The sequence below is a fragment of the Hirundo rustica genome, chromosome 5 (genome assembly GCF_015227805.2).
Source record: "Hirundo rustica isolate bHirRus1 chromosome 5, bHirRus1.pri.v3, whole genome shotgun sequence".
NCBI lineage: Eukaryota > Metazoa > Chordata > Aves > Passeriformes > Hirundinidae > Hirundo > Hirundo rustica.
Genome location: NC_053454.1, coordinates 5,168,026 through 5,454,315, shown reverse-complemented (window position 1 = coordinate 5,454,315; position 286,290 = coordinate 5,168,026). Strand labels below are relative to the sequence as shown.

Genomic DNA, 286,290 nt, shown 5'->3' with positions numbered 1-286,290 from the left:
GCCTTGGGGTTAGTCCTGGGGGCACAGTGGCAGCCAGCACCCCTCCTCCTCGTGCCTGCAGGGCAGCTGCACTGGCAGGACAGCAGCTTCCCCAGGTGCCCAACGCTGGCTTGGTCTCATCCTGCCCACGCAGCACAGGCTGAAGCCAGCACCAGCTGCAGCTCCCACATCCCACCAGGCTGCAGGATCAGCCCAGGGACCCATCCAAACCACAGCTCCCAAGGCAGCTTGGACCAGGGGTGATGGGGCCAAGCATGTGGTGGGCACATCTCCTGCGGCTGGTTCTTCCTAAACGTGGTGTAGCCACCACATGTTCATGCAACACCAGGGTGCAGCCACCGGTCATGCCATGCCTCATCCCACCAGGAGCACCAATGAGGAGCAGAGTGCAGGGTGCAGAGTGAAAACCAGGGTTTGTAAAACATGGAAATCCAGGTGGGTGTTATGGGCCCTGCACTTACGTGCCTCTGATATCACAGACTGAAAACAACTGCTTCTTTTGGCTCATTTAAGCTTGATTTTGTTGATGACACATGTTCCCATTCTGCTCCTGCTTGATGACGGCATTGAAACCAGATGGAAATGCCTTGAGGAACTTAGATATGATGTCATGGAATTACAACATCATCATTAAATCAACCGATCAGACAACAGCTAAAGAATGACATATCCAGGAAACTGAACTTGTGTTTTGAGCGCCATTAAGATGTTTAAGGGACACAGTCAGATGACATTAGGCCCATAGCCTGTTTTGAGACATCACAGAATCACTGGGTTGGAAGAGACCTTCAAGATCATCGAGTCCAACCCATGCCCTAACGCCTCAACTAGATCATGGCACTAAGTGCCACATCCAGTCTTTTTTTAAACACAACCAGGGATGGTGATTCCACCACCTCCCTGGGCAGATCATTCCAGTACTTTATTGTTTCCAGTGGAATCATAATTTTTCTTCTTGTTGAAATCAAATGAATTGTTTGTATGGATTTAAAGGTATCCCTCGAGCACTCACAGAAGGTGAAACCCCACTGCTGGGCTGGTTCTCCCAGTTCAGCAATGTGCTTAAAGTCTCTGCACTGCTGAAGAAACTTGCCATGGTGTCTCATCCCTGTCTCATGTTATATCACCCACAGCCTTCTAACATCACACAGGGAGGGAGATTTGCTTTTAATTGATTGTTAACCTACCCGTGTCCCTCTGTGTGCCTTTTATTTACATTAGCACTCTGAAAGAGCAAAGTATTCCCCTTCACATTTCACTCTGCTGGAGAAACGGGTTTGCTGTCATCACTCCTCATAAGCACAGCCTGAGACCCGCTTTCCCAAACTCTCCCTTCCACCATTTGTCTTTACTACCTCATAGCTGTCAGCTTTTCTTCTAGCTGCTACTATGAAATGAGCACAGGCTCGTTTTGGCCAAAAACCACTCAGGAATCAAGAACAGAGGAGGAGGGAGGCAATCACTAATCTTCGAAGAGAAAACTGGGGAAAGCTGGGAAAGTATCCTCAGCTGAGGGTTGCAGCCCTCAGCCTCCAGATCGATAATCAGCATTAATCTTACCCAATAATACTTTCAAGGGAACTGTAAGCAATTATCCCAGCATCACCAGGGTTCTCCTAATCCTTCTGCCACAAAGAAACCTCTTCTCTTCCGAAATAATTTGATATGTGGAGAAACCCTAAAGTGGCATTCAGTTCTCTTATTGCGACAGCTGTATTAAACAAAGATTGACAGTGCTCTGTGACTGCCTCATCCAACAGAATTCTCCTTATGCAATTTATTTCATCCATGCTGCCTCAGTTTCCCCACCGGTAAAATGGCCTGAGTGAGAGCTTCTGGTTTGACTGTGTGTGTCGAGATGTGCCCAAGGAGAAAATGGAGTTTTCTAAGAGCTCGTTGATTTTCTTTCCCCCGTTGAATGGGTACTCAAACACATAGAGAGTCGGGTGAGAAACATTCCCAAGAACATGGGAGAAGTAAATAACCCAAATTACTACAGAGAGAGTCCTTGTTTGACCGCCCCATGAAAAACCAGCCTGTCATGTTCAGGCTCTCTCTGTTAAATGCTTTAATAGACAATTGGATAAGTACATTTACTTTCCCCAAATAAAGAAACATTTTGCAGAAAAAGCCACTATATTTTAATCACACTGCAACTTCCAGTTGGGCCAGAAAGTCTAAACATCTCTTTCCAGGCCTTTGGTTTCCCAGAAGGTGGGGACTTTTCACTGGCAAGTGAAAATTCAGATAATTGCATCAAATACTGCAGGGATCTCAGAGAGAAAGAAGAGGTCCATCAGGACAGGAAAGAGCAGGCAAAGAGAAGGCACCTCTCTTTACTCTGTTCCAGCCTCTTGGCATCCTGCTGGGTAATTTACCCCCATTTTGGGGATGCAGAGAGAGCCCGAGGAAAACTTGAAGACGGAAGGTGGCTGAACTCTCACTTTTTTAGCGAAGTCCTAGGTAAGAACAGCCCTCCCGAGGGGCGCTGGCTCACTCCACAATTAAACATAACCAATACAACGCCCACTCTGTGCTGTAGGCGGGAACCAGCAGGCACTGGTGTCGGTCCCGATTGTCACCTGGGTGCTGCTGGCTGCTGTCACCCAGCTCCGCTCCCTTTTCGGGGCAGCCCGGAGCTGGGTCCGCACGCCAGGGCTGCCAGCTCGGAGCCAGGCTGTCCCCTCACTCCCCTCCCACCTCCCCCTTGCCGGCCGCCCAGGACTTTGTGTCCTAAAAGCTCATTCTTTCCATAGCGTAAAAAATAAACCAGCATGTGCTCCTCCGCAACGCCGCCCGGCTCCACAAGGGCCCCGGGTGGGTTGTTGTTGTCCTTCGGCTCTGCCTCTCCTTAAAAAACACAATTAGAGCGGGTCTAATCCTGCGAAGTGCTGAGTAACAGCTCGTTCCCAATAAATTAAGCAGGCACTCAGCGCCGCAGCCCGATATTTGTATCCGTGTCCTCCCGGATTATCAGTCTGCGCTCCTCGCTCTCTGCCCGGCCCCTCGGGGAGCAATTATCTGTGAATGAGAACAGAATAACTCTTTTAGCAGAAGGTTTCCACACTCGCGCGCAAGGAGCGCTCTGAATGGATTTATCATGCTCGCTAAAAAAGGGAGGCGGCAAAAAATCCACTGCCACATCCCCCTTGTCTATTTTTTTTTTTTATTTTTTTTTTTTTTTTTTTTTTTTTTTTTTTTTTCCCCTCCTATATTTTAAGGAGAAATCCCCTGAAGCGGCAGCCGTTCCCCGGTGGCTCCACACACCAGGGGGAAAAAAAAAAAAAAATTTAAAAAAAAATGGATATAGTAAAACTTTTTAAGGGAGGCATGAATCGGTTCTTCAGAAAAACAAGGCAGCGGTGCCAACTGGAAATGTTTGCTTTGGGGGTGAGTTAGATGGCTGGCGTCAGCCAGGGCTAAAGACATGCCAGCGGAATGCAATATTGGGGAAGCAGCAGGTCACTCAATCACTGGCAATTTGCCCAGGAGCAACTGGATGCCTTCAGATTTTTTTTTTTTTTTTTTTTTTTTCCCCCTTGTGTGTGCATGTTGCTTTTTTTTTTTTTTTTTTTTTTTTTTTTTTTTTTTTTTTTTTTTTTTTTTTTTTTTTTTTTTCCCCTCGGCAAACAGAGCCCCAGCAGTTTCGAGGCTGGGGAGCTGGAGAATGGTATTTCTGAAAGGCACGTTCCTGCAGGAATACCCCCGTGGGTCTGCTCGGCTGCACAGCGGTGACATCTGGCAGAAGGGGTTGCGGTGGGATGGATGAGGCTGAATCCTGCCTGCTGCTGCCTCCACGCACAAGGCAGCAGATGCAGCACGCTGCCAGGGCAGTGGGCAGCCCCAAGGAGGGGATGGGGCAGGAAGATGGGGCAGCAGCACCTCCAAAAACACCCTCCAGCAAACTAGAATATTTTTTCCCTCCAGTAACAAGTATCAAACTCTATAGAAGATTTCTTTGTTTATCTTTTCGGGAAGCAGTAGGATTTATTATTATTATTATTATTTTTTAAGGTCAATATGCTTTATGGGAGTGAAGAAATTAGGTAAAAGACAAAAAGAAAAAACCACCCCTAATGAACAATGTCCATTAACTCCCCACAGCACAGGAGGAGGTAAAGACCCAGCAGGCATTTTCGTCTGCACATCTGTAGTTTTTCATTGCTATATCATTTGTGCAGAGTGCCAGGCTGCACACAGACCCCAAATAAGCCAGGGAAGGAAAGTGTCCCAGCAGGAGAGGCTCTAAACGAGGTGGTGGCCTGACTTGCAGCAAGCAGCAGCATTAGGGATCTGCCTTTTTTGCTAACAGGGGAAATCAGTGTTCAGGCAGCAGATGAATGCAGCGCAGTCACCAGCACATGATGGGCTGATGTCGACCGTGGCAGCTCTCCAGAGGTTAAAATGAGCAGTAAAATTGCCCTCGTTGTTGCCTTCTCCATCCATATGAATAAAACCCAATGTGTGAGAAGGAAGGCACTTCTTGTGAAAGCAAACCCAAAACCCAGGTTTCACCTGAGCCTCCAAACTTGCAGGGCTCAGTCCCACTCTGAAGCATTTTCACAGTTAAACACCACCACCACACCCACCCAGTTTCCACCACAATTTCACCACTCCACAGGAAGAAGCCACTCAGGAGACTGACGCTGCAGAAGGAGGAGAGGTGAACTGCGGCAGTGACAAATCTTATCAATCCATGAAAAAAAATGGAGAGAAAGTGTGGATGTTCGGAGGCAAACCACAGCAATAGCCAACAGGAAGGGATCCCTGAGAGCTCTCTTAAGCAGTCTGTACCTGTGCTCTTCTGTCCATGTCTCCTGACCTGGCAGCTGCCCCTGCACTGTCATGCCATGGTGCCCCACTGACACAGCCACCAGCCCACCCGAGTCCAAAGGCCATCAGGCTTTGAACTGCAACGTCAGCTCAGGACATAATGCCCACTTGAAACACAGCTTCTTTCCTCCTGCTTTTGGTTTGCAGAGTCATTGGTCCCCCAAAGATGGTTTTAGCTTGATCACTCTTGTCTCTCCATCAACACCTTACTTTTTACATTTTCATCCTGGTTTTGACTCTTGATTCAGCTGTGAGGGAGAACAAACTAAAACATCTTCAGCATTCAAGGTCTCCATCACTCTCCTTTTCTGCATCCATTTTCATCTTACTAGATTCATACTTTGAACAAGAACTTGTCAATAGATCACTGGACCAAGGTTTTATTTCAAATGGGTTGCACTCCCAAGTCAGTCACAAGTTTCTTATATGATCTTGAGAAGAATATCCCCATGTCCTGCTACTGCAAAATGGATATTGAAACTTTTTCATTTCCTTACTGTGCTTTTTTTTAGTCACAAGAAAGAGACTGTCTCAGGCAAAGTTTATGCACAGCAAAACAGTGACAATTATTTGATTTACCTCAAAGTAACTTTAACCATTATTTAACAAAATACCAAAGTTCCTGACAATGTACTGGGGAAAAAACATTTCACCAACTCCTTTTTCACATGATTAATCCTTGTAAAAAGTATCACGCCGCTGTGTCCAGCCCATGCAACTGCTCTAGGTGCTGTCTAATAAACCTCAACACTTTATTGCCTGCAAGTGCTTCATTCTTCCCAGGAACACCCTTGGTGTGGTCCAAGGGAGCACTGATGGGTAGTGAGGACGGAAAGTGAGGACACACTCAACACCCCAAAGGATAAATGTCACAGTGAGTTCTACCACCCAACCCTGTGTTGCACGGCTGAAGATCAAACCAGGGGGGCCAACAGAGACAGGCAGGACTGAGCCATTTGCTTCTGCCTCAGTGCTGCTGTGTAACTTGGGGAAATTGGTTTTGTTTCCCACACCTCAGTTTCCCCATCTGGAACACGGAAATTATTTTCTTGGCTTCTTTTTAAAGGCCTTTCAGATGCACAGCCCTTTTAAAGAGGTAAGTTGTATTATAAGCAACGGACTCTCATGTCTGCCAAGAACCAGAAGTGATATGAGGGAGATGAAATTCAGGCCACCTCATCAGCAAAGCATGTTGACCTGGCCTTCAAGACAAGGTTAGGGCTCTTGGAGAGGGCCCATTCCTTTTTGGGACGGAAAGGAGCGGACATACACCCAGCACATGCTTTCCTATTATTAGTCATTTGTATCCATGTATTGCTGCAAATGTGTACAGCCCTCAACAACCCACCAAAGCAAGGCCGCAGCCTAAAGTCATGAAACCCGGCAGCTCAGCCTTGCAGTGGGGGATAAGGAGAAGTTGCCGGGTAATTTCCCCATGATGGCTCGGGCAGGACGGATGCAACCAGCCCTCACCAAACCTGCAAGCCCCAGCACCTCCATGCGCTTCTCAGTAGGACTGGAGAGGGACAGGAGCAGGCAGAAGGACCTGCCTGGGGACCATCTGGAGAGCTCGGCATCTCTAGAGGACCAGGTGGGTGACTCACATTTGGCCGGGGGAAGCAGGCGAGGTGCAGGCACAGGCGAGCTCCGTGAGGACCTCACAAACAGGGCTGGAAGCACGACCGAGAGCTGCTTTGCACGGCAGGGCCAAATCCGTCCCTGGCACCGCTCCCCTCCCGCCGCCCCGGTGTTTGTGTAAGGATCCAGCCCTGGCCGCGCTGGAGGCACCGGCTGCTCGGGGCTGGCATGCCAGCCTGGAGGCCCAGACACGAGGACGGTGCCAGATGCCGGGCATATTTTGTCAGCTGCGCGGGCTGCGGGCTGTCCCAGGGGCTGAGCGCACCTGCGCGACCCCGAGCCCCGGCTACCGACAGCCGGACACAGCGCTCTGATGCCGGGCCGCTGTCGGCCCCGTCCCCGGGCACAGGGATAAATCAGCCTCCCCCGATAACCCCGGGTCTGCTGCAGGTGCTAAGGCACCTAATGCTTGTTTCTCGCCGGGATTTGAGGCGTGCGGCCGGCCCGGCTTCACCGCGTCCGCGATCATGGGATGCCCGGTGCTCCTGGTGCTCCCGGCACAGCCCCTGGAGATGATGCGGCTCTAAAGGTCTCCTGATGCAATTGATGAATGTTTGGGGTCCTCCAAGCAAAGATAAGGCCAGAACAAATTTCTGGGAGAAGAGTTAATGCAGGACGATTAACACGAGGTGTGAAGTGTGTTTAGTACCCAAAGGCAAGACCTGCACCAGGCACTGACTCTTTGGGGGTTAAAAACTTCTCAGACATGGGGCATAGCATCTGAAGAGGTCAGAGAAGGAGGCATTGAAAGCTGCATTGTATTTTATCACCCGCTCCACAACAACCTGAGCACCAGCCCCGAGCAATCCTGGCGCACTCAGAGGAAAAAGTCCTGCCATGTCCAGCCCCTTTGCAGGAAACAAGCAGTGGGTGATGGCCTTCACATCCTCTCTCTTCTTTCACTGCCCACCCAAAATAAGAGCAACTTGATTAATTACCAGAGCTAATTAGCATCAGGATGCAACATCCAACATGGGCTGCAGACTCTTAGGAAATATCTTCTGGTGCCTTGAGACACAGAAAAACCGATTTCCCAAGCATCATGTGCACAGCACAGCCAGCTCTGTGACTTTTCCTCTTTTTTCTCACCAGTTCTTGGTTCTCACACGAAGATGATTTTTAATGCCAAAGCATTGTGCTTCATCCCTCTTTATTTCAGGCCGCAGGCTCACCACGTTTTGGACTGGTTGCAACCCATCTGGTTCCACTAATTCTTCTAATATAATATTTATAACTAACTATGGGCTGATCATATGACGGGTGTAATCCATAAGTCATGTGCCAGTTGTGGTTATTCTGCACCTCAAGCCATTTTTCTGTATCTTGGTGCCCGTAGCCTGCTGGGGTATTTCTATGTTTTGTGACTGTTGTACCTTTCCACCTTTGGAACATGGCATTAAAGAAGTCTCAGTAATTAAGAGAAAAAGAATCGCTTTGTTTCCACCCAAAAATGGGAAATGAGATGAGAGAATCAACTGCTTTCCATCATCTTTGGATTTTCTGAAGGAACTTGTGAAAGTTGTTGAATCTAAACAATCATCTTCTCAACAAGTTCTTCCTTCCCACTACCAGAGGAATCGTCCAACAGAAACCAAAACCAGGTCTGACAGCTTTAGTTCACTCATAGCCAGCCGTGGCAGCCCAACTTCGGTGGACACAGGAGACTTCCTGGCAGATCATCATGTGCAGGGAGGAAAGTTTCTCCGTATTAAAGAGGGAGTTTCGGCTGCATGTGGGTACTTCCTTCTTGTTCTTTCTGTCCTTCTTACCCTAGGTTGCCAGGGCGGGCAGGTGGAAGGAATCTCTGGAAAGATGCTCAGACACATCAAGAGATCTTCTTGACCCTTCCCAAATAGCACTTTATAAAATACCTTGAAGAAATTTTGGGTGAGACTATATTTGAAGGGGGGGAAAAAAATCTAAATAAACAAACAAAACCCACATTTTCCTTAGTTTTGAAAAGAGTGAATATCATTAGTGTTAAGCCACTGGCACCAGGTTAGGATCTGGCCCCGTGTGGCTGCAGAGGCAGAAGGAGAGTGAATTCTCCCTTTCCACGGGTGCTTACAGTTGGCCACAGCCTGCAAAAGCAAATGATTTAATGATTCATGCTGGCGAGCAGGGGAGGATGACTTCAGGTTTGAGCTTCCCACATCACTTCTAGCAGCTTCCTCCACAGATCCAACACATCAGTGGCCAAGAGGATTGCACAAGGCAGAGCCAAGAGGTGCTGCCTTAGCCTCTGGGGCAGGAGCACAAAGCAGGGTCCCTCCATGGCACAGGGGAATTCAACAGGGAAACAGAGGCTGTGCATCAGGCCCAGGAGAAATTAAACCTCTCCTTTTCATGCAGAGCCTTTCAGCAGCAACAGCCTCTACCCCACGGGTCAGTTTATTCAGAGCGGCTCCGCAGTAATGGGATTAAGAAGCTCTTCGCTGCTTGGATCGCCTCGCAGTGGGAAGATCCAAAATCAACTGATGGAAAACAGGATAATTCCTCCTGCAGAGGGAGCAGGATTGTTTGTGGAACCAAATGATCAAACAATGACTCTGAGTACTTCAATGTGCCATGCCTGGAGACACGTACCCAGTGCTGCGGGCGCAGTGTCAGCGCTCGGTCGGGACCCCATGGGGGGCAGCTGCGTGGGGCTGTCAGTGTTCGAAGGTAGCAGAGGTGACAGGGAAATGGAGCAGTTGTTCTCTCAGGTAGATCTCAACTATGAACCTCAGGGTCGGAGGCTCAGCTCCCACAAGGAGCTCTTGAAGGAGCTTAAAAACCTGTATTTCTGACTGAGCAGTCAATAACGCATGCACCATCATATGAGGATGTGCAAAACACATCCTCTCTCCATTGCAGAACTGGGTTTCCCCAGTAACTTGCACAAACCTTTATCTCCAAAGAGAAAGATACTCTCAAATTCTTGCAGTATCTACCTTGCCAAACTAATTTTCTGGTTCATCCAGCCCTCCTGGGATTTGGCACCGAAGAGGGTGAATTGGCTGAGCAGCAGCAGCAGCAGCAGGCACCTAGAGCTTGTGACAGGAGAGAAAGTCAGATTTTGGAAACCCATCAAGTCTCCACCATCAAGACTGGGAGTCACTCAACCAACCTCTCCAAGAGCCTTCATGAGTGAAAATATTTCACACTGAAGGCAGTCATACATTTGACATGTGCACATTATTTCAACTCTAAGTTGTAGAAGCTTGTCAGAAATTTTTATAACAGGTTTTGTACATGTTTTGTTTTTCTTCAGTCTCTCATGACAGGGAGTAAAGTCTTGTGACAGCCAAGACCCTACTAAGTGTTTCCAGTGTTCACACAGATCTTGACATCTCAAAATTGCATTATTTAGGGTCTTCTTCATCTAGAAGAGTGAATGGACTACAGCTGCTCTGAAAACTGAGTTTTCTTCTTTTGTAAAAAATCTGACTTACATAAAATAAATAAAAACAGCTAAAAATAAACTTTCTGCTTTTAGATATAAAACTTCAGTAAACATCTGAAATTTCATGCCAAAACCAGACACTTCTCAAGGAAAAAAAATGCAAAATTGCTTAATCCACAAAGGCATTTTCTGACAGGAAGCCTTTGAGAGGTAAATATTTTGGAGCAGCCCTGGAAATGCTCTTTTGCTTAGCTCAGTGCAGTGCACATTACCTATTTTAAATATCACTTGCAACACTGACATCTGGACCTTTAAACAGAGAAATCTTTATTATCCTCCCTTCCAGGTAAGCTCCATAATAGCTCCTCATAATGATTCAATGCTTTTCTCCCATCCCATTTCCACCTTGACTGTGACCAGGTTTGATACTTATCATGATATATCCACGGATTTGAAAGCAAATTACTATTTCAGGAATCTACCAAGGGCTATTAATGTCATTAGGAGCAATCAGTAGCAGGAAAATGGTTTTAACTTAGGGTGAATGTGAAAATTAAAGAGCTCAATGTCTTGACTGTGCATCATGTTTGGCTCTGCTCGAAGGTGGGAGGAAAGCACAGGAACAAAAATGTCCACATGAAAACTGGAGTCAGGTCCACAGCACATATTTCACTAGGCTCCTGTTTCAGGGCAGCTAAGGTTGGCTTTCTGATCAGCTCAGCCCCGGTATCACAAAGAGAAACATTATCGGCTCTTTCTGGTGTGCTAATATCCAATTTATTTTTCAGCAGTGCAATTTCCTGCCTGCTCTTTGAACAGCTATCAAAGGACAAGACACCAGATCGTGGCAGACATTCTTCTAGTGCTGACATCTGCTAAACTAGTCAGTCTGTTCCTATACAGCCCACTCAGTGCATCCTAAAATATTTTATAAGCCACCAGTGGAACAGAGAATGGCAATGTGGGTCCCTGACCTTTATTTGAGCCACCTTGATGTTCAGTACAGATGGGGAAATCACACTTCAGCAGCCAGAATTTCTGGGTCCACTCAGTTTAGGATATCTGTGTTACCTCCAAACCCAATAAGATCCACTTAATGCCATCTGGCACTTCATATCCTTTACTGCTTTTCATCTCAGAGCACTGGCAAATCTGCATATGAGGCTTAATTCAAAAGCCTCTGAAAACCAATGGAGAGATAGTTTTGGATCATGCCTAAAAGTGCAAGACTTTATTTAGAAAACTTCTTTCTACAGCTTTGCTGGAAGGTGTTCATCCTTTGAACAAGCACTCAACCAGCAGCAAACACATTCCAACAAAACATCTGGACACCAAGGAAAAGGTTGCTCTCGTTACATTTAGAGAAGCCCAGAAATATCACTGATAAGCTATTGCTTTAACTCATATGTGTCAGCACTGTGGTTATTTTTGCTTTGGGTGACACCACTGATACCATGAATAAATATCAGCATGTTTCACAAACATAGGCAAGTACAGCGAGGGACTTCTCACAGCCCATTTTCAGAGTTATTCATGGAACCTGAAGTCTCTGTGTCACTGTCTCTCATGTCCTCTCTGGCTGAATCCCAAAATATTTCCCGTACCAGTGCTGACTTCTGCCTTAGTTTTGAGGTCTGCAGCCAGGGGGAAAAAAAAAAAAAAAAAAAAAAAGTTCCTGAGCACCTGGGTGTTTTCTTGAAAGACTGATTGCAGGTTTGCCTCAACCAGTCACTGTTCAAGGAATCCTTTTCATTGCTTTCTGCTCCTTACCGTCCTTCTGGATTGTGATTGTACCTCCTGAGCATGACCTCTCCTGTCTCTGATTCTCATCTCCCTGACTTCATTCCCTTTCCATCTGTCCTTGTCCTGTGTCCTCCCCTGCGTTGTTGCTCTTCCAAATCTTCAACTTGATCCTGGGCTAAGCTTTTCTTTTCCTCTTTAAAGAGTTCCTAGATGTATTTTGGCCAAATTTCTGTCATCTTGCTTATCCAAACCACTGTACTCTTCAAACTCATATCCATTGACCACATTTGTTCTCATTCACTTCTTTTGAGACCTGCCCAATCCTGGCCACCTTGCTGAGACCCTCAGTCTAATTTCTCTTTCCCTGTATTCTTTTGGAACAGTTCAGCAGGGCCCTGATCAGGATTGAAGTGAGAAGTTCACAGGCCAAACTGTCAGAAAGTTGATAATGCCCACAGAGCATGCATTTATGTGCTGTGAAACATGTTAGGAGGCCAAAGTGGAGAAACTGTACTGCAGAACTGCCTTGAATTTTGGCAGGGGTTGTATTTTATATCATATTAAATGCAGGAAGACATTTACTGACTAGTATTAGCCCAAGTCCTGCATTAAACTGATGTATTGGTTACCAGTCACATCTTTCATATTTTAAGTAATTGAGCTTTTTCTCTACTTTCAGGATGCTGACAGGCAGTAACACAAAACTGAAGAGTTGTACTGAAAGGAAGCTGAAAGGGGAATTTAGGAGTCAGATGGTTTCAGGACTCACAGCCTTTATTTAAACAATACTTTCAGAAAGGGAACATGGAAGAAACATGCACACAGGTAAAGCCAACGTTAGAAGTCAATATAAATGTATTAAAAAACATTCTGAAGAGCAATTTTTTAAAGCTCTGAAAGGTAATAACAAAAGCTGCCTCAAAGCAAGTAGTTTTCCAGACAGCTGTTCAGACTGATAGATGATCAATTTGTGATAGATGAGCACTCAAGACACATTATCTCATGATAGCAAAGTCAAATAAATACTGAGGGTGCATCCCACACTGCAGCTTTTCCTTCTCTAGAGCACAGCTGAAGAGATACCTCAAACTGAAGCATCAATAGAAAAGATTTTCAAACAAACTGATAAAATGAATAAAACCAATCTGCAAGACCAGACAGCATTCATCCAAGAGCTCTATGGAAATCCAAAGAGGAAATTGCTGAATGGTTATCCATGGTGCAGAGCCAGCCTGCTGTTTAAATCAGCCTATGCCAAAAGAATAGAAGCAATAAATGTGATCAAAATGAAAAAGCAGTTTGCAGAGAAGGGATGAATAGAGACAAGTGTGATTCTGTGTAAGGAAAACCGATAAACATTCTAAAAAGGAACATTAGAGGCATCAGAGAGCTGGGTGTAATGGGGAAGAGTCAAGTGTTGTATCTGTAGGAGGCATTAAAAAACCAGCTGAGTTTTTGGGGGCTGTCACTGAGGGAATGGAGATGTGAGTGATGCCATTCACTTGGCTTTACAAATGTAAGAACCTATGAAAAATTTCAAGGTAAGAGCTATACCCTGGATGCTTTTCTAAAAATGAGAGCTTAGTGCTCCATGGGAATTAAAAAGGCAAAAAGTAGATTAAAAACTAGTAGGAAAATATTTCAGAGCAATAACACAAATTTTTGCACATTGCTCCAACGCACTAATCTCTCACAGGATAGAGCTACAAAAGGCACAACTACAAAAGGCAGGAAAGGGCAACAAGACACCAGAGACAGGGAACAGTTTCCAGAAAAAAGAGCCAGAATAGGCTAAAACCCTTCATCTTGGGAGATAAAACAGCAGAGGGGATCTGAGAGAGGTCTGTGAAGTCACGACTTGCATGGAGAAGGTGAACAGGAAATAATTGTGCACCATTTCTCAAAACTTCAAGGGCCAGACAGACACTAACTAATGAAATTATGAGATACAAAGTTAAGAACAGAAGAAAAAGGACATTTCTCTCACAAATGAGTTATGGGGCTGTCATGAGCACTAAAATTTACAAATTAGTACAAATGGGCTTGAAACAGAAATGGTGGCTAGCTCCAGCAGGGCTGTTATAAACCATAATCCAAACTCAACCTCAGGAGATCCCTTAGCTGCCAGAAGCTGGAATGATGTACCACAGGAAGCACCACTCTGCATTCAGTGTGCTTCTTACTCTTTTTTGGTTTTTTTTCTTTCCAGTTTCTTATAATCTTTCTATTTTATGATTTCAAGATAAGTCATAGCAGCATGAACCCCATGTCCTTACTCACTAACATGCCTCTACAGAAATGTATCCCAACATGAAGTTCAAACTGAACCAGGGACAAGGTGCTACATGAGATTTTGTGGAAAAACAAACAATTGGTACACTCTAATAATAAATTCATGATGAGTGATGAATAGAGTAAAATAATAAACTTCAGCAGATGGTAAGACTACCATGAAGAGGAGCGTCTCTAAGCATCCTCTACCTTCCTAAAACCTCAATTTCTCCACCACGGTGGGAACAGCCCACTGGAGATGTGGGCACATTAGCTCATGTAAACGAAGCTGTCAGTGATGGTACTCTTCCCTTTTCACCATTAAAAGCTCTTTTACACCTGGAGAATCTAACCAGAGACTTTGGAATAAATATGCCTCTAATTGCACACTCTTTACATAACCACTAAGAGTCACTGAGAATTCGTGGGACCTTGCAGACCACAGTCAACAGCCACCACTGAAAAATCTGGCAAACAAATGTTTGCATTGCCCTCATCCACAAAAGTAAACTTCTACCCAAAATTTATAGGTTTTAACTAAAAGAGAGTCTGTCCTGTTCCTACGTCCTATTTAAGGTCAACTGTCCATTTTCTAAAACAAAATAATATTAAGTGAAAGACTTTAATATGTTCAGACCTCATCCTTTTCACTTTTTTCTTGGTTCTTTTTTTCCAGGGGACCTGAAACTTCAAAAGAGAAAAGCCTAAAGAATGTTTTGTGCACTTGGGGTAACTAAGTTTGAGCTGATGTTGATACTGGGCATATTGTTGGTTGTAGGGGACAGGGAGCACAGTGAGGGGGTGGGCTGGGGCAAAGAAGGACACGTTACTGCTGCTCACCAGGATCCAGGAGACCAAGGAGCAGACCACTAGGAGATTTTGGCAGAGCTGGGACTATACCTCAAGTCCATCTCCACACACAACCCCTCTCCTAACCACAGGAACAACCTCTCAGCCTCAGACAGGTCCTAAGCAAACAAATGGGAGGATTTTTACTGGTTTTAATGATGTATGAGGTCAGATCGAGCTGAAGCCAGACCAGCTGCCAGTGCAACTGTGCATAAATCAGTGCATTGGCTCACAGATGGAGAAAGAGTTGAGGTTTCTGCAGGTCCTTACCCAGCTATTCAACCTCCCATACATCTCACACCCAAGCAATTTTGGGGCCAACACTGCTCTTGCTGCAGTCCATGGGTGAGTTGTCCGTGGCTTCGATGGTCCCAGGGTCCCTGTCTAAGGTGCCACAGCGTGGCTGAGCCTCTGACAGGTCACTGGAGACACTTCTACTGCCCTGCCTCAGCTGGAGGGAGACACTGAGACACTGGTTTGGTGAAGGTAGCACTTCCACTAGGGCTAGGCTGAGAACTTCAGTTTCTTTTAAACAACATTGCTTGTTTATAAAATTGAGCCTCTCCAGCTGCAGCAGAGTGCATCCAAACTGATTCGCCAAGGAGACAGTGTCTCCCACCAAGAAGTGTGGTGATGTATCAGAAAGTCAGATACCTGTTGGGGATTCAGTGATAGTAGGGCTAGAGGGATCCCATACGATTATTTAATCCAGCTTTCCACACAAATTCATACAGGAACTCCTGCAACATGTCCCTGGGTTAAAATGCAACACCTATTTTTGAAACGTGTGCAGTTTTACTTATACAATTCAAACAGTATAGACTCTACTATCCTTTTATGTATTGCATTGCAAAGAACATTATGTTTGGCATAACTGCATCACTCTTCTCACAAGTCTCATTTCTTCTGCTTCTGGGTATCACTGCACTTCTTTCTGATAGACAGGAAAGCCACGGGACAGCAGCAATGTCCTCCTCATGGAGGTGTGAACAGGCAACAAAAGCATCTCACCCTCTGCCCTTTGCTCAGATACACTGATAAAACATATTTTTCAGACCGGAGAGGAGAGGAGAGGAGAGGAGAGGAGAGGAGAGGAGAGGAGAGGAGAGGAGAGGAGAGGAGAGGAGAGGAGAGGAGAGGAGAGGAGAGGAGAGGAGAGGAGAGGAGAGGAGAGGAGACTTAAATCTCATATTTCATGCTAAGAGAATAAAATTAAGCTGCAGACTGTCATAAGAACTTTTTTCCTCTAAATACATATTGACTGTGTCAAGTTAAAAAAAAAAAAGCATTTAGAAAGAAATACAATTTTAAGTCAATGACAGATACGACTCTAATTTGCATTGTGTGTGAATGATTCTCATTTCCTATCTGATTTCACTATCCTTCCTGAGCTTCATATTATCCAAAAGGACTCCCCTAATCTGCCCATGCACATTTGCCAAGTCTCCAAATAGCTTTAAAAAACCCCACTGATGAGAGACCACCAACTTTACGGGTTCTTACAACTCCCACTGTACATTTTATGGGTATTTAGAAATGCTACAGGGTTTTCCTAATGCTGGAGAAATTTCACTTCTCTTCACTAATAACAGACATGTGTTTCAGCAGCCTTTCCTCCTTTCCTCACTTTTCCTCTCCTCGCCTGCCTATATTCTCAAATTGCTGTTTTTTAAAATGTATTTTTCATAGAACTATAAAACCAGAGACTTTTTTTTTTTTTTTTTTTAATCCTCAGTTTAAGGACTGGACAAAACTTAAAACTTTCAGCCTGCCAAGCTTATGCTTTCTTCCTTTTTTTTTTTTTTTGGTTGTTATTTAAATACTTCACAATAAAAGAATGTGCTCCCAATGGAATTTTTACTGCAAAAAGAAAAGTTCTCCCTTTCTTCTTTCTTGTATCTTGTACATTTTGAAGCACATACTGAAACTCTGAAACCTCCTGAGGAAGACGGCTGCTCACATGCTGTCAGACTATTAATGATAATGTCAGGCTACATGACATATATTTAAACATTAAAAGAAGAGGGATTAAGGCTGCATCTCAGTCTCACTTTGATGATTCAACTTTACATTGATATCCTCAACATGCCACTTGCAATCAGAGTTCTGGTTTTGCTCTTCAACAGCATTTTAAAATAATTCCTCTTGCCTAAGGAGGACGTTGGAAACTGTACATGAGAGTAGATGTTCCTTTTTAACAAGTGCAGAGCTCTGGTTTTTCACAGGGTTTGGAGTGTGTTCTGGTTTTCAGAAGTACAAAGCTGTCACCAGCTGAATCATCTTTCAGAAATGCTCAGGAAGTTTTCCTGGGGAAAACTGCCCTGTCCCTTGGGCTCTGCTTTGGAGACATCTCCCCGACGCCCACCTGCAGCGTGTCTTTTCCACATCACCTATCCTGGGCTCTGAAGACAAGCCTATCAAGCATCCCAACTGCACCTACAACTAATTCTTGCCACTTAGCAGATTATTTCCATTTCATTTTCCTTCCTCCTTACTTAACTTTTTTTTAAAATATGCATTGTCTGAAGACACATTCTGGGGTTTCACAGTCATTTCTTACAACCACATTAGTTTTTAGCAGGGCAGAGAGCCCACCCAACAGGGTGTGTCACCCACTGGCAGAAGGCAGAGACTGATTTAGGGTATGGGGCTGTAGTGCCAGAGAGAGCTTGACCCTGTATGGGTGGAGTTAATCCATGACTTTGAGTAGCTCAGCGACAGAGGATGCTGGGAGGAGAGGTTAATACTTCTCCAGTGATTTTTACCCAGGACTCTTATGTCCATCACAGGGGACTGGCAAAGGGTTTGTTTCCTTGTTTCCAATGCCTGACAGCCCTTTTGGTCACAACGTTTTTCTTAATATCCAACATAAATCTCTCTTGGTGTGATCTGAGGCCATTTCCTCTTGTCCTTTATTCACCCTTGAAGGCAGAGGTAGCAGAGTTGCCTTGCCAAGTGGTGCTGGTGCTCATGCTGAAGTTATTTTCTTAGTCGGTCTCCAAGCAGAGGAGCAACCCCTTTCTCACCTCACCAGTGTGCAGCCATGGCCACCACATGAAAAACTGCCAGGCATATCAAACAGGGCTGGGCTGGAGGTCCAGCACAGAGAACCTCCGAGCTGGCAAAGGGAGGAAATGGGAGGACAGCAAGAAGGAGAAAGGGCAATGGCATAGGACAGTGGCACCATCAGCTTGGCTCTGCCGTAGATGAAACCTTCTCTGGAGTGTGCCTGCCATGCAAGTACCTGCCTTAGCCATATCTGTGAAAAATGGACCCACAGGACACAGCAGGGCTGCTAAAATGATACAGCTCCGAGAGCAGACAAGGCTGACATAACATGGTTTGCAGAAAGGAGAGGTCAAAAGTTTCACTGCAAGTCACAGCCACGGTCCTGTCATTCTGCATCACTCCTCCACAGCCAGGTGATTCCCTCCATCTGTTGTTCGCCTCATGCCATCATTTTGGCACGCAGGCACTGCACAGCAGAATGAGCTGCTGCATCCATATGGCACAGAGCACTCAGCACCACCTGCAGGGTTTTTTGCATTTGCTCCCAAATGCCATGTTTCTCTGGTGGCATTGCATGAGGACACACTGCTCCCAGCCCAAATTCCAGCGCCAGCAGAGCCACAGTGCTTTGTTTTCCAGAGGCCAGGTGGTGAACTCAGGCACCACTGCCCACCTCCATTGCACGTGGAAGGCACATCAGTGGCTCTGGGGTACCACGGCATGTGCTGAAGGGATGGGTTTGCTCTTCAGGAAACTCATCCTTGCCTAAGTGAAAGAGTTAACCTTCATCTAAACAACTTGAGCTGGTAGGAGAAGTTGCGTGAACTGTTTCACTGCAGTTTAAATCTCTCTCCCTTCAGTCTGGTCCCAAGCAAGTTTCAGTTTCAATCTCTGATAAGGCAAACAGGAGCAAGCCGACTGGAATGCTAACAGAGAGTCCCCAGCCAGTTTGCCCTGCTTTAACGGTGGAAGCAAAGGAAGGTGAGCACAGCGGGAGCAGGTCTGTGAGTTCACAGCCTGTGCTCTGAGGCTGGCAGCTGTCCCTGCTGTCCCCCTGTGTCCAGGGATGGGCTGCGTGCACCCCTCCGTGCGTCACGCCGGGGGACGGGGCCCATCGTGACTCAGCCCTGAGCTGGGCACCCCGGGCATCCTGTGATACCCATGACCACAGGGATACTAAAAGGAGAGAAGGGGAAGGTCTGACAGGCGGTTATGTGACTAGGGACACTCAGGTTTAGGTTTCTTCTTGGAAGCACTCCGTCACGCAGCGACCGCCAAGGGAGCAGCTACATAACCAGCACTGAGAAGATAAACATCCCTTAGGGGCAAAATGAGGGGGGAAAATGGTGTAAGTGGCTGCAAATGCCTTTGGTTTTAATGGCCTTCATCTGCTTACTGCCCAAATGGGTTTGGCTCATGGAGACAAGCTGGGAGAGCAAGGGGATTTTAGGGAGGTAAAATTTAATGGCTGAGACTGTAATTTTGGGCCAAGGTCCTCTCCTTGTGAGAAGAGCCACCAAATGTTTCACAGAGGCTCCCAGTGAAGGATAGACCCTGCTGGAGGGGCTGGTGCTACTGCCACTCACTGAGATGCTTGGGAGAAACACGGTCAACTGAAAATCCCTTTGCTGGCTCTCAACTTTGAGAGTTAGAGGAACTAAGATGAAAGATGGAGAAAATAGTCATTAAGTCATGCCCTAGCATTAGCAGCAATAATTCACAGGCTCTAGCTGAGGATATCAGGGCGGTTTGCCAGCACCACCACGAGGCAGGGGAATGCTGCTACCCACACTGGGAAGTCAGGTACTTTTGAGTTCTACTCACTCACCTAAAGTCCTCCTGCAAAGGAAAATCAAGCTGCAGTGACACTTGGGGCACGGGGTGTAATGGAGGAGGTGGCACCGCTGTCACAGATTTGGTGCTGAACCAGGACTCAGCACATCTCCTCCAGCAGTTTCTCCACAACCTCTGCTTTCTCCACATGAAGAATCCCTTGTTTCAATGTCTGCTCTGGGGCATCCTGGCCACAGTAGCAAGAGGAAATTAGTCATCAGGCAGAGTTTGTCTTGCATCACGGACCTACACGAGGTCAATAGAAACTCCTGTTCCTCACCCCACATAGTGCTGATGGCTGCTAGGCTGACATACCATGGGAGGAAGAGGAGGAAGAGGAGGAGGAGGAGGGTAAAGAACCAACATTCCTTCCACTGCTATGAATTCAAGCATCTCACAGCTTGCATCCCATTGATTCTCAGTACAACTTAAATGTCTAGGGGGTTGAGAAGACCTGAAAAGCCAGGTGCCTAAATAACAGAGATACTTTTAAAAATGAAAAAGGATCTCCTGAAGTCCCTTCCACACCAAAACTTTCCTACAATCCTGATAAATGCAGTTTATTCCCAGCTGTGTCACAGCTCTGACTGTGAACTGCACCTCTCCACACCCCCCTCACAGCGTCTGCCCACTCTGCAGAGACCCCCGGCCCTGATTCCCCCGAGGCTCAGATGAGGGGAGTTGAGAGGTTTTGGGGTGCCAGCAGAAGGCAGCCCAAAGCTGGTAGCAGTCACCCACGCGTGCGGGCTCCCTTGTTAGCCCTGTGAAGAACAGGGCAGGCTGTTGCTGCGGATTAATTCTTCCTGCTGGGATCGAGTCGGTGGCGGAGCAGCAACCGAATGATTCCGCGAGCGACGGGAGGGATGTGTGAGAAGCGCCGGAGCTGCCCCGGTTTCCCATCCCTCCGGGGTGCCGGCTGTGCTCCCGGACACATTTAGGGAGGCAGCGTGAAGTCAGGCACCCCGTGCCTCGCAGATGAGGGTCGTGATGCGGAAAACCGGTGATAAGGGAGGAGAAGCGGGATGAAGCGGGTTGGAAACCAAAGCAAACCAAAGATTTCCCTGGGGAAGCAAGGCAGGGGGCTGGGAGGGGAGCGCACACGGTGGGTCGCGGCGAGTCTCCGGGGGGCAGGATTTCTCTTCCATCGCATGGAAGAGCGAGATTAAAGAAGAAAGTGGGAGTGGGGTGGGAGGGGAGGGAAGGGGGGGGTGGGGGGGGATGAACAAAGGAGATTGGCAGCACAGCTGTTTTGGGAAGAAAAAAAAAAAAAAAAAAAAAAGGGCCAGCCTTCCTGTTTCTTTAAAGCCGCTCATCTGCGCGGCGGCCGGCTGCCGGCGGCGGGAGGAGGCTGCGGGGAGCTGCGCGGAGCCGCTGCCGGGCGCACGGCTCGGAGGACGGACGGACGGAGCCGGGGCTCCGCTGCCCGCCGCGGCCGGGCGGGCGCAGATGGGCGGCAGCGGGGCGGCGGCAGCAGCGGCAGCAGCGGCGGCATCGGCGGCGGCGCGGCGGCGGAGCGGCCGCGGCTGAGCTTCGCCGCGCAGCGCCCCGCGCCATGCGGAGCGCGCCGCTGGCCGAGGGCGAGCCCTGGCCGCGCCTCTGCCCCGCCGAGCTCGGGGGGCTGCGGCGGCTGCGGCGCAAGCACGGCGGCTGCAAAAGTTTCCGCGTGGAGCTCAAAGTGCTGAGCGGGCGGCGGACCGCGCTCCGCGGCCCCCCCGCGCCGCCCCCCGCCGCCGCCGCCCCGCCGCCCGCCTGGGAGCCGCGCAGCGCCGCGCTCGGCCCCGCCGCCGCCGGCGCCTTCCCCGCCGCCCCGCCGCCGCCGCCCGCCGCTTCCCCGCGCCCGCGGCCCGGAGAGGCGTCCGGCGTCTCGCCGGAGATCAAAGCGCTGCAGCAGACGCGGCGGCTGCTGGCCAACGCCCGGGAGAGGACCCGCGTCCACACCATCAGCGCCGCCTTCGAGGCGCTGCGCAAGCAGGTACCTGCCGCCGCCCGGGCACCGCCGGCCGCTCCGCCCGCGGGCGGGGGGCACCGAGCGGCGCCGCGCCGGCCCGTGCCGCGCTCTGCTCCGCGGGGCCGCGCAGGGACGGGGGAGCGCCCGCGCCGCCCCGAGCCCGGGGCCGGGGGAGGTGAAGGGCAGGAGCTAAGTGGCCGCCTGACAGGAGGGGAAGTCGGTTCAAAATGCCTGGAAGTACCAACCCTAGAGCTGCGCTAACGCTCTAGATAAATAAATAAATAAGGGCTTTTAATTTGCTTGCAGTTAGAAAGTTTTGGAGTTTTTTGGGTTTGTGTTTTTTCTTTTTTTTCCCACCGGAGAGAGGGTTGTGTAGAGGGCGAAAAGTAAACCCGAGGAATTCCTCCGGGTGAGAACAGTGTAGAGAGGCGCTTGGTCAAGCTGGGATCTGGGGTGATGCTCCTGTACGTGTACTTGCCAGCTGTCCCTATCCCAAAGGGATCACCGGGAATTTGGGCAGCGCTGTACTCCTCTTGACTTTAGTGCAGGGTGCCTGATCTGTCAGGGTCCTTGGGGTTCTTACAGCAGCCTCTGAAACTTTCTCTATGCCCTGTGTACAAAGGATAGCCAAGCAGAGCTGTGGTCCTCTTCCTGTTAGATTCCCATGATTTTTACTGTAAGAGTGTGTTTGAAGCATCTGGTGCTGAGCTTTCTTGCTGAATGGACTTGAAAGTCCTCATAGTCACCTATAAAGGATAATAGAGGTGTTCACACTGTCAGGGTGGCACTTTTGAAAGGTGAATGAAAGGGTTTGATCAAAATCCTTGCATCACCTCCCCAGGACGAGGAGAGATACAGAGAAGCCACAAGGCTCTTGTGTCTCTGCACAAGGATAAATCAGTGCCCTGGCCCCTGCACGCAGTCCTCTCTGCATTTGGCACCATGTACAGTGCAGTGATAGACAAAGATGTGCTGTCACACTGTGCAAGCCCAGCTGTGCTGGCTTTTCTGCCTTTCTCTTAAATGCTGATGGGATTATTCCAGGTGTGCAAGAAGGAGGAGATGCACAGGGCTCAGAGGGTTCTGATCTGCAGATGAGTCTGACTGTGAGAGGTGCCAAGCATCACCTCTTCCAGGATGGTCCCTCCAGCCTGGTGGGAGCAGCATGCTCTGCTGCAGAGCTCACACATGCAGGCTTTTCCCTACCATCTTTTGGACAGTACTAATCCGAGCCATTCCACAAGTGTGCTCACTTTCGAACTCAATCCTCTCTCCCGCTTTGAGGAAGTGTGCTTGTTCTGTCTTCATCATGCTGCCTGCAGCCCTTCTCAATGACTGCTGTGTCCTGCGTAGCTGCACCCCAAGAGTTAATCCTTTCCCATCATCTGCTTCTGCAGACAGATTTCAGAGGCTGAGACCAGGGCTGTATGTCAGGAGAGAATCGCTGGTGAGCAACTAAACGGGAACATTTTTGATGACTGTGCAGTGGTGGGATCTGCCTGCTCCTGTTATAATCCCAGTAACCCAGTGTGTGCTGGGTGCTGTCCCCCTGTGCTGAGAGGCCGCCCCTTGTAGAGATGTAAACTCCAGACTTGATATATTTTGTTTCTGTGAGCTGCTTCCATATTTCAGTTGTTTGGCGACTGTGTGTAACACGCCTGGAAGTGTCAGTCTAATTCTCCATGGACAGACATCTACACCACCAAAACCGCAAGGGGAAGTAGCACTGATTTCCCAAATCACTGGCAATCTTGTTCTAGGCTGAGCCTCAAGCAGAAGTCAGGCAGGCAACAAATTAAAGCTGCACTCTTTTGGGAAATGGGCAACTCTTGAAAAGCCTCAGATTCCTGGCCTTGGCCCTGTCTCTATAAATCACTTCAGCCGTGGACTCAGCTGGGAGCCCAAAGAGCCTGGAGAACAAGTCGCTGTCCTCTCTTCCCATGAAAGCCGGTCTCCAGGGTCAGCACAGGAACATACCGGCAGAGCTGTGTTCACTCGGCAGAGAGAAAGGAATCATTCTCCGGGAAATGTTTGCCGCGAGGTTTTCCTAGCAGTTTGCTGAGGGGTGGGCTGGCTGTCCCGACCATCATTGGATGACATTTGTATTCATTTCTTGTTGGGCTGCCAGCGGCGTGCCTGGTGCCGTACGTGACATCAGGTGACAGCCAGCTTCATTGCACGCAGGCACGGCGCCGCCGTGTCACTCACGTCACTCGCAGCGCCAACACGGGAGGGGGTTCTGGGGTGCACCTCACATCAGGAGACAGCGGGTTGCTTTCTGTCACACCTTGGCCGGCGGGTGGGAAGCAGGGCTATGGAGATGCCCTGGTGGAGGTGCATGCAGTAGGGAGGCTTTGCTTGCCTCAGGTCAGCACCATCTTCCCACGCGCCAGGGCGTACAAAGGGCCTTCAGCCCCTTACGAGAGGCAACCCCTGTGTGCTGTCTGCTGCAGGCTTCCCTTTTCTTCTTGTTCCTGGGTTAGTCCTCCGTCCCCTCCTTGTCATCACATATCAGGCTCTTAAGCAGCTGGGAGGCTTTTCCTGAGGCGCTGAAACTGATACGTCCCCGCAGACAGGCGGGCGAGGAGCAAGGGATTGTGCCGCGCCTGCAGGAGCAGGGGATTGTGCCGACCCTGGCCCCACGCTGCTTTGGGTGAGGGTCAGGTGCTGGATGTGGAGCCTTGCTCAGCCGCTGGTACCCAACACCCACGCAGGTGTCATCCCTGTCCCTTCCCTGCTGGGATGTGTGAGGCTGGGGAGCCTCACTGTCCCACGTGAGATAAAACCCCGTTGCTTGCAGGATCAGACCCACCACGGCCACTCTGTAGGGAGCCCATCCATGCTTGCTGAGGAGGAGGAGGAGGAAAGGGAAGTCATGCCTCTCTGCAGGGCGCTCTCCGTGTCTCAGCAGCCCACCCGAGGGCGAGCGACTGGCACGCAGCACACCGGACAGATGGGCTGACGGCGGCGTCCCCGCGCTCCACAGCTGTGTACATATGGCACACATGTTTTGGCTTGTGTCGACTGACTCTCCAGATGGCAGGAAGGGGTGCGGGTTCTTTTTTTTTTTTTTTCTCCCAGTTCTTGGTGGAGGAAGAGACAAACGCAGTTGTTTCACACAAGGGGAGGCTAACCCTGCCATGTCCCTGAGGACTGAGCTGTCCCCAGCTTGCCTCGGTGCCAGGGCCCCCTCAGAAGTGGGAGGTAGACAGGCAGCTGCCAGCTCTGGGAAGCTGCCTGCTGTTGGGAGAGTTGGGTCATTGCCATTGTGTTCACCCCTTGGTGTCACAGCCACCAGCAATGAGGATTTCTCTCCCTCTCTCTACTGAGCCTTTGCCTTTGCCATACGGCCATAGCACTGAAGTGGGACTGAAGAGCAGATGCTCCTGAGAAACAGCTACTTCCCCCTGGTCTTGGTGCTTGTGCTCTTCAGCTAATTAAGACTGGGAGGGATTTCTCCCCCTTAGTCTCCCAAGAATCATTTGTCCAAGTGATCCTTCCACTGACAGCAGACTCCTGAGGCAAACAGTGTAGTTCTCCTTGGAAAACACTGACCTGCTCTGAAACACTTTGAGGTGGTGAGATACTTCTGCTGTACTTGGCTGTCCCTCTGCTGCTGCCTTTCTTGTGTCCCTCCTGAGGGCTGCTCGTGTCCCTGTGACTGGGCAGCTCCATTCTGGAGCACTGGTCTCCTGCCCTCAAATGCCCTGGCAGGTGATGGTCAGTGAGTTCTTGCACTGCCCCAGCTGCTGCAGGACCCTCTGCACGTGATGTGGTTGTCACTTCCATCCTTTTCATCTTCCTCTCCCTGCCATGGTGGGTGGTCAGGGAACCCAAACATCTCTGACAGCACTGAGTTCTCAAGGACCTGACGTCATTTTCTCCTCCATGTGAAGACTCCTGCCAGTCCTTGTGCTGGTGGATGGTCAAATTCATGAATCAGTGCAACCATCTGGAGGAGACAAGATGTGACAACAACATTGCCTGTCTTCAAAGCAGCTCTTCTCCATGTGACACAGGTCTGGGTCTTTTTTTTTTTTTTTTTTTGGGTCTGCAAATTCCTATTGGCAGCAAGATGTTCATACTCCAGCAAAACCCTGTGAAACTGAACCATCACAACATTTATTTACAGTATGGCCTTAGCCACCAGGTTTTCTGCTGGAGGCCTTTGCCAGCAGGTGATATTGCTCTTCACCTTGAGGCTGTGTGGACAGCCAAGCAAACCAGCTCCCCCCAGGATGCTGCACTCCCAGGAGCTGGGATCGAGCTCCTCAGTGGTGCTGACAGACCCTAAGGTGGCAGCAGACTCTCCCTCGATGGATGGAGACAACCACCGCAGCCTTCCTGGTGTGGAGCCTGCCTGTGCTTGCACATCTGGTTTCTCTCTGGGGCACTGCTGTCCAGCTCCTCCTGAGGAAAGTGATGCATTGAGCCACAGTGAGCTGGAGTCTGTGCCGGGAGCAAATGTGTCCACAGACATTTATCTTCCCCTGAAGTGTATTGGCGTTTTTCTAAATCTTTTCACCGCTGCGTTGCCAGGACGTTCTCTGCCTCAGCAGCTGACAGCCTTGCTCTCTGCACTCATGTGGGTTCTGGAGATACTTTAGGGTTTTATAGGGCTTTTTAGCTTCTGGAATGGAGGATTTCCTCCCCACACGCGCTAGCATCCTTTCACTTTTTGCTGCCAGCGTGCACGTGGCTGCTGTGGCTTGTTAAATCAGTGCAGAAAAGACCCTGCTCGCTCCCGTCGGGAGCATGGTGGGATATCAGGAGCAGAAGCCTCAGGGCTGCAGGAGGAGGTTTTGTGGCTGTGGGGACAAACTGTCTGCAGGGGTTTGAAGGGACAAACCAGGCAGTAAATGGAGGCAGGAGCTGTGGCTTGAGCAGCGCTCTCGCCACAAGCCGGCGGAGGCTGCGGCTGTTGCGCGGATGCGTCACTCCGTGCTCGCCCTCTTTGTGTCATCCCAAGGGTGGCTGTGGTTTGTCACCTCCGCAGGCGGGACCCTGCATGTGACCGGTGCCGCTGACGTGTCCTTTCTGTGTGGTGGGGAGGCTGAGAGCTATCCTTGGTCACCTGCTGACATCCCCCAGCCCTACTCCCAGTGATTCATCCCTCTGGGATCCCACCAGCAGGAAACCCTGAGATGCCTTAAAACCCAGCTCCTGAAGGCAAACCACCCGTTGAGCTCCCTGGGGGTGAAGGCTGGGAGGGAAGGTTTGGCTGTTGGAGAGATGCAGCTGGACTTGAGGAGAGCAGGAGCATCCTCCAGACACGGTGTGCAGTGCCACCGCTGGTGCTGTCACTGGACAGCCCAGTGTCAACCAGAGCATCTCCATGGCTGCTGCCAGTCCCAAGTGACGCTGATGGATATTAAGAGCCCAGAGTGGGACAGCCCTGTGGTTTAACAGCTAAAGAAGATGACAAAATACTGGCCTGAAGCAACACAGGAGGAAAGAAAATAAGGGAGAAACCAGACAAAAGGACAAAAATCCTGAAAACGATGACTGTGTGTCACTTTGCTCCCTTGGCTGCTGTCTTGCTGATTTTATCCTTTGCTACAAATCCTGCTCCTGTCAGGAGGTATTTGCTCTGCCTGCTGCAGCCACCCTGAGTTAACCTCTGTGTTTTCTTATGGCTCCCACTGAAATTGGAGAAAAGAGTCTGCTTTTCTCCATCAAGCTTTGAATCCAGCCTCTGCTCCCCGCCTTAATCCACTGTCAAATTCCTTTCTGGGCTGCAGCGGGGAGGTGGGACACTTTTCAGTACCTTGCAGCAGAGCTCCCCAGGCTCTTTGTTCCCAGCCTCCATCTCCTTTGGTCTATGCCACGTGTATTCCCCAGGTGATATATCCCATCCTGGTCCTGGTTTGCACTGTCCCTTGTGCCAGGCAGGGATGCAAGCAGAGCCACGTGTGTGCTGTGGGAGGTTGTGCTCCTTTGCAGCTGCCACGGGCTCATCTCAGCTCCTGGGGTTCAGCAGTGATAGCAAGGGAGGGGAAAACCCCATGGTGTCCAGCAGGGGCTGGTGACTGAAGAGTCACCAAGGCCAAGCTGGGGTAATGCCATTATCTCCAGTGGAGCTTGCTCTCCTATTTACCAGGGGTTTTGGGTCCATTGGACCTCAGAGATGCAGATGGCCACTGCTGAACTACCACCCAAGAAAGTGTTTCCCCACCATAGTCCTGGAAGGTAGCCCCTTTCAGAGGAGATTTTATGTGCCCAGTAGCCCTGGGATTTCTCCTCTGATAATCCCAGTAATTGTCTAGTCATTATTTTGGGAAGTGGTTCAAAGAGCCAGCAAGAAGGTAAGAGCTTTGCTGCAGCCCAGCAATGTGATATTTTTGAGGCACAATACTGAGGAGATGTGTTGTATGCCCTGAGGATGTGCAGGAGGCTTTGGGGGTGCAAAACATCTGCGGGAAGTGCAGGAGGACTGTCCAAAATGGAGCGTGGCCAGGCCTGGGGCAGCAGTAACCAGGCTGCCATTTGGAAGAGACTCCCGGGGTGAACTCACCCAGCACCACACCTAGGTTTTGTTTGGAGGAAGCCGATTCATTCACTCCAAGGAGTGAACTCATGTTTTTGTAATGTGAGCGATGGGGGAGCCAGGAGAAGGGAGGGAAGCAGGAGCTGGGTTGTTTGACAGTGTGGACCCACCCAAGAGGCGAAGGCAGCTCGGTCAGGACTGGGGCTCCTGCCTGAGCGGTGCTGCTGTTGTTCTTGTTGGCATTTTTCTGCTGGGTTTGGGCCTGGGCTGGGCACTTTGCTCTCAGTGGTGAGGCAGGGGTGAGGCTTTCTTTCAGACTGCTGGGATTGCATTGCTAGCACAGGGCTGCTCCTTTTCTGCCACTGCATTCTGGTGGCAGAGGAACAAAAGCCTCTCAGACTCATGGCATGGAGTAGCTGCATCGTTGGCTGGAGTAGAGCTCTGTGGAACATCTGACACTGTGACACCACAGATGGTCAGGGGAGGTGATTCTTCCCCTCTGCTCAGCTCTGGTGAAGCCCCACCTGCAGTGCTGCATCCAACTCTGGGATCCTGAGCACAGGAGAGATGTGGATCTGTCGGAGCAAGCACAGAGGAGGCCACCAAGTTGATCGAGCAAATGGCTGAGAAAGTTGGGATTGTTCAGCCTGGAGGAGAAAAGGTTCTGGGAGATTTTTTCAGCCCCCTGACCCCTTCCCCTTAAAGGAGGACTATAAGGAAAATATACACGCTGATGTCATAGGACAAGGCGTAATGGCTTTAAACGGGAAGAGGGTCAATTTAAGCTAGATATAAGGAAGAAAGTTTTTTCAATGAGGCTTGTAAAACACTGGCACGTGTTGCCCAGAGAGGTGATACAGATCCCATCCCTAGAAACATTCAAGGTCAGGCTAGACTGGTCTCTGAGCAACCTGATCTAGTTAAAGATGTCCCTGCACACTGCAGGGGGTTGGACAGATGACATTTAAAGGTCCTTTTCAAACTAAAACTATTCTGTGATTCTATGGGGCCCTTTTCCAGAAGCGGTCCCCTGAGAGCCATACCATACATGGACACAGCAAGATCTGTCCTTTCTGGGTGCTCTCCCACAGCTCCAGGTCAATGTAGAGATCACCAGTGGCCCAGAGGACCTGATTGCTGCAGTGCTGCAGGCAGCAGCAGGAGGGATATTTGGGAATCAAGTCTGAAGGGATCTGGCAGGACTGTGAAAGGATATCCCAGGAATAATTGCAGGCTTTTCCATCATACAGCTGTATAGGTCATCGTTGTCCCCCCTTCAATATTAGAAGGACTCAGGGCCTGCAGCTGTGGAGAGCAAGGTAGGGGAGCCAGGTCACCTTGCTGGTGAACCTGAACACCCCAGCCAAGTGACCTCAAATGAGTCCTGCTAGAAGCAAAAGGACCCGTATGTGTTCACTTTACCCTCAGAACTGGGGGGAAAGAGAAAAAGGCTGGCTCCAAACCCTTCCCAAAAGCACTCTACAATGTAACACATCTTGAAAACAGGCAATGATCTTCTGGGCAAGGCCTTCAGCTTGGTCTTACTCATACAATCACGGAATGGTTTGGGTTGGAAAGGACCTTAAAGATCATCTAGTTCTAACCCCACTGCCGTGGGCATGGGCACCTTCCCCTAGCCCGGGTTACTCAAAGTCACATCCAGCTTGGCCCTGGGATGAGGCATCCACACGTCCACAGTAGCTCTTCGGACGCCAGCCTGGAGATAATTTGAGATCATGAAAGAGGGGCTTCTCCTGGTCTCGGGGCGACGCTGTCAATCCTGCTGCCCCACCCTGCCACTGTTCCCCCAAGGTGTCTTAGCCCCAGGAAGTGTCTGACTCACCCTGGGTTAGAAAGGGATGTACAAAAGCCAGAAGTATTAAGTACTGGACATTTATATGAACCTCTGGAAATATTTTTGGCAGGAAGAGCAGCACAAACAATGAGACAGCGCCGCTGGGCTGCGTGCTGGGATGCAGGGGAGAGGCAGCCAAATGTGTTCCTGGGGGAGGGGGATGAGGAGAGGGGCCCTGATGTGTTTTAACTCTCAGCATGAAAATAAACCAGATGAATTAGCAGACAGGTAGATTCAGCAGCTTAGTATGGCATGTTGAGGAGCTAGCTGTCAGGAGGGCTTGGCTTATGCTGTATCACAAACAGTGCCTTAGAGCTGTCCCATCTTCCCTGCTGTGCCCAGGGGGCCCAATTCTGCCCTGTGTGACCTTCATGTGGAGGGGATCTGTGCATGTCTGTGCTGCTGAATCACATTTTGAGTGCAGTAACAGAGACATCTGGACCCCCAGCACTCAACACCCTTCTTTATCCCAGCATTTTCATGCAGTGTAAAAGCAGACTTGGTGTTACAGATGTTATCTGTACAGATCCAGAAGGTGTTTGTGGAAATAGTATCTTATTGATAAGGACAGAGCTACCCAGACAGAAGCTCAATGATTTGAACTGGCTTAATGCTCCTGAAGTGCATGGGGCGCTCCTGGTTGTTCCCTGTGGACCCGTCACGGTGAGCATACCCTGTACCCTCGTATGGCAGGGTGATTGTTGTACCCCTTCACCCATCTCTAGCTGTTCCCCAGCCTCATGCTGCAGCCTCCTGTCCTGTGCCATGTCAGAACCAGGTCCCAGCCCGCGCTTGGTGGGTGACAGTGATGCTCTGGGGAGCTGCAGTGGATCCCTGCCCTCCTCGAGAGGGCTGGCTGCGGGTCAGGAGCACGGCAGGCTTCCCACGGACTTCAAAGGGAGCATCTCTGGTTTTCCAAGGGCGCTGCCTCTGAATCTTAGACGTCAAGGACAGAAAAGACCTGTTAGGTCACATCCCGTTCTATTTTCCTGCCAAAGAAGAGCTCTTCTGCACAGGAATATGTCCCAGGAGCGTTCGTCTTGCCTTGCTTCAACTCCTGCCAGCCTGGGGATCGCTGATAAGACCCATGAGACTCTGCAGAGCCCTTTGCAGACACAACTAACAAACATCCTCTGACTGGAGCTCTGGTTCCTGTGGTCCCAGCTCACTCTGTGCTGATTTCCCAAAGCCAAGGATGGTGCCGGTGTCCTTGCCTCTCTAGCAGACAGCTGCATTCCTCAGGACTGGTGTGAAATTTCAGTTGCAGTTCCTTCCTAATTCCTTTTAATCATTGCAAATATTGCAGGCAGGATGGTGAGCTGTGCTGCTGCTCGGCAGAGACTGGTGAGGTCAGATAAGGGAAATATTTTCATTAACTGTACAGGAACTCGAGCCTGGTTCCCCCTGGCTCTGGACAGACCTGCTCAGCTCACAGCTGCCCCATTAAAACACTGAAGTCTGTTCAGTTCAGGCATGAGGAGCAGAAGGGGAGGGTTTGGTCCTTGCCAGGAGCATGACAGATACCTGCTCCTGCCAGAGATCTGTGTGGAGACTCTGTGGGAGCTGGGAGGGTTACACCTGCAGGGCTACACCAGCCTCAGGCTTTTTTTCCCACCTGTAAAACACTGTCTTTGTTTTAAGCTGGATTTTGAAGATTTCTTTGGCATCCAGGTGTGTCACTGACACCCTTTACTGCAGATTTGTACAAATCTGACCCCTCTTTCCTGTAAAAGAAGAAATAATACCAAAGTTACACACAGACACACTTGGGGACGTTTTGACTCTGGATCTGAGCTAAGTGGCTCATTCCTCTCTTAATTTCCCATGTTTAATTCAAAAGGAAACATTAAAATGGCAGGAGCTGAGCCAAGGCAGGGAGGGTTCCTATGAAATAGTTTTTCTAACACTGTTACCATGGCAAAAAAACCTCTTATCTCTTAATGCTGGTGCCCCGCACCCATCACAGGAGTTTCTGAACACCTCAAGGGGAACCTCTTCCCATGGGCATTCAGGGCAGCTCCAGTTTGGACTCTGCTGCAGTAGTGTGGGAAAAGTGCTGTGTAATCCCAGTTGAGGGTTTTGTCGGCTGTGTTAGCGCCGAGATCTTCCTTGCCTTTTGTAGCAAACATGTCCTACAATACAGTTTGGGTTTTGTTTTGTTTCTTTTTCTTTCCTTAAAAAAAAAAAAAAAAAATCCCAAAACACAAAAGAAAGAGCAAAACAGATGAGGAAAAGAGACATTAGCCTGCCTTCTGGTGTTGTAACTGGACAGCGTCTGTGCATCAGCCTCAAGGATTTCATGGTCTATTTTCCTTCCACTTGATTTAACTTCCTTCTTGCTCTAATTCTGAAATTACTCCCACATTTCACCGAATCCTTCCATTTTAGTTTCCATCTTGCTTTGTTCTTTCCTGATGCCGTTTGATCTGGGGTCTCTGCTGTTTTTGTTGCGTCGGCGTCGAAAGAGACTTGGGTGTTTCTGCTGCCTGAAGCTCTTGCTTTCAAAATAACTCAGCTCATTGCATCTGGGGACCAGGTACTGAGGGCAAGGGCATTGCTGGGTGCATAATGCTGGCAAAAAAAGTGAAGGCAGGGATTTAGAGAGAGGTTTTGTCAGACAAAAAGGGGCTCTTAAACAGATTTTCTGCGTTGTCCCTGCTCATTGCAGGGGGGAATTTAGACTAGGTGACCTTTGAAGATCCTTCCCAACCCAAGCTATTCTGTGATTCCTTGTATTTTCAGGGGTATCGGTAGTAGATGATGTGTATATAAAAAAGGCAAATTGAAGTTCTTATGGCTGGTTTCTGGAGAGGCACCTCAGCCATATCACACCTCCAATCCGGTGTTCAGTTTTGGGTCCCTCTCTACAAGAAGGACATTGAGGGGCTGCAGCATGTCCAGAGAAGGGCAGCGGAGCTGGGGAAGTGCCTGGAACACAGGTCTGATGAGGAGCAGCTGGGGGGGGCTCAGCCTGAGAAAAGGAGGCTCGGAGGGACCTTGTAGCTCTGCACAGCTCCGTGACAGGAGGGTGCAGCCAGGGGGGATTTGGTCTCTTCTCGCAGGTGATAAATGATAGGACAAGAGAAAATGGCCTCTGGTTGTGCCAGGGGAGGCTTAGATTGGATATTAGAAAAATATCTTCACAAAGGGTCGAGAAACATTGGAACAGGTTACCCAGGGAGATGGTGGAGTCACCATCTCTGGAAGTGTTCAGAAAATGTGTAGGTGTGGTGCTCGGGGACAGTTTAGTCTTGGCCTTGGCAGTGCTGGGTCAATGGTTGGAGTCCATGTCCTTAGAGGTGTTTTCCAGCCTAAAGGATTCTTTGTATTGTACCAGACATGGCCCATAGGGTCAACAGTACTAAAATCCTTGTGCTCATGGGTAAGGGTGATCCAAGCAGTTTGCATTTCCATAAGCACTACAGCAGAGGTCCTCTGTAGGAGAGAAGAAACCAAACACCTTGGATGGGAGCATGGATTAGTGATCAGTGTACAGGCAGGGAATGGTGGGCAGGGAAAAAGGGCCAGTTCCTGCAGGGAACAACCTCCTAAGTGGACAAACCAGGATCTGACTCTGAGCTTAGCTCTGCTTTAAACAGAGAATGTCAGGTCCTACCACCTGAAATTGTGACTGTGCCAGCTGTGCTGAAGTTCTTGACTCTGAGTGATTAGGTAAACATATGGCAGATGAAATAAGAACCACACAGATAAAGTGAAGTGATGCATATGGAAAAAAAACATGGCAGAGTCCGCATATGAAGTGATTGACCCTGAGCTGACCATTATTTCAGAGAAGGAAGACCTTGGGGTTTCTCTTGGGGTTCAAGGAAAGTCTCAAGTCAGTGTCTGGCAGCAGTCACAAATCAAATCAGGAGTTAGGAAGAAAGGAATATTGAACAAAACAGAGAACACAAACATCTGTTAAATGTATGCACCCACAACATGAAGACTCTGTTGTTCTGATCATCTCAGCTCCAAAGGGACTAGGAAGGGTTCAGGAAAGAGCAGCAAGGGTCATCAAAGATATGGGATGGTTTCCATAGAACTGTCTGCTAAGGAGGATTTATCTTTTTCTTTTGGAAAGAAGCTGAAGAGATGATGGTGAACTAGAAACATATGTCACACAGGAGGTGAATAAATATCTGTTGTCCTTGCTTCTATTACAGAACTGTAGTACCTCAAGGGAAGACAATAGGAGTCATGTTCAAAACAAGCAAAAAAAGAAAAAAAAATATATAGGCTGGAGAGAATGCTTTGCAAAAAGATTTTGTGGCTGCTCAAAATCAACAGGGGTTCAGCTTACCAGACCAAATTCATGGACAGAAAAGATCTATCATGGGTTGCTAAATGTGGGGATAGCACATCTAGCTGAAGTGATGGAGGTGATGGTAGTTGGAGCCTGGCAGAACACTTGGGGAAATGTAACATATGCCTGAGCTAGTGTGCTCCTCCTTTGGCATCTGTGTGTGGCTGCTGCGGGGTTTGTGGAGAGGCTGAACCCATTTTACCTTCGGTGAAGTCAGGGAGAGCCTTCCAGAGCTGATCCCATCTTTGTGTCCCTCTGGAGGAGAGAGAAGCTGAGGCCTGAGCATGGCAAGAGGAAATAAAAATCTCCAGCCCTAAGCTGAGTGTGACACCCTAGAGGGGTGTGGAGGATGGAGACTGCTACAGAGGCAGGTGGTTGAGAAACATGGAGGCGTTCCAGTGATGGATTACTCTGAAAACCTTGGCAGGTGGTCAGACAACCTGAGGGGCTCGGATGGATTTCAGATGAATGCACAGCTTCAGTTTCCCATAGGCAATAGACTCCTGTGCATTAAAGGCTGGGTGACCTTTTGCAAACTAGAAAATGGGGTGCCCAAGCCTATCAAACTCAGGAGACCTCTCTTTAGGCTGGACATATTAAAGTTGTATGCCTGAAATGGAGTGTAGATGTAGTGTTTTGCTGGATCATGATTGTAAAGCAGCCCACCCTTCTGCAGCAGGAGCCATGTACTGCTCAGTCATTGAGACACATTCAGTTTAGTTTGAATTGTTCAAAAGTTTCACATTACAGTAGAAATCTTTAGGGGGGAAGAACTAAATTGCATGAGATACACCCAGCTCCCTGAAAAAGGCTCTGTTTTGGTCTCTTTTGTGGGGTGAGGTACCATGATGGAGTGTTTAAGCAGGTAGAAATTACTGCCTCCTCAAGGTCTTGCTACTCAACAATATGATATTTTTGCATGGGCTGAAAGTCACAACTGATGTTGTTTGAGCTCAAAAACACCAGGTTGGGATATAGTTGCTAATACCTTCTTATTGCCTTATTCTGCAAGACCTGGGATGCCATGGGAGCTATTTGTGGGGAGTAAGTTACTCAAGACAAGTTACTGGGAGGCATGGGGATGCAGGTTTCTAAGAAACAGGGCCTCCAAGACATGAACTGAGCAGCAGGGAGATGTCCTGGGCTGTATCCTGCCATCACATTTTAAGCAGAACTGCCCTGCTGAAATCAAGAGGCTCTGTGCTGCTTTCATCCCCATGGAGATCAGCAGGGGAGTTCTTCTTAAAAACCTGTTGGGACCATATGGTATTCTATCACTAGGGTTTCTATTTATGTTAAAACTGCTAAGAAAATATCTCACAGTTGTTTTGTCATGCTTCAAGCAAGATATTTTGTTTATATGGCCTAATTTTTAATTATTTCTTTTTCCCTGTTACCCTTTCTAGGTTCCCTGCTATTCTTATGGTCAAAAGTTGTCCAAACTGGCCATCTTGAGAATAGCCTGTAACTATATCCTTTCCCTGGCCAGACTAGCAGACCTGGATTACAGCGCTGACCACAGTAACATGAGCTTCTCTGAATGCGTGGAGCAGTGCACTAGGACCTTACAAGCAGAAGGAAGATCTAAAAAAAGGAAGGTATGTTACAGCCTCTCCCCCAACTCACCCCCTAAATAATGGTGAAAGTTACAAAAGAGAGGGGGGGAAAAAAAGCGAGAGGAAGAAAAAAAAAATCCAAAGTGCTTTCCTTCCTTTCTGAACCTTGTGAAATTTGCCTGGTTTTTTTTATCCCTTGCCTTTCTCTCGCTCTCTTCTTCTCCTCCATCCATCTGATCTTGTAATAACCACATTCCTCCCTAATCAAAAGCTTTTCTCTCCTCCCCATCCTCCGCGCCAGGCTCTTCCCCTCGTTAGTCTCCCATCGTGTGTTTCAACACGAGCGTGATCCTATTAAGAGTCATCTTGGGACTGTTACTCGTTAAACCAAACCAACCTTGAGTCGCCTTTCCTTCGGTGCCTGTAAGACACTGTCGCCCGCTTGTGTTTTCTGTTTTGTTTAATCTAACACTTATCTCCGAGAAAAATCACCCGGCAACAAAAAAAAGGTAGCGAATGGAGACGTTGTATGTATAAACACATTAGTAAGATGTATGACCTGAAGGACATGTGGGTATCTTGAGGAAACAACGTTAAATCTAATTATGCCTTGCATTCCTTTAGGTTACTTAACACTGAACCAATTAGGTGAAATCATCGTCAAGCGGCGGGAGGAGGAAGCAGAGCGTTCTGCCAGTTTTCCTCTCAGAGAGTGACATGGGTGAATTAAAGGAGTGATTGATGTCTTTGTTCAGGCTTTTATGACAAAAAGAGTTTTGTAAACTTGAATTGAACTTCCCCCTGCTCCCTGAGCTTGCTTGTCAGGCGGGATAATAAATCAGCAGGATTTTAATGGATGAATGGGCAGCTAAGCTGGGGAGCAGGCTCCTTCCCCGGTGTTGTTAAGATCCGCCTCTGATTCGGGCAGGTTTCCTCACTTTTCCTCCTCTTTAGCCCAACAAATCATCCTGCAGCAATTCAGTTTATAAATAAACACAATAGCACACTCCCTGTTGCTTCCTCTGGCTGTCACGGGCTGTATTTATGCCCGGGGAGCAGCAGTGCCAGGCGGAGACGCGGCATCGCTTGCCCACTGCTGACAGCACTGCCTGGGACTGGGAGGTGTGGGGGAGCTCCTGGGCACAGCCCAAAACTGGGGGTTCACCCTGGGGTCTGTGGTGCCACAGGCAGTAGTGTCCCAGGGCACTGAAGTGGTGCTACCAACCCTGGGGCAAGGTGAGAGTTGGTTCTTGGGTCTCCTCTCCAAGTTAAAATGGGGGAGAAGAAAAGCATCATTTTGGGGGCTTCAGCAGGTTGTTGGTTGGGGCTTGGGACCCCTCTCCAGGTCAGGAAGGGGTTGAGCATCCTTTGTGAATCTTTAGCAGATTGCTAGTTAGGTCTTGGGTCCCCTCCCCAAGTCAAAATGGAGGGAAGGAAGAGAATGAGCATCCTTCATGGGCCTTCAGCACATTTCTGGGCTGCTCTTCAGACTTTGGGTGCCCAGTGGGCTGAGACCCATTGTCTTGGATATGTAAAGCAATGCAGGCTTAAAGACAGAAAACAAGGAGCCAGATTTTAAATGGCTCCAAATCCCAGGGTGTTCACATCTGAGGCTTAGGGCTGGGCCCATCCTTAATTAAAAAAACAAATTAAGAATTAAAAGCCTTCCATTTACGGTGTTTTCTCTCTAAAGAGCGGATGTGTGGGGAAAAGCCCCGAGCCCATCGAGAGTGCCTGAACAATGGAGCTCTACCAGGGCACCTCCCATCTCCCAGGCACCACCAACCCACAGAAACAGCATCACCAGCAGAAAATCTGCCTTTTCTCCATGTTCCTGAAGGAACAACAACACCCTAATCCACCCTAACCCTTCTCCAAAAGCCCTCTCAGAAAAGAAAGCCAGGCTTGGTACCCGAGGCTGCATCTTAATCCCTGCTCTGCCTTGCTTTTCTTGCTGGAAATTATAGTTCTGCTGCAAGTTTAGGGCAGCCCCAGAGCACACAGATTCCCTTATGGATGACAAGTACAGTTTTATTTCCAGCAGTATTTGCTCAGGTGATGGCAAGAGCACGTCCAGCTGCTGACGAAGCCAAAACCAGCAGGTACCATTAAGTAACTCCGGTAATTCCCAGTAGATGGGAGTGGGGACGCAAAGCCTGGCTTGGGAGGACTCATCTTGCTTGTCTCCCTTTCTCCTTGAGCCAAGCAAATCCTGAGCACAAGGGAGGAAAAGGCTGTTGTCAGAGGGAATTTACACATCCGGGATGGCTGTGCAGAGGCGATCCAGGCTCTGGATGTCAGGTGGTGTGAAGGGATGTCTCTCCTGGGGGGTCTCACACGGGCCGCTGGATGGGGATACAATGGCTTGGCCCAAAATCGCCGCGCCCTCATTAATGTTGAAGTCGGCACGTTTTTGTGAGCTCAGTGTGTTTTTAATCAGGTCTCTGAAACCACTACTCACTGAGCAGTTCCTCTGAATTATCGACTTTGGGGTGGTTGTCATTTTGTTATTGTTTTTGGGGATTTTTTTTTGAGTTTCCTTTTATATTCTCTCTTAAAAAAAATCGCAGCCATCCTGAGCACAGACCTCTGCTCCTTGAGCTCCACGCTAGGTCCACAACACCCTTATCTCCTGTCATCTCCATTTTATTGTGTGTCTGCCTCTCTCACTCGCTCAGCTCTCTGGTTGCGATGTGCTGTGGCACCGTGAGCTTTTCACACAAAAAAGTAGCTGGTTGGAGTTTGTTTTGGCAGGCAGGGACTCCAGATGTTGCATTTGCTGGATTGTGCTTTGCCTTTTGCTTTGTTTTTGGGGGCGAATTATCCTGTGTCCCTAGCGTTACGTTGTTGTTCAGATTTTGCTGTTGAAATAGGAAATTTACTGAGTGGTTTTAAACACAACCCCCCCCTTTTCTATTCCCATTTTGTTAATAAGAAAAGTTGGCTTTAGTCTTTCAAAGTCAACTCAGGAAAAAAAAAAAATTCCCCTTCTCTGTCCTAACTACAGTTATAAGGTGATTTTAGTTCTTGCAATTGAGATTTGACCAAGGGTGTTTGGTGATGGGAGATCTCATTTATAAGCAACAAAGGAGGCTTCAGATGCCTTTTCTTTAAAAAGAAGGAAAAAAAATCTGGCTGTGGGGGGGTGGTGGCAGTGAATTCTGATGATAGTTTTCATTCTTTCAAGCTGCCTCTTGCTTGGTTATACAAATGATCTGGACTAAGCCTTGTCCGTAACCATGCACCCAAGAGTTGCACCACGTGGGAGATCTGGGTTGCGACACCCTCAGCAGAGCCCCAAGTCCTGCTGGGGCCACACTGATGTCCTGGAAAAAGGCGGGGAACAGCCTTCAGCTCCGGCCTGGAGCATTCTCAGCAGCACGGAGAAGGCAACAGCAAAAAAAAAAAAAAAAAAAAAAAAAAAAAAAAAAAAGGGAAATCCAAGTTTTCCTTACCCCAAGATACCCTGTTTCTTCATGGCCCATGATCCTCAGTGGCCAGGGGGCATCTGAAAGCCTCACAGGGATTCTGTAGTGTTTTGGGGTCCAGCTTCCTGATCCCACAGTCTCTTTTTTTCCAGCTTTCCCCCCCCCCAGGGTTGATGCTGGTGCCCTGCAGCAAAGCAGCTCAGGGTCAGGATAAGGTTGTAGGGTGCGTGGCTGGGGGCTCTCCCTGGAGACTGACATTTGTCGGGGTGCAGAGCTGTGTATCACAGCCCCCCCATCCCCACAGGATCTGCCCCCAAAGCCGTGGGGCAGAACTGAACTTCCCGAGCAATCAGCACGACCGCAGCCGCTCAGTCTACGCAGAGCAGGATCCGACCGCGGGCAAACACCCCGCAGAGCAACGCCCAGCACCCCAAACCCCAAACCCCCAGGGCAGGGTTCCTTTCCCTTCCCCTCGTCGCTTTTGACGAGCCCCCGTGCTCGGCAGCAGCATCGCCGCGGCCACGGGAGCTCAGCCGGAGCAGGGAGGGATGGGTGAGGGATTTTTTTTTTCTCTCTCTCTCTCTCTCTGCTTCATCCTCCCCCCGTCCCGGCTCTTCTGGCAGTCGCAGACTCCAGATGTTCGGAGCGCGAGCTGGGAAGTCCTGCTGGCGCCACTTGGGGCAGAGGGCAGGGGAAAGGCACGCGAGCTGGAACCCGGAGTACTCAGTCACTGCAGGACTTGGCGCATTCCCCAGCTCGCTGCTGGCACATTCCCCAGCTCTCTCCTGGCCATCTGTTCCAAAAAAACACTTTCAGAACCTCATCATCACTCAGGATACAACACTGCGAGCAGCTGTTAGCGAGGGCAGAAGGAAAAAGAAAAAAAAAAAAAAAAAGAAAAAGAAACACACACACATTAGGGGGGGGAAAAAAAAAAAAACCAAAACCATGCGAAAGGTCTCTTTGTGAGAGAGGAAACTGGGTTATGAATAACAGGCGAGCAGTTGGAGCTCAATAAAAGTTTTCGGCTGGAATTTAGTTTCTTGTTTTTGTGCCTGTGTGTGTGGATGAGCACAGACGCGAGGAATTAAAAATTAAAAATACGCTGGATATATATCTTTTCCCAGATAATTAAATGATGTAGAAGCATATATGGAATGAAAAGCTTCTCTGTTTGTTGCAGCCTGCTGCACTAAAAAGGCTGACATTATGAATGTAATTATTGCATTATATAAAACAGCTATTGTGGTGTTGCGCCATGTCTTGATGCCCCCTCGTTGCTACTTTGCTAAAAGCAGAGCTCCTGCTGTAGGTGACACTTATTCCCACTCAAAAAAAATGGAAGGAGGGCATTCTGCAGGCATATTTACTTGCAGGAGTGAACAAGTTAAGGATTTATATTATAAAAGAGAAATGGTAGTGGCAGACTTGATTTGTACAGCGCTGAAACCATTTGCTTGGAGCATATTTTTTTGATAACACTGTATCATGACTCGTGATTTATTTAGACAAAGCCCCGAGATAAAGCCACAGCTCCCACCCCCTGGTTTGTGCAGATGATCCTGGCTGCAGGGTCTTGCTGTTATTGATCATCTGATATTGATTATCAGAACCATTCAGAGCCAGCACAGTAAAACCTTGATGATCTGCGTGGCATTTCTTCCTCGTGGCTTCCCATCCTGTGTGGGACGGAGAGGGGGTCTCATAATGAGATTCAACCTCCATTTCCCTGCAGTTTGACTTAGCAGAGGTTCCTCTTTAAAAATAGCTTCACTTCCCTGCTAGGACTTGCCGGGAGGAGCGGGCAGCCAGCCAGTCTGATCCCCACGGCCGCCAGCTCCGCGGGCTCCAGGGAGGAGCTGGACCACAGGAGAGCAGCGACCTGCTCTGAGCCGCCTGTCCATCTGTCCATCTGCCACGGGACAGCATCCCTGGGGGAACAGAGGGGACCTGGGTCTGCCCAGCCATGAGTTACCCTGGCTGCATGCTGGCTGAAAGGTTACCCCCCCAGGGACCCACCTGAAAACAAGGCAGTGAGAGGGTAGAGAGATTCATTTGCTTATCACTTGTGTCTTGTAAGTCACTGCAGCCCAAAACGAGGATTGCAGGTGTGGGACACTGGTGCTAAGGCTCATGACAAGCTCATGAGCAAGATCACCCAACTCTGGGCAGGGAGGAAGCAGCAGCTACCCCAAGGGCATCCCCAAGGGTACTGCACACACTGCATTGGCCCACTGGGGCACTGAGCATCAGTATCCCAAAGAGCAGCGCCCAAAGCTTTTCCTTACAAAAGGACGTGATGTGGGACTCCCCTGTTGCATCACAGCAGCCCCAAAGCCCCTTTGCTTTAAGGGGTGTTGGAGCAGTGACATCACAACACAAAAAGACGGACCAGGGATTTGCTTCCACGGTGGGAGCAGAATCCCAGTGTGGGGTCCATCCCCTTTGTAGCAAGGGTTTTGCCAAAAATAGGGTAAGAGCCACCCCACAGATATTGGGTAACTGCAGCAAAAGGAAAATGTGAGTAGAAGAGACAGGAGAAGCCCTGGAACAAAGGCTGACTCAATTCCAGAAGTGCTCTGATTTATAGAGATTGAAATGCTCTGGGATGCTGCAAACTCACCAAGGTCATTGGGCCAGTTGTCAAATTCAAGAGCCATGGGAGTTCTGATGTTATTAGTTTAAAGCAGACCCAGGCTCATAAATCTGTCTTCGGAGCTCCTGGCTGGAGTGAAAAAGGGTGGAGGGGGAATAAGAGACCCTGTTCCCACGAAGCATAACCCATGGCCAAGCGTTGGGCAGTGCCTGGGGACCAACCAAGGGGTGCCAGTGGGGTGTGCTGAGCATCTCCATCGTGTTGCAGATCTCTCCATTCCCCTTTCCATTTCCTTTGTCTGGAAGGTACAGCACAAATGCCCTTACCTGCTCTTGCCTGGTTCGTGCATATTCCCTCTTGTCCCCCCATGGCTGATCTTCCCCAGTTGCAGAGACTTCAGAGCAGAGACCTGACCCTGAGACTCCTCTTCCTAAAGCCATCCTCCTTCCTCAAACCCACAAATGCTTTTGATCTCTCTGCTGTCTCTTAATATTAATGAGAGTGGTCATTGCTTCCCTTCTTTTACATTTTCTTTCCATAGGTAAATGTGGGATAAATTAAACAACTGACTTTTCTATTACAGGTTATTAATACATATTACATATTGTTGAAGGTTCCCAGCAGAAATGCTGGCAATACACAAGGCTGTTTGTCTTTCTCCCACCTAAACCTCATTTATTCAAAATCCCAAATGAGGCCTTGAATTAGGGCAGTAGTTTCTACATCTTTTCTGAGCAGCACTAGGTAGGATTATCCAGAGACAACTCCAGGATTCTGGGGTCCAGCAGATGCCAGCATTTATTGCAGGGAGGATGATCTGGGTGCTTCTAGTGAAATATTCTTATCAAGAGAAACCTTGATGGTACTGGGGAAGCCGTGAGCTTCCCCAGGTGTGCACTTGACAGGAGAGGGTGAAAAGGTGGATTTTAGGTTCCCCTGTCCCTTAACCTGTCATGGACGATCAGCTGTAATCATTGATCTCACAGCAGCTGCCCTAATGATAGTCATAAATCAAATAAATACCAGTAGGTTACTGGTATTTTATACCCTGATGTTATAATATCCAGTGATGGAAAAGGAGAGGCAGTACAGAAACAAAACCGACTGGGGAAGAAAGTTTTTCAGGCCAGGCTTTAAGGAGTTTGACCTTGCTAAGACTGACAGAAAGACGGCTGACCTGTCCAGGGAACTGGTGACTGTGTCCAAAGGACTTTAAGAAGCCCTGCTGCACCCTGAAAGGTTCTTAAATCCACTGGCAAAAAGCAAGAAACACTGGTAGCACTAGCTAAATGTGATCTCATTTCCAACTTTCTAAATCCTAAGTTATTTAAAGGAGGATTTGGAGCCCATGTGATGAAGGCAGTTTGGACAATGGAGATGTGATCTCATTAAATCCTCAGGCCCTGAGGATTTTGCTCTGTTTTGAACTATGCTAATGATTGTTTGTGGGATATTTGTGGGGCTTATTTTAATGCTGAAGGAGGGGTTAGATGAGATTTTCCTTGTCTAAAGCTGCCATGGTTTGGAGTTGACCATTTTCCTATGGACTTGGCCATAATATTCTGTAGCCCAGTGTAATTTCCCAAGTAATTTGCCACAGCTGTGGCAGGGGATGCACAGGCACATGGGACGAGTTGCAGTCCCACAGACTGAGCAGCCATGCCTGCAGAAAACTCAATATAACAACTAAAATATGGAAGGAAAGCCCATCTCCTGCATAAACCCATTTAGTTGCAACTCCTTTGCTTTTTGAGATCAGCTCCTGAACTGAAAATAGCAGATATTTGCCGTCACTTCTAATTATTATTATTTTGCGGCATGAGTTGGACCCAACACCAAATTACTGCGTTGTTTTTCTTCCCCAAGCCTTCCTCTTCCTGCCTGCCACTCCCTCTCCTCTGTGCAGGCTCTGGCCTCCATTGTGGCACCTACAGATGGTTCTACTGTGAGCCCAACTCTTAAAAATTGCAGATCCATGGCCAGCAGTCTCCAAGGATGCTCCCGCGTGCGTCAGCGACAGTCCATGCAAGGAGCCGCCGGGACGCCATGTGTTCACTGTTCTCATGGTGCATCTTTCTCTTTCCAGGAGTAATAACCAGGAAGGGAGGATTCAGAAGAGCTTCCAGCCAGAGTTACATCTGGTCTTGGCAAAGGTTGCACGATCCAGATGAAGACTGAAAGCAGCTTTTTTGCAGAAACCCCTATTGGAGATGACGATTGGCCAAGGAACTTTCTTAATCTCTGGAACAGAAAGGAAAAAAGGAAAAGGAAAAGAACAAAAGGACAGGGATGCTTCTTATTGTTGTTAAGCCAGCCACCTTTTAGTACGTGCAATTTATTTAGCACTTTTCCCTTTGCTTAACTGGGAAATGTTACCCTCTCAGCTCATGTGTACAGTAATTTTTTGTTGTTGTTGTTGTTGTTGCTGTTGTGCCAAAGATTTGATGGAGCTTCTACACTGTGTCTTATTTTTGCCTTAATGTTAAATCTTTGAGCCAAAGAAAAGTCAGAGGTGCCATTCAGATCGTGGCAAGCAGGCCAGCCAGCTGTTGGTGACAAAGCCCAATTTCTGTACCCTTCCGTGAGTTACCTTTTATTTTTTCAGCCTGCACTTCCCTGCCTGCAGCCCTGGAGCCAGCATTTGGTGTGGGCAAGAGCTGGGACAACACCAAACTATGCTTTGGCGTTCAGGTTTATTTCTTCCTTTGAGCTACTCTGTAGTTCTGCCTTTTGGGTAATTTCCTGATGTTCCTGCCTGTGCGACACATCCACAGGGTAGAAATACTGACATGAAGTGAGGGCTGAAACAGGAGCTATGAATTTATTTTTTTAATAAAGAAATAAAATTAAACAAGCAAAAACAAAGTGCCATGTAAAGCAAAGAGAGAGGAAAAAAAAAAAAAAAATTGTAAGAAAGTTCAGCCAGGCAGAAAAGTGCAGCAAAATAATTCAGCTGGTGTTTCAGGTTTGTGAAGTCATTTTTTCCATGGGGTTTTTCAAGTGGTCAGAAACCCGTGTAATGCAAAAGCATTTGAATCCTATACTGTACCTTTCACTTCAAATTGAAGTAAAAAAAAAAGAAAAGAGATGGAGAAACATTTGCTTGGAGTAAGCAGACTTTATAGCTAATGCAGTTCGTATGCAGGACATCTGCTAATGATGGAGGGACAGAGCTCTGTGTTCAAGTAAAAAAAATAAGAGTTTCCAAACCAAGAAGATTACCATGTTTTGTTAATCTCAAGGGGAAACATTATTTGTGGGGCCAGATTCACATCCTGGCTACTTCAGTGTGAATCGGGTCCCCGTGTGTCTGACTTACTCCAGTGTGGGTCTGGCCAGGCATCGCCAGGCACTGGGCCGACCGAGGGGATGGGGCACCAAGGGTCACTGGGCAAGGGAGGGAATAGTCTCTGTTTTACTGACATGAATATACAAAACTTGAACTCCTCAGTGCCTGCCTGTTTCTTTCCCGAGCTGAGCAATTGGCTGGTGAGCCCCGAGCTGGGGAGCTGCTGTGCAAAACCTGAGCTCGCCGGCGCAGGGTCTGAGTCTGGGGTGCCAGGCTGCTCAGTGCCAGGTCCCCTGGCTCCCAGTGAGCTCGAGATGTCTTCTACCATGTTTATTGGGCACATGGGACAGCTGTGTCCAAACCCCCTCCTAGGAGCTCATTATATTGCTCCCCCATCCACTCTCACCGCTGGTCATTATTAGCAGCCCAATAAAATACATTTTTTAGGTTGTCATTTGTATTTCTTTATTAAAGCACACTTTTTAACAATGTCTTTTATTATATACATTAAAGCCAGCTTTTTAGCTTGTAGTGGGGAGAGGGGCTGAGCTCACTGACCGCGGGAAATGCTCCAGGGCTGTTTGCACTCATGTCAAAAGATTTGGTTTAAAGTGCATTTGCTTCCAAGAACCAGCAAGCAACTGGACCTCGTGTGTGTGGCCTAGCCAGAGAAAACAGTGAGAAAAAGGGAAATGGAAGGCAGGAGAAAAGGAGAAACAAAGCAACCTCACAAGATGACCTAAAGGGAGAACAGCAGGTTTTGCGATGGCCATGCTGCAATTCTCCCATCTGGGTTTTGAGCAAGAGCAACAGGACAATCCCAAGTTATCCTGGTACACACAGGAAACCCTGTGGGCAGAGTGAAGCATTCAGCGAGCATTTTTAATTTGAGAAATGCTATCGTATTTTAGTTATGAGTTCTGCAATATCTCCATTTGAGTTAATAATTATCAGTAAAGCAAGGTCTGCAGGGAGAGTCAGCGATACAATACTGCTGATAGGCTTTATTTACCTTTTTTTTTCCCTTTCAATGCCTGTTATAGATAAGGAATTTGCTGCAAATACATAAGTCACAGGCTGGACAGCATCATCAGGTTGTAATTGGGGCTTGAGGTCACACAGTATTCTTCGTCCCCCCGATTAGGGAAATATTAACCCTTGGGGTTGTGTTGCTCATTTACAAATTCCCAAAATCACTTTCCTTAAGTATTCCCTGCTATTCCCACCCTCCAGTATAAGATGGCAGAGCGATAGTCCCTAAAACCTAAAAAATAAACCGGGTTGCCTGATTTAAGTGAGTGGGACTCTGAGGAGGCTGTGTGGGTGCTTTTGAATCACAGGGAGGTCAGGCGAGGCGAGAGGAGCAGCAATGCCACCCCTGCCACTGCCCCTGCATCTCAGGCCAGCTCCACCAACCAGCCCTGACAATAACAAGAAGGATAAATGTTTACTAAAGGGTGGCAAACATGTGAGTTTGAACACTGTCATGGAGGCTTTCATGGCCAGGCACGCAGTGGTGTCAGCTGAGGTACAGAGCTGACCTTGCCTCACTCCCCTCCCTGAGAGATCTCTCTCTGTGAAGATAAAAAGGGAATGATGTTTGTTATCATGCTGGAAAAGCAAAACAGCCCTGGTGCTGTCACCTCCCTGGGGTCAGCAGAGCCAAAGCCTTTGCTCCCAGTTGGCGCCGACTCCCAGCTCCACGTATTGGAATGGGAGGGCACGGGAGCCTTGGAAACACAGCCCCCACAAAGGATGACAGCTCTGCTCAGCTGGCCATGACCCACCGTGGGACCGAGGGGAGATGATGTCCACTATGTAAAGAGGAGATATTTGGCTTTTTCACGGATGCTGAATGCCATATTAGACCCAGATGTCATATTAAATCAGAAAACACACACCAAAACAGTAACATTGCCTGGCTGTAAAGCACTGAACCCGTTGCTCATACTGCATCCACTGCAAAGGTGCCAGTTGTGGTGGGTGAAGGGCATCAGCTCGTCCCCTTAATTCTGATCTAGCAATTGCTGAAGGAATTTAGTGGCCAAAGGATACCAAACCAAAAGATACCAAAGGATCATCTTATAAATGTGACAACACTGCCGGACTTGTTCCAAGCACTGCACAATCGAAAGCAGTTCAATTTGCAGCAGCAGTCACCATTTACCTGCTTGTTAAATAATGTCCTCGCAGCTGCCAAGTCCTTCTTTCACGAGGAGCTCTGTCCTGTAGACACCTCTAAATCCAAACTTTTTCAAGCCAGGTTTTGTATCAACACTTACATAACGCTTGAAGTCGCCGGGGGTTGAAAGGCAGTCTATGAAGGCTGTCTATGAAGCCTCAAGATGTGTGGAATAATCTGCCTCATAAAGCCAGATTCCTTTCTTTTGAGGGTTTACTGTTGCTCATGGTTGGTGGGGTCAGTAGAGATGCAGGGGACCTTTTCTTACCGTTTCTGTCTTTGAACACTGAGCTCAAAGGGGCTTTCAGTGCTGGTATGTAACCATTAGGGCCTGAAGGAACAGCATGAAGTTGTGTCAGGAGATGTTTCAGTTGGATATTAAGAAGGTGCTGGGCACTGGAACAGGCTCCCCAGCAAAGTGGCCACAGCACCAAGCCCAACAGAGTTCAAGGTGTGTTGGGATAATGCTCTAAGGCACACCATGTGATTTTTGGACTTTTCCTGTGTAGGGCCAGGCACCGGGCTTTGATGATCCCTGTGGGTCCTCCCCAGTTCAGGATATTCTATGATTATACAATTTCTAGACCAACACAACCACATTTGCACAACAACCCTTACCAGGCTCAGCTGAGCATCTCCTCCCTCTGCCCCACATCAATAGAAATACTCCCACTCAGGCTAACCCATCAGTCTATGCATAGCTGGGTAAAATCCCTTTGGCAGGCTGGTTCTGGCTGCCATGGTTCCCATTCATCATCTCTGCTCTAACTGGGGTATTTCCATACCAAAGCAGGGCGGCAAAACAGAAAATTTCTGCCCAAACCAAGTTGGCCAAGTGCAAACTAGGTCCTGTTAATAACTCCCAACCATGTGCCCCTGAGGATATGCCTCAGGGTAGACCCCCGCCTGTTTTTTTCTCCTCCTTTTTTCACTTTGAAGTGCTCTGGAGACCTGAACAAAATGGGAGTGGCTGACCCTTGTCCTTCTGCTGTGGAAAATGGGGGCTCAGCATTGTAAATCCAGGTTAGTGTTGGCAAAGGTGCTGGTGGGCTGCTGCAGACAGACCCCAGAAAGCAGGTTAACCTGTCAGCAAAGGAAACAAATTTCAGCCTAAACTACACAGCAGATATAAATATGTAGATGTTGAAACAAAAGTCACTGCCTTTTTTGATATAGTAGTACAGGAAAAAGAAATCTCCATTGTTTCTACCCTCCACCAAGCTGCCCTCGTGCCAAGGGCTGAGACGGTGCATCTTGGAGTGTCGGGACAGCAGTGCTTAATCAACCCATTAACCGATGTGCATCAACCCAAATCACTCATAAAGCCTCACAAACCCAGATGTATGAAGCCAAATCCCTCACAGAGCTGCATGCAAAGGTCAAGACTGGCCCTGAACCCCTTCTCTGTCCTTAATCCACACCCAGGGCTGTCTGACAGATGCCAGCACTAACACCTTCTCCCTACAAGCTGCATACCTTTGGCAGGGATCACCGGTCACCTTTTAGGGAGGTCTACCATGACTCAAAGCACTTTTATTACAAATCCTGGGCTGAACCCAGCTTTTCCAAGCTGGAGGGTGAGACACACCATGTGCACAGCTCACCTGGTGACCTGCTGCCTCAGCTCTCTTTGCTGTTGCATTTATAGGATTCTTTTCCTCCCTCCACAGCCCTGGAGTCTGGAAAACCATCTTCCCTTCCCATAAATTACTAGGAGATCCATTATCTATTCAAGACAATGTGGATCCCTCTTCCTGGTTGTTGAAGGATCAAATTCTCACAGAAAAGCTATAAAGAGAGAGTTTCCACCTTGGTTTTTGGATGTGGTATCCCATGGACTCAACTATATTTCAGTGGAAGTCTCCTTACTCCTGCTCCTGCCCTGCTTCATGTCACAGTGGCACCAATTACACTGCAGCTGTAAGATGGGTATTGTCGTTATTAGTAATTGTATTCACTTGCTCCATATAAAAATATCAGCACTGTAACATGAATGATTTGTGGAATGACATACTTGCTGCTATTAGGACCTAATATGTTATGCCTGTAATTACATACTATGCCCCATATAATAAGCTTGGAATTGCTGTGTAAATTTTGGGTAATTGCGGAAAACTGTGATACAAACAGGTCCCCCTAGACCAAGTTCAGCATTCACTACCAGGAAATAACCATTATTAAAAGCTCTGTAATAGACAAACCAGTAGACTAAGAGCTAAAAGCCTTTTTAATATGTAGCAGCAAGGAAGGTGAACAAGTAACCAGTGCAGGAGAGCAAGAGAAGTACCAGTCCAGGTAGTGTCATCCCTGGGGACTATTTCTTCTAACTCTGGTTTCAGGAATACTCCAGCAAAAACCCAAGGAACCTGAGGTGGGTGCAATGTAAGCTGCAAGTAGCATAAATCCATTCAGATGCAACTGTTTCAAAGGATTTAGAAGCCATGCTCCTCATTAAAAAGAAAGTTTAAATGCTCACATCTAGATTAGAAGTCTGCCAGAGGTCATTATAGTTTAATGCATAGTCAGGCTTTTCTGAATCGGCTGGAAACATTGACATTGACTAAATTTATCCTCTCCTTCACAGGCCCAAGAGCTTTTCCAGGTTTCAGTGCATTTTTTTGGTGAAGCTGATCCTTCCCGTCCTCACTGCAGTATCTGCACATCTTCCATCTAAAATCAGTAGCCACAGCATGGCCCCCATGGGCTTCTTGCAGTTGTGAGCATTTCTCCTGAGGATGGGATGTGATGGGAAGGAATGAGATCAGCCACTTTTATGGCCGAGTGAATAGTTACGGGCTCTAAGGGCTCTCTCATGGTCATGAACCTCAGAACAACTTCTGATTGTTCAAATTTCACTGCAGCCTTCCAGCTTCGTCATCTGCACTGCCAACTTCTATTAAGGTTCCATTAAAAGGCAATGAAATGCAGGGCCTTTTACAATACCCTTGACAGAACAATTTCCCTTTCTGGATACAGGAAAAATTTTCAGCCAAAAATACAACCTTTTGGTTAAAAAAAAAAAAAGAGAGAGAAAGAGAGACAATTTCAAGCAGATCAAAATATTTCATAAAATGCTGTCAAATTGTCTCAACCAGAAAAAACAATCCAGAAAAAGCTAATTTTCAAATCAAAACATTGATTTTTCTCTCTGCCTATCATAATTACATTTGTTTCCACTTGCTTATGAAAAGGCCAAGGTATCAGACAATATTTCATTTTACGCAGAGCTAAGTATTTTATTCAGATCAAAGTGTCTTCCACAACACTTTGTCATTGATAGGTATTCAGTAATTTAATTCTACTGTAATTAGTTGTACCTTTTCCTTCAAGGATCACTTTAAGAGTAACCACACTTAGCAGCAGAGAAGGACAAATGTTGCCCTCATATATAACCAGGTGAAATCAAGCAAATCCTTATTGAATCAAAACACGTTATAAAAGTCAAGGGATGGGAGTGTATAAAATTTAACCCAAAATTATACATAGAATAAGCTAGCCTAATACACTGCTTTAAAAGTTTTAACCCAAAACACACCAGTAACTTATAAAATCTGTGTCCTTTTGTATCAATATTGAAACAAGTGTGATTTGGGGGCATCAACGTGCTCGATCTTTCTGAAGCCCAAGGGATTTCTCATAGCATTAAGCACAAGAAACCAATCTGGTGTCCCAGTGACAGTGTCAGGGATGGGTTTTGTGCTAGGAAAGATCATTTACTTCAAACACTGGAAGGTATTAAAATTGAGGTCCTGTCCCCGTGAGCATGGTCCCTCTAATAAAATTGTAGAATCATAGGATCATTAAGGTTGGAAAAGGCCTGCAAGATCATCGAGTCCAGCCTTTGATTGAACACCAACATGAGCCAAATCACAAAGTGCCTGCTTGTTTCCTGAACACTTCCAGGGATGGAGACTCCACCACTTTCCTGGGGACCCTGTTCCAATGCTTAACCACTCTTTCAGTGAAAACTTTTTCCTAATATCCTGGCCCCCATCCCAAATATCTAAGAGAGTGTAAACCATGGGCTTAAGTTTAGGGGTCTTTGCAACGAAGCAGAAGGTCCCATTGCTCTACCCCTTTCCACGATACACATTGTAATAGTATATAACTCATGAATTACACCATAAATCACTCCGGGGCTTGCTGTACAGAGGAAAGCAAGGGAGTTGTTTTGGAAGAAGACTGAGAGGGCTGAAAGTGAGACAAGTTGGCAAGACCCATGGACAGCCTTGAGCCAGCAGAAGAGAGAAAGTAATTGTGGGGTGAGCAGGGCCCCAAGCAGCCAAGGCTGAGAGGGGTAAGAGCTGTCCCACCTCATTGGTGGCGCACAATGGAACAACCCCGAGGCTGACATGAAATGCTGAGTGGGTGCTCCTTGCGAGAACGGTGCCTCTTTGGTGAGCTGACAGGAGCAGATCCGGCACAAAAACGCTGCAAAATGCTCACAAGTCCTTCACGAGACATATGTCTGTAAAAGATAAAGGAACACTGGAAATCAAGTCTTCACTGTGGAATCTCCTGGACTTCTCCACGGTGGAGATTATAGCCTCAGGGTGGCTTACAGACATACACTACCTCTGCACTCCAGTACTGACCTGAGTTTCACAGACTGCACGTTTGCAGGTCTGCAGTTCAAAATTAATTGCTGTGACCTCACATAAAATAGTAATAATCAACTATCAATAATACTTTGGGAACTGGGGGAAAAATAAAGGCAAAATGTTCATTCTTAGTAAAACCTGGTGCTGACGGTCAGGAAATTGGACCTTCTGCAAGCATTAGTCACGGGAGCCAAAACATTGTTGCTGAGTGTTTCTGGGGAGCATATGCTTCATATACTTGAAAGATATTCTTCTATATCAAGTCTTTGTAATTACAGAGACATGGCAAATAAAGGCAGAAATCATAAAGATTTCCTTTTCCTCTGGAAGATAATCAGTCCAGGGTGTATTTATGTATAAGCAGAGAGCTGTCTCCATCCCAGCCTCTCTGCTCCCTGCATCTCCAGGATGCAGCCTGATGAGCAGTTAGCTGGTGTTTCCCTGATGAATCAAACCATTCGCTGCAGAAACACAAGATGCAGGGCCAATATTTTCAAAAGCTGCCTTTAAAACTCTGGCAGCAATTTAGTGTGGTCATGTTTCCGAGTGTGAAGTTCTTCATGTATGAATGCTTGCACTCAGGATTTATTTGCTTGGACTGCACTCACATCCATGCAGGGAGTATGACTGTGAACCCAAAGTTTTCCATGTGCTATCTGCTACATGGGGGAAAATGGATTTAAAGGATTAGAAGCCAGGTAAGAACTAGAAATCTGGTAAGGATTTGTAGTTCCAGGGTGGTGGTTAGGGCTATAGGGCAGTCAGTGAATTAGAGGAAAGGAAAAAAATTACATTTACAAACCAAATAGTTTTGCTACATTCACTACTGCCTTTCTTTCCTTGCACTTCACTAAGTGGAGGAGCAGTGTCTTTCAGTGCACACCTGGGAGCACAGCAGCACAGAGCACGGTGCAGAGATCCCAGAGGTGACCTCAGACCTGGAAATGGTCTGGCCACATCAGCATCATCCAAAATCAAAACTAATTAGTCCTTCTGGGAGCACATCAGCTCCAGTTATGCGACGCTAGCGTGACATGAGACTGCAGTCAGGACCTGAATGGGGACCTGCTGTTTGGGGGTACTAAACCTTTCTGACTTTGCTTGGGGACTCCTTGCATGCCCCTAGCTCACACCTCATCTGTTATCCACTGTGCTTAGAAGGGAAAGGCCACAGCTCAAACTGAGCAAGGTGTTTGCAATGTGTATTTTTGAATGTTTAGTGATGTGCAGTGTCTCGTCCACAGGGCAGGACCACACCACACTGTGCAAATCAGAAAGATGCCACTTGCCCCAGCCCACAGGCAAATCCACCCCATCTCTGTACCACCCTCATTTTAAGCCTTTTCTGCTTTTAAAGAAAAGCTAGATTTAAGACAGAAATAAACCCACCAAGAGTCCTGCCATTTTCACGGAGAACAGTGTGCTTGCTCAGGAAGCGTGAAATTAAAAGCTCTGGAGCGTGCATTTGCCCAGCTCCACATCACATGTACCTCATCAGCTCTGCAGCAGGGCAGGAGCTCAGTCACCAATTCGCTCCATGGTCTCATCCTGCAAACATGCACCCCTGCAAGAGAGGCTTACTCATGGAAACACTATGCCTGCATTCCCGATAGCCTGGGAGGAACCTGCTCCCTGGGCTGGCCTGGGGACACGGCTGGCACCTGGCACTGTGTGAGAGTCAGCCTGGCACCATCAGGAGGGCTCCAGCAGCACAGCAAGCCACCAAGCCCGGCCAAGAAATCCCACATGCTCCGAAGGACACCCTCTGGCCGTGATCAGGACTCACTCGGATGTTTTCTGACAACACACGACACCAAAATCTCTTCTCGAAATAAAGTGCCTCCAAACAGCTTCCAACAGGCTTCAGAGACATGCCCAAGAGTTTTACTAATAACAGCTTTCCTGCCTTTCCATCCCTGGGTTACCAGAGTTTGCTCTGTGATTTGCTTTCCTTCTCCTTAGGAAAATTTGGGTGTTGGAACAGCCCCCTTCAACAGCCTTCGTGTCCTCAGGGCTGGGCATGAGACACAGAAAACGGACTCCTGAGAGCTGAATCCCAAACTACAACAGCACTTCACATGTTTTCAAGGCTGAGTGATGGCCAGTGTCCTGCTCCTCAACAGCTCAGGAGACCCTCCAGTCCACAAAAGTTTTTTTCTGGGGCAAGACAGGACCATACCAGGTCTGGAAGCTCTGTCATGCGAGGGATCTCAGCTCAACCCGTGGAGGCTGTAACTGTGTGCTGTGACACATGACCCTGTGTCCCTGCCTGTGCACCCTCCCATCCACTGCTGGGAGGCTCTGCCCATGTGGAAGAGGAGAAAACCAAGGGACCTGACCTTCTTTGAGGGACGGGGTAGCAAAACATCGCTTGCTTGCAAACCTAAGAGGGTTCAAAAGATTTATGGCCCCTGGGAAGAACCCCCCTTAGGTCTGAGGGGTTCAGGTACTTCCTAGGACCTCATACCTCCCCCATGGACCACGGTGTCTTCACTGGGGTTCAGGGAGCCCCTGCTGTGCCCCCCTCCCCACGGCTCCAGCTCTGTTGGTGGCGGTGCACCAACGCACGTAACACATTCCAGACTCCTCCGGTTTGACAGATGCGTATTTTGACAGCTCAGAGAAAACATTTTGCAAGACGCAGAGTCAAAGGCTCTTTCAAGCCGAGATGTTGTGGAAAGCCGCGTGAGCTCTCCGAGGCGCTATCTCTCTTTCTCTGCCAGCCGTGCTAATGAAAGCTCCCTGCGCAGGCCAGAAGATGCAGCAGGGAATAATAGAGTCCTTTAAATAGCATCCTAGCTGGCTTGGGGAGGCCACGAACGTTTTAACTCACTTATAATTTTCCTGTGGTTCAACCCTCTGTCCCGCAGCAGCCTGCTCTGGGCACCGCGGCCAAGCAAAGACACGGGGAGCCTTGAAAATGGCATTAACCAACAACCCGTGACCGTTCCGGGAGCGCTCGTGCTCGTGTCCTTTCCCAGGCAATACCCACCCTAGATGTGCCGCTCAGACCTTCATTACCTGGAGGTATTTGGCACGGGAAGGCACAGCAGTGAGATCAGCAGAGGAGACCTTGTTCCGCCCATGGCTGAACTCAAAGAGCTGATTGCTTCAATGACACAAGGCGCTGGCCAGAAAATGCTCCCCCGACATCTTCCACGTGACATTTTTCCAGAGGCGAAGCCAGCTAAAGAGGTGCCTGAATGTTTTCCTCCTTAGGACCTGTCCAACCATCTGTAAAGCAGGTCAGGGAAAGAAAACACTTGGCACCAAAGTGGGGGGAAACAAAATAAGTGAGATTTGAAGAAATTGCACAGACCCCATTTGCACGAGCCACGAGCACCTGTTTTGGCATGGCTGCAGGGCAGAAAACTGCCAAGCAACAGCAGGAAAATGTGTGGGGCTAAACGTTGGGATTCCCTTCAAGCAGCTTTGCTCAAGGACAATCTTGAATAGGGGACTGAGTTCTGAATGAGGAGGAGAAGAAGAAAAAGGATAAAGGCAACATTGAGAGATTTAGAACTTCCATATAGAAAGAATTATTTAAATTAATTCCTAGTCTCATGCCCCACAGGAAATTTTGAAGAAAATCTTGAGATTCAGTGGCAACAGTAGCCTAAATAAAAAATAAAGAGAGGAAAATTTCTTTGGGGGAAAAAAAAAAATATGAAGAGGATCATTTTCTCTGCTGAAAGCTGAAATTCTTCCACAAAAGAGTCATTTTACCACTCCCTAGAAAACCAGAAAAAATACCAGCATTTTCCATTTTAATGGTTGCCTCATTGTCTTCTGCAAAGCCTCTCAGCCCTGCCCTGGCATCCTGGTGCCCATCAGCTCTTCAGGACAGAAGCTTTCTCTTCGGTGCAGTTCACAGCACACAGTGCCAGTGTTTTAATCAGGTTTTATCACTGATGGCAATACTCTGACATAGCCACAGCTTCAAAGGTTTGTGACGCTGGAAGTGTGTGCTACCAGAGCATGCCCAAGGTTCTGGGCTTTCTCTCTGGTTTAATTTCTTCTTGCCTTTCTCTGCCCCAAAATATGTCAACTTCTCATCCCAAAGGTTTGGTGTTATGGAAATAATTTGTGTCACTGTAATATTTTTTTGTGAGGTAAAAGGTGTCAGCCTTAACACAAGTATCCCATATTTTACATGGGTGTTTTAGGGACTGTCCCTAAGTTTGATCAGGTGTTTTACTTTGTTGTGCAGGTCTACAAAGGATATTTTAAATCACCCATCTTGTCACTGGGGTTTTTTGCAAGTCTGAATTATTTGTGTTGCATAGATCTATCAGCAACATGCTCGAGTTTATTATATTAGAAAAAAGGGTTTACGGAAGTGTCAGCAGAGCCAGATCTTCTTTTATCTGGGAACATCTGGTTTATCTATGAGCTTTTACCCTGAGAAAAGCAGTTCTTTGTATTTAAGAAAAAAAAAATTTGGCTTCTTCCTCACTTATTTTGTGTTTGGGAACAGATAATTTGCATTAAGCTAACCACGGTCAGGGTTCCTCAAACTTAAAGCGCAACCCTGTTTGCTACAAATTCATCTCCATGCAGCCCTTCCAGCACAAGAAAAAGGCATCAAAGCAGTTTTTCGTGGGAGCTGGACTACTTTCACACCTCCAGCTGCAGCTGTCAGAAGAAACCATCCTGAAATATCATGGCTGCTCTGGTAACAATGAGTACAGGTGGCTTTCCACCCCCTTTCCAAACTACAATTGCAACAGCTCCAGCTTTCCAGGTTGTAAAACAGCCCTTTGGCAAGTTTGTAATGAGGGACCACCATGCTCTGTCACCAGCCCAGCACAGTGGGGCCAGGGCACGCTGACAGCACTCTCCTATTGGGAGTGGGCCCATGCCCAAATCTATCAGCACCAGGCATGGACCTGCTGCTGTAGGACTTGCCCTTGATTGCAAAGGTTTGCTCACAAGAGGACAGATTTGGTGCCTGGTTTGATCTCTCCCAGCTCCTGTTTAAAACATTCAGTGTTCACAGTACTCAAACACGGAGTTACTCTGCACACAAATTTCAATGAGACCATGTCATAAAATCCTCACACGGTTTGGGTTAGAAGGGGACCTAGAAGACCATCTCTATCCAAACTCCTGGCCACAGACAGGACACCTTCCACTAGTCCAGGCTGTTCAGAGCCCCATCCAACCTGGCCTTAAGAACTTCCAGTGATGGGGCAGCCACAGCTTCTCTGGGCACCCTGTGCCAGTGCATTACCACTGAGAGAATAAACAATTTCTTCCTCATATCTAATCTAAACCTGCCCTCTGTCAGTTTGAAGCCATTCTCCCCGTCCTGTCACTCAATGTCCTCGTAAAAAGTACCCCTGCAGGTCTCTTGAAGCCTTTTTAGGTACTGGAAGGTGCAGCCTTCTCTTCTCCAGGCTGTACAGCCCCAGCTCTCTCAATCTGTCTCCACAGCAGAAATGCTTAAGCCCTTTGATCACCTTTGTGACCTCCTCTGGACTCACCCTAGCAGGTTGGGGGCCCAGAGCTGGACACTGCACTGCAAGTGGGGCTTCATGAGAGCAGAGGGGCAGAATCACCTCCCCTGACCTTCTGCTCACCCTTCTTGTGATGCAGCCCAGGAGACAGCTGGCTTTTTGGGCTTCATGAGCACATTGACAATCTTCTTCAGGAGCTATGTTGAGCTTCTCAACCACCAGTACCCCCAAGTCCTTCTCCCCAGGGTTGGTCTCAACCCGTTCTCCACTCAGCCTGTGTTTGTGCTTGTGTTTGTCCCGGGGCTGGCTCATATTGAGGTGCCATCCAGGGACCTCACTGACATTTGTGAACCCCCAGCCAGGAAGAAACAGCCTGAGAACACATCCATGGCTCAGCTGCAGGAGTCTGCAGCCCAGAGAATTAAGCATTCAACAACCACTAAACTCAAAAATAGACAGTAGGCGCCAAAATCCTCAGCTGTGGCTCCTTGGACTACACTGGATTTACGCTGATTTAAGCCAGCTGAGGATCCGCCCCACCGGGCCAAGTCCTGCTGTCCTACCTCAAGCTGATGGCTAGTTGACGTGACTGATGACTGAGATTTCCATTTAGCCTAACTCGAAGCATGAGCAGGGCCTGTGTAGTGCTACCATTGTTGACTCCAGCCTTTTGTCTGGGGCTGTAACCGATAGGCCTAATAACCGAAATCATGCTGCATGCATTCATTCACCCTCTTCGCAAACAGCATGTTATTGAGCTCCGTGGTGAAAAGGCATGCACAAACACAATGGGGCTGGGATTAAGCCCAGCTGCATTACCAAAGTAAATACTTTTGCTGCTGACAGTTTGTCTGTGGGGATTTGGAGAAAAGTTTTGTGCATCTACTTAGGCAACATATGGTTTTATTTTTCCTGTTAACAAAAACAGTAGTGGTCAAAAGTCAACACCCTCTGATGACTGTTCGGTGGCCAGTGTGGAATGGGCTTGGTGGTCTAAGTCCAGTTCCTTACATATCCACAAAAAATATCATCCCCTTCCTGCATTCCTCTCTCACTTGGCACTGCGGTTTGCAGTGTCCGCAAGGAAGCCGGGGGGGTTTTGAGGTTAATCTCATCTGTCCTCCTTTCTGATTGAAAGCAATGGGTGACGTGGTTTGGGTTAAGATACTCTGCTAGCTTCTTTCATTCCCCTTGTGATGAAAACTCCTTCACAATCTGTTTCCTTGAAGCCTGAGGAGAGTCAGAATTAATCCGCATTAGCTGGCGGCCGGGGCATGTCAGCCAGTCAGACTTCTAAAGCAAACACACAGCGATGAGGAGGAGCAGCATGCCAAGAGCACAAATGGTCTGAATTTAGCCCTTCATCTCCAAGCTGAATGCACACTGCTCTCCAAAGATCTCCGCGACACTCAATCAACAGCTGGTCACCTTCATATCTGAAACCAAGAAGAAAACCCACAAGGGCAGGGCTTTATATCTGGCGATGACTTCAGCAGGCTGGTAAAGGGCAAAAAGTTGGCTGAGCTGCCACAAGCGCCCATCTCACACAGGTCCAGTGAAGGAGCTGGCAGACACTGGCACTCAGCATTTTTGGGAAGAAAAAAAACACCCCCATCATCAAACCCTCTGTAGGGATTCCCCTAAAAGATTTTAAAGCTTTTAAGGTGAAAACAGGTCTTGTCTACACTGAGGTAATGAGAATTACAGCAACTAGAGCACAACTGCTAACACTTAGCATCTGCAGGTCAGAGGCAGCTCAGAGCTGGAAGGAGTGTTAACTAGATCCACCACATGAAGTAATTGTTTTTAAGGGAGTGTATCCAAGCTGGAACACAGCGATGCAGAACATGCACCCTCAGACAGGTGTAATCCCAGGCACAGTGGGTGGTAAGCAAGGCTGAAAAATCACAGTGAGGAAGCCAAGATGTGTTGCCTAATCCAGGCTTCCCCACCAAGATGAAGGTAGATTTTTGGGGGCCAGATCCTGCATAATGCCCAGCTAGTCCTGTAATATGTTTGCAATCCTCAGATGCTCCTGACGTCTCTGGAAGGCCTGAAGTGTTTTGCAGAGGATGCTCAAACCTGCCCATGAACAGCCAGAAATGGGAAGACAGCCAGGGCTGGAGGAATTAAGCCAGGCAGAGAAAGCGCTGCAGCTCAGGTTGACAGGTAAATGGAGCTCAGAAGTGAAACATCACAGTCCCATAGTCACACACATCCATCTACGGAGGAAAAAGAGAAAAGGCAGAAATTGTTTCTGTTCCTACGAAAGACAATCGGTGAAAACAAAAGCTTATCTTAAACATTTTTTTTTTTGCAGAAGTTCAGGGCTATTCATTCAAGAAGCAAAAACTGAAAAATGTTTGGTTTCTGGCAATCAAAAACTGGAAACATTTTGGCCCGAAACCAAAACAATTTGGGGTTTCTGGTTTTTGGTTTTCGTTTGGTTTTTTGCCAAACTCCTTAGCTTACTTTTGCCAAAAAACTGCACATTTTTCAAGCTTTTTCTTCCTCAATGAAAACCTTAAAATTGTTGTTGAAATTGGACATTTCCCACAGATTTTTGTTTTGATTTTTTTTAAGGCATTTTCAGCAAAAAGAATGTTTTGGATGAACTATTTCACCCAAGAGCTCTGTAAGCAGATCCTTTGGAGGGACTATCATGCCCTCACTTTTATCTCCTCTCCCCTGCTCTCTTTTCTCACCCAGGGGACTCTGGGTGGTGATCCTGCTCTGGTTTTGAGCGCCACATGGCCAAGCTTTAGAGTTGTGGAGCTGCCTTGGGGGACAGACAACTCTGAGCTGGGAATGGCTTGAACTTTTTCTGTGAGATACCACCTCTCAGGAAATAAGAAAAGTAGCAAAGGAAAATAAATATCTGGAGTCTGGATTCAGCAGTGTTTGTACTGGGAACACATTTGGGCATGTGGTTCTGGGAGAAGAAGGTGCTGGTACTGTCCTCCAAAGTGCCTAAATGTCAATTGCCCATAGGTTTGTTAAAGCTGCTGGCCCTGGGTCTACCACAAAGAACTGGTACAATCTGTATTAATGTTCAAAGTTTGGCACAAAAAAATGTGGATGTGAAAGATGGACAAGAAAAATTAGATATTATGAACTCCTGACATAAATACAGTGCTAGGGACTAAACAGAAAATGAAAAACACTAATATATGTCTGCTCTGAACACTGAACTTGGAGTTGGAACCGAAGAGCAAACCCAGCTCAGAATGGAGAAGGTGTTGGCGCCCCGTCTCCAGGGATAACTTTGATTTGACCCAACACTGAAAAGCAGAAACTGCCCAGAAGAGCAGGAAACCTGGGCTGGAGTCGGAGTGCCAGAGTTTAATACTGCACCTTTACAAAGCAAACTACAATAAAAACTTGGACCGGGTTTTGAATTTCAGTCATCCAACCAAAGAGACCTTGGAGTCTTTGCAATTAAGTAAAGACATCTTATGGCTGCTTTCCCCCTTGAAGTACCCTATTTTTCTTGCTTTCAAGACCTGTTTGGATGTTTTCTGTGGTTGTTATTTGATGCCCTGCCAGAGCAGGCAGAAGAAGACCAGGCAAAGGAAGGCCAGCACAGGGAAGGCAACCACACATCAGTGGCAAGTGGAAGAGTGTGCCAGGAAGGGAGAGCTGAAGAGTCTCAAATTGAAGCAAAAATGGGATTGCCACACAGCAAAAATGCCAACTTGGAGGGCTTTGAGCAGGATGTTTGGAGAGATCAGCCAAGACAAGAACTGCTGCCAGAAGGAGATGGATTTGGGGTGGGTTGGAGAAGGGAAGGAATAAAGAACGTGTGGGTGAGGAGGAGAGAGGTCAGCAGCTGATTGTGAGGATGAAGGTATTGTCAGGATTTGGGGATGGGTCAGGGATAAGGAGGAGGGTCTGGAAGGCTGGTAAATTCTCATAGTCCAGGCAAGAAAGGAGTAAATGAGGGATTATGAGGGGGCTGGGTGGTCAGTGAGGAAGAGGAGCAGATGAAGGGTTTTCTTTTCTTTTTCCACGTTTAGATAATAATGGCCCTTTACACTCTTTTAACTCTGATTTTCAGCAAAGTTTATTTAAGCTTTGACACAGTGCAATGCTGTCAGCTGAGCCGTGGTTAACAATGCTGTCTCCTAAGCCCAAGGCAAGCAGGGCAAGGGGAATAAATTAGTTTAAATCTCTGCAAAGTTTTCCCAGTTGCAACAGGGTGAAAGCACAGGCACAGTAAATTACTGCGATTCTGCTCCCTGTTAATTCGGCGTCTGAATTCTCCAAACACAGAAGAGACACTCTGTCACTGATACAAACCTGGAAACAAGCTAAAATAACTGCACGGGCTGGTTTCAGGCGCACTTACACGGAGCAGTTCGCTCGGGTGGCGAGCTGGGGCTGCTTGTGGTGGAAGCTTCACAAAGGGAGAGGTGGGTGAAACGCCAGACAGCCCCGGGACAGAAGGAAATGTTTATATTGATTTACCCTGACATTTTGAACCGAAACGTCCTTGTAATAAGCCACGCCCCAGGAGCGGGTGTCACTTGGATTGTCCGGGCACCAGATAGCAAGAAAGCCAAGAAGGGGAAACTGAGGCAGGGCAAAGACTTGACACCCAGCCACCATCAGCTTCTCTTGTAGGCCCTTTATCAGGGCTGTTTTCACCCGTTGTGTACTCACACAGTTAAGAGCATCTAGGAAGCTGTGATTGCTCTGCTTTCCAAAGCCTTTACTCAGGAAAAGACTAATTAAGTGGCTGTGTTATTACAGCAGGTCCTGGAGTCTCCGAACACAAGCAGCGGCGATTAGGCAGGCGTCAGCTACTGGGCGGGATTTCCCACTGCCCAGCTGTGCAATTCTCACGGCAGCTCAGCCAAAATCCTCTGACAAAGACAACCAGCTGCAGGCTAAGGGGCTGGCAGATAGCACATGTCCAGTGGAGGGGGAAAGAACAACCTCTCCTCTGTGTTCTTCTGAGAGAGAGGCCAATGAAGACAAGCACACACATTCCTGCAGAGGGGCAGACAGCAATAATGAGTTTCGGGGTGCTCCTGGAGTAAGAATCGGGGGTGCAGCACAGCTCGCTGCACTTTTTTGGGGGGGCTGAATATCCACTGCCTTCCTCACTTAGGGGCATGGAGGTGGCAGGTGAGAGGTGCTTAGGAGGGGGGATCTGTTACACTGCTTTGAAATATGGACCCCATGCTGCAGATTCATCCCTGCAGAGAGGGGCTGAGGACTGTCTTTAATAAATAAATTAAAGACAATAAAGCACTGAAGTGCACTTTGAGCAATGGAGAATCTTTGGGGTAGTTTCTAGAACAGATTTAATTTCTATTGTCTGTGACCTTGCTGAACCTCCTGCCTCAGTGACCCATCTGTAGGGTGAAGGTGTCTGTGTTAGGTACTCCAAAGGCTGTCACAGGCCCATCTCATGATGGCTTCAAAGAAACTGAGCAGAACCCAGAGCACCACTCAGGAGCTTTCTTCTGTCTGCTGGTGCCACCCTATGCACCTTCAAGAGATGTCTTCCTTGGCTGTGGCCACAAGGCTTTGTCAAAAGCCAACACTTCCAGAGTATCAGCACAAAGACATTCATTTCCGTTTATGTGTGGTAGCCTCCTTCCCAATTTCGTATCATCATTGAAAGTTTTCTTTCCACTCACATCTGAATTTATTTGGAGCAATCCTGTCCCTTCCTACAAAGAGCCTGACAGGACTTTTTCAGTAGGTCCCTCGTGAACACTCTTTGCTTGGTGGAGCCTGCAAGCAGGGACAGATCTCGCCTGATCTGCTGCAGGAAGAACCCATCTCATCATAAAGGTCCCAGCCCCATTCTCCCACTACATCCTCAGTGCCTGTGCAAATCTGCCAACCATTACCAAATCCCTTCTCAGAGGGCTCTTCAACCCACAAATCCATTTGCACTTAAATTGCCTGACACACAGCCTGGATGAGTAACAAAGAGTGTGACCTTCCAGCCATCGAGCATTGCTAATATCTCAACTATTTCAAGTGCTTAATAACCAAATTTAATGCAGTGAGAACAATCTGATTGAATGCACAATATCTGTAGCAGCTAATTAACCACAGTAGCCCAGAGAGGTCTTGGAATTCATACAACCTTTCAATATAATTACAAATTTTTAACAGCAAAATGAATCTAAATCCAGTCTGACACAGCAATCCATCTTCATCTCCAGATAAAAGGTAGCACATGCGGTATTAACATTTAAACAAGAGCCATGGGCAGTGGAGAGAGACAAGGAGCATTAGCAGATGTGCTGAATTAATTACTAACAGCACCGCGGGGTGGGGGGGGAATGAGTACTTTGCATTTTACAGGGCAGACTTACAACACAGCCACTCATTCTGCTGGCTTTGCCTGCAAAAATTAGATTTCATGCCAAATGCAAGGCTGTTTGGGTCTACCTGTATCTCCTCCACAGCTCCAGGTGCGTGGTTCCTGACTCATCCTCCTCTTCCTTGTGCTGCAGAGGTCACAGCAGCAAGCACAGATCATCACATCCCTGATTTTATTAGACCTCTTCCCCAGAAAGGTGGATCTGAACACAACCCCCATTCCTCTGTGCCTGGTAAGCAAAAAAAAAAGTCCAAATTGCTTCCTTGCTCCTGTCTTGCAGGGAACACTCAAGGGAGCCATTTACTCTCCTGTGAGCCCTGAAGATTTCCTCCTATCCCCTCTTCCTGTTTCTACGTTTCTGTGGCTTGCAGGGATGTGAGGACTTGTGTACAGATCTTGCAGGGTCAAAGTTTGAACTCACTTGTCCAATTCATGATGGCAATTAAACTGGATTTTAGTCCCCTAATGGAGCATGCCAGGTAGTCTGGGGAAGTTGGGGTGTGTGTTGGATGTAAAATATTTCAGATGCGATACAGGACAGGAGAGGGGTTGGTCCATTCCACAAGCAGAGACTCTTGGAGACCAAAACTGTTGCTGGCATTAATGGATGCAGCAAGCATGGACTAACTTCCTTGCAAAGCCCTGACATTCAGCAGTATCTGACCTGAAAACTCAGCAACCACGAGACACCTTCCCAGCACCCCTCAGGCAAAAATAACAAGAGGGGAAGAATACAACATTTGCAGTTTTAGTTTGCTTTCTTGGTTAGAGACTTCTGCATTCAGGGAGCCTCTCCTAAAAGCCAGGAAGGCAGGAACCAGATTTTAAGTGAAAGGTGAGATGTCTTTTAACAAGCAGCACCTGCTCTCAGCTGCTTGGAGGAGGCATTTCTTAGCCTTTCTGGAGCCTGTACTACTGTAAAGCCACCACAGTCAATTTTTGTGGAAGTGCTCCCAGTTTACACTGGTGTAAATAACACCAAAATTATACTCACAACAAAGCTGACAAAAAACCTGATGAGAATAAAACACAGACATCCTACAATCATGGTGGTGAGCAGCATTGGTGAATATTAGTAGTTCTGAATAAATAGTAGGACATGAAGGAGCTATTTGTTCATACTGTTGGGAACCTTTTAGATTCCTGCTTAGCTTGTATCTGTCAGAGACTTTTTTCCCCCAAGAGCTCATGAAGCATTAACATAAAATGTAGAGTTTTAATTGATGAGTTCAAAACCAGGATGAGGCTGCCAAATGTGATAGCATCAGCTGGTGGAGTCATTTGTCATTGTTACAGGCAAATAAACCAGTGAGTTAATCAAAGGGGATGAAAAATGAGGTGGTTTCAATTTTTGGAGTCCTGAATCCAAGTCCTTCTCCTTTCTTCTCATCAGTCTAGACCAAAATGCCAACAACACCAGCTGCCCAGTAGGCACTCATTCAAAAATCCAGTGTAGACAGCACATAGGCACATTCTCAGTTGTTAAAATCAAGGACAAACAGAAGGAGATATTACTAAGCAGGAGACAAAGAAGTGGGGGAAGAGTTCTCTGGAGAGTGCAGCCGAAGGGGATGAGCAGAAAGACAGCCACTGCTGCTCAGTCCAAGGTCCCTCAGTATCAAACTGACATGAGGGCTCTCTGGAGGGACAGATTGGTGAAACATGTTCTTTCAACGACCCCTTGGACTACTGCATAAAAACAAGCAGAGATCAAAATCCGAGAGTTTGTGAATCCTGTTTGTCAGCAGTGTGTTTTCTGGAAGCTCAGTTCTGGGCTTTTGCGAATCCTATCAGGATCCCAACCATCAGGTGTTGTTCCACCCCACAATCACTGCCCTTTGCTTGCAGACAGGAAGACTTGCTTTCAAATCTTTGCTCTTAATATGCCAGTGCCGATGTTCAGCAGAGCCAAAGTCGTTGAGAAGATAATGTATTTGGTCCAAAGGCATCCTGTTTATCTCTTTCTTAGATCCCTTCGATGGAAAGAGGAATTATTTCCCAGATGAAGACCCAGCATATTTCATGTGGTACCTCAAACTGCTACAGCAGGCTCCCTAATGCACAAGGGATTCAAAGGGTCCCTTATCTTGTACAAACACTGGCTTCTCTGAACCACTGTGAAGAAATTATGCAGCCAGCATGTCCCAGCCCATGGAGGTGTACAGGTACTCCAAAATTAGTCTCCACAGTGATCAGAGAATCATAGAATATCCTGAACTTGAAGAAACCCATAAAGACCAATGAAGCCCAGCTCCTGGCCCTGCCCAGGACAGCCCCAAGAATCCCAGAAGGTGCCTGAGAGCATTGTCCAAACACTCCCTGAGCTCTGCCAGGCTGGTGCTGTGACCACTGCCCTGAGGAGCCTGTTCAGTGCCCGGACACCCTCTGGGGGAAGAACCTTTTCCTAAGCCTGTTACAACTGCAAAGCAAATGTATGAGCTGAAACCTTTGCATGGTGTTATATGGTTGACCCCAGAACAAAACCAAGGTCTTCCAAGCCCATGGCAAACATCAGCAAGAACATTTCTCCTCATTCTGAATATTTTGAAGTCATCTTCTCATAATTTATCCCCCACTAAGTCCATCCCCTACTACGTCTCCTAGCAAACTTCACTACAAATCCAGTCCCAGTAGTCCTGAACTTACATGTTTATAGGGAAATGAAAGACAAAGAGTAAAACAGCATCTCCTGCACAGCTTGGTCCTTATCTTGCACCCAACTGCCCTTACTCCAGCCACAAAAGCCCAAAAATCTATAATAGCTCTTATTCCTCACACATTTCCCCGTTTCTTAATTTTCCCTCTCTTTAACACGAAAATCACACTTTACTTTCACTGTCCCTTGACATGAAGTTTGTTTACGCAGGATCAGAACAGATAAGGGGGAGGATCAGATACTTCTCCACAGCCAGCTCTGACTCCTTTAAACTCCATATTCCCAGTATCCTCACACTCAGAGATGAGCAGCTCTGGGCTGGGGATTCAGATGGAGCCAGGTGAACTGTTCAGATTTGCACTTTGAGATGCTGGAAGAAGAAAAAAATCTATTTTTTTCTATATATGGGGAATATCTTCCTCAATACATGTGGAATAGATGGAGAGAACACTGTTATTCTCATTGCTCAGAGCTTCCAGAGTTTTAGGACTTTAAAGCTTTCCGCAGAAATCTAAGTGAAGACTCACCCCAGAACCCAACAGCATCTGTGAAAAAAACACAAAATGGTAATTCAAACAAAAACAAAGTCATCTCTTCCAGGACTTGATCTTATGTTCTCTGAATTTGACCTCCTCTCCACTAATGTGTATGAAAATACACTCAACAATGAAACATTTCTTCATAGGCAATTATCTTAATTTTTATTACACAGGAATTCCTTTTCCTGTCAGACGGGGTTTGGGTGAGCTGAGTGCTGCACATGGCATCTCTAGTTCCTCCCAACAGATATCACAGTCGATGATCTCACAGAATGTGCATTTCCCCTGTACAAAATTTCAAAATGGGACCACCTCCCTACAGATTTCCTATAGCTTAGAAGGAGGTTTATCTGATTCGTCCTTCCATCTCAGTGAGAGCAGTGGCTGGACTTGCTGCAAGCTTTTAGGAAGCAAAGGTTGAGCCAGAAGAGAGAAATGCTGTTGTAATAAACAAGTGGAAAGCAAATACTTGCTTTCCATAAGAAAAGAAGAAATAAACTGCAAGAAAGAAGCAGCATGAAGGAAACTTGGTATCACAGCTGGTAGAGCAGCAAGGTTTTGTAGTTAGTAGGTATGACCAAGATGTTTTCTGTTTGCCTAAAATGCAGCGACCAGCAGTGGCTTAGTGCATACAATAGGAATTGGCTTCAGAGATCAAATCATCTCACAAGGCTCAAGGTCACCTCCTTTACCACTGAATATCTTGAGCTGGTGTCTATTAAGGGTTGTCTTTTTATCCCCAGTTCTGGCATTGCAGAGCACTGGTCACGTTCTCAGACCCCAAATACCCTGTGCCAATGGCTCAGCACATGAGCAAATCCCTATTCTGAAAGCAGAAACCAAACCAAAACAATGTGTCATCTTGCCAAATCTCACAGCTCCACCCTCTATCTCATGACCTTTGGAACCTCAGATCCTAGCAGTGAGTCTTTCCCCTCCACCTGGACAGAATTCCTCAGTGCAGAGCCCCCTGTCCCATATGCCCATGCAAAAAGGGAAATAGCACACGTTCTCTTACCAAAGAGCTCTCAGCCCCACTGAAGAGAGCCATTGTGGAGTGGCTGCATTATAAGAGTTGTTAAGACCTCTTCCAGACCATAAAATATGCAGCAAACAGAGTGCCAAATACCAGTCCTCTCCATGGCCCAAGACAAAGAGCTGCCCTGCAAAGCATTAATCCCTGCAGCTGCCTTGAACTATTCATGTCTCTTGGCTTTACGTAAGGAGCCATTCCATTCTAGCTACCAGTCTCTCCAAAACAGAGATTTGCAGAGCCTTTAACACAATTAAAGGTCATTCTGTGGACAGAAACCCCCAAGATTTGAATGGGAGGCTGTGACTTAGCAGACAAGGCCAGACTGTTTATCTTCAGTGGGGAGTAAGTTTACCCAAAAATGCAGTTATGATTGTTTCTCCCTTGCACACGTCAACAGCCCTTTCTTTCATCCATCAGCTCATGGGTAGTACATTCACTTGGGCTATGAGGGACCTTGCTTCCATTTCCTCCTCTTCCTGGGGCAATCTGAACATCTCCCATCTTCCTGCCTCAGACCACGAGACCACAGGACAGAGCTTCACAATTAAGCATTTCCAAAGCCCCATGGGTTGAATTACTGAGGCCAGCACTGCAGGGGCAGATTGCTGTCCCCTGAACCGGCCACACCTCACCTCCTGCTGCTGGGGGTGACAGGGCAGAGCTTCAGCTGCCCCCAGGGGAGGGTGAGCTGTAGGAGGCACAAAAGCAGCCGCAGAAATATGGGAAGCAGCATGGTTTGCTCCCAGTCTAGATGCAGGCTGCAATGTGCCACCTGAGTCACCCTGTTAAAGGCCTCTGGTGGGATTTTTCATTTTCTCTTACTGACACTGTTAAACTTTTCATGCGTCAGCATGAATATGCCATGGACAGGCGTCCCTTTCCATGGCATCCTTGTTGGTGGCAGGGAAGTTGGAACTACATGACCTTCCTTCCAACCCAAACTGTTCTATGATTCTATGAATATTGGGAAATTTAATCTACAGGCTGGTGAAAAAGCCATGGGCTCTCCTCCTGCAGCAGAAAAGATTTTAGGGTATCATCGTACAAAGCTCTAAGATGTAGATTTGAAGAACATCCTCTGCCTGAAGATAAAAAAAAAAAAATTCTTTAAACCAAAGGACCATTTTGGCTTGACACAACAATGATTTCTTTTATTTCTTGGGTTGTTGAAATAAAGCTACAAATTTTAGGCTTGGCTAGAGCAAGACCTACATTTTTTACAAATGTTGGGTTCTATAGCTGAGGCAAACAAACAAACAAATATCTGTTTCTCACAGCTCAGCTTCTCATCACAATAAAATATCTTTCTCCAGACCACTAGTTTTCAGTGGGTATGAGATACTGCCTTTGATATTTGCTTATTTGAAGGCCAGGGACCTCTGCTTAAAAACAACAAGAACAAATTCACCCTAGTGACAAGAAGCTCATGTTTCTGGTGCAAAAAGCAAAAGCAAGAGGTGCATAACAGCACCTTCAGGTGGCAGCTTGTGACAAGATTTGTAATAGTGAAAGTCATTGCACCAGCATCCAGCCATCTCACTTATTTTAAGCCAAAAGGAGGTAAAATGAGAGGCTGTGATGCTGTACTTCAGCTGGGGTAGGTTACATGGAGGGGCCTAGTAGGCAAAAGACTCTGGAAGAGAAATCCCCAGCTTCCATCCAGCATGGTCCCTCTAATTTGCCCAAACCATTCCCCAGGATGCCCAGCTCAAACCTTTGGATAGGCATTGAAGACTCCTAGGACAAAAAAAAAAAACCAAAACCAAAACAAAACAAATAACAACAACAAAAAACCCAAACAAAACAAAAAACCAAAAGCCACTAAGAACTGGCGAGATTAAGCTAATTTGTCCTTCCCTGTGAGTCATCGAAGTATTTTTAAATGAACTTTGAATAACAGAGCCCTCTTCTCTCGTTCGGCCCGTGTGGCAGATGAGAGCTTCTGTCCCCAGGCAGTGTCATATGGGCATCATTCTGAACAGGAAGCAAAAATAAAGTTGCTCCATTAGCAAAGGGACTTGTTTACCCCACCACTTCGGTCTGGGCTGTCTCAAAGCCTCTAATGGCTCTGGTGCCCTTGCTTGCAAATGCTCTGATGAAATACTTCCAAATCCTGGCTCCCAAGCCCATCCCACAGCAGTTTTATGTGGCAGAAAATCCTCACTTTAGAGGTTCCCAGAAGTTTAATGCACAGTGACAGAAATAACCTGTCTGCTTGGTGACCCAAAATGGCTCAGACAATTACATATCCATCGGGATTCTCAGAGCTGTGGGGTGCATGGAAGCCAGTCTACACTGAGCCATCAGCTGTGAAAGCATTTTCACTCCCAAATATGTGATGAATATGGGGCAAAACAAAAACAATCAGGTCAGTGTTTTTCCAATTATTATGACATTTTCAATTCAGTTTTTGGGTATGTTACAGACAGCAGCTGGACACAACGCTAAAATTTCAGGCATGTTGGTGTGGGCTCATCTTTCCTGAGTGCCAGCTCCAGCGGGGTTAGAGATGATGTCATTTCAAGGACCCCAAAACAGGAGTTACTAACTGGAAAATGCTTTACACTGTCATGTGCCAGCACACCCAAGTGTCACAGTATATTATGTAACTTGGTCGCAGAGAGGAACCACTTCTAGGGTTACACATTAGCAACTGGAGAAAAGCATCTTTTGGAGTCCTTCCCCAGCATGGCCAAAGAACTATTGGAAAGAGGATGTAAAGAAGCAAAACAACTCCCCCAGACAGATGTGTTTTAAAATGTACTGCCACAATGAATTTTGAACTGAACAGAATTAAAAAAAAAAAAAAAAATAGAGTAATGGAACTTATTTTCCTAATGAAACCTCTTTACCAGAACACCTTTTCCCTACAACTTTTCCCCCTTTTCCCAGGACAGGAAAGATGTGGCCAGCAGTACACTTTGCACTGTCCAGCACTGGAGGGGCCTGTGGCCTTTTTCTGGAGCCCAAGTCACTACTCTCCCCACCAGCAGTTTGCACAAATCCATTAAAAACCCAAATTATTTATGAGACCGCCTTGTCTTTGCCAAATTTGGTTGACAAAGTGATTCAGGTGAAAGTAATGATTGGATGGCACAGTGTTTTCTGAGGAAAGAGAAAGGACCAAAGATGGATTGAAACAAACCCAAAATACTTGGAAAGACCTTCAACTGCCTTGATCTGGCTAGAGGCAATGTAACTTGTGCAACAGGCTGCTTATGAGAGCAGACAGTACTGAAATCCATGGGCAGGAACACATTTCAGCAATGTTTCACTGACGTGCAGCCCTCCAGCCTGTTCTGTCCAAACTTACAGGGATGCAGGAATGAACTGTGCTCGGCTACAAGCCCAAACCCAAATTCTGTTAGCAAAGGCATTGGAAATCAGCAGCAGATTTTGAAATTCTGGGTAGCAGAATTGGTTTTTCTGTTTTGGGGTTTGCTGCTGAACACCTGTAAAAAAAAAAAAAAAAACCCACTGTGCTACAGTGGGAAAAGCAGTACTGGAGCTACCCCTGGAATTACAAATGCTGATTCCTGCTGGAAGAGAGCAAGGGTGTAATCCCCATGGATTTTCCACCTGATCCAACCAATTCCAAAAGTAAAGTTTAACCACCAAATCTCAGGTTGGAAACATTTCAGCCGATCAGACCTCTTGGGCTCATGGGCTTTCCTTGGCTTTACCTCCTCACTGCCCTCCTTGTTCTTGCCACTGCTCCCTGTATTCCTCTTCTCCAGCCCAGTCTCTTTCTCAGCTCTCATGTTTGCATCAAAACAAGGACTGCATCCAAAGAAGTGTGACCAGCAGGTCGAGGGAGGGGACTCTGCCCCTCTGCCCTGCCTTTGTGAGACCACACTGGAGTGCTGTGTTCAGCTCTGGGATCCCCAACATAAGAAGGATGTGGACCTGTTGGAGCAAGTCCAGGGAAAGTCACGGAGATGCCCAGAGGGCTGGAGCATCTACTCTATGGAGACAGATGAGCTTGTTCAGCCTGGAGAAACCTCTGGGGAGACTTTCTGCAACCTGACAGTACCTAAAGGGGCTACAGGAGGGCAGGAGGGGGACTTCTGACAAGGGCATGTAGTAACAGAACAAGAGAGAATGGCTTCAAACTGAAAGGGAGCAGGTTAAGATTAGATATTAGGAAAAAAATCTTTACTGTGAGGGTGGTGAGATTCTGTCACAGGTTGCCCACAGATGTTTTGGATTCTCCATCCCTGGAAGTGTTCAAGCCCAGGTTGGCTGGGGTTTGGAGCAACCTGATCTAGTGGATGGTATCCCTGCCCATGGCAGGGGGTTGGAACTACATCATCTTTAAGGCCCCTTCCAAACCAAACTGTTTTATGATTCCGTGATGTTTATCTCTCAGCCGGGTCCTTTTCACAGCCTTTCTTGACCTGGAAGGGTAACTAAAGGTTTTACATCCATTCTCTGGGCTCATTCCTGCATGGGAGACTGCAACAGTTCCCCCAAAATGGGCTGCTCTCCTCTCCAAAATCAGAACTCAGCCTCCTTTTCAGTAGAGGACAACATTCCTTCTCACGGCATTCAGCCCAGCCTCACGCTGCGGGGTTGATGTGAGCATCGCTGGCAAACTCCCGACCCAGTGTCACTCTGTTATTAAAACGTGCCTCAAGCCCAGCCAGCAAAGTCCTGGGTTGTTCTGGGTCCCACAGTCGCTGCTGCTGCTGCTGCTCCTGAGCATTCTGCAAATATCTGATGATACGGCCCCTCTCCTGCAGGCACGGCGATATAATTAGTAAAAAACGTGATGGAAGCAAAGATAAAGAGAAAACATGGGTAGATCTGGCACAGAGCCTGCTGCTCTCTTCCTTTGTTTATAATATGTGCAAGGGAGAAAAAGCAGAGGAGAAGGGAGGGTTTTGTGTGTTTGTGGTGCACGCAGGTCTCGCAGCATTATTAAAGGCTAATTTGATGATCTGTAGCTTTACATTCTGTTCTTCCCGAGTTCCGTGAAAAAGTACATGGGATAGGCAAAAAGCGCAGTGCAAGGGGACTCTAAATCTCTCTCCAAAGACAATTAACTGCTGTGATCATTCAGTAATAATGAGTTCGTGTTTGCACACTAGCCCGACCGCAGAATATGCTGAACACGTTATCGTCAGCTCCGAGCTCCCTGAAACCCGATCGCGCTTCAAAACTCGCCGCGTTCCTCGCTGTGAGGAGCGCCGCTTGCTTTCTTATCCTCTGCCTCCAAATTTCAGTATTATTTTAAAACTGTAATTGAATTTCAATCCTCTGTGTGTGTGTGTGTGAAGAAAGGAAACACTTCTCCCAAGATTTACTGCATGTCTGTTACTGTGTGGGCTGTTTTGACTCTGCAGCGTAGCACAGACCATGCAAACCGCGCACTATTGGAATCGGTTCAAACTTTTACAGTCCTTCAAATTGGGGCTGGAGCCGGAGAGGAAATACTAAAATCCTGTATATACAACTTCTGTCTGTGAGGGGGAGAGAAATTCCATGAAAATTAAGAACTCAATGATGTATAAATTTATATTCTGTTTAAAGGGTGGGTTGAGTTTTTTTCTTTTTTTCTTTTCTCTTTTGAGTTTTTGGTGGGTTTTTTTCTGTTGAAAAAACAATTGAACTCTTATATAAGGAAATCCAGGATCTTTAAATAACACTCGGCCCTGCAAGCTGGTGGCAGAATAGGGGCTCAATCTTTTTAAGCCAAGCCATCTAATTAGCATGTGAGCCAAGTTTTATGAAGGTGAGTCAATTCAGATGTGTTGCTCCTAAGAAAGCCGAGCCAATTTCTCTTAATGGCATGTGCTGTGAGTAATTAAACCGGATTCTGCAATCAGCATATTGTCCTTCCTGGCTGCAAACAGCTGCCAGCAGCCTACAGTCAACAGGCCCATCCACAGCAGCTCCTGCCTGGCAGGGACTGGGAAGGCCCATGGCCAGGATGGGAGGAGGAGAGAGTTCAGGATGCTTTTATCACCCTCTGATGGCCTTGCCCTAAAGAGCATTTCAGTACAAAACCCAGCTCAAATATAATAACCTCATCTTGGGCTTCCCCATCCCACCAGCGCGGTGCCCAGTGCCTGGTATCCAAATGGCTCCACTCCAGCAGTACAGTCCTAGCACAGCGCTGGTTTTGGAAACAAGGACACCGTGACCTGCCCTTGTTGGCTTTCCAAAGGGACCTCACAGCCTCCCCAGCTACTGCACGTGGCTCTCATCCACAAGGAAGCTGCTCTAGCCGGGACTATTCCCATATTGTTTCCATTATCTTTTTATGACTGTCATGTGGACAGGGGAAAAGGGAGGCGGGAGGAGACAAATAGGAGGGAAAGAGAAGCAGGATGTCAAGCTCTGCCTTTGAGGAGGGAGCTGACAAAAATGCAACGGTCAACTGCCTCTAGCACATATTTGCAGACACTGAGAATCTGAGTGAGCACAGGCAGCCCCGCAATGGGAAGGACCCAGTGCTTCCCTCAAATGCCATTTTACAGCTTCCCCTTGTGAGCAGGAGGGTTGTAACCTCCGTCTCCCTTCATTTTTTCACCTTTTGTTGTTTTGTCCCAGGCAATTTGCTGTTGATCACACAGGTCAGGAGAAAGTAAGCACAACAGATTGATGAATTGCTTTCTGCCTGGAAAGCCTGATGTGGCTCCAGCAGGACACAGCGCTCAGCTCCTCCTGATGCCACATCCTTCTGCCCCAGCGGTGACAAACACCCGTGGGCCACAGCACCACGACGGGCACCTCACAGCAGTCCCCAGCACCATGGGTGTTTGCAGCTCACATCCTCATGCATGCCCTTGCATGTCCCCAGACCCTCACAGGCCAAACCGTCTTGTCCTCCATCCCTGTGACAAGCATCTGACCCCTCTGAGTGCTGTCTGGAAAACGGGATTATTTTATTTCATTTTGAGCAGCTCCCACTGGTGCTGATGGGTTAAAGTGCTGCAGCTTGTCCTCATGTTGATGCCACCAGACTGGAGAAGAAGAGCTCATCTATCCTACCCCTTGTGGGTGTCCACACCACCAGGCTTCAGCTCCACTGCACTGATCTCCAACAATCCCTGCTCTCCATCCACATGTTAAAATGTTTCTGAAGTTCATCCTTCTGCCAAAGAAGACTAAAATACATCTCACAAAACTGGTCAGTGAACATAAGTCTGCTAACCTGGTCAGGGCAAGAAAGGCAGAACTGAAGAGTTCTGATCTGGTTAAGAATTGTGTGGTGATACCAGACTGTCTATCAAAGGAAGAGACAAGAGACAGATGAAAAAGGGAAAGTACACAATATCATCTCCTCCAAGTATTATGCCTAGCAAAAACTCTGCACTGGTGAAAACTTTTTCTATAGGTGGTCTTTACTGTGATATTTCTTAGAGCTGTGTGTGAGAACCTCACCTGGACACTCCAATATAAAATAAAGCATGTAGAGTTACTGCCTTTGTTTCAGGGCACAGACAAATCTCAAAGCAGCACATCACATGCAAAGTGGTTGCATCCAACGCTCCTACAACATGGAGCAAGCATTGGATGCACATAACTAGGGTGGATTTTCTTGTCCATGTATGGTCACATTTCCATTGATGTTTTAACCTTCCCTCAAAATAAATAATTTTTGTAAGGGAAATTTTTTTGACCACAGGAAAACCATCAGACCTAAAACGCACATTGCAGTGCTTTATGGGAGCTTCAGTTTTCTCCTGGGGTTTCCATTTTCTGCAGGGGCAAGAGATGCAGTCAGACTGCTCTGAAAGAACAGTTTGAGACCAAAAAGGAGACAGCAGGATGGGCAACCAGGTGGCTGAAACAAACTGGATCAGGAAAAGCAAATTACTGCTGCCACCCTCAGCTGCAGATTCAGTTCCGTTTTGACAGACCCAAGAAGACTTCTGTTCTCATCAAAAGTGTCTGCAAAAGAAAAACCACTTTCAGGCAAGGACTCATTGTTTCCTTCCTTTCTGCTGAGTGATGACAGATCTCACAGAAGCCCTGAGCATAGGTGAAGTAGGAGAACCACATAAATAAAATGCAGCTCTGCTTCCTTCCCATGGAATGCCATCAGCCCTTGTAAATTCTGCAATGTGAGCAGCTGGTCCAGAGGCAGAGGGGAACAATAAGCAACGCAGGAAGCGATTGCTGGCATTGCTGGAGAAGGTCATGGGAAGCTCAAAAGCAGGGTCCCTGTGGTGCTGTGGGCTGTGTGCTGAGTGTATGCAGTCCCCAGAGGGGATACAGGCCAAAGGTGTGATGAGAAAGCAAAGAGAGGTGCAATAGCTATCACAGGGTCACCTAATGCATCAGTGGTAAAGCCATGCTCTCCATCTCTTCACACCCTGCCTGGAGAGCTGTTTGTAGACACCAGAATAAGTAGAAGATGGGCAGAAACCTCTCGTTCCCACAGTTTGTGCCTCTTTTTCCACCCAGATGTCCCGCCCAAGATGGGATGGAGTGGGACAGGCTTCAGTATATTCTTTTAAAAGCCACCTGGAGATAGAGAGTGCACCACCTCTCCAGCTGAGTGACGTGGGAGGAAGAGGCATCTCTGAATAGAAATACCAGTTTACTCTCATGCTTGCACCACTCCTTAAACTTCTTGGACAAAAAGTAAAACTGTTGGCTTTGGGGACTCTCACCAATGGGTCGTGCATGGTTCTTGAAGCACCAGCACAGTTTCTTCCTCAGTTGTTAGCAGCAGCTTTTGGGCACAGCAGTGTGACTCCAGCCCTGCTGCCTAGGACCTGCCAGCAGGGACATCAGCTGCCCAGGTTGCCCTGCAGATCTTTGTTGGGTCTGCTCCTGCCACACTCAGCTCACGGTGCCCTGACACCCTGGGGCTGCCGTGGGCGCCAGCCACTGCCAGGCCAGCTGAGATGTGTCTGCACATCTCTGCTCCCTAGGTAGACATCTGCCAAAAAAGCTCATTTAGGCCACAGAACGAAAGCTGAGAGGAGACACGGTTGCTGTCTATAAATACATTGGGGCAAGCATCAGAGAGGCAGCTGAGCTATTGAAGTTAAAAGACAATGTTGGCACAGGAACAAACGGGTATGAAGAGGCCAGGAATAAATTAAGCAAAAAATTAGAGAGAGAAAACAACCCTCTGAGAAGCTCTTGCCTGGAACTGGCTTCCAATAGGGACTACATGACAAAAAGTGGTTTTCAGTCAGATGGATCTGACTAAATTAATGAAGAAGTGGGGTGGGTGCGGGGGTGGCTGTACATCGCTGCTGTTTGAAACACCAAAGGTCACAGCATGCATCCAAGTGATCCCTCCTACTCCTGCATCCCACATTCTTATATGGATGGACGCACACAGGTAAATACAGAGATATAGACATACATATTAGGCTTGACCTAAGATGTCCCAATGTCATCACGGAACCACTGAATGGTTTGGGTTGGAAGGAGACCTTGAAAATCATCTCGTTCCAAGCCCCCTGTCATAGGCAGGGACACCACACCTTCCACTAGACCAGGTTGCTCAGAGCCCCATCCAGCCTGGCCATGAACACTTCAGGGATGTTGCAGCCTGTTCCAGCATCTTCTGACCCTCACAACAAAGAATTTCTTCCTAATATCTAATATAAGCCAACTCTCTTTCAGTTTGAAGACATTACCCCTTGTTCTGTAACTTTATGCCCTTGTCAGAAGTCTTGTCCCATCTTTCCTGTAAGTTCCCTTCAGGTACAGAATGGATTTAGGTCACACTGAAGCTTCTCTTTTCCAGGCTGAACAATCCCAATTCTCCCAGCTTTTTCTCATGGGAGAGGTGCTCCATCCTTCTGATCCCCTTGGTGCCACCTCTGGACTCACTCTGGCAGCTCCAGGTCCTTCCTGTGCTGGGTCCCAGAGCTGGAGGCAGCTCTGCAGGTGGGGTCTCACCTGAGCAGGGCAGAGGGGCAGGATCCCCTCCCTCACCCTGCCCACCCTGCTTTGGATGTGAGTGGTTTCTGAGCTGCCTGTGCACATGACCAGCTCATGTCCAGTTTTCCATCCACCAGCCCTTGGCAGGGCTGGTTTTGACCTGTTCATCCCCCAGCCTGGACTGATACCAGGAATTGTCCTGACTCAGGTGAAACACCAGCACTTGGCCTTGTTGGATTGCATGAGATTCCCATGGGCTGTGTGCTGAGTGCATGCAGTCCCCCGGGCCTGGGGAGGTCCCTCTGGATGGCATCCCATCCTTTAGGTGTGTCAACAGCACCACACTGAGGTCCCATCAAAGTGTCCGTGTTTGGAAATGTAGGTAAGGGTAAAAAGCCCACCATAAATTTTCCCATGAGTTTGGCCATTTTTAAAACCAGTTTTGTGCTCATGCCCACCATGACTCTGTTGCAAAGAGATTTCAGAGGTATATTTTTGCTTAATTGTGTATGATGCATAAATATATGTGAAATATGTGTTCTCTGATATCCCTGAGATACCTAAACCATACTCAGGTTAACTCTGGTGCTGTAACTCAAATTCATTCTGTAAACACTTCCAGGCTACGTTATCTTTCACATCTACTCCAGCTGTATTATCGCAGTCATCCCAAATGAGGGCAAATAAACCCTTCCCACCACACCCCCTATCATATTTTTCCATATTTTAGGTTCAATCTTGGGGATGCTGTTACCAAGCATAGCACTCATTACATGTATTTTTTCAATAAAAGCCATGGCTGTTCTCGCAGGCACAGAATCATTTTACATAAAGCCCCACCAGCTCTTCTTCCATTCCATGATGCACAAGTCTTTTTAGGATTCTTTGACCCTTGGAGACTGGAAATGTGAGGAATTATATCAGATTAAGAGAGGGTGAATGTGGAATCATCAGAGAGAAACTGTTTTATGTAATTCTCCTGGTTCCAAAAGAGCCACAAAAAGCTCCACCACATCTACAAGTGCATCTAGAGGAAAAGAACTGAATTTTATTCACATTGGCAACAGAGAGAAATGCACTCTTGCAGCTGTGCACTAATCCACCATGCAATAGCCCATATCTGACTAGCTTAATATTTATTCCAAAAACACTTTCACCTCAGATGTACTCAGTTTGCAGACTTCAGGAGCATGCTCCCACTCCTCCCAAGAAAGATGAAGGCATGGAATATTTGAAAGTCCTCTCCATTCTGGGTTGCCCAAAAACATTCCCCTCCTCATTGTGTGCCCTGGAGAAACACTGTGTGAGGCCAGGAGCTAACCCCACACTTATGAATTGAGACAATTTTCCCATTCCAGCACATAGCTCTTGCACATTTTGTTTCAAAATGAAATGGTGTTAAGGAGACCTTTGGGAAAGGAAATAAAAATTGCTCTTTTTTTTTTTTTTTTTTTTTTTTTTTTTTTTTTTTTTTTTTTTTCCTTTTTTGGTTTTCTTTTTGTTTGTTTTTTTCCCCCTATCCATCACTTCTTCTCAAGACCTCAAGTCCCAGGACATCCTGTCTGACACAGACCAGAGCTGGCCCCTTCAGGCTCTAAAGAAAGGCACAGCTTTGGGATTTCCAGGCAGAAGGTTCACTGGAAGGACCAGAGGAGGGGTTTTGTCCTTCCTAAGGAGGATGAGAAATTTTAAGAGAAACCTGGATGCTGGTTGCAAAGGAACTAAACTCTCTGAGGAGCAGGACAAACCCATGAATATTTTTCTTCTTGTGTCAGTGTTGATGGTGTTTTAACAAAGTATAATTTAATTTGAGAGTGTGCACAGCAGCTCACAATAGTGACAAGAATAAATGAGCCTTGGCATTTCATTCCAAGAGCAGTAGATGGGGAATCCATAGATGGGATATTGTGAAAACTGAGTTCCCTACAGGCCCCTCCTCTCCCTGTATTCATCTGAAACACTCATTTTTCAGCTCCCTGTTCTAACACAGGAACTGCCTCCCCTGACTCGCCAGGGAGCCACAACAACATGAGATCCTCAAATATTCCTGCATGTGAGCATCTCCTAAGCACTCAAAGATCATCCCTTTCTCCATACCCTCCCACAGAGGATAACAAGCCCCAAATCTACCTAAGGAACTCTCTCAAGAAGGAGGAAAGGAGGCGATCCCTCCACACCTTTTCATATTCCATAGGTAAAGGATCATGGGAGAAGAACATGCTGCAGCTAAATGTGCTTCTATTTCTGGAGATATTTCTCCACTTTATGATCATGTGTCACTTTGCTGTCCAGGCACCTCAGTAGTTAGAGCTGCCTTGTCTTCAAGCACAACTCTTTGAAGCCATCTGATGACCCCAAAGCCCCTCAATTTCAAAGTCAGTTTCTCTGCTCTGCTTGTTTTTCAGATGCGGTGAGAAAGAGGGATCCACCTCAGAGCCCAGTGACAGCAAATTGGCCCCTCTCGTCCCCACTCACGGCAGGCAGGAACAATCTGGAAATCATTGTCACCTTGTAAAAGTGGCCACTTATTTTGAGGACCCAGTAAGTCAGAGCCTGCTTCATACGTGGAGCTTGGCACAGCTTTCCTCCCAACTTTCCTATATGAAATTTTAGGCTTAACACCTTTTTTTCTGCGAAATTTGCTTTTGAGTGTTGAACTATTTTCCTGCTAAAGTTTGCCTCATGCTGAAATCTGAAAAGCAGAACTTTTTTGCTAAAAATGAATCACTGAGGTCAGAAAGTTTCTACAGACCTCATAAACTCCATGGTCCTAAGTGATTTAAGGCTACAGCCCTAGGACTGCTTTTGGGACAGTCTCTGACTGAACCAGAAATTTGGTTGGTCACTGCTCAGTTCCCTTTGGAGACTGTCACTTTAGGAGGTATTTCACAATTTGAGGTCCATTTCAAGATGGTTCTGACAGAAGCATCTACTGTGTTGTGAGGATTTTAGAGACAAAGGTGACTGCAGCAGTGGAGCTTTGCCTGCTGTGCACACGATGAAGCTGTGCAAGAGGGGACAGCGATCCCCTCCTTTGCCTCTCTCCTCCATCTCTGGCCCTCAGCATCTTGACTGACCTCCCAAGCCATGCTCATATTGCTCCTCAACAGAGCACTGCAAGCTCATTGTCACAAATCTTCCACCATTTGCCTCTAAATCCCCCTCCCCTCCCAGCTGGAAGGTGACATCCTCACCTCGCACATGGGGATGCACCCGCCCCAGCGCAGCCACCTGGGGGCCAGCAGCCACTCAGGATGCCAGGGCTGTGGTTTCCAGCGCAGCAAAAATAACATCAGGGCTATCAACCTATTTCAGGACCGTTCCCTCACGCAGGGCTGCCCGGCCAAACTATTCCAGGCTGCTACTGTACAGGCTGATGGACGCTGCCTGCGTGTGCCCTGCATACTGTACATTCCCTTGTAAGGGCTTGCCCCATTCCCTGCTCTGCTCCGAGGTGTCATCTGGCCTTTTGCCCCACACCTGCTGGCAGAAAGGTCCCCACAACGCCCACTCTTGAAATCCCTCTCCCAAGGCTTTCCTGGGAGCTCCCTGGCAGGATACAATGGCTTTGAGCAAAAGGAGGTGCTCCCAGGGCACCAGAGCTGAGATGCTGTGTTGTGGTCCTGGGGTGCTGGAACACGGTTCTCTGCTCATGCAGAAGCCATGCTTCTCTGTAGGATACTCTTTTAAACCCACTCTTCTTTACTAGGTCCTCTGCAGTGAGCCAGGGCCTGGGAACAGGGTGTGAGAGGAGGGAGGGTGATGTGAGAGCCAGGTTCAGCACGGGTCCCCAGCTCAGCTATCCATCAGAGATCCTAGAGCTGGAGCTTTGCTCAGGGTTTATCATCACTGAGACCAGCAACCCGTAACAGCCACCCCAAACCTTCACAAGGCTCCCAGGGGCACTTTGATCTTCGCTGAGGAACAGGATGGCAGCAAGCTGGGCTGGTGTTAACACCTTGGGAGAGGGGATTCTGGGCCTCACCAAGGTCTGCAAGGATGAGCATTATTAATGAGGGAGTCTTGAGAGAAATGGGCAAAAATAATGGATAGTGGGCTTTAAAAGTGTCAAGAGGGCTGAGGACTGGGGACTGGAGTCATCTGTATTTTTAGTAAGATGTCTCACTGTTCTGTGTTTGCTTTACAGCCTGTGGAGACAATTCAAACCTTAGGTCTAGAGCAACTAATCTCTATTGACTTCAGAGGGAACTGAGATGCTGCTTCAAAGTTAAGGACCTGAGCTAGTGGGTGAAGCTAAGCTGAAACCTTCAGTTTAGCACCAGAGAGCTCCTACATGAACATCCCTGTAACAGAGATATCTGAGGATGCTGACCTGTGGAAAAACCCTCGAGACCAGGGAGGAGCTGCAATCTCCACAGCAAACCAGTTGCAGGTCCTCTCTGTTGAATGGAGGGGGGTTGTTATATCCAAAATTACTGCCATGGCAGTGTCATAGTATCATAGAATCATAGAATCATAGAATCATAGAATCATAGGATCATAGAATCATAGAATCATAGAATCATAGGATCATAGAATATGCTGAGTTGGAAGGAACCCACAAAGATCATTGAGTCCAATGCCTGGCCCTGCACAGGAGACAAGAGTCACACGATGTACTTGAGAACACCGTGCAAACACTTCTTGACCTCTGTCAGGTGGGTGCTGTGACCATTTTCCTGTTGGAGACTCTTCCAGTGCCCAGTCACCCTCTGGGGTGGTGCCCACCCACCCTTTTTTCTAATCTCCAACCTAAACCTCCCCTGACACAGCTTCAGGCCATTCCTTGGGTCCTGTCACTGTCACCAGAGAGAAGGGATCAGTGTCTGTCCCTCCTCTTCTCCTCATGAGGAATTTGTAACTGCACTGAGGTCTCCCCTCAGTCTCCTCCAGACTGAACAGGCCAAGTGCCCTCAGTCTCTCCTCAGCCTCCTCTCAAAGCCCTTCACCATCTCTCCCAGCTGAGCTTTCCAAGGGAACATCTCTCACAGTCTGCATCCTCCAGAGATACTGGGCACCTGATAGACACATAACAGGAACACTTTTCAGTGCTTAATTCAAAATTCACATCCCTCAAATCCTCCCAGCTGCTGTTTACTCCTAGAAATACCTGAGATTTGTACAGACCACAGCTCCCACCAGCAGGGGCCTTTCTGCCTGTTAGTGGGCAGTGTCTTTCCCTGTATCACTGGAGTTTTCTACTTCCTTTTTACTCCTGCTTTAATGGAATAAAATATTTAAATATCCAGTTTAAAAATGAACATGGTTCTCACCATGTGAGGCTCACCAAGAGCAGCATGAGCAGAAAGAAAAGCACACTAGAAATACCTGGTTTGCCACAGTACTTGCAAGAGAGTCAAGACACATTTTGACATTGCTCATTTTGACTTTGCTCATTTTGACATTGCTCATTTTGACTTTGCTCATTTTGACTTTGCTCATTTCTCACACTGCACTCAAAGAAAGTCATGGTGCTGGAAAGTGTTTGGGTTTTGTTCTGGAAAGGGATCCCTCATCCATGGCTCAGCAGCCGTGAGAACACTTGTCCCAGGAGGCACCAAACACCTGCCCAGAGCAACAGGAGCAGATGGGGCAATGTGCAGAGGCGACCTTGCAGCAGGAGATGCTGCTCCAGCCAGTCACCACAGTCACCTCACACTCATTTCTGAGGAGCTGACTGTGTGACTAACCAACACTGAAACATGAGATTTTGTATTTTAAGGAGCACTATTTGCTGCAGAACCTCCTTCATGTTTTCAATGGAATCATTCTGCTTGAGGCAGAAGAGACCTTAATGATCACCAGGTCCAACACCCCTGCCATGGACAGGGATGACACCCACCAGACCAGGTTGCTCCAAGTCCCATCCAACCCATCCTTGAACACTTCCAGGAATGGGGCATCCACAACTTCTTTGGGCAACCAGTCCCCATGCCTCACCAACCCCACACATGGGGTTAAACCAATAAGGAGAATTCAGCTTTCAAAACCAACAGAAGCTCTGCAGATTTTAAGCAGTAATGTGTCTCTGCTGTCTCTGCAATGTTCCAGACAGGCACAACCTTCAGTCAAAAGCACTGCTCAGCACTGGGCACCTTCAAAAGCTCACACAGCAATCCCACTGCCCTACTGCCTCATACTGGGAGGAACCACTTTGTAAAATCTGGAAGCTGTTCCCTTGACCCATCAGATAAGGCTGCTGCAGGATCCAATTTCTCAGCAACGCTCCTGGCCAGCAAAAAAAGCAATTCCTGCAGTAGCCCAGCCTGATAAAACTGCTGCTAGATTCCTCCCTTTTTGGCTGAAGATTTAATTTGAGATCTAATATCCCACTGTGCACTCCCCCAGACTTCCAAAATGCTCTTCTCTAAACAACCTTCCCGTCTCGTGCTGCCAGGCTTTGCACATCTGGACTCCAGACCTCATTGTCACTGACCCAGGACTCACCATAGCTCTCCTCCTCCGGCTCAAAATTAAACACATACAGTACCCCTGATCTGAGCACAGCCCTTCTGCCAGGTGGTATCAGCATCCCACAGGGCCAGGTCCAAGAACTCACGTTTGCTTTTATAACAAAACAGCCCTGGCTGAAGGTACCCTTACCAAATTCCTGGGAACCCCACAAAACCTCAGCTGTGTCCTCAGTAATTCCTACAGCCTCTCCACCCACATCAGTCTGAGGATGAAATCAGAGGAAATCTGTTATTTGGCTCCTTGTTTCTGCTGAAGATGGAAAAGCCTGCAAATAGCCCATGGAAACAGTCTGAAATTGCACCCCCTCAGAAGCACCAGCAGTCACCAGGTGAGTCCCCACCAGTGGGAAGCCTCTGCAGGTGAACACACTGGTGAGTGAATTTCTGTTCAATGAACCATTTTGGAGCACAGGGCAATTAGGATCAGGTCACAGGGGCCAGGCTGTCCCCAGTCCTGCAGGAAGTGCCAGAACCACCCTCTCCTTCCCTCTGCTTTACGTATTTCAGAGGAAGGTACCCAGCTCCATACCTGCTGTGTGCAGGGTGTCTTCTGACTGTATATCACCCTGCCCAGAGGCATCACACTGACATCTCGGAGCTGTAAGTCCTTAGGATGACACAGGACCACAGGAAGAAAAGAAAGGTCCATGTCATACAGCTGCTTTGCTCTAAAATAACAACCTACCCTTGCTCCATACTGTATCCTGCAACCAGCTGTGAATTTGAGTGAAGCTTCTGGTGACCTTCAGGGTGTCACTAGAAAGGTTCCATGCAATAAACTTCTGGCACTAAAACACTTTCTTTTGTCTCACCAAGAGGAATCACTTAGCTTGTGGAGCTTGGCTCCCTCCAGACATCCAGCTCGTTCCAGCAGAGAAACTCTCCAGGTGCATTTTGCCCTGCTCCTGTTTGAGGAGAACATCATCTTCTCCATCTTCTGCTCTGAATCACCAGGTGTAAATCAGCAGTAATGATTCCCACCTGGAAGAGTCTGGGGGAAACAGACTGGACAGATGTTCTGCTTTCAGAAGACAGCAAGTGATATATCTGTAAGAGCAACAGGCACGGTCAGAGAAGTGAGGCTGCTATTAGCAACCCTTGGAGGGAAGGGTCAGGACCAGCTACTGTCAATTTGATGCTCTCAAGCAGTAGGAAGAAGCACAGGGAGATCTGAACCCCTCCTTCAAAAGTTCCTTCCTCTGGTATCACCTAACCTGACCCTTGCCGTATTAAAAATGTAATTTTTGCTCAATTCTTGAATTCCAAGGTCCCATCCATCTCTGAACACTGTGATGGGTGCCAGGACCATGTCCTGCACATGTGTCTCTCCTCTTTAGCAAACACCCAGAGTATCTCAGTGCATCTGGTGTTGACAAGATGGGCTCTGACTTTGGAGAGCTCTTGGGTGCCAGAATGACAGCGCTGAAGAATGAGATCTTCTGCTGCTGGAACGGGCATGTGTTCAACAATGACTCAGGACAGGAAAATGCCACTTACTGAAACTCCAATACTTGTTTCTCAACCAGCCAAAGCTCTTGGAGGTCTCCCATCTAAATGCTAACCAGGCCTGGAGCTGCATGTCTTTTGAGACCTCACAAGAGCAGCTGCAGTATAAGGAGGACACTGCAGTATTCAGGGCAAACCAGGAGACAGGCAAATTGTAGAAAGATCCTCCTGGAATTTTTTTAATAGGTTAATATTGAATGCTGTATTTCAGCTGTCCTGCTTCAAATTTCACTGATCAGTGAGCTGCTGGGCAAAACACACAGGTTTTGTTGGTGCATATTGGTGCCTGAGTGCAATGCTTTGAGGCACAGAGTCTGTGAGCAGGGAATCTAAAGGGAGGAGGAGGGGGCTAGTCAAAGAAAAAAATATATGATGTTATTACGTTTATGCATATGGTAGGGTGGCAGTTTTCTCCTGCCATCATCTTCCAAGGTCTCGGTCTGCAATCTGCTCTCAGTGTTCTTGTTCGAGCAAAAATCCACGGCCAGAACATGGGATCGCATCTGCGTTCTCCCGCAGCCCACACCGAAACACGGATTCGAAATAAACTATGCCAAAAAGAGAATTCCTCCCTAAGAATTGTGCGAGGATTAGCGTATTGCAGGGATCTCTTTAAACCCTTCCTCCCCCGACAGCCCACCCTAGCGAAGACCCACACGGAGCTCAGGTTTGACGGGCCGGAGCCGCGGGCGCTGCCGGCCCCGGGGAAAACGGGAGACGGAGCCCTGGCCCCGCCAGCCCGGCCTCCTCCAGCCAAGCACGGGGCTTCTGCTCCGGCGTCACTGGCCCGGGACAGGAGCAGAACAGCGCTCGGAGTAGGCTGTGCTTCCACCCGTGCTTGCCCGCATCGGTCCGTCCGTCCGTCCGTCCGTCCGTCCGTCGGTGTGTCGCTGCCCTCTGCCGGGGAGCGCGGCGGCCGCTGCGCGCTCACCGAGCCCAGACTGAGCGGCGTCGGGTCCGGCTGCGGCCGCGGCTGCCGAGGGGAGGATGCGAACCTGCCGCTGCTCTCGGGCGGGCTTTGGCTCCCTCCTGCCGCGCGCAGAGGCGATGAAACCCGAACCGGAGCGGAGAGAGACGCCGCGATGCCGAGGCACCCGCACACAAAAGCTTGCTCAGATGAGGCAGATACCTGTGGCACCCATAAATTAAAACCATGCTGAGCAGTGCAAAACTAGTAATAACTTCCCTTGAACCACAATATAAGTTTATTTAAACAGCGCAGCAAGCAAGAGCATGTGGGTGCTTTCTAGCGCTGATGACACAGCCAGGCAATTTCTCATTTATCTGTACTGTGATTACAAAAAAAGGCAGACAGAGATGATGTAGGTGTGCTTAGGAGGCATCCTGGTAACAAATGTTGCCAGAGGGAAGCCAAGATAAACACAAGGGACTACAAAAAGGCAGAGCATCCCCTCAAAATACGTGGAAGTTGGCTGATAAAACAATAACAAATAAGTAAACCGTATTAGGAGCAGAGGAGCACACCACCATCATCACCCTTCCCCTTTATGGGACTGGGCAGTAGCAAATCAGACATAAACTGGAAAATAGAGGACAAAAGAAAACAGATTGGTTCTGACTTGATCCCTCAAGCCTGGCCACTTTGACCTCGGTGGCTGGGAGCCACCAAGCCTGCGTCCACCAGTGCTCACTGCGCAGCACTCACCAGCTGTGTGTTTTTACACTGATGTGTTGGGGATTGCTGGAGAATGACCATTGGATGGATGGATGGATGGATGGATGGATGGATGTGACAGTTTTGGCTTCTTTTATTTTCTGCTAAGATTAGGATAAATAATACTTGGGAAACGCCAAGCTTGAATTTGGACTTGGAATGTTTATTATCTCTTATTTATTTACAGTATTTACAGGCTCATGAGACGTGATCTTAACCAGCATGCTAGGGAAATGAGGTAAAATGGAGCCCTTCTAACTCTTTCCAAGGTTATTTAGGCAGTCATTCCCCAATATCAAGGTGACACCTATATTATTTATACTTCCAACCCAATAATGACCACCCAAGGCCCACAGTGCAGACCTTTCTCACCCAGTTACAGAAAATCACCCAAACCCATGAAGAAGAAGGAAGAAGGTAAAGAAGAAAGGCTCAGACAACACCCCAAATCCTTCATCTTGACTCATAGGTATTACTGCACACTAAAATCTTAAATCTAAGTTTCTAGAATTCCAACAGATGAATGGATGGATGGATGGATGGATGGATGGATGGATGGATGGATGGACTGATTCATGCGCAACACAAAGCTCTGCTAGGAAAGGACTATAACCTCTTGAACATGAGGGCCTCCTCCTAAACTCTAAGCACAAAAGAGCAGCTAAGGCCTGAAAGCACTGTTCAGTTCTGCTTCAAAACCTGCCAGAAAAATCCCTTATGAGTCCGGACTAGCGCTGTGATCCATACAAATATCCGACCTCCCTTTGAATTTTGCTAAGTGCCTGGATTCAGCAATACTCCTCAGCAACACGTTCCAGAAAATGATTGCACTTTCCATGAGAAAACTCTGTGCAGATGCTCCTTGAATGAGGTGTGTGACATAAAAAACACATCAATACAATCACATAAAACAGTGGGAGATCCTGACTTTGGAGAGCAGAGCAACAGCTCATCTCAGAAAGGAAATCCTTGATGCTGGGGCCAGGTCCTCAGCCTGGATTTTTCCTAAGCTCTGCACTTCTCTAACCACACAGCCTGGGAAGCACTGTAATTGATAAAAAAGTGAAACCCACTTCTTTTCAGCTCCTCACCCCTCCTTTTCATCTGGAAGGAGGCTATTTCAAAGCTGAGCTCCAGGATGTAAAGGCCACAAATTTGGGTAGTGATCAATGGAAAGTCTATCTGAGGATGTGATGGAAAAGAAGTGCATTCACATAGGGAAATCTGGCATCAGTAGAAGCAGCAAATGAGACAGAGAAAAAGATTTCCTCTCTCTTGGGGGAAAAAGAACCAGAGCTATCCCAGCAACTTTTATGGACTACAGTCCTGTAGCCAAACCTGGAATCTCCTGGCTGCTGCAAAGGACTTTCTGATATTCCCCCAATACACCTATTGAAATAGTGTTTCATACACTCCACTTGTCTCTTTTGACTTGTGTCCACCTAGCTTTGTCTGTTGGAAGAGAAACAGAGCCAATGGCAAGCGAGGCTGTGCAAGGAGAGTGTGACTGTCCACAGGATTTCCCTTCAGGAAGGGCTTTGGAGGAGAAGCAGCACAAGCTGGATAACCACAGCAGTGAGGGCATTAGTGAGCATACATCCACTTCTGCTGATCCTTCCACTCCTTCCAGCTCAACCCAGAGATGAGGCTGGGCTGTGTTTCCTAACCCTAACGTGATTCCTTGCTCGTCGCTACCAAGGAAGCCATCAAATCCATCAGCTCCGTCTGGTGAGGATGAAACCCTTGCCTGTAAAGATTCCCTGCTGAAATTCCAAGCATCCTCTTTTCCAACAAATTGAAAAACCCCACGGATCATGCTTCTATAATCCTAAATTCACTCCTAAAACTGCACCTGTAAAAGCCAAAGTTAGAAGGTCTGTGAGCAGCAGGATTGAGCAAGCCTGGATTCCCACCAAGTATCGCAGCCAGAGCTGGCAGGATGAAACTGGGTGGGAAATTACTTACCTTTATTTCTTCCCTGCCCAGGCAGAGATTTTTACATTGTTTATGAACTTGTAATACCTTTAACAACTCTCCCCATATGTGAAGTTTATTTTAAAATGGCCATGAGCTAGTTGCGGGCCCAGCAGGCAGAGGTCACAGTGTTATAATCTTTATTTCTTCAGTAAACCTAATGAAAAAAAGGAAGGAACACTTGTCATTCAGCTTACCAATGACTTGTTCAAGGACAAAGTGAAAGCCAGATGTAGGCTACAGCAAAAGCAACATGCTGAGTGGCAGCCACATCCCCTCTGCCCTGCCCTGCCCTGCCTGCGGTGGGCATCCCTGCCTGCAGGCACATCAGCAAAAAGCAAACTGCTCTCATATTAGAATTGGAACCCAGCCCAAGAGTCCCAGCTCAGCCTGGGCTCACAGACATCAGAAAACAAAAAGCAAACAAACAGAACAACAACAAAAAACCCCAACAATAAAATCCCTAAAACCCAAACAAACAAACAGAACCAAAACCAAACCCAGAAACAACCCAAATTCGACCTGCTAAAAGGCCCATCTGTTTAAAACTTCCCCTAGTGTTCTCCAAAGGTTGGAAGTATTCCACGGTTCTCCAACAGGAATGCAGTGCTGGACCTGCAGGTGCTCCTGGAGCAATGTCTGTACACAGCAGCTGGATAAAGGGCCTCAACACTCAGCTGCCTCCATGTTTCTGGATAAGAATCCACATTCTTGTCCTCCCTCTTTCCAGGGAGCTGGTGACACAAGGGGTGACTGCAGGCTTGCAGTTTCAGCTCCCGGGGTATTGTGCATGTTACATCTCCCTGTGACGTTCCTATTCCCATCTTCCACACTGCCCTTCTTTGAGATGATGATTTGAACACCATTCACTTCTTGCCTAGCAGCTAGCACAGGTGGGGAAAAAAGGCAGAACCAGAATCAAATCCCTCCAGGTGCTTGATGGTTGCCAGTGGCTGGGTCGAACATCAGGATCTCTTCACAGATACATCAGGAAGTTGTACAACCAGGTGTGATCATTTTATGGCAACTCTGTCCTTTGTGGACTGCAGAGGGAATTGACAGCAAAGCTCTGATCTGGAAATGTTGTTTGGACAGAGAGCAGCGGTGCTCTCCTTGTCTGGCCTGCACATGCTTAGGATTTGGCTTAGGGTTAAAGAGGATGAGACCTCCAAGCAACATCGACTGCAGTGGGGCCCCAAAAGATGTCATTGCACGGCCTTAACCCTGCAGCCATCAGCAGCGGCCAGCAAAGCAGTCCAGAATGGGGGAGGAGACCTCACTGTCACATGGGCTGGATCAGGGACAGGCTACATCCCCTAATAAGAGTCAGAACAGGCTCACAAGACTAGCTAAGGGGCCAAGAACAAGTCATGCTTGCAAGTATATCCCAAAACAAGAGCAGGAGTGGTATGCATACAATCCCTTCAGAGTCAAGGATTGGGCTGAGGGTCAGAGATAAGCAGAGCTTGGGAAAAAATCCTTGAGATTTCCAGGCCAGTGTCCTAACCAGTTGTGTTTTACTCCTCTTTCTCCCTTCACTGATACAGTGGTCAGAAAACTTGGAGAAGAGACCAAGCAGAGGCTCTTCAAACGCAAGGAAGAGATTCCCCAGGGACATCAGACACGGCAGAAGCAGCTGCAGTGGCTATTGCCGGGTGGGCTCACACCCCGCTGGGGCCATCAATCGGTGCAGCTCCCAGCTGTGCAAGTTTGTGCCTGCCAAGCACCCACCCCTCCCCTCCCTTGGGTGGCCTCAGGTGTGTGTTGTCCACAGACCGAAGCGCATCTCCCCCCCGTGCCACCCCGCCCCACCCGTGCTGCGGGTTTCGCTGCAGCTCCTCCCGCTGCCACCGCTGCTGCAGGTGCAAGGAGCAGCTGAAGCAAAATGCCAGCTGAGCGTGCAATGAGCCACGGAGCAAATCCTCCCTGGACGGGTTGCAGGCAGGATTTCACAGGGAAGTGTTTTACAGTGTCAGGGTCGATTACATCCTTTGGCTCCAACCGGCTTCTCCAGATTTCACACACATTATTTTCACAGGAGGAGAGAGAAATTAAATGGAAGTGCAGAGAACCGGTTTCCTGCATTTTTTTTGAGCCTTCTCTTTATTTCTGCACAATGGGGAACCTCTTTTGTCCCCAGACCTCCTCTCTCCTAAGCTGACATTCCCAATCACCACTCAGTAAGGTAGGTAAGTTTTAGCCCCAGTGCTCAAACTGGAGACACAACTCCAACTAAATAACAACCTCTGCAAGCTGATAAGGTGCTTTTTCCAAGACTGTATCTTTTAAATCAGTCTGGGAGATGCTCTAATTTCAGCCATGGTGGGGTTCAGCTTGCAGCTCCTTCTGAATCAAGGACTTGCATTCCCTCCCCAGCTTTAGCTACAGGGAAGAGTCTGTCCTTACGCCTATGGCTTTTTCACACTATGCCCTATAAGGAAAGAGCCAAAATGCCTCAGGAGCAAGTAACCACAGCCCCAATATCAGTGTCTAATATCATCCATCGAATCAAAAGGGCAAAAAGAGAGGCTGGAAAGAACACTCCCTTCCTCCCCCAGGGCAGCTAAATCCATCCCCTGCCCACAGTGGGATCAGCTGCAGCTGAAACAGTCCTGGCTGGAGCTTAACCAATCCAGCCTTCAAACTTTCCGGCGCTGGAAAGCCTCCCAGCACAATTCACACTAATGCTTCTCTAATCTCGTGTTAGAAAAAAACCTGCTCATTGAACCTAAACCTCCCAGGATGCTTTTCTTCTCCGTTACTTCTTGTCTTTTCCCCAGCTATGCAGAGGGAAGAAGGTAATCACTGCTCTGAAGGTAATCACTGCCTCTGCTATTGACCCTTTGCATGGTCTTCTCTGGACTGGCTGGTCTCTGCGTGTCCAAGTGTCCTCGCCAGCCACGTTTTCAGAGATCTCGGGATTTTTGCTGCCCTCCAAATTTCTCTGGTGACATGAGAGAGTTGACTCAGGCTGGACAGACCTCCGTGCATCACCCCAGCTCCCGGGGAAACGGAACGACCAACAACCCGTGGAGCGATGCTCCCTCTGCAGCTGGAGGCTGCTCCTATCCACAGAGCTGTACAAACGAAGGAATAAGATTCCTTATCTTGAGCTCCACTTGCGCGCTAAGCAAGGAAAGGGACTCATTCCCACGCCCTTCCCTTCAGGCTTACATCCCAGCAGCAGCCCACGTGTGTTGCGGTTTTGTTGAGGATTTTTCCTGTTTTGATGCCTCGGTGCAGCCGCGGCCGGGGAGGTTCGGGCGGAGCCCGTGCGCATCCCGGTGCGGCACTAGATGGGGCTGCGCTCCCGCTCCTGGTGCCCCTGCAGATGGAAAATGCTTCCCAGAGCTTCACCTGGGAGCTGAGCGCAAGCTGCATCTGCTAACCGAGGGGAGCCCCTCCTTGGAGCTGCTTTCATGGGCGTTTCACCTCATCTGCTTTTATACCACCGCGTAAAATTCAGCAGCTCTTGTCTGCGAGCTCCCAGGTCGGCTGTCAGGCACGGGGAGAGCTTTTTGGTAGCCAGGTATTTAAAATCATTGAAATTTCTAACGCAGCCTGAGCTGTTAGAAGCAGTGGGTTCCAGCCCAAGCCATCCCTCAAGCCGCAGAGCTACAAACTCACATTCTGTTCCCTTCATCTGTGTAGGCATGAACACAGCAAAACCTGTATCTAGTGATAGTCCTAAATTCCCCATCTTCTGAGACAAAGTCTCCCTTGATGCTCTGAGAGATGGACCAAGGTACCTGAGAACTGCTGAGGGCCTTGGGTGTCCAGCTGCACCTGTGTCCCCTGCCTGGCACAAATCAGTCGAAATGAGGTTTTCAAGAAGAGCTGAGAGCACAGGTTAGGTGCTAGATGGGTCAGAGAGTAGGCTTAGAAATGAAATCTGATAAAACCAGGCAGCAGAAGTGGTGACAGGGTTCAGACTCTCATGACCATGCAGAAAAAAACTCTTTGGGGTTTTGAGCTAAGCCATGATCTGACCCAGTTATCTGCTTCTATAATTAGGAAAGGACTTGCTTAAAAACAGCCCCAGACCTCTCTACCCAGCCATAAAACTTGGTAAATATAAAAGCATAAAAATGCTCATGGTTATCTTGTTACTCAGTGATAGCACAAACCAACTCTTCTTTCTTTGAGAAGATTTTGCATTAAAAAGGCACAATATGAACAACTGTGGTAACCTGTATCCTTCTTTCTTGGACAGAGCAGTACAGTGGGGTCATAAAACTGCACAGGACCCATATCCTGATCTTTTCCTACAGGTACAGTAACACCAAGCCCTGAAAAGCCACACCAGCTGCTTTTCATGAGCTTCTGCTCTCCTCAGTGGGAAGGAAAAGCTGGCCGGAAATTTCTGTTGAGCTATTTTGTGGTCATTTATCTTGCAGCAGCATGAGAGGCCCAAGCACACGGTGACACAGAGGGTTGATTCTGGCAGCTGCAGAAGTGCTGCAAACATTCCTAAAGCTGCACTCAGGTGGTCAGATGAGATGTGTGTGTAGTCCTGCCTCTCCACACCTGCTTATCCCAAACCTCTTCCCCACCAAATCCCTTCCCCCACGTCCTTTTCTCAGGTTTCTCTGCTGCAGCCACTTAACCCAGCAGCCAATGCCTTCACATCACTTGAATACAAAACTTCTTTGCAGCTTCTCTGTCTGCTCCACCAGGTCCTTATATCTCATCCTTAATAGCCTAAGCTTCTGCAAAATAGCTTTGTTTGGGGTTTTATAAGCTGAGATCAGGTAGAAAAAGGCTGAGAAAAGGGGGAAATTTGCAAATAGCAGTGTTTCTGCTTCCCTCCAGACTGGCTTATAAGCTGAAGGCCCAAGCTAGGGCTCAAGACTTCCTTGAGCTACAGAATAATTATTTTAGCTACACAGCAGGAACACAAAGATCACTGGGAAGGAAGTGTCTGATGCTCAGCACCGCCACAGCTGCTTGGATTCCCGATTTTCCTTTTTCAGAGAGCTTGTGGAAAATGGGTTTTTCTGCAACTTGCCCACCACATTCTACTTGAGCCTTGGCAGCCTCTTGTAACAGCAGCTCCAGTGCCCGAGTACTGCCACAGCAAGGAAATGCCTCCTCGCAAAGGCCAGGGCTCCTCGCTGCCCACGAGGAGGGAGCAAGGATGGCTGCCCGGAACAAGAAGGCTTTGTTCTGCTCTATGGCACATGCAGGAACTTGGGAAGAAGTTGGTTTTGGCCTGAACACAGGAGAGGGAGGCTGTGAAAACAAATGACGAGACAGATGACCCCAAAGGGAGGTAAACTACGTACGTTCAGCCCTGCTCAACTCTCCGAGCGTGAGCAGCTTTAATTCCAGTTCATGGGACAGAAAACACAAGTGTTGACAGGCATCAGGATTTCAGTCAAGATTCAGTCACAGGCAGGTTTGGGGTTTTTTGCTAAACCACAAAGAGGTGATGCACAAGTGCTTGGAAAAGGACAAAAGGGTAACTCTGCTGGAGCAAGCACTCCCCCACTTGAAAACCCAGTGCTGGCAATTCCTGGCTTTTCACATCCACATAAACCACGGGAGCAGTCATAGCACAGTTGATTTAACACCTGCCTACTACCTCGACCATCAGAGCAGCCACTGATGCTGCCATGTCTTTGAGAAAGTGAACCACAAGTGACAGTTTAGACTGCAGCTTGTGAGGAACACATCCTAGGGCCACCCTGCAAAAGATCCCTCGTCATCCTTCAAGGAAGGCATCTTCTTATCCTCTTCTAAATTAGTTTTGTTGCTTTAAGCACACAGGTGGAATCAGCTGTACAGAGAGGAGCAAGGAATACAGGTAGAGCTGGAACAGAAGGATTCCCTCATGGCAAGGTGCAGGTCCAACACCAGCACAGAGCTATGAGCCACTGCAACTCCTTCCCAGGGAATGGTGGGGAGGATTACACATCTGCTGAACAAGCTGAGTTAGAAGGGACTCACAAGGATCATCCAGTCCCTCTCCTGGCCCTGCACAGCACCATCCCCCAGAGTCACAGCCTGTGCCCGAGAGCATTGTCCAAACACTCCCTGAGCTCTGCCAGGCTGGTGCTGTGACCACTGCCCTGGGGAGCCTGTTCAGTGCCCAGACACCCTCTGGGGGAAGAACCTTTTCCTAAGCTGGTAAAATCAAGCATTTGTACACAACCTTGCTGCTGGCAGGCTGGAGGAAGGAAGGCACAGCATCACATCTGAGCTGGTCTTAACAGAGGTGCTGCTCTTCCTTCATCCTCCCTTGGTATTGGCGAGAGGATCAGACTCACTCTACAACAGCTGCCTGCTGCAGTGCCCTCCCATTCCCTGCAGGAATTTCAACTGCAGCACAAGAGCTGGAGCTATCAACACGCATCCATGCACTGGAGAGGTTGAACTCTCCTCAGTTCTTTATCAGCATCTCAACAGTCCCTAGGAGTTTAGTACCCAGTTTTGGTGCCAACCCATTACAGGGCTGCAGTCACCGTTTTTGGCACTTCCCCACACCACAGTCAGGCAGCTCTTCACGTCTCCTTGTGCAACTTCCTGCATGCACAGGAACCATGAAAAAATTCAGCACCAGAATAGATAAGGCAGATCCCTGGCCACGAAAGCTCTTACAAAGAGAGTTACAAGGAAGAATTCAAAGCAGAACACAATGGCTTTATCACAGCTCCCAAACTCTTCAGTGACTTTTTAACCAAACACTATTAAGGCCTATTTACAAAGGACGATGCAGATTCTTTGCAAAGCATAAACCTGTGAAACGGTAACAGAACAGAGTTTTGTTCTTATCTCACTTCCAGCAAGGCTGAGGCACAGATCAGAAGCTGCAGTGTTTACACCACTGTAGGGGATACACACCCCTGATTTTAAGGCAAATGCTATAACCCAGTCCAAAATATTCTCATCTGCATTAACTTCAAAATCTTTGCTCAGTGTTGAGAGGGTTTCTCTCTTCCAAGCACCAGACAGATAATTCCACTGACAGGCATTAAAAAGGCATAAATGAACCGAGAAAAAGTTACCAGCTACCATCTCCCCTGTTTGGGGGTATGTGGATTGCACCAAGACTTTTAACTTGATTAGCAGGACATGTAAAATCCATAATAAAGGGAGGGAGAACAAAGGGCAAACAGAGACATATATAAATAGAAAGTGGTTTCATCAGTTTATTGCTTTTTGCTGCCATTTCACAGAGTGTCAAGTCTGCACAGACTACCATGGAGAACAAGGTTTTACCACAAGCCATAAAACAGGCAGGAAATAGAATCCTACATCCACACAATTTGCAATTCTGACAGTAAATACAGCATCTCCAAAAGGCTATGGGCATTTACATTACTCAACTGATTGTTTTTAAGTTGCTGAACAAAACAAAGTGGTGAGGGTCAAGGTGCTCAGAAACACAGACTTGTGGTGTATTCAAGATATCCTCCAAACACACACATTCTGAAATCTTCCAAAATTTCATTAATACTAAATGAAATTAAGGTATTCTGCTTCCAGTTTTAAATACCAGGAGAAAATAGTTACCACATTTTAATATATTAACTAAAGGCCTATTTGTATAAAATTCTTCACATATGAAATATTTTTAAATTAAATAACATACTTACAAAAAAAAAAAAAAAAAAAAAGGAAAAAACCCACAAAAAACAAACAACCAAACAAAAAAACCTAGAAATTTATTGCTAGTATAAAAATTAATGCTTTTCATGGAGGAGGAAGCTAAATTAATATTATTGCTATGAACACAGACAGTGCCAGACACAAGAATTCCTGATTTTCAAATTTGTTCAGCCGCCACAACTGACTTTAAAGGATGTGTAGACATGTGGGACTTAGGAAAGATGAGGTCCAAAACTTTTTTCAGTTATGCTTTATGATCTGATGTCCTTTTACTGCCTCCTAGTATAACAGTAAGCATCAGTCTGCTGCTCCTGCATTGTAACATTATCATTCATTGCATTTTATCTCCATGGAATAAAATCCCAAAACACAACCACCCTAATCTTGTATTTTCACACAATTATTTGTAAAATTTGGAACTACAACTTCATTTGAATCTTTGGCCATAACACAGTGGGAACCTTCACCATGTGAAGAGTCCATGACTATGAACCATGTTTCTGGAGCAACCTTTGATTGATTTGTTGACAAGCTTTCACATACTGTAGATTGAGTAACAACACGCCTTAGTGTAAACAGTCACACCTGATACTCTATCAATAACAAAAATATTAACATAAAAACTTGCTTACAGATTTGCACAGCCCAGTGCCTTTGCAGCGCACTGATTTCCACCCCCAAGAACATACATCTATAGCTCTCTTTTCTCTTTTTGTTTCTTAAGTTTGCTGGTTTCAGCAGTTATCTACATTGGTATTAGATTATGCTACTTTCTTAAAGTGATTTTCTTCTTAACTTATACACTCACCCAATTACTGATTTGGAGGAAAACCAAAAACTCTACCTCTCCAATTAAATAGTCAATACTGGACTTCACAAGGGTTATCAGCATTGCAAACTATTAAGGTGACAATATCTATAATTAATTACCTAAGAATCATAAAACTGTAGCCTAGTCAGAGATTTTAGGATTGCTAAACAATTGATACAAACTAGTGTTTTATAGAACCAGCAATTCCCAAGTCACTCAAAAAATAAATTTTAAAGAAGGGGCAGATTTTGTATTAATGCTACTTCTTTAATTGGGGTAGCTGAATCCTGCTGCAAATCTTCTAGTTAGAAACATTTAGGAGGGTCTTCAGTAATGGAAATAACAAATGACCTGGTTTGGGTTAAAGCTTCCTCCTGTCTAAATCCTCTCCTAGAGTGCCCTGGGCCCCAAAAGCGCTTCACAAAGCAGGATTCTAACCTAAAACATTAACACATCAATGGTTTTAATATCAATCATGAACATCAAAGTATTGACTACTCAGTTATTGCCACAACAATTCCTATTCCTTGAACTCCACTCCTACATTTGTCCTTCACCCCCCAAAAAATGTATTAGCAAAAGAATATAAATATTTGAGGAGTAAATGCAATGCTCAAGTTCAAGACATGAAAAGACTTGAGAAGCATACGCCTTTCTTTTCATGGCATGCATGAAAAGGAGTCAAGACACCCAAGAACTGGATCAACAAAGACAGCAGATCAGGGGAAAATAACTCTTGTACACTGTTGGGGAATTCAGGCCAGCCATGTGCATTCCATATGCATCTGAAAACAAAAACCTGCTTTTATTCAGACAACTTGAAACATTAAATACTTTAAATGGATGTCTTTCAACTCTGAGTAATATGTACATAGCTATTCACAGAAATGTGCAAAGCAAAATCTGACAGGGAAATTAATTTAAAAGTCCGACAAGCTTGAACACGACATTAAAAAAGGCAGCAGGGACTCCACGTCCATTTCACATACACTTTAAAGAACTAAAGAGAGGGAAAGGGTTGATCCAGCTAAACCTCTGGAAATGTAACAAATCCCATCCATGCTGCAAGTCAGTCACTAGCTGTCTTTGCTGCAGAACTCACAGTGAATCCCTCCAGTGAGGTCTTTGATAACTTTTTCTTTGATCAGTTTTTGCAGGAATTTTGTTTCACCCGTCACATTGTGCATCGTTTGTTCTTTCATGGCAGCCATGCAGAGGTTGTTGTAATAGTGCAAAGGTGCGCTGGGCTGATCCAGGTCATATCCAAATCCTGCTAAGCTCACTTCATCACATAAATGCGTGGCCAGAACAACTGCTGTGACCCCAATCGTAGGTACGTTCTAAAAAGGGAGAAAAGTGAAACTTGCTCATTTCAAACATATTGTCCTTTACCAGGTTTATAAACACTTTATACAATTTAATGACTGTGTCTATTCCCTCTCCTCATTTAAAACTGAAATCAATTGAAACTACAACTAAAAATCAATTCAACGATCAAGTAAAACTAAAAACTCCAGGGCAAAATACTGACACAATTTAAGTATTTGGCTTTTGGCTGTCAACACTTTTTTTTTTATTGTGAAGGCAAGATGCCCTAACACTGTGTAGTTAAACTGCAAGTGAACCTTCACTTCAAACTGTCAAACAACTCCTGACACAGAGTTAAACTTGACATTTCTTGATGTACACTTATTTAAGTCTTGAGCAACAACAGCCTTTCTAACAGTATTCTTCACAATATGACTTTTTTTTCACTGAAAAACCCATGAAGAAGGCAAATTTACTATAGTACCATTAAGAGACTCTGCTTGGTATATTATGCAATTTTGATAAATGTGAGAAGATCCTTCAGGTATTTGTGCAATAATCTCAAGCGCTTTCACATGTAAAAAGATGGTGGTTAGTCAGTATTTTTTGTAGTTTGAGACAACTCGTGACATCCAATTTCTCAAAAACACAATTAAAGTAACAAAAATGCAGTGAATGATTAAAACAGGCAATTCATTACCCTGTACCACTGCTGGAGCAAAGGACGTGGAGGGAGGAAATGCTCAGCAGCTGCTACTGAGCATTCTCTGGCATACACAGCCACTCCAGCAGCTGGAAGGCTGCTTTACACTGGCCTGGTTTCCAGGCTCTCTCTGCTTTCCCTGCAGCTGGACACACATCTGGCTACAGTTGATGGCTGGTTTAGCTTAACAGAGCCATTCTTAACAGGCTCTCTTAATACTTGAATGAGTTTATGTCTCACTGCAGCTGAATGCCATTTCATGTCAGCATACACAGGCAAAATAGCTCATCTGAACAGGTGGGCTGAAATCTGACTTTGATTTTTTAAAAGAAAATACAAGACTCTTTTGAGAGCACAGTCATTTCCTTATTACCTGAGACCAGCTTTGAAACTGCACAGAGGAAGTAAAAAGCCCAAAACATTTTTCAGTTTCTTATTTTATTTACCTTATATCTTACTGTCTTTTTTTGGAGAAAGGAAACTTCTTACCTTATCCCAACCCCAGAATTTTGATCGAGGCTCAGGGAACTGTAAAATGTCAAAAGCTGTCTCTTTGATAATGACTGGATTCAGAATCCGAAACTGCTTTGACGTGAAAGGAATTGTCTCAGCAACCTCCCTCCAAAAGAAAAATCGAGCCCACAGAGGCTAAGAGAAAAAAAAAAAAAAAATAGTTCAGAGTGAAACTCTGAAACAAACACGGTATACATGTTACAGAATTCACCAGTGACCCTGAAAAATTTAGGAAACAGTTTATAGCTAAGGTGACTTGGAAATATCAGTGTACAGATCAAATGACTGACCCAAAGAGGAAAAGCCTTCAAAGTACCTGGAATTGCAGAGAGGGCAGCAGATGGAAAGTTGTTTATTCTAAATATTTGACAGCACTTTGTCTCCATCAGTCAACACATTTCTCAGCACCCATGAGTTCTTTGGGCTACCCCAGCACAGCTGAGCAGGAAACAGTATTTAAAGAAATGGGGAAGGGAACCACTGTTTCCCACAAACATTAACCAAGTATTCTGAAGCAAGCACTGGATCTAAAACAATTGTGCTCAAGCTCTGAAATGAAGAGCTGTTGTTTGACAGCATCCACCTAGTGATAAATACAAGCCTTCAGAAGAGGATTTACACAGGACTCACAAACCCACATTCTGATCTCATGCCACTGCAGTCAGTTAGATGCCTGCTAATGGAAGAAAAAAATACTTCTCACACTAATTCTACAAGCCTTTCCATGAAATGGGCAACATTAAGCAGATGATAAAACTGATACAGCTGCAACATAGACCTGTATTTTTTAAACAGGCTTGAAGGAACAGCAGCTTGAACTGATCAAATACAGGCTGCAGCACTCCAGTTTTCCCAACCGTGCTCTGGATCAGTTCACTTCAGTACCAGTGCCTGCACAGAAAGCTGAGCCAACTGCCAGCTGAGTATTTGAAAGAAGTAGGGTTGCAGTTCACAGAATCACAGAGTCACTGAAGTTAGACAGGGCCTCTGGAGATCACATGGTCCAACTCCCCTGGCTCAAGCAGACACCTCAAGCCAGATGCTCAGGACCATGTCTGGATGATTTTAAGAAAGATGTCCATAGATATTCAACTTGACAAGCTCCCTCTTGTCCTATCACTGGGCACCACCAAAAAGACCCTGACTCCATCCTCTCTGCACCCTCCCCTCAGATATTTATGTACATTAATAAGATCCCCCACAAACCTTCTCTTCTCTAGTCTAAAGACTCCCAGCTCTATCAGCCTTTTCTCCTGGTAGAGATGTTCCAGTCCCTCAAGCATTTTTTCCTGGTTCATCTGTGTAGCAGCAGACAGTGACGGTCCAGATTAAACAGACCTTCTTATATCGTAAAAATCACAGAATTAAGAAGGGAATTTGGAGTACCTAAACTAGCATAGATCAAATTGTTAAAACTTGACAGGCCTTCTTCTAAATCTCTCTCCGTAATTTTTACTTGCTGAAATTATCTGCCTGCAGACTGAAAGAGCTGGAAGCCACCAATTCACATTAATTTGGAAACATCGAACCCTTCCGTCAGTTCCTTAGGAATCTCAGCACTTCTTTAAATGTTTAGTGAAAAATAAGCAACCTCATAATTTAGGAGCATCAAAAAAATATTCAATTACATGTTAACTCCATGAATGCCCATTGTAGCAGTACAGACTTTAGCTGCAAAAATAATGGACCGGCATTCAGAAATCTCTATTTTGGGTTCTGCAGTCATTTAAACCGAATGTGAAATGAATTCCACTTCAGTAAACACTCAGTATATCACTTAGCCTGGTGCAAACCACTAATATCTCCACAAAAAGGAAATGTTACTGTCAGCACAGGTCTTCAACACAGATGCTGGTCCAACTGTAACTAGGAGACAGAGCTAAAAAAACCCCGCAAGGTTATATAAAAGACCCTCAGCATGACAAACCAAGAAGTTACAGATCAATCAGCTTCTTCAAGCATTAGAAAAGAAAACAAAAAAAAACCACAGGTACATGAGACTGTCACATTACATACCAAGGTCTCATTTTTGACCATGGCTTGAAGCCAGTTGAAATCGACTCTTTTAAACAGAACAGCCACAAACAAGCTTGCAGGAGGATACTCGTGCTCAGAAAGGGGCGCTCCCTCGGGGTAAGTCATCCGTATTGTTGTTTTGTTACCAACATCATCCGTGTAGCCTTGAACTGGTGCATCATTTAACCTGGGGGAAAAGAAACCCACAAGGGAGAAGTATTCAATAAACAGGTTACAATCTCATTAAAATATCAGACACTAAGCAAAAACTTGTTATTTGGCCCACAGATTCTTAACAGAACAGACTACGGTGTTTTCTTACACCCCTCATGTTCTTGCCTCATGCACTCCTCCAGCTCTTATCTTTGGGAGGAAGCCAATTCTATTTCTAGATTAAGTGGCACAAATGCAGAACTTTGGAAAGAAAACCTTTAAGAGTAAAGTGACTAAAGACAGCATTGCAGAATTTCCTATCTATTGCTTTGTGTCAGCCCAGAGAAGCTTAAAAGTGGAAGAAGAAAACACACAAGGAAGTTGCCTGTGTTATCCTTTTCATATATATATTTATATATACACACACTCATGAGTATTCCACACAAAAATCTTCAAATTATCCCTCCAATGCAATGTAATGGATTCTGTGGGTTTACATCATTCCAGCTCACCAAAAACTTCAGATGCTGGCACACTGCTGCCAAGAATGGCATCATCTCCCCCCATGAATTATGCAGAAGAGCTCAAGTCCTCCAAACTTTTCTACATCAATAGAAAAGTCACCTTCATCCTGCCAGCCCTGATTTCAGAGGACAGCTAATGCAAGTTCTCTGCCCCTCCACACACTAACAGATTTGTTTACCTTTGAATAAGGGCCATTGACTCAATGAAATAATCCCTTAATAAGGGGAGCAAGCCTTAGTTTACAAAACAAGTTGGGAAAACACTTGTATTAATTTTATTTGTGACTTTACTTGATTCAAAACAAGAAGGAGCTTTAAACTGTACTGTTCAGAAGGCTTAAATAGAGAGTATGTAATTCAGATGTAAGAAATCATGGCAATCACAGAAAGCAATGACTTAGTAAAGGTAAGGGAAGAGTGCTTTTAAAAAGTGTGTAAGCAAACTGTGTACTGAAACACCAATTAATTTTTATTGTGTTTGAAACAGCTGTTACAAAAAAAATCTTTCAAACAGACATCCAAACTAGCCATGGGGAAGAAAGCAGAGGTGAGTCCTTAAGTACTGAAGTTTAAGATTTGAAAGCTTTGAAATGTGAAGATAAACCCAGTACTGTCTACTTGTCTATGATGTCATTAGCTTCCATCTCGTTTCTGCCCATGTGCATTTTGTACCTGAAGTCCACAAATAATTATACTGAATTCCTTTCTTGTAAACACGACAATTCATTTTGCTCCTAAGACTTCAACTTCCACCAAGTCACAAGTAAATTTTTCAAAACCACTTTCAGAAAGTCTTATAACTTGCATCAATGTTGGAGATATTTTCCCCTTAAAAAACAATGCTGGACTGTAAAGAAATGATGAAGCAGATGGAGTCCTTAAATGGAAAACACATACCTTATAACAATATCAAACTGATTCAGTAAGTGACCCAGCTCTAATCCATGAAGAATTCCACCACTGCCAACAACAACACAACGCTTACAGTGCTTTGACTTCAAATCTTCTGGTAAATCATGCTCAGGTAAGAGTTCAAGAAGATCTTTAAGTTTATCAAAGAACTTGTGAAATCCAAATGGAGGTTCATATTTAAATAAAGCTTCATCTTCATTCATATTTTTTCTTACAAAGGGAGGTATGTCCATGCTGTACTTCTCTGCAAACAGCTTCCCCATCTCTTTCTTCACGTAAGAAGGTCGGCACTGCTCCTGCAGCGTGGCTCTGGCAAATTGCTGTGCCCTCTGAAACAAAACACATGGGATTTCAGCCAGAAACGCACAAAGCCCTCGGAGTGTGGCCCACCAGCTGTTTAGCAAACACAGGGGTTATAAAGAAAGTTTCAGTGTGGAAGTACAGCAATTTTAAAGCATTTACTCAAATGTAGATGTCAGCCAGTGCACGGTGAAAACCTGCAGAGGAATTTCCTCTCCTCTCAATCCCTTAAACCTAGATATGAGGTTTTCTAAAGAATATATTAGGCTAGTAGAAGGGCTAAGTGAAAATGAGCCCTTTGTACTACCATTTGCAACACCAAATTAAAAAAAAAAAAAAATCTAGACATACTTCTACCTCTCCAATTTAGCAGCAAGAGGAATTCCACTCTGCTCAACTGCATGACCTGAGCTCTGTCTCATGGGAGGATTCCACCAGAGAACACATCCACTGGGTAAAAGTCCTGTGCAACAGCAGCTGGACCTGCTTACTCATCAGAATGAAGCAACACTTCTTCCATAAATATTGCTAAAGTGCTAATGACTAAAACATGACTTCACAAGGAATGCCAGGTGGGGGTGTTTTGGGCCTTCCCTCAAAGACTGGTGACCAAAATAAGAGACCACAGTTCCATATTGCATAAAAAGACTGAAGTGACAGACAAAACTAGACATCGATCCATCTCATAATAAAAACAAAACACTCTTAGTGTACATTTTTGGAAATCTGTAGTGGCAAGCTGCTATCTGATGTAAAAAGAGAAATAGCAAAGGTATTACTTTTATCAGTTAAGATAAAATCCTGTTTGCATCATATCTTTCCCAATCAACTCTGTTGGTCTTTCCTCCACTGTAATTAAAAAAACCCACGAGCAAACACAGGGGTCAGAGAGACAAGATTCAAATCTACTGCTAATAGCAGTGTGTATCTAAGGGAACAGGGAGGGAAGTTCTGCTGCTGTTTTTTGGGGTTTTTTTAACCAAGATTGACCTACAGAACTTCCTCTACCACCATTATGAAGGTTTCTGCATAAACACCACACTGGGCAAAGAATGACTGAGCAACCTCAGGATGTACTTTCTGAGACAGCACTAAACACAGTCCACGAAGTCCTCAGGTTAACTTGGTTTGTGTTTAATCTTCAGAATCAAGAATATTATTGAAAAAAGGGGAGGCAAAGAGGCTCAGAAGGGGAAAGATATGCACTGAAGATGATGGCAAGAGGGAGAGGATGTACATGCAGTAATGCTAAGATGAGACTATCCTAAGCCAGGGTTTCTACTGGAAGTTGCCTTTTAGGATTGAGACATTCAAAGACAGAAATATAACAGCCCTAAGCCAGGCAAGTTTTGTTATAAAGTGCAAATAGGATAAGCAGCAAAGGTTTTAGTGGTGTCTGTCCCATGTCTTTAAAAGCTGCATGTAAAACTGTAGCTAAAATAACTAGCTGCTACCCTGAATGAATAAACTAAATAAAAGCTGTACCCTCCTGGACATTTGCCCTGTGATTCCAAAAACATCTGAGCAACTAAAAGGCAGTGAAGACTGGGAAACTGGCTTAGGTGAAATTAAAAAAAAACAAAACAACAAAAAGCCATTTGGCTTAATATGTTAGGTTCGGGTTGTTTTGGGTTTTTTTAATATGTTACTTTTCATTTGCTTCAATCTTCTAATCACCAGTGTCATCTGCAATGACACAATGGGTTGATGACACATCCATTTCAAATGTTAAAGCCACAGTTACCTAATTTTACCCCTAAAAACTCAGTTTCTCTATGTGTTTCTGCTGTCACTTTACAAGAACAAAAAACAGTATGTCTATGGCATGAAATGAAACAAAATATACTTCTGCTCAACAGAATTTCAGCATTCTAGCTCTTTGTTGTAAAGCCCAATAACTCTTGTATTGCCAATTAATAACTTTTTTCAAGCCGAATGGAAAAAAAAAAAGACAAAAATTACCAACCCTTATACGATCGAGGTCCACATATGGCATTTGTGTTCTGTCACATTCCTCAGGGCCAAAATGTAACTTGAGGATATAAAGGAGGCACCCTCCAACCACAAACAGAGCAAGAATTCTAAAAACAAACAGGACAGTGAGGGGTAGGAGAGAGAAACAAACAAAAAAAATTTCTGATGTTCAATCAACAATTGAATCAGTATTTTTAAGCAATGTTAAGACAGTTGAACTTCATGTGAATATCTGCATTTGAATCAAACAAAAAAAACCAACCCCTATTGCTTTGTTCAAGTCTTGTATAACTATTCAAAGTTATCTGCAGGAAAGTGTGAACACATATAGATGCCTAGATAAGGAAAATGCCTGCATCATATACTTTAAATGCATCTCTGATGAGTCAAATAATTCTCCTCACATAATGAAACCAAGAGTGACTTTTTTTCTTCTTTAAAGGTCATACTTTGGAAATACTTTGGAAATATTTCCATGCAAGCTGAAAAAAAAAAAAAAAAGGCTGGAATTTCAAATTGCATGATTTTGGGCCAATGGCCAGCACTGAAACAAAACTTTCAACTCATTCCCAGGCCAGAAGGCAGAACTTAGATGCTCAGGCTGAAAAGCCTTAGTTACTTACACCCCAAAACACGCAGCAGAAAAATTCCAACCAAGTTAAAAACTGAAGAATTTAGACTATTCATATTTTTGGTCTACAGATTTCTCATTCTTAAGGAATACCACGGTTGATATCCAAAAGATCACTTAGCTCATTTCACATTTAAACCCATCTGTAGAACACTTACATCATTATTTGGTTAAATTTGTGGTTGTTGCTCAATTATGCAGTTTGACCTTTCTTATTGATTTTCATTTCCTCTTGTTTCCTAAGGACTGGGCATTTGTTTCAATGTCTTTAAAAAATGTACAAGTTATCAAGTGCCCAATGCTTCTTGAAACTCTTTCAGGTGAAGTTAATACAGATTTCCAATTTTTTTTTTTTAAGTTTGTACTATATGAACTAATAGAGGCACTCAGTGTGCAGTACAGGCTGCAAACAAGTGACCACTGGAAAAGCAGCACTGCTCTCACATCTCACTTCACTAAATTACATTTTCCACTGATACATGATCTAAGAGCTTCAGTAGCATATTAGGCTGTAACCTCTGGAGATCAGCCAACAGGCAGAAAGCAGGGGATTCACAGCTGACAAATGAGGCTGGTTTTCCTCCAGAAGTTTATCAAGTATCCTCACATTCAGCTGAGGTTCCACCATTCAGGTTATATCCACCTTTGTATGTAACAATTTGTCTTTGGGTTTTTTAGCTTTAAGACCTAAAAACTCATGTGGCATCACAGGAGTGAACATTTTAAGTATAAAACATGGTCCTGGATCTACATGTGCACACACTCTTCAATTGTAATGTGATGTCAAGTTACAAACAATGGAGTAAGGTTTTTGATATAGCATTCCAGAAGTCTTCATAACAAAATAACTATATGAAAACACCTCCCCAGGATACCCACTCAACATCCACTGGCCTTCCATTCCCTCAGTTATTGGGCTGTACAGAAGTCTCAGCATTGTTATTTATCTGCAGACAAAAAAAAAAGACTGGAAATACTTGTGAGTGAAGTACTAGAATCTCACTTTGGCTAGGGAAAACAGGTACGACAAGAAGTTAGCCTGGCCTCCACAAAGTGTTTTCGGTGTCCCACAGAAAGCTGCGTGCTTAACCCTCCATTCACAGCCTGTGGCAATGCCATGCCTTGATTTCTGCATCCAGTTTGTAACTGCCCAGGCTGGGAGTAGAACAACTGTCCTGTGTGTAGCTGTGACAATGACACTTACTTGCGAGTACCTTTTAAAAACCAGCTTGGTCTTCTCATCTTCATGTGCAGCCACCTTACACCATTGCACAGGAGGTAAATGATCACTTTTCAGCTTCACAGAGTTACTGTCACTCAGCATTGCTGTAAAAAAAAGAAAGAAAGAAAAAGTGATCATAACTTTTGCTGAATTGAAGAAACTTCACAGGACACCCATGGAGTCACAACTGTGTCCCAGAGAAGACTGTGATTCTTAGTAATGGTGCCAGGAATACTGAATTGCTCCTGAGCTCCTTGTGATCAAGAACTCACTCAATTCAGCTGCATCACCAAAACATGATTCTAAAAACATTGCCAGGTGGTTGCATTCTTCATAAGCCTGAAGTCTAATAATTGCCGATTACATCAGTTACTGCCAAACACCTTTATTCGATCTGATCAAACAATCTAAACAATACGCTCAGGATATTCAGGATCCCTGAATCAAAATCAAATCCCTGTGCTATGCTTCCCACTAGGCTTTCAAGGATGCTCTCAGCATGCAGAACCTGTACAAGCCATCCCCACAACAGCAGCCCACATTTCAAACCATCTCCCCAGTTTCCCCAAGGCCAAGCAAACATATCTCATCATCTGGTCTGAAATCTACCACCAACCTCTTCAGCAGCCCCAGCAACAAGGCCAGCAACTTCAACAGCAGGCACCAGAGAAGGTGTGGAGCGAATTTCTTCCTGGCACACTGCAGGACCAGGAGGCTGCCAGCACCAGGGAAGCACAGCAGCAGCTCCCAGCACGGAAGCACCCAGCAGGGCAGCACAGTGCTCCCACACAGATGGGCAGGGCACTGACCATTCGCTGAAAAGAAGCAATCTTGCTCCTCCCACAGTTTCTATCAGCACATTCCAACAATGGCTTTGGGAAGAAAAATGCAGGCTGGCATATCATCTTCTTCCACACTGCTGCCAGTAACCAAAGATGGGAGAATGGAATCCTCACGAAGAGCCCACCCATACGAGCCTGCTGGTTTTCCCAGGGAGAGGGAACACAAGGAAGCGTTTTTCCTGTTCTACCCACCTGAAGCAGCACCCTCTTTGATCAGCCAACCATGGAAAGGTGCAGCCTGCTCCTCAATAGTGGAGGATTTCAGCCCTGCTCTTTCCTTTGATCTCAGTGCTTGACCCTCTCTGCTCTCCACTGCAAAGGCGTTCACCTCTTCTGTTCTCCTGCCAAGAGTTCTGCCACAAGAATTTCTAAAGAAGAGCAAGACTACGAGAAGGCTTTTCTCTGGGGATGATCTTCCTCATTCTCTTTTCCACATCTTTTTCTTGTTTATGGTGATATGACCCATTTGAACCAGCCTCTATTGCCACTTGAAAACACTGTTTGACTGGACAAACAACTGATGTTCTTAAACAGCAGAATGAAGGAGCTGAGGACGCAGAAGTACCCCCTCCAGATATCAAATCCAGACCACTGAAATTTCAAGGGTATCTAATTCAGAAGATGACTCAAAGTCAGTCTCTTTGCACTAATAAATTTGATAATCACAATAGGAGATCAAATGTCAAAAAACACTGAGGATAGGACAAGGAGAGATAAAGATCAACAGCAGCATCTGAGGCCATCTGAAGAGCAGGCAACATTCAAGTCATGCTCTCAGGGTCACATGCAAATAATCACAACCCACAAAACAGAGCAAGGCAGGAAAACCCTGATGGTTTTTGCCAGCAGGAAACTTGACCACTTACCTCAAACAGAAGTAACTTGGTTATTATGGCATCACTAAGAACCTCAAATTCCCTACCTGACTGCATTTACTAATTGCATAGACTCTGAGCTGTCTCATCCATTTGCAGGCCTTTGTTACAGCCCCTCTGAGATCTAAAAGCACTGTAAAATCTGAAATCAGTGCCATCGTGGTTGTCTCGAAACACGGTAAACTGTTCCCTGCTTCACTTATCCAGGACATGAAAAAACAAACAACAAAACAGAGAATTTAATCACCTCAACAAATCCTTTCCAAGTCCAAGTCTTAGTATGCACAATTTTTTTGTTGTTGCTGCGATATAAACAAGTAAGTGTCCGTTTTCATTTCCTTTGCAACAGTTTACTTCAATTTGACTTTGGTCAGTTATGATCATGACAGATGATTCTCAAGTCAATATATATACAGACTAACACATAAGTCAAAATGCATCTGTCTAGCACAGCATTTTTTTTTTTTAATCACCAGGGTTGGATCCTTCACTCTTATTCAAACCAATAAGCCCTTCCACTGGCTGGGATGGTGTAAGAGTGCTCAAAAGAGCAAGACAGTAGTAACAAACACCTTAGAGTGCACCTTTCCCACAGTCTTCCTGAATTAAAAATATTAAATAAATGAATCTGAGTTCGCACAGAGCATCAGAGCAGTCAAGATGCCAGGGGGACCAAAGAGACGCTGCACACACACACCATTACATTCCCTCAGGAAGGGGCCCTGCTACAGTTGTTTCGAGAGCCATAAATGCAAATGTCTCCGTTTGTGTACAAAACACAGCTCAGTAGTATTGCGGTATTACAACCACATTTTGCATTGATGTCTCTATAGCTACTCATTGTGGTGTAATTAGCGAGGACTCTGGGGATTGAAATTTGTTTCATCTACTGAACTTAAGTGATCTGTGCAAAGCTGCTACTAAGGCTAAGTTGTCCATTAATACAATATACTCCAAAGCTTTTTGTGGTGTTATTCTTTTCACCATGATTTACTTTTGTCTCATTGTTATTCTTAAGTAGACATTTCCACACTTGGAGTATTTCAGAAGCAATTCATTTATGACTTCAGGAAGTCTTTTCATGTGGGAATGCTAAAAGCTAAAAAGCAGCATGTAGCGAGTTGTACATAACCACTGCCACGCCCTGGAAAATGCATTTGGTTACGTTCAGCACCTGGATTTACCCAAAGACAAAGCCCAGGTCTCTCAGCAGGCACGGGGACAGGAGCAGACAGCCTGCACATGAGTGCAGGATGATGCACACACCTGCATCCTCACCACGCTCCCATCGAGCCCCCAAAACCACAAACCCACAGAGGCGATGCTTCCACTTAAACTTTCCCCTCTCCCAGTACCACCAGAAGCAGTGGAAACACCCAGCTTTGCAAGGCAGTCAAGAGCAAGGTCTTGCTGCACAAAGCAGCCTTTGAAGTTCATGTAACAAGATCAAGAAGCTTGCAGGGCAAAGCTCCCAGAAAAAGAAACCCAAAAGTCACACTTACATAAAGGAATCATGAATAGCGGGGCTCCAGCAGGAATTGAAGCAGAAACTAGAACTAATGCAAGAACACCCCAAAATTCACCTGCTCACTTCATGCCTCTTCCCCTGAATCAGATATATATAAATTATTTGAACATACTTCCAAAATCAGTAAAGGATAAGGCAAAAGTTACTTGGTTTTGAGCAACACTTACTTCAAGAGAAAGGCTAAGTTGAAAAGCAGAGATGTTTTCACACAAGAAACTTGAGCAAGGCACTCTATTGAGATGTGGTCATTACTCAGTAACAAATTCTGTATGAACTTCCTGTTCTGTGGCTTTTAAACAAAAAAGAAAAAATTCCCACAGATATACTGCAAAACTTCATGCAAGAAGTTAGAAGAGAATAATCAAGAAAACTTAAACCAACTATACATTGGTCTTGCACACATTTGGAGAAAACAGATGGCAAAAAACTGACAACTGCAACATTAATGTCTGTGACAACTTGCAAGAGTTGGGGCCATGAAAAAATTACACATTTAAATCTATCCTCATTATTGACCAAATAGACAATTATTCATTAATTTTCATTACGGTTTTTGAAATGAATACAATATTTTAAGAGAATGTTATTGATTTATGTGAAAACATGAGAAACAGTTCGGTGACATTTACAGTTAGGACTGATTTTGTTTGCTTCTGCAGGACTGAAATCCACAGCAATTAAAACGTAAGGCCTGGGACATTAAAAAAAAAAAAAAGGGAATGCAAGGAATGACTAATTAGGTGGTATCTTTTCTGGGTTATGCTTCAAAGCCAGTCACTAAGCAGAGCCTCTCAACTGGTTCAACCTCTCAACTGTTCAACCTAAGAACATGAAAAAAATTAAATTCTTCATCTTCTGTTCTACTTTAAGATCATCATTATATGCAGAACATTATATGGTTCAAAAATCAGTATAAAATTCTCCCAGTTCCTTCCTACATCCATCCCAAAACCTGTTCAATTCTCTTTAATGGGCAAACCAGTCTTGATCCAGGGAATTTTTAAGTAACAGCATTTTTATCAATTAATACAACTGCTAATCATTAATTCTAATGTTGGAAAGAACAAAATAACTGATGAGTAAACACTCTCTCTTACCAGCTTACCTACTGTGGCACAGGAGGCCCACAAATCCCCCAAGGTGTCCCAACTCAGGGATTCCCTCCCAAGCCTCCATATCAAAGAATGATACCTTCAGATCCTTCCCATGCTTTCAAACATCATCATCTCTTCACTGGAAACAATAAACCAGAAAAAAAGAACATTTTGCAAATAACCTCTATCTGTTTATATAAAACACAATAGACAAATCTTCTTAAACCAACAGTGGATCAAGCCTCATCCCAGTAACAATTAGGGGGGGAATGGTAATGCAAAGAAAAAACTGCTGAAGCTAAGGAGAGTTAGTTGTGCACCCCACTATACACAAAGGACTCCACAGCTACAAGTGTTGTACAGTCAAACTGCTGCCTTACAACTGCAACACAAGGTATTTTTATCCATTCAAAACACTGAGTATTTCTTAACAGAAAACCAATTTGGAAATATATTATATTTTGACATGAAGAATTTGTTGTTAGAAAACAACCAATCTGGAAAATATATTAAATCCTCTAGCAAAAGACACTCCAGAAGTTGCAGTGCAGTAAAGGACTGCCTGGCTTTCATGGAATCATAGGATTATTCAGTTCCAACCCCCTTCCATGGGCAGGGGCACCTTCTACTACACCAGGGTGCTCCAAGCCCTGTCCAACCTGTCCTTGAGAACTTCCAGGGATGGGGCAGCCACAGCTTCTCTGGGCAACCTGTGCCAGGGCCTCAGCACCCTAGGTGTTAATATTTCCTGCTAATATCCAACCTAAGCCCTCTGTCAGTTTGAAGTCGTTCCCACTTGCCCTGTCACTCTGTGCCCTCGTCAAAAGGCCAGGTCATGTCCAGCCTCTTATCCACCATCCAAGTCCTTCTCCTCAGGGCTAATCTCAATCCATTCTCTGCTCAGCCTGGATTTGTGCTTGGGATTGTCCTGACACAGGTGCAGGACCTTAATGGACTTCATGAGGTTAACCTTCCAATGACTTTTGCAGAAGTGAATCCGAACTTTTCAGCTGAATTTTAAACACAGGTTTAACAGATCAAGGAAGCTAACAACCTGCCCAGATGTTGAAATTGGATTTAAAATCAACACAAGGAAAGTAAAATGCCTTTCATCTGAATGGCCCCATTTGTCCATATTGACAAAATACTCAAGAAAAGTGGGGAAAGAAGAACAACAGACAAGTTATCCCAAAGGAACTGTGTCTCACTGGAAAATCTCCTTCTATGACACAATGAACACTGAAATACCTTCTTAAAGGATTTTTTTCAATGGTACCTGACAAAAATCCTTTAAAACCACAAGCATAAGGAAAAATTCCACTGATATTAATGATCAGAGGGAAGCACCATCCTACTACTTCCTATCACAAGACAGTGAGACAGCATCTGGGGAGCTGTTGCAGATTAGGGACTAACATCTCACCAGAGGAAAAATGTGAAGCTAAATTTAAAAATTAGAGACTTCTGCCAATTATTTCTTCATCTACCACAGCAGATGAAATCCCACAGTAAAGCTGGCACTTTAACATATTTAACACTTGAAAAACTTTCTTGGAATATCATCTGCTTAGTGCCTATTACTATTAAATGAAAAAAGCACTTGACATCTGTTTTATTGAACAGTCAGTTGTTGTGGTTAATTGAAGAATACATCTGTGATGGCAGAGAAAAGTTTAGCCTATAATAGGGTTATAAGCACCTTCAACAGGATATTGATTACATTAGTGCATAATGCATCTTACAAAATGAACTTTGGCCAGAAAGGCTTTTTCATCAGACAGTAAAAATTTAAAACAATGCTGTCTGTACGACCTGCAATTCATTCAGTCAAGATCCATCTCCTCAGAAAATGAGAACTTATCACTGAAGCCTATTTATGTGCACACAACTGGTAAAAAGTAAAACAAGGAGCAAATGAGAACCTCAGAGCAGCTGACAGAAACTCTCAAAGGCACCAAGAGGACGACATGTGAGAATTATTCTTCCTGGAGTCAAGGATACCACCAAGCAACATTAGTGTCCTAGAGGCATCATGATTTTTCTATCCTTGCCTTGTGACACTCTACTTGTGTTTTCTTCTAATTGTTTAATGGGACACTCCTACATCCTCTTTGCAACATCAACCGCCAACTCATAAAACCATTAACAACCTTACATAATTGTGTCTACTTGAGCACTCTTTTCCTTTAGGAAGGACACACATAGGCTACAATTTGCTGTTAACCTTGGGTCCTCCAGACAGAAAAATCAAAAGAAATGGTTTCAGTTCAAATACAGTCCAATTATAACTAGAGATTAACTTAACTAGAGATTCTCTGGGTGTAACACCATCACTTCCTCTCAGCAATCATTCACAGGAAGCTGTTTGGACATTAACAGTGCCTGCTAAAATAAAATTACTGGGAAAGAACTCAAGTTTACTAAGGTCCTAAATGACAGTTCCATGTTCAAAACAGGGGTATTCTCTAAATTTCATATCTGCCTCAGCACCCTCTTCTCTAGTCAAACTTTGCAGGCTTTTCTGTGAAAAAGAAAAGTTTTCTTTTTCTTTCAGGTGCTCCCAAGGGAGTAACAGCAAAAAAACATAAATAAAACATCAACAAGATGTGCTTCAACACTTAAGTGTGCTGCTGATGCTTTGTGACAGAGAAAAGCAGCATCTGAATATGGAATTTTTCTGATTCACAAATGAGCCACAGAAAGTCAGTGTCCCAGCCAAGCAGGAAGAAACAAGTGACTTACTGCTGTTGTGACCTGTGTGCTATTAAAAAGATAAGTTTATTTCTTACAAGGGAAGCTTTAGACCCTCTTGTCCCTTTTCGTTTCAGAGCAAATCCCAGTTTTCACTTCCATACTGCTTGTGTATGAAACAGTGGCTTGCCTGCTCTGGATGTTCAGAACCTGATGTCAGCTACTCCTCAGCATCTGCTGAAACCCACAAACACGCACAGTGAATGAGCTGCAGCATAACAGCAGGCAGCTGCTACTCAAAACCCCGCTTTTGCACATTTCCCCTTTCTCATCCTCCTCCCCAGGCCCACAGATCCACACTTGAGGAAGCACTAAACCACCCAGCACTCAGAGGAAGCGCAACACCAGCCAGGAAGGGAGGAAGAAAGCACAAGTGCACCAGGATATCATCCATCACCAGCTGGGCGAGCTCATCTAGCACAAGTGGAAGAGATTTCCCTGCAAGGAAGGCAAAACAAATTAGGTCTTTCTCCTTATATAGGAAGTTTGAGGAAAAAAAAAATCTTCCCTAAAAGAAATGGTCTGAAAAGGCAGGGTATAGCATTAATCTTTACTGGGCTAAGGGATCAGCAGACTTGCACAGCCAAGATGTTTCATATGACATCTGAATTATACAGCAGAATAGCACCAAACTGGTAGTCATGGAACAATGTTAGTAGTACAGCAGCACTTTCACCACACTATCATCTAACATTCCAAGACATCGTGGTAAAATCACACTTGAGCTTAGAGAAGCAAGAGAGGAGGATGCCAAAAGTGTCCCATAAAGAAAAGGCAAAAAATAAAATTGCAATACAGCAAAAACCATTGCTGTAAACTATTTTAATTAAGTTCTGAACCTAAGACTTTAGGACCTAACAGTCTGCAGAGCGTGCTGATGGGATGGGTAAAGGAAGAGCCTCTCCCAAGAAGAAGAGATACTTTGGCTTGTCCAGCTTCCCAAAACAAGAATTGAGAGTTTGTCCTTAGATACACCAGACATGTAAACACCAAAGCCTAAACCAAACCTTTCAAACAAAAGCACAATGTTAGCACATGGGAGAAAATGGACATAAACAGAGACTATGGGCTAAAGATTCCTGAGCAGCACAGGAATAGCCTTCCCATAGGAGTAATGGAAAGTAACAGACCACACAAGCTTTAAGGAAGTCTTTAATAATTTATGAATGACATTAGCAGTGAAAGCTGCTTGTGACAGGGAGGACTCCTCCATGATCCTGAAGTCCTATGCCCAGTTATAGTTCTGTGGTTTTGAAGCACTGGATGTGCCTGCTGGGGATGCTTTAACCTGTTCTCTTAGACCAAGTTTCATTCAGATTCACAAGTAATTTGAGAATTACACCATGACAAGTTTGAAACATTGTCTGGATCTTTTTCAGTTATTTAGCCTTTATTATAACTCAGGAACTACTGAAGTCTTCCAGGGTCTCTTAATCTAAACAAACAACCTGCCCACCAAATGCTCTAACCCTGCAGCAGTCTTGACACGTTTCGCATCTGATGCATGCAAAGCAAACAAAATTGAACATTTTTAGCCCATTCTCCTCAGTAAAAGGAAGTTTCTGCACTTTGTCTTCCTACATCCTGCTCCTAACTGCCTGTTAACCAGAGGGGAGATAAGCTCATTTCTCATCAACCCCTAAAAACCCTCATCCACGGAAGCAGACAGTACACCAAAATGCTTTCGTGCACTAACCCTCCAGCTGCGTTTTGACCTCTTAAAAAAAGTTCTCTGAGTTTGGCTAGCAGAGAGCTTAGGAGATAGCTCGAGGTTTCCTGCTGCACGATCCAAAAGGGAGATAGTAACCTCACTGCAGCATAACAGATGGAATAACACAGTCTGCACGGAAAACAACACCTCTAAACTGAGTTGCGCAGTCCCATTGTAAGCCCCAGTTTAAAAACACGTATCCACTTCAGAAGCTTTATGAAGCACTTATGTCAACGAGTTTTCTTTAGAGAAATAATGAATATACATCTTTATCTACCCTTTTCCCCAGAATGAGACAAAGCCAGTCATTCTCCACCGCAGAGCTGTTTACATCCAGCAATTTTATGAACATTTCCTAATCGTTTCCCTAACTAAAGGGAGCTGCAAAATAAACATCCCTCGTCCAGCAGGCTTTTATTTTGATCTTACCTACTGAAATAGGAAAAAAAAAAAAAAAAAAAAGCAAAACAAGTCTCAGCACAAAGGGGGGGGGAAAAAAGGAAACTCTTTTTAGTGAGTAGTGCTGAAGCAAATAGAAAGGTTTTGGCAGTAACAGCAGAAGCCGTATCTGGTTTGCATTTACATCACTCCAAGCATGAAAAGACAGAATGCCTCACAAAACGCCTATCGGAACCCGCAGAGAAGCAGAAGCCTGTAAATTTTACCCCAGAGGAACAACTCAAGACAGCCGCAGCTAAGACATCGTCTCCCTTCAGCCCAAGGCAAACACGACTTCCACCGCCCGTCTCCTCCAGAACTCGCAGCCCCCACCTCCCCATCCGCGCTGTTCCCCGCTGGAAGGAAGGGAGAGACCTGGAAGCTCCGGCGCCGGGGCACATCCTGCAGACCGCTCCAGCCCAAGCCCGCAGGCCCCGCGCCGCCGCATCGGCCTGTGCCGGCGCTGACCCCGCTGCGGCGCGGCGCGGTGCGGTGCGGTCAGGGCGGCGCTCGGCGGCCCCGGCGCAGCGAGGCGCGGAGCGGAGCGGCCCCGCCGCAGGTAGCGGCGCCGGCGCGCGGGCGGGGGCGGCACGTGGCGGCGCGCAGCCAATGGGGGCCGCCCGCGCTGAGGGGCGGCCGCGGCGGCAGCGCTGAGGGGATGCGCGAGGGCCGCGGCCCCCGCCCCGCCCCGCGGCTTGTGTGCGGTGGCGGTGTCACAAATAAGAGCTTTCTTCACCTTCTCCCCCCCGGCTCCCGCCGCGATTAATCGTGGGTTTGGGGAATTTCCCACACGCACGCACAGCCCCCCCCCCCCCCGCAGCCAAGAGACCCCCGCTCCCGCTTCTCTCTCCTCATGTCCGCCGCCTCATCTCGCTGCCGGTGCCTTCACTCGCCCTCTGTGGACAAACGAGGTCGAGCCCCCCAAGTGACAGCGTTTTAGCTGATTTTATTGTGCCTTAGACTCCCAGGAGCTTTAGTGCGCCAAGGCTTTCAGGCCTCTCCTCGGCTGTTTTAGGAAATCATCGTTTTTGTGATCCGAGACACCACAGAATGTGTAAAGAAAAAATGTCTGATTTAGTTGTAGCCTTGTGTAAGCGGCTGCTTGACTTGCAAGGGAGGGGAAACGACCTTGCAAACCCATTTGACCATGGCCTTAGAAGTCAAAAGTTGCACCACCAAATAAAGAGCTTGAAACCACTGGAGCAGAGCGAGGAGGCCTGGGCGCCGGATGCGGGAAAGCTGATGAAGCAGGAAAATGGATTAAGTCATTACAGTCTGTGTGATGCTAGGAATTTTTTTTTTTTTTTTTTAATCTGACTTATTGCTATGGTATCTACAAATTGTTCTCTAGCCTAGATGATTGATGCAAAACAATCAGCGATTCCAAGCAGAGCAGCTGCTAATTATTAAGTGCTGGTAGTACAGGGCATAATGCACTGCAGAGGCCATGTCAGGAGAGACAGGGGAAAAGCTTGTCCTTAAAGAAGGTGGGCTAAAACTGTCTCTGAGGTGCCATTCTCAATTAAAAAGGAGGGATATGGTTCAATGAGAAGAACTGCCCAAGGAGATCTGAAAACAACCAACATTTTCTGGCCTGTGTATAAATGTTCCTTCGCTGCAAGAGATGGATGAGCGCATGTCCTGAAGCAGGATAGTTTAAACGCTTTCAAATTTCATACAAGATAAACAGAGATATGTTTTCTATCCTTATAATGGTCACTTCTTCACAGTTCCTGTTAAACTACACCTGTTGTTTTCTACAGTGGATGAGATACTGCTTCTCTGTTCTGTCAGCTGTTTGATGGTTTGAGTTGTAGTCCGGGCAGATCCTTGACCACTTTTGGTATGATTCAAGAGAAAACATATACGAATTAGAAACAAAATATTCCCTGCTCTATTATTTCAGCTGTTGGCACCATTGAGGATTAGCTCTATAGTTCTCCCCCCTAACTGCAAGCAACTGTTCATTAGTTTGGACTCTCAGATGAATCCAGATGTAAATAAAGATCCCAGCTGTACAGCCAGGCATGCACAAGGGTGTCACAGTTCCTGTCACACTGGGCTTTGGCCAGGAGGCAACCAGGCTTTGCAAGCAGCTGCAGCAAAGATGCACTATGCTCATTATTTGAAAGCTGATAGGAAAAGTGAACAATCAGTTTTGATACATGTCATATTTTTGAGGCAGGATGAAGCATGACAGTGGATGAGTGATGCTGTATTTTAAAGACAGCTTAGGAGGATTCTCCAATTAGCAGTTAATTCTGTCAATAAATAAGATAAGGTCTCAGTGGATTGAAGTCCCAGAAATAAATAGGGAAAATGCAGTACTAGGAGTGCATCACCAGTCCCACTAACAAGGCAGGGAGATCAGAGCCAGAGAGGCAGAAAACACAATCGTAAGTGACTTCAAGAACTCAAATTAAGTTGGGTAAATGTCACAGGAAGGGGTAGGGGTGGAGCTAACATTTTAGAAAGTATCTGTGACTGCTCATTGGGAAGCTAGAAGAGGAGAACCAATCCTTGGTCCTAAAGAGTGTCATAATATTATTGACAAAGACCCACACTGTATCAGGAACTGTAGCATCCTTGGTTTCAACACCCTTGTAGCACCACTACAAAGAAAATCAGTAGTATTCTGCTTTCTTTTCAAAAACAGAGGAGCAGTATAAAGCAAAACACACCTTTCATTAAAATGGGATAAAAGAAAGGACTTTTAACCTCTGATGGGTTAAGTACAAAATTGTGAGAAGGATACAGAAGGAAGTTTCAGGGTCAGCTTGCAAAAGTTATAAGAAATAATAGCAAGTCTTTCCTAGAACAAATCAGGGAGCCTGCTGGAGTTTGACAGCTCTGTAATGCAAATAGATTGTTCCATAAACAGTAGAAACATCTGGAGAAGATACAGCCATGAAAGAAAAGCTGAATTTATTTTTGCATTTGTGAATGGGATAGATGAGCGTGGGTAAAGTCCAATAATGGGAAGCTTCTTTAAGGGGAATAATTTGGAAAACATGTCTTGGATTACAGTGCAAGTATAAAAGATGAAGGAACACATTAACAAGTGAGTAGCAGCCAACTGCTGAGACCAGATGGTGTTCAACCATGAGTTGTCAAGCAGCTCAGAGACAAAGTGGTTCAGGTACTAACTGCTGTCTCTGACTTCTCACCTGAAGTTAACTTGATGTCAGAGGGGTCTGGAGAGCTGCTCATGCGTCACCAGATTTTAAAAATTATTTTGGAGAAGATTGTAGAAAGTGTAGACCTGGAAGTTCAATCTCCCTGACAGACAAATAAGTAGAAATTATGCTGAAGAACAGAAAAAACTTAGTGGCCGCATAGAAAAGATGACACATTAGGGAAAGTCATTATGGCTTTTTTAAAGCAAATTACAGTCTCAGGAAAGCTTTCTTTGAAGAAGTCAACAAGCTCATGGACCACAAAGATTCAATTAAGTGTCTATGATGGTTTCCAAAAGCAATCAATAAGATTCCTTCCTTCCCCAAAGGGAGTAAAAAACAAGGCTACTAATGGATATAAAACTTGGACAAATAACTGATAGAAATAGATGTCAGTAGTGATTTACAAAATGTGTTACTCATAATGGAGCTATTCAGGGTAGGGCTAACTGAGAAAAACTGAATGACTTTATGTGACTAACAGAGTCAGTGGCAAAATGGCAGATGAAATTAAATGTGATAAATATGAAAGGCTGACATATGAGAAAAAAAAAATCCTGAATTGCACATATATTCAAGGAACTTTGAGTGGATTATTACCAGTGAAAAAAAAGGCTTTGACGTTGTGAAAGGTGCTTCTGTGAGAACATCAGCTCAGCAGTGATCAAAATGGAAATTGAGAACTGTTAAGATAATTGTTAAAATTTTTAAAGAGAGAAATAGAGATTAAAAGTGCCATTGTATCAATCCCTGTTTGCACCTGCATCTTTAATTGCCTGTGCAGTTCTAGTTCAAAAATAGTATGGTAGAACTGCAATAGATTAAATAAAAATCAATAAAATTATCAGAAATAGTGGGAGGACTTTGAAAGGGATCATGGTTGACTCAGCTGGGTTTCTTCAGTCTGCAGGGAAGGGGAGATAAATATCAAAGTCTGTGTAAAATCTTCAGAGATCCAAATAAGAACCAGGAATCCAGACTGTTCATTGATATATCAGACATGAGAACTGAGTTACAGTAAATGAAAGGGGAATTTGAAAGGTTCAAAACAAGCAAGAGGAGATAGTGCTTCATTCAGTCTATAGTTAAGCCAGAAGTCTTTGCTTCAGGATATAGTTGGTACCAAACCTTTGCATGGGCTTAAAAAGCAACTGGAAAATCGTCAGACTCTTGATCTAAATCAGCAAGTTCTTGACTTGTAAATTGCTGGAGCTGGAAAGACATTTTGGGGAAGTACAGAAGGTGTTTTCCCAGTTCCTTCTGTCTTCCTACTCACATCTCATCCACCTCTGTCTGAAACAGCTGGGCTGGGTGGAGCTTTCAACCAAACCAATATCAGTTTTTATAGATTTAGGATTATTTTTACCTCCCAACCCCAGATTATCCAGCTGTTATAATCGCCCCAAACTATTTCTGGTCATTAAGTAATTGCGTAGGGTTTTTGCACTGCCTTTTTGTTTTACCTTTCACTGCATTCACTGCTTTTAGTACTATGTCTAAGCCCACATGAATTTTTGGCACTGCCTACCATTTTGAGAAGAAAAATCTCATTAAAATCTTTAATGTGTTCTTCCCAGAAGCATTAAAAACAAATTATCACTTGTAGATGTGGTGTAGTGCCTTCCTCACTTCTGGGAGAATGCAAGTTGTCAGTGCAGTCCTAAATACAACCTTTCATGAAAGGAGTGATGTTATAAGTAGTGTGCTGCTCTGGAGAAAAGCAATACCTTGTACAGTGGAGAAGTCAGTGATCTAAAGGGGTGGATGCAAAGCAGTTTGTTATTCTTCAACCATCTAAGTTGGCTTTGTGAATTAATGTGAAACAGAATAGAAATGTTCATACTTCCCATTTCAGCTGGTGCAGACAGGCTTAGAGGACTGTTGGAGTGCAGAAGCACCAATCCAACTGCTTAATATATAATGATGGTAGACCAGGTATGATTTGTGTCCTTTTGAGTTTGTTTCTCCTTGCAGAAAATATTTTCATGCTGTTCAGTGTTTTAAGTCTATTAATAATTGTACAAAGCCTTAACAGTGGAGATTGTAATGTATATATTAATAATGCATTTGCAGAGAAAATTATATTAATGCTTTTCTAAATGCTCAATTAAGCAATTACCTAATGCCATAAAGCATTAGTAACAGAGAGCAAGTATAACCTTAAATCGTTTTATGATACTGTAGATGTCTAAGAGTTTTTCTTAGAAATCTAAGGAGTGAAGCAGTCTGTGAGGAGAGAAGGATCCAGCCCACTGTGACAAACAGCTCTCGGAGGTTGTCACAGCTCCTCCTCCGTGGCTTAGCTGGCCAGGGCCACAAGACTATCTGTGCTCTGCCACTTCCAGATATATTAAATACAATCATAGCTGCCTGAGCCAAAAAGGCTTTTCTAGCTTCCTTCTTTTCCTTCTTTCTCCCTTGACCCAGCCCTTCCTGGAAATATCTGCATTAAAATAGAAAACTGAATCAATCTAAGACATCAAGTAAAAAGAACAGTCTGTGGATTTGTTTAGCAAGCTTTCTTTTGCATTAAGCGATTTTTAGCTTTCTTGTTCTAGAACATTGCTAATTCCTGTGCAGTTTCTGAAGCAGTTATCTTTAAAATGCAATAAAAATCACTGATACAGTTCATCAGTTTGTTCCTGAATTTGGTTTAGGCAAATTAGTAGATTTCTTCAGAGCGAAGTGTAAACACTTAACACCTGCTGGTTTAAATTTCAACACTGTGGTTTTGATCACGCTGTTTGCTTAGTTCATCCTCTGTAACCTTTGGTATATATGAAGCAGGGACCTAAAAAAAGAATTTGTGAATAGGAAGTATGTACACTCCATGACCACACTGTGTTTTGTGCCATTCTTTATCAATTAAGCAAACTTTCAAGGCGAGTTGTCTACCATTTTGTAGATAAGCTACTCTCCAGAGAAATGACATGCATTAGAAACATATGGTGATTGGGGTTAGAATGGATTTCAGGAGGTCTCTTCTCCAATCTCCTTAAAGCAGGGTTGGCTCTGAGGTCAAACCAAGTTTCTCAAGATCTTATACAGCTGGGACTTGAAAATATCCAAGGACGGAATTTGCACAACCTCCCTGGGCAAGCTGCCCCACTGCTTGATTGTTGTCACAGTAGAAAAGCTTTTCTTTCTATCTGACCAGAATCTCTTGTGTTTCAACTGATGCCCATTGTTTCTTCATCCTCACACCATGGACCCCTCCTTCTTTTCAATGACCTCCTCACAGGAGGCCTGCAATCAGATCTCTCAAGCAATCCCTTACTTTCACCTTCGTCCTTTCCTGTGTACATTTAAATGTCATAGGTTAGTATCTTGCAGCTAAGTCGTGGCAAGCCTGTTTTCATTCATGCCTGTGCTCAGACACACAAAACACAGCCAAGCTGGGGTACCAACTTTGCAAGGCAGAACCAGTGTCTCACTGATTCAGCAGCTGTGAACGGCTGAAAAGCACTGGTGCGAAAATCACCTCTCCAATCTTCACGGCAGCTTTGCTTGAGGTAAACCAGATCTGCAGTGATTGGAACAGTGAAAAGGAAGAGTCTTAACGAAGCTGTGATTGAAGAAAACCTCCTGTCCCTTCCTCTTGGCAGCCTCCAAGAGCACTGCTGCTGCCTGAGCTGTGCTCCAGATGAGCCAGAGGCAAAAGATACTTCCTTAGTGTGAGGAGCAGAATGGCAACTTGCTGTAAGTGCAGTCAAGCTGCCACAGACAGTGAATGGATAAAACAGAGAACTCCACCGAGGCTACAGCTGCCCTGCACAAGCACTGTCACACTGACGTGGATGTAAAGCTGTTGTAGAAGAGGAAAGTGCTTTTTTAGCACTGCTTCAGGAAGGGCTGGAAGAGCTTCTTTTCAGGCGATGGTAAGATTTGGAAAACTGAGCAGATGTGCAAGCTGTTGATTACATTAGTGTATGCTCTCTCAAAAGTGTTTTTAACTAATAGAAAGTCTAAGTTAACTCTGTCTGAGCATAACATATATAATGCATAATTGGGCAGCAATGTTACAACTGCTGAACTGCAGATACATGTGTAGGGCAGGTCTCAGGAGATGTCCTGAGATCAGGTCTGTGCCTTTGCTTTGGGAAGAAGGGGAGTTTTGCTTATGTGAGACACTGAAGGGTGACTGTTGACCTCCAACCAACTGAATACACCCAAACATGTCTGTTTCTCTTGACATGTGTTGCATTTTCTCTGCTTTCTGTAAGCCCAAAGGAGTAATGAGGAGGAGGAAAGAGCTGATTTAGCATTGCCTGACAGATGCAAGAGCAATTACCGGAACCCATCAAGGCTTTTCTCAGCTGCAGAAAGCGTGAAGAGCGTATTTTGACAATGTGCCACAGGCAGACAGGGTCCTGCTTTGTGTTATGTTGTGAATAAATAGTGCCTGGCCGTGTCAAGAGTTTGTGCAGGGTTTTCAGGATCTGCTGAGGGTCTGTTATTGAAGAGTTTCTTTTACTTCTATGAACTGCATAACGAATTAAATATAGCATGCTCTGCACAGCACACGTTTTTACTGTGCCATAATAGGAATCAGAGCAGGACAAAACAATTAAAAGAACAGGCAAAAACTTGAAAAAGAGTGGGCAAAATGGAGACTGTGTGAGGGACAGATCAGAACAGTTCTGTTCATGCTGTGGAGATGTGATGCTGCTCTCTGGTGTCCGCAGGAGAAGGACACAAGCTCTGATAGCATGGGGTTATTGGTGCAGCACTGGGCACTTCTCATGTACTGGCCATAGAAATCCCATAAGTGAACCCTCTTCTCCAGAAACAAGGCTATTTTCTCAAAGACTTGGCCCAGCAAATGTCTCAATTCCCTCACTTGTGCCAAGCCCAGCAAGGGCAGCCTGGTCTGGGACCTACCTGTCTGCCATCATATGGTCAAATGTGTAGCTCACACACAACCAGATCCTCTTCTGCGCAGGTCCAAACCATCTTCTTCGTTATTTCTTTCTTTTTCCCCATTCTTAGGCTCAGGTTTGTTTCTGAGCAGTAGTTATCAAGACAGACCCCTCCAAGTCATTGTTAAATCAGACTGTTTTGGTTCAACAGCTCTGGGGAAAAGAATGTCCATCCACTTTTTTTTCTGTAAATCTGGGGAGATGTTACAGTGAGGACCAAGTGGGTGCCCATGTCTTGCCCTAAAAATACAGAGGTAGGAAGCAAGGTGTGCATTTAGAGCTGGGGGCTCAGCAGTGCTCCTAGGATCCTCCTTTGGAGGGTGGACTCACCTGCCATCCTCTCCACTGCAGTGAGACCATCAATCCTTCCTGCATGTGGAAGACGTCTCAACTGAGAGCAGAAATGAAATTGCTCTTCCTAGAAATGTACAAAAGTTAAATCACACTCTCTCGCTAATAACACTGAAGCTGTGCCAGAGTTCTGCCTGTGCCAGGATAAATCAGCGCCGAAAGCTGAGAGGAGTGTTGTCTGCCAGCTAGGCTGGTGAGCCAGTTCAAAACCAAGTGCCTTGAGCCAACACACACCAGTTTTACCCTTCCCGCTGCTGCCAAATGACTTGCTTAAGATGCGGCATTTCAGAAGGAGAAGCAGACTTATGTGGTTTTGGTGCTGTAATAGATTTATGAAGAATTCTTCCTGCAAAAGCATGTAACCTGAAAACCCAGTTGCTGGATTGCTTGGAGGCATCTTTGGACCTTCTCCATGCTTTGGATGTTCCTTCTGTATGTTTTTACTTTGACTTAAATTTGCATTGTCTATTCTTTCTATTTTTGTTACCCTTTTGTTTCTATTTCTGTCTGAAAAAAAAGAAAAAGGCATCTTTGGAATGTGTGTTGTTTTTGAGCACTCTCTGCTGCAAGGTTTGTTGCTGAGAGATCGTGGCTAAAGGCTGTGAGGTCCTGGGTGTTTAGATGCTGCCTCAGAGAAACAGAAATACAAATACAACTCTGGGCAGACCAAGAGAAAATACTTCAGGTTTAGTCTTTGCTTTCAAGGGTGGGCTGAGTGAGAAACCATAAAAATAATTTGTAGGACATATGCTGTGTTTTAAAACACAAGCAGAAACACATTTTGTTGATTTTGCATGTTTTGTTATCAGAAAAAAAGCTGTCATTCATCTCTCTTGAATATTATTTTTAAGCCTCGCATAGTAGCACATGTAATCTCCATGAGCTGACAGCCACGGAGACCAGTTCTACAGGAATATGGGGAATACTTAGGATGGACTGATGTACTCTGGAGCAGGTGAATGTGGCAGCAGTTCACATTGCCTTGCTTTGCTGAGAGCTCTCTGGCCTGCAGATACAGAAGGATGTCGCAGAATCTCTTGTAATGTACCCCAAGGTCTGCCCATCCCTGCCCTGCATCATATCACCTAGTGTAGAGAGGGACCAGGGCTTTTCCTGGCTTTACCTTTCCCCCCAGCAGTGCTGCAGCATTATCCCCTCCACCAGCATTACTGTTTCCCTGCTATATTCCCTTTTTGCCCGTTATCTTTTCTATCCAAACAGTGATTCCCACCTCTCCAACAGTGCCCTTCCACAGCAATCTGAGTTGAGCAGCGCTTCCTTCTGTGGCAATCTGAGCTGAGCCAAGAAATTTCCTTCTCTGAGATGCAGCCCGAGGTCAACCCAAGCCCTTTTTATATTGAGCTGACTTTGACTGGCCAGGAATCTGTTAATGGTAGCAGAAAGGGAGGTCTTTCCAAAACGTGTGAGAAATATTAATGCAGAAGAGATACTGGTTGCTAAAACGCCCTTTTACAGACTTTTTTCTTTCCTCTGATTAGGGGCCAGTGAGCCCTTTCTTAGACCTGAAGTTAGTTTTTATAAAGAATTTCTTTTGTAGGCCTAGGGTGGTGTTTAACACTTCAAGCAGAGCTAAGGCATGGCAGCATCGCTGCGGTGGTGCCGGTACCACAGCGCAACAGGCGCTGCAGCAGCTGAATGACGCTGCAGTGCCTCTGAAAGTGCTTCCAGTTCACTTGTCAGGAGGTTTTCTGGCTCAGCTGAAAGCAACGCAACAGGCAGCAAGCTTTGTCAGTAAGACTTCAGGGATGTCAGCCTGGCCTTTGGTGTTATAATCCCTTGTAAAGATCATTACTGCTTTAATTAGGGGTATGAACTTTTCTTGTTTGCATGAGGTTTTCTTTTGCAGAGGCATCCTGCCAGGAAAAGCCACAAATATTTTTGTATAAACATCCTGACATCATTATAGTTTATTTCCGTCCCCAAATGGAAATGCACTTATGTCACTATTAAATACTCACTGTTCTGAAGTTTACTAGTTTAAGAGCATTAGAGAGAAAGCAATGCATTAACAAGCACAAGGGTGAAGTGGCTTCAGGGGAGATCCAGAATTGCTTTTTATCCTAATTTTCTGTTCCATTACAGAAAATGAGCAAGCACTAAAGACATTCACCACCATTGTGGCCATAGGGGCCAGGCTCAGTCTTTAAATGAAAATATGTTTTCTGTGACTTATTTTGAGTGAAATATTGGTGGGATACGCTCCCATAGCATTTGCTGTCCCTCAGCAGACTGCACTCTCTCTGGTTATGTTGACAAACATGTCTACCATAGCCAGTAATGAAAATACATTATAAAATTCATTGCAAATATCCCCTTGATTTTAGGAGATGTTTGATGCAACACATATGACTGTGGGGATCTTGATAATAGTGTGGGGTCTTATCACCCTGCTGCAGACCTTGCTACATGAAGAAGAGTCAATCCCACCTTAAACATGCCTATTTCCCTTGGCTGCTGCCAAAAGAAGCCCAGAATGCCTGACTCAAATATCCACATCACTGTGGGAGGCCTGGAGGCTGGGCCAGATAAACCTCAAGGGAAAGCAGCATCAAATTTCAGATAAACAAGGTCAGGCAAGCAGATGCACAGGCCTTGTCTTAAGCCTTGAGCACGGTTGAAGAGTATCAAAAGACTAAAGTTTTCAACTCTTAGAGTTAAAAGGCTTCAACTCTGAGAGAAAAGAGTGGAAAAGAAAACTGGGGAGAAAAAATAAGAAGCTCATTTAATTAGTCGTTACAGGAACAGGGATCTGCAGAACTGGAGATGAAAGATGTGATGTTTCAGATGGCTCATGCATGAGTGTGCCAGTGAGTCACCTCGTCACAGCTTTTCTTCTGCAGCAGCAGCAAGCAGAAATGTAAAAATTAATCTGAGATCATAGGGAGTCACCGGTTTGCCAACCACACAGAAGAGCCATAGAATACAGCTATTTAAATCAGATTAGAGTTATAAATGTCTCTGATAAAGTAATTGCATTCTCTAGTAACTATATTCATATATAGATATAATGCTGATCACTTACCCTGGAAGGCATTGAGGACGGTGTTTCTTGCTTCTGGTGAAAGATATGAGGAGTAAGGTGGATAACTCTCTTGGAAAATGAGGTATTTGGCTTTCTTTCAATCAATATTGCTACTAATTAATTAGTGGTAAGAAGACAGAGCTCAGTTTACTTACCAGTCGCCTTTACTTACCCCTACCAAAAAAAGTGGATTTTTAATACAGCTAAAAGTATTACAAAAGGTCTGGTGAAGATATAATCTAATTCAATGTAAGCACCCTTGGTGCTTCCTGTCTTTGCAAATGGCACAGTTTCACATTGCTTGTGTCATCCCATCCTTCACTGGGGATGAAGCTGGGACAAAGAGAACTTCCATTAAAGTCCCAGAAGTCTCAAACCATGAAAACTTCTCAGCACCAGCTTCATAATCCCCCAAAAGGGCTGGATAAAGATGATGGCTGTTGGTGCAGGTCTTGTTTTAGCAACTGAGAGCAACAACTCCTTTCTCTTTTTGACTTCTAATGAGTACAATTTGTTTTGCAGTAATTCTGTCATTGGTTTTCATTGAGCGAAGGTCATCTAAGGGGAAAAAAAAAATAAAGCTTAAAAATTTTACGACCCTTTATCATCAGTAACACACTAAAAATGGTATCACACATGACCCTTCAAGTGACATTTCTCCAGCCATTGTGTAGCAAATTGAGACAAACCAGGGCCTTGCTCCTCTGGCTGTCTGCTTAGAATGACACTGCCAAAAATACTTACAACAAGACTTAGCTGGGAGTCTGGTTTGTCATCTAATACCAACAATCATGTCATTGTTTTACACTTGCTTTTACCTGTGCTTTGCATAGAGGTGGCCAGATCCTTCTCTTCTCCATTTCGAGGGCAAGATGTGGCATCCCTAGGGTCAGTGGTGCACCTTGTGAAATACAGTTGTCCCTCAGTAGTTTTGTGGCTTCTCTGGTAATAAAAATAATTCAGAAATAAGCCTTATCTTTAAGGATAGAGTTTACTTTGTTCAGACCTGCCAGGTAAGACACATGCAGTTCTCTGATGTTGAATTTTGACTCATCTAGAGCTGCTTTTTGTCTCTGTGGGCACTGGAAGAATCTATGAGGAGATTTCAGTATACAACTGGAACAAAAAATCTCACCTTCCTAATGTGATTTATTTCCTCCTCACAGCTTGGCAGCATCCCTCTGGTTTGACTGCCATGTGAGTGTCTCCTACATTAATCATGCTGCTTCCCAGCCTGCACAGTGCACTCAGCTCTGCTCTGCTCAGACCACTGTGCGTGCCTGGCCCTGCTTCCAGGAGCTTTCTGGATGTGCCTTCTCTTGGCCTTCAGCCTACTTGGTGTGTCACAATGGATGGATGCAGCATGTAGGTGAAGGAGAAAGTGTTTGCTTTCTCCTTCCATGCTTTGGCTGTCAGCCCAGTGTATTGAGCAACCATGCTTGCAGTGACCACCTTGCTCCTTAAATCCCCCTTTCCCAGGCAGCATTTCTAGGGCTATCACAGCAGCAGTGACTCACTGGCACTCCTTGTCCCTCAGTTCCCTTTGATCATGAACAAAAATTTTTCACCAGAACCTGTTTTCTCTTTAGCAGGACCTTGTTCAGTTGACCACACAGTGACCTAGCACTGCCTCTGACAATGGCACGAACAGACATATACCCTCACCTCTCCAACAGTGCTGGCTCTGTAAAAGGCTCTGCTGACCCTTATCCTCCCTTCATGGCATCTCCCTGGTGACCTCTTCCCATGTGGTTTCACAAGGATGAGGTTTCCTCTCTGCTCTGACTGCTGTATCACAGGTTCATCACACGGCCATGGTCTGCAGGCTTGTGCTGGTTGTGGTTTCTGCCCAGGTGCTTTCCTGCCCAGAGCAGCAGCAGATATTTGTCTGTTTGGTGTCTATATGGAGTGGCCAAGTGGCTGTTCCCATCTCCTCCTTACTCATTGCCTGCTTCTGTTTCTCCTGGAGCTTTGTCTCCATGTGCTTGGCTTCTTAGTAAATTCTACTTCTCCCTCTCATTTGGGTTAATGTTTAGCTTCCTGATTTCTGGAAAAGAGAGTTGATACTTGGCTGGTAAGAGGCCAGGAGGAAACTGGAGGTGGTTGGACCAGTTGGAGAAGAGTTCAGTTCATCAAAGGAATGAGGAGGTGAAGTTGCCACTTCCAAAGGGTTAGAGCAACACAACAAGGATTTCCTCACCCCTTCAGTGTAATCTTCTGTAACTCAGATGCATCCCTCAGCAAATGTACTTATTAAACCCTAATTAATGACGTCTTAGTGGTTTGGAGGGCACTCTCCCATCCAGGCCACTCACTACCATGCAATGATAATTTTGACTTTACTGATTATCTTTAACAACACCAGTTACTAGTCAGGGATGGCAGCATTGCTTAAAATCATAAAAATGTTGACATACCTTCACTCCTCCTCTCCTTTCAGAGAGAAGAGAGAAGCAAGCCCTTCATTAAAGTGCTAAAGACCACTTTAATAGTAAAGAAAAAGCAGCAGAAGAAATGGGGTGAGATGAATCTGGACTAACTCAGATGGGAAACTCAGGCGATATTTGCAGCTCTAGCCATGAGTAGTTTGCACCAGTGTGTCCCCCATTCCTCTGAGGTCTTAAGTGTGCTTGCACTACAAGAGTTCTTAACATGTCCCAACTCTTTCTTAAATTATTTTTGCTTCTGTCTGCAAATTACTGAATTCTAGTGTAATTGATTTAAGGAAGGGTTAAATTTGGTTAAGTACATCTCCTTTAAGTACTCTTACAGCTTTAATTTGGTCAATTTAAAATCAATTTAGAAAAGTTGCACTGACTGGTTTAGTTAAAGTAGATCAGAGTCTAGTAGGGTGAAAGAGCACAATAATTCAGTCAGTCATCAACTGATCATTTTTTATGGCCAGATATCAGATGGTCTACATTTATGGTTTCGTTAAGCCCAGCTGTGCTGGAGCATACATGTGTGCTGGGAATTTATTGAGCTGAATTTGAAAACAGCTTTTTCCACCATGCTGCCTTAGACTCCAGCCTGTCTGGTTTTGGTCTCCTTGTTTCTGAGGGAAAGCTTGCTAGAGGTGTTGCCAGCAGCCAGAGAGTCAGCAGCCTTAGCAGCAGTCTGGAATTCTGCACAGCCCTCACCTGGCTCCACCAGGCCACTTGTTGAAGCAAGAACCATCCTGCTTTGTACACTGCCAACAGCCTGATGGCACAGTTAGTTGGTAAGGGTCAGACCTGAAGCCTAAAGCAGCCTTATGGTCTTTAAGAAGGGGATTTAGAGGAAAGCACTTCCAGAATCACCTGCACTGCACTGGATGCTGATGGATACAGAGGCAGGGAAGGACCATCACACGGTGCTTGCTCTAAATTCAGCTCTCCACTGCAAGGGACAACCCAGCACCCCAATCATGAAACCTAAATAGGAAGAATAATAGTTCAGGAAAGGGAGAGACCATTTGTTCTGCCTCCTGCCCCAAGCCAGGATTAACTATGGCAATGGCATTTCTGAGTAGCTAAACCTGCCAGAAAGGAGATGAAGGTGATGGAAAAGAGAAGCTGTGAGGACCACTGGGCACAAACTCTGGGGCTCTTGTCTCCCAATCCAGCACTCTGGACAAGGAAGTCAGTGAAGTAACAGGCTGCACTGAACCCTGGGGCAGGGCAAAATCAGAGTGGTCATCAAGGGGCAGGCTCAGAAAACCAGGGAAAATCCATGGCTGGCTACAAGGGTCTGTAACATGGTCACACTCCCCAGAAACAGAAAGGGAGACCAAGGCAGCACATCACAGCACAGAGACATCCTTCTGAAACCTCATCTTCCCCCACAGCGGTAGCAATTTGGGGAGCAAAGATACAGTTCCTTGTGTTTCAACAGTGTCAGCATCAATGGCCAAAGACTAAAAAAAGATAAAGAAAATATTGAAGCAACCTCTCAACTTAAAAGATTTGGGGGTTTTATGGTGGTGAGTCATTGAAAACCAACATAATCACAGGCAAAGACCCTCTAACTAATTAAAGTTAGAAAGTGGTATGTTTATTCACTGGTGGACAGCACGGGAGTCATCTCCGAAAGGCGTGACAGCCCTGAACAAGGCTCTTTGCTCTCTATTTATTCTCCAAGATCTTACATACAATACATATGCATAACCCCAGCACCTCCCATCCCCACTCTGTATTAAAATGAGGCTCTCAGTCCTTCACATGTGCGCAGTTCTTCTCTTGAATTGGGTCAGTGGTCTCAAAGGAGAGTCTTCATCAGGTCTCTGTGGCCCTCTGGCGTGATCCAAGGTCCCCTGCTTCATGATTGATAGATATGAAGTCCAGGTGCTGACCATTGTTCTTACTGGTTTCAGTCTGTTCTTATGACGGTTCACTTACTCCACTTTTTCTATAAGCATGCTTATAATATACCAGTTAGCTCTAGCTTAGGCATCTAATAATCATTAACATACCAATTACTAATCTAACTTACATCTTGATCAATATAAATTGCTTGTAACCCTTAGCTAAATTCTTAACTCTTTAAAATCATGATTCAGTGGTGCAAGGCACAGGTACTGCATTTGGTTTGGCTAGGGTGTGGCAGGAGCGGCTCCCTGACACCACTGTTGTGCAGATGAGCAATGTTATAAAATGGAAACTCTTGTTGCTGTGTATTGGGTGAAATGATATTGCCATGAGCCAGTTAACTGCGCTAGTATCAAACAATTGTAAAATGCCACCATAAAATTGGCCTGATGTCGCCTCACTGTGGCTTCAAACAGCCACACACAACCAGCTCGGGCACAGGGTTTCATCTGGCAACCCCAGAAAAATACCTACACTGGGTCTAGTCAAAAACATCCATAGCCCAGTATAACTTTCCAACAGTGCCACTAAAAAACAGGGCAGGGAGAGGGTGATCCTTTCTCTGTTATTATTTCCCAGACCTTGGCTATAAGTGATGGAAGGATTTCCTGAAGCAGAGGCTGAGGTGATCAGGCCTGCGGGCCCCAGCGCTCCTGAGGGCCCTGCAAGAATTTCCTTTGTTTAATGGTTGCTGGGTGTGAAATGGTTTACTTTTATGCAGTTAAAGCTGCTTCTTGCCAACATGCTCCAAAGGCAAAGCCTGGAGTGTTTGGGTGAGAGCCCTGGTGCAGCTGCTGGGGTGGAGGATGTTCAAAGGGCAAGGATTGAGTTCCATGTGCTCAGCAGCTGTAATAAAGTCTGTGTGGGAAAGGAATGGGAATTTGGGATAACATTCACCTGACACTTGGGCCAAAGTATGAATGAGCTACAGGGAAGTGAGAGGTTGCTGCTGTGGTGCACCCATATATCCTGGTCTGCGTATTTTGTATCAAATCTGGAGTTGGGGAGGGAAGCAGAATATCCCAGATCAAATTTTGTGTCATTTTTCAGGTGTGTGTTTCTCCACTGACTGCAGATACACCAGAGAAGGAGCCTTTCCTTATATATAGTCAACAATTAAACACTAACCCAGTGTCTTGGGTTGCAATATGTACCCAAAAATGTGTATTCGGTTTTCCATCTGTTGAAACTGGTTGGGGAGGTGTTTTCTTATCTCTTGTATAACCCATTCCTCAAAACTCCCGGAGGGAAGGGGTGGGCATCTTCTGTTAATGGGCCAGCTGTTAAAACCAGGTACAGCGACATTCTTATCTCTTCCAGGACCCATCCTCCCTCCAGGTGGATATCTCCTGTTAATGGGCCATCGAGGCTCACTGCATAACTGATAAAATTACATAATTACATTGTGAGATGCTCCACCCAGTGGGAGGAGCCAAGAATTCCTACCTGGGTAAAACCTGAGATTCAGAACACCAGGACAGCCTGTTTGCACTGGATTACCAGAGAAAGAACAGACCCATCTCACCACCACTGGACCCTTCTACAGGATCATCTCTGCTCCAACAGAACCACATCTGTCACTCCAGGAGGATTTATTTAGGCTGCTCCCAACACCCTGACCAACAGGGTGTCACATTGTGTTCTGGCTCTGTCAGCGTTTTTATTTTTGTTTGTTTGTTTTTCTTATTGTACTACCACATTTTTATTTTTAATATTCCTAGTAAAGGACTGTTATTCCTATTCCCATATCTTTATCCTGAAAGCCCCTTAATTTCAAAATTATAATAATTTGGAGGGAGGAGGTTTACATTCTCCATTCCAAGGGAAGCTCTGGCTTTCCCTGGCAGACTTTCCAAACTAAGACACCCAAACTGGTGATTTTGAATTCACAGCCAAATAAGTGTTTGGGGAAAATACTCTGTGTGATTTTTTATCTCTTCTCTCTTGGTGGTTGGATCAACTTGTTCTCCACCCCCAGCCAAGCTTTCCAGCTGCAACATTTAAACCTCAGCATGAATCAGATTTTCCATAGCTTTCCATCATTCAGATGTCTCTTTTCCAATGCAAAACTCTGGTTTTCCATCCTTAGCAGAGACAGAAAAGCAACAGCATTAGTCTCTCCAAGGAAATTCCTCCTTTGCCCCTTAATCAAACTGGATTTAAAAGCATCCGCATGTTCAGTACCATAAGGACATCAGTCTCAGGTGCTTCACAGCTGCTCATTCCCAGCCTTGCAAAGGCACCATGAATAAACTCTCTTGTTGCACACAGTGTCAAAACAACTGAGCTGGCAGGTGTTCAGGCAAATTTCAAGATTATTTGCGTAGAGTTATTGCTCTGCAAAGAAATCACTGTGATTAACTTCTTCATTACTGGGAAAACTTATTTATTTGTATGTATATGCATAACTGTATGCATGCTCAGAGCTGCACAGTTTGTTTAAAGCTGGATCGCTGGGTCCAACGCTTCTGTTCTGATTTCCTCAGGAATATTATTTGCATTTCAATATTTCATGAAAAGTTGAAGTGATGCATCAAAAAATATGTATATTGGTGTACATATATATACACACATACACACATTTAGACCATAGTTTGGAGATAACCTGTTATGCTTTTGCTAACAAAAGGAGACCACACTGAGAATTTAAAAAGAATTAATTTTAAAAATAGGAAGGATCCGTGGGAAGACAGTGTGTGTCTCTTCTAAGAGCCATAACAAAGGGTTTGTATCTCAGCTTAGGGGCAGGGCTTTTAAAAATAGCACGGTGCCGTACAAACAGCCCATCATCGTCCTCACTCTATTGCTAAACCTGAGTGCAAACTGCCTGATGTTTCAGAGCTGGCACTTGGCAGAATCCAACCATAAAGTATCCCTGGAGAAATTCTCAACTGCTTCCTCTCTCTCCTACCTGCTGCCTGGAGCAAAACATGGGAGCACAGCATGGTGGAGGGCAGGTAAACAGGTTGGATTAGGAAGGCGAAGCAAAATGCTAGCTCTGTGCAATTAGGGACTGCTCCTGAGAAGTGAGAAGAGCTCCAAATTCTCATTTGTAATTTGTTGTCAGTCTGCTCATTTGTAATTTGTTGTCAGCTTTGCATACAATATTTAATTGAATGTTGGCTTCTGGCAGTGTCCCCATTGATAGGACAAGAGGTAATGGTAATTGTTTTAAACTAAAAGAGTATCAATTTGCATTAGATATAAGGAAGAAGTTTTTTACAAGGAAGGTGGTGAAACCCTGGCACAGGTTGCCAAGAAAGGTGGTGGATGCCCTATCCTTGGAAACATTCAGGTGGGACAGGGCTCTGAGCAACCTGATTTGGTTGAGAATGTCCCTGCTTACTGTGAGGTTTGGACTAGGTAACCTTTAACAGTTTCTTCCAACCCAAACCTATTCCGGGATTCTTTTTCATGAGCTGTGCTGGGAAGGAGTAGGTTTTATTTAAGAACTGTGGAGCCCCTCTCCAAGGAAGCCTGCCACGCATGGGGACATCTCATGGCCACTGTGAGGGTGTGAGCAGCACTGGGGCACTGCTGTCCTGCACACACCTCCACAGAGGGGAAGAGAAGAAGCAGCTCTGCTGCCCTCCTGCCCTTTGCTCTGCTCAGTTGGCACACACTACTTGCAAAGCAAGGTGGTGGATTTGGGCTGGCTCTGATCAACCCCCTGCTCACTGCAGCTGGGTTTAGCAGGTGAAATCCTACCTAAGGCACAACTGAAAGAATATTCTTGAATAATATACATATATATGTAAAAATAACTTATATATATATATATATAGTAATATAAGTACAAAGGTTAACACAGCTGCTTGTATCAGGATCCAGACCAGCAGTGAGGAAGTGGGAGCAGAAAGCCCTTTCTAAAGGGCTTTTTCCTGCCCTTCAGGTTCCCCTTCCTCCTCCCTGCTGACTACTACCCATGCTATGCCCTAACTCAGCGCTGGCATTTAAGCCCCGGATTAAGCCAGTAACAAATTTTCATCACTTTTTTTTTTTTTTTATAAGCTTGATTTGTCTTCACAAACAGACTCTGCAAGCCCCATCTTGTCCCCAGTCCTGGCATATTTTAGGCCTAGGAGGTGATTTCAGACAGCTCTGACAAAGGAGTGGAGGTGTGGGGGTTTAATTAATGGAAAGCAGTGAGGGCCAGGTCAGCAGCAGATGAATCAGCTGCACATCTGTGATAACCCCAGCATGTGTTGACTCACAGCCCAGAAGAGGGGGACAGGGACCATGGAGGGTGGTGGGAAGGATGGGGATGCAGCCAGAAATGTTTCAAGGGGGACACTAATGAAGGTGCAGCGATAGCAGGACTGAGGGTCATTGGGAATTCAGGATGTCTCAGCTGGAGTCCTCCAGCCTTTGCTGTCCCCTCTCTGGCCAACGGTGTGGAGAGCTGTGTTGACTACTCTCTGATGTTACCAAAGTAAATTCCATGTATTGATTTATCCCAGACAATAAAACCTCACCTCGGGTCTCACATTCTGTTCTAGAAAGTAATAATTAACCCTCTCACCTCACACTGGGTACAAAGGCCTGGCCACTCTTTGAGGGCTGGATGGAGCCAGGCCCAACCAGCAAGTGCAGGGGAATTTTGAGAGGGTGGACATTGACCTTCTTCACCATGATGGGCCAGCATTTGCCATTCACATCTTCAGCAGAAGATTTTCCAAGCAGGAAAAAAAGTAATCCTTACGTGGGAAAGGCACCTTCCTGGCAGCTCCCACCAAGCCAGAGGAGCCGTGGACATGGTGGGGTGGCTTAGGAAGGCAATGGGTTGCAAAACCTCTTTGTCAAAACAGTCGTCAGGAGGTTGTTGTCCACAAAAGTGGCTCAGGACACAGTCTACCTCTGATATACCCACGGCTACAAACCCACTTGATGGTTTGATCTTCTGTGTTTTGAAAGCCTGTGGTATCTGGATTTCCATCTTTCCATTGAAAAGAGATTTTCTGATTTGCTTATAAGAAACTCCGATCATTAATTCTTCTGTTCATTCACCTGTGTCCTTTTCAATCTTCCAAGGTCTTCACTACTAATTAAATGAGGTATTTGCTTCTTCCTATTATTAATGATCCTAGATATTCATATTCTGAGGCTACCTGATACCATAATATTTCTTAAAGGTAGCATCTTTTGAGTTTACTTTGTTTTCTGACTTTGATCATCTGAGTTCTTATGGTGAAATCTTTAATGGTAACCATCACACTACAAAACTTCTTCCCAAAAAAAAGCTCCAAATGTTTTCAAGGAATTGAAACTCTGAGAGAATTCCCCCAACACCACATGACATAAATTCCTGACTGTTACCACCACAGTAGTCATCAGTTTAAGCTGAGAAAAAATAGAGAAGGTCAAGGGTTGTACTCAGTGATCTTGGAGATCTTCTCCAAGCTAAATGATTCTATGATTCATTTTAAACATTTCCTTTAAAAGAATACCCATGAATCCCAGGAGGATAAAATATTTGCCTCGCATGGCTTTGTTGGACTATGTGGAATTAACCCCAGCTGCCAACTTAGAGTCACAGTCAGAGGGGTTCTGGGAAACACACACCCCTGTGGCACAGCCCCAGGGCTGTAGTGTTGGGATTAGCTGCAATGGATGAATCCCAGCCTGGCTTTACATGCCATGGCCTGACCAGGTGAATGTGCCATCAGTCATTCACTCTCCATGCAGGTCTCCCTTTTCACCTCAAAATGAATGAGCAGACTCATAAAAAGCTTAGCGTGAAAACAGTTTAATATGACAGATGTTGGGAGGAAAGAGAAAAAAAGCCAAACAAGCCGAATTTATTTCAGTTCCTTGAATTTGACACGAAGGGAGGGACAGGTTTCACAATTGATAAGTGGGGGGGAAAGTTTTGGGCAGCTCCAGGGGAAGGCAGCAGTGACCCGTGCCCATCCCCTGCCTCCCTGGCAGCAGCACGGGGCACAGCGCTGCCCCTCCCCAGAGCACCAGCTCCACCAGCAACTTGGACAGGCCATCATGAATCACAGGAGTGGTAACTCCATTGTGGCTTTCTGGAAAGGGTGATCACCACCAAGCAAGGGTGAGGCTCTTGTGAAACTGCAGTGCCAGGAACACAGCAGGGGAATGCAGTTAAGGGGGACACGGTTAAGTTTGACCTGGCTGGAGACTGAGCTGCAAGAGCTGTTTGTGCAAGCCAAAGCCACACCTATGAAACCTCTGCAAGTGGAAGGTAACGCTGGGAGAGACTGTAAAAGCACTGCCTGGGGAGGACTTGGCTTCAAGGGGCCAACAGAGAGACCTGAAGCCACCAGAGTTGGGTCAATGAGAGTCCTGTGGTGAAGGCAAAGGGGTAGATCCTCTCTGTGCTCCCACCACATGCTTTGTGTCACGCAGTTGCTGCTGGCCTGTTCAGCTGGAGCACATCCATGGGCATGATCTCAGTCTCTGATGGAGGAAGGTGAGTTTGTCACGATCTGGCTGTACCAGAGATAATTGAGCAGATCTGCAGCATGGTGGGTGGAGGTGTAGAAACATCAGCACCTTAAAAGAGCTGTGTCAGTGGCTCTTTCCTCCCCAGAGTTCTGGACCAGCCCCAAAACATGAGGCAAAGCCAAAAGCTTCTGCCTGAGCTTCAGTTACTGTAAAATGACATAAATTTGTGCTCAGTGCTGGTGTTTATGTAGAAGAGATGAAATGGGCCCTTCCTGCTGCTGCCCCTCTCAGTACCAGATTGGGTCCAGCCTCAAACTCCTGCCTGAGCTTTGCAAAAGCAGTAATTCAGTCTCTGCTCTCTTTCCACTCCTGTAAAATCCAGTTCTGTATCTTAACTCAAAATTAAAGATCCATTAAGTCACAGTTGATTTCTGTGGCAGGCTGAGGTCACTGCCTTGGTTTGCAGCATTATTTACACTCAGGAGGCTACTGGGGCTAAAATGAATCTCAAACTCTGCATCTTCCAGAAATAACGCAGGCTCCCAGGCAGAACAAATACAGTATAACAGAAAACAGAAGAACACTAGAACACTGTATTGAAATGTTGCAGAGAGCCTTTTTTTTTTTTTTTTTTCTTCCCCCCAGAGGACAGCCCTGGGATTTTTCTGCAGAACTGTTGTGCTGCCAGCACACAATTTGCTCTACTTGCCCTTTTGGTTTAATGTCCCATTAATAATGCATCCCTGTATTTATTGCAGTTTGCATTACTGTTCCACTGTTACTTCTTGATCACTCGTTATTCTGTCTGTAGTGCCAGGCAGGGCTCCAAAACCCAAACAACAGCAGCAGTGTTACTACAGACCAAGGCACAAGCCCCACCAGACTCAAAGCAGCTCCATCGAGGGGGATCATTTATCTTCCCACTGCTGGCAGGGCACGCTGCACCTAGGAAAACAGGAACAGCTCTACATCCTCTCCACCTCTGTGACCAGACCTAGAACTTTTCCAGGGCAGTTTGGCCAGTCAGCTCTGTTGAGGGATCTAAGCCAGGAAACTGTAAAACATCATTAATGAGCAGCTTGTTTAACCCTGGCTGTGTGGCCCCCGCTGTAACAGGAGCAGGAACAGGCTGTGGAGATGGCTCTGGCTGACAGCTCAGCTCAGCTCAATGCAGGCCTCCGTGGAGGATGCTCTAATGATGCCTCCCTGATTGATTTTGCATTCTGGAAAACGCTGCTTAGCTGTCCTTTAGCCTTGCAGCCAGCAGGGATCTGTGGGTACCTTCATTTCCCACCCTACAGCCCCCTGAGCACCCCACTGCACCCCCGTGGATCTCCAGCTCAGCATCCAGGATTGGGTATCACAGTACTGGTGTTCAGTTCCACTGGGAGCATCTTCAGGCCTCATCAAAACTATATTGCACTGTAAATCAGAATTAATATAGAAAGGCAATTCTGAAGGAGCTGGGGGGTCACCTCACAGGGGAGTTGCAGTGCTCACAGGGCTTCATAACCCTCTTTTCCCTGAGGACTTACAACCCCTGTCTTTCCATTTCAGGAAATGCCTTCAATCCTGGAAAAGACCTAATTGCAATCCTTTGAGACAGGATTTCTCTCTGCCCTTCTGGATGGGGCTGCACAAGCACAAGAAAGGTTTCTCTGGTCTTCCAGGAAAGCCCTAGCTTCCCCTCTCTTCCTCTGGGAATGGAGCTCACCTCCTTCTGCCCTTGTCCCTGTGAACAGCATGTTATTTCCAGCAGCAGCAAGGAGTTATGGCGCAAAAAAATTGAAATTTTCCTGTACTGATGGTAAGTGCACTCGGGAGGGGGTTTTGAAGCCCCTCAGGGCACTGCAGAGAGCCCAGAGCAGGGCTCCTGTGTCCTCAGTCACTGCCTGGGCTCATGGGCACAGCCAGACATGGGTCACTGCCTCTTCCCTGGGTGCACTGTCAGAGAACTCACCTTTGTTCTCTTTTAGTTGTATTATCCACAAAACAAAGCAAAACCCAGGGGTCTTCAAGGTGGAGCATCCTCCATGCTGTATAAAAGAGCAGTGAAAAGCAGGAACTGATGCGGCACAAAGTTCCTGTTCTCCTCTGGCTGAGGGAGTTGGTCACCATGCAGGAAGCTGTGGGAAGCAGAGCTCCTTCTCCCCCGCCCCACAGCAGTCATCTTCACACCCTCACATCCACCCCAAAGATCAAGACTGTCACATTCAGCACCGAAACCTTCAAAACGTTTTTTGGATCTCAGCCCTTTTAGGCTGTCCTCACAAGTCCTCCCATCTGACCTGATCCCAGAGAAAGATTTTTTGGTTTGGCTTCACCTGCCTGCTGCCAGCCATGTCCTGGAGCACAGCCTGGTCACCACAGTCTGACCTGTGGGAAGCGTCCCTGAGGTGCCACATGCTCTCCCACTTGCCAAATTCCTCAGCAGATGAGGTTGCTTCCAGATCTCAGCACTTACTGGCAAGCTTCAAGTGGTTTGTGCAGAAAGGCTCTGTGTGAGTAAAGATCTCTGGGAGCTGTGTTGTGGCCACTGCCTGGTTACTGACCTACACAAGCGTAGCAACATGGGAACTAGTGACCTGGAAAAACAAACTTTTCTGCTCCCTGTCTTCTAATATTTAGCTTTGCTTTTGAGATGCAAGAAGAACTAATTCATATTCGTATCCAGTCTCATTGCCCAATTTTCTATTTTTTTAATCATTTACTGAGAAAAACAAGCCTTCTATTACAATTTATTGGACTTTAACATAGCTTGCATTCCAGCTCCTGAGCAAGTAGACGCTGATTCACTGTTACCAACACACTAAAAACATTTGTTATCTCGGTCTTAAAGGTAACAAATCTGCATCAGCAAGTGGGTGTGAACCACAGAATTGTTTGGGTTGGAAGGAACCTTAAAACCCAAGTCACTCCAACCCTTTGCCATGGGAGGGACACCTTCTGCTAGACCAGGTTGCTCAGAGCCCCATCCAGCCTGGCCTTGAGCATTTCCAGGGCTGGGGCAGCCACAGCTTCTCTGGACAGCCTGATCCAGTGTCTCACCACCTTCACAGGGAATTTCTCCCTTACATTTAATGTAAATATTTCTTAGTTTAAAATGGTGCCCTCTTATCCCATCTCTATTTGCCCTTGTAAAACATCATTCTCCCTTATTTATACCCCCTGTTAAGTACTGGAAGGGGGTATAAAGTAAGTACCTTACTGCTATAAGGTCTCCCCAAGGCCACCTCCTCTGTAGACTAACAGTCCCAGCTCTCAGTCTGTCTTCATGGGACACACAAGCACGTCTGTACAAGCAGGACAGAACCCACAGCTTATTCCCTGCTTGCCAAACCACATGGGACCAGATGAGGATGACTGCTTCCTCCTTCTAGCTGAGGAACTCCCAAGTTACAGCTTTCAAACATCCTCTTCCCCAGCTTTCATATCTTCATACACCCACCAGCCCATCCCTGGAGTGCACATTCAGTCAAGCTAATACCCTTTAGTCTTCCAGACAGATCCATCACTATTATTAATGAACTTAAAGAAAGGGAGAAAGTTTGGAAGTTACTTTTTCTTCTCTCATTCCTCTTGTGTTTTCACAGCTCTGGGATACCCTGGCACCCTGGAGTGCAGCAGACAGCTAAGAGAAGGGATGGTTCCCTTCTTCCAGCCTTTCAATCACCATCTCCTCCTGTCTACAAAATCACATCTACTGCTCACTCTTTGGGGTCCTTTATGTAAAAAGTGACTCTAATTTTGTCTGTTGCAAATAATCACAAAGCAGGAAGAGCCCCACCCGTTACTGCAGCCTTTTTTCACGCTCTGGGGATAGGTAGCTCACACTTCCCCAAAAAGCACTTCACAGTGAGAGCAATGAGTGCAAGGAGGAAAAGAGACACTTTAAAATAAAAGATCTAGGTGCCTAGAGGCTCACAGGGTGTGAAAAGAAAGTTTTCTAACCACGTGAAGCAGGGCTTTTTTCTAGCTGTTTTCTGCACACACATGAATTCTAAGCAAACCGAATTTCCTTTCTCAGAAAGGGCAGTTTAGATGATCCCCAAGCCTGCTCACACCAGGGATTAAGAGCAATTATTACCTCAGCTGCTTCTCCCTTACAGCATAAAATGAACCCATTTATATGACAAAATATGTACCTTTCTCCAGCCTTGGAGTTAAAGCCTCTCATCTGAAGTCGTATTTCTCCCCTATCACTTTTGTCCATGAAGAAGGACAGCCACCTACTTCCTTCTTCTATCTAAGATTTTGTTTGAGGCTTTCCTACAGTGCCAATTCTTTCAGTACAATCAGAATCAGGTTTTGGATCCTGGTCTATGCCAATATGTTAAAGGCAACTCAGCACTGAAAGGGAAAATTAGATCATCCTGCCATAGCCTGAGCCCATTTTCCAAATGGCTCTTAAGAATCATCAGCGTTCCTGGGAGCAGCACTGACTAACCACTTAAATGAATGGGTTATTTAAATCAAACTGTTTTGAGCACCAAGGGGATGCCACATCTCCAGACAGGAAATGCAGAATAGATGCTCTTCACTGCAGGGCTGTGAACACATCTTGGGGATCCCTCCACAAAGTCTGTACCAGTACAGATGTAACCTGGAAGTAAAAGCCTTTTTGTTCTTTCCCATCTCTTTGCTAAACTGTACTCAACTGAGTCTCTCATGATTCTTTGCTGAATGACATGTTTTTGACAACTACAAAGCAGGTGCTAAGACTGGAGAAAGACACAGGGAAATCTCTTACAGAGATTTGCCAAGTGAAACTGGACACCGGCTGAGTTAACGCATTTGTTAAGCTTCAGTGCAATTGGCAGGACATGTGACACAGTTCTAAGAGGCTGAGGCAGAACAGAGTCAATCAAGAGACTCCACAGAGGTTCTTTAACAATCCTAAAATCAACATTTCCCACTATCTGATCTGATCCCCTTCAGTGCAGCCCCACTGGAAGCGGCCCTCCTCTGCTCTGACACTCCCACTGGTGCAGAGGTACCAGTGAGAATAATCAGGCACTGAGATTTGTTAGAAAACTTGGCTGGATGGTGGTGAGCAAACTCCTGAAGAGCTTTAATTACTTGTGTGCAGTGCATCATGATTAAAATAGAACATATAAATGAGTCTGATTTCTGAGGAGTGGAAACAACCCTGGGCAACATGATTTGAACAGTCATCAAAAGTAAACTCCCCTTGGTAAGACAAACACCTCACAGGGCATTCAGAATATTTCTTTGCCATTTATTTTATTAAATATCCTCTTTAATACAGAATATTTAAGCACAAAAAAGATTACAATCTCTGTTTTGGTAATTCTTGCAGGAGTCTTTTGCATAGTCACTCCTACAGCAGCTCATGTTGGCATTTAAGGAATAAATCTTTAGGAAAAGTCAAGTCTCTCACTGTGTGAGATCTGTTCTACCCAAAGTTAAAAGAGCATTGGAAAATCCCTATAAAAACTGTGAAAACTCTGAATTCCACTCTTCAGCTAAAAGAAATTTAACAACCGTGTCACAGACACATTCTTCTTAATAAATGAAGCAGCAGAATAGGAAAATGCATCCTCTAAAGTTTATACAAGTTCATGTCAGTGCACCCAAGTGCAGCAAAAGAAGAGGAAATGCCTCGAGCACAGATGCTCCAATGCAGTGCTGAGGTTCAGCACAGCAGTGCCAGTTTGCAAAGCTATTTCCAGTACTGGAAATCTGTCACAATAATGACCACAAGGCAGCTGGCACTACCACCCTGACGGGATTCTGCCCCACAGAAGTCGGATAACAGAGAAACAGATTCTGCTTTCACTTCTGCCTGCCTGAGACAGATAGAATTTTGTTCTTTTCTATGTACACAAATAACCTCATTTTTTTCCTAAATAAGTGTTTCTTTGGATCAAAAGGTAGCTCCTATACTCATTAAACAGAAAAGGCTCAGTGAGTATCCAGAAAAAGAAACCTATTGGCACAGGAGAGATGTCTGGAGACGCAGCACAAGCCCTCATTGCATAGCTGTAGAGCACATGCAGCTCTCATGATGAACATTTCAGTCAGATCCTGAAGTTATCACCAAAACACTATGTCAGGGGCTGCTTGAGGTCAAACAAGCCAGTTCCTCCTTTGACAACTTTTCCGACCACCAGGCAGGCCGAAGGGGATCGCAGCTCGTCGTGGGCACCTGCAACACAATTCAAACAAAATCCGATCAGGAGGTTCCCAAAGGTTTCTCCAAGGTCAGTGCTGGAAAGAAACCACTATGGTTTACGTGCAAGAAGCCTTCTGGTTCAGCACACCCAGGTTCAGAAAGGTTCACACTGAATTGGGATTTCTGGGAGTTCAGAGTCCAGAACTATTCCTACCCCTCCTACAACAACTATTATCTCATCCCCATCTTTGGTCCAACACTAATTAGGCCACACCTTACTAAAATCTCCTGATTCCACATGGAAAGACTGAACAGTCTGAATTCTAAGAGAACACAGATTTGACCTTCCAGTGAACACATTCTGGTGACTAAATAGAACACTAAAAAATACATGTGAGGCAAAACCAGAAAGATTCCCTTGTCACTGCTGCCTTTCTCCTTTGTTAGTGTGAATCCCTTTGATGTGTATTTTAAATCCTTCTGGCTAGATACAAAGAGAACTTTTCACTGGAGAGACATTCCATGAATTCCTCTGATTTTGTGGTTACTCACTGTAGTGAAATAGTGTCACAGAAATTTGGAAGCACTCCAGATGACATGTTCTGGCTGGGCTTGTTTTGCTTCCACTGCTTTTGTAAGCACTCAGGCTGCTTTTCAGTCATCCTAACTACAGCACACTTAAAGCTCATCATTAGAGCAGTAGGAAATAAAATCGTTAAACTTCTGCTAAGTTTGGTTATCTTGATTCTACTGAGCAAACTGCACTCAACTTTCCATCATGCAGAGGGTGGGGGCAGGAGCATACCCAGCACTGTGAATGACATGTGCTCTCTGCTCTGATCTCAGCCACAGCTGCATAATTAAATAGCTGCTCCTGAATGTGTGTCAGCTGAAGGAAAAAAAAAAGCCCCTTTGTTGGATGTTAAACAGGACAGTCATGCTGCCCTGTTTGCTCATGTGATGTCAATGAAGAGTCATTCTCTGAGCAAACAGCCCAGGGGATCTCACTGCTGAGGCAGTTTGCTCCCTGCACAAGGAGCCCCGCTGAGCAGCCTGTGCTTCAACAGCCCTGCACATCCTCGCACACCTCCTCCTTCCCCTCCTACTGCTCAGGGCATCAGCCCCAGGCATCCTTGCAGCATCTCTTCAACTGTCAAGTTATCAGTGGCATTAAAGCAAATGAGATCCAGGCTGCTGCAATCCCCATCATGACTTTGATTTCCAGCGTGGTGAAATCATTAACTCCCTCTGCTTGTAATCAGTACAGTTCCTGCCAAGCCACCCTGCCCTTCTGTCAGCATGCACTGAATGTCTTTATTCATAATATTATATCCATACATTACATTTCACTTGGCAAAAACTTCCTCTGATTTCACTTCTAAGTCAGTATGTGATACAACGTACACCCGGTGGGTGAAACTGAGCGACAAACATTTAATTTCACCCTGGATTTACACTTTTCTTTCACAATTTTCAGCTTAATTAAGTCAATCACAACTGATGCTATATTAATGCTGATATTAAGTCAATCATAACCAATGCTATTAATTAAAACCCTATCTTTCTTCCCAGAAAAGGTATAAAACAGCATTAGCAAAAATGAATTCATTGATAGAAGCATCTCTGACACCTGTGCAAGGCAGTTTAAGACAGGAGCTAAGAGATCATGTTGAGAGCTCTCTCCATTTGTAACTGGAAGGACACAGCACAGCAGCATCTGCAAAGCAAGTATCTGACTGGCAAGTGACAGAAACCAAGTTTATTTGCAAAAGGGAGATGTAATTAGTATCCAAAGGCTGAGATCACAGAAGCTTTCAAATGACAGACTTAAAGCTCAAGGGTTTTTTTTATAGATGGACTTAAAAGTAGATGGCTAGTGCTGCTCCAAACGTCCTAAATGATCCACACAGACAGGTGATCTCTACAGCTTCCAGGGAGGCAACTACAGGGGAATCTCAAATGGCACCAGAAACCTACCATCAGACAAATGAGTCTGACCCTTTGTCTGTGTTTAAGGGAAAAAAGAAAAGATAAAGTGCTAAATCAAAATAACAGCTTGTTCTCAAAATAAAATGCTGAATAGCAAGGCTGGAAGAGATATGGAAGTTACAGCATAGGCACAGAAACAAAGCAGAGAAGACAATTTTAATAGTAGAAACAGAAAAAGGCAGATTTAGTAGTCTGTTATAAAGCTTTGCTATAACAAATCTTAGCAACCTTAAGGTTTGTTGTAAAAATGCCGATCTAATTCTTCCAGAAAGTAGTCACAGACCCCACAGATTACATGTGGGAGCTGGCTTTATTTACACTGATAGAATTTTACTAAGAACACCTGGAACATTTTCCTAGGAGAGGGCTTAATTAAAATTTCTGCCTCTGGCATTTTTTCTATTGCAATTATGCATTAGTCAAAATACTGGAAAATTATGACAAAAGCCAAGCATATGTGAAATGCTGCAGCAAGAGATCTCAAATGAAACCATTTACCCATCATCGTTGCATCCTTCAAAAATTTGTAGCTGGTTTCAAATGTCATCTGTTGCAGAGGGGAGGAGTTGGACTGAATCCCAATGCGATTCAGTGGTTTATAAATTCCTTCAAAACACATGTAATCTGCCACAAGTGAAAGGTGCCGAGGGTCTACCACAATTCCTTAAAACACAAGAAAGACCGATCATCAGAGCATTCAAGGGCTAGCTCTGTGGGGCTTTTTAAATAAATCAGGTCTGAACCAAACCCCTTGAACCCAAACCCAAGCAGCTTGGAGAACATCTCTATTAACATTCTTCTGGCAGTGTGTCTCTGGCTTGACTGCTCCCCTGAAATATCCAAGAGAGGCAGACCTCACTCTAATACAAAACACTAGCTCTCCAAATTGAAATGAAAAGAATGGGAAACTGCAAGGCAGCAGAGTTTCTCTACATCCAATCCGCAAATGTCAGCACCATCCTTGTTTCCAGGGAAGGGGACCACACATCCATCCATCTGGAGGGACAGAGATCTTGCCCCTCACCTGGTGGCCTGGATTAGCTGGGCCCCAGATACAGAAAGGTTCTGATGTCCTCTGTGCATGACATCAGGCGTTGACAGAAAACCCCGCTGAGGCTAAAAAAACCCTGCACCTATTCCTAAATAACACTTGTGGACACAGTGTACTGGGGGTCATTAACAGCTCGGTCAACATTTACTGAGCAGTTCTTGCACAACTCGAAGGTCAGACCATTCTGGGCTGCCAGCTGCCAAATCTGTTTGGTGTAACAGCTTGCTAAAATTCCCACTGTATTAATCTTCCCTATTTTCAATGGTTTATTTCATAGCAAGACTCCACTCCAGTGAGTGAGTGCCTAAGAAGTCACACAGCCTCCCCAGGCTGGGCTCTCTGAATCATCTATCTGAGAGAGGAACATTCAGACAATGCAGTGCAGCTATTCTAGGAAAGATATAAAAACTCAGGAGCCTAGATTCCCATCATTAAAAAGGCAAAGTGAAGCAAGATTGATCCTATTCTCAGGGCCACTGTACAAGTCTAACTGTTGGCTTCCTCAGACATCAAAAATTAATTAGTCTGAAACTTGCAGCTTGCAAAAAATATACCAGAATGGAAGAACTCTGTGAAGGGGGAATAAATTCAACCTCACCTATTTTCTACTGATTAACAGAAACCTAATAATTAACTAACAAGGTCTTCACAGAAGACTCTAAAATCATTAGAACAATGAAAACCTGCGACCTAAAAATAGGCACATAAATGAAAAGATCATGCAAAACCATAACTGAAAACATGTGGCTGCATTTTCCTATCTTAACGGTATTAAAGACTGTAAAAATACAAAGAAATCCTACCATATACAGCAAATACATCCTTTATTTCCTTTATAATCACCCTCAGGGCTGATTCAATTCCGTAATTCTTAGCCATGGCATGGATATCATTGCAATAAAGTCTGTTCAGGTCCAAAATCTGAAAGCAGAAAAAACAGAGATAGAAGTCAGGACAATAGCTGCTCTGTATTTCTAAATAACTTTAAGCTAAGCTAAGATAGATTTTTTTCCTCCATTTTTCACAACTTTAAGCAGCACCAACAGTAACAGAACAAGTAGGCAGCAGCTCAGAGTCACACAGACAAAAATGATTTTGAGGATTTATGTTAAGCAGCATTAAACACAACACCAGGAGCATCGGAGTTAAAATTCACCACAAGAGAAAATTAACTGAAGTCACAAAAAGCAAGCTAGCAAAATACACTAGCAAATCGTGTTAGAGTCTTCCAGACAACACAATGCAATGCCCAGTGTGTCTCACACAGCCAGAACTTTTAGCAAAAGAGAAGATGCAGCTTAAAACAATCCTGTATTTGGAGAGCTACGGGCTAGATGGGATAACAGAATTATTCATCTCCCAGCACCGCAATTCATTGAGATGGAAGAACTCCCTCAAGTAACATTTACAGAGACATGAGAGAGAAGAATGGTGTGAAACCATCTGTCATTAGGCCCTGGCCGCTGCACAAACACTGATTTGCAAGCTGCCCTTGAGAAAAGGCTCTGCTGAGCTCTGAACACATCTGAGGATAAAAAGAGGAGGAAGACAGCTGAAGAGCTGAAAAGGCTGCACGTCACCCCCGAGAAATTGAAATGCCATCCACCATCCACCGCCTCCCCCAGAACACAAAAGATCATTGAAGTCTGGGATTAGAAACAGATTCCACACATCAGAGTATCTGAAGAGCTCTGCCAGGTTTATCCCTTCTGTCTGGAGAACGGATTCCTTCTGTCCCTCCTTGTTGGTGCTTTCATTCAGCAGGCAGCGTGTGATGCCCTTCACCTCGTGGATCACTGTGCTGCGCGCCAGGGACCCCAGCAGGGAGGAGAGGTCAAAATACACCTTGGTCAGTGGCAGTGCCAAGGAAACCTAATGGGAAAAAAAACAACAATGCAAGGAGGCTTGAGCACCAGGCTCAATAACCAGCACACTTCATTCCAGGCAAAAAGCAGACAAAGGGAATTGCCCTTGCTGTGTGTTAAGGAATGTAAATGTCTGACTGGAATTAGAGCTGATTCACGGTAATGTGAACCCCCCATCCCAGGGTCATTCATCCACATTGCTTTCAAGGTCTCTGACCTTACAAGGACAGCTTTTTGGGATGGCTTTTTTTTTTTGGAGTGGGACAAGTATATGCTTGTTGAGGTTTTTGTTTGTTTTTTAAGATGTTTACATCTTTTTCAACAGTCCAGCCCTTTCTTTTGTTCATGAAGGGCTACACAGCAGACCATCATAGAGTGAAAGATTAAAACACAGTAAACCCTGTCAAAGAACTGTTTTTAGAAAAAGTTATATGAGATGTTGCGACAATGAGAAATTACTAAAAATGCCATCAAAAAATGCATTTGTAGTGCTGCTTTCTGTATTCATATGGGATTGCTGAGACAAGACAGCAGCACAGCCCTGAAAAGATCCATCTGTCACGGGAGCTACATGCAGCCACTGTGCAACCACCCACAGATGTTCCACCTTACCTCACACCAAAGCTCGTTTTCGGTGTCAAATGTGTAATCCTGTATGGATGGGTGGCTCTCCACAACAGCGCTCACTCGCACCTGGGCTGACTGAAGCAATCCATCTTTCCCTTTTTTGGTCTGAGACACAAAGGAAAGATGCTGAGAATCTTCACCCTCTGCTCTATTCTGATCCTCTTCAGCACCAGGAGTCCCTTCCTCTTTTTCAGATTCAGCCTCTTCATCTTCTGCATTGTCTTTAATGTTTTCCTCCCCGTTCTCTTCTTCGCTCTCATAATCGACCTGCAAGGAAATAACATTGTGTTTATCTACAGAGACACAGCACACCATGAACAGTTTAGTTCTGGAATGTTCTTCACTGCTGAGTTGCAAGGATCTTGCCCCTACGGCACAAAGAAAATGCAATTTTGTTGTAAAGAAAATAATACAACAGATTCAGTGCAGTTTTTATTTCTTTATAATCTTACCATTATTTCTCAGCACAGTCCAGGATGCTACAGGATGTTTGGACTGCAGCCGAATTTAGTTTTCTCCCCCTGAGAAAGGCCAATTTCTTCCCATAATCCAACTCTGATCATGAGAGTCCCTCAGAATTTTCATTTACCCACCTGCTGAAATTACAGCACTCCATCTTTTAAGATCTAAGTATGAAGTACTGAACACAGAGAATCAGGGAGGGAGACTATTTTTTAAGAACCACAGTAACGTTTTAAAAACAATTAACGGCATGAAATTTGCAAAAGATAAAGTTAAGGTGAACTTCAGCACAGTCAGCCTGATTGCCAGACACATCCCCCCAAATGCCTGTAGGATGAGGCTCCAGGAAAGCACCAAATGAAAACTCTTCAGCCCAAAGCCGGCACTTTCCTATCTCCTCTCAAGTGGGGTTTTGTTTCTTTCAGCATTTTGTTCCAGTGGAAGTTTCCCTTCCCAGGTCAAACACAGAAGAAACAGGGAATTAAAGAGCTGTGCTGAGCACCTATAAAGTCATTACCTCTTCTTCCTGGTTCTTCCTCCGTTTTGTTTCTGTAGCATCACCATCTCCTTCATCAGGTTCTGCATCAACAATGTTCTCTTCTTCCTCTGCTACAGCTTCCAGACTATTCAGTGCCTGAAAATTCAGGACAGACAGATAATCAGGCTGACTGCTAGGAAGTATCAACAGCATCAAAAGGCTCCAGCCAAACATCTGGAATTTAACAGCCTCTAAATGTTCCACCTTTACAAACAAATTAATTTCTATACATCCACTACTATAAAGAAACGAACTCACACTCCTGGTAACTTCAACATTTAACAAGGTTAAAGTCAGTAAGATGGGTAAGCTTTGACAGTCCTTGATGGGAGAGGAGAGGTAGAAGGAACATGCAAAATCATTTCAATGAACAAAGGACCTTCCCCAAAGTTTTGAGAACCACTGCTCCAAGAGGACACTGATCTGGGAGCAAGCAGTGATACGCTTTTGTCTCAGAGAAGCTAAAATTCACAGGCATTTTTGGAGTACAGTCTTAGGCAAATCAAGATTTAACAGTCAAAGACTTCAATTTCCTTGTTAATTTTATGAGAATGCAAAGACAGTTTATTTATGAAGTATTTAAGTAGTAATTTAGTATTCACACATTTTGTGTACAGTGAAACATGCTACACCTTTCCAATTCTGCTTCTCAACAGGAGTGAAAGGAAGTGAGGTGTTTTTCAGGTGATGTTTTTCTGTACCTTGTCTTGGTCATCATCTAAATCCTTCCGAGTTGTCTTCCGAGTGCTGACTTCATTAAAAGACGCCATCTTTGTCGTCTTCCTTTTAATTGCTTCCAGGAGAACTTTAAAGAACCTGACAGAAGAAGAAACTCAGAATGTCAAAGCTCAGCAGTGCCACAGAAAAAGTGAAGTTGTCAAAAAATTTATTTATTTTGGTTAACAAGTGAGTCAATTCACAACAGGACATTATTCCCTGCTGGATGCAGAAGTACTTCTAGGATAATGCAAATAATTTTTCTCATCCCTTTCTCCTTTATTTAGGAATCAAAAGGTTGGTATGAGCTCTGTTATTGTCACAGATGTAGCTATGCAGATAAAGCATAAAATTATAGACTCATTTGGATATAAAATCTGCACATCAAACTGACCTTCAGAAGAGACGGTTCACTACTGGTCTTGAATAATAAGAATTGCCAATTTTATCGAAGACATAAAAGCAACACTGTAAATTTTTTATGCACATCTCCTGGAAAAGCTCTAAAAGCTACACCAGCTGTAATCAACTACATGCAAAGCCCACAAAAAGGCAAAAGAAGAGCAAATATTAAAGTATCTGAAAGCAAACTCACTTTGTTTCCATGAAGTGCAAGATCTTCCTGGGCTTCACACACTTCTCCTCTCGGTAATATTCATGGGGCAAGAAATCGAATTTGATTTTGTAGAGGCGATGCTTGTTCAGCTTGTCCTTCACATGCAGGGATTCCTCGATGTCCACTTTCTGCAAGACCTACGAAACATTCCCCAGCAGGAATGTTACTCCTTTGATGAAAGCATTTCGTTTATTTCCTGCAGTTTCAGTGCTTTCCACAGGAAATCAGAATTACACAAGGCTAACTGGCAAACTTTTCCAGAAGCTTTGCTCCTGGGCAGAAGGATTGTACCCTACTGCACGTTTTGGCTTAAACTCTTCCCAGCAATTAATTCAGACAAGACTGGAAGAACAGCCTCACCTCCCACCCAGCTCCTTCACAAGAGATTACCCTTCCTCAGGGGACCAACAGCTTCCTTTTACTGCACATGGAGCAGCAGAGCATTCCAGCACACAGCCAGCTCTTAACCTGATCTTTGCTGCTTTGAACTCACAAGAGTAAAACAGAAGAAGGGAGGGAATGTAGGAAAGCACAAGGGTGCACTCCCAGGAAGAGAGGGAACACATCAGTGTATTGAATCTCCAGAGATATTTTGCTTCTCATGAGCACAACCATTTGTGTGCATTAGGAAAGAGTGGGGGACAGATAAAAAGGTCTCTATCAGGGCTCTAACTGTGTCAATCACAGCCAGATTAACTGGTCTCAAAGACAAAACAGAACCCCTCCAATTCTACAGACTGATGAAAATGTGCTTGAGAAAAAGCCAAAGACTACAGCTTGGCAAACTACTGATGAGCCCCAGGAGGAGAGTTAGAGGAGCTGACTCTCAAAGGATGCACTGAAAAGGAGCCTCACCTCAGCTAAGCACACTCTTGTGAGCTGTTTCTTTAGCTGTTTCACCTTTTTGAGAGCTTTCTTGGTATTGAACACAGGAACACTCATCATTGGGGTTTTAATGTTTGAGCTGGCCACCATCAGTATCTCCCGCAACCTTTAAACAAAGACCAATCATTCAAATTAAACCATAAAAGCACTGTGTACATCAAGTCATTATCTAGGTCATTTCATGAGGCAGAATGCAGCAACTGGCAGTTCCACCAAAGCCACGTGCACCAAGAGCTGTGGTTACACTGCACTGCTCCTTTGCTTTGTCCTGGTTCCCCACCAGGCACAGCAGCAGCAGCAGCAGCCCCACTGCCTCAACTGGATCATTCCCCCAGTTATGAGAAGAGAACAGATGATAATAAATTGTTCCAAGAACTGAAGGACTAATGAGGTCTGTTTCCTACAGATGCATGATGGATGCTTCCTTGTATGCTCCTCCTCTCCCACCTAAGGCACCTCACACCCCCACATGAGGCCAGGTCAGGACCCACATTATTCCAAATAAACTGATGATTTGCTGTATATCAGATCACAGTAATGGGGCTTCACAGATCTTTAGTATCTAGAAAACAAACCAAAAATAACTGGAAAATTGTAAAATGTTAAAATAGATCTGAACAGGCAAAATTTACAAGTGCACTGAAGGACTGTTCACCCTCAATATTCACACAGAAACCTGCTAGTGTACCTAGCACAATTATATACCTAAGGGCCTAAAATAAAGGGCCCACTGAGGGCACAACTTTCTCACCTTGGAATACCCAGTGTGACATTCATTTCACCTCTGCCAGCAAAGTGAAAGGTGTTCAGAGTCATCTGTGTTGAAGGCTCCCCAATACTCTGAGCAGCAAGAAGCCCCACAGCTTCTCCTGGGTCACAAAGAGAACGCTGCCACTTTAAATACAACAGATCCTTTAATCTGGAGACAGGAAAGGAGAGGTTTAGCTCAACATACAAAATAAAAAACTCAACTGCTCAATCCAATTAAGTTGTGTCTTTGAGACATTTTCTCCTGGTAGCTTACAGATAAATACACTCCAGAAACTGTAAAGTTGTCTATCCCCATCTGATCTGACAAACACAGCCCATGAACACAGAACTGGGACCTTGGCCAAACTGCATTTTACTTCTGCTGCCAATTCCCAGAATGTCAAAAGAGAGTCCATTTACTCCCACTTGTGCTTCCTAACTGCCTTGCTCACTCCAAAGTGCATCAAGAGCACGCTTAGTTTTTCAAGATCACTATAAAGTATTAGTTTATCTCTATGGGGACAGCAATACATCGCTGTTGTTCCAGAGAGGCTTTGCTAAAGCCCTCAGCAGCATGAAAAATTCAGGTTTGGAAGGAACAGAAAACCAAAGCCTCTCCATTGCACACTAAACACGCTTGGCTTCAAGAACCATTCTGCAACCCACTGCTTAGTTCACAAAGGCCACAACAAAAACAAAGCTTGGTAAAGACTTCTCAGTTTTAGCAGAAGGTTCTCCAAAAAGGTGTTCTGGCTCAGTGCAAAGAAGAAGACACTGAGAGGTTTCTACCTGTCAGAAGAAAGTGCTGGGTGCATGTAACTCCGGCTGCTCTCAGATTCCCATTTACTGACATAGCCTTCAACTCCACTTTCAAATGTTTCTGAAACAGATGCAAAGTAAGTATCTGGACGCCAAACCCCAAGGCTTGGGTCAGGACACTTGCTTGTCTTCTTCAGATACTTCCTTTGTTTCTTCTCATCAAGCTCATACCACATCTTCAACAACTGAAAATAAGAGGAGGTTTTTAAGCTGGCTGATTTATCCCCAGTAAGACCACAAGCAATCAAGCAGCGGTGAAGGAGAAGATAACCTGTGCAGAATGTAAGGGTGTGTTCTCCTTTTTCTGATATTTAACACTTCTGAAGCCAAATGATTTCAAGATTCTTTACATGCCCAAAAATACCCCAACTTATGTATCCATAGTAACTACTTCAGAAATCAGTGAAATATAACCTCAAAGAATGATTTTAACTGGGAGTGAATGCCCTCAATACACTTAAACTTTTGCTTGTAGCTGCCTCTCACCTCACCTGTCCAAAGCTGGCATGAAAAAGGAGCTTCTTACCAAAAAGTGTCAAGAGCAACATAAATTCAGCATAGCTCAATAAATGAAGCTCTGACAAGGTTCATTTCTCTGTTAGGAAAAACAGCTTGTGCACACAAGCTCACAAAATCATCTCTCCACACCTTCAGCCTGGAGTTTCATGCTAACTGCCCAAGTTCCAGCATGATCGATTCCTTGTGACAGCAAGGCTGTGGAGCAGGACCTGTCTGCGTTTTGTGTCCATCCACACCATGTCACAGGGAGCAGTGCTGTGATGGACAAGAGGCTTAAGCAAAGATATTTTTTGGAAAAACTAGGCAGGGCTGGCTCAGCCCTCTGATCTTTGGTATTCAAATAGGCTCTCATCCAGCTAACAGACAGCCGTCCATGCAATGGAGATCTGCTTTGTGTACATGAAAAAACCCAAATAACTCACTGATAAACAGAAACAACTCCCTCAAATCATTCACAAGCATGACTTGCTTTCTAACAACATAATTATCTCAGTTTTCAGCCCCTTTCCTAGCAGTAGGGCCCACCGACTTTAATAAATCTCAGCTTATCACCCACACAGTTGCCATGATTCCTTAAAAGGCAACTTGTTTATTTAGACTGTGAAACACTTTGGGATACACAGAGCAATTGGAAAAAAAAAAAAAAAAAAAAAAAAAAGAGAGACAGATTTCTGCAACTTCTTTTGAAGGGTTTGGTCAGTTCAACTGCTGTTGTGTTACCTGTAAAGTAGCAGGATCTCTTCCATTCTTTATTTCACCTCCTGGAAGCTGTGCTTTCAAACTTGGCAGTTTCTTTTGGGAAAACAACAGAAAGCCTCCTTCTCTTTGCACAGAGTTTTGGTGTCTGGCTCGCCACTTTTTGATGGCTTTGAACTGCTGGTTAGCTTGGTGAGACTCCATCCTTGCTAAAGCTTCATCCAGACGGTTTGTCTTCTGGATGACCTGTAAGAAAGTCATTTGTGTGATTATTCTTCTCTCTGTCCTCACTGTACCAGAAAAGGCGAAGCAAACTGAAGAGATCATCTGCCGTCACCGCTGTAAAACAATTTTCAAATTTGATTTTCAACCCAACTGAGACAAAACTCCCTATAACTTTATGTTATCACCACTCTATATTAAGCAGTGGTGATACTGGTAAAAGGAAGTTAATCAAACCTGACAGACTGAAAAGTGAAGTCATCTTTGTTGAATTCAAGTGCAGAGTTAGAACAGACAGTGCTTGGTGCTCTGCTGAAATTGAGACTGCTTCTATCACAGTGCAGACTTCAGATTGCTTCCATGTTTTGGATACAATGGCAAATAAAATTGTACATTAGTCTGAAAGTAACTGAGACAAACAAGTGTTGCCACTAGATCCCTGAGAGATATGCCAGATGTTAACCACGTGTTTCAGTCTCCCCTTCACCTCTCCTAAATAGTTAAGATTTAGGTGTTCTACCTCATAGTTTTCTGCAATGAAAGGAAACTGCTCAGGCTGTAAGAATTGAGTTTTAGGGATATCAAGCCCATCTTCTCCATACAGAAACTGCACCACGCTGCCATCACTGTCTCGTACAGTCAGGTCATACTGAACTACCAGTCCTTCCAAATGTTTTATGATACACCTGTTCCAGAGGGGAAAAAAAAAAAAGGAAAAAAAAAGAAGAAAAATGCTGTTAAGAGGCTACAGAGCAACAAGAATGATACAACTTCTAACACAAAAACCACTGTTTTCATCAACTTCTTAAGTGTACTTAAGGGCTGATCAGGAATTCTGGAAGCCAAAATCCCATAGACACAACATTCATGTGAAATGTTTGATTTGCAAAGCTTTCAGCATGTTGCTCCCTCCAGCTTCCTTGGGCTGATCTGACCTGAAATGAAGCAGTAAATTACTCTCCATTTCTGCTGTCACACTTTAACAGTTTTCTAAATAAAAAAAAAGAGGCATCCCTCCTTTAGAACTAATCACTGCCCTCTGAAACAAATAAAAAGTTTCATTTTCTTCTATACATACTGGAGGTGTTGGTTGAGTGAAGACAAGAGCCACTCAGTGGGGCCAAGAAAAACTAGAGTTGCCTGGAACTTGCACACCTATCTATATTTGTACCAGAAAATAAAGATTTCTGCAAAAGGAGAAGCTGCTGCTGGTATGTGCCAGAGGTAAATTTGAAATTATAATGTTCCAGTTGATCTAGATCTCTAGAAAACTGTACTTAGAACAAACATTCAGCATTCAGACTATTTTGTGAAAATCCTAACAGTGAAGTTAATCTAAGCAGTACAGGCACTTACAATCTACAGAAATCACCCAGGAAAAAGAGAAAAATCAACCGACCAACAAAAGGACTTTTTAATGGCTCCAGTTCTAACCCAGGCCTCTTACCTTTGCAGGTACCCAGAACGGCTGGTTTTGACAGCTGTGTCCACAAGACCTTCCCTGCCAGCCATGCAGTGAAAGAAGAATTCCTAAACACAAACACACCACCATCAGCATTCTGCTAAGAAGTGCATCAACAATTTATGTTCTCCCTGAGAAGCTTCATATGAAACCAGGGTGAAAAAAGCTCATTTATCTATAATTGCAGATACTCTCTATTAAAAATACCAAGACTTAAATAAACTTCAGTATCAAGACAAGCAGCCTTAAACTTACAGAAGGTCTGATCCCAGTGAGAAATCTGCCAGTCACAAATCCTCCTGAGCTAGGGGAAAAATCATAAGGCTGGAAACATGGCAGCGATTTGCCAGATGCCATCAGTGGGGGTCTTCGGCCTTCCAGCTCAATCTGGCCCAGCAAACAAGAAATCTAAATGTGGACAGGAAAAAAAGGAAATGTCACTTCTCCATCCAACTTTTTGTTCACATGAGCTTAGTAATTTTTCTTGAAAACTTCAGTAAAAAATATCAAATGTTCAGTAAACGCTCCGTAGCTCAATGAGGACTTGTTCATGAAATGTTCTAGCTACTGAGGGGCAGAAAAGGCATGATCTCACCTGGGTTTTTTTAAGTTATCCCAGTACCCTGACTCATCCTCAACATTACCTCAAAATCCGGTTCTGTATACTTATTTTAACACAGAGATGTGAAACTAAAAATACCCTAAATATTTTTAGGTCCCTCCATTACCCTCACCACCTTTCGGCTGGGCTGTGTACTAAAAACAGAACAAAAACCTCAACCCCAAATGCTCTCTCTTTTGAGCTGTGATCATTCCCTCCATTTTAGATGGCATTTTTATAGAGTCTCTCTTGCTTAGTGTCCATGTTGCAAATGGTGAAATGAAAATATCTCCTCGTCACATCTACCAAAACCAAAGATTCTGTTGTTCCTATTCACAAGTTGAAGAAGGAGAGGGTCAGACTCCAACAGAGGTCAGGAGAAGTTATTTCTCCTACAGTAGGTTTGCTTGTATAAACTGCAGCACTCCTCAAAAGCTGGTCTGCTATTTCAGTAAATCCTCATGTACTGAGGAGAGATTCAAAAATAGGTTATAATAAACACTGACTCTCTTCCATCACCCACTGAGGTCTTTATTACATTCTTCTAACATTTTTTCATGCCAAAGTTCAGAGTGAAAACCCTGCTCTGGTATCAGATATCCCCACAAGAGCTTCCCAACAGCTTATATTGCAGGACACATCACATCAGCACACGTAGCTGCTGAGCATATTCTGGCTGTCTTTACCTGCATTGTGTTTACAGTGGATCCTTTGGCTCCTGACTGTACCATCAACTGCAAATTGTTCTCTGGAAAGCTCCTGTGGAGACCAAGGGGCATGCAAACCTACAGAGTTATGGGGGAGCAAAGGGAACAAAGCCAAACGTTATCAATAAAATTACAAACCCCAGGAATGCCTGTGGGAGGCTTCAACAAAGTGAAACAATGAGTAATCACAAACATCCCCATTTATCATTTCAAAAGCATCTTGAATATTAAGCCATCTTCTCGCTCAGGGAGGACAAAGCTGGGGAGGAGAGGCAGCACGTGGAGCCTCATGCCGGGGACAGATGGAAAGCTTCAACCTCCAGAAGAGTCAGGCACTGCTCACCCACATTAAGTAACTTAATAAGTTAAACAAGATTAGCATTGCACAGATGCCTCCATGCCAACCTTGTTGATGTCATTGTTGTAGCTGTTTACTTCCTCCTTGAACTTCATATCAACCATGTTAAAATCCCTCTGGTCTTTGCAGAGATGGGCATCCTGCCACTTCCCTTGGACCTCCTCACATGATGCTGTTTCTGGCAAATTAAGAGCAGCTCGAACAGCCTGAAAGTAAAATATAGGAAGTTTTGGGTGTTAAGCAGGCATGATTGGAAGAGGCACTATTTCAAAAATTTTGCATTATGAAAGAAAAAAAAAAAATCTGCAGAACAGACTTACTTCAACACCACTCTGCCTTGATCTTTCAATGATTTTCTTTCTTTTGTGGTCTGCTTCAGGTTTAACCAAAATATCTTCAATCCCTGTTAGAGAGGAGAGACAGAACACAATGGTCTAAACTGAAACAAAATCAAGGAAGGAACCACATTTGGTGTCAGGGATTTTGAGTGAAGAGCTGGGAAAGAAAGTCACAATTAAAGTTATAATGATGGTTAGACTCAGGGTCTTCAGTTTGACAAGAAGGAAAAAATCTGAGTAGCTTTGGGATGGAGAAGTTGTAAGCCATTAAAAAAAAAAAATCAACTAATCAACTCCCTAATTTAAGAAGTCTTAACTTCTACAGTCTCTAAAAAAATCTAAATTGATGCACTTGCACAAACTAATGCTTTATGGACCAGCCACATCAAACTGCTTTTTTTCTTCCATCCACATCAGATTTCCTATTACCTGAACTTTTCACAATCTGGCATTTCTTAGCTTTCTTTTAAAAAAGATAAATCAAAAATACAGATCCTTGAGATGACAGGACCAGGAAACAGATTAAACTCTGGAACCTGATCCTGTGAGCTATTTGTAAGGAGTCCTACCACAGGCACTAAAATGGTCACTAAAATGGCTGTGTCAAAACACCAAATCCCAAACTCCTGCTCCAGTCTCAGTTCTCTTCTGATGTTTTAACTGCCGGGTGGTCCCAGGCTTGTTATTTTTTCCTAACTAGTTTTTGCACCCTGGCTCTCAGGAGTCCTGTGTCTTACAGTTAATCAGTCGCCTTCCTTACTCCAAAAGACATCTCTCTCTTTTCCCTGGCTCACAGCAGTCTTTTGGTCCCTCACTGCTGCCAACAGTTGACTGTGTCTCCACAACTCTTGTTGTACCTCTAATGAAAGCTTTTCCAACTCATTTACCAAAAGTTTTCCAGTAAAATGTGATGTGCAAGACCTGATCACCAAGCCCTGAAGAGTTCTTTCACCTTGCTTTGTCGGCTGTTCTGCTTTCTACACAATAATTACTTTTCAGAGAAGCAAAACACAAGGTTTTGATCTAAACAAAATTTCAGCACAGGACATATTAACTGTGTACACTTTGGCTAGGCAGGACAGAAAACAGAAATTACTGGACACACTCAAGACTGTACCTTCTCTTTATGCTTAGAAGGCCAGCTACGCACCAACAAAAAACAAGATTGAAAAAAGGCTGGCAGGCAGCTATCCCACTCAAGGGCAGCCTTGCAGACTTTTATTAACAGAATTAAGCATGTATTATGCCCAGCCATGTCTGGTTGACAGCTCAGGAGGTGCTGCAGGCACTCACCCATGGTAAAACCCCTGTAGAGCTGCAGGTAAGCAGTGAAGAGGCGCCCCAGGCACGTCAGCACTTTCCCACTGGTTCTACCCCCGTAGATCTCATAGCAGCAGTGCACCAGCCCATAGGCAGAGCTGCCAAAGTGAGCTTTGTCCAAGACTCCACAGAGCAATTCACCATCTCTGATAATAACCTGAAAAATAAAACACAGCTTTGAATCAGGAAAAGCAGAATTTTTAATCTTACAGGTTTAACCTCTACAGGTTTTTCCGTGTAATCTATGTGAAAATTGGTTTAAGTTTTAAAAGCTTACATATTGGTGAATGGTTAAATGTAGGTCAGATTATCTATACTTTTAGAATTTATAGCAGAAATGGAACTTCTACCACCACCTGCATTTTTCCATCTATAAAGTCTGACAATGAAGACACAAGGTCTAACAAAAACAGATGGAATTCACCAAAGTCAGGACCACAGAGAATTTTTTCCTCACTCCCAGGCCTATCCTTCAAACACAGACTTCTGGCAGTAACTGCTGTCAAATACCTGCTTCTGACTTTGTCATTTGCTTTGTTTCCTTCCCACTCCTTTAATGTACACATAATTTTAATACAACACTGCCCAGCCCAACCCCCCAGAGTTGTTGCATACCTGAGATTCACACATTGAATCAAGATTCAGACATCCTTTTGCAGGTCCCTTCACCCAGGCTTTCCCACCAATTTTTGCTTTCCCAGTCAAATTCAGTGGAGCATGGTTGTCTGGAATGATGTTTATTAACAACGTGGAAACCACCTATAAAGAAGCAGGATGAGTAGCAGGAATTACTTTTTTTTGTATAATCGCTTCTCAACATAAAAAAATCTGGCATGAATGAGAAAAGCAACATCCTGCATGTATTCCTTCCACTGACAGCAAAGTTTTGAAAGCTTGGAAATCTCACAAAGCAGGAATATCCTCCTGCTACTCTACCCTCTGAAGGATCAGTGAGCTGAGACACATAATTATTCAGAAATATAAAACAGCAAAGGTTTTTCCAATAATTAGATAAATTATTAAAAAAAAAAAAAAAAAAAGCTGTCTGTTGGGTTTTACAGCTCAGAAACACACACCAAAACCTACATGGTGTTGATGGGATCTTGCCTTCCAAATGCCCTTAAGCAGCACTGGTTTTAGCACTAGCATTCTGCTTACTCTGAAACCAATGGCATTCTTTAACCCAGTAAATGATAAACTACCTGCTTTCCTGTCCATAATCGCTGTGGCTTCATAATGGCAGGAGGAAAGACTTTAATTCTTCCTTTTTTGTCTGTCAGCCCTCGGTACACAAGCTCCATGTACTGCTCTCTGGTGAAAAAGCAGCCCCGGATTGTCATGCTGACTCCAGAAATCATGTGATCCTGGATCAAGCCAGGAAGTGGCTTCCCATCCTAAAGAGGTAACAACAAAAAGGTGGTGGTAGGGGGATTAGTAAATCGTGTGCCTTCAGCTGCCCAAATTATTCCCCCTGGATAAAAGCACTTAAGTAAAGAACTCGTTACAGCACAACTCTCTACTGAAATCTCCTCTGGACACCGACGCTCAAAGGAACAAGACTGTTTATCATCAGCTAAAACAAACAAAAGCGACTGCACCTCGAAATACCTTTATCTGGCAGTTTGACTTGCCTTTGGCACCAGGTACTGCTCATCAGTGATGGCCAAGGTGTAGGCTTCCGCCCTGCCCAGCTCGCTCTGCGGGAAGTGGGCGTTCATCTCATCGCCGTCGAAGTCGGCGTTGTACGCTTTGCAGTTGGCGTAGTGGAGCCTCAGCACCTTCTCCCCGGGCAGGATGCGGGCGCGGTGAGCTTGGATGGAAGGTCTGTGAAGCGTGGGCTGGCGGTTCAGCAACAGCACGTCCCCGTTCTTAATGTGCCGACACACCTGCCGGAGAGATTCGCCTGCTGCCTACGAGGCGTCGCCGCGCCTCAGGAGGGACCAATTTATCTTCTTCTTTTGGTGTTCACGTTCTGTGCAGAGCTCGGAATCGAGACTGCTTGCCCCTGAACTCCCTCTGCTCTCCACCAAACAAGTATTCCCCGTTAAGTCCCCCAAACCACAGGGATCAAATCAACCAGCTCTTCATCCAAAGCCCACTGGCTGAATTGATACCTCCCACAATACACCCAGCCCTGGACACGCTAGACTAAGGTAGTAATATGACACAGTAGCTGAAGCAGAGGCCAGGAATCTCTTAATTTCTGCTTTGGGTACAACACAATAAATCCTTATCTGGGACAGAGTCTCTCAGAACAGTCTAATTTTAGCTTTTCTGGTAGTAACCTCCAAATATCCCCTTAACAAGAGTACGGTAAGTTGTTTGTACAATCTGTATACTGTTATGTTTAACTCAGGTTCTGAAAGAACTGACATCACAGAAATACTCAGATTTAAATTTCAAATCCCTGCTAAGCCTTTATGAGAGACAGGGTAATGCATAAAAATTTGAACACACTATTAAACACCAAAACTTTAGCTCTAGTAGCTAAATAGGACGTTTTCAACTCTTGCAAGGGACAGACATGCAGTTAAAAAGTTTCAAAGGTTGATAAAGGTGCAGCACAGAGGAGAAACAACTGACATAGAATCAATTAGGTTGGAAAAGATCATGGAGCCCAACTGCTAAGCCAGCACTGCCAAGGCCACCACTAAGAATACTCTGCATCATGGCACCATGAACACCACACACTGCGCATTAAAGGAAAGTAAAGGATGGGAAAATGGGGTTTAGAATTTGAAACAGTACCATGTTTCTGTTCCTACTCCCTCAACCAGAGATGGAGGAAGGCTCTGCCCATACTCACAATCTTCAGGCCTGTCTGGGGAGCCCCTGAGGAGGGGGTGAGGAGCTGCTTGGCGATGGCCTCGCGCTGGGTCAGGCTGGTGGCGCTGAGCACCGTGCGAGACCCGTCCTCGTTAATGACCATGGAGGCCCCTGGGTGCACCCTGGGGCCATTGATGACAGCCTGCCTCAGCTCTTTGACATTCCAGGGAGTCACTGGCTGAGGGTAAGTCAGTTTGGTGGCAAATACCTAGACAGAGGGGAAAAGAGGAGAGAAAAAACCACGTTGATCCATTTTGGCTTCAAACTGTAAAGGCCACTGATAAAACAGTGTCAAAAGTTAACTCATACAGTGCAAACATAAATGGATTTAAGCTCTTGAATGCATCTCCTCCTCGGTCTACTTTAATGCCAAATAAATACAATTCTGTTTTAAAATCCTCTATCACGTGAATATAAACAATGTCCTTTTTACAATTTTCTACTGCGGTGTAAAACTCAATTAGCAATTAAAGAAAGCAAGCATGGATTTAGATTCTGCAAATAAGCCAACATATATGGAAAAAACACATTATCAGAGGTTCGCTATTTTCTGCAAAGATAACATAATGAAAAGCACAAATTCAGGCTTGGTGTCATCTCCATGAAGTTAAAAAATCCTTAGGAAGGATGAATGAAGTTGGTGACATTATCACGGCCTTAAGACTACCTCAAAAATACCTCATGCAAAGACCATAGGAGGAACAGGATCTATTTTTAAAAGTCTGCACCAATTCCTAATCCCACAAAGCAAGTGCAGCTTTTTCCTTTTTTTTTTAAATCCTCTTTCTCAGATGTGGCGTACTCATTTTGTAACAGTAAGAATTTCCTGCTCTTCAGTGCTGCCTCCTTATTAACACTGGGCAGGAAAGAGCACAGCTGAGTCAGAAACCCTCTAGATTTTAAACTTCTACCAAACTGCCAGCAGTGCAGTTCAGTCCTGAGCTGCAGCAGAAGGACACAGTCCTTCATCTCTCCTCACCATAGGGATGCCAATCTCGTTGGTCCCAATGTACATGTCGGGGCAAATGACGGACCGAGCGGCAAAATCCACGCGCTTCCCCATCATGTGCTTGCGGAACAGCCCCTCCTTCTTCTCCAACAGCTTTGGAAAGACAGGGCAACAGTTAGAACTGGAAGTATGGAAAACCACATGGATTCTTGCAATGATGGGCGTCATGAAAATGCCCATGTACCAGCCACAAATAGTTCATTCTTTTCTTACTCCACCAGCTTCTCTTTTTTTAATTAACTCCACCTGCTACCCACCTGACGAATACCAGGGTACTTTTCTGTTATCAGCTTGTCCATGTCACTATCAAACACAATGTTGACATGGCTCTGGAGACGTATCCAAGCGTTGTACAGCTTATCTGCAATGCTCTGTCCTGGAATCGTTGTCAGCACAGAACGGTCCAGAGGTTCACTATCCCCTCCTGTCTCCTACAGAAACAGAAATCAGACACTTGGACGTAACAAAAAATATCTGCTACTTACCAGGCTGAATAATTAATACTATCGTTATAGCATTAATTATAGTATTATTATACATAATAGAACATAGTATATTTACTATAATAATTGTAGTATTAATTATGTTATTAAATATAGCAGAAGAAACATTCACCAATATTTTGCACTGGTAGTCAGTCCACGTTAGGAATCATTGTAACTAGAAAATCCTATTCTTAGATAAAAATAATGTAAATCCGAGAGTTTTTATCACTTACATCACTTTGTTTTCAGTCTAAAAGCCACTAAACCAGTCACATCCAAAATTCACTGACCTCCTGTGGAATGTCTTAAGAACAGATCTCCATCTAGTGGCTACATTCTGAGTAACTAACGTTTCCAAAATGTTTTACACTGCAGATGTAAATCAAGTTCCCCTGAAACTGAGTCCAATGTCAAAAACATTTGACACAATGATACAGCTGATGAACAAAAATGGAATGAGGCAAGCTGACACCCATTACTCTTTAAACTATACAACTATGTGAGCTGTCAGAAGCAGACAAGTATTGTTACTAATTATATAATTTGTGAAGTTTTGGGTCAACTGTCAAAAAATAAACACAATCACAACGGGCTCCACTAGGCTTAGAAGCTAAAGTGGCTTTTTCCCCCTCTTTTCATGTGTTGAGATGCTGGCAGAGTTTTATTGTGAACTGTTTGTGTTGTACACATTTCACTGTCAAGAAACAGGAGCCTGTTATGTCTCATATACAGTAATCTAATACCAAAAATCCATGGCTAAGAGAATCTGAGCAAAATGGTTTTTTCCCTTTGCAAGGTAGAAAAAGGCAGAGGGAAAAAACCAAACACCAGCAGATATTCCAGCAGCTCAGGCAAAAACTGTTACAGGAACAGCTTAAACAGGAGCATTCCTGAAATCAACCCACAGATCCAAGAAAGCAAAGAATAAGACAACCAGCAACTCTTACTGTTTGAATTTCTTCTGTAATTTTTATTGGCTGACACTGTTCTTTGGCCATGAAAACCAAGAGCTTCCGTATCAACTGGGCATCTTTCATCACAGCCTGCAAGTTCACCGTCTGCCCATTTGTGAACAGGCGATCTCCAACGCGATTCACAGGGCGATACCTACAGCAAATCAAAGTTACTTTAGAAGATTAAAGCCACTCAAAAGCAGCATGATAAACCTCAAACATTCTAAGCTGAATCTTCAGTGCATGGAAAATAATCCAAACTAATGGTGGGCATGTAAAAATTCGTATCTTCCACTGAGACAGTCATAAAAGAGGAACGGTCCTTAACAAGAAATTCTGTCAGTATTGTGCAGTTATAATATTCTATAATCATTTAAAATACTAATACTAAAATGCATTTTTTCCATAATTAGTATTTCAGTCTTCCAAGGAACTCACTTGAAGTTACAATAGAACTTATTGATTACTAGTGTGATTTCTATTAGTTAAACATTCCACTGACACTGAAGCAGATCAGTGTCTGTACTAGAGGAGTTTGGATCTCCAACTCCTGCAAAGGATGCACTAAACCCTGTGACTTCCACAAAATTTTGGGGGGATAAATTTTTACCTCGAAGGTGGAACCACAAGTAGATCTAAAAAAAACAAGTCTGGACTGAATCCTGAACTATCATGGGGATCCATCCCAGGGAAGAGGTAACGCAGAAAGAAACCTAAAAAAGATACAAAAGAAATATGAACTCATTCTTATTGCTATTGTTTGGGATTCCAAACCCACAGATGCACTTGGTCAACAAAGTCAAAAGAATCTAAGCTAACACTATTGAGCTTGTTTAAAATAAAAACATTTAGACACAGGTTAGAAAGAATTGCCACTCTTTTTTTTGTCCCAGACATGGTATTTTACAAACAACTCTGGACAGAAATATAGATTATAGCAAAAGGAGAAAGCAAAACAAGAGGAAGAAAGTTGCCAGCTACTGACTGTGTCTGATTCACAAAGCTCTGGCTTCTCCTGGCAAGTGCAGAGAGATTCAGAGTACAGGCAACTCAAAGAAGAGGCTGATAAATCCATTCTGTCTTTTAACCCGTGTAACAGGGGAGTGCAGCACCACAGGAAAATCACACTCTCTGCAAACAACAGATGTGATTTGTGGGGAGCCACAATTTGAGAACAACTGATTGAAGAGTGAATGGAATCCAGGTCTTGGCATTCACTGGCTGCCAGTTCTGCTGTCACAAAATCCACTTTGCAGCCAAAAGGCAAAGATTTGACAAGGAGTTCACAATGGAAGATTTGTCCATTGTACAGAAAACAAAGTAATGTTGCTCTTCACAACCATTACCTTCATTCTTCCACAGAGCCAGGATGTATTCCTTGGCAGTCATTGGTGTCAGGTATCCTCTCTTCCCTAACTGGCTTTCATCAATACCTAAAAAGCAAAAAATAATATTAAAAAAAAAAAAATATTCTCAAGACATTACTCTGAAAGGGATATTTCTTTTTTAGCTTACACTGGTGCTTCCAGCTCAGAGAAGGAATGGAAATACATACAAAATATACTGGCTGACACCTTCATCAAAATTACCATTCGTACCTAACTGTGTGATCCATCCCAGTTCAGAACACACAATACTTCCCATTTTGCTTCTTCAGCCACAGCTCCAGATATTTAATCTAGTATTTAAATCACAGACTAGCACACAAAACAAACTCTCTGTGGAAACCTTTCCTAAGGGCTAAAGGACACACATAAATGTCTGCTTCAATTCTGTCTCATTGTGTCAAGGATCAAGGACATGAGAAGGAAAAGGAGGTTTAAATTGATTCAAGCAATAGGTTAATTAATCCTAGAAAGTGCCATCTACTTTGTTTTATGTCTTTTACTCTGTAAGAGGAGTCATTCAAAAGAGTTAGGATTATCTGATTTTCTTTCTGAAGTTGGTCATCTTCCTCCTAATTAATCTTATCTGTAGTTGCTCTGTTTAAAAAAGCCAGCAGAAAATCAACAACATGCCGAAAATTAAGTGCCCCAAAACCACCCTAAAGCTGACACAGATTATGCTGTTGTACTTTTCCTGACACAGAGACATTTGAAGCAGCAAAAGCACAACAGGCCCTCAAACAGAAATTTAATTGAATTGCGTTCTCTCTGACTCCTGAGCTTACTGGTATAGTTATAATCCGTATTTTTTATAAATGAGTTCCAAGTGCACAGTCACTGCCAAGAATCTGTGTATCGTAACTGCAGGGGAAAAGTGCAAACATATTTGAGTAGAAGACAAATATTTCACCTGCTGTTTCATCCAGAATGCCTTCCCCTCCTGACTTATGGTACACTGTAGAGGGATAGGTCACTGTCAGCTTGCTGTTGTGCTCCTTTCGCACCAGTGATCTCCTGGATCTTAAATGAAAATAAAAACCAAAACAGGACAGGCAGATAAAGGTTATTATAAATATAGCATTTTACTAGAAAACAGCTTTCTCATGTAGTTAAACTTACTTGCAGTTTGGGCATTTCTTTGAACCCAAGTGTACTTTCCAGAACTGTGATATCAGTTTATTTCTGCACTCACACACATTTTTGACCTGGTAAAGAAAAAAAAAAAAAAGGAAAAAAAAAAAATTAAAACATGTTATATGAAGAATTCACTAAGCATTACACCATTAACATTTACTACCAACATGAACATTATTAGTATCAATGCAGACACATCAATGAACTCATTAATTCATGCTTTGATCTGTAGTGTTCCTTCTTCATTATCCCATTTGCTGGAGACATACATCCCTCAGTGCTCTCCACCCTCCTTTTTCGGTTTATTCCATAAAGTCTTTATTTTTCAAGTCACTACTGGAATTTACAAATCTGCTCAACGATCTTAGATTTTAAGATGTCTCCTTCACTCATCTGCCTTTACTAACCATATGCATTAAACTACATTTAAATGGAAATTAGAATTCAATTACACAAGTCTCCCTAAAAATGTCACTGTAATTAATTCTGCAAGTTTGCTGGATGCATGAGCTCTCAAAATGTGTTCTGTAGCTCAAAACAGCCAGAGCATCATATTGAGAAATACCAACATCTGTAGGTGGTGTACTGACAGCAGCATAAGATTTCAATACAGTATTTACACCATCAAAACATTTCCCTACACAGACATTTCCCTATTTTCCAGAAACTCAACAGTTATACTAATGAGAAATAAAATCCTTTTTAAAATTAACTTCGGACATTTCCCTCAAAAAGCCCTCTAAACATAAGACAGTTCAGAACTGGAGAAAATCCAGCACCTCCAGAGCCAAAGACAGGCTTTGTTCTGCACATTGCTATTTTAAGAGGATAAAGCCCAGGATCTCAGGAGGATCACTGCCTGTACTTACATTAGAACACCGATCTCTCATTTGAGAACTCTGTAACATTTCCTGAACGTGGCGATTTAACTCTTCTTCGATTTCTGAGCCTGTTGCATCTGCACATTGCTCTACAAACTAAAAGGAACAGAAGAAAAGAAATTGGCAGAGAGCTTTACAGTTATGAGAGCATGAACTCCAAGAGGGATGGAGCATTACACAGTACTTGCCCTGTTCAGAATGATTTCAAGGTCATGGACAGCATGGAGCAACCCTTTCTCCAGCACCTTCAGCTGGCTCAGCAGTAAGTGAACCACAGCTCGAGGACATGTCAGCATGTGGCAATTCAAACAAGATCCTCGAATTAGAAGGTATAATTTCTGGAAAGAAAGGGGGAAGAAAAGGTTATCTTGGCAGATGTACTGATTGCACAGTAAGCAAGTAAATACAATTGTTTGGAGTTAAAGAAATGATAATTGGGAAGTTAGACTAATGATTAATTTTAATGATAAATTGCTTGAAAAAAATTTACTTCAACCAAAGCCATATGCAAAGCATGATCTGTAGATGAACTCTCAGCAGGCTGTCTATGTAACAGATACATGAAACACCTGTACAGCAGTTCTGGGACCAAGGCTGCTCCTGCACAGCACCAGGACTACAGCTCCCCATGGAGGACAATGTGGAACCCAAACCCCAACACTAGTAAAATGAAACATTCTGGTCTCAATCCTACAGGACTTTTCACACAATCACATTCTCATCAAGGTCTTGGAAATTATCAGTGGGTTTTATTATTTAACACAACTCTGTGCTATTATTTAACACAGTTCTCTCACTCCAACTGCAAGCAGCCCCTGTGGCCTGAAGGCTGGGAATTACTGCTGCAGGATTTTAATCCTTGGTCAATACAATTATTTGACTTAAAGCTTGAAGAAGGCTAGAAGTGGGTATCTCATCTAACTTTGGACACTTGAAAGTGAGATTTGGACTCTCAATTAAGTAGCCTGCGCAAAAGGCAGCTACTGTAAATGGTGAGATCAACACCTCAGGAAGAAAATTCATTCCAGCTCAGGTTTGTTAAAAACTGGACGAGCAGACAGCTGTTCACGTGCAGTAGTTGTTTAAAGGCAATGTAATTTTTACTCTGCCATTCATTTAATTCAAGCACAACATCCTACAGTCAATACATACTTTAGGATGAAAATGCCCCCCTCACCTGCCTGTCAATATTAAGTAAAACAATACTTACAACAAAGCGCATATTTTTCAAAAGGTCTCTTGGTATTGAACTATCATGACACAACAAAGCTTTTCTACTACATTTGCTGTTATTACACTTAAAAGAGAAAACAGATCCTGGCACCTTTACTATTTTCAAGGACCCCAACTACATGACAGCTCGGGCACCACCACCACCCCTTCCACCAGCAATAATTAAGTGCACATACATCAAAGAACAGGGGGTTGTAGACAGTCAGAGGCAGTTCTATATGGCCAAAGTGCCCGGGGCAGTTGCTGAAGTTCTGCATGCAAGTCGCACACACTTCTCTGGAGTCCGGAGGTCCCAAGGCCAAGTCGTACAGTCCATTTACAGCCGGATTCCCCACGTTGTCCAGGTACTGAGGGTTTGTTATGGGTTTCACACTCAGCTTCCTGAAGTTGAAAGGAAAGAGTGAAAATCAACGGCAGCAAACGGCGACTTGGTACGCACTTGAATGGTACAACTAGCAGGGGCATTTAGTAGCTGTGTGAGCCTCTCAATTGATGAAAATATCTTTCTGAGAGCATTTTGCGAATGCAACGGCAATGCGCGTAACGTTGTTTTTGCGATACAATGAGCAAAATCATTCATATCGCAACAAATATTTATTTTACAACTCTAGCCACTCTACTAAGAAATCACATAATTTTGTCAGTGTGTCGCTCCCCTCGAGCGGTGCGACATTGCATAAAGCTCGGCTGCCGCCATCCCGGTGGCAGGGCCACGGCCCAGACGGACCACGTGTCCCAGCATGCCGCGCGCCACAGCCCGCCGCAGCTCCGCGGCGCTCTGCCGCGGGGCACGCTGGGACTCGTAGTGCCCAGCAGCACTCGCACAGCTCGGGATGGGCACACACGGAGCCTCACCTGATCTCCTCGGCCGTGTACATCCCGAAGGACACCCCAACCAGCCGCCGCCACGGCACCACTTTGGGCGGCCTCATGGCGAACGAGCAGCTCTGTCCCGGCCGACAGCTGATTCCGCTCTCCCGCGGGAAGCGCCGCGCCACGGGCAGCACCACGCGGTCCGGGTTGCGGGGGGGGGGCGGGGCCGGGCGGTACCATCGCCGCGGAGGGGCGGTAGCGGCTTCCCCCCCGCTGGAGGAGTGGTGCCGTCCGCCTTCCCAGAGGCCAGCGCGCGGGCGCAGCATGGCGGCGCGGCGGGTCGGCGGTGGCTGCTGGCAGCGGGCGCTGTGGCTGGGCCGGCGGTGCCGCCTCCCGGGCGGGCGGGAGAGCTACCGGTGAGGGACCGCCCTGAGGGAAGGGCGGCGTGGCGGCGGCACCGGGGAGGAACCGACGCACGGGCAGTGCCGGGTGTGCGGGGAGTGAGGCGGGAAAGGCTGCGCAGGCGCAGCGCGCGTGTGCGGTGGCTCGGCGTGGTGGAGGCGGCGTGGCAGGAGGGATCTCCTTTCTGGGGCGCTTTTCTGCTTTTGGACGCCTTTCCCAGGGATCTTCCCTGGTTTGGGGCCGCTCGGGGCCTCGGGAGGGAGTTTGAGCGATTCCTAGTGCTGAGTCTCACGAAAAGGCGGATGAGCACTTCCGCTACGGAGAAGGGAACTTTGCATGGAGACCCCATAAGTGTCTCCCAATATCTAAAAAGGGCGTACCAGGAAGCCAGAGGGCGACCTTTCTTAAGGAATTGGATAGGAGTAACAATTAATAATGAGTACAGATCGAAAAATGCGTCGTTTAGATTAGATATTGGGAAGAAATTTTTTATTGTAGGGGTGGTGAGACGCCGTCACAAGTTGCTCAGCGAAGTTGTGGCTGTCTCAACCCTTTCGGTGTTCGAGGGCAGATTGGATGGGGCTTGGAGCAGCCTGGTCTAGTGGAAGGTGTCCCTGCCCATGGCAGCAGAGGTGGAACAAGATCTTAAAAGTCCCTTCCAACACCTTAACATTCCATGATTCTCTGCAATGGTTTTGTCTGGGGACTGTCTCACTTGAAAAGCTCTCACTTCACTGTCTAGTCATTGCTCATTTTTGGGATGGCAAAATCATCCTTAATCAGTTAATGAGACTTCCCAGGAGCAGCTGGAATTGTGCAGTGCCACGGTGAAGCACAGAGCTGTGACTGCACCTCGACAGCCTCTCCCTCTGGGTCAAGGTCAGTGTGGAGGCACTGAAGGCCAGAGTTGCAGTAAAGCTTTACTGTTAGGTTGCTTCATGAGCAGAATGAGTAAAAGTATTTTAATGTAAGCCTTAGTTTGTATTAAAAGCAGTAAAATGTGAATAGTGGTGAGAAAGACTTGAAGCAGTGTCTTTTGTGGTACTCAGCAGAGTGAGTCCATGTGTCTGTGTGCTGCAGCTGTGGTTTTGTAAGGAGCTTCTACACCTCTGTAGAGACATCTGGAACTCACCAGGGCTGATTCACCTGTATCATTAATCTGTGTTTTCTCTTCCTGTGAACACTACTCATGTCTAAAATATATATGTATTTTTTTTTAAGTGCTCTTAAAAAAGCACAGCGTGATCCTGTTTCTAAAGCATGAAGTGTCTTTTCTGGTTTATGTCCATGATTTTCTTTCTAAGATGCATTAGTTCATGAAAACTATTTTAAAAATGTTATTCCCCAATATTAAATAAGAGTGTTTTTTGTAGTATAATTTTTCACATATAACCTCTTGTCTCTTGAAGCGAGAGCCTTAAGAGAAGCATCAAATATAAGTTTTATGGTAATAATGCACTCCAGTTCCTGATATTTCAGTTAATTCTGACCTGTGGTATAGAATTTCACTATTCCTCTTTTGCTGTATTAACGTGACTGCAATAAATTCAAACCCCTGGTTGTTTTATAGGAGCTCTTCAAGTAGTAGTGCTGTTGGGAAGACTGTGGACAATTCACAAGGTAAGATGTCTTCATCACTTACGGGTTTTTAATCTCCAAACAACATAGCATGTCAAGAGATAAAGATGATATAAACACCCTCTTTCCTCTCCTTGGATTTTCTTTCTCCCTGTCTTCATTGTGCATAAATTTCATGGATTAACTTGATTCTTTACCTCATCACCAGTCAGCTCCATGCTCCAAGAGCGTGAACTGAGTTGTGCAGCTCCATGAACCTACTTTAGACTGGTTTTAAAATCCTTGTTCTAGTACTTTCAGCTGCATGAGCTTAACTCATCAATTTTTGTAGACTCATAGAATTGCTTGGGTTGGGAAAGATCTCTGAGTTAGTGGAGTCCAGCTCTTAACCCAGCACTGCCAAGGCACCTCTAAATCATGTCCCTAAGTGCCACATCAGCATATCTTAAATCCCTCCAGAGATGGTGACTCCACCACTCCCCTGCTCCAGTGCTCAACAAGCCTTTCAGTGAAGATCTAAACTTCACCTGGTGCAATTTGAGGCCATTTGCACTTGTCCTACCACTTGTTACTTGGGAGAAGGATTGACCCCACCCTGCTACAAATTATGGGGTCAGAATTTTCTTTGGGCATCTCTTGTTTCTAATGACCATTTTAATATTGTTTCTCGCAGTAACTCAAGAAGAAATTGTGCTCCCCCGGAGGAAAACATGGTGAGTGATTACTTTCAGAATCTTCACTTGGAAAAAAAAAGTTAACGTTAGACAGCTAAATGTAGTCTGTCCATCAAGTCTGAAAAAGAAAGTTGAGGTTCCTGTATTCTTTGCTGCAATGTCCCACTAGTGGTTTTCCTGCTGATTTGGAGCTATGTGAATATTCTTGATTCTTTCTCTCTGTGCAGATTATGTACATTGCATTCCTGACATTCCTTTTAAAAACACAACAGCTGCGTGTAAGCATGTTTCTATTTCTTTGTAAAAGATCAAGTTTGCTGAAGATCTGTAAAACCAAGTTTATTTGGCTGTTTGCATGTGAATGTGTTTCTTCCAGCAGAATGAAACTTGATCGTTGCTAGCTCACTGAATAAATCCTGCTTAGAAATCACACAACTGAGCAAAACCTGTTTTATTGGGAGCACTTAAGATGGAATTGCTTGACTGTACAGCAAAAATTAAAGTTATGGTTAAATGGTGATCAGCATGTACACCTAAAGTAAGGCCACCTTTACCTAAACACTTTCACTGGCCTTTCCTTGTTTGCTTGAAGCAACCAAAGTCTTAAGGTTCCACAGGCTCAGGAATCCTGAGATACCTGGTTTTGTTTTTTCTTGCAAAGACATGCTAGTAGAGCAATTTAATATATATCCCTCAGAGATGCTCTAGAAGCAGCATTCCAAGGAGGTATTTCTGTATCTCTTCCCTATGATCTTCCTTTGATAATGTGTAATAAGGGCAGGAGTAGTAGCTGAAAACACAGATGCTTTTCTGCTTTTCCTCAAAATCTGTTTGTTCCTGGGGAAAACTTGTTTAAGAACTGAGACCATTTTTTCATTTTCTCTTTCTTTGTCATAAAAGTGTTGTTTTCTTAGTGCAGCAAAAACATTATTTCCTAGAACTGAAAATCCTTCTGGTGAAGATAATCCTGTGCTTGTTCTGCAAACACTGTAGTGCACAGGATTCAAAATGTGCAGCTGAGTATTAATCAAACTCCTTTGTGTTTAGGGATAAGCTCGCCGTGCTCCAGACCTTGGCTTCCACTGTGAAAAGGGTGAGTGGATCTATGGCTCATGGAGATGGGTCAGGTTGTCCATTTTGTGCAATACCCTTGTGCTCAGGAGGCCTTTAATTTCTACTTTGGCCATAAATGAGAGATGGGACTTTCACGTCAGGGTTTTTCCTTTGGCTCAGGGTGTTTTGCTGTGTCCTTAAAGCCTCATTCATGTGCTAAGAGGGAACTGCAGTTACCAGAGAAAGTTGCTGTGCTTTGGTAAGGCTTTCACTAACATAGGGAGCAAGTTCCTTCACCAGTTCAGCTTCCCAATCTAGAATGTCCTTCCCAATGTCCAGAAAGGCTTTAAAAAAGTGCTATGAGTGTCTGCTCTTGCTGGGCAAAACCTGGAAATGCTGTGATGCTGTTCTTAAATCCCATCTGTTGAATTCTGGGAGTTGAATCAAAACTTGCCAAGGCCCATCAGCTCCCCAAGACTGATACATTTGGGGTCCTACTTGCTTTGCAGGGCACTTGCTGCTTGATATGTTATAGGAAGGACTTTTCTTTGCCACCATGTTTGCCTGTATGTGTGTATAATGGAAATACTTTTTAAACTATTTCCAAACAGGCTAAACCTTTTTGAACCAGAGGAACTTTGTCAAATGTACATTTGGAGTGGTTATAATGGAAGAATTCATTGCGCCTTAAATTCCATGAGGCAGTGTGTTGTGCCTGTGCACATGACTATAAACTTTACAATGCTGGGCTCTTCTTTCTACAGGATCCTACTGCTGCTCATTACATGTTCCAGGATGACCCTTTCCTGATGCCAAGAAATGCAGCTAATTCTGTAGGTATATCCTTTTACATCCTTGATAGTTTCCCTCCTACCTTTGTCTATGCTGTGAATACTCTTACCTGATTGAAGCCTGGTTTTGATTACAAAAGAAAATGAAATAGCAGGTTACTGTCACAATTTTCTCTTGTCTCTAAAATGAGAGGTGTTTTTGAGCTGGAGGTAGTAGTGCAGCATTTCAGATGTCTGAACTGTGCCCCTTGACTAGGTAACAAGAAAGTAGAATACAATGGCATTTAAAGAACAGACATTCTTATACTGGCATGAATACCAGAATTTTATCTGGAATGGTGTCCCTGTGTTTCTAGTAAGTTGAAAATTACACATGAGTTTAATTTGATCCCATCAGAATGTTCATTGTTAAAGAAAATTTTTCTCCTAATTTTCAGCCTCGTAATTTGTGTATTTTTTTTTCCATCTTGTTCTATCTCATTTCTGCGCAGCGTCTGTATTCGCTGTCAAAGGAGTCTGGGAGAAATGCTGCAAAATACATCATAAAGAACTTTCCTCAGTATTTTGACAAGACTTTTGCAGAGCCCAACGTACCAGTAAGCTTTCTTCTTTTTCTTTTCATTGTATTTGTGCTTTGTCAGTGAAATCAACTGTCAGACTGAAGATGAAAGGATAACTTTTAAGCTGTCTTGCAGACAATATGAACACAGTACTGTTATTTCCATTATGTTTTTGTAGTAGACATTTTTCCTTGGGGGTTCAGTATCATAGCACGTTCTTGAGATAAAAATAAGAAAAGCAGTGTTGTTTAGATGTTGCTTCCTGACACAAAAGTGAGGGATGAGGATGTGTGTGGTCCTTCATCACCGAAAGGACTGCTGCAGCTGCAAGCAGTGTATTGTGTGAAGAGTAAGGATATCAGGAGAAGGTTTGAGCTTCTCACCAGCTTCCACTGTTTGCTTTTAGTGCCTGATGCCTGAGACTCTCACACCTCGGACTGAAGGAGTGAGTGAGGAGGCTCTGAGGGAGCGCATCCACCTCAGAATGGTGAAAGAGTCTGTGGACATGTTTGATCAGCTTCTGCAGGCAGGTATGTGGTCACCTGCCAGCTTCTGTGGGGAGCTCTACTTAAATTGTGCCAAAAATGCTTCAGTAGCTGACACGGGCTCTGAGACTATTTTGTGACTTGTTCCTCGTTTCACAGCTGACTCTGGTCTGGTGAAGTGGTGCTCTAGAATTACTGGAGAATCTTAGCCACTGCTTGTCTGACATGTCACTTAGGTGACAAGGAAAACAAACCATTTCTTGAACAGGAAGCAGATAAAATACTTTATTTGGTTTTGAATCTGTTTCATAGGAAGTGAAACATGTAGAGTGTTCTTCACAGCAGGGTGTATCCTGGGAAGAGTTATAAAGAGCACTAGAAATTTCAGATGCTGTGTTTGCTTGTACTGCTTCACAGTTCTGGCTGCCAGCTGTCACTTCTTGGTCAGGAAAACTCTACCCTTTCAGTGGCTTCAGTAGAAAAACATACTCCAGTTCACTGTTAAAATTGTCTCCTGCCATGAGTGGGTTTGTGGCAGTACTGGTGTCACAGCAGGGTTTGGGACTTGCTAAGAGAGTGTCTTTGTGTTGGAAGAGAGCAGAGTGGTCTTCAGAGGTTTTCTGATATGGCTGCAGAGTGGTGAGCTCTTCACTTTCCCTGACTGTCATAAATTCTCATTTTCTAAAGGTACCCCTGTATCTCTGGAGACCACAAACAGCCTTCTAGATTTGTTATGCTTCTATGGGGATGGTGAACCTACTCCTGAAAAAGAGCAGGAAGAAAAAGAGGATTTGGAAGAACCAGGGGTATGGAAAACCTGTTGATTTCTATTTATTTCATACATAGTGGGAATATATCAGTGACATCAAGATTTTTGTACTGTTTGCATGGGAGATGCCATGAGGTGGATCAGATGCAGTCAACATTCCCAGGAGATACTTGTGTTATAAAAAATCCATGACTGACCTAGTAGCAACAGTAGATTGAGTAAAGCTGTTGATACGTTTGATAACATAAACATTATTCCCAATCTATTTATTGCTTCGTGAATGTTATGATAGAAATTATTCTAGCATAACCCATTAAAAAATACCTTTGGTCCATGCTGCTGAACTTCACTTTTGTTAGCAAATCATGTCATTTGATATTAAATCATAACTTAACTCTGAGAAACTTATTTTTGCAAAAATCTCTCCAGGTGAATGATTCAGAACAGAAAGCTCCAAAGAGACAATTCCAAAGCAGTTCACAGTCATCTGGCCCCAGATGGAGGTATAGAAAACATTGCCTGTGTTCCCATATTCAGTGGGTTGTGCACCTGTATTGTTGTTACAGAACAGACCAAAGTCTTTTAGCAGCCCATGCTCACAGGTGTTACTTGTTAAATAAACCTGTGTTTGCTGATCTTTTAAAGTGTTCCTGGAAAGCTGAGTAGGTGATTGTAGACTAGTTTGAAGTATCACAAGTGTGATATGGGAATGTCAGTCTTGGGGGTACAGCCCTTATTTTGTTCTGAATGTTGAGTCCTTCTCCTAAGGGTACCTTTTATTTGGCTCTTTAACATTTATCTTGTTCATTGGTCCTAGGGAGGACAACCATGCTGAAAGGATATTTAAGATAATGCCAGAGAGGAACGCACACTCCTATTGCACGATGATCCGTGGGATGGTGAAGGTAAAGTTATTCTTTGGTGCTGGGGGATTTTTTCAGCCTGTGAGATCTCACATAATCAGAGATAATTTCTTTTTCTTTTTGCAGCATGGGGCTTATTCTAAAGCTTATGACATGTACATAGAGTTGCTGAATGAAAGGCACAAGGGTGAGTGTCTCCTGGTTGTGCTTTGTGGCTCCTGTTGGGCACAGGAGGGTTTGTTCATGGCAGTGATGATTGGCGCAGGGGTACGGACCTCAGCTGGATCATGGGAGCTGAATGCAAACTGGTAATTCCAGTGCAGCTGGCGTGTGGCTGGCTCACTGGAAACAGGTTTGCATGAGACTTTGCCAGAAACTGAGCCATGCTAGAACAAACTCTTTCCTGTAGGCTATAAATTGTCATTTAAAATGGATTATCTTACATTTTCCAGCTGATGTGCACGCCTTCAATGCCCTGATCAGAGCAGTCCCATATCTAAAGGAGAGGTTCGTAGAAAGATGGGAATTAGTCAAGGTAAGGAAGGTAGAGCAAAAGAGGTGGGGAAGTGGTAAGAGTGTGGGCTCTTTTACTAATAAGGGTCTGCCCCTTATTAGTTGCTGGAAGACTAAAAGCAATAACTTTGTCTCCAGGTACTAATCTCTGCTGTAAAGGAAGTACAGTAGTTTAAATAGAAAAGGTAACTATGGAGAAGTGGCAAATGTGAAAAATCAACCTTGCCTTTGCAGAGTGATTTGCCTTGTGAGAATGTACCTGATCCAGGAACTGCCTGGACAGAAAAACTGGGGAAATTACTGCTGGGAGATAAAATAAATGAAGAGTTTTAGATAAAAACTCTTTGAATTTTAATTCATGCTGTTGTGACAGAAATGGAATCTTGAGTTTTAATGACACATCAGTAAGGAAAAACATTATGTAATTATGAATTTTTTCTATTATGTTCTAGAGACAATTGTCCAAGATTTATTCTGATGTAATGTAGCCTTGGGTTTTGGTTATTAAAAATTAGACAGTACTCCCTTAATAAATAATCAGTTAAAGCAGAGTTGTTCACTTGAAGGGGTGAGAAGGATTAGGTTGAAGAGATACAGTCTAACCCATGTGAAAGTTGAACTGTGATCCAGAACATGTGAAGCACTAAGGATTTGGGGTTTTGTTTTAAGGACTTCCTGACTCACATGGCTCAACAGAACGTGCAACCAACTCTGCTGACTTTTAATTCTGTACTGAAGAGTCTGAGAAGATGTGGTGGTGTGGGCAGAACTATGTCTTTGTTGGTATTAAAGGAAATGGAAGCACTTGATATAGGTAAGAGAACCAGAGTATTTTTTATATGCAATGATTATAGTATTCCAGTGCCACCTTCAGAACAGTTGATGTAGGAGTTCAGCACCACACAACACAGTGGTGATTCCCTGATTCCAGGGGAGATGTACTTCACAAGTCACCCAAGCCAGTTCAGGTCTATAGATCTACATCTCTACAGGAAAAAAGCTTTTGTTCTAAATGGTAATTTTTTCTTCCAAAAAAGTATTGCAGAAACAGAGAGTTTCTGCATAATTGATTTGATGTCCTGGGAGGTGTGCTTTGCCTCAGTAACATGCTTGTTGATAGGCTAAAGATTACATTCATGAGCAGAAGGGAAACTAGCTGTGAAGTATTTTTTTATTTTAATTTAAAGCAGGGAAGCTTGGCTGCTCCCCCATAGAAACAGGATTCTCCAGCTGGCGGTCCAGTGTCAAATGTCATTTCCCCCAGGTGTGCATACGTGAGATCTGCTCCAGCATTAGGGTGGGCAGGAAGAGATACTGCAGTAAACTTATGCATGCTGCCTGACTGGAGGAGCAGAGTGTGAATTAGAGCTGTGGCACAAAGCTCTGCCACGAATGTTGCAGTAACTGCAATGGTTTTGCTTTCCAGAGCCCAGCCTCGCATCGTACGATCATCTCCTCTCCGTGTATTACAAAGGCGGTACGTGCACCGTCAGCGTGGCCATGAACGTGCCTCGTGTAGCAGCTGCTTTGGTGCTTTCCACATGTGATGGGTGAAGGCACTTCACTCATGGATTGAAAAACAGCTAATTATGGGTGTGATCCCTGTGCTGCCTGATTCTGCTTGGGTGAAAAAAAAAAAAAAAAAGGATAACCTCATACTGCTACTCAGTCACTGTGGAGGCTGGATGTGACCACTGTGATTTCATACTGTGCCACTCACAGGGATGGAATTGCACAGGGAGTTTGTTTTCCTGCAACAGTTTTGTGTGTTAGAGCTGTCCTGAAAAACAGCTATGTTAGAAGGCAGGAACCCAACTGTTTAGGATCCCATGCCCACAGACTTTTGGATATAGGAAGAGAGTAGGTAGAGTAGCCATCACTGCAGTCCTTGTGTTTTAAGAAATATAAAGGAACTGCTCTAGAGTCTCGCAAGGTTTGGTTCTGGGGTTTGGGCAATTGATTTTTTTTTGTTTTCCACCTTTTAAATTTTTGTTTGTTTGTTTATGATGTGCTTTGCTTTTTCCAGTGCAGCCTTCTAACAGACAAACTTCCAGGCCTGTTTGATTCCTTGCTCTAAAGCAGTTCTGTCTTTTGAATCTGCCCTGCTGTGCTGTGGAAATCTGGCAATAGCAGGGCAAATTTTAGAGCAAATTAAATTGCAGCTGGTGTGGAGCACCATGGAAATTACATTTATTTAGAATGGTGTTGCTTGTTCCCAATTTCATACTATATTTGCAGACTGAAGCTCTTCACTAAGTGCTTGGTACAACTGAGATGTGATGCTGTTTGTCTCTTTGCCCCACAGTTGATGCTAAATCATCAGACATCATCTCTGAGGTGTTAAATGAAGTAGAAAAGCGAAGTTTCACTGCCCAAGACCCTGATGATGGTAAGGACTTGAAGCCTGTGTGAAAAGGAACCTGTGAATGTCAGGCAGTTTTACTTGGCTGGGATAAATGCATGCAGCTTGCTTCTCAGTCTCTTCTGATATTTCTGGAGACAAAGAAGGGCAAATTCCAGTGCTGGGAATTGTGCTGTGCACTGCTGCACTGGCTTCTGTTTGAAGGCAGGTGTGTAGCTTTTGTGAATGAGCATTTTAAGTCCGTGTGATAAAAAAATCCTAGGGTTATTTACAAGATAAGTTTAAGGAGGAGCAGTTTCATTAAATGATGCACATCAGGTTTTTGTTGTAGGTGTGGTGTGAGTTTTAGTTCTTCCTAATCCTGTTCAGAAAATGTAATGAACTAAAACTTCATGGGAAACTGGAGTGTGGGTCTGTAAGAGGGGGATATCCTGCACATCTCATGAGTTACTGGCTCGTTCTGCTTTTTGTATGTACACAGCGTTGCCCTGGGGAGTTCATAAGCCTTTCTGAAAGTTTGGAAGCAGTTGCAGCTTCCATGTGAAGATAGCTTTGGCAAAGAAAGGTCTCTAGACAACCTGGTCTTACTGGGATGTTGAAAGCCACTCTTCATCAGCTTTCTTTTTTGTCTTTGGAAGGATTCCTGGAAATAGTCAGAATGTTGTACCCGTCCTTCCTTAGCTTCTGTCCTGCTAGGTGTGTTAAACTGTTCTTTCTGTGCTCTGAGTTGTTGTTTAGAAATGCATAAAATACCCCACCCAACTCATGCCACACCAAAAGATGAGGAAGAAAGCTAAGAGCTCTGCTATATTGTCAAACTGAGCTACAGATTGAGTTTCTAATTGAACATACCTCATCCATCCCCTGGGAGGGTGGGTTAATGAGCTGGTTTATGTTTCCTTGGAAGCTTGAAGTTAACAGACTCGTTTGCTCCCTTTCAGCCAGCTTTTTTACCACGGCCATGCAAGTGGTAAGTGCCTCTTCCTTGCCATCAGAATTCCTTTGATCCCCTCCAGCTGCTGGAGAATTGCCTGTGAGTTTACACCCTGTCATACTAGGTTTAGCTTTCAATATTTCCCATTTTCATCTGTGCTCATCACCTCCTGTAACTTTCTGCCATAATTCTGCAGTTCTTTGCTTGACTCCTCCCTAACTGGTAATTTTCATGCCTATGATATGTGCATGTACCTCTCTGAGTCTTGTGAGTTACGTTTGGTAGCAGCTTTCAAATGTGACTGGTTTATTGCAGTGCTGTGATCTGAAGGACATCAAGCTTGCCTATCAGTTAAATAAGGCACTGGAGAAGGGAGACAACTGGAAATTCTTGGATGTGGATCGGTTAAATGGCTATTGGTGAGTGAAGTGGAGGTTGTATTCAGCACCTTGTATGATGTTGTCTTCAATACAAACTAGGATTCAGACATTGAGCACCAGCTGAGTATTGTATGTCCAGTTTGGGAATTAGATCCTTCATAAGAGTAGTGATTGCTTAGGATTTATTTTCAGTTTGTGGCCTTTGAACTGAAATCCAGTGTCTTGGAGCATTAGTTTATCTCCACACCCATCCAATGACTAGAACAACTAGTTGTGGGTTCTACCATTTTGTTGTGTACCCAGGATGGCAGCTTTGCAGGTAACACCAAAACAGCATAATTTCTTTATGTAGGGATATTTTCCTGCTCAGTGCACTGGGTCAAGGACTCAGGCTTGTCTTGTGAACCTGCACAAGTAACAAGGTTAATTTAGTTCAGTTCTTACATCCAAAAGTTGCATTTGAGACAGAGTCAGGTACCTTAAAACTGGCATCAGGCAGGAGGATTGGGTTTTTTACCACATTTTAAAACACAGTGGTCTAATGAGTTCTGCCAATAGTGTAGCATCAGCATTAAGCTGTTGTAAGAAACACTGCTGCTTTTCTGATTGCATGAAGTGTTGCAATCAGTAAAATTTCCTTGATCTGCAGTACAAATCTGATCAGCACACCATCATTTGCTCGTACTTCCTACACGTATGGCTTGCTTGATCTAATCATCACTGAATTAGGACCTTTTTTTCTCCCTAGGTCAAAATTCTTTTCATTGTTGTGCATGATGGAACAAATTGAGGTGGTGTTGAAGTGGTACAAAGAAATGTCGTCTTCAGTAAGTGTGTACCAGGGTAAAAGCTGCAGAGCTTTTGCATGGAGAAATGGAACAGTCACAGGTGACTGAAATGGTTCTCTTCCTTCATCAGCTCTTCTATCCAACTCCAAAAAATATATTGGACCTCCTTCAAGCACTGGATGCAGCCAACCAGTTGGAAGCGATCCCTTCAGTCTGGGAAGGTCAGTGATGGCCACATGGCTTCATAGTCGTTTGTCTGAAAAATGCCAGGAGCAGGGCAAAGTTTGGGCTAGTTTGGAAACTTCCCATTGCTTGGAGCAGCCACGATAAGGTGCAGTGCTTGCCTGTGGTATTGAATCACCTGGACCCTCTGCTGATCCTTGGTTAAGATTGGTTAAGATTTAATCTGGCCCCCAAGAAATAAAAAGAATTTGAGTCATTCCTTAATCCTCAGCAGCTGGTGGTGGAAGGTTCTGGCTGTGGGGTGTTGTGAACTTCATGTCCAGGAGCATTTCAGGTCCATGTTCCCCTGAGGACTGGTCATTGACGTTACAGACAGTGCTCTGTGTGTTCCCTCCCTGCTGTGACAGGGTCACCACCACCACCAGGATGGTCAGTGCTGGGGACCTGGAAGGCCATGATCAAGGGGAGTAGTTGGCCTTCATCCAGAAGTCTTGAGACCAGCAGGGAAGAGAAGAAGAAATCAGATTAGTTCATGTATTTAGTGCACAGGATCTGATAACGAGGGGAAGGAAAGGGAACTCAGTGTGACCTGCTCAGTCACAGAGAATGGCTCTGCCTTGTTAAACTGTGCTGAGCATATTGCCAGGATTTGGGAACAGGGGTACTAGTCACATCTGCCAACTGCTGCCTCTCTCTAAACAGATGTGAAACAGCTGGGGTTTAGCAGGAGACAAGACCTGTTGGAAGAGTTCTTGTCTTTGATGAGCAGGGACCAGCACCCCAGTGAGGTAAGGAAGCTGCTAATGCCCATGAACAGCTGAGCCCCCACACAGCCACTTGCTCCTCCCCTGTGAGATGGTGAAGGGAACTGGGACAGTAAAAGGGCAAAACTCAGGCTCTGTTACCATTTTCCATCACAGGCAGGTGTTCAGCCATCCCTAGAAAAGCCAGGCTCCTGGGAAGCTCATGTGTAACAGTTACTTGGGAAGTCAAACGCCATCACTGCAAATGTATCCCCTGTTCCTCCTTTCCCCAGCTTTATCTGCTGAGCATGACATCCTGAGGTCTGAAATACCCCTTGGGTCATTTAGGGCCAGCTGTCCCAGAGGTGTCCCCTCCCAACTCCTTGTTGTCCCACACACCTTGTGCACCTCCAGCCCACTCCCTGGTGAGGGAGCCTTGATGCTCTTTAAGCACTGCCCAGCAATAATAAAAATATCCCTGTGTCACCAACACGCTTTCTATCTTAAATATAAAACACAGCCCCATAGAAAGAAAGAAGAAACTGAAGAAGTTTAATTCTACCCCAGCCAAAACTAGCACAGAAGCTCAGTAGAGAGTAGAAGTGTCTCCCCAGACTGTTGGTAAATGCTATATCCCTGGTCAGTCCTAGAGATCCAGTTCCAGTGCATCTGCCACTGCAGATTTCCAGATCCATGTGAGCTTATCCAGGCCTGCTAAATCCTCTGGATTGTCTTCAACCTATAAAAACCCCTCAAATTAACACAGCAGGATCCCTTCTTACCAGGGCTTGGAGAAGTGCAGCCCAACCAGCTCCATCTCTGGGGGAGCACATGGCAGAATCCAGGGATTTTTGCCAAGGATTCCATTGCATTAATTGCGTTCTGAAGCTGAAGGGTGTTGAAGGCAGATCCAGCTGTCCCTGCAAGGCCACCTTGGAGCTTGCCTAGTGGGGACAGTTGTCCTGACACAAGTGACAGATTTGTGTCCCAGGAGTAACAGCTGTTAATTCACAAATTTAAATCACATACAGAGCAGACCTAGATGAGCTGTGGGAGAGATTGCACTGAAAAGCTTCTGTTAATTTCAGAGGTTTTGTTTTTCACAGGTTCAACTGGCGTTTGCCAAGTGTGCTGAAGAAATCAAAGCTGTCCATGAGCCTGCTGGGCAGGGACAGGTCCCGTTGGAGTGGACAGGGAGTGCTCTGGGCCATGTCGTGGTGCTGTTTTCCAGGGCTGGGAGGACCCAGGATGCCTGGTAGGTGTGGGCTCTGAGCTCTGGGATTGCTGATGCTGCAGCTCAAGGCTTAGTAACAAAAAGCAAAAGCTAATGATGGATGCCTTGGAATGCAGTGCAGACAAAGGGAGGAGATAAAGCCTGCAGGGAATGTGAGGGGTGGTGTTTTTTTGTTCCTTCTTGACACCAAGTTAAGAGTTGTCTGTCTTAAAAATGGTTTAGAAACTAATGTAGTATCTGGTGTAGAGCTTTGTACAGCTGCTTATGGCAAGATGTGGTCTGACAATCACTTCCCTGAGCACTGCTGAGTGCGTGCAACTCCCCATTTTCTAATTTTTAGAACTCTTTGGAATTCAAACTGATAAAGAGATTAATTAGTTTAATTAATTTTTTACTTAGCATCAGCCCTAATTAAAACTCCAAATAGGCTATTTTTAGAACTCTAATAGCTAGAATTCACTGTCCTATATGTTATGAACTTGAAATACAGGTTAAGATATCTAGCTTCCAGTTTAAGGTTCTGAGTTATTTTCTGTTAAATACAGATGTTCCATGTATAGTGATTCATTTGAAAAAAAGAAGTAGCAGCAAAAGGGTATTTTAAAATACAACAAATATGTAGTGTTTTAAAGGAAAATGGCCACCAGCTACACTTATCATATTCTAGAGAGTTTAAGGTACTTTGTGTTAAACTAACCAGTGAAATTAGCTGGTACAGACTGCATTTGGAAGGATACAGCATGGGATCCATGGATTTCATGAACTTGAACTTACCTGTGTTTCAGTGGAGGCTCATCCAAGAGGTTGAATATGTGTCTGTTCCTGTTACTTGGGGTTTTTTAATTATTATTTTGTTTTCTTTTGAATAGGAAAATGATGGAGTGTTTCCAGAAAATCAATAGGATTCCCACGTAAGTATTTTTAGGCTCTTCAGTAACTGAGTCTCCCTGTTGGCTGAGATGCAGAATTTCTGTTATGGGATGAAGGGATAATTTGGGATGAAAGGAACTTTTAAAGGTCAGGCAGTCCAACCTCCAGTTGTAACTGGTCCATTTACATCCACAACATGAATTTGTCTGTCCCTGTGAGCATGGCTGTTCGTTTATCCAGTGGAAATATTCCAAGAGCTTTCTGTCTCAAAACACGTTGAAAATGCAAAGTGGGGAGGGAGTGAAGTGGTCTCTCAAGCTGTGGGCCATTGAGAGCAGTGCCACTGACGAGCTCAGCAGTGCAAATCAGTCTGAGCAGAACTCCCAAACACCTCATTTCCCATATGCTCAGAAATATTCCAGTATGCTCTTAACCGAGCACAGGTTTTTCAGAGGTGCCTGGATTTCTGAAGACAAGTTTATCGAATCAAATGCTAAATCTTAGGTGGTTCCCTGTTAGGCTACACCAGCTTGTTTGTCTTGGGATTCTGGAGGAGAGAATTGTTCTGAGTAGAACACAGCCTGTAAGGAATAGTAATGGGTTTTATTTGGGTGTAGGGTTTTTTTAAGTAAAGTTGGAGCTTGCCCCAGTGAACACCATGAGGGTGTGTGGTACCAAAAGCTACACACCTAGTGGCACTCTGTGCCTGCTGTCTTCTGCTGGGACAGGAGTTGCCAAACTTAGCACATAGCCTTCCCTCTGTACGGAGGTGAAGTTCCTGGCAGGAGCAGAGATGGACTGGTTGATCTGAAAATGTCACCTTCTCTCCCTCTCTAAAGCACAGGCTGTAAATTAATGGGCACCTCTCCCCTGACCCTGACAAGTCACATTTGCCTTTGCCTTTGCAGTGAAATGGTGATGGATGAGTTCTTGAACTGTGCCAAGCAAACCAATTGCCCAGATGAGGCAATTAAGATGGTAAAGCTGGCAGCATCCCTTGGGCTTCTTTCATCTCAAAGGCTGAAAAGCAGAACGGAGGAGGAATTTGAACTCTCTGAAACACAGAAGTAAGTTGGAATTATTTCATGTTACTGCTGAAGGGGTACAGTAGACAGGGTTTTGGAGAGGCAACACCTTTGGAAAGGCTTCTCTGACAAGGGAGCAGACAGCTGGCTTCTGAATGATGTGCTGGTGTGTTTGACTCCAGGACTTAAAGGCCCCTCAGTTTTTGATTCCGTGCTGTATCCATCCCACCTAGGAGGGAAGGGAATTTCCTCACGCACTGCTCAGCCCTGCTCTCGCCTTTCTTTCCCAGAATCTTTTCCTAGCTGGGTCTGGCTGCCTGCAGACACTGCTGCAGCCCAGTAAAAGCAGGGGGGTGGTACAGGGTGGCCCTGCATGTGGCTGCCAGGTTCTGAGGCTTGTGGTCACCTCTCACTGCACTGCTCCAGTCAAGCCCAGATGATCCTCAGATGGTGATCTGGGCTTGAGGGAGCACAGTTTGGAGCCAGGTGTGCTCTGAGGGAATAAATGTAAGCCCAGCACCCCTGACAGCCAGCTCAGCACTTTGAGGGGAACTGAAGGAGTTGGCTTTTCCAAGAGGATATGCTTCCACTGGGTGCCCTCGTCCTTTGAGGACAGTAGGCATTAGACAGCCCATAATGTTCTCTGTGTTTGCCTTGTGGTTTGGGATCTCTCTTTTCGAGCAGTCACAGCATGTGACTCATGACTGATCTGTTTGACATCACAGGAAGGCACTGGAGAGTATCAAGTGGGATGGTGACAGCAGTGATAGTGACAGTGACAGTGACAGCAGTGACAGTGACCGTGAGTAGCTGTCCCTCCTGCCTTCCTCTTGGGAAAATGGCAGCAACGGTTGCCATATCAGGAGGCTTTGGAAGGACTGGGATTACTGAAGGAATGGCTTCTGGGAGCTGCTGCAGCACTGATGAACCCTCAGTGCTCTGATCTGGGACCTGCTCAGCAAGACACCATCCTGATGTGCCAGCTGGAAGCTGTTACATCTTCTTGGTAATGTGGAACACAGCTTGGGCGACCCCAGGTGTCCTCCCCAGCACCCCTGCAAGAGCTGGCTCCTGATAAACAGCATCACTGAGGGTGGAGGGCTGCAGCGAGAGGGGTGCTGTGCACCCTGGAGGCTGCTCAGGCAGGCACAAGACTCCCAGAGCTTGAGCAAGAATTCTCCTGGGCCTCCTGTCACTCCACCCTGCACCAGATGTAATTCCTTTCCATCTAACTTTGCTGAACTACTTAAATGCCATTTTTCTCTGGATGTAAACACTGAAGTAATGCTCGGCACCTGGGATGTTATTCCTCATCGTTTGGTGTTTTGGGACAGGTGTTGGGAGTGCAGGTGTTAAATTACACTGTCTCTAATAAATGGCTGACATTAAGCTGGATATATTCTAATAATGTTTGAGCAAAAACTGTGGTTGAACCAAGGTTTGCCTTTCTGGTAGAAATACCTGGTTTTCTAGAACTAGAGCAGAGCAGCTGTGACGAGAAACCTACCAGAGCAGAAATCCAGGACAGGATCTGCTCTGACACCAGTTTTGAAAACACCCTGTACTCAAAGATGGGGGTTTTTTTTGTTTGTTTTTGTTTTTTTTAATGCTGTACATTAATAAATCGCATCAGTGAATTCTGGCTTTCTTGCTCCTTGAAAGAAGTAAGAGTTCTAGCAATTCGGGCCATGGAGAGAGACTGAGCTTTGTACTGATGTTTAAACAGGAGACTTAAACAGCAAGAACAAGTGGTTGAAGTCTTGTTTTATTCAGCTGACAAAGTGGCAAATGATTAATGGCAGGTTACAAACATTATTGTTGTTGGATCACAAGCCCACTTGGTAAGATGGGGAAACATTAATTCTTACACAAATTGTAGGGAAGTTTCCTGAAGTTGGTTGTCAGGACAACTCAAAACCAATAAAAATACAACAGATGGTGAAATTAAATACAGTGCAAGGAAACAAGACAGTACCCGTGCTTCGATTTACCTCTTCCAGCCCCTGCCAACAGCTCTGTTTGAACCCTCGGGAGATCACGGCATTTCTCTCTGGCACAGAACAGCTGAACTGCCTCCAAAGCTCCAATCCTAGCTCACTGCACTTGAGTTGTTCCCAACCCCACAGCACTGGCGTACGCCGTCAAGATATCCACAATCTGTTTGGTTTCTAGGGTCATCCGCGCTTCCGTGAGCCAGTCGTGCGCCACCCTCCTCGGCTCTCCTCGTAACTGGTTGACAAATTTGGCCGCCAGCTCCAGGTCTCCGTGTTCGATGCAGTAGGAAGCGTAAGACAGTAACTTAAACGTGTCGAGGTCGTCGGGGCCGAGCTCAGCCGGGGGCTTCAGCTGCTGAGGGTGGAAGAGCAGCAGCGACTGCAGGTAGGACAGGAAGTATTGGTACAGGCTGTTCCTGGTCTCGTCGATCATGGCCACTCGTTTGGCCAGTTTTTGGACCGTGTGGAAGCGCGCTCTGAGGGCCTCCTCGCTGTACACGCCGCGCGTCAGGGACTCCTGCGGGAGAGCTGCTGTTAAGGCTTCCGTGAAGGCGTTGTCGGCGCAGCTGGCTTTGATGGCCTTCACCGCGCTCCCCAGGGGCTCCGTGGGACTGTCCCCCGTGCCCGATCTCATGCAGTATTTGAGCGCTTCCACGGAAAGCCACAGCTGATGGGCCTTCCTGGCCTCCTCCTCCGCTACCGCGTGACCTGCAAGGGAAGCCGAGAAGGGGCTCTCAGTTGGGCACGCGTGCCTTTGAGAACAGCAGCAACAGCCAGCCCCCTCCACCCTCTGCTTTCCAAAGCAGCTGCCTCCTCAGCACGTGCTCTAAAGCAAATCTGTCCCACAGTTCAGAGCCAGAACAAGACAACTATTGGAAGAACCACCTCGAACTTGCTCATCTGTGATTTGCTGGGTGCCCAGCAGTGTGAGCTATATGCCTTAAGCCTGGGTTTAGACACCCAAGTTTGGGCAAAGGGCCTTTGGGGAGCACAGTTTTAGTCCTTAGAGGAAGAGGAATTCAGTGCTCACTCTCGACTGCTTGCTCAATTCCCTTCAGCCTGGCATAGGCAGTGTTTATATCCAAGGTGAAGTTGTCGAGCTGTTCCTGAGTAAGGCGTCTGAACTGCATCTCCTGTTCACTGAGCTTCTCCGATAGGTTCTGAAACACAGTGCAATACAAATGACAGAAACAGCTGCTTAATAATAGTAACTTTATTTTTAAGACACATTTCTATAAATCTGTTGTCCTTGTTAGGGCCAGTGCATACAGTAAATACAATATACCAGTAAGAAACCTTATTGGGGTGAATTTAACAGTTACTGCACTTGCGTCAAAAATTTATCACCTATAGCAAAGGCTTTTCAGACCAATTTGAGCAAAACCTACACATTGAGGCACTCCTCAAGGTAAGCTCGCTTCCCTTCCCAGCCCCCATTTCAGTCCCCTGGAACATGGTTCAGGACTCCTGTCGTATGAAATGCATGCTTTGCAAGGGTTTAAATAGCCCTTTAATTCCCCTGGGGACTCCTCTCCCTTACCTGCTCAAATTCCACCTTTAGATCCTGCTCCTGGATCTTGAGGACGTCTCTGAGGTGGTCGGTGTGGGCAGCAGCCTGGCGCCGGAGCTGGGTGCGCATTTCGCTCTCCATCACCTCTCGCACCTCTTCCACCTGGACACACGAGGGGTGTAATGCACCACTGCTGCTCAGCTGCTTGTCACTCACTGCCACAGCGTCACACCAGCCATTACTGAGGGTACATGTCAGAGCAGTGGCACTGACAGAGCCTGCTTTATCTTAAAGACCTGCTGAGGTCCAGTTTTACAGCTGAGCCTTTTCCTAAAGATGTTAAGGAATAGATTTGTGGTTCACCGTGTGAGTAACTGCTGGTTATTCGGTAGGCACTTAGTGCAGCTATCAAAATAGCATATAAAAGATACAGTAACGTGTCAAATTAAACACTCAAATGCTTTTGGAAGCTGGTTTATAAATGAGCTTCCAAACCAGAGACTTTTCCCTATGTAGCTCTATAATGGCCACACAAGGTCAGATCCAAGAATAAAATTCTCCGTGAGGATGGGGAGGCACTGACACAGACTGCTCAGAGAAGCAGTGGCTGCTCCAACCCCTTCCCAAGATCATGTTGGACGGGGCTTGGAGCAACCTGGTCCAGTAGAAGGTGTCCCTGCCCATGGCAGGAGGGTGGAACAAAGTGATCCTGAAGGTCTCTTCTAACTAAAGTCATTCTAGGATTTATTTTGATCCAGTAATCCTATCCCCAGCAGGAGACAAGTAACTTCACAAGTTGTTCCTTGCACGATTTTACCATTCTAACTTTGCAGCAGTTTCCTTGCTCAAAATCTCCTTTTCATGTTTAGGCTGGGGTCACCCATGTAAAGTCTCCCACTAACCCAGAACATCCCAGTTGTCCCTCTGGGATTTTCCATTAACTCTTCTATGTTCTTTTTGAGCCAAAGATTTAACCAGATGCTTTAGGCCACTTTACCTTCTTCTCCTGTTCTCGTTCAATCTCTTTTTTGTAACGCTCCAGCGCTTTGGCCACGGCTGCCTCAAACGCTTTTTTATCTTCAAGTTTCTGTTTCTCCAGGGCAGTCTCGATGTGCTGCTGCTCGCGCACGCGCTGCTCCGCCAGCTCCTTGTTCAGCTGGTCGATGCGCCGGTGGGCGTGCGCGATCAGGGAGTTCAGGTCATCTGTGGACAACTGCCCAGCTGAAGGAAACACAGGGCATGAGGGAGGGAATGGAAACCACAGGGAAACCTCTGCCGTGCTCCTCTGCCTCCCACTCAAGGGCTCTGGGGCTCCAGGGGGTTATTGAGCTTGTTCTAGGGAAGGTCTCTGAATACTTCAAGCCCCTGACCTGTGCTAATGCCCACCTGAGACCACTGTCTGAAATGTATTTTCATTCCAGGACAGAATTATCTTTGTTTCTTCTAAATTATTCCCAGCTGTAATTTACACTTCCATATCTATGCCACACTCAGAGACTATCAACAGCTCTGTCATTTCTTGGTTTTTACACCTCCACATATTTTCCCCTCTGCCAGCACACAGAGCAGCAGGGGAAGTCACTGTGAGGGACAGACGGAATTACATTTTCTCTTCAACAGTCCTCCAGATCAACTGCTCCTAATCAGATTCCTTACCCTAGATTGTACCTTTCAGGTTTGGCTACTCAGAGGGCAGCACAATTCACAACCACGTTTTACCTGGGAGAAGAGGACCCAAGCTACCCCTGAGAAAGGCTTTATAAAATGCTGCAGCTCATTTTGGCTGCCAGATAAATCACCTGTATGGAAAGCTGGGGCTACTTAGGAAAGCATTCCTGCAGGGTCTAAAGCAAGCAAGATTGCACAGTCCTTCAGTCACCTTGCTGTCAAGTGCTGGACAAAGGACTGGCACAGGAGGACTTGGAGCAGTGGTGCTCATTGTCCAGTGGGAAAGCCGACCAGCAGCACCAAGCTCAGCTGTTGGATGTAACAGTGTTACAAAAAGATCAGTTTGTGGTTTAAGCCAAGTTTGCAAAATGACTGGAAAGGATCCCAAGGTATACCTCAGCCTGAAATGTTCTAGGAATGCCACATTTCACCCTTTGTTGGTAACTGCCTGTAACTTAAAGCCATGCCTCACATGAACATAAAAAAAGACAAAGAGAAGAGAAAACTCAAGGGATGGGAACAAGTGACAGTAACTCACCTAAGTCAGTTATCTCTGCAACAGAAAGAAGTTGGGAAAGTTAATTCACGTTCACTACAGCAAGGCAGTCATGCAAAAGTAAAATAGAAAACTAAGAGCTTATCTACAGTGACTTAAACATGAGACCAAGTCCTTAGGAATTCAGGAAGGACAGTATGTGGAATATAAAAGTCTCTGTATTACAGGCAAGATGGAGCTCAAGACACCCCAACCACTAAAATCACCCTTGGAAACCCACAGATGGACACTTGAATTCAGCCAAAGAAAGGAAGAGAAGTTTGAAGTACGAAAGTGCAACAAGACACTGGAAATTTTAGTCTGTCATTTCTAGATTCTTACAAACAGAAGCAGTTGGTCAAGAAACAAATTCCCAGTGGCAGTGAGAGTCAGGGACCCCAACAAGTCTGTCCCATGTGCTTCAGCAGGTCACAGAGTAAGAAATGGGGCACATGGAAGCTACAAGCAGCTCCCCTTTCCTCCCACAAAAGGGCAGTGATCACAAAACCCAAGATATTATCCTGTGCAAGGAAAGGCAGCTCCATCCCCAGGGAGCCTAAATTAAGTTGTTTTTTTTCTTCAGAACTAATATCACCCCAAAAGCAAACTCCACAAACAATTTGTTAATTTCTAATGTTTTCCCCACATATACTGGGTGTGGGGTTGGCTGTTTTTTAAATGAAAACTAACCATTCCAAAGGTCAAGTGAATTCATTTAGCCAGGAAAATTATTAAAGTCCTCATTCCTAAAGTATAAAGTAGCATTAAGAAAATCTGTTGTAATTCTGCATTGTATTCTTCAAGAGAAATATTAAGGCCGTACAGTTTTTTTTTTTCAAATATAGAAGTTATTACCGCTATAAAAAAAATCTGTAACTTGGAAATAAAGCCTTAACAGCTGCCTCTGAACGCATCAGCTAAAAAAGTCTGAGATCACTTAGTACATTTATGTTAAACCCTGAGTGGAAGTATCTGGAAAGCTCTTTTTTTTAGGGAATTAATATTTTGAACTACCACAGACAGTAATTCTTCCATGGACGTATCACACATGGGTTCTTGCAGAAGCTCATCCACAGTAATGGTGGACACACACAAATCCACCTCCTGCAACTCTACTTTTCTTTAAAATGAAAGCAGTTAAGGTGAGCAAGGGCAGCTCTGACAAGGAGTGTGCAGGGAGCACGACTGGGGGTGAGCTGATTGTTCACTGCTTTTGTGCAGCACTGGCTGTTGCTACAGGTGTGTTACTGTGTCAGTTTAGTTCAGAAATAAAATGCATTGGGGTAGGCAGGGTATGAACAATGAAACCTCTCAGTTTCAGTGATGATGCAGAAAAATTTAGGGAGTTCTTTATCACGCTGTAACAACAGTGTTTTATAAAACCTCTAATCAGAGAGTCAACCAAGTATTTGATTATTGACTGACACAGATTTGACTGAAATCTGGAATGACCTGGCTCCCTTCCTGAAATGCCAGGGAGGGGAAGAGACGTTCATGCAACCAATGTGATATTTATCACACAAAGCTACGTTTTGTGAAACTTCTCATGCAGCACAGATAGAACTAATTCTCTTCATAACACCTGCTATAAATTATTTCATTTAGCTGTGAAATCATTTTCACTTCAGATCAACCAAATACTGTGACGATTTGAAAACTGGGATGCTGGGCATTGAGTGGCCAAGCACTGTAAACCACAGTGCAACAAGCACGAGGTAACTCCTCTCCAGTGGACACTTACTCATCCCCTTCCAGCCAGGCTTCACGTCGGGGGTGATGCTGTCCAGCTCCCGCTGGAACTCCTCTCTGGCTTTAGCCACCAGCTCATGGTACTGAGCCACGATCTTGGCCTCAGACTGTGCTGCCTGAACCTGCAACCAACAAGGATGAGATTGATTTGTTTTTCAAGGCAGGGATTGAAATTGAAGGCACATATAATTTAAAGCCAAGCCCTGGGATACTGGTGCGTATCAACCCCCAGCCCAAACAAGGCCAACTCACTTGGGAGAGCACAAAAACCCAGCCTGTAATATTAAACCTCTCTTACACAATAATTATTTGCTGGAACTATCACTAATCTGTTTTGCCTCACCTGCCCACTCTACCTACACAGCCAGTCTGTAGCTTGGACAGGACCAAGAGTATCTTGAATTCAGTTTATATCTTAAAACATCTCCAGCTCCTTTTCTCTGCTCACAACAGTCATACAGGCCTAGTAAAAGCAATGCCTGTGATTGCTGCCATCCTCAGTGAGTTCTGATCCGGTTATATTCACTCCAAACACACCTGATGAATTACCAGCTCTCCTGCAAGGGATATAAACTTCACCTTTACATTTCTTTCCCAGTCTTCTGAACTGCAAAGTGATTTACCACCAAGTCATTGGAACATGTTGAACTCCTCCCTAACCTTGTGGTGAATTACCTTGGACTCAAGTAGGAAGAATTACAAGTTGCCAACAGAAAGGACTGGCACCACCAAGCCACCTGGAGGCTCTTTCAAGACAGAGTTCAAGTTCTCATGAAGATCTTGCCATGTCTTGATTACTGGCAATATACTGAGCTCAAAGCCTGAGTAGCTACAAGAGGATGGATTTACAATTCACAATGCACTGGAAGTGGCCACAGCTCTGAGCCTGTCTGAGCTCAAGAAGTGTTTGGACAACACTCTCAGGCACAGGTTGGGTTCTTGGGGTGTCCTGTGCAGGACCAGGAGATGGACTCAATGATCCTGATGTGTCCCTTCCAACTCAGCATATTCTGTGATTCTATGAAATACCTCAGCCCCTGCAGAGGATTTGGGAATGGGAACTCTGCACAAGCTGCCAAGGAGCCCCTACTCCAGAGGCAATTATAAACAGTCTGAGGAAGCTTTACCTTTTTCACCACATTGTCCAAGTCCACAATCATATGATGGAGATTTTCTTCTGCAGCAACAATGTGAGGTTTGGCTCCTGCCAGCTGAGACTTCTTGGCCTTCTCGATGGTACCCTTCATCTTCTCTAACTCCTCTCTGAAAAGAGAAGCAGCTGCTAAGTGTAACACAGCCAGGGCTTATCACCCCAAAGAAAATTTACTTTAAGCTGTTGGTATTCACAGGGAGAACTACTGGGTAACTCTACTGGTGCTTCCTATCTACCAACTCTAAGATGCTTTGACTAAGGATTACTTTTTTCCCCACAGCCTAAAACCTAAAGATGTCAGTGTGGCTATTCCATGTAAAATGAGAATTATTTACACTGCAATTAGTACTCAAGATTTAGCTGGAGGGAAGATGGAAGTTCACTGAAAAGAGTTAGTATTAGTAAAACTAGGTCAGAATTAGACAGCAGACATTTCCAGCAGGTAACAGCAGCAAGGAAACATTTTTAATATAGATGGCTTACGCTTGCAGAAGTGTTTTGGACATGGTGACTGGTGGAGATTAATGAAGATGGGAGAGAATTTATAGGGCTCTGTAAAGATAGATTATGGTTTTTTGTAATTAGGAAAGAAATGCTTTCCTCTAGCACAATTGGAAATCAAGGAAAAAGTGAAAAAAATGTTCCTTTTCCAAATCCATTCAAACCAATGGAGGTTTCCAGTGACTTCATCAGAATAAGGAACAAGCTTTAAAATAACTAAATTAAGGAAATAAATAAAAGCAAAGATATCCAGTAGAGCAATAGAGAATGAAAGCTGGTGCATGTGGGGTTTGCATTAGCTTTGTTTTAACAATGAAACCTCAATTACACCTCCCACTAATTTTTAGTCAGCACAGCAACATCAAAGATAAGGGAAGTTTATAATGTGATAGCAACATGCAGCTTCAAGGATGATGTTACTCTCTCAGCCTTAAGAGCATCAAAGGGTTTCCAAATTTATTTCTAACCTCATTACAAGGGCATCTTGGAGATACTGTTTGTCATTTTATTTCTGCTCCTTCAGTGCCTGCAGACCACACTCAGGGCCGATCAACACAGGTCATACAGACCCTCCCTGGGTATGAGCAGTGCTGCCATTCAGAATTCAAGTTTTTCTTAGGCATGTGCTCAGTAAAAAATCTAATTGCTTAAAAGCAAGATTCTGGACACAGGGAACTTCCAAAGGATGCTGCAAGGTTTAACTTTTTCATTACATCTAAAAGAAGCTGGTGATGTAACTGACTCAATAACACAGAGTGCAGTCATGGAGTCATCCTCCAACAGTTTGGCTTGGAAGGGACTTTAAAGATCATCTCATTCCATTCTCTGCCATGGACAGGGACACCTTCCACTGGAACAGGCACTCAGAGCCCCATCCAACCTGGCCTGGAACACTTCCAGGGATGGAGCAGCCACAGCTTCTCTGAGCAAACTGTGCCAGGGCCTCACCACCCTCACAGGGAAGAATTTCTTCCTAAAATTCAATCTAAATCTGCCCTCTGTATTCCCCCTTGTTCTGCCCTTGTAAAAAGTCCCTCTCCAGCTCTCTTGCAGCCCATTTAGGTACTGGGGTGCTTGAAGGTCCCCTCAGAATCTCCTCTTCTCCGGACTAAAGGAGAAGAACCTTACAATAGGTTTATTAATAACAAAATTATTCAACAATAATACTAAAAAGACTGTGGATCTTTTTTTCTTTTTTTTTTTTTTTTTTTTTTTTTTTTGTTTCCATCTTACTTGAACTTACCAGCACTATGTTAGTACCAAGGAGATAAACAAATCCTTAAAGAACAGGACTGTTTCAGACTCTGGTACAGGGAGGACTTTGTGCACAGGCACCCAAGGTCTGCACATGTCAAATTAAAATGCTCATGCTAATGAGTATTAAACCAACTTTCGATTTAGCACAAACAGATCATTCAATACGAACACAGGCGATTCCATACTTTCTAGAAACTCATCTGGTGTTTGCCAGCCCTCACATGAGCAATATAACTTATAACTCCAAGACTTAAATCAAACAACTCACTTGGCTTTCAGAAGGGCCTCAGTAGCTTCATCCACTGCTCTCCTCCGGTCCTTGAGCGCCTCCTCCAGCGTGCGCCACTGGGAGGATTTTTTCCCCCCAGCATCCTGGGAAGCACAAATTCCTCATTAGGGTCCTTACAATCACTGAACAAGAGAGCTACCACTGAGTGGAAGCCTGCAGAGATTCACATGTCGCTGAACGTTTCCCTCAAACTGAGCAGCATTCTTGTGTTTTTCAACAGCACAGCTGGAAGCTTTACAAGTGGTGTTTCTCTTCCAGCATTTTGTTTTGGTTTTGTTTGATTCTTAATGGTTGCTTCCTGAGCCACAACCTTTACTCACACTGAAGAGCTTACATGACAATCACTGTATGGTGCACAATGCATTGGGAAATCTCCTCATGTATTAAAGCACCTTAATACTTTGAAATTGCTTTTAAGCTTAATACTTAAAGTACCATAATACTTTAAAGTTGGCTGATTTTAAATTAAGCTTAGTAATTAAACTTAGAAGCAGTCTCTTAAGGCAGTTATTTTACTAACTACTAGATTAAGTCTCGAATGCTTGGTTGGTTGCCCATGTCCCTGCTAATTGATTAACAACTGAATTTTATCTCTGCTCCAGAACTGAATGGGCTGTGGCAGATCCACACAAACCCCAGCATAAGCACGCCACAAATGTTATCACTTGTACATCCCCCTCCTACTTCCTGACAAGAAACAAACAATCCAGAAACAGGATGTTGGCAAAGGGATTAAGTTCAATGGAATTACCAGGGTGGACACTGTAACCTTCACTAGGTAAAAAGTTTTGGGAAGTAAAATATAATTAATTAAAATACAGTGTGAAAACTACTAATGTCTTAACTTGAATTTTCTTCTTGAAAAAAGAAAATAAAGGAGTTGGGGAAAAAACCCAAAACCCAACAAAATTCAAAATCGAAATTACTGTATTATTTGACTACCACATTTCACAAGTTAAAACTGTGATTAATGTTAAGGCATTGAAAGAAAAGATTCCCAGTTTGTATTTAATTCAGACTGAAGTTTGCTGAACACAATGAAAAAGAAAAAATGTCCCTCACTTGTCCAATTTACCTCAGTATCATCCATGGCCTCCTTCAGTATTTGGGAATGGGCATTCACTGCTTGCACAGCTGACTCCTGGGCAGTGATAGCCTGAAGAGTTACACGAGCAGTTGTCTTTAAGGCTCCTTCTAGAGATGCTGCAAGGGCTGGAAAAGAAGTTAAGTCAATTAACAATAAAGAAAAGACTTTTATAATTAGTAAAATGATATGTTCCAGCCTCTACATCTCTTATTTACTGTGATCCAAAAGAGCTGGTCATGTTGGGAACTCAACAGCCACCTACAGAAGGAAGTCATCAAAAGGCTCTGCTCATTTAGAGGGGGAGTACTGAGGTGCAAGTCTGCACCTACAGCAAAACACCACGCAGTGGAAGACCTCTTCCATGGGACTGCAGGGAGGTGCAGGTATACCCTATGTTCACTTGTTCTAATGGTTCTTAAGAGAAAAGAAGTAAATTTTTGTATCTTCCTTGAAGTCCATTCCAACCTCAAATTCTCCATTATTCTCCAATTCTCAGTTACTCCTGAGTGGATGGAAGAAACTTCACCATCTCTTCCTCTGCCAACTCAACGGAGGGACAACAGCCAAGAGGTGTGTAAGGAGCTTGGGACTATAAAGCCAGTGCAATTCCACAGTTCTGTCCCGTGCAGCACACACAGGAACAGTGACAGTGTGGACTCACCTGACACCTTCTCCTGCTCCTCTTTGTCTTGCTGGGCAAGCCGGGCTGCAACTTCTTCTGGTGGCCGTTCTTTTATAGCATAGGAACCTTCCTGTTGTTTACCTATTCAGAAGTAAACAAAGAGTCAAACTGCTTAAGTGGAGAGTCCAAATTAGTGTATGAGGTTACTTGCAGAGAAGTAACTATCAAAACTGACTTTTGTAGTTGGTATCACTTTGTAGATTTGACTTCTGCTCAAAGCGATGCTGGAACTACTTGAAAAATCTTTATATCCATAATTACAAAGGCCAGTCTCTTAAAGACAAGAGCATGGACCCCTCACATGCATTTGCAGATTTTCCATTGTCTAGTTACAAAATTACACAAGACTCTGAAGTCAAAGGCAAAGCAAGTGAGAAACACTTACAGAGACAAGTTTAAATTTCAAGTGAATCTCTGTTCTTGCTTTTTTCAATTCTCCCCTGGCATGCTTACAGAGCCCAACCAAAACAGCAGAGGATGAGTGAGAAGGCTATGGTGGATCACAATTATATCCTATTCCCTTGCCTACAGCCACCTAAAATGCCTTTAAGAATGAGAATTGAACTAACCAATGTTCTCAAGATCAACAAGTTGCATCTGAACTGAGGCGAGAGCCCAGAGCTCTCAGCCTCAAGCTGCAACAAAACCCACCAGGTCACCTCTGAGTAATGCTGATGTCACTCTGCAGCATGTACTTACCCCTGGCATGCTTTCTATGAAATGTGTTCATAACTAAAAGAATTAATGAAATCTAATCTCATCTGGAAGAGGCCATCATCTCGAGGCTGGTGTCTCTTGTTGAGTTTAACAATAAACACAATTCCTTCACTTGTCCCTGGACATAGATGCAGCGCTGAACAGCAATCACAAAGCCACCAAGAGCAGAGGCAAACCGGAATGTGCCAAGTTCAGTTTGGCACACAGGCAGGCTTTGCTCTTGTGCTCACCCCTAGTGATGTCCCAGGCATCAGTCACAGCTCTCACTGTGTTAAAAATCTATTAACAGATAATGGAAGTTTTCTGCACAAGGCACAGAAACTCACACCTTCCAACAATGACAAATACCAACACAGAAGCAAGAAGGCATGCACGCGAAATTAAGAGGATTTGGGTTTTCTTCATTGCATTCACATGATTTTTTTCACCTTCTTCAGTCTGTATCCCCGGAGCTGGCACCGACATGGCTACCCCTGTTGCAGAGATGATCTGTGCTGCAGCCTTGCCTGCTGTTAAACAGTTGCAGAACACACCAGTTAGTACAGCTGGGGAGACAGGCTCCATCTGCCTGAGAACAGCCCAGAGCATCGTCAGCCAGGGGCCTGCTGAGCTGGTGAGGTGGCTGAAACCAGGAAAAGGGAACCTCACTTCATGGAGACAGGGTGGGATGGCTCCTGTGACTGGAGTGCTGGAATGGAAGGATGAAGGCCCTTTAGGAAGGCTTGGCAGGGGAAACAAGGAGTGCAATCACCCTCTTTGTCAGTGACCAACTGGAGTGCAAGGAGCTCTGCCTGGGGATGGATGAGGAGCCAACCAAGAGTTTATGGGTTAGGATTCAAGGGAGGGCAGGGATAGGTGACATTACACTGGGGGTCTGCTACAGGCTGCCTGAGCAGGATGACAGAGCAGATGAGGCCCTCCACTGAGGAAGCAGTGTTGCTGAATAATGGAAGAGCAAGTGGCATCACCTCCCTGGATTTCTGAAAGTATTTGCCACTGTCTTGGATGACATCCCTATCCCTAAAGTGCAGAGACATGAATCTGATGGATGAACCGCTCCAGAGATAAGGCAATGACTGGATGGTGGCACTCAAAGAGTTGTGGTCAATGGCCCGATGTCCAAGTGGACGCCAGTGGTAAGTGTGTTCCTCAAGGTCAATGTTGGGACCAGGACTGTTTCACATCTTTGTTAGTGACCTGGGCAGTGGGATTGATGCTGATGACATCCAGCTGAGCTGTGCAGTCACATGCTGCAGGGAGGAGATGTTCATCCACAGGGACCTGGAGAGGCTCAAGAGGTGGGACTGTGTGAGCCTCATCACCTTCAACAAGAGCAAACGCAACATCCTGCACCTGGGTCAGGGCAAGCCCAAGCACAAACATAGGCTGGGGGCAGAATGGATCAAGAACAGCCCCCAGGAGAAGGACTTTGGGGTGCTGGTGGATGAGAGGCTCAGTATGACCTCGTCATGTGCACAGGCAGTTCAGAAACCTCCGGTGTCCTGGCTGGATCCCCAGCAGTGCGAGCAGCAGGTCAAGGGAGGTGATTCTGCCCCTCTACTCTGCTCTGGTGCTGCATCCACCCCACATTAGAAGGACATGGACCTGCTGGAACAAGTCCAGAGGAGGCCATGAAGATGCTCAGAGGGCTGGAGCACCTCTGCTATGGAGACAGGCTAGGAAAGCTGGGCATGTTGAGCATGGAGAAGAGAAGGGTCCAGGGAGACCTTCAACTACCTTCCAGTACCTACAAGGGGTTACATGAGAGCTGGAGATGGTCTTCTGACAAGGGCATGGAGTGACAGGAAAAGGGGGAAGGGCTTCATACTGACAGAGGGCAGGGTTAGATCAGACATTAGGAAGAAATTCTTTATTGTGAGGGTGGTGAGGCACTGGACCAGGTTGCCCCATCCCTGGAAGTGCTCAAGGCCAGACTGGACGGACCTCTTGGATCTAGTGGAAAGTGTCCTTGCCTTGGCAGGGGGTCGAAATGAGATGATTTTTAAGCTCCCTTCCCAAGCATTCCATGCTAAGTGCTATAATGTAATACCAGGGATATAAGACTTAATTTTTTCCTCTGTAGAAACATATTAATTTGATATGGATGTTATTATTTCCAGAAGACGATTTCCTGGATAAACAGCAACAAGATATTAGTTACACATACACAGAGCCATTAGCAATAACACAGAAAGACATCACAACTGCTCCTCCCTAAACGAGTTCCATTTGATCTAGCTTTACAGCAGCCCAGTAATTATCCAAAATTAAGTGTCTTGTGCTTGCAAGAGCCTCAGAGTCCAGTACCTGAAGTTCTCTTCCTGCTGAGTCTCATATCTAAACTACACAGGTTAGTCATTATTTATCTTAGATTCCAAATATCCTCCAAATTAAATACATTTCTTAGAAAAAATAGGGGAAAAAATAGCTAAAGCCATTTTAGGCAAATGTTATGACATGGAAAGAAAAAAACCCATTTATTTAAGACAAATACATTTACCTTCAACAATTCAAAGGACAATTTTAATCTACTCTACCACATATGATACAGGAGATCATTAGGTCATTTGCTTCTTTACGGATGACATTCTGTAAATTTACCTCCTTTTTCCTCTGTAGGAGCAGCAACTTCTGGTTTGCCTAGCTGAGATTTGGAAGCAGGCTGTTTAGACTCTTTCATTACTTCTGCTACAGATGAGATCTTCAGTGGACCTTGATGTATCTTGAAAAGTCAGAAGTAAGAAATATCATCAGTTTTTCAAACAGCTTGGATTTCACCAATTCCAGTATAATGGAAAAGATCTTTTCCATATCCAGGTGTCTGTGCCATAAATCTGAGCTTCAAAGTGCAAATGAAAACAGCCAACTAATGTCTTGAGTTGATTTTTAATTCAGAAGGAAACTTTACAGTTTTCACCTCTCCAAAAATGCAGGTAGAATTGTGGCAGTTTTCACTATAAACAAATGTTTATTAACTTATTCATTAAAATCAAATAGTTTCATGCCCCAAATAATCTAAACACTTCTGAGTGTGTTTAAAGCAGAAACTCTAAGTTTGGCTTCACTGATTTCCTTTCGAAAGGCTTCAGATGCTGGTGGTTGGGGCAGATAAACACTCAAACACAGAGTATTGTGACATTTCATTATATTAATCCCTTAATATCCATTGTGGAAAGACACAGGGTAAAAATAAAACCATCTGAGTTAGAGCCATGACTGGGGGGGGTGATAACTCTTCTGATCAATCTGGTTTGCAAAATTCTCTAGCACCTGGGAGGCACCAAGAGCTTGAATGATAACACAAAGTGCAGCTGAAGCAAGAGAGAAAATTTTGTTGACTGATATTCCCTGACTCATGAAGAACAGCTTTCTTAAAATTCTACTTAAAATATTTTGAGTTTCCTGAAGGCCAAATGGCTTCTGAAAGCTCAAAAAAACCATGGCCAGAGCAGATTTTCAGTATTCTTGATTACTAGGAAGTGTTTCCTTTCACATGCAGCATCAGAGAAACTTCCAGGCTTCAATTTCCAGAGTTGTGCCAAAGGCAGTATCAGATTTTCCTTTCTCCAGGGTAGTGCCACTAAGATTTCAAAGTATGATGCTTATGCTTGGCTCTGTACCATTCAAATCTTTACTCATTAAAGACTGTTCTCAGTCCTCTTTAAAAGTTCATTTAGAGTAAGTTTTGTAATTCTGCTATGCCACTAACTACACTAAGCCTCTAGTAAAGCAGTTAAATTCCAGCCTGTCACCTGCCTCTCTCTCTCTCCATTTTATTTCTGAGTATAAGCAGAGCAGCTGTTCAGCTGGGATTCTATTAGATGTTTTTACTGTAAATAAAAATAAGTTTTACAACCCACACCCCATAATGATGAGATGGTAATGGGAAATGTACATGCACCACTTTTGCAGCATCAAGTAGGAACTGAGTTTGTAATTTTTAAACCTTAATTTAAGAAACCTTAAATTTTTCAACTTTTAAAATTCTTAGCACAAAGCAAAATTAATCATTATTTGACACCTAAGTGCAGACACTCTTTAAAAACCAGAGAAGCAAACGTGTGGGGTGAATGGGAGACACTTACTGGTTTCTTTGGCACTGGTGTGCTGGAAGGTGCAGGGCCAAGTGCCATCTCAAAGAGTTTGTCAGAGTAGGGAATGGCCTTCTCCACGCTCTCCCGGAATTGTTTGTCATAGCTGGCATACAGGACGGTTCCACCTATCCCTCCACCCACCAACAGGAGTCCCGCACCAATGACTTTGCCCACAGAAACGCTGAGGAGGAAAGCAGAGTGAAAGGGATGTAAATTCCATTATATGGCAAACATCAAACAGTCTGAGTCTTCAGCTTACAGCTGGGAACCACCACTCTGCCAACAAACCCAGCACCTATTTTAAATCACCTTCACCCCTGCTACAACACTGGTTAGTGACTATCCCGAAGGTAAGACGGCAGCCCACAACTTCCACCACAAATATTGATCATCTTCACCTTCTTCATCGAAATCTGACTGAACCAAACAAGGAACACACCCCATGAGAACAGGAGTTACTCCACACTAAAATCCCACTGCCAGGAGTCTGGAAACCAAGGAGCAGATTCCCTCCTGGTTTCAATGCACTGGCAGAAGCAGCTGCACCCTCCAAACCCCGCTACGTACCCGGACTCTCCGGAGTGGGTGGCATATCCGCGGTGCAGGCGCGACGGACGGAGTGAGGCTCTCACACACCGACTGTTCTGCAGGGGGAGGAGCAGGGTCAGCAGGGAGCACAGTGAAGCATCTCCCACTCAACAGCAGCACTGGGAGGATTTGCTCCACTGCCACAACGTCGATGTGTCCGTAGGAAAGCTCTGACTGGCACCAGAACAGCGACGTTGGGCTCTTTTCTCTAAACACACGGAGAGCTTTCCCACGTGCAGCTTCCAGGTTAAGGGATTTTTATGCAGTCGTTAAATTCTTTGAAAATGAATCAAAAATTTGAAAAATGAAAAGGAACAAACTCTTACCCCAGCCTCTTTCTGCATTTATTTTGCTGATTTATGTGCTGGGCAGTACAACTGGGTTAGTTCCAGATGCGCTTCAATCTCACGCACTAGAGCGGCTCAGTGTGAGCAGGGCAGAACACAACAACAGCTGTTTAAATGCTTAAAACTATTTTTAATTCTTAAGATATACAAGCAATTCTCCTTGAGCTTCCAAACCAAGACCTCTTCTTTAAAATAATTAGTTAATTCCAGACAGACATCAGATTATAATATAAATTAAATTAGTATATGAAGAGTGATATTTTATTATATTCTACTTAACAAAATCCACGTTACCAAGATTTTTATCTTTTCTGAAGGACTGGTTAAGCTACTCTAAGGCTACAGAAGAAAACATACTGTTGGCCCCAGAAGATTTTTCCCCACATGGGAATTACTAACAGGGAAATATAGGACTCATGAGAGATCAAAGTACAAGGCACAAAAAGAACTTTTCCTGCAGTTGAGGTATTTTGCCCAACAGGGAACTTTTTCTTTAAAAAAGATGGGAGATGCTTCACTACAACATAACCCCAGAGGATAAGTTTCTCTATTTCCTTTGCACATGGCAATAATATGCACAACTCTTGTGGTTTAGGTCCTGTCCCTGTCCAACAGCACAGGCAGGAAAAGGCAGGAACACTGCATTCTTATTCTTTCCACAAACGCAGCCAAAACGTTTTTAATTAGTAGCAGGAGCACACGTACAGCAAGAGGAAGCATGGTCCTTTTACCCCCGAGACCTTCAGAAGCCCTCACTGTGGGTGGTTTTCTGGATTGTGATGCATAGACAGGGCAAGAAAACAACAAATATATTCTGCAATGTTTTTGATTTTCTGACTCGACTGCCCGAGAAGCACTTTCTGAGGTTTCACCTCAAGGTGAAGGACCTTTCAAGGGGAATTTCAATAAAAAAAGCCTCGCAAATCATTTTGTCGTCAACTTTTGAACGTGCTCCTAACTCTCAGTATGTCCCTATTACACCAGGAAGCAGAGGAGGAGCAAAATAATCCAGCATTATGTATACAGATCAATACAATAAAATGAGAAGGGAAAAAAACCTGATTTTCTCTCCACCAGTTCAGACTGAATTCCCAGTCCCTTCCAACACTTTGGGATTATGCTATTGTGCCTGGTGCTCCCCTGGAAATAAGCCATCCCTCCTGAGCTCCTGTCAGGTTTTCTGGAGGTTATCCCACCCTGCACCACCATCACTCCCACATCCCTGCTCGGGCTGGACTCACCTTCTGGGCCAGCTCAGCCCTGTCTGTCCCTGTTGGCTAAAATCCCTACTCACACCTGGTGATGGCAAACAACACAGGATCCATCTGGCTCGACGCCTTCAGTAAACATCAGCTCCTGCCCTTGGGATCAGGCAGTGCTCAGGGAGTCACCAAAGCAGAGCAGAACACCTGATTCTCTTAGCTCAGCATTTATGCTTTATTCACCAGGAGGGGTTTTTTGGAGGGATTATTGATTTTAGTCCAGATGCCCTTTGGATTAAATGATCTTTTGAGATCTCTTCCAAGCTGGAATGTTCTAGAATTAGCCAAATCCTCCTTCTATTTATTTTTCATCAAGATGAGAGGAACCAAAACACAGGCCCTCCATCTCTGGGACTCTCACACGTGGAGCAATGGGAAGAGTAATTAAACCCAAAACAAGTCCTCATCAACTCCATCTTTCAAGACACTGCAGCAAATTTCCACAGCTGGCCAGTGGAACAGCAAATGAAAATCTGTAGGTACCCATGTTTTATGAACTGAAGCCCAAGTTCAATTTTTCCTCCCTCATATCCAGATACACTAATAACTCCAAAAATCACTGATTTTTTAAAAAATCATTTTTTAAAGAAGCATTGCTCTCTTTTGGTCACCATAGTAATATTGCTTATAATTGCTCTACCACCATAATTTGGAAACTTGCAGGCAGTTTCTGATCTCCCCTTTGCATAATTTCCAGGAGTTTGTATATTTTCAGACCCCTGTCATTTATTTGTTATAATGCCTCAAAGAATTTTGGAGAAATACATCACACATGCTTTGCTGTACCCTTCAAAAGGCAGAAATACACCACTTTCTGTCCTGCAGGAGACAGGAAATTCTTTGGATGAGGCAGAATGGACACAGCAAGGATGCCCAGAGCATGGGCAGAGCACTGCAGGGCAGCTGTTTCTATTTCTTCCTCCTCCTCCAGTATTTCTATAGGATATTTGTTTCATTCAACTTCTTAAATGCTTATTATTTTACATTAATTATCTACTGTTTCATCACCACAGGAATCACTTTGCAGGGCACATTACACCTTCACTCCAGTTAATATTACGAGCCCCAGTGATATAAGGACATTTAAGGATAGCCATGTGAGCTCACCCTGGCATAGTGCTCAGCACAGAAACAGCATGGCAGAACATCATTAAACAAATTAAATCTGCCTTGCAGGTTTATATTTTATGTGTAACTTCAAATAACCATGGCCAGGACACACCATCCTCTGCTCACTCCGTTCCAGCTAAATCTCTTAGGCATCAGGCTCAAGCATCCTGACCCAGAATTTCTGTAACGTGCGATTCTTGCACTTAAACAGAAAAAGCACATCAGAAAGTTCAGAGAAGGTTTTGTTAAGGCAGAGGTCAGGTACCACAAGGACATCTGACCACAGAACTCTGATTTCCCATCATTCAGGATTTCTGCCAAGTATCACACACTTTTACTAAAAGTTCTATTTGTTTTCACAAAAAACTTCAAGTAAGTTACTTCATGTAAGAGAAAAGTCTCTCTGCAGCACGGCACATGTAGCAGAAAACATTTCTGAAAGTGATGAAGATCCCTCTCTCAAAGCCACTTCAATTTACTTGTTACAAGTTTAGTGATGCTCCAGGCAGAGTTCACAGCAGGAAAGAATGAATAAAGTTTTCCAGTCTCCACCACGAGCTCTCTGGTACAGATAACACACTTCAGAGTCTGCTGTGGCATCTCTGTGTTTGCACAGATCTTAGGGATAAATTCTTCCCTGTGAGGGTGGTGTGGTGGTTACCCAGAGAAACTGTGGATGCCCCATCCTGGAAGTGTCCAAGTCCAGGCTGGACAGGGCTTGGAGCAACCTGGGATGGTGTCCCTGCCCAGGGCAGGGGGTTTGGAACGAGAAAGTCTTAAGGTCCTTTCTAATCTAAACCACTCTGTGACTCTTTCACCAAATATTTAGAGCCTGATGACCAACTTCCAGCTGCAAGGCACCACCCTGGCTGTTCTGGAGCTGTACAGTCATTCCAGACACATTCTGCTAAAGGCTGAGCACATGCAAATAGCCTCAAGTGATAAATATCTGCCAAAGCCTGGTTTCTGTCTTCTCAACTTCCAGATGAAACTTTCCACAGCCAGGCAAACCCAGAGCCTTTTTTCAGTGGGCATCAGGTGACCCAAGGACTCTCCGGTCCTACACAGCAGCAGAGGAAACAGCTGCTGCAGTGGGAAAGGCTGGAACTTTAGACGGAAGAACGTACAGCTTCTCCTTTGCTAAACCGTGTGAACAGAGGGTAGTGAACACTAGGATATTGAAAGCAGGATATAAAAGTGATCTAACCAGATTATTTTTTATCAGGTAGCTGAAACAGAATCCAGGGCCTTGGTAAAGGAGCCACCCTCACCTATAAATCCCTGTGGCTTCCTAAAGTTGGCCTACTGCTTTGGAAACGGCTCCACAGCATATCACGGTCCTTATCTCTGCTGATAAGGAGAGGCAAAGGTCCAGGACACACAGCACGAGTCCCACGGGCACTTCTGCCCTCGGTATCGCGCGCTGAGTCCACTTCGTGTCCCAGCGTGCGGACAGGAGGATCCCCTTACACATGAGCGCCGCCAGCACTCGTGTCCCCACGCTACACACCGGGGCGCGCCGGCCCCGACCCTTCGGGCGGCCGGCCCCAGCACTTCAGGAGGGGCTGCGCGGGAGGCCGCGCCGGGGAAGGCAAGGTCACGTCCTTCCCCGCCGGGGAGCGCGCCTGTCACCCCTCCACGCGCCATCCGCGCGGGGCCGCCGGGCCGTGCGCGTCCCCACCGAGCGCCCGCCGACCCCCGGGCCACGCCCGCGGTTCCCGGCGCTGCCCCAGGGTCTGCCGGGCGCGGCGGAGTGGAGTTGCGGGCCCGGCGTGGCCATGGCGGCCCAGACTACAGCCCCCGGCAAGCAACGCGGTGCACCGTCACCCCGTTAAGGACTACGAGTCCCAGGGAGCCTTGCGGCGATGCCTAATTCGGTCCCGCGCTGCCCTGCCGCGGTGCACGCTGGGACTGCTAGTACAGCGCGCCGACCAGCGCCCGCCCGCAGCCTCCGTTTGGTGGTCGTGGCCGCCCGTCAAAGGCTGCGCAGCCAATCGCGGCCCGCGCGCGCGGAGTCATTCAGCGCGCGCCGAGCCGCGGTCACAGGGATTCCCCCTTTCCCGCAGGCCCGGCCCGGCCGCACCGGTCTCAGGGCTGTTCACAGCGGGCGTGGTTCGCGGAGCTCCCCCAGGGAACGCTCACCTGCTTGGCCGCGGCGAGCCCCGCTCGGCGGCACGCCCGCAGCATGGCTCGGAGCGGCGGCCGGCGCGGCCCGCGGGAAGGCGCCTTGCGCGGGTCCTGCCGGCGCCGCCTCCGCCCCCCCTTCGGCGGGCACTGCGCCTGCGCGGGCGCTCCCGCCCCGCCAGGGGGCGGCCGCGCGTGACGGGTCTCGCGTGGCCAATGGGAAGGCGGGGACTGGCCGCGAGACGCCGGCGGGGGGCGGGGTGGTGCCGGCGCGCGGGGCGGGGCTCGCGCACTCCCGGGACCCTCCGGGCGCGGGCGGAGGGGACGGAATAGAATAAAATAAAAAATAAAATAAAACAAAAATAAAAATCACAGAATGGGTCAGGTTGGAAGGGACCACAGTCGGTCGCTGTTTAAGCAGGGTCATCCCAGAGCGCACGGCACGGGATTGCAAGCAGACAGCTCCGGAATGAATATCTGCAGTGAGGGGGACTCCACAGCCTCTCTGGGCAATGTGCCCCAGTGCTCGGTCACTGCACAAAGTTCTTCCTCACGTTCAGGGGAAACTTCCTGGGCATCAGCTCCTGCTCATTCCCTCTTATCCCACTGACCAGGAGCCTGGAGCCTGCTCCCAGCACTGAATGTGAACAAATAAATCCAGACACTGACGGACACTGATGAGGTCTCTCTCGGGTGTCTCTTCCCGAAGGCTGAACAGCCCCGGCTCTCTCAGCCTTTCCTCAGGAGAGAGATGCTCCAGTCCCCCCAGTCTGAATGTAACACAGCACATTTTATAACATTTATTTTTAACATTTTACAGCTGTAATCTCTTACAGCTCGCCCACAATCCTCTAGCTCAGAGCTCAGAAGCCATTTTTATCTCAACCTTCAACCAGCCCGGCCAGATTTCTGAAGAGAAAAAAATCCGAATACATCAATACTGTCCACAAACGAGTCAAATCCACTTAAGTGAACTTTTTTTAGGAGACTTTAGCAACAGGCTTCAAGCCCCTGGGGAGGAGGGTCGGTGTGTACCACTAAAGGTGAAGGGTGCGCGGGGAGAACGGAGCGGGAGCGGGCCGGTTCCGAGGAAGGGGCGGACGAGAACTCCGGGTCCATGAGGGAGCCCGGGGCCGTGCGGGACTCCGGAGTCATGAGGGAGCCCGGGGCCCTGCAGGACCCCGTGTCCGTGCGGGTTCCGGAGCCGGAGCGGCCGCAGTCCCCGTGGGCGGGACCCGGCGCGGCCCCGCCCGGCGCAGCGTGGCCATGGCGGCGGCGGCGGTGCGCGGGGCCCTGGCGGGTCGGTACCGGGGCGGTGTCGGTGTCGGTGTCGGGCCCGGGGCGGTGTCGGGGCTGGGGCTGTGTGGTTGGGACGTTCGTGCTGAGGCTCTCCTGTGTCTCCGCAGGGATCTTGCGGCGCTGGGCCCCCCGCGCGCTCCCGCTCTGCGGCCCCTCCGCCCGGTGCGTCGGGCACGGAGCGGCCCCGGCCCCGGCCCCCGCCCCGCTCTGGGCCCCGCGGCTGCTCGGCGAGAACCGGCCCCGGGCAGGGACCCCCTCGGTGCTCAGCAGGTGCGGCTGCGCGGCTTCTGCCTCGGGCAAAAAAACCTTAGAAAGGGGTTTCAGATATGTATGGAGGAGTTTCTCTCTGTGTATACCTAATATTTTACTTATACATGTGTGTGTGTGTGTGTGTGTGTGTGTGTGTATGTGTATATATATATATATACACACACACACACACACACACTCTTATATGTCCTTATATATATATACTTAGACTTAATATATATACTTAACATATGTACTTAATACTCTATATGTACTTAATATCTATTTTTATTTGTATACCTTATATGTTTTAGATGTATTATATTGTTCCGTATAAATATTTTGAAATACATTTATATGAAAATATGTTTGCACATAAATACATTTAAGAATATACATTTTATTCCATGCCATGTGCATTAAGTAATATGTAATACACAATGAATTTGTTATGTAGCCTGTAACATATATAACTTATCCTCGTGTGTATTAATATTATATTGTTAATATAGTCTATGTTATATTTCATAATATAATATAAGTACTATTATGTAGCATATACAATATGTGTGGTATATATGTTGAAATTCCTCCATGCATGTGTGAATATTATAGAATCATAGGTTGGAAATTGCCTCTGAGATCATCAAACCCAACCCTTACCCCAGCACTGCTAAGGCCACCACTAAATCATGTCCCCAAGTGCCACATCTGCACAGATTTTACATCCCTCCAGGGGATGGTGACTTGACCATTGCCCTGGGCAGCCAGTGCTTGACAACCCCTTCTATGAAGAAAGTTTTCCCTAGAGCCAATCTAAACCTCCCCTAGCAAAACTTGGGGCCATTTTCTCTTGTCCTGTTTGTTTCTTGGGAGAAGAGACTGACCCCATCCCCCATATATATATAAAATAGATGGACAGACAGATAGATAGACACGCACATACGTGTGTAATATATTTCAGTCTGACACTCTTGGGCGCCTTTGCACTCTGCAATGGGTCTGTGTTAGCCCTAAAGCCTCCCACTTCAGCCAGCAATAATGCTTGAAGCAGGAGGTAAATTAGGATATTCCTTGCAGCCATATTTTACAACTAGTCTGTTTCTCTTGCTGCTGCTGGGTGTTGGACTAGATGATCTACGAGGTCCCTTCCAACTCAAACTATTTTGTGATTAATATTCTAAAAGTAATTTCTGAATCCAGGTAACAGCTGAATATTGGCTTCTGAGTGTTTGACTGCTTTTAGTAGATTTAAAAAAAAAAAAAAAAAAAAAAAAGCTGCTCTGTGTGGAATAATAACTTTGAGCTGAATTTTGATAAGAGTCCAGCCCTGCAGCTGGTATTCTACACACATTAGATGCTGTGCTGTAATATTAGAGGAGTCCTTGTTACTCTTCAAACAAGCCACAACCCTTCTGATCTCTCTACGTGTGATAAAGGCAATGATTACTTTTAGAAAAAGGTGTTTCATTCCTGCTTTGTTTTCCTCCCTGTTTTGGGGTTGGTTTGGTTTTTTTTTAGTGTCACACCTCTACTTCCAAGTTTACTCCAGCAGCCAGCGAGGACCCTCACCTACTGCAGCTTACGGAAGGGAAAGAGGAAAAGTGTGAAATCTGTGGTGAAAAGGTTCCTCCGGCTGCACAATGGCCTCTGGGTTAGGAGAAAGGTGAGATTTTTGTGGATAACGAGAGCCTGTTCTTTACAGTCAGTGTAAAGCGCAATTGCTTTCCTTAAGCAATTTGAAGTTGTTTAAAGAAGTTTAAAAAAGCTCTGAGGAGAGACTCCCGTTTTCCTGAAAGTGAGGGATTTATCCAGCTTTGCTGAGCAGTGTGGCTGTGTTTGTGTATTTGCAGTGACCTGCTAAGAAGTGGGGGTTTTTGTCTTTGTTTCCTCCCGACAGTCTGGTTATAAGAAGAAGCTGTGGAAGAAGTCAGCTGCCCAGAAGAAGCGTCTGAGGGAGTTTGTGTTGTGCACGAGGACACAGTGTAAACTCCTGGATAAAATGACCACTTCTTTCTGGAAAAGAAGGAACTGGTACGTTGATGACCCCTTCCAGAAGTACCACGACCGCACGAATCTTCGCGTGTAGCAATCTTGGGTTTGCACATCTCTAGGAAAGGGGGAGTGGTCGTGTGGCACAGGCTGGGTTTTGGAACATAAACCTGCAATGCTTGTGCTTTTTAAAAATAAATGTGTGCATATCATCTGAACAGAATTCTGGGAATCAGTGCCCAAAATAAAGGAATACTCAAATTTATCTTCATCTGCAGTGTGTGTTTTACGTTGCAGAGGTCAGGCTGGTCACCTGCTCCTTCTAATGTCTGGTGACTTCCTGTGGTTGTCTAACATGGAGGAATACACTAAACAGCACTGAAAGGGAATAATTCAACATATTTAATCTTACTTTTTAAAATAAATATGTTTAAATAACCCCAGAATCTATTTTTGTGTATCCCTACTTACTGGTGGCTCACTGAATGGAGTCTTCTGGGGAAGAGGAAAAAGGAGAGCAGGGTCCGTCTCAGCATTGTTGCCTGTCACAATAACACACAGTTGCCTTTTGTCTATGCTAGAAAGTGTAGGGGAAAAAAACAACCCAAACCAGAGTTTCATAGCTGCATCCTGGTTTTATAACTGATTTTAAAATGCATTGGCCACCAGCTTTCATTACAGGACTCACATTTTGTGTCATCTCTTGGTTTTTTGAGTAGTAGAATCTATTCTTCGTGTCCTGCATGACGTCCTCAAGCAGACGAGTCACAGTAATTTCTTGTTTATTTTTCCTTTAAGCCTAACTACACCTCACGCTGCACATTCCTGGTCACACATAAATGGAACAAACCCAAGGGTTTATCATGGGGTCTGTTTGGAGTGAGCAGATCAACAAGACCCTGGTTTGCTAAGGGTTGGATCAGATGTTTTCTCTACAAAGCTGATATTCCAGCAAGTGTATGAAAGCAGTACTTTAAAGCATTCCCTGATAACCCATTTTTGAGCACAGTCCCTGGTTATCATCCCCAGAGCTGCCTGCACTGCAGAGGGGCTTTGCTGAACAAGGCTGTAGCATTGCAATGAATTCACTAGTTACTCAGAGTGTTCAGTAGCTGTATTTTGTTCTTTTTCCAGTTCATGATACAGAAAGTTCTGAAGGACATGCAGCACTTAGTGAATACATCTATATACAGTCAGCCAGAATTCAGATAAAAATAATACAGCGATCAAAGTGATTATTCTGGCCTGCCAGATACATTGAACAGACTAAAGATGTTTGGTTTTGTTTTTTTTTTTTTAATAAAGAAAAGATTAAGACTTTATTCAAGATGTATATCAAGCATTATAATAAAACCAGCAAAACATTGACCTTTGGAATACTGTTGTAATGGCCGTCCTTGTGAGGCACCGAGTGTACCATCGTATCACAGATCATTTCTACCCATCACAGGAAAGAAATCACACCAAGTGCACAATTATGAGCCTTAAACAGTTTGTCTGAACGCAAATCCCAACGTGTTCTCTGCTAGTTCAAATGTGCTGGATGCAAAACAGGTACCTGAAACTAACAGCAAAGGGGAGAGTGTGGGTGAGGAGCACAAGGGTTCATCACGACACGAGGACTCGGCAGCAGCCAGAGGCAGGAGGTTGTTTACAGGAGCATCGTCTCTCCAAGCAGCTTTCTCCTTCCTAGCAGGAATAAATTGCCTAATTATCTTTCCTTCCATGCTGAGTTTGCACTTACACAAGGTTTTAATTGATTTTAATTTGATTCATTCCAGGCTGACAGGGACACACATGAAGTCTGTCTCATTTTTGATGGGATCCTGATTGAGCAGTTGAAGCTGCTGGAGCTGCACTGATGCTGACCCTTATGCAGGAGAGGAGGCACAGAGAGCTGCACTGGGCTGCTCTAGGCTTATTCTCTTCATAACTGAGTGAATTTATTGTAAATTGAGGGGATCATTCACAGGCCTGTTTACCACAGACCATCTCCAGCTGCAGTTTCCTTCCCCTCAGCCTCTATTTTATGTGCTTAAAATAATGCATGTTTCACCGGAGCCCTGAGATGGGTGAAAGCTGTTTCCTACGGTTGGCCTGCTCTCTTCAGAGTTCCACTCTCCCAGCCCTGAGACATCAGGAAGTGCCTGCCTGCCCTACAGGACTGATGGTAGGGGCCAGCTGCCTTAAAGGCCCCCAAACTGGCCTTTTTAAACTAAGCCAGATCTGCTATTTTAAACCATCAGCTGAAAGATTGCCTGATTTTAGGAGTTGAGATCTGGAAGTGCTCAGCCAGCCTGCACACTCAGCTGTAAAGGAAGAGGAGCTGAGAACTGCTCCTTTTCAACACTTGCCTAGAAAGCATCCATCCATCCATCCATCCATCCATCCATCCATCCATCCATCCATCCATCCCTCCATCCACCCATCCATCCATCCACCCATCCCTCCATCCATCCACCCATCCATCCACCCATCCATCTCCATCCATCTCCATCCATCCATCATCCATCCACCCATCCCTTCATCCACCCATCCCTCCATCCATCCACCCATCCATCAATCCATCCATCCTCCATCCATCCGTCCGTCCATCCATCCATCCATCCCCCCACCCATCCATCCATCCCTCCATCCATCCATCCATCCACCCATCCATCTCCATCCATCCATCATCCATCCATCCATCCATCCACCCATCCCTCCATCCATCCATTCATCCATCCATCCATCCATCCATCCATCCATCCCTCCATCCATCCATCCATCCATCCACCCATCCCTCCCTCCCGGCCAGCCAGCCAGCCATCCAGCCAGCCAGCCAGCCACCCAGCCACCCAGCCAGCCCCCCAGCCCGCCCGCCAGCCAGCCAGCAGCCAGCCAGCCAGCCAGCCAGCCAGCCAGCCAGCCAGCCAGCCAGCCGCAGCCAGCCAGCCCGCCCGCCCAGCCAGCCACCCAGCCAGCCAGCCAGCCCGCCCGCCAGCCAGCCAGCCAGCCACCCCGCCCGCCCGCCCGCCAGCCACCAGGCCGCCACCCAGCCACCCAGCCACCCAGCCAGCCACCGAGCCCGCCGCCAGCCAGCCAGCCAGCCCACCCATCCCGCCGCTCAGCCATCCAGCCATCACCCATCCACCCATCCCTCATCCATCCACCCATCCATCCATCCACCCATCCATCCACCTATCCCTCCCTCCATCCATCCATCCATCCACCCATCCACCCATCCCTCCATCCATCCATCCATCCATCCATCCATCCATCCATCCATCCATCCATCCATCCATCCATCCATCCATCCATCCATCCACCCATCCCTCCATCCCTCCATCCCTGGCTGCTCTCCTGTGCCGGCTCCTGCACACCCTGCTTTGCCAGGAGGGGTCAGCAGCAGCTCAGGAAGGCGACTCACCGCCCCGGGCTCGCTCCCTGGCAGCGGCTCCAGAGAAAAGCTGGAACAAAAGGACTCCACGGGTGGTGTCGATCCGGAATGAGCACACGCAGCCCTAACACTGCACTGACAGACCTGAGGCAGCTCCCGTGAACAACCTGTGCCAGGAAGGTGAGCAATCAAAGCGAGCGGCCGTTCTCGTCTGTACAGAGCACTGCAGCACAAGGAGCACAAGTGCACGATGTCAGCATTCACGTGTCTGTCTATCTACACACAAATATACAGCTCCGTTGATAATACATTTTTTTTTCTTCTCCAGAGATATGAAAAGGTTTATTTTTTTTTTCATTTATACAGTGAATATTTTGAGAGATATAAGGCAACTCCCTTGTCAACATTTCACCTCAGCACTTAAGAAATGCTAAACAGTCAAGTTTACAGTAAAACAGCAGATTAGATGCACATTAAATAGTTTTAGTGAGAATCAATGCTAATACAGCGTATCTGAGATTAGAATTTGTCAGATGTTATGCAGCTCTACATCTTTGGGGTTATTTGGCATAACTGAGTGCAAACTTGTCAGCTTCTTTTTTATCTTACAGCAGCCCATTGCATAGCGGGGAAACACGGCTTGCTTGCAACAGGATTTTATTTTCTGCTAACAGTGCAGGCAATTTTCCTATTTCTTTTTAATGTTAGCCAGAAGAAATCAAATAAACTCTAAAGCTGCTTAGAAGTAAAATACATAAGCTTAGCTTCTCAAAGCTTTTGCTGAGTATCTTCCAGGGATCGACTCTTCTGTAACTGCTCTTTAGACAGTTTGTTTGGGTTTTTTTGTATTTACTTTCTGAAGAATTTTTCAAAACTTGCAAAATATGACTGAATCAGCACATGTAAAGGAAATAAAATTCTCAGGTAATGAGGCCAAATACTGTGACAGACACAGGAAATACCTGCTTGCTTTTTCCATTTCCTAGCCAGGTCAGATAAACATTTCTGTGTGCGCGTAATTTATTTCTTTCTTCCCCACACATGTAGGAAGCTGTGGGGGTGACCTCAGGGATCCACCAGATGGGCAGCTGGGATATGGATGCACACCCCACAGAGAGATGGCTTCAAAAGCCACTTCAGAGTTCTCTCCGAGCCTGGCACACTGCAGCTGGCTGTTGGCACCCTGGGCTGCTGCAGCTGAGCCAGATGTGGCACCATCGAGCCCCTGTGCTGATCCACTGGTGATGGCACATCCTACTCAATGCTAAATGCTTTTCTAGTCTATGTGACAGGTCCAAGAGCAAACACAAAGGGTCACGTAATTAACTTATGTGTGAATCTCACATGCTCAACACTTACAAGAGACACCAACTTGAAGCACAAATACACAAACCCTACCATGTCTTCTTCTTCTTTTATATTTCTCATTTATATATGGATACAAATACACCACTGCATCTGGTTCTTGTGGTTCTAACCAAATGGCATGCTACAGGAGAAACTCCAGGCTTCAAGAAGCAGCTCAGACCCAGCAGCCTCCTCTGCCCACGCAAGCAGAACAGCAGCCCCTCAGCAGCAGAGCAGAGTGCTGGGACTGGCACTCTTGCAGCAGGGGGAAAAGGTGTGTTTTTCCCTGGAAATGCATCCCTAAAGCAATTCTAATTTCTGTTGCTGCAGCTTGTTCAAGCCTGGCTTGCTCACACTGTAAAACTTGCAGTAGAACATTGGCCACAAATGGTGGGATTTAGTTCTTCTACACATCATTTTCCACAAAATACTCTCCTGGCTCAGGCTGATCACAATTAGGACTCTCCCTTCATTACATCATTGAAACCATTTTTTTTCTCTTGCATATCACTTCCTCATCCTCTGTAAGTGGTTGTCTCTGTGGGTTTAGCACAACGATTTTCTCAGAGAATGTGATTTACTTGCAGAAAAACGCAGTTGCAGCTCAGCTTTCGCTAACCGATCTTGGACATTTTGTACAGTCAAAGTACTTTGACATTTGTTACGTCATTCACAGTCTTGAGGAGGAAGGGAGGAAAGAGAAATCCATGGGTTCTGCAAATCCACTTCATCCATGATAAAGCCATAAATAAATACACCGTCAATGTAGCATCATGAGTAACTGATTATCGTTGTTTCCGCTGGGCATTCACAGAGCAAGAGCAATGCAGACACAAATGAAACTGTAAATGTACACTGGGGGTTGGTGCACACTCTGCAAACCAAACCAGCTCCCCTCACCTGCAGGTGCCTGCCACGCTGTCCTACCCACGTCAGGGACAAAGGCCAGCAGCGTGTCGCACAGGGATGCGGGGAGAGGAGGGAGAAAGGCCATGTCTACAGTGCTGTACATCAAAGCACATCCATCCCACTGCTGTTTCCTACGTCATGAACGAGTAGCTCTTTAAGGCAGAAGAGAGACATTCTGTGGATCTTGGTGCTATTGGCTCATTGCACTCACATTGTTTCAGTGGCAGAGGACGAGGTACTTTTCTTCCTGAAGCGAGGTCTAAGGGTCCTAGGCGGTGCCTGCAGAAGAGCAAGACAAAACTTCAGAGGAATAACAGGGAACATCTTTTTTGCCTTACAACTCACCCACCTCTGTGGGACCTCTGTGACAAGGATCCCATTCCACGCACGAAGTAATGCAGAAGTTTTGGCCCTGAAAATCAATAATGAATGTCCAGCTGAGGAGCAATCTTTTACATCAACACCTTCCTCTCTGGTGCTTGGTAAGAGGTGTGGCTAAAGATTGCTAACAACTCAACAGTTGAAAGAGCCAGGTCAAACTGGTGCCACTTACAGCAGCTCATGGATCTAGAGGTGGCAGTGAGCCAGCTGTGGTGTCTCCCAGCCCATCCTGCCCTGTCCAACCCATCCACAGCTCCTCGGAGGGGACAGCTCATGGCATTACAAAGCTGAAGGGTTTCCCAAGGTGAAAAACACCAGGCCTGTAATTCTCATAAGGTAGAACTCTAAAATCACCCTCTTGCTTGGGAAAGAGGCCAGACAAATTCTGCTGAAATTATTTTAGAAACCAGCTATTGGAATTCTGCCTTGTAGTCAGCGGCTGCAGAGCTGTTACAAGGAGCCCTGACTACCCAGGAGGAGGCAAACCAACTCCATGAATTTGGTTTCCTGTGGTTGACCCTGTTCTCCAGACTCAGACATTAGTTAGGCTAGCAAACTCGTGAAAGAAAAAGCCCCTATTTGCAGTGCCTGTTTCTCTCAGAAGAGTTCTGGTGTGGCACTGTGTCTCATGAGCTTCACACCAAGAAATGGTTATCAGCTGTTGTAATGGATTCTCAGTGTGCAGCCCTGTCGCTGCATCAAGTAACACTGCGAGGTGTGGCAGCTCTTCCACTCCATTTACTTAAATATCCAAAGCCTTGTTTTCTTAATAGCATTAACTCATATTTACCTGTCAGGGCCTGACAGGACCAAAGGGAGGACTTTGCCATTTCTGTTTTATAGGACTTTCAAACCCAAGATCCTGTTATGTTTCTGCATTCCTGTGATGCAGCAAGGTATAAATATTCATACAGACAAGGGACTGCAGCACGGTGAGGTTTTGTTTAGACTCCGCCTAAATCTCCATTTTTTCTAGCTTAACCAAAGTGGTTTTTTACAGAGATGGGACTAATCCAACACTTCACCCCATCTTCCAAGCCTGAAATCTTACCCAGGTCTCCACGGTGAATCCCCAAACAGCGCAACAGATCTGGATGGGAAGGCTGTGCCCAGAAAGCACAGCTGGAGCAGAGGTGAGGAGCAAAGCTGCTATGCACAGCAGTAATGGATCCCACACCACACCTGACTCCACAGCTGCTGGCTCAGAGCTGCTCTGTAATCCAGGAGCCCAGGGACACAGCCAGACAACTAGAGCAGTACCTCCTGCAGCGTGGGAGAAGGCTGCTCTTTGGGAAACCATGTGGCTCTTAAAGCAAAGCTGCCATTGACCACACAGCTAAGACTCTTAAACGGGGCATGAATAGCTCTGCCTCCTTTGGGAGGCCACTGGGCAGCTCTGGGAGTAGCTGGAGAGGCTGCACCTTTCCATGGCTGGAGCAGAGCAGCCCGGACTTTGTGAAAGCTCCACAGGTAGGACAAACCAGCAGAAGGGATTGCACTGGCTGACCAAACCACACCACTCTGCTCCCTCACACTGAGCCAAGGGAAGGAGGGAACAAATTCAGCTTCCCATAGGTGGAGATCTCAGCTGCTGACTGTGGCTCCGTCCACCCTGCCCAGATCTGCAAGAAGTCTTTGCCTACAGCATCTCCCATGGAGGTTTTATTTCCTTCATAACAAAATGTTGCTAAAATTTTGGCAAATCAGAGAGTGAGATCTGCATTTCCTTTAGTTCTTTTGTTCCCATGAAGCAACTTAAAGTGTATTTAGTGAGTTTAGACCAAAGAGAGGTATTTGTTCAGTTGAAAATTCCAGTTGAAGGATCAAGGAATGTCATAGAAGCAGGAGCCTTGACAATATGGAAGTACCTCAAGGGGTTGATCCTTCTTTTTGGGCTTTTTGTTCATGGATGCACAATCGTTCTCTTCATCATCTGAGAACACTGAGCCTTTTGTTTCACAGTTTGTCTCAGGTGGCTTCTCATACCTAATGTCCACACTTATTTCACCTATTTAACACAGCCATTTGCAGCCTAAATGTGGAGACACGGGATGAGGAAATAAGTGATGGTTTGATTCACACAAACGTCACTCACTGCAAAGCCATGCATCTTCCAGGGATTAATAGAAGGGTCACACATCACACTCTAATAATAGCAGCTGTGGGGTTAGAAATCAGAAGGTTCTTGTTTACAAAGACATTACAAAGTCCATTTTTATTATTTTACACAGAACTGAGACTAAATTCACAGCTTCTGATATTTGGGAGGTTGACACTAGAAAGAGATTTTTTTTTGATTGTTTGCTCAGGGATAAACAAAATAACTGATTTCTTGAACTGCTGGTTCCATCCATAGCTCCTGCACCTACTGCTTTCTCTAGAAGCATCCAAATGGGTGTTGAAGTCCTCTGGTAAGCACAGAGAGACGTGCCTGGGATGCAGAAATAGGAAACGCAGCAGCACTTACAGGCTTGAAACTGAGAGTGGCCAAGGCAAGCACTCATTCTGAGATCCACTGAAGCTCACAAAAGGCTTCACCAGGCATTGAATGGACCCTCAGCAAGTGGGTGTACTGCTGAAAATCCAGTGCAGGGAAGAGTGTCTCCTCTGTCTCTCAGGAGTAAATGTGATGGAGCTTTAGCTCTGCTGATGGACCTGAAGGCATTTATTGCCTCATAACTACAGACCACCAACACTTGGTGGTTCTTGTCCTTGTAACTTATGGCATGATCTTTGTGGGACTGTCATGTTACACAACACAGTCCATCTGCTGCCTAAATATAGACAGTATTTTTAATGACCCGTCCAAAGCAAGAGGTATAGAAGAGGAAACTCAACATGACCAAGTTTTCTGCTCTCCATAGTTTCTTACCAGCAGGGCTGGAGGTTTCTCTGTTTAATTGAGAGGGCTGTTTTGATTCTGAAACATGGTAGGAGTAGAACTATTTGCTGTTTAGGTGGCACTAATCAGAATTTTTGTGTCTATACTTTGTTGCGTGAACATACATAGAAATAATGCTCTGTGCTTCTTGTCTCAGCCTGACTGTAAGAGCCTGCTGGACCAAAGACTAAACCCCAAAGATGGAAACCAAAGAGGATTCTTAAACATCTAATACTTACTAATCCCTTTTGATTCTTAAAGCCCAAAAGAACCGAATTCTTTGACAGCTCTTTCAGTTGGTTAGAAGACAGAGGGGAAATGATTTGGCTACAGCAACAGCACGAGTCATGAGCAGGTCACTGGGGCTCTCTCCAGTGCCAGATTAAAGTCAGCAGCTAATCATTTTCAAGCCCACAGGATGCAGCTGCTGCTCGAGACAGCAGCCTGTGCACACCATCCTCTGCCCACTGACCCCATGTGTCTACCCCTTTATCACCATTCACATGGGCAGGCTGGAGGAGATCACTGCAGGTTTTCAGGAAGAGCTGGAAGTCGACTTTTTCCCCAGCTGTACTGAAGATGTTGATAGTCACGTTGCAGAGCGGCCCAGGATAATGCTGAAATGTTTTTCTTCTATGTAGGACTGTAGTGTGAAAATTGCACTGTGGGGAGATTTAAATGCTCTCTAGACACATGGCAGAACAGTACAGGAATGTTTCGGTTTACTATTTTACCCCCCCACTTATGAAGTGATCTACCCAAGGAGCAGCCTAGCTTAGACCCTCTTGGGCGTGGAAGCTGTTCTTTGCTGCCTGCATAAGCCAACCCAAAATTTAGACAAGTTTTGTAGAAGTGGGTCAGGACTCCTTTTAATGGCCTCACTGGGGTTTGCACAGTGGCTCAACAACACATCTCCAGCCACGTGCCACTGAGAGCAGACAGGGGCTTTCACCAGGGAAAAAAGGGGCTTTGAATGGGACAGGATGGAGAACCAGAGTTAGGGTGTTCAGTGACCAGAGTGAGGAGACACAGGCTGCTGAGGCTGAGGGGGTAGAATCATGAAAATGTGCCCTGCTCCCATTCTACAACCAGCTACTCCATTGGAAAAGGAGACAGAAGGACCTGTCAGCCTGATAATTCTTCTGTGAATTCCATGGTTTTGCAGCATACTTTGCTTTCTTCATTACTATTCTCTCTCTTAAATTAGACACTGGGCAAAAAATGATACCCAGGGAGTTCTGTCATCCAGGTCACCTCCACAGCAGGCACAGTCTCCTGCAGGCTTTTCCATTCTCCCCATCAGTCCAAGCATCACATCCATGTCCTGAAGCTGCTTCCATGAAGATCAAGAGGAGAGCTCAGCCTCCAAGCTGGTGCACACTGCTTTGATCCCTGCAGCTGAGGGGTCTGTAAAGTTCACTGGAAGCTGGGCTGGGGGCCTCTTCTTCCCTGCTCCACATCGTGAACGGGACACTGAAAACCAGCCAAAATGGGAACAGTTTTGCTTCAGCCTCACCAAACTGGCAAAAGGAAGAAGCTGGGCTCTGCCAGGCTTTTCCACTGCTTCACTGGCCATTGATGAGAACAGACCTTGGATACACACAGCACTTTCCTTAAGACCTGGCACAAGAAGGGAGGATTCCCTGCCCATCCTGTCTTGGGAAGGACATCTGTATTGTGAGCAACCCAAGCTCATATTGATCTGGCAGATTTTGGGGTGCCAGACTTTGGGGTGCTAAACTTTTGTCCCACATTTGTGGAAGCATTCTGCTGTTGTGGGATGGCAGAGAACTCATCTCCGAAGAGCGGCTGCTGTGTGAGCCCCGGCTCTGAAATGGTTATTTTTTGTGAATATGGTGATGATGTGATAAAAACCTGGTTTTCTTACACCAAGAGAGTGAGTAAAAATGTAAAGCAGGGGGTTAACCAGAAGAACAAACATGTGAGGAACTGGTGAGAAAGGAGATGGAGGTTTAAAGTGAATGAAAGTGTTCTGGGACACCAAGGTTTATTACCAGAGAAGGTAAAGATTGAGAAGCAAAGCATATTGTCAGGGCTGGAGCGTGTGTTTTGAGGACAACGCTTGGCCTTGGGTGACCTCCTGTGTGTTTCTAAGAGCCATCTTTATGATCTGAGGCTGTGGGGCCTCAGGTCACTATCAGATGTCCCCAAAGTAGCAGAGTCAGCACTGTGTGCTGCGTCTGGGAAGCAGCCAACAACCCCAGGGACTGTCACAGCCAGGAGGTGGCTGTATAAAAACATGGATCATACACCAGACCTTTGCCCTGACTCTGTTTGGGAGACTCTCACTCCCCACCCCAGAGCAGGCTGTGTCTCCACCTGTGACATTTATGGCTCCACATCTTTGTGTGAGGGGGCTGAATTGCTGCAGAAGTGGGAAATGGGCTGGTGTTCCAGGACTAAAGCTGCTGATGCCTCTTGCAAACACCTTTTCAGTGCAGAGACCCGATTACACTCCTCTCTCCAGTGAAGCAAGACAGAATCTGACTGTAAACAGTATAAGGAAATGGATCCCTTAATTCCATTTCCTATCATTCTGTCATAATTCTTCCCAAGGGAACTGATACAGCCAATACATTGGGAAGCCCTGAAAATAGACACATTTCAAGTTAAAGTAGACAATTGAGTGTTCTGCAGAATTGGGATCTGAGCTATTAATACACCTCAAGGAACAACCCAACACGGAGCAGGAAATGCAGGGCCAGATCATTGCAATCTTTGATCTCTGTGATTCAACAAGGCTAAGAAATTTCAGTTGCAAAACTCTCTCTACAGCAATATCGGGTTCAGTAGTGTGCTGGTTTTTTCAGCAATCACTTTGGTTCAGACTCTGGTCCATGCTGTAGTAAATTCCTGAGGATTTTCACGAGTACATCAGAAGTCAGGACCTGGCCCACTCTAAGTGCAAGTGAACAAATTACTTTGATCTAGATCCTCTGAAAAATCTGGACACTTCAGTACAGTTACAGTGGGAATCAGGCAACTCTGACACTGGACCCCCCCTTATTTTGCTAGGCACGATACTTCTTTCTCCCATCACTTTAATTCCTCAGGAGTGGGGAAAACCAGTCACAGACTACACAAATCAAGAGGGAGGTATTGTATCATTGTAATAGAAGGTAAAGTCACTCCAAAGTCAACCCTTTCCAGGGGATCATTCATATAAAGAAGTTTGCACACCACTTAATAAGCACAGGAGAACAGATATCTATTATTCGATGGCCATCAGCTTCTGTCCCCTGCAACGAAGATAAATCCACCATCACTTCCAAAAGACATTGACCCAAGTCCTGTACTTCCCCAGCAGTTTTCATTGCCAGACCAAGGAGTTAGGAGCAGCCAACTACACCAGCACACACTGCCCAGGAGCCACCAGAGGCAGACATCCTTTCCAAAGCTGGAATCAAATGCAACCAAAGCAAACAAGCCTAATCACATCAACAAAGTCATCCGTTAATGAAAACACATCCCACAAATGAGTGAGTTGTTAAGTGCTAGTCTATTCCAAACACCTCAGAGGAAAATTCATGCAATCTGTAACACTTACATCAGAGTCCCATAATATTTACATAGAGAAAAAGAAAGAATAAACTGTTAGGAGAAAACATTTGGGGGCAGAAGGGGAAGGAACATTGTTTCAGAACACAGAAATATTCATCTTTGCTTTTATCATATCTGTGGTTCAGCTGACGTTTATTAAACAACAGTTAATGTTTTAACTTTCTGCTGGTAAAATGCAAATATACTTAAAAACTACTGATTTTCTGTGATTTTTTTTCCCTCCCTGAAATAACCAAAATAAATATGAAACTATTTTTTCAAAAAGAAAATCACAAATTGCTATTCAGAAATACCAATGCAAAGTGATGCAAACCAGCCCTATAAAATTTGCTTCAGTATTTAGTGAAGGGAAAATTTAAGGAACAAAATGCCTAGAGAAACAGAAAATTGTTGTTTGTTCTTTAATAAGGTTAAAAAACAAAACAAAACAAAGCAAAACCGTTAATGAGAGCTGGAAGCAAAACTGGCTAAGAACGAAAATAAAACCATCTCCACCGTTTAATTGAATTCGTTCAGAGACGTACATTCAGCCCCTCTGACACAAAGTCAATTAGCGCTTTTAAAGCACTTTCCACTGTAATAACTCATGTGCATTTCTTAGCATACCACAAAGAAGGGCTTGGATTCAGCCAGTGGACCAACAGGGTGATTTGGTTAAAGCACAATTAAGTGGATGTCCCATCGAGGTCCTTGGTGAGCTGCACTGCTGGTTGTGTGTGATCGGTCACCTCGTGGAGCACAACCCTGCAGAGCACACCCACAACAGACCCATCCATCTCTAATGTCCCTGCACGTTTCTTACACTGCCTAAGGCTTCTGATCAGCATTTTAGTATTAAATGCCCCCTCAAATACTTGCAGCCCCAACAATTCTCTTGATATACAACTGTTTCTTCATTTCATGACAGATATATTTATTCTCTGCAAGAATTAAAATAGTTTCTTGCTCTCAACCATGACCCAGGTCTTTGCAATAGCACCTAAGAAATGTTAGTTGAGAGAACACCACCAAACATAATTTTGTTACTTCTTAAATGCCGGTCCCAAGCAGGAGTGTTTAATATTGAACAGCGTTTAAGCATTCGCCAGGCGCTGCCAAAAGACAAACAAATATCCCTGGAGATTTTCACTCTGTCCTCTCTGAAAGGGAAAAAGAGCTCTTACATAATTGTACCACTCTTTCTGAATGCTGTAGCCTGACTTTCCACAGAACACAAAGGAGATAAATCAGAAACTCGGGTAAAGAGCTGGAAAGAGTTCTACCAGCAAAGGCCTGGCCCTGAACAAAAGCAAGAGGAGCTGGCAGAGGAGCTGTCAAAAAGATGTGCTGGAGTACATCTGTCAAACAGGCTTGTGTTTTAGTGAGGCTGCCCAGAGCAGAGGAGGATGAATTGCATCAGTGCTTTGTCATGTGCAGACCGTGAGGCCAGTGGGAGTGACCCAGCTGGGCAGGAGAGGGCTCTGCAGTGGAGCCAACAGCTTCAGCACAGAGAAGCCCAACACTACTGACAGGGACAGTCCTGCTCCAGCACACAGGAGCTCATCATCTCCCAGCCCTGCTCACAGGGACAGTCCTGCTCCAGCACACAGGAGCCCATCATCTCCCAGCCCACCACTGCTCACAGGGACAGTCCTGCTCCAGCACACAGGAGCCCATCATCTCCCAGCCCACCACTGCTGACAGGGACAGTCCTGCTCCAGCACACAGGAGCTCATCATCTCCCAGCCCACCACTGCTGACAGGGACAGTCCTGCTCCAGAACAGAGCCCATCATCTCCCAGCCCACCACTGCTCACAGGGACAGTCCTGCTCCAGGACAGAGCCCATCATCTCCCATCCCACCACTGCACACAGGGACAGTCCTGCTCCAGCACACAGGAGCCCATCATCTCCCATCCCACCACTGCACACAGGGACAGTCCTGCTCCAGCACACAGGAGCTCATCATCTCCCATCCCACCACTGCACACAGGGACAGTCCTGCTCCAGGACACAGGAGCTCATCATCTCCCAGCCCACCACTGCTCACAGGGACAGTCCTGCTCCAGGACACAGGAGCCCATCATCTCCCAGCCCACCACTGCTGACAGGGACAGTCCTGCTCCAGAACAGAGCCCATCATCTCCCAGCCCACCACTGCTCACAGGGACAGTCCTGCTCCAGGACAGAGCCCATCATCTCCCAGCCCACCACTGCTCACAGGGACAGTCCTGCTCCAGGACACAGGAGCCCATCATCTCCCAGCCCACCACTGCTGACAGGGACAGTCCTGCTCCAGGACAGAGCCCATCATCTCCCAGCCCACCACTGCTCACAGGGACAGTCCTGCTCCAGGACAGAGCCCATCATCTCCCAGCCCACCACTGCTCACAGGGACAGTCCTGCTCCAGGACAGAGCTCATCTCCCAGCCCACCACTGCTCACAGGGACAGTCCTGCTCCAGAACAGAGCCCATCATCTCCCAGCCCACCACTGCTCACAGGGACAGTCCTGCTCCAGGACAGAGCCCATCATCTCCCAGCCCACCACTGCTGACAGGGACAGTCCTGCTCCAGCACACAGGAGCCCATCATCTCCCAGCCCACCACTGCTGACAGGGACAGTCCTGCTCCAGCACACAGGAGCCCATCATCTCCCAGCCCACCACTGCTCACAGGGACAGTCCTGCTCCAGAACAGAGCCCATCATCTCCCAGCCCACCACTGCTGACAGGGACAGTCCTGCTCCAGGACAGAGCCCATCATCTCCCAGCCCACCACTGCTGACAGGGACAGTCGTGCTCCAGCACACAGGAGCCCATCATCTCCCAGCCCACCACTGCTGACAGGGGCAGCTCCAGCTCAGGGGGCTCAGGCTGTCCTCAGCCTGGCCTTCAGGCTCTGCAGAAATGCACCCTCCATGGCACCTGCAGGCCTCATCCTCATGACACCTTCTCTCAGGATATCACCTAGGGAGCAGCATGCCTGGACATCTGCTCCACCAGCCTGTGCTCTCCTAAGAGCTGTGGAGGTTTCTGTGAGTCAGACAGCGAAATAATTGAGTTTTTCCTGCAAGAGCATTAAGGCAACTGCTCCTGCCAAAAAGACTGTGCCAAGGCTCTAAAGCAGCCTTTAATATCCCTGCTTGAGGAAAGACTTGACTATCTGCCCATTTAGATTATAAACTCTTTGGAAATGAGAACTGCTAATGATGGGACTCTGAAATTGGTTACACGAAAGTTTGCACTAAGAAAAGATGAGTGCCAATAGCTCAAGGCAACTTAGTCCTAGCTAAACAAAATTAGATTCTTTCTTCCCCCAGCTTTTTGTGGCACTGAAAAATGTTCACATGACATAGTCAGCTCTCCAAGCTACCAAAGATGCACTTACAAAGGAGAATTTTAATGGCAGGCCACTGTCTGAGAGTGCATTAATGCATGTATTGCCTTGGAGACAGAGAAAGGGCAGCCTGTGGAGACAGAATAAACCCTCTATGACACAGAGCCTCAGCACATCCCTATTGACATGTTCTAAGGGACTGGATTATGTTGGAAAGGGGAACAAGAATAGTAAGACAAGCCAATGTGAAAGATGGGATATGCAATTTCAAGATCGAAATTACTTTGGGTCCAATTCATAAACATATCAGACTGATTGCTGCTTTAGCATCATTAAATGGCTTTCCTGAGATTACCTCATGACCGTTAAGCCCATAAGGATTCAGTGATTCTTTTTATAAATGTAACTTTGAAGTCAAATCCATAAAACAGCTTTAGGCTAAAATTAGAAAGGTTCTAATAAAATGCCACATGAATACAAGTGTTTCATGGTTGTTTCAACAGACACCACCTTAAACATGCTTCATTGTCCTGCACAATGGCACACTCACCCAGAAAAGGAAGGATAACAAATCAAATATGAGGTAAAAATCGCTCAGGGTACAAGGAGGCTGTGTCAGGCTGGCCCATCAGCCCCCAAGCACCAAGGGGGCTCTGGCACCAGGAGCAGGGCTGTGGGAAGGCACAGGGGGCTGCTGCACGGTGGCAGCACTGTGATCCTTTAGTGCTTCTGCTGCTGTCTCCAGGTTGATTAGTGTGCAAAATAAATGAAAAGCACATGAGATGAGAAGAAATGGAGTTGCAAAGGTCTTATGCTTCCACCAACATGAGACACTGCCAGTCTGTATTTCTCTGTATTTCTTTTTTCTCCCCAGACAAGCTGCTTGGCAGTCCCATCCCCTGGCATGCCCAAATTGGAGGTCTCCCACTCCTTTCATCTGTCACTGGGGAAAAAATGCAGAAGTGACATGTCTGGGCTCTTAGCAACTGAGCTAACTGGCACAGCACTGAAAAGACCACCAGCAGCTAAACCATTCACTGCACTCCAACGTTTGTAAACACAATAAATGCTGGGGACAGTGGGGACATTTTTCAAAAATGCTTCTGCCAGAGACTGAATCAGGAAGAGTCAGTTCAAGCCTATTTTGTCATACCAGGGTCTGCTGCTGGGCTTTGCTAAATACCCTGCTTACCCCAAACACAAACATCCTGACCACCAATGGAGGAACACGTGCCAATCCTTAGGGAACACAGCAAAACAGGGCTGGGACTGATGAGGGTTTGCTCTTGCTGCATTCCCAGTGGATTTACACCAGCACTGGGGGACGGGGGCAGAGGAGTTACACTGCACAGCAAAGACATGGCACATCCTCTAAAAGAGAAAGGAGTGAACTATTCCAGAGGAACAATCCCCATCCTTGGGTGACACAGGTCAGTACGGTGAGAAGCACTGCGATTCTTGCCATCAGCACACACACAGCTCCCAAAGCCACTCACAGCTCACAGCCTGGCCTTCCCTGCTTTGGTCCCCTGGTGTTAGGAAACCCAGTGAGCAAGAGCATCAGGAGCAAGCCAGGCTGGGGGATGCAGCCATGCCCAAAAGAGATGCATGGATACCAGGACACAGGAAATCCAGCACTCACCTCTGAGGAGTCGGCAAACTGAGCAACACGTGCACACTGGAAGAGGAGCTGAGCATTAGGAACTCATCAGATGAAGCCACTCTAAGAAAATGCTTGGCACCATTTTGAAGTGGACTTCAAGGCCCTTTTGTGCACAGGGAGATGAGTATCTCCACTGACCAGCAAGGAGCACAGACTCAGGAATGAGCCTCATCCCAGGCTGTGTCCATATGTGTGTTAAGGATGGGGTTAGGAACAGCTCCCTGCTGCTGTTCTCAGAACACTGAACACAAATAACTCCTGATTGGAGGGACCTGGGAGTGTGGATAAGAATGGGAGCATGGATGCATAACCCAGTGCAAAACGCTGTATGATAACAAATACAGGGTGCAGTACTGGGATTTATGCCTGGATTTTTTTCAGTAGATTTAGAATTCTCGCAGGAGAAGTCTGGTTACTGCAACCACCCACACAATTTCTAAGGAAAACTATCCACACATCCCTGATCTTCCTAAACCAGGAGGGCCCTACAGGAATTAATATCCTGATGAAATTACCATAAGAATGAAAGCAGCCAAGGGAATTGCATTGCAGCCTTCAGTGAAAGCAGGTGTTCATGAATGTGTGAAGTTTATAGCTTCATCTTGAGCATAGTTTGAGTCCTAGGAAACAGCCCCAATTTCCACTTTGAACCTTTCAGTTTAACATTCACAGTGGCATCAGTGACTCCATATTAAAGGAAGTTTTTGAAGGATAAAAAACTTTGACCTCTATGTGATTTTTTTTTTTTTTTTTAAGTTATGATTATCCTGCACTGGAGACAGTAGAAGTTCTTCCATAGTTTCACAGTCATTTTAAAGCAGCACCATTGAAAGCAGATGACCCACTGTGCCTTGCACTCTGGCCTCCACCTTCCTTAACCCATTGCTGATGTCTGTGCTGCTGCTCTCTACTGGCTTGAGGATCTGACCCAGGTCAAGAGCTACCTGGAAGCAAGGGATAGCATTTAACTTGACCCAATTCCTTGACTGAGGTCAGCATGTAAAAATCAGATTTAAATGCATCCAAAGGAAAAGACAGATGGGCCAGGGGCAGGCAGCTGGGTTACACCCTTTCAGTGGGAGCGCTGCCTCACATTGGCTGGATGCTGCTGTGAAACTGTGGGCTTCCTCAAGAGAACTGCTGGGGCCTCAGCCTCTGATCTTACACAGAAGGAAGCCGATCACAGTTTTATGACAGATTTTTCTCTGGGAGTTCAGACAACATATATCTGGGTTGTTCTCATACATCTTTCTGCTTGATGGGGACTGAATACCCAAACACATCCTGACTGCTGATGTTCATGCACCTTTGTTCTGTACTGCAAAGCCTTTGGTCCTTCAGCACAAGACCAAAAAAACAGCTTTGATTCTCTCCTGCTCAGAGGAAAGGAGAGTATCAGAAAGCACACTGTCCATTTCTGCTTTGAAATCATTCCACATAAGAATGATCTTAGCCTGGGCCAAGCTTAAGCAGAAAGAACACTGGGTTTGGGCAATACAGAAGGTGACTCCATTGTCTGTGGTCCTCTGCCCCAGGCAGCACCAGCTCTGGACACTGACTGTCCTGTGATTTAACACAAATTAAGGCAATACCATAAGGTTAAGTGTAAAAGCTCCTGTTAATAAAGACAAGTCTGTATGTGGATTGTTTCTGGACATTTGTCAGAAGAACAGGATTCCCTTGAAAAATGTTTGGAAATATTGTTCTGGAATTTACAGTTTTCCATAACAATGCACAGCCACGTGACATTTACAGTTCCCAAAGGAAAGAGCCAGTTCTGCCTGTGGAAAAAGCACAGGTTGGAACAGGCATCGAAGTAAAATGTCACAGTCCACGACCTGGGTGCCAGGACAATAAACTGAGAAATGCTGAACCAGGAGTGAAGTGAAAGATCAGATGAAGAGGTGGTGGGCCTGCTACATGGAGGAAAGAGATCACTGTGTGCCCTCAGTGCCCATCAAAGGAAGGTGTGCACATTTCCCTGGAGCTGGTGCCTCATGGGATGTGCTGTTTGTGGGGTCAGCAGCCCCCACAAATCATGGCAAAAGCAGACTCTGCTTCTTCGTGTCACCTGGGTGTAGCTTTTGACTGGGTGTGAGGAGGAGGAGGAGAAGGGTCTTTCTGTGGGATGAATGTGAACACACCTGTGGTGTGCTGAGCAGTCCCACTCCTGCAGAAGGACCATCCTCCAGCAGAACTGCACAATGGGCACCACTGAACAGCAGCAAGGACTGCAAAAGGTAGAGGGGGATAAAGTAGCAAAGAGTAGAGGAGAAAGAGTAATTCCCTTTGTCTCAAAAGCAGCTCTTGCTTATTCTATTTCTTGGCCTCATAAGACACTCTTCAGCAGGCAAAAAAACCCCCTTTTGCTGTATCTGCATGAAGTCATTACAAAATCCCAAGTTCTTCACAAAATATTTTGTGTCAAGAGGGGATTCAAAGATTCACAAATCCATCTAAGCAGCACCATTCACATTACAAAAATAACAACAGTGGAAGGAAAATAGGCTGACTGTTTGTGTAGCCTGGTCCTGCAGCCAGCCAGCTTTTGGCCATGGCCACAGCCACAGCCCACTGGTGTCAGGACAGCCTTTTCCCATGTTTCAGTGGGCTTGGAAAAATGCCCAAGAGTTGTAAAACCAGAACCTGAACTGCTGCTGGTGCTCACAGAGGGACTGGGGGGTTTAATGCCAACAAAACTGAATTTTAGCACTCCCTTCTCTCTCGTGCAGGAAAGACAACAGACTTCTCTCTATCCCTCTTGTCTTTCCAAATCACTTTCTTTCAGATATCACATCTGCTCTTAAACACAGTCACAACCAGCAACACCAAGTTCCACACCAGGTCTGGCTGTGTTTCCATTGCTCAGGGAATGGGAGCCGTATAAACAACTCTAAGGTCAATCTAAAGAGCCCTCACTGCTCTAAGAGTATGCTTCCATACACCATTTGCTCTGCAGCAAAACTGGCTTGAGGAACTTCCAGTTCCTGGCCTCTTGATCTCATATCTCCCTGAAAGTCTCCCAAAACAGAGATCTTGGAGGCTTCCAATAAGATAGATTGGCACATTGGCTCAAACGAAAAATAATCCCTCAAAAATAGTACAAGAAGGTATTTTTAATCTGCATCAAAATCAGCATTTCTTCCTCTGAGTTCACAGCTGTCTACTACTGGACAGCTTGAGTAGCCAGAGCTGGGCTGTTCCATCACCTTATCACCAAAAGAGATTTTGGGCTAACAGAATCGCAGCATGGTGTGGGTTGGAAGGGACCTTAAAGATCATCTTGTTCCATCCCCACTGCCATGAGCAGGGACACCTTCCACTAGACCAGATTCCTCCAAGCCTCATCCAAAGCCTGGCTTTGGACACTCCCAGGGATGCAACAGCCACAGCTGAACCGAAGTTCCCCTGATAACATAATGATAATAAAAACAATAACAACAATAATATCAAACCCAAAGAAACTCTCTTCAGCATAAAAGAGCAAAGATGAGTGCCTGAGGAAGGGACCACCACAGTGCAAAGCCACCATTTCCAGCTGGTGTTTACAGCAGACCCGAGTGGGGTCAGCTCTCAGCATCCTCCATGGCAGGTCCTGTGTGAGCTTTTATTGGCTCATTTAGTTAACATGCATTTTTATGTTCAGACATCATTGTTCCAGCTTAATTCTAACCTTAGGAGTGTCAGAGCTCTCATCAAAAAGGGACGGTGGTTTTGGTGTGCTTTTCTTTCCTGGATGCTTCATCTAAAATTCTATAATAGTGAGGCTATTAGCCCTCAGAAAGTGAGCTCTGCTGTCTTGTCAGTCAAAAAAACCCCACACCAGCTAAGAACACAGCTCTGTGTTCTTCACTGTGAGGGTAACCTTTAAGTCCTGCCCTCAGCTAATTCCCTTAATTAGTGTGGTCACAAAGAGATCAGCTCCCAGGCCACAATTCTAGCTGGCAGCAGTCAAGGACAATCAACATAAGCCTTCTTTGAATTACATATGACCTTAGTTTTTGTTTTGGGAATCATTATCCTCCTATTTTAAGGCTTCTCTTAAAGCACTAGGAGTAAAACACTTGCAAAAGGAAAGGGTAAGATGTTTCCTTTTTTGTTAGTTCTTTTTTTAATGTTGCTAACGTGATTTGTGGATTGGCAGTGGGAGTAAGATGGAAGGAAAAAAGAGGGGGAAACACCTCTAAACAGCAAATTAAAAAAAATCAAAACAAAAATATCTACTTTAAGTCTGCTTTGGATGACAGGTCACTGATACAAGAGGTGATAGAGCATCAGGAAAACGGAAGCAGGTTCTGTAATTCTTAAGAAAAGTTGGCTATTTAAAATGTGAACACATTCATGCCAAACACATAGTCTGGGTCATTTTTGCTGACTCCACCTGATGTCCCACTCTGTCCCACTATCTCTAAAGCAGGAAATAAAAGAGGATGGGAGGCAGTGGGGACATCTGACAGGGACATTTATGTCATCTCAGGGCTTTGAGACAGGAGAAAGAGCTGTGTGTCTGCTGTGCTGCAGTGACTGCTCATGGTAGATTACATGTATCTACAGCACACGAAAGGGCAAATTCTGACTGTCCCTTGCTTATGTCCAGCTCTCCAAGTAAACAAATGTGAAAGGCGGAATGATGGAGCTATGTCTGGGTTTAGTGTGCCCAGAGCAGTGTCATCTCACCAGAACATGGCCCTCAGGATGTGACACAGCTGGGATGACACATCAGTCTTACACACACACACACACGAGAGCTGACCCTGATCAATTCTCCTCTCCAGACATTCTGAGTATGTACAAAATGGTGCCCACATGAAACAGTGCAAGGACTGGAGAGATCAGAACTGTATCTTTCATTTAATGTGATTAAAAGTGAGAGCAAAGCCCGTGGCTGGAGTCTCCCACCACCTGCAAGAGGAATATGTTCATATTCTCTGCAGGTGGAGAATTAGGCACCTCAATGAAATCACCAAGTGAGATGGGACACAGAGAGGTCTTGGAAGATTTTGCAAATTTGTGCAGTTTCCATTAAAAAAAAACTAACCCAAAATCTCAAATTACTTGAATGTAAAAATTTGTGATGAACACTTAGGCTGAGTTCAAAAAGTTCATGAACAGTTTTTCAGAGATTCATTCTGAGAGATCCTTGTACACTATGGATACAAAACCAGACCAAAAAAACCCCAAAAAAACCCCAAGGAAAAAAACCAAAAAACAACAACAACAACAACAAAAAAAAAACCAACAAACCAAACAAACAAAAAAAACCCCCTCTTGTGTCTTGAGACAGGGGTTTGTGTCAGGTAAGATGACTTCACTGTCTCTAGAGCAAAACTACAAAGACTGCTCCACTCAACATGGAATTAAAATAACTAAATTAAGGTTTATTTGTGGCATTATTGCTTTTGGTCTAAATATGTGACTTTTTAAAGAATTTTATATTCTGTGTGTGAACGCTTTATTTTCAGATTGATTACTTCAAGCGAAGTGTACACAAGACCTTATATAAAGATACAAATGAAACCAATGTGCACCCACATTTCAGTTTACCCATGAAGAAAATGTATTCAACAGACAATGTTAAAAAAAAAAAAAAAAAAAAAACAACCTCTGATTCACAGAATTTGTAAAAGGCTTGAAGGACATTTTTTAGGAAGGATGAGACATTTCTAATACCATTCCAAAACTAAAGCAAATTAGAAGGGGTAGCAACTACCCAGGCTTGAAACACTGCAAGTGTTTGCACAGACTTCAGCACACACAAGTTGAAACCGCTGAATTTCTGATTTGCCAGCATATGTTTCACAAGCTACCAAGTGCAACACGCCTGCAACTTTCTGTGGCTTCTCATCACAGCACTGGAGCTGAGTGATCTTTGGTGGTGTGTGGGAATCCCAGAAGCCATCTGGAGCCGCCTGCTTGGGATAACCCTCCATGTCTCAATTTTTTAGATCCGATCTGCAAAGCTATCTCCAATTAAATGTTTTAGATTTGGACTCAAAAAGATTTCTTTAATCAAGCTTGAAATAAATTTTCTAAATGAATCCTCAGAAATGGATCTTATTTACAGTGTGATATTTCTTCCCTTTGTTCTTTCAGAGTTAGAGAATAAGCCCTTGCCCTTAGGAGACACAGTTTTTTCAGCATGGCTTGCAGCCCCCAGCCCAACTTCCCAGCTCAAAGACTGAGTCTGGCTTCTCTGCATGCTCAAGTCCCATCCTTGGTACCAGGCAGGAATAGCAACCATCAAATGATGATACTGTTTTATTTCCTAAGTGCCAAGAGACTCAACAGCACGTCTGTGCCCTGGGAATTCTGGAATGTGCTGCCTGCAGTGTCTGTTTCTCTCTGTTCCTGCCAAGGGCATGACTTCATTGAACAGTGTGATATTCCAGGCAATACAACACTGAAAATAACCCTGGCACTTACCTGAGCTGCCAGTGCCTTCTGATGCACTTCTGGATGGTTTGGGGTGGCTCTGTTTGCTACTTGTTCGTACAGTGACCGAAGGAGGAACAGTGCTGCTGCTGTCTCCACGAATCGTCGAGAGATCCTGCATGCTAAAGCTCCGTAGTCTCTCAGACAGGGCTCCCTGTCCCTAGGTAAGCAAGCAAGGAAATAACACAGTTAGAGCCAACATTTTGAGACTTCCTTCTCTCTTGCTCATTGAAATCCATCGGTCCAGTAAGCTAGAGATGACAAAATGTGCTGCTGAAAGCATCATTCCCTCTCTTGGCTCTTCCTTTTGGAGTGGTTCTATGGCAAACATCTCTGATTCTTCTTTGCAGTGATCTGGACACCGAGCAGCCTCGGCCACGTGTAAAGGAGCAGGATGTTGTTGTACCTTTCTGGTAGCTACTTTTCTTCACTAGGAATGAGTCAAAGAGATGCTTGGCTTCAGAACCACAATTAAATGGCCTGCATCAAAATAACTCCCTTTTCAAGTTAATCATCTATGATGATATTCACTCAGCCATTCTCAGCAATACACAACACTTCCAGAGCACAGAAAATATGAAATTTTAAAGTAATAAAAAGTATAGCTAAATTCTAAGAAATACAACAGTGCTTTTTTTCATGCAACTTAAGGAAGAAATTAACTAATGCAATATTTTTCTTTCTTTTTCACACTAATTCACAATCTGGCAACAAAGATATTCCTTGGTGAAAGGAATGTAACTCTAAAGGATATGTTGGTTAAATTACACTTTCCATTAAAACTGCATCCCATCAAAAGGTTGACTGTAAGTATTCTGTACCCCTTCTACTACACCACAGCCATAAAGTAGGCACACCAGAAAATTCAATCCATGCAGAATCATAGAATTTTTGAGCTACATTAAATGACAGTCAGAATATAAATTGCATAACTGATAAAAATCACAGTTATGTTTTAACATTTTATTGAGGGGGGAGGATCTGAAAGATATTTCATAGACACATAGTCTTGAAAAAATACTGAAGTAAACACGTAGAGCCTGATTCTAACATTCTTTCTGCAATTGTAAATTAGGAAAAAACTCGATGGATGCTTTGACTGAGATGAAATCAAAAAGAAGGCAAATAACAGACAGTAAATATTGTCCTGTTTAACAAAAAGATAAGGCAACCTGTAGCAATTCACCCACCACTTTCATCTCTACTTGTATTTGTCCAGCAGCACCGCCTGACCACTGCCAGAGGACTTAGGCTGGGGCTGGACCAGAACATGTCACTGCTTCCTTCTGAGCTGCAGTTTTGAATATTCTGACCCAGGGTGCAGGTCAAGGCCAGTGGAAGGTTCACTCTGGTGCTGGCCTGGCAGAGACAAAGGGCTCACCCCGAACAGCTATAACTGGAGGTAAGACCGGACACACGCCGTGTTAAAGCTCTTAGGCAGCACAGCCTGCCCCCTGTGCACTGGCATGGATCCATTGGGAAGGCAAAGCAATCATTTACCTACTGATTGATCAACACCACTTCAGAAATCCTGCATGCACAGTGAGGAAAATCAGTGCCTCTACCTCATACAAGTTCCTCAGCACCTTACTTTTAGGGTGTGTAAGTAGAGAGAGCATCAGAGGCTTATACCTACAGCCACTGTGAGAGTCTGTGCTTCTTGCATTCAAGGAGAGTGACAGACCAGCAATCACCCAACTTTTCAGCCTGAAGCTTTTTTTACAGGAAAAATGGGTTCAAACTTCCTTCCCAGCTCCACATTTAGCTTTCCTGCAGACTATTACAGAGAAGCAGCAGACTTACTTTGCTCTTTCCCAGTAGAAAGTATTAGAAAGTATTTTAAATCGATGGGGCTTCTTTGCTTATATACCAAGACATGTTACGTTGCTGATTTTATATGCATGCAACTGGAGACGTCAGAACTTACGTTTTGCTAAACTCTCACCTCTGTCCTCGCATTGTTCAGCCAGCCACAAGAGCTGATGCCTGAATTTTGGCCACTCCTGCCAGTGGCTAAGCCGCTCTTAGGATATGTTCTCACTCCAAGAGGCGTCTCCAGTTAATCCTCTTGGTCCAGTGTAAGCTACATTTACTCTGCAAATGTTACTGGGCTGGTAACTGTAGCTGCCTTGCATGGCTGGTCAGCTGGGTGAGACCTCAGCTGCCCAGAGCTCAGCACAGCTCTGGATGGGTTTTGGAACTTGCACTGAATTCCTGCACAGACACCCTATTCTCAGGGACTGATTCAAAGCCAACACAAGATATCCTACCCTGCAGCCTGATTACAACAGACAGATCTCCAGCGAGAGCAAGCTGACCATTAAATAATATTTTGCTATTGCAGAATGACTGGGCCAGCAAAGCCAGAGGGTTAGCAACTGATGAGCTGTAACTTGAGTGCTGTATTCCTGCCTCACACCCAGCTCAAGTGTCAGCAGGGCTCAGGCTTTTAACCTCCCCCCCAGCTGCTCTGCTCAGGCAGCTAACCCAAATTCCATTTCATTCCAGCCAGCAATTCATGTATGTGGACATGAGTCAGGTTAGAGATGAGATTCATGTGTCAGACCGACCTGGCAGGGAAGATGACAGCAACACATTGAAAATGAAGAAGATGTGTTAATATTCCTGCAGTGCACCTTGTGATATAGCAGCACAGAATGATCAAAGGCCCCAGAGGGAGCTTTGAAACAGGGGCCTGATATATGCCTGTCAACTGTGGGTCTGTTATATCAGTGTGTAAGACAGACCCTTGAGCACAAACTGAAGCAGCTGAGCTAAACAACTTGACTTTCCCCAGGAAAAAAGAACTAAAATTGCCTTCTCCTAATTTTTGCTTTAGTTTAACCTGAGTTTCTAACAGCAAAAATAAAGATTGTTTATAAAACAGATAATAGCAAAACATTACTGTTATTGTTCCTGTCATTCTATGAAACAATTTTTCTGAATACCAGAAATGGCACAAATAGCAAAGGCCTCGGCTCAGTGAAGGCACTGAACACCAACAAAAACCTGAAGAGGTCCATTTCTTTTCTTTCCAGTTTCTGCACCTTTGGCCTTCCTAGGGCTAGACTTGATTTACTTGCTCCCAGTGTAACACTCACAGTTCTTTCCCACTTAACCACATTTTTTATTTGACCCCAAATAGAATGGTAAGGATTCGCAGAGCTATGTTTTAGAAATAAAGACTTTATCAAGATGTGATGCTTATTATTCCACAAAAGGACTTATCATTTATTAGCAAAAGAAAATAACAAGTTAATAGCTTTATTTCTCAACAGAACAGACTTAGCACAGCACATGCTTTGGGCTGTGTTTTGTAAAAACAATCATGTGGAAGATGAAGAGCAGCTGTTTGGGGATTTTTATTTACTGTTGTGGCCATGATCATGCAGATGCTTTCCCAACTGCTATAGACATGAGAGATATCCCAGGAATTTCAGCACAGAGAGAGGATCCAGGTCCTGAAGCTATGGCTACGCTGCAGGCCACAGGCATGTTTGCAGCACATCCATACAGATCTGGGCTAGTTTTATCCTAGAGAGTGTGACAGCAGTAACACCATGGCAGTAGCTGTAGTAACACCATTTCACTGTGTCAGCAGAAGAACAGCTCCATGTCATGACACAGACTTCTGGAAATTGTGACTGGGAGGGCTGTGGGACTAAGAACGACAGCACCTCCCTCTCCTCCTCTCTGAATACCAACAATTGCTAGGATGATAGTGCTGGCAGTGTGGGACTTGTGTTTTCAGGACTTCAGAGGACATAAGCATGAAATGGTGCTGGAAAACTGAGTCTAAACTTCCCTGGGCACAAGACTCCCTGCCTGGACTCAACTTCTCATCCAGCTTCTTCTTGCCTGTGGGAATGGCACTTCTGATTTTACAGCGAGTTGCTAGACAGTGAGGTTTTGGGGGCCACAGGTGGGAACATGTGTCTCTCTAGGCCCTGATCACTAAGGTGCATGTGTCCCCAGATTCATCTGGTCTTGCCCATAGCACAGCACAAGGTACAGCACAAACTGGTAGTGGAGCTCTGCAGGCTTCCTTTTCCTCTTCTTCCCCCAGGATCTACCAACCTCACAAGTTCTCTTTTTACAGCAAGAGCCAGGGCTCAGTGCTTCTGCATAGGATAAAAGACAAATACTAAAAAGGACATGGTAACATCAGTGCCCAGTCACTGCTGTCACTCGGTATCAATCTTATTTAGATTCAACAACAGTATGAGAGCATTGGCCATCAAGACAAGCTGCAGAAGCTCATTTGTGATTCTAAGTGAAGTTAAAGCTTCCATCCACAAGGCATAGTAATTAATCTAAAACTAATTTAAGTACATCTGCCTGATTTAGTCAAAATGACAGCTGTAGTAGAGACATTCCTTCCTCACCCACATCTAGCACATTCTGTCCCTTTTGCTTCAAAGAGTATGACAGAACAATATTAAAACACTGAACTTCCAGAGCCAGCAACCTGCACACTGCCTTCCTCTTCATGCTGTGGACATCACCACCATCATCTCCAGGAACAAACATCAACCTCTCTGGGTCCAGAGCACAAACACAGATGCAACCAGTATTTGCCTGGAAGGATCAGAAATACTTTCAAAAAATTGACATCTGCATTGTGACAAGCACAGTAAAAAGCAGAAAGAGCTGGAGCTCCATCAGAAAGAGCTGGAACTGTTTTAATTTCTTTTACCACTTTATGAGTCTCTGCATTCCCATTTGAACTAAAACTTTTTAGAGGGATATGCATTTAGGAGTCTGGGGAAAACTGGGTTTATGTTCAGTGGAATTATTCATTATACATACTTCACATATGTAGGTAGCTAAAGCAAATAAAATGAAGCACATAATTTAAGAATCTGCAGGTTACATAACAGTCTCACTGAATATGATCTAAATATAAACAAGTAACAGCGTCTAGATTTTATCACTCCTTCAGTCTGAAAATACAAAGGAATTCTGTAAACATTATTTAGGCTTCAAAAAACCTCTAATACCTACAAATTCCATTTTGCAGCTGTGGAAACTATGACACAGCATGACAAATCAGGAACCCAAAACTGCCACGTCACAGAAGAGAAGCTTTTATTACAATCAGTGTTAATGCAGGATGGCCTTTTGCCTCTTAGGATCAGCAGTTAATGGACAAGCAAGGGAACACTAAGTCACGCTCAGCACACTTCCAGCACAATACTCAATCTGTTAATGTTCTCCCCTCTTTTTGCTGTAACTGTGGTTAGTAGTTCTCCTCCACAGATGTCTGCATGCACGTGGCAGCCTCCATCCTGCCAGTGTCCACCACAAGGTGCAGCGCACGTTCCCAGCATGTCGGCTGTGGCCACGGTGTCAGCAGGACTGCCCCAGCAGACTGCCACACCTGCCAGGGATCCTTCAAAAGCTCCACTGCAACCCCAACCATCCTCACAGGGATCCCAGCAGAGGGAGAGAGGCTCCCTCCATCCATTAGTGAGAACACAACAGCAAACACAGCAGCTTGGCCAATGAAGCAGCAATCAGCCCAGTTAAATGAGTGTTCCACGTACAAAGCTCCCTGCCTGGAACTGCAGTGTCTTTGCCAGCAGAGGACTTGGAAGGCAATTTGCTGATGAGATCAAGGACAGGCTTTTAAAGCTCAGCACGCAGGATCTACCCACTGGAAGCAGAGCAGACAGCATTTGGCCTCAGACCAATCTCAGCTGAAAACAGTCCAAACTAGTCTAACAGCTAGTCTAACAGCTAGTCTAACAAGGAGCAGACATTAGTTAGGGGTTAGTAAAAGCACTCAGCAGATTACCTGCCCTTTTTTCTGGTCCAAATACAAGTGTAAATGGAGTAGCTGAGAGACCTAGCAAAGGGAAAAAAGAGAGCCATTGTGGCAACACACATAAAAGCTTTGAGATTAACATCTATTTGAAGCATAAGTAATCGAGGTGAGACATGAGCATGACAGTGGGCACCATGTGCAGGGACTCACGTACACATAAAAAGCAAGGACACCCACCTGTGGACTACACCTCTGAACACAGGTTCTCCCTTCCTCAGCTTCCCCAGAGAGATGGAGAAACCACTCCAGAACCCCAGCTGACAAGGTGTCACCTAACAGGTGTTTTTAAAGAGTAAAGCAAATTATAAACACAATGGGCTGCCACTCCACTCCTTGCACTTGATTGATGCTTCCCACTGGAGAAATCCCCAGTGTGAGGCCTAATGACTAATTAAGGCACAGGGTTATGTGAGGGACACGTGGCAGTCATTCCAGCCCTGGTGACTGGTGGTTCTGCTGAGCAGGGGGGTGACAGTGGGGAATTGCTCACAGCAGTGAGCAGGACTTTGCACACAGAAACTTCCTCATGTCTGGCTGCAGGCAGACCCTGAGCAAAACCATCAGCTTTTTACTCTGAGCACAGGCATGAGTGAAGGAGTAAACTCCTTCTGCCACCATATCCTACACAAATATCCTATAAGCAATATCATTATTTACGGCCAGGGCCTGCGTGCCATGCCTAGTCTGGAAGAGCTACCTGTTCGGAAATGTCAGACAGCAATAAAGACTCAAAGGGAAACCAGCTGACGTTAATGTTGGTGGTGGAAACATAATTTCATCCACTCTTTTTGTTTGTGCAGTTAATTTCCTCTCTGGGGAAACCTTTGCTATTGTTTCTCCCACACTAGTCTCTCTGTATAAATTTATTTTTTGGTTCTGCTCTCCTGTGCATTCAGTGAGTGTTTACGTGTTGGAGACACCAACCAAACAGCCAACATGAAAGAGAAACTGGAAAGGGTCATTTGGATTGTAACTCAAACAGCATTGGGATTCTATAGATGTGTAAAAAACAGATTCTTAAAGACTTCTAAATAAAAGATGCATCACAAGTGACAAGAATACTTCACAAAGTCCTGCAATCAGTGGCATGCTACCATATGTTTTAAGAAAGCCATTTGTTGTTCCTCTTTATTGGCATAAAGCAGCTTCAAGATCTTTGATTTTGGATCCCAAATCGAGATCCTTTCCTCTCTGAGGTAACAGTAAAGTGTCCCCAAAGGCTTCTCAAACTGTGACCTCTAGATGACTCCTGACCTCTGCAGCCCTAGGCCATGCTACTGATCAGAGCACATCATGGGGCATCACAGATATGGTGCTAAGCAGATTGGTCAGAACTGTGCTCCCATGTGTTTGCTCAGCAAAGGAGCACTCTCCCTCTGAGCACTCAGGATCTAATCATTACAAAGAGGCTTTATCAAGTATCTTAAGGGAAAGGATGCTCCCCACCCTCTGCCTCCCTCTCCCAATTCAAGTAGAAGTGCAGTTCTCCACTGTTATGCCACAAAAGGCAGCATGTCTTTCCTAACACAAGCATTTTTCTCCCACTTTCCACAGTAAATAGGTCTAAAATCACATGGTAAATTAGGAATTTACATATTGGGTTTTGGGCTTTGCACTGGCTACACAGGCTGGATACTAGAAATTAATTAAAAGATGCTGTTTTTCCAAAGAGGATAAAGCCTAAATCACCACCAGCATTTTACTCCCAGTGCCATGGTTTAAAAAACCAGCAAATGTACTGAAAAAATTCCTGATAAACTTCTTGGGCTAAGGGGCCCTAAGGTAATGAAGCTATAACCCTCCAGGGGAAGGTGAGCCCAAAGGTAGAAATACAAATGAACAGAATAGAAATGCCAGTCCATACAGGTAGTTTGGGAAGCGCTGAGGCTGCACTCCTGAGCATTAGTTAAGCACATCCCAAAAGCCTCCTGCCTGTTTTTTGTCCTTTTAACGACACAGGCAGTGATTGGTGCTCCTGCAGCACCGTGAGCCGCATTTTCCCGTGCATGAAAGGCTCCTGGCCTGCTTCTCAGATTTATTAGGCACAAATGGACTTTTCACTGACACCAGTCATGTGTGCCTGCTCCCACCACCTCATTTATCTTCTCCTGCCAAGGCTCTGTGCCCACTGCCAGCCCCATGCCATGCCCTGTGTAAAATTGGGCACACAATGGGTGACAGCGCCAGCTGCTCTGCCACCTTACCTACAGAAGGACAGGAGAAAGGCAGGGGAAGGCAAATTATCAGAAACCTCTGGAATACACTGATCTGTTGGCAGTGGGATGTTTTCTCCAAATCTCCTTTGAAAAGCAGAGTTGAGGCTGCAACTTGGGGATGGTTAAGTGGTTGGGAGCAGGATTTGTCTTAAGGTGGGGAAAGATGTGGATCTGTCTGGTAGAATTGGTTTGTTCTGAGTGGGGAATAAGGATACATCCAAACAGGATCTGAGAAACCCAGGAGCTTGAAAGAAAGAGTGAGAGAGCTGGGGGAGAGTGTAAAGCTGGTGATGTGTGGGTTGTAGAAAGGCAGGAGGCAACGGCAGGGCTGGGCAGCAAGCAGGGATAGAACAGTTGGGGACTGGGGACATGGCAAAGCAGCAGGTGGTAGAAGGCTCAGGGTGACAGGTGGAGGATATGTGCTGGGAGTGTGGTGACAGCAAGGGAGTGCATACAAGTGTGCTGGAGAAGGCTGGTGCAGCTTCCAGGCCACTGGAGCCTCTCCTTGCCTCAGCCATGTGTACCCCAGCTGCCGACACTGAAACCTGACTGGTGGCAATGGAAAGCCTGCTGATGCCCAGGATCCATCTGATGGATGCAATGCCTGGGGGGGACTGGGGCTGTAACAGCACTGCTGCTGCTGCTCCCTTCTGCTGTGACCCCAAAACAAGCTCCTTTTCTGCTTGTTTCCTCTCCACCAAGGTGAGCTGGAAAGATGGTGGTGGTCAGTGCCCAGGGCTCTTCAGGAATTGAAATGGCTGAAGAAGCTGGAAATTGAAAACACACAAAGAGCAGCAGGATTTATTGCCTGGTCATTTAATCCTACCACTTAGGACTGACCCACTTGAAGTCACTATATGTGACAGAATCACCAAGCGATGAGGACAGGATTAGAGCCCCAAATGAGATTATGCTCCTTGGTGGGGATGTGAGCTGCTGGGGGCAGGGAAAAGATGTGTGTTGAGCACTTAGCAGGGGTAATAAACCAGATCTCCAACATTCTGTTTGCCTAGTGAGCATCAAAAATAGACTCTCTGGAGAGAGAGAAAACACCCAAGTGAGCCAGCTGGGCAGACCCGGGGTGCTTGGGACACTGGCAGCTCCTCAGCCTGTAAAATGAACTGGCACAGGTTTGTGCCAGCGTTAGCACAACTGTGGCTTCAAAACGAAACAGAGCTGGGGCAGGGAGCAGGAGGAGGGGGAAGGACAGAGCTGGGGCAGGGAGCAGGAGGAGGGGGAAGGACAGAGCTGGGGCAGGGGGCAGAAGGAGGGGGAAGGACAAGCCTGCAGTTGGCTAACTGAAACCATAGGATATTTAAGATAGAAAAGGGAAAGGGACAGGGGATCAGCGATAAGGAAGGTGTGGCTGTGCACAGCTTGCAGCTTCTCAGCCTGAAGTAAATACATAAGCAGCAGCCTGTCACACACGAATGGTAATCAGAGAGCCAGACACATTACACTGCACAAATAAAAAGATGATGGATGAACACGATGGATTAAAAAATATGATGGACAAAAAGAATGGATTAAAAAAATATGATGGATGAAAAGAATTAAAAGATGGGCCTTGCCCAAAGATCTTATCATGAAAGACAAAGGGCCATGATAGATCACAGCTCAGACAGAAAGGAGAGGACAGGGCTATGCACAGCAAGAGACATGTTCTCCAGATATAGGAGCCTTTAGATTTCAGCTAATTTACTGAAAACAGGTCTGTACAGAGCCCCCTTTCAGCCCAGCTGCTCACTGTGTACTGCCACTACGTAAAGTTGATTTGCAAAGTCTGAGGGTCCATTTCTGCATAGAAAAGCACCTTTTCCTCACCCAGTAATCCAAGTGAAGCAGTAAATAATCCTCACATTCACTTGCTGGTAAAAGCCATGTTTTCCATGGAAGCTGCAGGAGCTCCGTGCTTCTGAATAAATCATCATCTCTGTAGGTTCCAATTTTAACACAATCCTTTAAAGGCTGACACCAAATGAACGGCTTGCTTTCCCATCTACACTCAACGCTTATCACAGACTAGCTGGATACCCCTAAATCTTGGCATTGGGAAAGCCATGATAAGCCTTAGAAATAGTATTCTCTTTCCTTCTTCCCTAGAAACTTCCCCTTAAGGACAGCACTGCAGCCTGGTCTGGCATCTGTCTGCTCAAAGTGTTTTCCAGATAATTAGTCATTTAAACTTCTCTCACACAGGATAATCTGGCTCTATTATACCTTCTCAAGTGAGCAAGTAAGGGCATTGACATGTGGTTGACAGCAGCTGAAAACCAGGGGAACAGAAACAGTTCCCACCCCTGCCTGTGGTATCACTCCTCTCTGGGAAACAGCTCCCTCCACAGCAGCAGGGACAGCTACATGAGGACACGTCCACACCTGCCCAATCACATCCTGAACACCTAAGGAACCCCAGCTCAGCATTTCTACACCACAGCACACCAGGCTGTCATTCACACCAGGCAGCTCTTCCTGCCAGAACAGCGGCACATTCTGTCTCAGAAGGGCAAGGGACAGAAGCTGCTTTAACCATTCCTGGTTAAAAAAACCTTCCCTACACTGGGAATGGGCTGGGGTGTAGTTCCATGAACAGCACAGCTAATCTGTCTGCTTCCCAAGACCAGGAAAGGATGATCTTTCTTTCCTTTCCTCTGGCCATGCTCCTCACAATTCAGTTCAATCCCTTTCCTTTTGCTAGCTCAGGCACCCAAGATATGTTTGTGGGCTCAAAAGAACATACCTCTTTCTTTTTCTTTCAGGATTGACTTTCTGATAGATTCGAGATAACCTAAGGAGGTTCAAAATGCTGGTGCACACTGGGAGCTGGAGCACTACCCCATTTGGGAGGAGGAGAGCTGTCAGATCGGCTCACACTCTCTGTTGTATCTGCACCCTGAAGCACACAAAAACAAGCAACTTGCTGGAGGCCACAAGCCAAAGCAGTAAAGGAAGCCAGGGGTCCTATTTTTTCCTCATACATCCACAGTAATTTAAATGTCAAGGCTGAAGGAAACACTGGAACAGCCCTTGCTTTGTTATAAAAATCAATCAATCTATTCAATAACAACCTCTCAATCTTATTAACAAATCATTTTCCCTTCCCCAAAGTAGTGTGCAGGAAAGACTCTCCTGGCCCATCTACATGTTGCAATATCTTAACAGTTTTCTCTCAAGCTGTGTTGGCAGATGTTCAGTACAATAATACCACACGAGTCACAGAGTTGTTTTCTTCCACCACTGAATGGGGAGTTTCATCAACTATGAAAAACAACGGCTTCCTTGTACCATGGAGACCCTTCCCTCTTTTCCCCATTGCCACTGGAGCCACATTTCAAGGCAGAGAGATTCTTAAGAAAAACATCAGAAAAGTGGAACAGTGGGAAGGAAAACTGTGGCGCTGACTGTTCATTCCAGTTGAACAGCTGACACAGACACTGTTGCAGTCCTGATGGAGGAACAGGTTGGCACTGTGGGTTTGGGTTACTGTTGAGCTTCTCATATTCAGGAGTACCTAGAGAAGAGCCAGAATTCCTTTGGGATTCACACATAGCTTCTCACTGTGTCCTAAAAACAGCTCTAGCACAGACAGTCTGCAGTACCTTGTAGGAAGGGGCTCAGAGCAAAGGCAGTGCTGCAAAACTGGCATTCCTAGAGTCTATTTATGTCCCCAGTGTGACTTCTCCAGGCTTACAGCAGCAAAAGTGTTAAGTGTCCTGGAGGCATCGCAAAAATGTTATTTCATTGGGCATACAATACACAGCACTGCCCTGGCTCTATGTTTATCCCAGGTTTCAATCCAGATTTGGTTTATCTCGCAGTCCCTGCGTTAGAAGAATCTCCTTACTAAAGAACAACAGTTCAGGAGAAGACAGGCCTGACAGCATGGTCTGCACAATGTTAGGCAGAGAAAAGGGAGACAATTTTTGGGTTTAGCCTATCCTTGTGATCCCATGAGCATGGCACACCCTTTGAGCTTCCCCCTTCTATAATACCTTGCATTCAACAGGCTTTATAGACTTTATGGTATTTGGCCTCTCAAGGATTCATTATGCATTTTTGCAGGAAGTAAAGCCAAGACATAATAAAGTAATGTGCCTTAGGTCATAGGAAAAGCATTTGCCAGAGGAATATAACTTCCTTCAACTCCCATTCTCATGTTGTTCCTACTACCAGTGCCCTCCTTGTCCATATGTTTCTAACTATCCTTTTGTAACAGGCACGGTAGCCAAGTCTCACCCCCAAAACACACTGTGCTCATCGACTCAAAGCCATGATAGCCCATGGCCAGAGGGCAGGACCCCAAAATGCAGTTATCAAGTCTTTGCAGATTTTATGCAAGAAAAGGAACAACGGATTACAGCTATTTCCTGGGTTTGGCTCTAAACCAGGAAGAGAGTACAGGATACATCCCTTCAGAAGAAACCCCTCATCCAATATCTACTCGTCCTCCAAAAGCAGCTAATGGCACTTCCCATTCACTCTTATGTAACATATCTTCAGAGAATTATACACCAGTTATGTTATGTGTACGCCTTGTAGAAGAAATTTCAGCCTTCACGAACTCCATCTTCTTTCCTGTCACTACACAAAATTATAGGTCACTATACAAAATAATGAGAGAATCCCTCCCCCCACCATCTCTCCCCCTCCCCACTGCAGCTGCTGCAGGCAGTGGATGCAGATAAGATGTTCACGAGTCACCACCCTGACCTGCACCTTTACCTTTGACGCTGCCATGACAGCTGCCGTGGCTGCGACGTTCAGCCCCCGCTTCCCAAAGTGCACAAGGGCATCGTAGCTCCGGTCTTTCGCCTGGATGAGGCAGTCATCGATCTCCTGTTGGAGCAGAAAACAAAACAAATAACTTAAAAAGCACAAGAAGGACAAGTTCAGGCTTATGGTTGCAGCCTCAAACTCTTGGCAGAGTCAGGTCATACTTTATGGAGGTAGATGTCCTCCACTTCTTCCACTATGGTTGGAAAGAAGTTCACAGCCAACATTTGCAAAGAGGAGAAGTTTGCTGGGGGGCAGTAACTCCCATTGCAGAGTTTGGGAACTCTTTATTTTACAAATGGAAGATTGGGACCCAAAGTTGGGGTCTTGGAAGCAAGAGAAATCTGCCTGAACAACAAGGACCGCTAGCCATTTGCAAACCATGCACTCCAAAGACAAATGGGATTGCCTCATAGTTAAAAATAATCATGTGATGACACTGGGCAGCTGAAGCTGCACTGCCTTCTGTCCAGGACAGGTGGCTCAGAAATATCTGGGATATCTCTGCACATCACGGTGGTGCCGAGCTTCACATGCCCATGGAATTGGCAGGCCCAGAGCTTCTGGACTTTGATGCTGCTTAATAAAAGTTAGGGAGGTTCCTGCCCTTATTCTGCCTCCCTCAGGACGCTGGGGTCTGGATGATAATGCTAACAATGACTTCTAGCATTCAGCTGGTGGATGTGCTGGGTTAGTAGGGACTGGAGGCTGTGAGGAGCTGCTGGCTGCTCTATTTCCCGTAGGTAAGAGGTGACAACTCAAAGTGCATGAAGCCTACTTGGGAGAAGCACAAGCAAGGGGAAGTAGAGACAGAGGACTGATTCCTTCTTGGACAGCACTGAGATCCAGCTGCTCCTTCACTGCCTGTAGCTAAAGGGAGAGCTTTCATTTCCAAGTTGTCAGTGCAGGAAAGTTACTCACTCAGCAGTTTGCTTGTTGCTATGTGACAATAGCTGTCCTTGGTCCATTTACTCACATGAGGCAAAATGCATCTGCCTGACAGTATCCCATTCACAGCCACAGGAATCTCCTGGGCAGGCAAGTGATCCAAGTTGTAATGCCCCCCTCCCAAAATTAGCATCTTTAATTTGAGCAAGACATTTTTTAACCTAGGACCTCAACACGCTACATGCCTTTTTCCAACATGCTGCACAGCCAGGCATCTGCTTGCTAAGCCCATTTTAGACTGCCTGGGCTGTTTGTCTCATTGCTGTACAATGTTTTAGGCAGAGCTGGGAACAAAGTTGAAGAATCCTGGCTGGCAGACCGTTTCTGTATTTGTTACATCCAGCCACAACAGAATACTCCAGCTATAATCACCCAGCACATGCAAAGCAGCTCAGGAGGTATTTTTATCCCACTCCCTCCCAACTTCTCAACTGCACAAAGGTGAGTTAATAAGTGTGAGTGCACCGAACAGATGCCAGTATTTAAAAACACAACCACAAAGAACAAAAACACCAACCAAAAGGTGGGGATCGAATGATAAAGGGAGAGAATCAGCAACTCCCAATCCTTCCATGAAAATGAATGATACAGGGACTAGAGTAAACACACCATAGTTCTGTTCCACCCAGAGAGGACCCAGGCACCTGTGATTACCTTTTCTTTTGAAGACAGCGTTGGATGGACAAATTTCCTGTACAGGAGGCTGGAGCCTTTTGTGTACGGTGACAGCAGCCAAGCTACAAAAGCTATTTTGAGCTCATAGTAGAATGGAAACCTAGAAGGAAAAGAGGGTTACTGTCTGCTCCCAATTTAACCACTGCTCTTTAATTAGAGATGCTCAGAACAGGTAGGGATTTGCCCCCCTAGCTCAAGGAGCTTTTGCTTTCCAAAAAATCTAAAGATTAAAGCTCATTGACTCAGATTTGAACAAATCTCAATGACGCGTGTGGATGAATCTTTACTTGGTTATCAGGAACATTATTTAATGGTCTGGAAGAGACTCTGATGTATGATAAGAGGAGCTTTCTACATGCAAAGATTACAGGTGCCGCCTTCTCAGTATCCCCAGTTATTGTGAGAAAGCAAAGACCAAACAAGTAAACCGATATTTCATTGATATATTTATGCACTTTCCATCTCTCTGCCTCTCAGCTTTTAAGCTAACACTTACATGATTGAAACTGAAATACAAGAACCTTTGTTGTCCAAGCAACATAAAGGTGCAGATCCACACTGACTTTCAGGTAAGGCTGCAAAATATGGAGGACATTAACAACAGAACATGTTTTAGCTGTAACAAGCAGCCAGGGACATCCTGAGATTAAATTACCAAGGCTCTTTTCTGGAGGACAAAGCCCAGAGCTCAAGACTGGCCACCCAGCAGCATCTTCAAGTGGGCAGGCATGTTGCTGCCAGCAGTGTGATGAACAATTGTTACCCTTTGCATGCAAAAGCAGTGCAGAGACCTGTGATGGCTGTGGACCAGCCCAGATGGACCCAGACAGGCTCCTGCTGTGCCACACAGGGCTGTCACTGAGCCAGCCTGGCCAGCCAGCACCCAGGTCTGACACAATGGGCCTCTGCAATGCTCTGCTCTGAGCATGGATGTGCCAGGTTGATCTCCCACCTCACTGAGGATCTTTACAGCATGTTTGATTCCACAGGCTGGATAAACCCTCTGCCATTTCTCCTGACAGACCCACATAATTCATCCTCCAAAAGAAAACAAAGCTCCAGATGAACACAGGAGAGGTAGATCTGCATGCAAATTAGATAGGTAATGTTGCCTTTTCTCTCCTTTTCAATAGATCTGACATGCTGCCAAGTTCTCCCGATTTCCTTCACTTGGAGGACTCAAGGCATGCAGTGCTGTGCAGGAACAGGCTGCAAGGCCATGCACTACAGTTACATTATCATCCTAAAGTCTACTGATCTCACTGGTTTCTGCTAGAAAGGTCATACTAAAAAGGGCAACCAAGCAGCAAACACTTCCAAACCAAAAGGAGCTGAATCTGACAACTGGGCATTTATGTGCTTTCATTCTGACAAAGGTCACCGGGAATCCTTCCACTGGCACCAGAGAGCCACATCAGTGTGCACTGTCTCTGTCCTCCATCAAACCAGAAACCCAGCCTAACCAGGAATATGTCTGGCAAAACATCCCAGGAACAACCACCCACACAGCAACCTACAAAGTCTTGTGATGCAGGGCTGTCTGTACCTGATCCACAGTCTGGGTATTTACTGTAGGAAACAGCCAGGCAAGTCTAACACTCTGCCTGCAGCTAAATCAACTGTTATTTATGACCTCTGCCAGCATCCAACTGGGCAGTCAGCTGTGCCTCCCTGACAGGCAGGGCCTGAGAATCCAGTAATGATCTCCCACTAATGAGATACCACTGAGCCTTTCCACTTCTTTCTTGTTTTTCCTGTGACAGCACTGAGAAAGGAAGCATGACTCCTGCAGACAAAAACCCCTCTATGCACTTGAAGCTGCTGAACCCCTGTACAGAAGTCAGTGCACCTTTGTGCGCCTTTTTTTCCCCCTTGTAAATTGCATTTCCATTTTCTGTTCATCTCATGGCAAAGAGCCTCTCCCCTCTGGTGCTTACCAGCAAAGAAAGATATCCGTGAATGTCTCTGCTGTCGTGAAGAGCGCGAATATGATCCAGTACATCATCCATTTGACCTGGCAAAGAAAAACAGCCTCAAACTATCTCTTACAGGCACAAGTGCACAGAATAACTCTCACAGGAAAAGAAATTCTTACTCCCTCACCCTCCCCACTGTGTATTTAGCAATTATTGTGGACTTGAAGGTGCCGGTTTGTTCTACTTTAGCACGTAACACGTGTCAGATTTACACAGCCCTTGAGAAGGCAACTGTGGCCTTTAGGACTGGTCTCAGGAAAAGAAGAGCAGCCTGACTCTGTCCTTACAGAAACTCCACTGGCCAGTAGGGCATGACAGCCCTCTCATAAGGCATTAAAAATCTCACTTGGCTTCTGTTAACAGCAAATGTTAAAATAAGGTTGTTGGCCAAACTCCAGTTAAGACAAAATGTAATTACTTACATAACACCTACAGCCAGGAAAAGGTAAAGAGGTAACTGCCCATCCTGTAAGCCAGGGTCCAGGAGCACAATCAACTCACCACAACTCACTGACTCAGTGGACAGCCCTGGAGTGGCTGTGCCGGCTTCCACCCACACCCAGTGCAGTGACAAGGGCAAGAGTTTAAATCCCTTGCCTGGGGCTTAGGGAGGAGAGTTTTACCTCACACTGGTGGTGAGAGCATGTGCTGCGCTGTCTCTGTTCAGCTAGGGAAACTCCACTGTCATGGATGATGGTTTCCTTTGGGGTGACAGCAAGAGAGTCTTTGGGGATGGTGACTTGGTCAGATAAACTGCAAGTACCTCAAGTGATCCAGGAATTTGGGAGTTTTTGTCACTGAGCACTAAATGGCATCTAAAAGCACAGCTCAGCTATTCTGAAGTATGTAGTATTGGTTCTTCTTAGGATGGAAAAAAATGGTGAAACAAAGGTTGTTAATTTAACTGGCAACTGTTGTTTAATTAGGTGCATTTGGAAATGGAGATCCCTAAGCAGCTTTGCTGGAATTTTAGAAAGCTTAAGGAAGTAAAATCCATGAAAATCCATGAATTAGAGAATTGGACCATGTTAATTAAGGCTGGTACATCTGCAACAGTCTAAGGAAAGGCTGGAGGGAGGACAGCACAAGAGGGATACCTACACCAGGTGCTGCTCTGGGGAATGGAAGATGGAGCATCAATGAATCCGAAATTCACCAGCTTGGAAAGGATATCCCCATCTTCTCCCCCATATAGTGGGGACAGTACTGATAGTCTCCATCTCCCTGTAGGTACTGGAATCATTCCCTGAGCACCTGTCACTCTGCTACATAACTGCTCTCCTGGGATTTTTATTTATGTGCATATTTATATTTATATGTAGTGTTACAGCAATAATGGCACTGCCAAATGCCTGAGAGCATCATCTTCCCAGCACAGCTTCTGCCAGACTTTTTATGTAACTGTGACTCCTCAGAGCCTCAGTGCCAACGTGGCTCTCTCTGTTAGAAATTACTGCTAGCAAAACTTTTAAACACAAACCAAGGCCTGGTGTGGATGGGCTTGGATCAGCTTAAAACATTCATCAAAATTACTATTACCAAGCAGAATAAAATTACTTCAGCGTGATATAAGTTTTGATTAATAAGTGAAGGTTCCTCTTGTGTCAGTTTAAATTATTATTTCATTAACTTTTTTTTTTTTAATCAGGCCTTAATGGATACATTGCCACAACTGCTCTGTTAAGCTGAAATAATTTGTAAGGGCAGACCAGGTCTTAGATCAGCTGTTCTCACATTTGCGTCACAACCACAAGTGTCTGATGCGAGTTCCTCTTTTACAATTAAATTTCCAACAGGAATTGGACACTTCAACAAAATAACTTCCAGAAAGGGACAATGGAAATGTTCAGTATCAGTGGCAGACGCTGCTAGGAGATGCGTGTGCACATCTTCAGCATTTTCAAGCAAAGAAGCCCTGAGAAATACAGATGTGCAAGGGCTGCAGAAATGTTTTGTCTCAAGTATCTGCTGTGTTCTGTAAAACTTATGATTCTCAAAACCATTTTCTGCAGGAGGAAAATTATAAACAAAACTCTTAGCAATGACAGTGAGTCCCAGATTGAGTTTGCACTAAAGATTTAATGGGATAGACATCTATGGTGTTATCCAGATGAGGAAATGGGCTTGCTATCCCTGGGATCTTGAGAGGATTGAAAAGTCAAGACCTAGAGGCTGAGCTGGGTTCAATGAAGTTAAAAGAGCTCAGGTTGTTAAGGGCACTACAAATCCTACAGGACCTCAACAGCATCCAAGTGCTTTTGATTCTCCCTCATTTCACTTTCCCTGCTGGCCCCATATGCCTTTGGAAACCAGGGCCCAGGGAAGAATTTTCAGCAAAAAGAAAGAAGAGAGCACACCCAGCTGCCAGACCTGCCTGTAAATAGGTCGCTCTGCAAGGAAGGATGTTTCTGTCTGAGGATTCAGTCATATGTACCTCGAGTTGTCTTCTCTTATCCTTGTTTTGAATGAGCAGTTAAAGCTTCAAGGCTTTTTGAAAAGGCTTTGATTTATGCTGCTTTTCAGAAACAAAGAAGAGCACACAAAGCTCTGGATGCCAAACGCCTTTTAAGTCGGTTGTATCTCTCACCACCAGAGGAAGGGCACACATTTGTCAAGGAGCACATCAGCTCTGCACTGGAGCCAGAAGCACAAACCCAAGTCTCATTTGTGCCCAGCAATCAACCCATCCACCTTCAGGCCACTCTGCCCCTTGCACTGCTTTATGAGCTTCCCCAGAATACAGGCAACACCTTTCCAATGTGGTAAGGAGCAGTCTTAGAAAACAACCCCCCAGCACAGCCACAAACCTCATTACTCACATATTCTTTGATGTCCTTTGATTTCACGGCTTTGTAGGAATAATATGCGGGGTAAAGTGTCCCAAATATAAGCCTGGAAAACACAAACAAACAATAAATGGATTAAATTGATTTCCTGTCACAGGGAAAGATTTTTTTTTCCCTTGTGTCTTAAATGTGTTTTTTGCACTGGTAAAAAAGTGTTAGGATTTGATTTAAGCTTGAATGCACTAAGTACAGTACAGGAGTGATTTTGCGTCACTGAATTCATAGCAGCTATTGCCAGTGACTTGAATGAAGAGCAGAGATTCAGGCTGATTTTCCTTTTGCAATGGTTTCTGAAGCTGTACCTTATGAGTTATACACAAAACAAAATAACCAAACCAAACAAAAAAGGCCACCACCACATTTTCAAAAGGAAATTAAAAATCTGATCTTGAAACGATCTACTGTGACGCCAGGAATATGGGAGTATTGCTTTCAGAGAGAGAATTATTTGCCTAAAATCCCTTCCACCTCTATTCAGTACCCTGAAAAGCTGGCAGATGATAAAGCAGGATCCAAGTTCTGCTGGTGCAAGGGTTTGGATGCCCTATCCTACATTAAACCTGGTATAGGGAAGAACCCTGCACTGTTCAGTAAAGTCAATTTGGGCTTATGAAAGGAGGAGGAATCTACCCACCAAGATATGCCAACATGATCAGACCTAAAAATCTCAGCTCTGCTGTTCTTTCAGATAGCTCCCTTTCATTTTCAAGTCTGAAAGGGATGCTGTCAGCTTCAAGATTTCATGTAAGAAAGAAACAAGGATCTGTAAGTTAAAAATAGCACTACTGAGGAAAAAAAAAAAAAAGTGGAGAATTTTTTATACTAGGTTCTCTCTGCATCACTGCCTACATGCTTATTCACTTGGATTATTCTGGACGTAAGCATAGGCTTGTCAAAACCACTTTGCCCTGCCCAGGTTTCAGTCAGTTTTATTCAAAGCAGGAGGATGATGCTGCAGATTCTAAATTTATAGATTGCAGGGTAATGTTTATTGGCTTGCAACTACCCATCTTTCCATTGAAGCTTTTGCTTTAAATTCGTACAACTGTTTCCTCTGTTCCTGGGAATGAAAATGAACAATGTTTCAATCCCTAATTGTGGAGCCACACGGACCTGCAGTCGTCTTTTTCCACCCTGCCAGCAGCGACTGAGTGCCGTGGGACTCGTAATTACAGTCAAGTCCATTACATGCAGAAGACATTAAAAATTAACACTCTGGGATATGGTGCATCATCGCACTTCCCGGAGCTCAAGAAGGTATTTATGAAAGAATGGGGTGAGCCAGCACACATCTTGATTTCCAAAGCAGTGACTGAAGGCAATTTGCCTGCTATTCATCATGCTCACTGTAGCATGGGTTAGCAGAGCCTGAAGCACAATGCAAGCTTCAGAAAAGCAGCTACTGAGTGAGGAGATTCAACATTTTACAGAGGCTTCACACTGGTTTCAAAAAGCTTTGCTGGAAACACTCAGCTCTGAACCTGTTTCACTCAGAGGGGCTTGTGCTGTCTGCAAGGATCAGACACAAACACTCAGAAAGATTCGGGAAAGCCAAAAGCATTTTTGTCCCTTGCAGTATCCCACCAAACAGCAACATGGGGTAAGGCGAGGACAAACACACAGAAAATGGTTTGATTTTGTTCTCACTGAGGATAATAGCAAATATTCCAATTTCAGCAGCTGCAGGATCTAATCCAAAGAAGGTAGAGTTCACAATAAGAAGAAAGCTATAATATTCAGTGCTGAGCACATGAAAAATATTTTTGGCTCTCCTTATAAAAAGCACTGCAATGCTGTTCTTCTTTCTTGGCCTAGGCTGGCTGCTATCTCACACTTTTATTTCCTGCAAATAATCACTGAATGATTGATATTCATTTCCTCAGTTTGTGCTGGTAACGGAAAGTCACTGGATCCTGAAGAAGCAAATGGTTTGTAGGAATATCAGAAAGTAATTAGTTGCAGACAATAAATATTTGGGAAAAAAAAAATCCTGTGAGGGAAGGGAATTGCAATAATTTTGTATGTGCAGAGCAAGGGACAGTTAATAATGTGATGTGATCTCCCTAAACTGGAGATCAAGTTTCACTGTTTTGTCTTGCAGTTTATTGTGTACATATATGGACATTTATTACTGCTGTGGTTTACCAGACTGAAAACTGTTTTAAGGAATGCTGGAAGCCAGTCTTGTCACTGCTCTGGCTTACTAAGTGGCTTTGGGGTCACTTAAGCTCTGGGCACACTCTACAAATGGAAAACAAAATATGTTTGAGCATTTCTGTAAAGCATAATAAAGATTTTTAACACAAATATTTGCATATAGGGATATTCCAAAAAGTCTCTTTAAGTTACTGTCTTCCCTTGGCCTTGGATCAGGGTTGAGTACAATTGATTTAATTCAACCACACACATCAATCCTCCATCTCTTCCCTCAGTTCCTCTACCCTGTTGTAGACAATAATTCTCACTTCCCCCCATCCAAGCTTCCTGTGTAATTAAAGTTATTGTTGATTTCTGCCTTCCTCCATCTCCATGCTCAGACTTGCCAAATCACTCCTTCTGCACGCTATACACAAACCTGAGGCTGATCCTTTGTCCCTCCTTTGACCCTCGGAAGCCATAAAGCCTTTCCTTGTCCCAATTTCTTTCCACCTCCTTTGTGTGGTCTCTCCCCTACCTGGATGCACCAGTGTTTAAACTCCTCTCCCCTGTCCTCATCACCCCCACTCCCAGCCTACCAAGCTGAAGTAACTTATCTTTGCTTTCCATGCCTGAAAAACGTTGTTCCTACCCACTGTTGGTTTGCTCTTTTATCACATCCTACCCCAGTCCCTTCTCTCCTTTAATGACTGCTGTGCCACCACCCTCTTCCTCTGCTGCTTTCTGCATCTTCTGCATATTCTGCATCTTTCTGCATGTTCTCCCACACCCTGGAGCTCCTGTGCTCCTTGCTCCCCCACTGCACATCAGTCCATTGCCTCCAAAACAAGCTGTTCCCTGGCAGTGTCCCTGACAGCCCCCAGTTTGAGAGATGGATGCCCAAGCCACACCAATTCCAACCATATCATTTCCCAGTCCCCCTCATCTCTAAATTACTCTTCTGCAACACTTCTGATGTTCTCTCAACCAGATCACAGGACCTCCAGCTTTCTTCCCACATCCCCAGAATCACAGGACTGCCCCTCAGCCCCCTCCCACAGCTGCCAGCTGACCTGGGACTCAGATGTGCTGTGACTCCTTCTGTGTTACAGGCACTGTCTGTCTGCCTGGTGCTGGCCAGCCAGATTAATGACCTACCTATGGAGTCAGCAGCTTTTACCTCCTGGCAGACAGTGCTGTAAAACAATCTTCTATCCAACAGCTAATTCTTAGGAATAATGTAGGAAATTTATATTTGAGACCTCTCTGACCCATCTATTTTGGCCACAATCACTTTGCAGATCCAAAAATTTTGCAGCAGTGGACAAACAGACAACTTAAGTCTCATTTCCTTAGGAAACCAGAGTCAACCCACTCCCCACCCATTTCCATCTTTCAAAGCTCCTTCAAATGAGCCGTGTATCCAGGAAAGCCTTGGCCCTTTTACCTTCTGTGCAGAAGCAGATATCCTGATCATCAAACCTCCCAGAGATTGATGCTACATTTAAAGCTACAGAAATGTTCTGTAGTCTGAGCTAAAGCAAGCACACACCCTCAGGGTATAGAGAGAGGCAAGGAAGCGGTGACATCCATCAGTGAGTTAGGAAAAGCCCATTTGCAGCACTAAACAAACAACCACAACAGCCTGACAGCTCTTACACTGCTCCATGCTGGAGGTCTACACCAATTACAATCACCTTGAAAAAGGACAAAACAGCAGCTGTAAAGAAACCACTGAAGAGTCGCATAATTGTGCAACAGGAGGCAAAAATCTAAGTAAAAGGTTAGTCTGCCTAAAGAATAGGAAAAGGATTAATGCTGAAAATCCTATAATCCTATCAGGCACCTCGGCAGCAGCAATCCTCAGTCTGGATCATTACACATGCTTCTGGTCACTCTCTGTCAAAAGGGAGACACGAAGGCAGGAGGGGAAAGAGAAAGACAGGGAAAGTGGAAATGCACTGGAAAGGATCCATAAAAGGGACTGTGAAGGCTGTAATTGTTTCTTTTGCAACAGAGACAAACAACTGAGTTTATTTACTCCTCCTGATTCAGTGTAAGAGGATACTCAACTCAATAAAGAGAACAAAGGCAAAAGGAGGGGAGAAACCCCCTCTGTCACCAGGAGGTATTATGTGGAATGGATGACCTGCACTTATTATTTTAATTACATTATATAGGATTTGAAGTTTGGGTTTCATTATTCAAGTTTACCATTAAATGACACAGGAAAGGATGAAGCTTCCCATACTACGGGGTTTCCTAATCATCAGGGGAATAGTAAAGCAACCGAACTGTTGGCTCCTCTTTAGCAGACACTGTCATATTTCAGGGGAACTACTGCATCATCACCAAAGCTCCTTCTGTCCCCACTTACCAGGACAGCCACAGTCAGATCTGGCTGTTATATCCCGCTATTCCTTCTCTGGATCTGCTGGAGCAGTGGTCTGACCATCACAGAGCACAGGCTATCCCAGATGTGACAGTATTCCTGACAGAACCTAGGCTACAGCCTGGGGAACAGCCTCAGAGCTGCTACCATGACCTGACCAGGACATCTTGAGTTCTGATTTGGTGATGTTGTTTTCCTCAAGGAAAAGTCATTTACCCACAAAATTAACTCTCACGCTCCATAAAGTAGTCACAGAAATAAATGGAGAGGCTCTTAGTGATTCTCAGGAGCTCTTGCCAGGACTCAGGTTACCTCCAGAAACGCCTGCACATCCACTCCATTGAGCATTTTTAACCACAGGGATATTTTCTGGATGGTAACCTGCTGTTACAAATATACCAGCACAGGCTGTCTACATCCCAAGCCATCCAAGTTTTGCTCCTCTAGTTACCATGCCACCAGCAGTGTTTGGGCTGCCCAAGCACTTAGAACATTGTGCTACCACAACACAAATAGAACAGCCCTTATTTTGCCCATAAATAACTAATGTTCCCATTTCATCGGCACACAGCAGCCAAGATGGCAACTTCTGTTCACAGGGATGGACACATTTAGGAATCACTGAGATATTTCCTATTTTCTCACATGTTTACTGCTTTTTACACAAAGAGCAGAAGCTAAGCTGTCACCATGCCAGCATTCCTCAATGATACCACCAAGAAGGGTGCCAATAGGTTTGTGTTCCTTATTATCAGTCCTAATTAATGTTCACACAGTGCCACAGATTAAAAACAGACAACACTGACTTTGCACTGAAGGTTCCCAATTGAAATCCAGAAGTTGGAGACATGAAAATAAGCAGTGCACAAGGTCAGGGTAAGGGTTAATTTGAGTCCCTGGACAGGCCAAATGCCTGATATTCAAGAAGGGGCTGGGGTGAAGGAAGCACCAGGTGCAGAGGAGGTTCAGGGCTATATTCCCTAGGAGGTGGCTCCTGCAAATTCTTTGCGGTCACTGTGCGGCAGAATGGTGGCTCCAGGAAGTCGGGAACTCGCCTGTTCACCCTCAGGGTGACAGCTGACACCATCCCCACCTTGGGCCCCAAGAGATGTGGATACCTGACCATGCCAGACTGACATCCTGATACACTCAGAGAATACTCATGACAAAAATACCTCTCAAGGAAAGCACCGGGTCCTGATACCCCTGGGACAGATTAGGCTCACTTCAAACTCCACTTGCAACTTGAATCAAACATCCTTGTGGGCTTGGTTCAGTTCCCAAGGACAAACGCGCAGGTGTGCCCATGTCACTCAGCCAGTCATGCACTGCCTTGGAGGTAAAGCTCCACTTGCACAGCCACATCCCTCTGCTTTGGGAAACATTCCTCTGCACCTCCTTGGTGACCTGCTTAGCTCTTCTGACCTGCTAAGACCATGTCCTCACATACACACCCACACCAAGGAAGCAGAAGGCACACCCAGGAGAGCTCTGTACCTAACACAAAGATGCTCCTGCTTTCCATCCAGATCCACCTCTGACTTTACAGAAGCAAAGTGAGACTTCAGCTTGGTTAATGTAACCTCATGGCTGCTGAAACCCAATCGCACTGCCTGGCATAGCTGCAGGGCACAGGGATGCCTGACTGGCCTTCCAGCAGAAACAGCGAGTCAAGGGTTGTCCTTGATGTTTCTAATTTAGGCATCTTCATCTTCCCAAAGCAGTACATATTCCCCTCCAGCTGACATGACCCTTTTTTGTTTTCCTCATCCAGGGCACTCCTCACACAGGAGCTGGCAGATGGCCAGGCACAAACGGGTGAAGAAACATAGCAGCAGGGATGGGTGGAGAAACTGGCCTTGGCAAGCCCTGGAGCTGTCATGCAACTACCCTTGGGTCACAACAACCCCATGCATTTGGGGGCAGGGTGGTTTGAGAGGCTGCTCAGCAGAAAGAGACCTGGGGGTGCTGGTTGACAACCCGCTGGAAATAAGCCAGTGTGCCCAGGTGGCCAAGAAGGCAGATGGAATTCTGGCCTGTATCAGCAACAGTGTGGCCAGCAATTCCAGGGGAGTGGTTGTCCCCCTGTGCTGGGCATTGGTGAGGACACATCTCAAGTGCTGTGTTCAGTTTTGAGCCCATCTCTTCTAAAAGGACATTGAGGTGCTGGAGCATGTGCAGAGAAGTGCAACAAAGCTGGTGAAGGGCTCAGAAGATATGTTCTATGAGGAGCAGCTCAGGGAACTTGGGTTGTTTAGTCTGAAGAAAGAGAAGGCTCAGAGAGACCTCACTGCTCTTTAGAACTGACAGGAGGTTGTAGTGAGGTGGGTTGGTCTCTTCTGCTGTGTCTATAGTGAAAGGATGAGAGAAAATGACCTTAAGCAGGCACCTATGGAGGTTCAGTTTAGATATTAGAAAAAGAAATTACTTGAAGAGTGGTTAGGCATTGGAATAAGTTGCCCAAGGAAGTGGTGAGTCCCCATCTCTGGAAGTGTTCAAGAGATGTCTAGATGTGACACCTGGGGAGATGGTTTAAAGGTGACTGTGGTTGTGAGGAGTTGGCAGTTGGACTGATGATCTTGAAGGTCTCTTTCAACCTCAATGATTCTGTGAAGTATTACATTGTTCACATTGAAATCCTACATTCAGACTGCCTAAACAAGATAAACTTATCCCTACTGTTCCCTTTTCCACACTTCTCGTTACAGGAAGAAAATAGAAATGCTAAAATAACTCTATTACTGATGGAGAGGCCTTGTTAAATATTGGGATTGCTGTGATAATGCATGTGATGCCTACTAAGGCCTGTCATTCCTAGAAAATGTACCAGCAGTGAAGGGTTTTCACGGGGTTATGTTTACATGGCTACCCTTGCGTATCATATTTAAAGTCCATTTAAGATTAGGCAGGTACTTAACCCTTCCCAGGGTTACTGTTCCAGACTCTCTTCAAACTCAGGCAGAATTCCAGCAATTTACACTCAAGCCAACACTTTCAAGTTCTCTTTCCAGTCCTTCAGAACAGAGAACGCCTGTGTACCTGCTATAAAAATACCCCACAGCTCTGCAGCTATTTTAGGAAGCAAATTCCTTGCAGGTAGAGGTTTACTAAGCTGGTCTGTTCTACCTCACGCTGCCTTCAGTGGAGCTGCCAGGCTGATGAGAGAGAGGAATTTGCTGTCACCCGGACAATGCTTGGAAAAGGGTCGGTGTGAAGAGTGTGTGGGGCTGGTGTGGGGCCCGTGAGAAGCTGCAGTCAACAAGAACACCGTGCCTGGCACACCCCAAGAGGCTCTGAGCAGCTGCCTGTGAGAGATAGTGTTTCCTGGGCCTCGCCAGAGGCATTTGTGCTGCTGCTACTCCTCCCCTGTGTGCTCCAGCTCAGCAGCACCGCAGGAGAAAACAGCCCAGGGCACTGAGCTCGCTCCCAGCGCTGGCACGGCCCACGGTTCATCACCCTCTTGGGGAAGTAGAAGTAATTAATCAAAGTGCAATACTGAGGGCAATAAAATCAGTGCCTTTTAGAGAAGAAAACATCGCTGTTGTGTGACCAGGTCAGATCTTCACCCAGCTTCGCTGTTCCAAAAAGGCCGGGCTCGGGGTCTGTGTGTCCTGATGTTTTCCCTATCCAGTGCTGACCGTATGGTTCCGGCTTTGAAAGCTTTGGTTTTTTCCAAGCCAAATAAATGGCAGTTTGAAAACTAAATGGTATGTTTCAGATTGGAAGAGCTGCTTCTCCTGACTCTGGAGAGGGGGATGTTTATGTGGGAAAAGGTTTTTTTAGAAGTAGTGATATTATATTCCAGACATGACAGTTGGTCCAAAATCTGCATTGTGAGTTAGCCTACAGATTTATGGTAGGCTCATGATATGAAAAGGAACAGAAAAACTTATAACCTTACCAAATTAATTTCTAGGCCAAAAAAATGTATAAAATATGGATTGCTTATCAACAGAGAAGCTCCTCATTGTTTTCATAGAAAACCACATCATGTTGCAAGTATTATTTTGGAATTATTTTGACTGATACTATATGAATCACCTTTTAGGAAGCGCAATCACATACAGAAATCCTAATAGAGAGCATAATCCTACTACATTCTCTGTATCTGAAAACTCAGTTCAGGTTATGGAAAACTTCTACCATCAAACTATAAGTGCTACCACTGCCTGAGGAAGTGGTGAAAAATACAAAAGCTCCTCTTCATCTACCCCGCAGTGGAAGACAGCTTTAGACTTCTTCTGGTGTACTCATGGGACAGAAAAGAGGAATAAAAAATTAAATGAAACTATAACACATCCAAATCAATTGCAATATAACCTCCTTAGAGTGTTGTTACTTCAGCTTCCCAGGGACAGAACATTACTAGAAGTGCTTAACTAAATGCAAGGAATATTTCAGCTGAATGCAATTTCAAAGTTAAACCAGAAGCTCTCTTTGGCCCCAGTATTCAGCTAAAGCAATGAAAAATATTGACTTTCAATGACCCAATCCACCGTAACAAATCAAGCAGACACAAGGTTGCTGTGAGTACCTCTGGGTCATGGAGATCCCCAGAAGCTCTTGGAGGCAGACAGAAGCCCAGGGTAGATCTCTCCACTAGCCAAGGAGAACAGTTTGGTACAGAAAAAGGTATCAGGCATAGCCATGGCCAGTTTGGTGCAAAACAGCCTGAGGTGAAATCTTCCTACTGTTCCAAGCCCCTGCCGTGTGCAGGGCCACCTTCCACTAGTATGGATATGGTGGATGCTGGTAAATTAACAGTAAACAGCCTAAGTCCTTCCATCAGGAACTGACTTCCTTACATCTCTGAGGACTCCAGAACATTAACCAGAAAAACCAGAAGACCAAACACTTCGAGGGACCAGACTCACTGAAAACAGGTGGGACCCAACTCAGTCGTAACCTCCACGTTCCAGAGCCAATATCTACCTCCTAGTTAAGTAAACAAACAAACAAAAAACCCACACACATCTTTAAAACATTTCTTCTCATTTTTAACACATTTCAAAGGAGGATTTCAAAGTGTAGTATAAATATTACTGATGTGAATATCAAAGCTGGTGGCATTACTTCTGATTTCTGATTATTTCTATTTCATTAGTGGTTTATGTCTATTTTATATCATAAGAAAACGAGACACAAAATTCATACAGGAAGAATCATACCAGGACATGAACAGTGCCCAGTTTTTGACTCCAGTTTTAAACTAAGAGTGTAGGAAAGCTAAGGTGATTCTACAGGTAATTTCAGAATATTCAGCCCAGCTCCATGCTTTGGTTAGCACTGGTATCAGAATGTCACATGCTAAATATAACAGCTGCAAAATTGCAGGGAGTTCACAGGACATGCAGACCGAGTTTCTCTTTCTGGCCCACAGACACAGATTGGCATTTCTTCTGGGTACTATAAGCATTTCAGGGAGTGGCTGGGCACCTGCTTTCTTACTAGGACCTGCATAATTTTTATTTTAAAACAAAGGAAAACAAGAAACTGTCATACAGCTTGAAAAAGAGAGTCTTCTAGTCTTTTCTCACAGGTATTTGATTAGGGTTTCTGGTCTGAAATTAATAGAGTTCTTTCCTCTGGGGTCTTTTCTCATTTCATTCATCCTTTTTAATCCCTCCGTTTTATACATTGTAATGAAATGCATGGTGCAACTGAGATAAACATGAAGGCAGAGATCTCCAGCTGGAGCTGAACTGATACAGAGCAGCCTCCAGTCTATCCCAGACATAAGGGAGAGGAAAGCAGAAGGAAACACGCCTCTGTTCTGAAGCCATGGATCACTAATGAATAATCAATCAGATCTGCTGGCTACATCTCTGAATTCAGCTTCAACTGCCAGAAAAACTCTTTGCCTCTAATTAAAATAAATGAGAATAAAAATGACCATTTAGTGGCCAATCCTAAATCATGGTGTTAGGACAAGTGGTACAAAACAGCAGCTGGGAGAGCCTAAATAACACCCTGACCTGGCAGCTCTCAGGGCTGTCCCAGGGCAGCATCAGCCCCACGGGGGTGACACCCATCATGACACGTTTAATGGGAGAGGCTCCCCAGAGCACTTCACAGGCTGGGGGTGGTTAGTACCCACAGGGGTATGAGACTCGTTACGGGATGCATGGGCAGACAGTTCACACACAGAATGAAAAGCACACCAAAATGACAGTACAGTGGCACCTCTTGCTTCACATCTCCTTCACATACTCGCCCACCATGGTCATGCTGTAAAATACCTACTGAACCTCTGAAGTTCTCCTGGAGAATAAAGGGGACAGCCAGCACCCAGCCCTTTGGCTTCTGAGCTTCCATTGATAATGCTCACTGCAGAGCAAGAGCACTTTCTCCAGGGTTGAATCTGGAGGAACCAGACTCGCCCAGGAACAAAGGTGCAGCACCAATCCCCTGTCAGAGATAAATCAGGAGCCCCAGTCCTGTCCAGTCAAATTTTCAGTATCTTCATCTCTGGACTCCTCTTCATGTTTGCTTACCCTTCCTTTGAAGAATTCTTTTCTTTATATATAATCAGAATTTCCTTTGTTGCAACTTGTTTCCATTGCCTCTCCCTCTTTTGCTGTGCCTCCACAAAAAGCCCTCTCTGTAACAATCCTCCACATTTCTGAAGACAGCAATGACATCTGCCTTTCACCATTTCTTATTAAGGCTGAACAAACATCCCACTCATCTGTCCTGGTGCACCATCCACTCCACCCCTTTCCACTGGACTCATTGCTGCTGAGGCCCTCCTTCTACCAGGGGAACTCAAATGGGATACTCTACTCCAGCCAGCAACTGTGACATCCCCTCACAATTGTAAAATAGAGGGGAACAATCACTTTTCAACCTGATGGATAATCCCCTTACTAACCCGACCCTGTGTCAAGATCTGGAAAAGAACAGCACTACGTCATTCCTGTGATCAGAGGTACAGCAGCACTAGGGATCCACTCCCTGAACGATGAGGAGTTTCTTCCTTGCTGCTTGGAGAACCTTCTTCCTCAGCCCACCACACCCTTTCCTTTGCAATTGGTGCTGTCCAAGGAGTTAATCTGGGGAATACCTGCTTGATTGACAAGGGAAGTTTGTGAAGAGTAGCACCACACTCTCTTAACTCTGGGACTTAACACAGAATGGGTGCCTCAAAAATAGCAGAGCTTCAAAAAGAGGGGTATTGAGATGAAATGAATATTTACAAACAGTGCTCTAATTCTCTTGCTTAGCCATTTTTTGGTGAGCTAGAGGAACAGCTAGATATCCCTTATCTCTACAGCCACATACTCACATACAAGGCTTTTTGTCATTAACTGTGCAGTTTATTATAATGGTTTTATGGTAATGTTGTTGCATGAGCTATTCTTGCACAAAGCCATGAGTAGAGAGGCCATTATCAGCTTATTTACCCCTACACCAAATGCCAAACGCCAGGGCCCACGGCACACATCTAGAGATGAAATGACACATCCTTTCTTCTGCCGGAGCTGGGAACCTCACAGGGAAAGTAAATTACCCATACATGGCTAATAGTCATGCTATGGTAATTTTTAAAAGGATCAGGGACTGTAAAGCCTTGATCAAGCTAAAATTGATTAACAGGGCTTTCCTAAATGACAATCTCCTCCAGAGCCCCTAAATTCATCCTTTAGAAGTTGGAGAACTGTATTTTGAGGTTAAATGAAGAAAGATTAAGTGAAGCTGATCCTAAGAAAAATTATATTCAGCACTGTTGAAGGGCTGACCTATGTTAGTAACAGGACAAATACACACTCCAGGGTCCAAGAATCTTTAATTTTTCTGATCTAATCATTCTAAAAGGCTTTTCAGGACTGTACCTGAGGACACAGCAGTACCCTAGGCACAGAAATACCAGCACCTCTGTAAGTCTTTACAATCTTCAACTAGTTCTCTCCAAGTCTTTGAACAATAGCTGAGTTCTCAGATCCCCTTTATACATTTTGGTTCCACATCAGCCCAGGTGAGCATTCCCCTGGCTGGATGTACATCACACTGTGCTGACACATAAAAGCTGCATCTGTTGTGCCTTTAACTTGCTTAGGTTGGGCAGGATATTGTCAATGTTTCTGGCTCAGAGCACACCAGCATAGAGTGTGGGTGGGCTAAGATACCCCAGGTGGAGATTCAGTTGCCCGGCCTCCAAAATTCATGCCCATCCCCTCAGTAACACTTGCATATTGCCCAGAACTGCAGCTGAAGTTAAATATTTCTGACTTTCAATTCAATTTGCAGGTGCAGTGAACAGATACAACTCATGCAATTTGTACAGAGCATTCTAAAATATTTTTGGTTTTGCTCAACAAAGAGTATATATGTACAAGTGTACATGCATCAAGTCAGAAATACTGGAACTTAGACACATTTCCTTAGCCACTCTGGGATGTTTCTTAAAATGCAAGGCTTCTATTCTGAAATTTAAAATCTCTCCACATCTATTTAACTTTCCTAATCATGATTCATCTCACAACGGAATATACTTCTGCTACAAAACCACAATTCCTTCCCTAGCCCTTCTAAATAATTTTATCTTTATAAGTACCTCCAGGGTTTGTATTCCTTGACCAATATTCAATTTCTTGTTTAATTTCTGATATTTTCCAATCTTACCATAGCTTCTCCCTGAAGCTTAACAGGTTTAACACTTTCCTGTTACACCAAAGACTAGATTTCAATCTCTGTAATATTCTAGTAAGTGAAGTTTGGGTCTTTAACTAAAGGTAAGAGAGAGAATGGGGTTTCTTTTTACTTCCACCAATTTTTACAGCACAACTACTATTCACCTACATTACATTTTTTTAGCAACCACCTATTACCTAAAGTGCAGGCACGACTCACGAATGAAGACAAGTATCTACTGAAGCATTTCATGGCATAACAACTCATATTGAGGGCTTTACTATGACATCTGACAGTTTTAGGTTTTGGACAAACAGATACCTAGGGTAAAAACTTTCAGAGAAGGCTGAGATGACAGATATCTCCAGGTTCCATTGACCATGCTGGAAAATAAATGGCTTTCATCACTGGAAATCAGCAGCTTGGTCACAGCCCAGGCAGTGTGAGATCTAGAAAGAGAAGTCGCAGTTTTCAGGCACTGCTTCTGTGCCACCCCCATCATTACACAGTGAGACGATCTCACCAGGAGCACATCTTAGCAATTCCCACATTTGCTCATTTATTCTCGTCAGGTGATTTCTTGGAAGCAATTACAGGAACATTTCCATCCAAAATAAAGTATCAGACAATAGTTTCTCAGAAAAGAGCATGCACATAGCCTTGCAGGTTCAGAGCACAAATCAAAATATCTGATGCCCACAGATATATGAAATATACGTGCATATTATAGAAGTTGGGATTTAAAATCTAGTTTCACAATTTGATGAAGACATCACATTTGTTTAATACCTAAAGAAAGCAGTATCCAGATACTCAGCCCTCCTTCTGACAGATGTCATGTTCACATTTGCATTCAATTTTGATCTCTCCCAGACTTCTCATATGTCTCTGAATTTCAGGCTTTAGCTGAGAGCCTTAGAGAGAGTAAAAGGGAAAAGTCATGCCACACTCTTCTATTCTGTATTTCCCCAAACACAAATGTGTTCAGATCAAAGCCTGGGACACAGGCACAGCTCCATTCCTACACCGTGAGGAATACCACTTGGTCTCAGGCTTGGGTAAGGAGCCAGTGCATTGCACAATTTTGAACAGAAAAGCCTTTGCCTCTCTTCTTTCTTTGGCTTAGCAACTTCACCTCTTTTCCATTCTCACCTTCCCTCTCACACATATACCTTTCAGCTGGCAGCTACTCAAAATATAAAATAAAATATAAACTGAGGCTTAGGAGCCAGATGGAGACTTCACAGAAACAACTTGAGAGGAAAGCAAAGGGGAAGATAGCCAATTCTTCAAGGACCATTTCAGAGATTTCTAAATAAGCAGCTGCTTGAAAAGGCAGCTTGTACTTTTTGTGGGAACACCCACACTGCATTCTATCTTATGTATGCTTTTCCATCATTTCTTATTCATTAACGCTGCTGGTTTAAATGCCACAGTCCAGTGTTTGTTGTCCCAGGCAAGGGCATTCACACAGAAGGATGACAATGTTGCAAGTGCCACTCTATGAAGCATTGCTGGTTTGAAATGAAATGGTTAAACTGTTTCAAACATATGCAGTTGTATAAAATGTGTCTGGAGAATTGAATTTACACAGACTTCAGCCATTTATGGCCTGACTGCCCAGAGTGAGTTTTCTTGGTTTCAAGAATATACATAAATCATAATAGTGTTTGAATAGGGACCTGATTTGTTACAGCCAAGTATCTGCAAACCTCAGCAGAATAATAATTTGGAAAGAATGCTGAGCTATTCCAGTGGCTGTATAGCACATCTGAGTGTAAAAACCTCAGGACACATGGTATCAAAGAGATGAAAAATATCTCATCTATAAGTAGATCCTTGGGGGTGGGGGTATAATTTTGCAGAATGAGTTTACATGAGATTAAATATGAATTACCACAAACTATGTGGAAAGCAGACTGGTTCACTTTCAAGTGCCATGCAAAATCAGGCATAGTATTTATAAAATTAAAATGCATGTCCTGCTTCATGGACAGCAGGTGAGAATCTTTCAGTGGCTGTCTGCGGTCCCTCAAGCAGCTTTGCTGATTTTGCAGCGATCTATGAAGAATATGTAGAAACAGGCAGAGGATGTGTATCATCAATCACAAGTGTCACATCTCCTCAGGCCATGGAAATTGCTTTCTGTGGGCTGCTGGGATTCCCAGTTCTGGAGAGTCCGCAAAGCAGCTCTGGTTTAAGGGAGCCAGGATCAGGGATGAGCTGAGAGCCATGGGCAGCAGCCATGGTCAGCCAGCACCCTCTGTAACAGAGCCTCACACAAGGGTAGAGGCAGGAAGCATGAGAGATTAGAGTTTCTACCTGTCTGATGTGATTAGAGTAGCTTTAAAAATATATGTGCTAGAGTGCAATAAAGCATTTGGATTCTTTAGAAGAATCTGAAGAGGAGGCGGTCATGCTCTTCATCCTCAGCTTTCAGTGGGTATTACCACTTAGGGAAAAGCTTGACAGTGAAGCTCATCAGAGCTACAGAAGTGAGGTCAAAGGTATCTTGGGATGGCCCATTCCACTGGCTTTGGTTGCTGAAGTGCAAGTAAAGCCATATTCCTATTTAATGATGAAATTCCCAATACTAAAATGAAAGGATCGTGACAGAATCATGTTTTTAGGAGCCCTCTGTCCTTGATCTGTCACCACTCAAAGGGCAGGTTAACTCAAAGCTCATAAAGAACACAAGTTCTCCATTGAACTGGCCAACTTCTGTCCCATAATAGTCAATTTTCTAGGATGCAGCTGGCACCCTCTACAAGGCCCTCACCATTCTAAGCTACAAACACAACCTTAGATTTCCCACATGGGTAGATTTACCACTCACTGACCTCAGCAAAATAGCGCCAGTTGACACAACTTGAAGCTCTGGTATTGCCCTAGGGATGAGAAAATTACTGAAGTTTGCATTGAAACAGCATTTTTCAGCCATTTATTTAGTTTGTCTGCAGAAAATCCAGCCTTGATTCTTCAGGTTTGCCACAAACCCGGACTGGGATTTTTTGTGGCAGTTCTTGCTAAAATTTGGCAATGCACCCCTTAGCCTACCTGTAAGGGCGAAATAGAGAAGCTGTAATTATTCCAGATACAAACGTTTCCCACCACACATGTACTGTGACTTCTTTCTTCGAAAGTTACATTCAGAAGCTTTCTGTTGAATTCCATCTTTTTTGTTTGGATGATCACACTTTATTTCACACATATTTTGTAACTGATCATGTGGCTGTAAGGATTTTTTGAGCACATAAAATGATGCACTTATTTGATTGCTAGATTAGAGGAAAAGAGTTTGTGCAATTCCTGATGGACTGAAGAATCACCAAAGCTTCTAAGTGAATGTGTGGTTCCTCAATTACGTCTAAATGTTTGGGTGCTAAGCCATCACCATGGATTCCCATCTTAAAATTAGCTGTAACAGAACACACCACACACAAGGATCTCACAATGATGTCCAAATACTGATGAAACCAGCTTTACTCAGCACAGTAAAGGAAGAGATGGGAGATCACAAGCAGACACCGGTATAGGCAGTAGAACACAAGGACTTTTGCAAACCTGTTCAAAAGGACCACAGAAATCTCCATTGCAGGCTCATGACAGTTACAGCTTTATAGATATCCAGATATGGATGTATCTGTGAGATAGATTATATCCTGAGAAAGCATCATTAGCCCTCGGGTTCTCCATAAATTATTAGAGTCAGCAGGGCATTGGTTTGACTGATTGCACTTTGACAGCTATGAAAAGAGGTGAGCACAGTATAACAAGCATGAGAAAATTCCTACATTTATGCAGGATACCATTTACTCATAATTCAGTGTTTCTGTTCTCAAGGTATATTTTAAAATAGCAGCTTCCTCTCTGCATTTGTTCCTATGAGAAAGACCCTTTCTGTATATAGGACAGCAGAGTGTGTTGCCATGGAAACTATTATGATCTACTTAAATTCAAGAAATCCAGCCTTATGGGGTATATTCCCCAGAGTATCTCAATTTAATTATTAATGTTCTTTCTAAACAGCAACATCTTTATGCTTTGACCAAAATCCTTATAAGCAGAATGAAAACAATAAACCTGGAAAGCAGAGTCTTTTGTTCAGCTACAAAACAGGTACAATTAAGGCAGGGAAAATGCAAACAGCCTCGAGGCTGACCTAACAATGTGCTTTAACTAGACCTAACAAATTGTTTGGAAGGAGGAAAGTCTCACTCAGTACTTTTGTCCATCATGCCCCTGGCTTCTCTACTGTGATTTCCACCAAAAAATACCAGCTAGGATAGAGGGCTTTTTTTGCAGAGGGACATGCTCAGTAGAATCTAAACACTGACCAACAATTCATTTGCATATAACCACCTGTCTTGCAGTCTTTCCTGAGTCGAACTACTCAATCTTTTTCCATGAAATACATGGCTTATCTCAAAGCCTTTTAGACTCAGAGAAGCTCCAGAATCCATCTCTCTTTTTCACATGTCACAATGAATTCTGCAGGTAGATTTAGGAGCCAGACGGTGTTATTGAGCCTGACTTAACACCTGGGGTAGTTTCTTGTGGGTCACATAATCTGAGTGGCTCATAGGTCTAAGTTTAGATATGCACAGACCGTGTTCTCCCAAGCCCACAGCAGAAGAGGCAGCAGGACAAGCAGAACCCTTCCATGAGCAGAATAAGGCTCAAGAGCTTCAAACTCCTCATCCACAAAAAGGCCTAAGGCACAGCACGACCCAGAGCAGTCCTGTGGGAACTGCCCAAGCTAGAACAACCACTTCATCATGAGGGCTGTTTGATGTGTCCTATAACTGGAGAGAGCAGCTCTCCTCACATGCTCACAGCAAGTGCCAGACCATTTGTGCTGAAGACATCAAGACAAAGGTGACCATGAAATATTGAGGTGAATGGAGAAGGTCATCTTCCCGTGATTGCTCTGCTCCTTACCGTCACCAGGTGTTTCCCATCTGTCCTCCTTGCAAGGGTGTTCTTCCTGAAATGCCATACAAGATTCCTGGTTTCACTCCCCCATGAGGGCTCCTCAGGGACTGACAGCCAGGAGAGCTCTGCCACAGAAGCAGCTTGTCTACGTAAAACATCCCAGAGCATCCCATGACTTCTGACCATTGGCTTGGAAATTTCAGCTCAGAATTCTCATTTACCTCACCCCTCCAAATTCTGCTCCAGTGGGAGTACCTCATGCCCACATCAGGCTCTACCATGTGTAACACAGAACTGGTAGTTTACATGGACAGAGATTATCACTAAGACTATTTTACAGTTGCCAAATCAGGAAAGAATAAATAATTTACCCTCTTCCCACAGGGAATTTACAGCACTGCACTGAATCCAGGTTCTTGGTATTCTCATACAAAATCTGCAGCACAAGCCCTTTCCTTGTCTGAGGCTGGTTATTTGTTATAAGCCTCCCTCAAAACATGAGGCAAGAAATGTCCGTCAGTTTTTGGCTTTCCTGTATAAACATTTATTTTTAGTCTGGAAACAAAAAATAGAATAAATGAGCTGAATGAAAGGAAGCAGCAGTATGAACTCAACACAACAGAAGCGTTCTGCAGGAGTTGCAACTGTTCATTAATGCTGATGGCATTGGACTGCCTGGTAAATTCACAGGCAGATACACACATGGTCCTGGCATCCCTGGGATTTGTCCAAAAAGACACATCATTCCAGACATGAGGGGCATTCTTTGTAGCTCCTCTTAAATAGGTTATTCAATATTGGTTTTGTTCTCCTGTAAAATCTGCCATTTTTGGAAAGCTGGCTCCGTGAGAGAGAAAGGGGGAAGAGAGACTGCAGCTTTACTGACCAATTGATTGATTCCTTCTTTGAAACTGGATGTTTGTTTATTAGCAATTACTGCATGAGCAGTAAGGGATGCAGCAAGTGGCATTTGAAGAAACAAGCCTTTCCTAAGCATGACACGAGCTGTCCCCCTGTCACTGCCAAGAGTAAATCTCCAACTTGACACCCAATCCTCTGCCTCCATATAAATGTGTGTCCCCTCTGAAATATAATCCTTGCTCTTTATTTCTTCTTACTGTACAAGCAGCTTCTCTCCTTTGATGCCATCCCTGCCCTGCTTCTGGCTCTGTGACCACTTTCATCAGCCTGCAAATCACTGCTTTACCACCCAGAGCAAATTAAAACCCCTTGCGCACCCCTTCTCTAACAACATGTCTCTGCAAGAAACAAGCAGGTGGGTACTCTGCTAAGGAGTTATGCCTGTTCTGAGGCTCACAGCAAAAGACAGAGTGGTTCTGTGTACAAATCTTGGGAGAGTACCACCCATGTTTCTAGCTCTGGCATGGTGCTCCAGGTCTGGAGTGCCTTCCCAAGTCCTGCCTGTGGAATGAGCAGGTGTGTCCTGGTACCTCAGTCATTCTCTTCTAAAGCACACAAGTCATGGAAAGATAAAACACAGTCTTCATTTTGTCACTTCTAGCTCTTTCTCACCACTCAGCTCACCATCTGTTTTGCCTGTATTTTATCAGCTTAAATTCTGTCTTACTACATGCATGTGAAATGCCAAATCAGAGCATGAACACTGTACCAGCAAGAGTGTCACAGAGAAATCACTGAGGAGCACAGGACCACTCTCAAAAATGATTCACCTAGAACACAGAATTGCATGCATTCGTACCTTATTTATTTTTCTATTACTATAGAACTTAGAAAAACTAGCTAGAGACTAAACCCCGCTGTCTAGGTGTTCTAAGATAAAAAAATACTAAATGAGCTTGCTCATTTAAAAATACTAAATGAACTTGCTGGCCAAAAGAGTTTGTAATCTAAGTAGCATACCAGTGATAACAAAAGTATGTGAGAATTTCCCTGCAAAAAAGCAGCATGTGATTAACTTCAACCACAGAGGTGATCTAAGGGAGATTTGGCCATATGAGTTTTTTGCTTGCAAAAAGCCTGATTACATGGATGCATCCCTTCATTAGGCCATTTCACCTCACAAAACCTACCTGAAATCTGAGTGGCCCCAGTCCAGCCAAGAGGACAAGCCAACAAAAGGAAATCTAGACTCAGATCCTTGCTGCCTTATGGATTCATTGAAGAAATTTAGTCATACAAAGATTCTGCAGCAATCCAAACTGGCCAATACTTCTGCAGCACTCAGGTCTTCATCCACCTTTAGTCTGATTACCCTGAAGTTTCCCAAGGTATCAACTCTGTCTGCTGAGACCCAGCAGCAGAAAGACAAATGCAGTGCTCAGTATTCAGAAGCAACTGCTCAAGAAGTAAGAGGTGTGATGGTATGTTGTCCTCCTTTGTCCAATTTGTTCCAAGTATTTCCCCCTGAACCAGCAGCTCTCCATGCAACACACAACCCCTGATGGAAGCTCAGAGATGTCAGTCTCACTGTTAACTGCAGTAAGAGCACATAAGAGTGTTTCTCAACCTTTCCTAGTCACTGGACCATCCAATCCTTTGAAAGAAACACACAGCTCATTTTATATCCCGCTGTTGCTTAAGGATAGATGATAAATAATAAGTCACATGGAACTGGCAAAGTGTTGAAATGTAAATTAATATTTACAAAATGTATATTTTACAAAACTGTAATTCAGTAGATATAATTACAAAACTTGTAATTAAAAAAAAAAAAAAAAAAAGATGCTATCTTCTTTCTAAATCAGTTTGTACTGCCTGTATGAGGGTTTCTGGTTTAGAGCTGAAACACTGACTGACTGATGTTTTATGGACTGCCAGCCATCTGTGGACCACAGCTCAAGTACCTTGAATCTAATCTCCCTCCTGTGACTAGGAAACCAATTTTAGGCAGTGAAAATGATGCCTTAAGTTTTAGATTTCATATTTTCCAGATTCTGTACTGCGTTAGTATATAACTCTGAACTTCATATAAAGCGTTAGCAAGATCTCCTCACAGTTCAGTCAGACAAAACAATCCTTTTCCTGCATGAGAACCAAGGACACCATTGCAGCTTCAGGCCCAAAAAGTGCAAACAGTGAATCGAGGAGAGCAAACTAAGAGGATGGAACTTCACAACCTGAAGCTGTAATTGGACAATTAACCCCAATATGTAAACAGACCAAAACTTATAAAAATGTGAAAATATGTGATGACCCATTGTCCATCTTGGGTGTAGCCTCGGCCAGGCTCTTGTGCTGCCCAAGATGTATCCTTTGAAGGTTATTTTTTAATAAATACCTACTTTATTCCTTTAACACTGCCTAGCCTCTGTTCAAAGTAACCTCTCAAGGCAGCATAATGCCTGACTTAGTAGCCAATATTAAGCAGTCTGGGTCTTGCTTTCTGCTGACTGTGACTCTAAGCACTGAGGATCTGAAAGGGATTATGTCGTGATTCAAAATACTTCAGGCTTTTGGTTGTTTGACTGCTTCAACAGCACCTATTTAAGTCTGTAGTTTTGCTCCAACTCTCTCTCACACTATCAAAAATCCATACAAAAGCTACACACAAATTTCCCAATTCCCTTTATCAGGTTCCCTTTTATTAATTTATTGAGCAAGGAGCCTGAAGGAAATATGTTACCTGTTACCCTGTGGAATTATGGACACATCACTCAATCTCTGTGTGTCTTGGTGTCCTTACCCGTACAATGGCAGTAAAAATCCCTCTAATGACACAGCACTAAATTATTGCCTCAAAGTGCTTTAAAACAGTGAATATAAAGGGTCCCACAAAGTTGTGTACAAAGGCAGCTGCAAAGGCCAAGCCCCTTGGCTATATTCTATAGCTGCCAGGCTGGTAAAACACCCTTCCTTACCACACCAGAACCAGTAAGATCTGTGATGTGCACACCAGAAAACCTTCCCCGCTGGGGCCAGGAGAATTTCCAGCACATCTGTGCTTGGGCAGGAGAATCTGGGTCACGGCTGCCAGAGCAGCAGGCAGCACTGTCCCCTGCAGCGTGATCACACGGTCACATTTCACATCAAGGGCATGGCAAATGTCGCACCTGTGCTGGGTGCTCCTCTGTCACTTACTGTCACCAACAGGTTCTGCCCCCTCAGCAGAGCCAAAGGCTGCAGCAGGGATGCACATGAACTGAGCTGGCAGCCACAGAGACCATGTGCTCTTCACACAAAGGATGGCAGCAGTGCAAGCATGCAGCCTCTGTTTTGGGGGGATTACACCACTTTTTATATAGGTAAAATTTATCAGTAAACTCTGCAAGTGTGGCAGGTGGTCTGCTCCGTAGCACAGAAGAGTCTACTGCAAACTCATCCCACAGCCTTGGCTGGAAGCTCAAGCTGCACTTTGGGTCCTTTGCTGTATTTTCAGATAATTTTACACTGCTGGTGTGAGTCCTGTACAGAGCAACGAACACCTGAATCCTTCATGTCACCTGCCAGCACCTAGTAAATAAAGCAGGCTGTGAAGGACCTTTACATACATGATGTATGCCAACTAAAATGCAAACGTAGATATATCAATAACCAATACAAGAGATATATCAAGTGGTACACATCAACTGAAACGCTAATGTTGATGTATCAATAACCAACAGCCTGAAGTTGTGCTCTGCTTTTATGAGAGCAGTCCTTGTCTGCTTGAATGAATCCTGTCTCTGCCTCTCATAAAAAAGACACAAGTTATCATTTTCTACCTTCAGATAATATCCATGATATGAATTTTCAGGTTTTGTTTCATTCATAAATTTCTTCAGGCTTCCCATACACATGAAAAACAGGAAGAGGAAGGATGTGCTAAGTTTCTCTAAAATGGGAATCCTTTACAGATATAAAGATGAAATCAATGCCTGACTCAGTAGCACTATGGATTGACACCAGATGAGAATGGGGGTGGCCAATCTCACAGTCTTGCTAAAACAGCATCACAATAACCAACTGTAATAAGGAAGGAAATTTCACACATCAGGTTAAAGAATTCTTTGGTTCCCCTTTGGTTTTGTTCAGAAGCCAACGACTTCCAGGCACAGCCAGAAGAAAGGATGCCTCTGAGAGATCCCCAAATCCCTGTTACTTCCACACAGGGATGGGAATTCCCAATCAACATATCTAAGGCTGCCATTCTCTTTCACATCAAAACATAAGAGATCAGTGTCCTGGGGTGACAAAAAAGCATAATTAAGGCTGTGGATTTTCACCACGAAGAACATATTTAACCATTTTATATTAATTTGCAATGCACTTCTAAGCTTCCCACAGGAGGAATTCAAATGCCTAAGTCATCACACAGCATCATATCATCTACTGATAACCTGCCTAACCCAGCCTCGTTTCTACCAACATTTCTTTCCTCTGCCACGTGTTCCAGATTGAAAGTCTTTCAACATGCTGTGTGATGTGTCTAACTTTCAGAATGGGAGCCAAAAACCTTTATTTCTGTTCTGTGTGATCCCAAGCACATAAACCAGGTTTCATGTTTCTGAGAAAGGACAGGATTCCCATGCCAATACCATAGGCTGCATTTATATACACCACTTTTAACTTCAAAGTGCCTGTAGACAACAGCCAAGAGTAGCTATCCAGGACTGGAGGTGCTGTAAACTGTAGCTGAACTGGTCTGCAATAACAAAGATCCCAAGTCCTTCTCCTAGAAGGAGGTAAATTGAATCTCTACCATTTGAGGTAAATTGAATCTCCTTTGAAATTGAATAGCAATAACCTGTAGTTGGTAAGACAGATCAATGGTCCCTTCTGGTCTGCCTCAGAGAAGAAAAGTTCACAACAGTTCAATACACTTCACAGATGAGGAAACTGAAATACAGGTGCTTCAGGATGTCCTTTGAGATGTACTCAGAGATGAAAAATAAAAAAAGGCTGTAATTAACCCACAAAAAATGATGTTATCTCATCCCAGCTATTGTGAGAGACATAGGAACAAGAACTCCAAAATGCAACAATTGCAGTTCCAGCGATCACAGGTATCCCTTGGTGGAAAAGTCATCTGTAATCCACTGCCAGGAGAAAAAAAAAAAAAAAATCCCGATTTTGTTCTCACTGAGATGAGTGAAAAAACTACTTGGGAGTAGTACCACAGGAAAATGAGAATTGAGCTCTTAGAGGAAAAATATATCCAGGGACATGATTATCTTTTTGTTTTGCATTTGTTCAGTACCTAGGGCAGATCCTGAACATAATATCTTTGACTTTAACACACAGCCAAAGCAGAGATGCTGCTCTGAAGGTATCATTTCTCTTCTGAGGGTTCCCAGCACATAGCTCTGAGGGCAGAACAGAACCAGCCAGCACTCTGGACACAAAGCCCAAACACTAAAGGTTAAATGAGGTAAGAGAAGGTTTGCAGTAAGCTGCCTGACTTCCTGCTGAAAGAGGTGAGAAATGCTCACAGGTTCCTCTCCTTCAGCAATGTTTTAGAAATAGAAACTGCCAGGACACAACCAGTGACCACCAAATCAGAGACAGTGGAAGCAGCAAAGCACCAAAGAGACAAAGCAAAGGCTTGCTTTTTGTTGTAAAGCCCTTTCTGTTAGCTGAGTCATGTCAGACATAACCCCTGTGGAGATCAGCAGAAATCATAAGAGCACAAATCAACATTCACAGTGTGACTAAACCACACCACTTTCTTCATAATCCTTATCAGTTAATGAGATTTGATGGAAAAACAACTACATAGACACAAGCAGAGGGGGAAAAAAGCCCAGCCAGTTGGACATTCTACTTAAAGCACATCTATCTGTACTGATGGATCAACTAGTGATTCATAATGAGATGGGGAAACTGGATTAGAGAGATTAAATCTTTGTCATGATCCTAATCTGAAGACCACAGTACACCAAGGAGTCAGGGATCCAGCTCACAGTTCCTCTGAATGGGTGCAGGTCTGTGCTGTGCTGCAGGTGTACCCTGGCTGTCTGGCATGCACATACCTCCTGGATGAAGGAGCAACTTGCTCATCACCTGACATTAAACCACCTGCCCATCTTTGTCTTCATCTAAATGTAGCAACAAGGTCGCTTGTGAACATCCTTTTCATCTGGCAGTAGGAGTGATGAATGGAAACCTCTTTAGAAATAAAAAGAAAATGCTCTGAGAGCTGAAAGATCAAAGTGCAAGAGGACCTTTCCACAGACAGATCTGCACGGTGTGCTCTGTCAGACTGAAGGGCTTTTCCATGTCAGACACCTTGGGGTTTCCAGGATCTGATGGAATGGGAGATTATTTACACTCTCCTCATTGTTTGTTTGTTTTGTTGGTTTTTTTTTGTTTGCTTGTTTTTTGCAGTGCTACCTCTAGCAAATGGTGTTTTAAGCAATATTCTAAAGAGTCCGAGTTTCTTACCTGGGATCACCACAAACCAGCACTTCCTGGTGCAAAATATCCTTAAAGGATGGATGTACACTCAGCAGCAGAAAGAAAGTGGTGACCAAGCTTGGCTTGCCCTAGGTTTCCTTGCAAAATCCTTACTTATTACTACGACTACTAAATAATTAATATTTACACTGCATATTCATTATTTGCAACTGAAAAATGAAGCATAACAAATAACGGGTACTGCCCTCTGCCCAGCTGATTCCGTGCTGTGACATGTTATTCAGATAACACTGAGGAGAACAGGAAGGTCTGTGTGCTCAGCTAATTGCCTGACTGGTCAACTGCTCCAGGTCCTGCCCCTATCAGGTTTTTACCCAGCCCATGTGTCTTAGATTAAGTCATCTGTGTAGATGTGCATGTGCTGAGACAAGTAAGTTGAACTACCATCTCTGTGTAGACATTCTTTGTTCTTGAGGATTAGCTGGGTTACGTGATAATGTGGTTTGGTTTTTTTCAAAGTGGAAATTAGTCTAGTAGAGAAGAAAGAAAAGCAGCCTTAGACAATACATGCTACATCTCCCATTGCTGGCAGAGATATCTGCACAGTTATACTGTTCAAATTAAATCTTTTAAATACCTAACACTCTTTCTCAGAAAGAAGTGCAAGCCAAATAATGGCTTCTAGCTGCAGCTGAATCCAGACGACAGACCTCCAGGGGCAAAATTCAACTCTAGAGCCCCCTAAAAATCTTCATATCTGACACTTAATGTCTTACTGATACAGAGATATAACTAAGATGAAGGTGAGTTTTTCTTTTGATCTTTCATTTTGTATGGCAAAAGAGACCATGAAAATGCTTTTCTGGAAACATGCTGATGGTGCAACATCACGGCACGTTTCTTTCAGACAAAGAAAGTGACAGGCCCTCGCAGGCGCTCTAAAATAACTTAAGAGCACAACAGATGTCCTCCTGAATCCGCAGGAGATGCATCTGCATGTACATGAGAGAGAAAACTGGTAAATTATTCATCTGATGCCATATATTAGCCTTCCCCAGTCACATTTCCAGAAGGGAGATCATCCATCCTGCTGCCCCACCTTAAGCCTGTAATCCCCCTCCTCCAGGAATTTTCCAAATGGCATCAAAATTGCCTTTTTGTCACTAAACCTCTACTCAGATGGGGCAGATAAACATATATCGCGAGCTTGCTCCGTTTTCCCCGGTCGCCTGGGAAGAATTTTCAGGGAATTTTTACATGTATTCCCACCTAAAGCAGTTTCAGCCTTGGAAAAGCTGTAGGACAAGCGCAAAGAGCCCCGCGCTTCTTCTCCCACGCTGACAGGTTAAAGGGAGAGCGAGATGGTCTTTCGAGAGGGTGGGCGGCAAGTTGCAAAGAGGAAAGGAATATTTGATATTTCTTTTGCAAAACAGACGGGAGAAAGCGGCGGCGGCGGCTGGGAGACCCCGCGGCCGCCTCTCCCACGCCCCCTCGCGAGCCCCCGGCTTCGCCGAGCCCGGTAACAAAGCGCCGCTGCCCAAATCCACATCCATTCGTCCCACTGATGCTCCATTCCCCCTCCGGACCCCGAGCCCGTCCGTCGCCGAGCGCCGGGCGGTGTCACTCGTTCTGTCTCTCTCCCCTGTCACCTTGCGCTGCACAGCTCGGCAGCGCTTCGCCCTCCACCCCCCGGTGCTTTTCTCATGCTGGAAAATCCCATCTGACCCACCTACCTCCCGCCTCACCCGCCGGGCGGCCGAACGCCCCGGCCCCGACAACAACCTGCTAAATTTAGCCCGGTATCCACAGCAGGGACGAGCGGGACGCCGCGCACACCCGACACGCGGGCACGCCGGGCACACGCCGCAGGTGCCGAGCGGCAGCTACTCACACCACTAGCCTGGAGATGATCCATGAGACCATGGCGCTGCCGTGTGCCGCAGGGCCGGCTCTCCCGGCAGGGAGGGCTCGCCCGGCGTCCTCGCCCGCTGCCGGCCGCCGCCCGAGTGCGCGGGGCGGGCGGCTCGGCCATCCGGCCCCGCAGCCTCAGCGCAGCCTCACTGGCGGCACCGCCCGCAGCCAACGCGCAGCCGGGCCCGGCCGCCCACGCTGGGCAGGGCCCGCAGCCGCCCCCCGCGGCAGGAGGAGGGGCAGGAGGAGCCCCCCACGCTCCCCGCTCCCGCCGGAGTCCCCAGCGGGAGACTCCGGGCTGTGCGCGGAGCTTTGGGGTCTCTGCCCCACCCGCGGCACGGGGCAGGTACGAGGGCGCTTCCGGAGCACCGCAGCCGAGCCGGACACGAAGGGAACCTTGCGGATTGTTCACGTCAAAGGAAAGGCAAAGCTAAGGCTCGGGGTCGAGGGGTGTCTGCGATCCATTGAAAGAGAAGGATTTCCCTGTTTCCCCACGCTCCCCAAAGTGTCCAGGCAC

At 45.3% G+C, this 286,290-nt stretch overlaps 7 protein-coding genes and 1 non-coding gene across 27 annotated transcripts; 4 read left to right on the top strand and 4 right to left on the bottom strand.

Moving 5' to 3' along the window:
* The first annotated feature begins 21,113 nt into the window (after positions 1-21,113).
* Positions 21,114-45,475, top strand: ATOH8 (atonal bHLH transcription factor 8). The gene is made up of 3 exons (XM_040065098.1): positions 21,114-21,533; positions 35,564-35,755; positions 43,824-45,475. The coding sequence occupies exons 1-3, from the start codon at positions 21,114-21,116 to the stop codon at positions 43,827-43,829; spliced, it is 618 nt and encodes a 205-aa protein (XP_039921032.1). The 3' UTR covers positions 43,830-45,475.
* A 50,980-nt stretch (positions 45,476-96,455) lies between these two features.
* Positions 96,456-117,728, bottom strand: ST3GAL5 (ST3 beta-galactoside alpha-2,3-sialyltransferase 5). 11 transcript variants are annotated; one of them, XM_040064583.1, is made up of 7 exons: positions 117,621-117,728; positions 107,989-108,110; positions 106,146-106,260; positions 103,865-104,208; positions 102,291-102,477; positions 100,251-100,409; positions 96,456-99,090 (listed from the first exon to the last, which is right to left on the bottom strand). In XM_040064583.1, the coding sequence occupies exons 2-7, from the start codon at positions 108,030-108,032 to the stop codon at positions 98,827-98,829; spliced, it is 1,113 nt and encodes a 370-aa protein (XP_039920517.1). In that variant the 5' UTR covers positions 108,033-108,110; positions 117,621-117,728; the 3' UTR covers positions 96,456-98,826. The 11 variants fall into 11 exon arrangements, with proteins under 11 accessions (XP_039920517.1, XP_039920513.1, XP_039920512.1 ...); XM_040064579.1 differs by having other exon boundaries at positions 107,999-108,110; positions 117,621-117,722; XM_040064578.1 differs by having other exon boundaries at positions 107,999-108,110; positions 117,579-117,702.
* A 26,990-nt stretch (positions 117,729-144,718) lies between these two features.
* On the bottom strand, positions 144,719-173,093 carry POLR1A (RNA polymerase I subunit A). The gene is made up of 34 exons (XM_040064997.2): positions 172,931-173,093; positions 172,252-172,456; positions 171,031-171,180; positions 170,831-170,938; positions 169,947-170,032; positions 169,738-169,847; positions 168,789-168,875; positions 168,053-168,155; positions 167,437-167,596; positions 166,262-166,435; positions 165,975-166,097; positions 164,976-165,203; positions 163,801-164,055; positions 163,372-163,563; positions 162,785-162,928; positions 162,143-162,326; positions 160,832-160,914; positions 160,559-160,717; positions 160,133-160,231; positions 159,101-159,253; positions 158,831-158,913; positions 157,904-158,069; positions 157,186-157,407; positions 155,917-156,131; positions 155,129-155,296; positions 154,348-154,483; positions 153,472-153,629; positions 152,861-152,975; positions 152,139-152,255; positions 151,145-151,426; positions 150,339-150,539; positions 149,471-149,588; positions 148,115-148,279; positions 144,719-145,660 (listed from the first exon to the last, which is right to left on the bottom strand). Exons 1-34 carry the CDS (start codon positions 173,005-173,007, stop codon positions 145,560-145,562), a joined length of 5,127 nt encoding a protein of 1,708 aa, XP_039920931.1. The 5' UTR covers positions 173,008-173,093; the 3' UTR covers positions 144,719-145,559.
* A 117-nt stretch (positions 173,094-173,210) lies between these two features.
* Positions 173,211-190,732, top strand: PTCD3 (pentatricopeptide repeat domain 3). The gene is made up of 24 exons (XM_040063597.2): positions 173,211-173,304; positions 174,861-174,910; positions 175,542-175,581; positions 176,590-176,635; positions 177,360-177,428; positions 177,878-177,982; positions 178,353-178,476; positions 179,119-179,237; positions 179,630-179,703; positions 180,018-180,105; positions 180,190-180,250; positions 180,516-180,598; positions 181,246-181,390; positions 182,003-182,053; positions 182,882-182,965; positions 183,880-183,908; positions 184,188-184,291; positions 185,001-185,079; positions 185,171-185,261; positions 185,926-186,011; positions 187,073-187,221; positions 188,070-188,111; positions 188,979-189,137; positions 189,821-190,732. The coding sequence occupies exons 1-24, from the start codon at positions 173,213-173,215 to the stop codon at positions 189,903-189,905; spliced, it is 2,055 nt and encodes a 684-aa protein (XP_039919531.1). The 5' UTR covers positions 173,211-173,212; the 3' UTR covers positions 189,906-190,732.
* Positions 180,307-180,448, top strand: LOC120753578 (small nucleolar RNA SNORD94). The gene has a single exon (XR_005701165.1). It is a non-coding gene; the product is annotated as a small nucleolar RNA SNORD94 (small nucleolar RNA).
* A 112-nt stretch (positions 190,733-190,844) lies between the features above and the next one.
* Positions 190,845-211,908, bottom strand: IMMT (inner membrane mitochondrial protein). Of its 4 annotated transcripts, XM_040063593.2 has the most exons (15): positions 211,781-211,908; positions 206,899-206,975; positions 206,323-206,512; positions 204,839-204,959; positions 202,666-202,746; positions 201,500-201,601; positions 200,827-200,963; positions 199,731-199,834; positions 197,679-197,814; positions 196,544-196,673; positions 194,806-194,820; positions 193,597-193,820; positions 192,630-192,761; positions 192,120-192,249; positions 190,845-191,797 (listed from the first exon to the last, which is right to left on the bottom strand). In XM_040063593.2, the coding sequence occupies exons 1-15, from the start codon at positions 211,823-211,825 to the stop codon at positions 191,190-191,192; spliced, it is 2,232 nt and encodes a 743-aa protein (XP_039919527.1). In that variant the 5' UTR covers positions 211,826-211,908; the 3' UTR covers positions 190,845-191,189. The 4 variants fall into 4 exon arrangements, with proteins under 4 accessions (XP_039919527.1, XP_039919528.1, XP_039919529.1 ...); XM_040063594.2 differs by lacking the exon at positions 194,806-194,820; XM_040063595.2 differs by lacking the exon at positions 202,666-202,746.
* Positions 211,909-212,879: 971 nt separating this feature from the next.
* On the top strand, positions 212,880-215,567 carry MRPL35 (mitochondrial ribosomal protein L35). The gene is made up of 4 exons (XM_040064137.2): positions 212,880-213,066; positions 213,169-213,331; positions 214,832-214,976; positions 215,211-215,567. The coding sequence occupies exons 1-4, from the start codon at positions 212,880-212,882 to the stop codon at positions 215,397-215,399; spliced, it is 684 nt and encodes a 227-aa protein (XP_039920071.1). The 3' UTR covers positions 215,400-215,567.
* A 3,962-nt stretch (positions 215,568-219,529) lies between these two features.
* Positions 219,530-285,886, bottom strand: REEP1 (receptor accessory protein 1). 7 transcript variants are annotated; one of them, XM_040064043.2, is made up of 10 exons: positions 285,754-285,886; positions 258,428-258,500; positions 255,570-255,646; positions 253,612-253,732; positions 251,959-252,072; positions 244,991-245,041; positions 239,185-239,353; positions 232,741-232,776; positions 223,187-223,326; positions 219,530-221,216 (listed from the first exon to the last, which is right to left on the bottom strand). In XM_040064043.2, the coding sequence occupies exons 1-10, from the start codon at positions 285,783-285,785 to the stop codon at positions 221,145-221,147; spliced, it is 885 nt and encodes a 294-aa protein (XP_039919977.1). In that variant the 5' UTR covers positions 285,786-285,886; the 3' UTR covers positions 219,530-221,144. The 7 variants fall into 7 exon arrangements, with proteins under 7 accessions (XP_039919977.1, XP_039919980.1, XP_039919978.1 ...); XM_040064046.2 differs by lacking the exon at positions 285,754-285,886 and adding an exon at positions 285,596-285,673; XM_040064044.2 differs by lacking the exon at positions 232,741-232,776.
* Positions 285,887-286,290: the final 404 nt, after the last annotated feature.

Excerpts from the sequence above, each read along its gene's own strand:
- ST3GAL5 (XM_040064578.1), bottom strand. The coding sequence starts at position 117,693 with ATGCGGCGGCGCGGGGCCTGCGGGCTTGGGCTGGAGCGGTCTGCAGGA. Across the intron at positions 106,261-107,998 it reads ACCAAGCTGGTTTTTAAAAG|AATTCTTGCTCTGTTTGTGG; the intron begins GTACTCGCAAGT and ends GTTTGTTTTTAG. Across the intron at positions 102,478-103,864 it reads CAGTTTGATATTGTTATAAG|GTTAAATGATGCACCAGTTC; the intron begins GTATGTGTTTTC and ends CTTTTCCCCCAG.
- IMMT (XM_040063593.2), bottom strand. The coding sequence starts at position 211,825 with ATGCTGCGGGCGTGCCGCCGAGCGGGGCTCGCCGCGGCCAAGCAG. Across the intron at positions 204,960-206,322 it reads CACCAGTGCCAAAGAAACCA|ATACATCAAGGTCCACTGAA; the intron begins GTAAGTGTCTCC and ends TGACTTTTCAAG. Across the intron at positions 201,602-202,665 it reads GGGGATACAGACTGAAGAAG|GTAAACAACAGGAAGGTTCC; the intron begins GTGAAAAAAATC and ends ACTTCTGAATAG.
- REEP1 (XM_040064043.2), bottom strand. The coding sequence starts at position 285,785 with ATGGTCTCATGGATCATCTCCAGGCTAGTGGT. Across the intron at positions 253,733-255,569 it reads ACGGATATCTTTCTTTGCTG|GTTTCCATTCTACTATGAGC; the intron begins GTAAGCACCAGA and ends TTTTCCTTCTAG. Across the intron at positions 221,217-223,186 it reads AGAAGGATCAACCCCTTGAG|GCACCGCCTAGGACCCTTAG; the intron begins GTACTTCCATAT and ends GCTCTTCTGCAG.
- ATOH8 (XM_040065098.1), top strand. The coding sequence starts at position 21,114 with ATGCGGAGCGCGCCGCTGGCCGAGGGCGAGCCCTGGCCGCGCCTCTGC. Across the intron at positions 21,534-35,563 it reads TCGAGGCGCTGCGCAAGCAG|GTTCCCTGCTATTCTTATGG; the intron begins GTACCTGCCGCC and ends TACCCTTTCTAG.
- PTCD3 (XM_040063597.2), top strand. The coding sequence starts at position 173,213 with ATGGCGGCGCGGCGGGTCGGCGGTGGCTGCTGGCAGCGGGCGCTGTGG. Across the intron at positions 179,704-180,017 it reads TCATCTGGCCCCAGATGGAG|GGAGGACAACCATGCTGAAA; the intron begins GTATAGAAAACA and ends CATTGGTCCTAG. Across the intron at positions 186,012-187,072 it reads GGGACCAGCACCCCAGTGAG|GTTCAACTGGCGTTTGCCAA; the intron begins GTAAGGAAGCTG and ends TGTTTTTCACAG.
- MRPL35 (XM_040064137.2), top strand. The coding sequence starts at position 212,880 with ATGAGGGAGCCCGGGGCCGTGCGGGACTCCGGAGTCATGAGGGAGCCC. Across the intron at positions 213,332-214,831 it reads ACCCCCTCGGTGCTCAGCAG|TGTCACACCTCTACTTCCAA; the intron begins GTGCGGCTGCGC and ends GTTTTTTTTTAG. Across the intron at positions 214,977-215,210 it reads GCCTCTGGGTTAGGAGAAAG|TCTGGTTATAAGAAGAAGCT; the intron begins GTGAGATTTTTG and ends TCCTCCCGACAG.
- POLR1A (XM_040064997.2), bottom strand. The coding sequence starts at position 173,007 with ATGAGGCCGCCCAAAGTGGTGCCGTGGCGGCGGCTGGTTGGGGTGTCC. Across the intron at positions 163,564-163,800 it reads AGCAGTACCTGGTGCCAAAG|GATGGGAAGCCACTTCCTGG; the intron begins GCAAGTCAAACT and ends TTACCTCTTTAG. Across the intron at positions 162,929-163,371 it reads GATTATGGACAGGAAAGCAG|GTGGTTTCCACGTTGTTAAT; the intron begins GTAGTTTATCAT and ends GCTTCTTTATAG.